At 48.8% G+C, this 287,356-nt stretch overlaps 3 protein-coding genes, 1 long non-coding RNA gene and 2 other non-coding genes across 21 annotated transcripts; 2 read left to right on the top strand and 4 right to left on the bottom strand.

Annotated features, from left to right (window-relative positions):
- Positions 1-79,590: 79,590 nt before the first annotated feature.
- On the top strand, positions 79,591-79,722 carry LOC139014741 (small nucleolar RNA SNORA72). Its single transcript, XR_011472298.1, has one exon. It is a non-coding gene; the product is annotated as a small nucleolar RNA SNORA72 (small nucleolar RNA).
- A 6,194-nt stretch (positions 79,723-85,916) lies between these two features.
- Positions 85,917-119,260, bottom strand: LOC139013875 (uncharacterized). Of its 4 annotated transcripts, none has more exons than XR_011472148.1 (6): positions 119,224-119,260; positions 117,804-117,893; positions 89,808-89,868; positions 89,479-89,586; positions 87,939-88,095; positions 85,917-87,008 (listed from the first exon to the last, which is right to left on the bottom strand). It is a non-coding gene; the product is annotated as an uncharacterized lncRNA (long non-coding RNA). The 4 variants fall into 4 exon arrangements; XR_011472147.1 differs by lacking the exon at positions 119,224-119,260 and adding an exon at positions 118,862-118,976; XR_011472146.1 differs by lacking the exon at positions 119,224-119,260 and having other exon boundaries at positions 117,804-117,928.
- A 2-nt stretch (positions 119,261-119,262) lies between these two features.
- Positions 119,263-220,218, top strand: BLCAP (BLCAP apoptosis inducing factor). Of its 7 annotated transcripts, none has more exons than XR_011472145.1 (6): positions 119,263-119,636; positions 128,045-128,162; positions 180,527-180,606; positions 180,763-180,864; positions 182,134-182,299; positions 202,818-203,031. XR_011472145.1 is itself a non-coding variant. In XM_070420296.1 (2 exons), the coding sequence occupies exon 2, from the start codon at positions 128,220-128,222 to the stop codon at positions 128,481-128,483; it is 264 nt and encodes an 87-aa protein (XP_070276397.1). In that variant the 5' UTR covers positions 119,337-119,636; positions 128,045-128,219; the 3' UTR covers positions 128,484-129,975. The 7 variants fall into 7 exon arrangements, 1 of the variants encoding a protein (XP_070276397.1); XR_011472143.1 differs by lacking the exon at positions 180,763-180,864 and adding an exon at positions 194,941-195,100 and having other exon boundaries at positions 119,270-119,636; XR_011472141.1 differs by lacking the exon at positions 180,763-180,864 and adding an exon at positions 183,577-183,729 and having other exon boundaries at positions 119,270-119,636.
- NNAT (neuronatin) lies at positions 123,857-126,360 on the bottom strand. 3 transcript variants are annotated; one of them, XM_070420292.1, is made up of 3 exons: positions 126,136-126,330; positions 125,095-125,170; positions 123,857-124,867 (listed from the first exon to the last, which is right to left on the bottom strand). In XM_070420292.1, exons 1-3 carry the CDS (start codon positions 126,205-126,207, stop codon positions 124,641-124,643), a joined length of 375 nt encoding a protein of 124 aa, XP_070276393.1. In that variant the 5' UTR covers positions 126,208-126,330; the 3' UTR covers positions 123,857-124,640. The 3 variants fall into 3 exon arrangements, with proteins under 3 accessions (XP_070276393.1, XP_070276395.1, XP_070276396.1); XM_070420294.1 differs by having other exon boundaries at positions 124,694-124,867; positions 125,090-125,170; positions 126,136-126,360; XM_070420295.1 differs by lacking the exon at positions 125,095-125,170 and having other exon boundaries at positions 124,694-124,867; positions 126,136-126,299.
- Positions 219,923-271,826, bottom strand: SRC (SRC proto-oncogene, non-receptor tyrosine kinase). Of its 5 annotated transcripts, XM_070420288.1 has the most exons (17): positions 271,636-271,826; positions 252,685-252,752; positions 245,205-245,266; positions 240,746-240,911; positions 239,489-239,749; positions 237,712-237,811; positions 236,633-236,650; positions 231,010-231,042; positions 230,082-230,180; positions 229,818-229,921; positions 227,820-227,969; positions 226,184-226,339; positions 224,571-224,750; positions 223,568-223,644; positions 222,698-222,851; positions 222,442-222,573; positions 219,923-222,180 (listed from the first exon to the last, which is right to left on the bottom strand). In XM_070420288.1, the coding sequence occupies exons 5-17, from the start codon at positions 239,739-239,741 to the stop codon at positions 221,972-221,974; spliced, it is 1,665 nt and encodes a 554-aa protein (XP_070276389.1). In that variant the 5' UTR covers positions 239,742-239,749; positions 240,746-240,911; positions 245,205-245,266; positions 252,685-252,752; positions 271,636-271,826; the 3' UTR covers positions 219,923-221,971. The 5 variants fall into 5 exon arrangements, with proteins under 5 accessions (XP_070276389.1, XP_070276388.1, XP_070276390.1 ...); XM_070420287.1 differs by lacking the exon at positions 245,205-245,266; XM_070420289.1 differs by lacking the exons at positions 245,205-245,266; positions 252,685-252,752; positions 271,636-271,826 and adding exons at positions 243,966-244,121; positions 244,223-244,311.
- LOC139014697 (U6 spliceosomal RNA) lies at positions 249,666-249,772 on the bottom strand. The gene has a single exon (XR_011472263.1). It is a non-coding gene; the product is annotated as a U6 spliceosomal RNA (small nuclear RNA).
- Positions 271,827-287,356: the final 15,530 nt, after the last annotated feature.

Raw genomic sequence — 287,356 nt, 5'->3', positions numbered from 1 at the left:
AAATCTAGACATATCCATGTATATATTTAAAAGACCTAAATTTTTCCAAGCCTGACATCTGGAGCATATAAGTGATGTCACAATGACATTAACATTCTCTGACTCAGAGCTTCCACCTGCACCAGTGTAAGCCCCAGCGTAAGCCCCAGCTCTCATAAATGACTGAGTGCTTTCTGGGTGTGCATATGACCATGTATACCTATAGCTGTCTGGTCCGCTCAAGAGATCCTCTGCTCTGGCCTCTTCCTTGGCAACTACTGTCCCCAAGTCACCTGAAGGGAAGCCTTGCCCCCACCACTGCCGCCCTGACCCGGGCATTGCAATCGGGCACTTCAGAAGCTGAAAGGACCTCGGGCGTGCCATGGCCTCCTGCTTGGGTCCTCACAGCATTAGAGCTAGACTGTGTCTTTCAGAGTTATGGGATACAGGCATCTCTCCTCAGTGCTGAGTGGCACTGTCACCTGGACCCCAAGTGGTTCTGCTTATACCCTGCATTCACCTCTTATATCCACAGCATTGCTCCCTCTGAGAGTCAGGCTTTATTCCTGAGTCAGACCAGGGATGATCAGACAGCCACTGACCTAAGGGAGTTGGAGGCTCCAAGATGGACCCCATGAATCTCCCTTCCTGGTATTTATGCCTTATGTAGATCAGACCGTAGACACCGTCATATCCTCCCAATTTCCCTTCTATCCTCAGGTGGCCACAAACAAAAATTCCACCCCCACCATTGCTTACTTCCCCTTTTCCTCTCCTTCTTCCTCTTTTTTTTCTTCCTCCTCCTCCTCACCCCCATCACCCCACCCATCAGATTCTAAGCTGGGGTCCCCTCTCTGAATCTTACATGAAGAAGATGCAAAGGTTCTGAAACTGCATGTTAGTGATGGTGGTCTCTGAGCAGTGGGCTTTGAGCGGCTTTAATTTTCTTCTTTCTGTTTATTTGTATTTCCTCAACTTGTACCCTGAAAAAAGCTGTATAAATATCTATAGCGGTAATAAAATAAAACTAATTTTTATCTCCATGTTGTTTATTAAAGTTATTTATAATGCCACATCTTGGGCTTTGTAAAATTACATAGATCTGTCCCCTTTGGATGCACACTGCCCCCCCCCCTTCCCCAACACACCTCTAATCATCCTATTTCTCTCCATGATAAACAACCACTGTTGGTATTTTAGAAATAGGTTTTACAGAGCTTGTTACAGTTTATATTTATGTTGTATGTTTTTATTTATACCTCCACATTATTCCAGAAAGGATTCGAGGTGGCTTACATCAGATACATAAAACATAGCAAGGTAGCATAAATTAAAAGAAGGTGAAAGGAAAAGAAAAGCGTAGAGAAGGGAATAAGACAGAGATAGGAATGAAGCTAATACAAAAATGCCTGCACAGAATCCTGGTGGCTTGCTCTGAGGAGGCAGCGACTAACTAGCAAATATAAAAACAGAAACTTGTCCATTCATTCATTGGTCCCTTCTACTCCAACTACCTCATCTACTGGTTTCAAATTGTGATCCTGTGGAACACTTTTGTGAACTGGGCCCAGCTGTTCTAAAATCCAGTTGTAGGGGCCTGGTAGCTGTGGGCCAATTCATGGAGGGAAGGGTTCATAGGTATACTTGTCTTCATTTGTAATTATTCCCAGTCATTTCCCCCAACTTTAGCAGCCACTTTCACTTTTTAGAAGAGCCTACTACAAGATGGTATTTGCTTTTAGCACAAAATTATATATTTACCCATTTGAAAATTAATTTGTCACTGTTTCATGGTATTCTGCAAGAAAGACAATGATTTCAAACTATTTCTCCACCATCTGAAAAAGTTGGGGAACACCCAGTTTCTGCTGTCTGTCATGATTCAATTGAACAGCCATGTTTGAGTCCTTATAACATACCAAGCACTGTGCTAGATGCTGCAAAAGATTTTAAAATGAGTACAGTAAAGCCTATGTCTTCCAGAAACTTACAATATAGTGGAGGAGACTCATGCATTTTGATTTTATTTTTTTGTCACCCTGTGATTTATTTTTGAGCTACTTTTTCCCTAGGTTCTTAACATAAAGGCTAGGGAATCAAGACTACTCACTGTATTCATTCAACAAATATTTATTAAAGACCTGTGGAAAGCAGTGTCAGTTACATTTTGTATATGTTCTGAAGTCAGAATCCCGGCTCTGCCACATCTGGCTGTGCAACCCTGGGCAAGTCATTTCACCTCTCTCTGAGCCTCTTTTCTGTCACCTGTAAAATGTGTGTGAAAATAGTATATTAATCAAAGTAATCTAACTGCTGTAATACACAACGAAATGGATGCTTCTTTCTTGCTTGTAAAATAGTCCAATGTGGATGGTTTGTCACGTGGCCTTCCTTTCACACACTGACTCAGGCATCTGGGTTTCACTTTGTGGCTTCACCATCCCCTGGGGCTCTGAAGACCCAGCCTGGGAGATGGTATTGGGCTGCCGAGAGATCTGAAGAATGGATAGGCATTATGTAGGTGACATGGAAGGACCAGGCAGCAGGATCAGCATGTACAAAGGTCCTGTAGTGAGAGAAAGCACATCAGAGGAACACAGAGAAGGCCGAGATGGCTGGTCCCCGGGAAGTGAGGGTGCGAGTGGGCTAAGGTGAGGCAGTGAAGGTGGGTAGCCCACTGAGACCTTATAGAATGAAGAACAGAAGTTGGGTCTTTACCCCAAAGAGCAAAGGGCAGCCATCAGGGGGCTTTAAGTCAAGAAATGCAATGTGCTATCAGTGCTTCCCACCCACATGGCCTTGCCCTGACATTTTAGTGTACAGTGGGCAGTTGCAAATGCTAGCACCTGTTTCTATACCTGAGGACTTTCTCACACCACAGAAACAGGCTTTGCTTGCCTGTGGAGCAGGCAGAGGTGCCAGAGGTTTAACAGCCCTTCCTCGCCCTCCATCGCCCCCCCCTCCCCACCCCCCCCCACCCCCACCCCGGCTCCAGAACAGCCCTCAGCCTTATAGAACTTAGTAGACAAACACCCAGCTCCCTCCCTCCTCAGGTGAGATAACTCTGACCCACGTGTTGTTCACTGGCTCCCAGAGGTCCCCAGTGGGATCAAGTCCCAGGTGCCCACAGTGCAAACAGTCTGATACTCCTCGACTGGCTCCCTCCCCTTCCCTGACTCTCTTTCCCACTCCCCTGCCTGTGTTTCCTGGGGTCACTCTCTGAATAAACTCTGTACTTCTGAATCTTTACCTCAGGCTTTTAGGAGACCCCAAATAAGATGGTCTATCATAAGGATAATGGATTGGCAGGCAGCAGGGGAGGGGAGGGGAAGCCAGTTGTCGAGGCAGGAGATGCCGGGCCTTGAACTGAAGGACACTGGGCTCGGAGAAAGTGGAGGTAAAAATCATCAGAGCCAAGCTGTACAGCGGATGTGCAGGAGAAGGAGGAGGGCGATGTGCAGGCTGCCTCCTGGGCTTTGTCCTCCCTGGAACGGAGGGCAAGGGGAAAGGTCAAGATTACATATGTTAATGTTTTTGTGCATGTCACAGAACAGCTTGTAACCACCAGATTTTCTAAAACTCTCTGCTGTCTTCTTGCCCTGCCTTGACTCATCAGATTCTAGAACAACGTAGCTGCCTTCATCCAGGGAAGCTTGCGTTTCCTCCTGCAGGGCAGGATCCAATAACAGTGTTCTCATCCAATAAAGGAGGCTGGCGCACAGGGACAAAATATTGAATTAAAAACCATACCAGAACTGCTGAGCTCGCTCCAACCCCTGAACTGCCTGCACGTGCCTTTGCTCTGCAAACTAGTAACAGGAGCCCCAGGGAAATACTCTCCAGGAGAGCAGAGAGGACGGGAGGGAGGACGAGAGAAGCAAACTCTGCCACAGTTGGCTGAGCCAATGCTGAGAGCAAGGATTCAGCTTCCAGAAATCCAGTCCTGAGCCATCAGCCCTGGCCTTGGTCCTATCTCCATGAAGCTACCTTGGACGAAGAACTCTGAGATCAGGCATTCTTGGGTTTGCAGCCTGCCTCCACCATTCTGGTTGACTCCATGACCTTGAGTAAGTCCCTAAATACTCTGAACTGCAGTTTCTCTTGTTCACCGGCTCCCAGAGGTCCCCAGTGGGACAAGCCCCTGGCGTCCACAGTGCATCCTGCTTGATAACCCCTCGACTGGCTGTCTTCCCTTCCCATCTTGCCATCATTGCTTCTGCTCTCCTTATTCTCTCACATTACATCCGACTCCTTGCACATAGCAGGAAGCATGATTACCTGTAGCGTCCAGATTTAAATCCCACAACTTGTACCTTGGACAGATGTGTTGCTCCAAGGCCCAGCACATGCCAGCACTGTACTTAGTGCTTATTTAATCCTAACAACTACTCTGTTCCCACCTTACAGATAAGGAAACCAAGGCTCAGAGAAGTTAGGTAACTTGCCCAGGGTCACACAGTCATGTGTAGCCAGATTTCAGGTAAAATGGTGTAAGCCTTTTATGTTCCCTATTAACCATTGCATGCTACACTCCTTTATATAAACAATCACCCATTTTCAAAGTGTTGGGGATCCCCATGCCAGTAGGGGGCATGCCACTGTCCCTTTGGTATTTCCTTATTAGCTGTAATAAGTGCCTGATTTCCTCTAAGGTCCAATCTCCTACCTTACTATGGTCTCTCTCTTCTTCCACATGTTCACCCCTCCCTCCCCCGAACTCTTCACTTCTTTCCTCAAACGAGGGGTGGGGAACGTCCAGCCCACGGGCCATATGAGGCCCACGAAATCATTTGGTCTGGCCCTGCCAAGGCATTAGAGGTGAGTTTATTAAATGTTTGACCAAATATAGCAGGCTAATTTTTAAGTCAATAATTTTGTATGGCCTGCGAATGATGTTATAAATACCCAAGTGGCCCGTAGCAGAAAAACGGTTCCCCACCCCGGCAGACCTTCACCCGCCCAAATTACAAATTCCTGTCCTTGGCCCTGGGCCAGCAGCTTCCCCCACCACATCATCACCTTCCAAGCCACCGCAATTGACATGGTAGTGCTTGCTGACATCCATGCCCTCACCTGCCTCCAAGAAGGCTTATCAAGGTATTCTCCAACCCAAACAGTTGTTTTCAGGAAGAAAACTGCCGCCCCCTGTTAAGGTGATCAACATGTCTCCACCATGTGTTTCAAAAGCCTGAAGCTCAGATGTGGTCCAGAATGGAGCTAGGAGTTTGGAAGTTTTAAGTACTGGGGTTGTTAAGGCCAAGCCATGGAAATATATGAGGTCACCCAGGGAGAGTGAGTGGGGTGAGAAGGGCAGAAGCCATGTCAGGGCCTCTGGGATAGGTTCAGACTCCTGGCTGAGGATGAAAATTGGGAAAAAGGAGGTGATTACACAAATCCATTGTCAGGGCAGAGACCTTGAAGGGGGAGCACTGGCCAGGCCCCGGGCAGCCCAGGAGCTTGGGAGGGTGTCGTCCAGGGTTCTTGTCATTAGGACAGAAATCCAACTTGACCTAGTCAAGTCAAAAAGGAGATGGTATTGGCTCCTGGTAGCTAAGATAGATAGACTGCTCAAGGCTGAAGCCAGGCAGTGGTGCCCTTGGGCCTCAGAGGAAATCGGGCACCATGGGCTCAGGGGCACCATGGGCTCAGAGGCTGGCAGGACCATCTCACCATTGACTTCTGCTTTCCTCATTCTCTCACATTACATGCTGACTCCATTCACCTAGTGGGAAGCATGACTACCTTTAGCCTCCAGATTTAAAGCCCAAAACTTGTACTTTGGAAAGAGATTGGCTCTGCCCCTAGATGAAACTCCAATAAAATGTTTCTGATTGGTTTAGCTTTGGTTGGGTGTCCACCTCTGGCCCAATTAACTATGGTCAGAGGGTTGGAGCCAAGTAAAAATATGCCTGCTCCTTTAGGGACCATAAGGATAGAGGAAGGAGACATGGTTCTCAGAAGGTGGGCTCAGAGGAAGACAGGGGGCAAGGGGCGAGTATGGCAGGATGAAAGTAGGCCCCATACAAATATGGACGTCCTTGATACCAGGAAATACTGACGTCAGCATTAAGTCCAAGGAATGCCTCTCAGAAATGAAAGCCACAATGTTAGAGAGCCAAACAGAGAGTCAGAGCAAGGAGGGAGAGCAAAGACTCGAGCCAAGTCAAAGAGCCCAAGCAGTGTGGCAGCCCAGGCCTTAGTTCATTGCCTGTTGACTACACTGTGCATAGGCGCAGGTTGGGGTGGCCATGCCATGCTGCTCCTTCTTCCTGGTATATCCTTTAGCGTTACCTGCTTCTCACTACTATCAAGGACCTTGAGATGCAGGATAACTTAGTTACTTGAGATGTGAAGGGTCCAAGCAGCCGTGGCCAAGGAGAAAGTCTCCTATGTAGGTCCATCTGTGGTTGACCTATGGCTGCAGAACCTCAACTCCTGCCAGAGAATGTCACGCTCTGGCTCCAGCACTTCCCTTCTCCTCCTCCAGATTCAGGAATGCAATTCCAAGGCCTGGACACCTACATAACCGCCAGTGCTATGGAAACTGGATTTGGGTGAGTGGGGATCAGATGAGTCTAATCGTAAGGGGAGAATGGGGTGAGGGTAGAGGTTTCCACAGGGGCCAAAAATTCAAAAATGATAACAATAGCCACCACTGGTATGAGGTATTGAGTACTTATTACGCAACCTGCACTGTGCTAAGCAGACCTTTTTGTGCATTTTTTATCATCAAAGTCCTATGATGTATTATTTTCATTCCCTAGAATTGAATCTCACAGACATTAAATGACTTGCCTAAGGTCACATGAGGCCCTGTCACCATCCATCACCCGGCGGACAGGAGCTCGCCTCCCACAAATAAACTTATGACAAACATCCCCAACCCATTCTTTCAGCCATCGCCTCCCTAGGAAGCAGCTAAGCTGGGATTTGAACCCACTCTGTCTCTCAGCTTTATCTCTTCCCCAAGCCTGAGCGTGAAAACAATCATTCGCCTTGGCATCCTTTTTACCTCTTGTATCAGTCAGTCAGAATGCTTTGAGCTGAAAAAAAAAATCATCAACTTAGCTGATTAACAATGAGAAAAATGTATCAACTCAAAGATTAGGTTCCAAGGTATGATTGCTGCAGGGTCATTAATTCAGCAGCTCAGTGGTGTCACTTCCATCTTCTCTCTGTGTCATCATTAGTGTGTTAGTTCACCCACCTGCCACAAGACGGCTGTCACTCTTCTAGGCATCAGGTACCGAGGAGGCCCCATCCTGCAAAAAAGAGGGGCTTTCTCTTTCTCAGAACAAGAAAACCTTTCCCAGAATCCCGTGAGTAAACATTCCTTATACTGTATCTCATTGGTCAGAATTGTTCCCATTCCTGTTTCCAAACCAGTCACTCATGGGGCAGTGGAAACGTCATGAATGGCCAATGGATAAAGCCAAGCCCATGGCCCAATCAGGGAGAAAGAGGGCAGTGACTGGCTTGGGGTAAGCAAACAAAAACTCATGCTACTCCTCTCTTTTCTCTTTCCAACCCTCGTATCTTCTTTCTCTACCAGTTAACATTTATTCACCCTCCAAGAATCAACTCAAATATCATCTCTTCTGGGCAGTCTTCCCTGATTTTTTCCCCATGAGATTAATTGCTCTCTTCACTGTGCTTCCTAGGAACTTGGCACATGCTACTTACGTGGTCTTCACTACATTGTTATGGAGAGAGGTCAGGCTATACAGTAATTGGACCCAGGTTCAAATCCCAGGCCTGTTACTTCCTCGGCCTCCTCATCTGTAAAAGTACACACTTCTTTTTCGGCATTTTTGAGGATGAAGGCAGCTGGCAATGTGTCCCGAAAGGAAGGGAGGGAGGGAAAAAAGAAACTATCAGGCTGGACTATCAGGCAAAACTCAACTCTCAGCAAGAAAAGCAAAAGTCATTCCAAGGTGCCAACCACCCGGCCCCCTTTCCCTGAAGCTCCCGTCTCCCTGGTTTTCCCAAGAAAGTCATTTTTCATCCCCAAAGTCATCTGGCGTAGAGAGAAGGGGGAGATGCAGTGGCAGGGTCTGTACTGTGCCTGCCCTGTCGCCATCCATCACCCGGCGGACAGGAGCTCACCTCCCACAAATAAAGTTATGACAAGCGTCCCCAACCCATTCTTTCAGCCATCGCCTCCCTGTTTCCATCATCTCTGACATTATAAGCCATCAGCCAAGCTGTTTGTCACGCCTCTGACAGGGTCTTCGCATCTCCGGCAGGAGGGCTGTGCTAAGGCATGGCTGGACTCGAGGGGGGATGTCCCACCCCCACCTGTCATTAGTGACCTCAAGCTAGTATTTCACACGTGTGCTCAGAAAGGGTTTCTGCCGCAAGGGGCGGGGGTCCAGAGGTGGAGCAGAACTGAAGGGGAATTGAGCATTAGTGAATATCCCTACTGTGCGGTAACCAGCCACAAAGAACCAGGCACAGGCCTTGCCCTTGAGAAGGGCCCAGCAGGGGAGTGGGAAACGAGCCATGTCAGCAGACCCAGTGCCAGCACAACTGAGGCAGAGGTAGTCTAGGGGACTGTGGGAGCACAGAGAAGGGTAGGAACATAGGGAAGTCTTCCTGGAGGAGGTGTCATTTGAGCTAAGACCTGCAGGACAAGGAGGAATAAGATGAAAGGGGGCAGTTTGAGTGATTCCTTGAAAGGTCCCCTCTCTTCTCTGCAGGTTTGTCTACTTGTAAGCCTCAAATGTCAGAGTGGAGTGGAGGTTTGGGGAAGGGAAGAGAATCATATGCCAGGCAAATGGGATGGCATATGCAAATGTCGTGTATTCGTTTCCCAGGGTTGTCATAACAAATTACCACATCGAGTTGGTGACTCAAAACGACACAAATGTATTTTCTCACACAGTTCTGGGGGCTAGAAGTCCGAGATCAAGAATCAGCAGAGCTGGTGCTTTCTGGAGGCACTGAGAACCGTTCCATGCCCTTTCCCTAGCTTGCAGTGCCTGTGGGCAAGTCTTGTTCCTTGGCTTACAGATTCATCACTCCAATCTCTGCCACCACTCTCTGTTTTTACCTGGCTTTCCCCTCTGTGTCTCTAACTCAAATCTCTTCCTTTCTCCGACCTATAAGGACACCTGTGATTGGATTTAGAGCCTACACTAAATCCAAGATGATCTCACCTCAAGATCTTTAATTACATTTACAGACCCTATTTTTAATTATTTTTTAAGACCCTATTTTTAAATGAAGGATTAGGACTTGGATATGTATTTTTTTGGCGGGGGGGGGGGGGGGGGGCATTATGCAACCCAGTGCAGAGGCCAGAGAGTATGGTATACGCAGGGGACAGAGAGAGGCTAAATGTGGCTAGAACAGCCGTGGGCAAACTACGGCCCTCGGCCGAATCCGGCAGGTTTGAAATGAATAAAACTAAAAAAAAAAATAAAAAAAAAGACCGTACCCTTTTATGTAATGGTGTTTACTTTGAATTTACATTAGTTCACACAAACACTCCATCCATTCTTTTGTTCCGGCCCTCCGGTCCAGTTTAAGAACCCATTGTGGCCCTCGAGTCAAAAAGTTTGCCCACCCCTGGGCTAGAACATTGAAGAATTGAACATTGAAGTTCAGATGTCATCTCTGCCACCAATCAGCCAGATGACCTAGACCAAGTCCCTTAACCTCTCTGAGTCTCAATCTGCTCATATGCAATGTGAATTGCCCTCTGGACCTCTGAGGACTCTGATGAAGGTGAAATGTAGTCATTCTATTAAAGGGCCAGCTCCTCAATGGGAGTATATCCATCAGAAATCTTTTGGTTGCAAGAGACAGAAACCAAACCACACTGGCCTAAGCAAAAAGAGGATTTATTAGCCAAGGAGCCCAGGAATAGAAGCGCTTCAGGCTCTGCTGGGTTCGGGGGCCCAGGTTACGCATTCGGGATCCAGTTTCTTTCCACCTAGCCTCTCTGTCTTGTGCTGCATTGTTTCATTTTCAGCGTTCCTGAGGATGGCCCTTTGTGCTGGTATCTTCCTTGGGCCCTGCAGATCTGCTCTCTACCCTTGTCCACTCTGCTTTGTGGCATGGAGGTTGACCTGAATGAACTGCAACAGCAAGCTCCCCTTGCCCTCTGGCTTCTGGTGGGGTCCAGCCAATGAGAAGTAATGACAGGCAATCAAGGAAGGGAGAAGATGAAGGTTGATTATTTCTCCCTCCTGGGTTTCTCCTGTCAGATCCGTCTACCAAAGGTCCTAACTCCTATCAGGCAGCTGCCTCTTAAAGCCACAGCTACCCTTCTTGGATTCTAGCAACCACATCCTGCTATTGCCCGTTAGGCTGAGGGGTGCTAAAGTCCCCACTGTTATTAGGCCAAAGGAACAGCACCATCCATCCTTTGTGGGATTCCCTAAACACTATTGACACCTTTGTCAATAGTCCCTGAAATTACTATTTGAGTGCCTCTGTTTCCTTTAAGGATCTTGCCTGATACACCCCGGCAGCTCTTAGGTCTACCTGACCCTCCTCTCCAGGTGGTAAGTAAGCCACACAATGGTAGACTGTTACACTGGTGGCCCCCAGTAAACCATGCCTCCCAGGATCCACACCCGAGGGAGTCCCCTCCTCCATTGAATGTGACTGGCTTTGGACAATAGAAGTTAACATCTGTGATACAAAGAGGCTTCATAAGCACTTGTCCATTTTGCCTGACATCTTAAAATGCTCCCTCTTAGGATCCTGCTGTCATGCTGTAAGAAAGTATAGGGAATCCTGCTGAAGAGAGAGATTGTGTGGAGAGCTCTGGGAAAATTGCAGGTCGTGTGGGGGGAAAAAAAGGCCACACAGAGGAGAACTGAGGTACTCCAGCTAACAGTCTCCACCAAGCTTCCAGAACCTGAGAGAAGTCTTTGTAACAAGGGGGATGGTGGTCTGCACCAGTGGGGTGGGGTTTTAACACTAACATTGTTTAGAATTGCCAGCGTCCAGATTAAAAGCAGATTGACTTTTAGTCAGTGTTATTATCATCTTTAAGCTTTCTGCAAAACATGCTTCTCCTTATTGCCCGTGCCTGGGCTGGACCAATCCTCTCCCCACCCCCATTATTGCTTTCCGGCCCTTCCAGTCCAGTCACAGCTGAATGCAGCCGCATGAGTGACCCCAGCCACCACCATATGGAACAGAAGCACCACTGTCAACCCACATAATCCTGAGAAATAATAAATCATTGTTGCTTTAAGCCACTAAGTTTTGGGGTCATTTGTTACACAGCAAGGAATAATTGAAACATACCAGCAGCTCCAGCAGTGCTATATATTGTTACAGGTTCAAGTGCAGCTAGAAAGAGCCAGACTTTTCTGGCAGCTCCCGCAACAGTCTTTGAATTCACTCTGATTGGTTCCCCTGCAGTCATGTGCCAGCTAGAAACCACTTGCCAGACCAGGGGAAAGTGATGATGCGCTGATTGGATTAGCCTGGGTCACATGCTTTGTCTCTGGATCAGGAGGTGGTGCCCCACTCGAACCACAGGGACTGAGCGCGGGAGAGAGGGAGGGTCCTACAGGAAAAGAGAGAAAAGGGGGCTGGATGCTAAGGACAGGTTATGGAGCTGAAGCTTGGGAAAATCATCCGTGGTGCTCCCTATCCAGCCACCATTTGCAAATGGATAAAAGTGGATCCCAATACAAAGGACCCCTATGGTATGGTTAGGAGACCATAAAACTTTGGTCATGGACAGACCTGGCTCCTCACTTCCTTTTTGGAAGCTGCTCTGGGCTCAACCTCTGTGAACTCATCTGTGAAAGAGGTTAGCTAATTCCTGCACAGATGGGTGGTGGTGGGGGTTCCATCAGATCATGGCTGCTGTAGACAGAGAGGGGCTCCCAGGCATCCCTTCAAGAAAGGGCTCGCCGCCCAGCATGGGGGGTGCGGTCAGCAGGCAGTCGCCAGCTGTCATCTCTGCCAGGTCTCCTCAGCTGTAGCCTGAGGTCACACCCTTCCCAGGGCAGCCTGCATCCAGTGACTGGGCGAGGGGTTCAGAAACCTGGCCAGGCAGCGCTCATTCCCGAGCTCCCTGCCTGGGTGGCTGAGGCTTGGAGAACTGGCATCCGTTGGCTTCTCTGCCTGACCACGTCTGCTTTCTCCCTTTCCTTTTATAGGTGTCGGTCCCTAATCAATACCCTGCACCACAAACTCTGCTTATGGAGATCCCCACCTGTAAGAGATGTCAAATGCTTAACCCAGCACTTGGCACTTAGTAGACAGTTGGTAAAGGTTTGCTGAGTGAAATTGGCTCCTTGCTCAGGAGGATGAGAAAAGGGGAACAGGAGGGCGGGCGGATGAGGGAGGCTGGTGTGGGGACTGCCAGGCATTAAGCAGCTGTTGTCATGAAGGGGCCTGCAGGCCGGCAGAGGCAGCTCCTTCCTCAGAAGGCAGAGGAGGGTCCCTCCAGGAGCACCCTCCCTACCCCATGCCTCTGCAGCCTCCTGCCCGCCAAGCAACTGCCTCAGTTATGAACGAGGCCTCCCTCGTCAGAGCCTGAAGACAGGGACAAGGTGGGCCTTTCCTCCAGGCTCGTCCTGGCCCCAGCTGGCCTGTGTGGGATCCTGGGCTGTGGTGGTCCCGGAAGATGGCAGAGGCCACTCAAATCCTGAAGCCCAAGCCTCCTCCTCCATCTGTGGAATCTCAGAGGTTGGGAATCTCAGAAGGGGAGAATCGGCATCCCAGGGCCGTCTTCACAAAACTGCAAACAATGCTCGAACAAGGGCCTCTCTGATTGAAAGGATCCCAGTATTTTCAGGCTGGAAGGGGCCAGCCAGGCTCTTCGTCTGAGAAGTTCTCCCTCCATGAACTCTGGGTGCAGACCCTAACTGCGCGGCCTGGAGGCACTGACCACCTTCCTCTAGGCAAGGCGGACAAACGCTCGGGCTGTCAGTGCTGGGTGTGGAGTTAAGGGCACACAGGAGGAAACCAGACCCGAGGGGAGGGAGGAGTACAGGGAGGAAGAAATGCAGGAGAGCAGACGTCACCGCTGGAAAGGGATGTGTAGGGATGGCATGATCTGGAAACAGCCTAAGTGCCCATCAGTAGATGAATGGATTAGAAAACTGTGGTACGTCTAAAAAGCCTAAAGCTCCCCACAGGCAGATGGCAGGTCCTCAGTAAACATTTCTTCTCTTCCCTTTCTCTTCTGCTCACAATTCTCTGTTCCCTGTATTCCCATGTTATCCACATTCACACTGAGGAGTTTCAGGACATGCAAGGTTATCTGGAAGGGGGCACTGGACTGACTCCCCCACCAGAAAGTCACCCTTCACAGTGTATGGGGATATGTGCTCAATACAGACACTGCAATGGCAGCTGAGGAAGGATGACTGATTTCAGAGAGCAGTCCAGGAGAGGGATATTTGAACTGGGTTTTGAGAGTAGAAGAGGAGTTCACCAGGCTGAGAAGGTGAAAGTGAGGAGAGAAATTCCACACACTTTCTGTGTCTGTTAAATGAATTGCTAAGGTCTTCTCTGACTTTCTAGTCTATATTTTAGAGGTGAATTGAAGCAGTTACCCACCCGGATTGTACAAACGGAAAAACTGATGGACAGAGGTGTATCCATGCACTCTTTACATTTATTTCCTGTAACCAAAATCCTCAAGCCAGGAATACAAATGGAACAATGTGTCCTGAGCCCAAGCTAGATCTTTTTTTTTTAATTTTAATTTTTTTTTGCTAAAAGTATTACAAAGGATATTACATATGTGTCCTTCCCCCACCCCCCGCCCTTGACAATCCCCTGCCCTCCCTTACCCCCCAGTGTCTTGTGTCCATTAGTTATGGTTATATGGATGCATACAAGTCCTTCGGTTGATCTCTTACTCCCCTCCCTCCTGCCCCCCCAACCCTCCCTGGCCTTCCCACTGCAGTTTGACAATCAGTTTGAGGCAGCTCTGCCTCTGTATCTATTATTGTTCAAAAGTTTGTAATGGTCTTTATTATCCATGAATGAGTGAGATCATGTGGTATTTTTCCTTCATTGACTGGCTTGTTTCACTTAGCATAATGCTCTCCATTTCCATCCATGCTGTTGCAAATGGTAAGAGTTCTTTCTTTTTTATAGCAGCATAATATTCCATCGTGTAGATGTACCACAGTTTTCTAATCCATTCATCTACTGATGGGCACTTAGGCTGTTTCCAGATCTTAGCTATGGTGAATTGTGCTGCTATGAATATATGGGTGCACATATCCTTTCTGATTGGTGTTTCTGGTTTCTTGGGATATATTCCTAGAAGTGGGATCACAGGGTCAAATGGGAGTTCCATTTCCAGTTCCAAGCTAGATCTTGAGATGGAGAGAAGTTTTAAGAATCAGGGGCCAAAATGAGGAAATAAAGGAGTTTTGACAAAGCTAATTTATTTCACGTAATGAACTGTTTTTATTCTGAGATCACGTTCTTCTTAAATGGGGGGTGGGTGTGGGTTGGGAGGGTGTTTAAAATGTCCTCTCACAGTAATAGTAAATGCTCATTTTTGGTCAGATTCTTTAAATGTTTTAAAAACAAACATTTTAACAAAACAAAAAGCAATTCTACATTGGTTCTCAAAAAAAAAATGTTTATACTGTGTGAGTCCCTGAAACCTCCAGTTTTCAGAACTCTGAGTGGGAAGGCATGGGTGGTAGGAGGTGTGCATGCCCATTTCTTCTCATCATTTGGGCTCTGCTCCCTGGCACCCACCTCCCCAGAGAGACCCTCCTGACAGCCCTGCCTAAATAGCTTCTCTCTTTCCCCCATGTTTTCTTTCTACTCCACCTCCCAGTTTCTTCCTCAGCATGAGATTAGTTTGTCTTATTCACACAAGTTGTGGTGCATAGTAGGTGCTGGGGAAGTACTTGTTGTAGGAGGGAAGGAAGGAAGGAAGGAAGGAAGGAAGGAAGGAAGGAAGGAAGGGAGAAGGGAAGGAAGGAGGAGGAGGGGTGATGGAGCTTGGACACTCAGGCTGAAGAACATCAGGGACAGTAGAGGGTGCAAGATGCTGTGGGTGCCCTGTGCCACAGCCCTTCAGCTGCAGTGGTGGTGCACAGTGCCCGTGCACACTGGCAGCATCCTCCCTCAAGTGCCCACCCAGTCTCTTCGTTTTTCTATCTCAAGACTTTCTTGGAAGCCCTGGTCCCTTTTTCAGCCCATCCATAGGCACAGCCCAGAGGTGCAAGAACATTAATGCCCCTGAGCAACATTCAACCCCTGGGGGAATGGGAGCTGGGTGGGTAAGTGCCCTCGCCTCCAATCCTTTGGGTGAACAACTCTACATAGTACTCAGAGGGTCTTCCAGTGGCCCACCACAGCGACCAGCTCCTCCCCTGTCTCCCCACTCCCCCATTCCTGCTTCCTGTGATCACCTCCCCCCAAAATCACTTGTACCCAAGTCCTTGCCTCAGGCTCTTCTTTTGGGGAACATAATTAAGGCAGGCAAACCTGAAATTCCCTTTCACTCATTCTTCTCTCTGATTCCCACCTTCCATCTGCCTGCTGTTCCCAACAGACTTCGACAAATGCCCCTCCTGCAGCCTTCTCCCTGGGGCAGACAGACAAGCTGGCGGGTCCCGACCATCTTTCAACCCAGCCCTGGTTCTGAGAAATTTTAATGAAGGGACTCGGCTGGGCACCTGGCGGGCAGGTGCATTGGAGGCAGAGAGAGAGGGAAGGGACGTCTCTAAATGAGTCTGTGATGATTAAATCATTTGCTCTTCCCTGGGCTCCTCCTGCCTTTGGTTCTTTGGCTGAGATGTTGCCTCCAATTCGTTATCTTCCCTTTCTCTCAGCCTCGCAGCCCACAGCCGCCTCGGCAGGAACACTGAGCTGGGCTGAAAAAGTAGGACAGCCCAACGTGGGTAGAGAACCTTACAGTTTTCAAAGACTTTACAGGCTGAGAGCTATTTATAAAGCCCTCTCCCTTTTACTTCATTATTATTGTTGTTATTATTGCTGGTCATTTTAATACAAATATTTATTAACCTCAGGGAGAAATTCTTTCCCTTTATGCCTCTTCTCTTGCTAAGCAAGAGTAGAGCCTGGCTAGGAAAGTTATGCAATAAAAATTCATTCATTTGCTCATTCATTCATTCATTCATTCACTTTTTGTAGCTTCTCTGTATCCAAACCCTGAGGATATAAGATGGAGCCCTTTTCACTTGGAGCTTATAGCCTGGTATGGACGTATGTTGGTCAGAGTCTAACCAGGAAACACTTAAATATTTACAAAAAAGGAACTCTAATTTAGCGACTGGACGGCAATGGAAGAGCTAAGCCAACCAGCAACAGTGAAGCCACCCAAAGACGAACAACAGCAGGAGCCTGCCACCACCCCTAGACCTAAGGGGCAGTAACAGAGGTAGTGTTGCCAGCCCAGGAGCACGGCCATTTGATGGAATATGAAACAATGGAGCTATGGGCGATCTGGAGAAGTGGAAGAGACACAGCCACTGCTGGAGATGCTGCTTAAGGCTGAGAGGGAGAAATACCCCGTCCTCTTCATCCTGCCTTCCAATCTCTCTCCGGTGCCTTCCATTGACCAAACCCAGCTGGAAGCCAGTTATCCCAGAAGCCTGGGAAAGGCAGCCTGTGGGGTTCAACTCCCCTGCAATACATAGTAGAATGGGGACTGGAGATATTGGTAAGCAAGAGATACTACGGGAGAAGTCTCGGGATGAGGTGTGAATACAGTGTTGGAGAACACAAAGAAAGAGTTATGGCTCACCAGAGGAAATCCGAAAATGAGAGGTCACTTGGAGCTGGGCTGTGAAGGATGAGCAGGAGTTTGTTGAGTAGGAAGGTAGAGAGTTTGCAGTGTAAGTAGTGGCACGTAGACAAAAGTGTATCCGTTGAGGATGTTTCGGCTGCAAGTAACAGAAAATTCCTATCCCAGGCATTTACTCTTGCTTGCCCCTCTACTTGTCTCCTCACTCTGGTCCAAATTCTTCTTGCCTTCAATGCCACCCCTTCAGTCACCTTTCCCTAAACCCCAGAGCTGGCCGCTACCTTTCCAACACCCCCGCATGGCCTTGGCATTTGCTGATGTGCCAGTAACCGGCCTTCCTATTACATCCTTCCTGTCAGCTCCTGGTAGGAAGGAGAGGTACTGCCTTCACCTCTGCTCCCTCTCAGAACATGGCATGGGCCAGGCACCTGGCAGGGACCAATGACTACACATTAAATTAATGAATGAGCTAATAGATAAATACATTCATGCCATTCCCCCTGCTTTGACTACCACCCACCACATCTGCCAAAACAATATACCTCTTTATTGAGTTTCTCTATCCACTTCCATGCTAGGTTGCCGAAGGGACAGCACTGAGTCTCCCTAGCAATTCAATAGATGATGCCATTATAATCTCCATTTGACAGAGGAGGAAACTGAGCTCATAAAAGTCAAGCAACTTGTCAAAGTCACCCAGCTCTTAAGAGGCAAAGCCAAGACTGAGGCTTGACCTTGCTAGCTGTGTGAACTTGGGGAAGTCGTTTCAAGACTCTTAAGCAGAGCTCCCTCCAAGCCCAGGCTCCTTGGGTCTTCCCAGGCCAACCAAATAACAATAACAACAATAATAACATCTCACGTTAACTGAGCATTTATCATGTGTCAGGTATTGGGCTCAACTCTGCGCTCTTTACACTGAAATCTTAAAAATCTCTTTACACTGAACTCACTGAATCCTGCAAGATGGATATTCTTTTCTTCACTTTGCTGATAAGGCCACGGAGGCTCACAAATCAGTTGGTCAGTCAACAAATCAACATATATTTGTCAAGCAGCTTCTCTATACTGACCGTTGCTAGATGCTGGGGACACAGAGATAACCAGGACAGCCATGGGAGCTGCCCCCATGGAGCTGGCAGTCTATTGGGAGAAACAGACCCTGAACAACTAATTAGAAATGACTTTGCATGAACACCCTCATCCTGGTTGTAACAGAATTGTGTCCTGGAGAACCTAATGTAGTCTAGCGAGCCAGGGAAGGCTTCCTGGAGGAGGTGCCAGTGAAGCTGAGGGTGAATGATAAACAGGCATTATTAGATCTCACCTCTACAAGGGACTGTGATCAAGTGGTTGGCCACCTTACATGTCCAGTTTGGGCCAATCCCCCAGAATTTCCCCGTAGGCCGCACTTGTGGACACACTCTTAGCTGAGCTGGTGGCCTAGCCCACCCCTGGGACTGGTGATAACCTGGTAGGCCACGGCTGGTGAGAGATTCCTGCCAGGGCCAGAGACCTGGACTGCATTCAACCCCAGCACAAGCCAGTGCCTTTAGGAACAGCCCTACTGGCACTAAGGCTTGTCCTCCAGGCCCTGCTGGCTGCCTGGAGCCTTGGCAGACAGTCAGGAGGAGGCGGTTAGGAGGGGAAGACAAAGAGAATTCGATTTCCATTTTGCTCCTGGTTCTCTGTTTCCAGTCCAGATGCCTCCAGATCTAATTCTGAATAAATAATTATACTGAGTAACCCGGGTCCCTCGGTGATTAAGTAAACAGGCCGAGGCGGTGGAAATTGAATTAGTGCCTTGTGCTCAGCCATTATTACCCACCCCTTCTCATGAATATTAATGATGGGTTATTAAGAAATGTAAATGCTGCCTCAGGGGGTGGGAAAATAGGGGTGGGGGTCAGGGTGATAAGGACAGACCGTTCCGAAGGCAGCATGATTGAAGGCATTTAAAAAATTATGTCAGATCTTTCTCTTCCAAGCCGTAGCAATGTTTCCGGACACTTCATTTTTATTAAAACGAGGGTAAGGGAACAAATTTTAATTTGAGGATAAAATTAGCATTTTCCAAGCAGCCTTGGCAGCAGCAAGGACATATTTTACCAGAAAATGGACATTCGGGGCTGGGCGATGCAGGGTTGGGGGAGCCGTGGCTGATGGACGATTAGTTCTCTCAGTTCATCTCCAGGCAAGGGAGTAAACAAATTAATCTCTGAACGGGGAGAAGCCTGGAAGAAGATGAAAGCCTGGAAGATCCAGCAGTCTCTGCTGGGAAACCAGGAGGCGTCACTGAGGCCTGGTTCTCCTTTACTGCTGGCTCAGAGAGGGTAGGCACTTGTTTGAGGTCACACAGCAAGGTGGGGAACACTGGCTGGGTTCTGTGGACAAGGTGGAAGTGGGGAATGGAGCTGCGTCTCCCACACAAGCTTTGGGCAGAGATGCAGCCTTTCCTTCCCCACCCTTATCCTTGACCTCCAGGACCCTCAAGGTGTCTCACCTCTGTAGCTCTAGCTTCTGCGCTCACCATTCCTTCTCATCTATGCTGCCAGGTTCATCTCCCACTTTCACTGCATCGAGTTTCTGTAACCTTCAATGGCTCACTACTGCCCTTTGTTCAAACTCCTTCTCCTGATATTTAATCCCTCTAGGATCTGAGCACAGTCCACTTTCCCAGCTTAAGTGCCCACTGCTCCTTGCAGCTGCGATCAGCTTCATAAAGAAGGTGAGAAAGTGAGAAGAAAGGAAGGTGGGAAGACAGGAAAGAAGGGAGGAAGGAAGAGAAGAAAAGAGGAAGGAAGCAGAAACTAATGTTGGCCATTAAAATATTCCAGATTTGCTAAATAGTTTATATAAAAATAATAGTGATGACAACAATGACCTTAGTAATTGCTATGGTCTACTAAGTGCTCCACCCTATGCCAGCCACTGGCTTAACAGCACTTAACACGCCCTTTGTCCCTGTGAGGTGGGTATTGTTATCGCCACTTTACAAGGAGGAAACAGATGTCACACACATCGTAAATGACAGAACCAGCCTATTGGACGTGAACATCTGGATTCTTACTGATTGCACCTCCCACCTCACATGGCAGTCATTATTATTTCCATTTTACAGGTGAAGACAAGGAGGCGTAGTGAGGGTAAGTGATATTTCCTACCCATAAGAAACAAACAAGCAGAAACAAGAGAAATCAAAATTCTCTAGCCAGCCTTGTTTCATCTTCATAAGCACCACTCCTGGGGAATAAGATAAAATGCATGGAACAGCCAGATCCCTGCATCCTGCAGTCGATGGTGTCAGGCACCCCAGAGGGAACTCACAGCCTCCCAGAGACCCAGCAAGGCCATGCTCTCAACGTGTCCCCAGATGAAGCCTGCAGGTTGATCCTGGTAGTTCTGACAGGCAGCCCCACCCCGGGCCACTAACCCCAGGCCTGTGCACTGAAGCTCTCACGCGGAGCCCAAGCATCATTTCCCTCCATTCTGGACAGGAAAGAGTGAATATGATCCGACTCATGCATTTTAACGACTTCTTCAGCACGCCTCGCTCCACGCGCTCGCCGGAATAAAGGCTGACAGGTGCAGCTGAGTTAATCAGAGTGGATAATAGAGGGAGAGACAGGAATCACTGGCCAAATTGCAGCAGAAAAAAATGGGGCAAAAGCATGAGTTGCCAGTCAAAAGTGTCCAATTAAAGTGTGATAAGGTTTAAAGGGCAAGAACCACCTTCTCAGTCCCTTAGAAGTTCTAATGCAGTGGTTCTCAACCTTGGCTGCACATTAGAATCACCTGGGAATCTTTTTAAAATCCTGATTTCTGGGCCTCATCCTCCAGAAATTCTGTTTCTTTGTTATGGGGTGGGGCCACAACATTAGTAACAAAGAAACAGAATTTCCAGAGGATGAGGCCCAGAAGTCAGGATTTTAAAAAGATTCCCAGGTGATTCTAATGTGCAGCCAAGGTTGAGAACCACTGTTCTAATGCAACACTTACCGTGGGGCTGCATGGACCAGTGGTACGTGAGATAATTTCTGGTAGCACACAGGTAAACATGTCTTTTATTAGAATAGTTATGTGTATTAATGTGTATTAGAAAACATAACTAGAATATAAAACCTGTGGTTTGATATTTATTGGGACCTAAAATGAGTCTAAATTTCACCGAAAGAAGCCATTTAATTGCTAGTCAATTAAAAAATATTTTCAAATTGAATAGATAAAAGAAGAATGTGGCAAAAATATGAAGTTAGCATTATGTGACCAAAGTTTGGGAGGCAATATTCCAGCTCCTTATTACTGAAAGAGGTCCATGAATTATCAGCAGTAGCAGCATCCGAGAGAAATGCAGACCTACTAACACAGCATCTGGACCTACTGAAACAACATCTGCATTTTAACAAGATTGCCTGGTGATTCACAAACATGTTTATATACACGTTGTTTTAAAAGCACTGATCTACCTTAGTTATTAGTGGGGTCAGCGAAGATCTTTTCGGACTTGGTCCCACAGGAGGAGCACTGGACTGGGAGGCCATTCCCGCCATGAAATCCTATGACACTGAAAAGTTTACAATCTGGTAATGACAGAAGAGGAGAGTGAGGTCCGGAGAGAGCAAATTCAAGATTGCAATGTGTGATTGTGTTAACCTTGGGACTGGACCAGGTCTCCAAACATCTGGTAGAAGGGAATTGCTCACAATGCTGTCAACAGTGTGATGTGGCTTTTAAAAAAAAAAAAGATTGTTAAAGACATCACAAGGAAACAAAACTATAGACTAGTATTCTTTGTGAATACAGATGTAAAAATCCTCAATGAAATACTAGCATAGCAAATCTAGCAACCTATAAAAAGGATTATACACTATGACTAAGTGGGATTTACCCCAGGAGTGCAAAGTTGGGTTATACATTAAATAAATTAATATAATACACCATATCAATAGAATAAAGGACAAAAAAATATGTGATCACCTCAATAGATGCAGGAAAGCATTTGAGAAAACCTAATTCTCTTTCGTGACAAAAATACTCAACAAACTTGGAATAGAAAGGAACTTCCTTAATTTTATAAAGGCCATCAACAAAAAACCCACACCTAATATGCTTAAGTGTCCAAATGCATTTTCCCCCTAAGATCAAGAATAAACAAGAATGTGCTCTCACCGTTTCTATTCAAGATTATCCTGGAGGGTCTAGCCATGGCAATGAGGCAAGAAGAATAAATAAAATGCATTCAGGCTGGAAAGAGAAAAGTAAAACTATCTCTATTTGCAGATGACATGATCTTGTATATAGGAAATCCTAAGGAAGTCATATTTTTTAAAAAGCTGTTAGAACTAATAAATTAATTCAGCAAGGTCACAGGACACAAGATCAATTTTCTATATACTAACAATAAAAAATCCAAAAGTAAAATTAAGAAAACAATTTACAAAAAGCAAAATGAATAAAATCCTTAGGAATAATTTTAACAAAAGATAGTTCAAAACTGGTCATCTGAAAACTACACAGTATTTGTTGAAAGAAATTAAAGACCTACATAAATGAAAAGACATCTCATATTCATGGATCAGAAAACTTCATAGTTTTAAGATGGCAATATTCCCCAAATTAAAACATAGATTAAATGCAATTCCTATCAGAATTTCAGCTGGGGTCTTATTTTATTTTGTTTTATTTTCTGAGTTGTTTTTTTTTAAATTTCAGTTGTTGTTTTTTTACCCTGCAGAAAATGACAGCTGATTCTAATAGCCATATGGAATTGCAAGGGACTTCAAATAGCCAAAAGAATTTTGAAAAAGAATAACAAAATTAGAGGAGTCACACTTCCTGATTTCAAAACTTACTTCAAAGCTACAGTAAGCAAGATAGTGTGGTACTGTATAGACATGCAGATCAATGGAACAAAATTGAGAATCCAGAAATAAACCCTTACATTTATGGTGAATTGATTTTCAACAAAGGTATCAATGGGAAAGAATCATCTTTTAACATGTGGTATTGGAACAACTGCATATCCACATCCGAAAGAATGAAGTTGAACCTGTACCTCACACTATATGCAAAAGTTGACTCAAAATGGATTATATCCCTAAGTGTAAGAGCCAAAACTATAAAACATTTAGAATAAATCATACGAGAAAATCTTCATCATCTCAGGTTAGTCTCTTAGATACAACACCAAAAGCACAAGTGATGAAAGAAAAAAAAAAATGTAACTTCATCAAAACTAAAAACATTTGTGCTGTAAATGATATCATCAAGAAAGTAAAAAGACAACCTACAGAATAGGAGAAAACATTTGCAAATCACATATCTGATAAGGGTCTTGGATCCAGAATATATGAAGGACTCTTACAACTCAATAATAAAATGATAACTCAAATTTTTTTCATGGGCAAAGGATCTGAATAGGCATGTCTCCAAAGAAGATATACAAATGGCTAAAAACACATGTAAAGGGGCTCAGTATCATCAGCCATTAGGGAAATGCAAAAAAAAAAACAAAACAAAAAAAACACACACACCAAAAACGCACTGATATCACTTCATACCTATTAGGCTAGTTATAATAAAAAGACAGATGATAGCAAGTGTTGGCGAGGATGTGAAGAAAACTGGAGCCTTCACACACTGCTGGTGGGAATGTAAAATGGTGCAGCTGCTGTGGAAAACAGTCTGGCTGTTCCTCCAAATGTTAAACATAGAGTTGCCATATGACCCATTAATTCTATGTATATACCTAAGAGAAATTTAGCATAATTGTTCACGCAAAAGATTTGTCCATGAATGTTTATAGCATCATTATTCATAATAGTCAAAAAGCGGAAACAACCCATATGTCCATCAACTAGTAAATGGATAAATAAAACATGGTATGTGCATACATTGGAATATTATTTGGCAAAAGAAGGAATAAAATACTGATATATGCTACAATATTATACTAAGTGAAAGAAGCTAGTCACGAAGGACTGCATATTGTACAATTCCACCTATATAAAATGTTTAGGATAGGCAAATCTATGAAGATAGAAAATAGACTAATGGTTGCCTAGGGCAGAGGTGGGGGTTGTGTGGAGTTGTGCTAATAGGTACAGTGTTTCTTTGGGGGTTGATGAAAATGTTCTAAAATTGAGTGTGGCGATGCTGTCCAACAACTCTGAATATACGAAAACCATTGAGTTGCACACTTTAAATTGTGAATTATATGATGTGGTAACCAGAATAATGACCTCTCAAAGATATCTATGTCCTAATCCCTGGAATGTGTGAATATGTTAGGTTACAGGAAAAAAGAAGAATTAAGATTGAAGATGAAATTAAGGTTGTTGATAAGCTGATTGTAAAATAGGGAGGTTATCCTGGATTATCTGATCGTTCCAATACAATTGCAAGGGACCTTCAAAATTAGAAGAGGGAATCTGAGGAGAGAACCAGAGAGACGCCATCTGAGAAGGGCTTGTTCCAACATTGCTGGATTTGAAGATGGAAGAAGGGAGCCATGAGGCAAAGAATGTAGGCAGGCTCCAGAAACTGGAAGAGGTCAGGAAATGGATTTCCATAGAGCCTTCAGAGCCCTGCTGACACCTTCATCCTAGCCTGGTGAGATTTGTGTCAGACTTCTGAAATACAGAAGTATAAGGTAATACATTTGTGTTATTTTAAGGCACTAAATTTGTGCTAATTTGTTGCAGCAGCAGTAGAAAACTGATACATATGGTATGTGAGTTACATCTCAATAGAGCTCTTTTAAAATGATTATTATATTAGGCTGCATAAATAGAAGTATGATGTGTAGAAGGAGGGAGGTGATAGTCTCCTTGCAATCTAAGTGAGACAGATGCTATCTGGAGTTCAGCTCTCAATGCCACACTATCAGGAATGTGGGACAACCAGGGTGAGTACAAAGGAAGGTCACTGTGAGGTGAAAAAACACGAGATGATGGAGGGTGGGGAATCATCAAGGAACTTGAGGCAGGTCAGCCTGGAGAAAAGAAGGTCTGAAGATCTCCATCCCTGTCCCTGAAGGTTATTGTGGGGCACTGAGGTGGGGCTGAGTTTTGTGGGACATAAGAAAACAGATCTAGGGACAGTGGAATGTGTTACCTACAGACAGGGTTCAGCTTGGGATGAAAATAAATTTTCTTTTTCTTTGTTTAAAATTTTTTTCCACCCACAATACATGTTACTTTGAAAAATTAGAAAATACAGATAAGCAAGAAGAAGGCGGGAAAAACAACCACTTAACATTTTGTTGCACTTTATTAATGCTTCTAGCTACCTTGCTCTGGGAAAATAATACCACGTCTATCTTTTATTGTGATCCTAGAGGCCCAATGCACAAAATTCGTGCAAGGGCCTTGGCCCCAGCCCCCACCCGCTGCAGCTTTGTCCGGCAGGAAGGACATCAGGAAGGACGTCCGGAAGGACGTCTGCTCTAATTAGTATATTACGCTTTTATTATTATAGATTCCCAGTGTGTGGCTCAAGGTAGCTAACCACAGAATGTTTGTTGAATGAATACATAATGCACACACACATTTTTATTTTACAAAAGTGGGATCCCACTGTACATATTCCTTTATAACCTTCTTTCCCCCTTTACCAATATGAGTTTCTTTCCAGTTCAATAAATACATATTTACATTAGGGATGTAATAGATATTGCCAGACTGCAAATAGAATTCAGTGGGTTCATGAATTTGAATGTGAAAAAATTACATCCTTATTTTTCCTAACCTCTAACTAAAATTTCTCATTTCCTTCCACTTGAATGCAGGCAACAAGCCACAGGAGCATTAACAGTATCTGTGACTTCACCACCGATAGTGATCACAAATATTTTCATATCAAAATCCCATTGTTTCAGGTATCTTCAAATACTGTTAATGCTCATCACTGCTTTGAAATTACAATGCTGTTTTTATACCTGCTGCTAGATCTTGTTAGTGAATATGGTAATAAAGCATGGTATATGACTATATCAGAAATTTCCAAATATTTTGGTAACTGTACTTCAGTATAATTGGTCTTCTTGGAAAGCTTAAGCATCTTTTACATGTTTAAAACCATTATTCTGAGAAAGGGTCCATGGGTCTCACCCAAAAGGTCCCTGGCACAGCAAAGGTTAAGGAGCTCTGATCTAAACGATCATTTGTTTGTTTTTAAATTTTTTTTTATTTTGAAATAATTTTAAATGTACAGAAAAGTTACAAAAATAGTACATGTACTCCCCACACAGCTTCCCCTAATGTCAACACGTTACATAATCAAAGAATAATTATTGAAGGAAGGAAATTAACATTGGCACAATGTTATTAAATAATCTTCAGATAAAATGTGAATTTCATCTGTTTTTTTCCACTCACATCCTTTCTCTGTTCCAGGATCAAATCCAGGATCCTACATGGTGTCTAGTTGTCATGTCTCCTTGGTCTCCTCCAACCTATCATCATTTCTCAGTCTCTCCTTGCTTTTCATGACCTGGACACTTTGAAAGTACTGGTCAGTTACTTTGCAGGCTGTCCATCAATTTGGGTTTGTTTGATATCATCTCAGGATTAGATTGAGGATACGCATTATTGGTAAGAATAACACAGGAGCGATGTTGTGCCCATCTCAGGGCCCATGAAGTTGACGTGCCTTTTTTTTTTTCCTCTCTAACAGTCATGAGGCTGAGGGCGAGGAAGTAGGGAAGATCAGCCAGGTTGGGTGGAAGGCACGAAAGAAGAGGCTGGCAGAGGTGAGGTTGGGAGGCCTGACATGTCTGCATTATTATATTCAGGCTGCAGCGTATCCGTTATATATTTAATTGGACGTAGCATCATTTACTTAATCAGTCCCCTTCCAATAGTCTTTTAGCTTATTTTCAGTTTAGGGCTGTTGCAAATAGCATTGCAATAAATCAAGAAGTATTCTGTGATGAGCAGAGCTGCCTGAAGAAGCCAGCAGCAGCTAGGAGTGGTGATGAGAATCCTGTCCCTAGAGGCATACAACAGCAGAGAGGCACCAGATGCCGCGCCCATTTCCCCACCAAAGAGCATCTGGTGACCCAGAACATTAACAAAATGTGTGCGGACAGTAATCAAGGATGTTCCCCTCCCCTGGATCTCCACACAGGCACCCCATCTGCAAGGCCTCAGCCCCATCTGAGGACAAAATATGCTCCCCAGAATAGGCCAGGTCTGGTTAGTATTCCGAGCGGCCTGCTTCACTGATGGCTAATTGCCCCTAAGAGCTGAGATCATTGGAGGGGAAAATGCAAGGCAGCCTAACCTTTGCTGGGCTCAGCCAGCCAGCCAGCCTCCCAGCAGAAAGGCCCGCACTGACACTCAGCTCGACCCCCTCTCCCTGCTGCGATTGCTAATGGAGCTGGTGGCTCAGGATTCAGTCTCAGGAAGGCTGGGGCTGCAGGGGAGTCAGTGCCGAACCTTCCAGCTGCTGGGTTCCTATAACGTACAAAATACAATCATTTTGTAAAACTGTTAGACAATATCTAAGAAAGCTAACCACATGCCTAAGCAACCCAGCTATTCCAGTCCTAGGTATATACCCAACAAAAAATAAATGCTTATACCTACCAAAGAAATTTTCATGGAGGCTTTATTCATAGCCCAAAACCTGGAAATTTCTCAGATGCCCAGCAACAGAATGGATAAAACTATGATATATTCATACAATGGAGTACTTCATGGCAATAAAAAAAAGTAAGCTACTGCTACATGCAAGAACATGAGTAAATCTCCAAATATTGTGTTGAATGAGAGAAATCAGACACAAGAGGTCATACTGAATGAGTCCATTTATATAAAGTTCAAAAACAGGCAGACGATGAGGATAGAAATGAGGATAACGGCTACCCTTTGGAGGAGGTGGCATTGACTGGGAAGGGGCCCACTATGCGGGGGCTTCTAAGATGCTGTTCTACAGCTCAGTCTGGGTGGCAGTTCTAAAATATTAAGTAAAATTTTATCAAACTGGACACGTTTTTATTTAACAACAATAATAGCAACAAGATGGGTAGGAGTCAAGGGCAGACTCGCTGGCCCAGGGAGGTGGGAAAGGGGCAAGGAGGTGGTGACAGGCTCCCGCTCTGTCAGGACTTGCTCTGTCACCTGGGCAACCAGATTAACTTCTCCAGCTCTTGAGGTGGTGAGGGGCTGAGGACGCCCGCTGCCCCTGCCAAGTTACTGTGAGGAATACATGAGGGTGTGTGACAAACCGACTTCGAAATTGGAAAGTAATGTCTGGGTATTGACTCAGCCAACATGTATTAAGCAGATACATGTGCCACGTGCAGGACTGGCCACCTAGGGCACACGGATTAGCCCCAGTCCCTGCCCTGGCAGAAAGTCTCAGACTAAGCAGGGATAAAGACCAACCCCCAAACAAACAATTGCAAACCAGGATGAGGGTTATACAGAGGCCAACAGGCACAGAGATGGTAAACAAAGGGTGGGGTGGGGCATGGGGATGGCCTCTCAAAAGAGAGGATTTAGAAGCAGAGACTTGAAGGATGAAAGGCATCAGGCCTGCAGGACATTCTAGGCAGAGGAATCCAAGAGGGCAGAGACCCTCCCGCTGCAAAGAGCCGCTGCAAAGAGCCACAGAAATGAAGGGAGGCTAGTGAGGGCAAGCGAGGGAGTGGGATTCATGGGGGTGGGACTGTGCACAGCCTGGTGGGCAGGGTAAGGGTTTGGAGTTTTAGTTGAAGTTTATTGGAAAGACAATGGAAAGCTTTGAATCAAGAGATAAGGTGATCTGATCTGTGTTTTTTAAAAGATGACTTCAATAACTAGTTAGGAGCCAAACATAAAAGATTATGTATGCAAAATTTCCATCTATGCAAGATCCACATATCTCACAAAACTAACCAGTAGTGATGGAAGTCGAAATAGTGGTTAACTTTGAGGGTCGTGATCTTGGAGCTGCAGGACCCCTATCTTGATCTGGATGAGATGTGCAAAAATATGAAAACTCACTGGGACGCGCACATAAGATTGATGCCCTTTACGGTGTACTACACTATTTGTGTGCCATACCTTAATAAAATAAAATAATAAATTTTAAATTAGCTAACATTTTTATTGGCTAACACTACTTTTAAAGTAAGGTGTATTGAGATATAATTCCCATACAATAAAATTCCTCTTTTAAAGTGTACAGTTGAATGGGTTTTGAGAGATATAGAACATTTCCATCATCTCCCAAAATTGCCTTGTGCCCCTTTGCAGTTGACTCCCCTCCCCCACCATAGCACCCACCCCCCCCCCTCCCCCCAGCCCCTGGCAACCATGGGTGCCTATGACTTGGCCCTTTCCAGGCTGTCATTTACTGGAATCGTTTAGTATTTGGCCTTTTCAGTCTGTTTCTTTCACATAGCAGAACATTTTGGAGATTCATCCATGTTTGTTTCTTTTTCTTGCCAAGTAGTATTTCAGTGTATGGATGTACCACAGTTAATTTATCCATTCATCAGTTGATGGACCTTTGGGTTGGTTCCAGTATGGGGCAATTATGAATAGAGCTGTTATAAGCATAGGCTTTGGTGGACAAAGGCTTTCATTTCTTTTAAATACATGTTAGTATTTGGACCATTGGAATATAGGATAAGTTCAGGTTTAATATTATAGAAACTGCCACAGTGTTTTTCAAAGTGGTTGTCAGGCACTAAATACATTATCTCATTTTATTCTCAAACTAGTGACCCAGTGCATGGATTCGTGCACATTGAAAGGAAATTAATTAGAAGGTGGCCAGCGGGGCGGGACTGGGAGAGATGGGCCAGACATGCCCTGGAGCCAACTTCCCATGGTCCCTCCCCGGAGTCTTCGGAGTGAGCGGGGTCCCTCCGGCAGGTGGAGTCCCTCTGCCTGGCCTGCAACATCCTCCAAGGGGTCCCAGAGTGGGAGAGGGCACTCTGCAAAGTTGCTGTCATACAGGGTGTGGAACAGTGTGTAGTAAACTAGATTCAGGGCCGACAGTGCCCCAACAATAACATAAGCCACGGCCTAAGGTGGAATCGCACTGCCCAGTGAGGAATCGGGCTCCCTCCTCTCTGGTTTCAGGGTGCATCATCCGAGAACCGCTGTTGCCAAATCACTGCAGTTCGGCAGCTCCTGCATTGAGCGTCTGCCCCCTGGTGGTCAGTGTGTGTCATAGCGACTGTTCAGACGGTCGGGCACTTAGCATATTAGCCTTTTGTATATATAGATAGGTGAGGAAAGTGAGGCTCAGAGACTAAGCAACTTGCCCAAAGCCCCACAGTAAGTAGGTGACAGTGCCCACAGGTAGACACTGCTCTCAAGCTCCTCCAGAGTGGCCACTCCCATGAGAAGGGCCAGTGGGTGAGCACTGGTCTTTCCCAGAGCCAGGCTCAGGCAAGTCCCATACCAAAAATTAGGACCATGACAAAGGAGATAGTGGTGGACTGCATTACCTCCCCGAGTAAGATGATAGAAGAAGAAGAGGAGGAGGGGAAGAAGGGGGAGGAGAAGGAGGGAGCACAAAGGAGAAGGGAAAAAAAGAAGATCCAGGTGACATGAAAGCAGAGAAAATTGCCAGCCACAAGCCAAGTATTAATTTGTTTGAAGTCAGCCATTTCCCTCTGCTCCTGATGTCCCTCAGTCCCCTGGCAAGCTTTCAAATTACAGTGTTGAAGACACCCCCTCTCTTTTCTGACCCCCAGGTGGCAAGGGCTGGCAGGGTTGGGGGCTGTGACCAGAATATTGCCTGGAACCAGCAAATCAGAATCCCCCACCCACCCCCAGCCCAGACAGACCCAGACCCCGGCTTGCTGGGAGGTGGCTTTTTTAAAACAGGCCTGACCCCAGCTGGGCCACTGGGGAAACAGAGGTTAATGAGATTCTGATGGACCTGCAGTTTCCATTTTTTGAAGGAGAAGGCTCAGAGCCTCACTAATTAAAGAGAACTGACCTGTAAAATGAGTCTGGGGATAGATGGTGGGGCAGGCAGGCCAGCTGAGGGAGGAAGAGAGGAGAGCAGGAGGCCCCCAGCAGCCTTGTTGATGCATTCTAGTCTGATGGGGAGAGCAGGCCCAGAGATGGAAAAGGATGTGCCCAAGGACACACAGCAACTCAGACTAGACCTGGATCTTGAAAGGGGTAGAGGGAATGAAGGGGAAAAAAATCTGAGAAGCAAAGAGATGGACAAATAGGTTGAAAGAGCACAGAGAGAATTTTGTTGATTGCATGTTCAATAACAATAATATCTATCAGTCACAGAAGGTTGTTATGGGTTCACTCAGTGAGATAGACCACCGACTCAGAATTTAAATTTAAGAGCCTTTATTAAGCTGGCCAGCTGACTACAGTTACAGCACCCTGCTGAAGCAAAGGCTGAACTGCAGCGCCGACTTCCATGGCCAGCGACTACAGTTACAGCACCCTGCCGAAGCAGAGGCTGAACTGCAGTGCAGACTACAGGAGTTACAGCGTTTTTATTTGCAAAAACCACAAAGTTACAAAACCTTAGTTCCCGACACAGTACAGCATCATTACAGTAACTACCTTCCTATCTATGTGTTCTAGGAACAGAGAGAACAGAAAGAAGGCCTGTGTGCTGGGAAGGAGCCATGAGACCATATCTCAAGGCCTGGCCTGATGTCAGTACCTTCCTATCTATGTGTTTTAGGAACAGACAGCACAGCATGACCCGTCTGGCCAAAGCGCCAGATATGCAGCCCAGCACAAGATGTAGTCCATGCCAGACACTTATGCTAAGTTCCTGTCATCCGTTATCCAATTTAATCTTCACAACTCCAGAAGGTAGGCATTATTACCCTCACATGAGGAAACTGTGGTTCAGAGAACTTAGGTAACTTGCCTAAGGGCACTTAGCCAGTCAGGTCTGCTAGGCTCCATGCTCTTTTTTAAAAAAATATTTTTATTGATTTCAGAAAGGAAGGGAGAGGGAGAGAGATAGAAACATCAATGATCCCACACCCCACACTGGGGATCAAGCCCACAATCTGGGCATATGCCCTGATCAGGAATCGAACCATAACCTCCTGGTTCATAGGTCAATGCTCATCACTGAGCCACGCCAGCCGGGCAGGCTCCATGCTCTCAATCACCTTCCCCTATGCTTGGGATAGCCATGGGTTCCTGTTTACACATGCTGTCCCAGTGTAAATATTAATAGTGCCCCTTTCACTGTCCTAAGTGATTCAGTTTAGGCAAAATATTATATGACCACCCTCCTTAGACTGCATCTTATAAATTGCTTCCTGTGGGACATGCCTAGCCCAGGATCCAACACACAAATAGTCAAACCTAGACACAGATTCTATTCCGTCATGTCTCAGAAATGAGGCAGCAGAGCACAGTGAGAAGGAACTTTAGCTCTGGAGTTAGCCAAACCTGGGCTTCCACCCAATTATATGACTGGATTAGTCACTTGTCTTCTCTGGGCCTCAGTCTGCCCATCTGTAAAGAGGGAATAATCATGGCTACTTCTCCAGGTTTTGGGAATGACCTGGAGAGAGGGGTATAAAGTGCTAGCATATGTTCGCTGTGATTATGTGGCAGACATAGGATTTTAACACGTGCCTTTCCCGCTGCACCCTGTGGGTTTCTGCCATGTGTACCTGGTTTGTGTTTACCCAGGAGAAAGCGTGTTTACAGATCTTTCTCCCATGGCTCACTTTGCAGCTCCCTGCCATAGGGCCTTTGCACGTGCTGGGGCTTTTTGTTTGCTTGTTTAGTGAAAAATTGTATGCTGGACACCATTCTAAGCATATTACATATGTTAACTTGCGCAATCCTTCCAATTACCCTATGTTTAAAAATGAGGAAACTGAGGTACAGATAGGTTAATCAGCTTGTCCAAGATCACATAGCTATTTAGTGGCAGAGCTGGGAGTTGAACCCAATCAGCCTAGTTTAAGGTTCTACCCATAACTACTTCCCTCCATCCGGAAGGTGCTACCCTACCCCATTCTCCCCACTGACCTTTCCACCTGCCTTTGTCTGGTAACTCCCACCCACCCTTCCTGCCTCTGCTGAAATATCACTACCCAGGGCTCTCAATATTTGTTGACTGACTGCATCAGCAGCCTGGCAGGTCCACCTGCCTGGGCCCTGAGGCCAGGGGCGTCCAGGTGGGGCAGGGCTGATGCCAGGCTTGGGGCAGGGAGGGACTCAGCACTCTGTAGTCACCAACCTTTCCTCTCTGTCTACACCCAAGCCCCCCAACCACCCAACCCCTCCCTTCTCCCTTCCTCTCTTCCTTTCTGAGATGAAGCAACAAAATGATTTTTCTACTTGAGCAGTTTTCAATTTAGATTAAGAAAAATGTGGCCCGCAGTCACTCAGCAAGAGGGCCTGGCAGCCTCGTCCCTCCAGGGGCTGGGGGTTTCTCAGCCGTTGACAGAGCAGAGCTGGTCCTGGATTGGGGAGAATTTAGGGGGGACTTCCCACCCCCTCTAGCTACCTCCATGCCCAGCCCTGTGACTTGGCCTCCTTCTGCCTTCCTGGGTAAGGGACCAGGATCAGAAATCAGGCCTACTGTGTGGGTACAGGCTCTAACCCCTGCAAACTGTGATCTTTAGGCAGGTTCCATTCCTCTCTGAGCCTTCTTGTTTCACTTATAAAGGAGTCAAAGGTAAGCCCTCTAATTGGGTCCCTGCCTCAAACCCAGATCAAAGGCTCCTTCCCAGCCTTCCAGACTGTAGAAGAATAAATAGCAAGGAGAACACGAGGACTTCTAGTTGGGCTAGGTCAAGGTGGGCAGAATCTTAAGAACCCAGGGTAAGGGCAGAAGCAGGAGAGAGGCTCAGGGTAAGGAAGGCTTGATTAGCACAAGAATAGATGGAAGGTCCCAAGGAGGCCCTTAAGGGGCCAGAGGTCAACTAAGGCCAAGGCCAAGGGCATCGTATGTGTCATGTGGTAGAAGAAGAAAGAGATAGAACTTGGGGGCTACAACTCTTTTCTGATCCTGAAATCTTTATTTCTGCGGTAGATTTTGTGCTGTTTGTTAATGTTGCCTTTCAAAGCAGAAGTCACTTTTGTTTGTGTGGCTAAATAAATGACATGTATTACCTGTAGTTAGTCGCACCAGTGCTGGAGTTGAGCATATGTGAGTCTCACTTCCTGCTCCTCCCCCCCCAGTAACTGTGTGACCTTGGGCAAGTTAATCGGCCCTCTCTGAGCCTCTCCAAAATAAATGCATCGTTTTCATACTGCCCTGCTTTTTTTAGTTTGTTGGTTTTTATTTTTTTGTAAATCAACTTTATTGAGGTACAACTTACAAATGATAAGATGTACCCATTTTAAATGCACATTTCAATGAGTGTTGACAAATTTATACACCCATATAACCATCACCTTGAGCAGGAAATGAACATTTTTATTAGCCTAAAAAGTTCTCTTGTGTGCCTTCCCAGTCCTTCTGTTGTTCCTAATATAAAAATAATAGGTTCTCCAGTCCCCATGACAACAAATCTTGGCATCAAATAAGCATTACAGGAAGGTGTGAGGTGCTTACACTGCGACTCTACCCATGTACTTCCCCCACCCCCAAACTCACACACATACTGTCATATGGACCTAAGGACATGTGTTCCTTGTTAGAAAACCCAGCACGGCAAGATTCAAGGTTCTCTCTGACGCCAACTGGCCATGGTGAGCCACTAGATAGCCAGTCGCTTCCTGGGCAGACAACTGCAACTGGCAGCTGGGCTCCCTGGCCACTTGCATGTGTCTTTCTACGAAACCTTCATGAGTTTGTGAACTCCAGGGAGGGCTTTGGCTGCCACGTGTCATCCACTGCTGTATACTTTGTGCCTTGCAGGGGCCTGGCACACAGTAGGTGCTCAATAACTAGGTGTAGGATGAATGAATGAGAAGGGGGCTGCCAGTGAGAGGACCCCCTGATGAAGTGTGAGAAGCACCAGACACTTCATTCAAGGGTTTCCCAAACGTCCATCCTTCAAGTCCTACTTTCACAAATGTTGTATCCGGGTACTATTATTGCATTTACTTTATTTATTTATTTATTTGTTTGTTTGTTTGTTTAATATGTGGGTGGGTTGTTTGTTTGTTTGTTTGTTTGTTTACTTGCTTGAAAATCTTCAGTACTTCAGGCAGCTACCACATCATTGCTTACCTGGGTAAGGATGCTTCAAAGTCACCAGGTGGGAATTTATATCATCTTCAGTGTTTCCCCCATTCTATTCATGCCTTTGACAGAATCTCAGGGATGTATTCAGCCAGACTTCAAAGACTTTTTATCTCAGTGATAAAAACATTTCCTAAATTAATCTCAGAAAATGATGTATATTTGTTGATTGATGAATGAATGGATGGATGAATAGATGGATAAATTATGCACTTTTTAATAACTGGCATGCTCTATAAATCATTCTTTTCTCAAACTGGTCTACAGAATCTTCATAGGTGCACACTAAAGTATACTGTAGCACCCTATAGTGTAGGCAGCCTCAAGGCTGACCCCAATAATCCCTGTCACATTCTTGTGCAGTTCCCTCCCACATTCTGTTAGAATTGGTTTCTATGACCTTATATTTCTTTATTGATTTCAAAGAGAGGAAGGGAGAAGGGAAGAGAGATAGAAACATCCATGATGAGAGAGAAGCATTGATCACTGCCTCATGCAGGCTCCCTACTGGGAATTGAGCCCCAAACCCAGGCATGTGCCCTGACCAGAAATTGAACAATGACCTCCTTGTTCATGGGTCTATGCTCAACCACTGAGCCACACTAGCCAAGCTCATTTACTTTAAATTAGCTCAGTTAGTTTTTATTCTCTCTGTCTCACCTTAAGTAACTATGGTATCGAGGTTTGATCTGATATATATGTAAGTTCCATACATAAAACATATATCATATATATATATCAACAAATCATTGAACTTAATTTTTTATGTGTGAATCCTCACCCAAAGACAATTTGTCCATTGATTTTTAGACAGTAGAAGGAAGGGAGGGAGGGAGGGAGAGAGAAATATCCATGTAAGAGAGACACATCGTTTGGTTGCCACCCCCACATGATCTGACCAGGGCCAGGGATAGAACCTATAACCCAGGTATGTGCCCTTGACCAGGAATCTAACCTGTCACCCTTCAGAGTGCAGGCCAAAGTTCTAACTACTGTGAAACACCAGCCAGAGCTAGAACTTATTATTTTAATATGATTTCAAACTATTCAGAAAAGTTGCAAAGAATAACTATACACCCTTTTACCCAGATTCACTAGTTTTATACATTTTGCCCCATTTGTTTTATCACTCTCTATATATCCTATATAATAAAAGCCTAATATGCTAAGTGTCCAACCGTTCGTTCAACCATTCGACCAGTCGCTATGATGCGCACTGACCACCGGGGAACAGACACTCCCATCAGTAGGTTAGCTTGCTGCTGGGGTCCAACTGACTGGGTGAGACAGGCCCGACATGCCCTGGATCCCTTCTGCGGTCCCTCCCCAGCCCTGATTGTGAACAGTGGGGTCCCTCAGCCTGGCCTGCAACCTCTCGCAATCCAGGACCCCACGGGGGATGTCCGCAGGCCAGGCCGAGGGACTCCACTGGTGCACGAATCCATGCACTGAGCCTCTAGTACAGTGGTTCTCAACCTTCCTAATGCTGCAACCCTTTAATACAGTTCCTCATGTTGTGGTGACCCCCAATTTCACTGTTACAAATTGAACATAATTAAAGCATAGTGATTAATCACAAAACAATATGTAATTATATATGCGTTTTCCAATGGTCTTAGGCGACCCCTGTGAAAGGGTCGTTTGACCCCCAAAGGGGTCGCGACCCACAGGTTGAGAACCGCTGCTCTAGTACATATATATACTGAGTGGCCAGATTATTATGACCACCTGACGTTTGTAGGCAAATTAGCTATAATTTCACGCTAAAGTTGCTAGAGGGCCAGACCATTATAAATAGGAAAGCACGTTGTTTACCATGACAGTAGAAGTGATTTTTTTCTGAAGATATGGGCAAACAACGTGATTTAACAGCCTTTGAACATGGGATATATTTGAATGTGAGTGGCCAGATTATTATGACCACCTGACGTTTGTAGGCAAATTAGTCGTACACTGCATCATATGGGATATGGAAGCCAAAGGCCTGTTCGAACACCTTTGCTGTCTGCAGTTACCAAGATAAAACATCTCCAATTCGCACAGGAACACAGGATGGGACAATCGAGCATTGGAAAAAAGTCATGTGGTCCGATGAATCACGTTTCCAGTTGCATCATGCAGATGGCAGAGTGAGAATTTGGTGAAAACAGCATGAAAGCATGCACCCCACATGCATGAGTACAACCCTTCAAGCTGTTGGGGGCAGTGTTATGGTTTGGGACATGTTTTCCTGGCATGATTTGGGCCCTTTAATTCGTGTGGAACAATGTCTGAATAGCACAACATACCTAAGTATCGCTGCTGATCAAGTTCATCCTATCATGTTGATGGCGTATCCCAATGGAGATGGCTTCTTCCAACAAGACAATGTGCCATGCCACGGTGCTCATATTGTGCAGGAGTGGTTTCAAGAACATGAGGGAGACTTTACCTTGCTTAGGTGGCCCCCACAATCACCACATCTCAATCCAATTGAGCATTTGTGGGATGAAGTTAAAAGAGCCATCAGGCAGCTGGTTCCACAACCATCAGATCTCACAGAACTGGACAGTGCTATTCATCAGACATGGTGTCAGATTCCTCACATCACCTTTCAACATCTCGTGGAGTTAATGCCAAGAAGAATCACTGCAGTATTGAAGGCAAAATGTGGCCCAACGAAGTACTGATGGGGTGCTCATAATAATCTGGCCACTCAGTGTATATATATATGCATAGCTGTGTATTTTGGAATACACCTTAAAATAAGTACTGTACTAGATTGTATTACTATTCAAAAATACTCCCTGCACCTCTTACCAGGTGCCTCCCTGCAAATGATTATACTTCCTGCCTTACTGCCTACAAATTTGGCCATGTGATTTGATTTGGCCAATGAAACGTGAGCAGAACTGTTGTGTTCCACCTCTGAATGGAAGCTTTAAGAGCCATCATGTGGTTCTACCATTGTTCTTTCCCTGGTACCTTGTAACCAGGAGCATTCTAGGCAGTGGCTGCCCCTTTAGCATGGTTCTCAGAATGATGAAACAAAACAGACCCAGACTGACATGCAGCATGAGCAAAAAAAGAACACCTAATTGTTAAAAGCCATAGAGATGTGGGGGAGGGTCATTTGTTACAGCATAACTTTCTTTATGCTGACTGATACAAATCCATCACTATTAAAATGAAAAAATGTTTATGTACCACCTACAAATACACTGCAAATTTAAAAAGCCTGGTATTAGGCATGGAGACCCCCCAAAGGTATGGTTGAATGGCTCATTTAATAGAAGAGGAAACTGAGGCTCCCAATGGGTAGGTAGTTTGTCCAAAGCCTCTCAGAAAGGAAAGGAGGCAGAGATGGCTCAGGGCACTGCTGTCTGGGGGACAGTTTAAGGGAGAGGCTATAGAATTGTCGTGTAGCCAAACAGCTGTGTCAGGGGTGTCCCTCCTAGACAATCTTCTCTCCTTGCAGAGCCCCCAACTTCTCCCCCTGGGGCCCCAAAACCACTAGAAGCTCCCCCTGGCCTGTTCCTGAAGCTTCTTCTTATAGCAGAATGTTGGGTGATTCCTGTGAAGGAGTTAACTAGAGGTGTTAACTGTTATGAAAGTGCCAGCACTAGCTAAGGAATTAGCTAATAAGGATTAACACTTCTCAAGGTGTTGGCATTTTAATAAGGGACCTTAGGAAGATCCAAACAATGTCAAGAGCCTGAGGAACAGAACACATATGGTGGCAGAATAATTTGGTTCTGCAATTCTTTCTGCCCCTGTTGTGAGCTGGGCCCTGAGCTAAGACATGCAGTTAACATGTTGCATATACACCAGGCTTTACAGTATACACGGCACTTGACAGTTTACAGATTACTTCCTCATCCATCATCAGCCCAGTGAGCTAAGCTTTGCTATCACCAATTTGCCAATGAGAGAGCTAAAGTGCAGAGAGAGGGAGTGAGTTACTCAAGGTCATGCGAGTGAGGGGGTTGGGCTTGCTTCCAGGATTATCTGACTCCCAGCTCCTTGCTTCTTGCATGGACTACAACCTCCTAACACAATAGGGGAGTAACCACTAGGGGCCAGAGCATCTCAGTTCACATCTGCCTTCCTCATGGGGCTACGGTGAGCTCTCACCCCAAGGAGTCAGGGCCAAGGCTGGTTCTTAGAATACCCATGCCCTTCCTGCTAACTTCTCATCTTTTCAGATTCAACTCAGGTATCACCTCCTCCTGGAAACCTTCTCAGATGGTCATAGGCAGCCTCTTTTTGGGCTCCCAATATATAGGGCATGTCTTGGTCCTACACATTGCATCAAAATGATCTCTATGAGCTGTAGAAATCTCTGTGCCTCCAGTGCCAGACATGTAGCACAAAATAAAGAAAAGTGCTTGTGGAAGGGAGGGAGGGAGGGAGGGAGGGAGGGAGGGAGGGAGGGGAAAAGAGAAGATATGAATAGATGGATGAGAGGGAGCAAGGATGGGTGGATAGATGGATGACGAGTATGGATAAATGTCTGGATGAGAAGATGGAAAAATAGAAGGATGGATGGATGGATGGATGGATGGATGGATGGATGGATGGATGGTAGAGTGGATGGGTAAATGGGTGAGGGGCTGGATGGATTGATGTGTGGATAGATTGATGGGTAGATAAACAAATAAATAGAGACTGTGAAGTGTTAGGCAGTGGATACTCAAGAATTTCTATGTGTGTGCAACAAACTGGTTGGAAGGGGGGCTTGACACTATTTGCAGACACTTTACATAAGACTCAGAAACTATCAATTGCCCACATGAAAAAAAGAAGAAAGAGGTGATGGAAATAATGAGACTTAAAGTCCCTTTAAGCCACCTCTCAACACTCCCACTATAGGTGTGACTATAGTAATACTATAAAATAGCAAGATCTTGAAAATCAATGAACTTAAAAAGATTCAAAGGTTTTCAGGTTCTGTGTTTCTAAGACTCAGAATTTAAGACTCTGTGTCTTTAAGAACTCTTTATCTCTACTAACTTGAGCAATGTACTAAGTTCTACGCACTTTACAAAGAGTAGCTCCTTTACTCCCACAACCACCCATGTTATAGACACTCTTATTATATTAATGAGGCATGTTAAATAATTTGCCTTAGATCACACAGCTAATAAATGGCAAGACTGGGATTTGAACCCAAGGCTAGTCAGGGTCCAGAGTCCATGTATTTAACCACTGCACAATCCCGCCTAAAGGAATTGAGGACACTGTACATCTAAGTTTCAAAGATTCAGTGCCAAGGATTAAAACATCTGCTGTTCTGGGGCTCTGAGTATCTCCACACCCAGGAGGTTGGGCCTTTCTCCTGGGAACGGCTGGAAGAAGCCCTCAGAGGCTAAGGAAGGAAGGGAGGGAAGGCTGGCTGGCTCCTGCGAGCACCAGCCCAGTGGATGTCAGGAGCCTGGCCGTCAGTCTTCCTGTTAACCTTGGGGAAAAACACATTTGTGGCAGATAACAGGCACAAGGGTGTGCCAGCCCTCCGCCTGCTCCCCAGACTGATGGATGGGTTACATGGGCCCCCCTTGACCTGTGTGTGTACCTTTATCTGCTCGGCCAAGGGAGGCTGTTCATCATGCCGACAGCTTGGCAAGGCACACCTGCTGGGCCTGTGTTAGCCAGAGCCACCAGCATCCCAGGAGGAGAGAGAGGAGGTAATGGGAGGGGTGGGGGCAGGAGAGACACAGAGAGGAGGTCCAAGAACCCCTGACAGAGCAACCCAGGCCCAGAATTGGCTCAGAGGATGACACTAAATTCTGGGCATGATGGGTTGCTTCTGTTTCTGGTGATACCACGGATGTGCTGTGTGACGTGGGCTAGTTACTGAACCTCTCTGGGCTGTAAAATGAGATTAAGCTTTGCCAGAAACCTAAAGGACATCCTATTTCTCCTCCTCTTACTCCACACGTACTCACTAGGTTTGATCAGTTCTGTCTCCCAATCTGTTGTGATCCTGTCTGTTTCCACTGTGACCATCCTGGTTCAGGCCACCATCATCTCTTGCCTGGATTGCCTGCTTCCTTTTCTGACCCAGATGCTTCTTTCTATACATGCCAGCCAGAGGGATCTTTGTTACAAAATCAGATCATATTGATGCCTTGCTTAACACTCACCAGTGGATCCCTGACACACTTAGAAATAAATCCAAACTGCTTTCCTGAGCTCTGCAAATTCTGGCCTCTTCCCTGTCCATCACCATGTCACACCTGCTCACCAACTTACCCAGTTCCAACCACACTGCTAAGTCCTTTCCCACCTCTTGGTCTTTGCACATGCTGTTCCCTCTGATGAGTAAGCTCTTTCCCCTGTTCTTTGCATAACTGGCCAACTCCTTGTCATCCACAGATCTCAGCTCAGTTTTCACCTCCTCTGAGAGGTCTTCCAAGCCTGAAATAATACCTCAGACTACAATCTCACCCTATCATAGCACCCAATATATGCCATTCCCAACACTTCTCAACCCAAAATTATGTTGTTAATTTATTTATGCATTTAGATATTGTCTGTCGTCCCCACTGGAATGTATGCTTCAAAAGGTCATGGGTTTCTGCCTTATTTACCACTGTGTCCCTGAATGCTTCCTCAATACTAAGTCGTAAATTCACCCCAGGGTCTTTGCACCAGCTGTCCCTCTGCTTAGAATCTCTCCCCCTGTTTAATTCCTATTCACCCTTTAGATCTATGACAGATTGTATTTTCCAAAGATTATCACCACAAAATCTTTCATCCTACCTGTTCTTAATAAAATATGATAATGATACTCCTCCCCTTGATTTGGGGTGGGCCTACGACTTGCTTATAATGAATAGGATGCAGTGGAAGTGATACTGGGATACATCTGAGTTGAGGTCAAGGACACTGGCTCCAGAGCCCTGAGCAACCATGTAAGCAGCATGACTGTCCAGAGGACACCATGCTCTGAGGAAGCCCGAGCTAGCCTATGCAGGAAACCACATGGAGAAGACCCAAGATTACATGCAGAGAGGGAAAGAGATGCCGCAGCCCCCCAGCTGATCCAGCCCCAGCCACCATCTGACTGAGGCCTCGTGAGGGGCCCTGAACCAGAACTGTTCAGCAGGGCCCTTCCAGAATTCCTGATCCACAGAAACCATGAGCAATGACAGAAACACTGCTGTTGATTTAGCCACTGGGCTCATTTGTTAGGTAGTATAGATAACCAGCACAGGATCTCAGCTCATGCGTCACCTCCTCTGGGAAGCCCTCCCTAACCAGGAGCACTAGGTCAGGTCCCCCTAGTTCTTTTTTCTTTTTCTTTATAACATGTATCACAATTGGTAATTAAACAGTTATTTACAAGATGGTTGATTTTTGTCTCTGTCTCTTCCACTAACATGTGAGCTCTGTGAGCGGGAAGGGATCATTGTCTTGCTCACGTGCATCTTGAACAGTGCCTGACTCATAATAGGTGCTCAGTAAATACCACTGAATTAATGATTTCTTTAAAGTATCACACCGGCCTTGCAAAGTGGGCTCTGTTGTCTCCATTTTGCAGGAAAAGAAACTGAGACTCAGAGATGTTTAGTCCTGGTTCAAGGCCACACACCACAACAGGATTCTAGCCTGATTCTCTCTGACTCCATCTCCTGACAGGTGGGGAGGGCTTAGGTGCTAGGATCCCAGAAGTGGGAGCTGAAAGGGACCACCATGTCCTTTGGTTTTACACTTGGAGAAAGACTGGCCCAGAGAGGAGAAGAGACATTCCCAAGGTCACAGAGCTCACCAGTGTTCTGGCTGGGACAAGACCCAGGGCCCACATTCCTGGCCTAGAGCTCCTCTACCTACACCCTCACAGCTGCCCCAAAGACCTGCTATGCAAAAAGGGCAAGGCCAGACTCCAGGAGGGACAGAGACAGGAAAATACACTGTCCCTTTGGGGAGAAGAGAACCCAAATTTCTCTGCACAGAGCAAAGGTGATGGGAAAAGCAATTATTTATGGAAATCTAAAAGATATCTACAAGCCTAAAAGATCTCTCTCTTAACAAGCCTATATTATTTCCACCTTCCACAAGAGGAAACTGAGGCTCAGAGAAGTTAGAGGACTTACCTGAGGTTGCCAGGATTGTAATTGGCAGGGTCAAGATTTAAAACCAGATTGACCTGTCGCCAGGGCTTCTTCCAGCATGCCAGGCTGCCTCGCCAGGAGCTAAGGGCTTCTTCTAGCATGCCAGGCTGCCTTGCCAGGAGTTAAGGGGGCCCTGAGGTCACATAAGAATAAAGAATCAAGAAGGGCTGCATGGAGGAGGGAGCACCGGAGTTAAGCCTTCAAAGAAGTAGTATGATTTCTAAAGACTGAGGTGGGGAGAGCATTCCAAGGGAAGAAGAGGAGTGTGGGCAGGAATGCAGGCAGACCTGGTGATCCTGAGGGAGGTGTGCGGGCTGAGGCGGAGACAGATGGTCTGTGCTGGGCCTCAGCAGCCAGGGCCAGGGCTGGACCCTGCTGCTCCCGCCCGCCCGCCATCACCTCTGCAGCCCCCAGTCACCTTCCCTGGCACCCACCCCCACCCTTGCCACCTCACCTCAGCCAGAGCAAGGACTGGAAAATAGATGAGTCTGTTTATGAAGCCCATAATGTTGCCAACAAAACAAGGCACTCAGCAGAGCAGCTCGGCACCTCTAATGGGATATTATTTATGTCATTTTCCTCCAGGCGCTGGAGCCATTACCGCCCGGGATGGCGCTCCGTCACCCTCCACTCCTCCAGTGATGCTCCAATGTCACGCTGAAGGATGTGCACTGCAGCCATCATGGCTGGGCCTGGGGGCGGGGAGCTGGGCCGGATGGTAGGGCAGTCCTGCACGCTTCCCATCAGAGGCCCCTGGGCCCACTTCTGCCAATGGGATCCAGCTTGTCCTGAGTTGCTCTTGGTGCTGGCCATCCTACCAGGCATTAAGAGTCCCCCCATAACTCCCCATTGCCCCACTGATCAAGTCCCCTGTCTCCAGTCAGTTAATGAGGCCTCTAGGCTTTGGCTCCTGCCCACCTACCTAACTTCAGCTCTGGCCACTTTGCTTAAATTCCAGACTCAGACAGATCTGGTGCACCAAATCCATTTCATGCATCTTCCCAGACTGACTCAGTCCTACCTGATCCCTCCTGCCAGTGGCAAGCCTGGCCTCTGCCTTTGCCTCATCTTCGAAGCCAGCGGCCTCAGTCTCCCCCAGGTGCAGGTCAGTCTTCCTCATGACCTCCATCAAGCCGAACTGCAGCAGCTGACACTTGGGTCTAATCCACCGAGAGAGGCTCTGGATCCTTCTGCCATTTTCACATTCAAGATAAAGCTCCATGCACGGGATGTGGGCCCCAGCTTCCCCAGGGCTTCCAGAGGCACCAAGTAATAGCACCTCAAGGAGCAAATTGGGACTCCGGGCTTACCTCTCACCTCTCATGGATCCCCTCCTGCAGGCCGCCCCCAAGCTGCTCCCACCTTGCAGGTTCCTGGCCCATGTGGAGATGAAGCGGAAAGCCTGTCCAGTGTAGCTCCACCACCTCAACAGCTCTCATGGGAGCTGAGGGTTAGACTTCACCCCCAGTATGAGATCTTCCGGGGCCACCTCCTAATTTTACAGGCGGAGGAACAGTAACTGGAGTCACTTCACTGTGCACCTATGTGCCTGGCACTTTTACACGTATTCTTATTGTTTTTGCAGTATTTCACCCCTTATGGGTGAAGAACTGAGGCTCAGAGAGGGAGAGTGACTTGCCCGGGACCACAGGACTAATAAGCTGTGAAGCTGAGATGAAAACACAGGTTGGTCCAATTCCACAGGCGTGAGGTTTCCATTACACTTAGTTTTAAGATAGGAATCAGGAGCATTTCAGCCCCTGGAACCAGACTGCCTGCTTCCATCACACTTCTCTCTTCTGAGTCTCAGTGTCCCAATCTGTAAAATGGGGATAAGACTACCCTTGCACGGATTGGCCCCATATAACAGCTGAGTAAGAAATGAGAACTCAGAGAGGTAAATTGACTTCTCCAAAGGCCCTCGAGAGGAGGTGATGAGGGTGGACTTGAACCAGGCTGCCTGAATCAGGTGCTGGGTACTTTCTGCCCCACCTCCTTGTCCCCTTGGCCCTGGGAGGAGTCAGTATGACCAGGTGTGCAGCGCTGGGAGTTTTGGGTCGGGACTGAAAGAGCACTGGCTTGGCGGCTGCTGGATGGGGCCTGGCTCCTGATGGGACTTTGTCCCCAAGCCTCACTGCTGGTTCCTGAGAAAGGCCACAAAGTGCAACAGCCCTGTTGGCTGCCCAGAGCAACCTCCTGTGCTTAGAGGAATCAAAGGAAGGCTGGTGAGGAAGCTTGTTGAGGAGGGGCTCCAGGAACAGAGGGTTGAATCAAACTGGGCCATGACCCAAGGGCAATGGGCTGGGCTGGGCCTAACCCCAGCCAGAGATCTGACCCAGTCAAAGCCTGTGTAGCTTGTCCCTGCCCTGCCTTTCCTCCCCGATGACCGTGGCACCCCTGCCAGCTGGACCACCAGCCTCCCACCATGAGAGAACTTGGCCCATGGATTCAGACAGCTGTAGGCTTGAATCTCAGCTCTGCCCCTCTGGAGCTGGCATGTCTCTGAGCCTTGGTTTCTGCATCTGTAACTTGTAGAGAGAAAGTCCCAGCTCATGGAGTCCATCATAGAGATTAGAGAGAAGAGACATAAGGAATGGGGCACATAGCAGGTATCAAGGAATCCCTGGTGGCATCTTTTCTCGGTTCACACACACCCTTGGGAGGAGATACTTTGGAGAATCAAGTCATCAAAGATGGGTCCTGCCTTCAGGAAATCCACATGCTTGGGGAGGTGGAAAGGCTGAAGGGGAAACACTTTGGGTTTGGATCAGATCATCCTGAGTTTGAGTCCTGTGTGACCTCAGGAGAGTGGCTTAACTTCTCTGGACTTGCTTCCTCATCCATACAAGGGAGCTCATAATTCCTGTAATCGGGAGCATCCAGTGAGAGAATGGGATTGGAGGTGCTGTGTGAACTGCAAAGTCCTGTCCAGATGATAGTGCTCTCATCGGCCAGCTATTCCAGAGCATAGCGTGCTAAGCAGATCTCCTCGAGTGCTAAGGAAAGGAAGGAGGGGGTGGAAGGGGGGGTGCTGACTGAGTCCCCAGGGTGTCCCGGGCTCCTTCTGAAGGCTTCACATGGAATTCGCATACTGCCCAGGAGAGGGCCATTTTCGCCCCCGGCAAGTGTAGGGAATCATGGGATATTCTCTTCTCCGCTGTTCCCATTTTTTCAGGTAAAGGAGCATACCCAGAAGAACAAGGTGACTGCCCCAGATCACACCTCTGGCAGGTGAAGGAGCTGGATTTCCACCACCAGGCTGAGTGGATGACCGGGGTATCTGAGGGCCAGAGATATTAAAGGAGGAGGCAGGGGACAAAGGCTCCAGGTTTTCTCTCCCCTTCCCTGGTATCCTCTTGGGGTCAGGGGTGGGCACCAGGATGGGTATGGAGGTGGCCTATGCCCATCAGCGAGGAGTCTGGATCCGGGTGCCACTGCTAGCCCCCAGCTGCCTCCTGACATTCTGTCTAAGCTTAAAAATCTCCTGCCTGGAATATCAAGCCCCTTTTAGTAGCCCTCTCTGCCTTCTGTCCCCTCAACCCCATCCAGGCTACCTCGGACATTTTAAATCCCAGAGTTGGTCATGCCCCACCTTGCTCAAACCCCTTCAGTGGCTCTCACCGCCCTGGAACAGAGTCCAAACCCTCCCCTCAGCATTGAAAGATCCCTTGATCTTACCTCCTCTCCCTTCACACACACACACACACACACACACACACACACACACACACACACACACCAGGAGCCCGCAGCTCCTCCTACACCTCTGCCTTTGCTCCTGCTCTTTCCTCCACCAGGACACTGGGCTCCTGGAGGCTCTGCTCACATGCTGCCTCCTCTGAGACTGTGCCCTTGAACTTCCATGTCAGGATTACTTGCTTCTTCCCAGCAGACCCTCATCACGTGGTTTCCTCGTTCCATTCGAGCACACATACTAGTAATCACAGATCAATGGCCCTCATTCGCAGAGCACCTCTAGTACTCTTTTTGACTCCTTACAACACCTTTGACCACCCCCACTTTACGGATGAAGAAACTGAGGCTTAGAGGTATAAGAAATTCTCCTAATGTCAGACACCAAGCATGCCCAGGCATTCTGACTCCAGAGACAGTCATCGTAACTCCTCTACTGTACCACTTTGCTGTGAGTACCCCCGCCCCAACTTTAAGGGGGTGGGGATCCTATTGTGGTTCATTTAGATTTCACTAGCACTTAACCCTGTGCCCAGAACTGGTAGGATCATTTATTGCATCCATGTGTTTTGAATGAAGTGTGAGATAACAGAGTGGCTGAGTCATAAACACACTCTGTACTTTGTTTAGCACCTACTATGTGCTGGGCATTAATCTACATGTTGGGAATAGAGCAGTGAGTAAAACGCAAAAATCTCTGCATCAGGGAGTCTGATGAGAGGAGACAATCTGCTGGGGAGAAACAGGCAACATAAAATAAGTAAATAAAGGATCGATGATGAAAAGGGCTATTGAGAGAAATTAAGTGGGGGATGACAGCATGGGCACGTGGGTGTCCAAAGGAGAGGCCCCTCTTCTGGGGTCCACTGGGAGAAGGTGATCCAAGAGGAGACAGCTCTTCGTGTGGGGGTAAAGGGCAGCATGGAGGGGTAGGGTGGGAGAGCAGCTGGGTAGCGGGTAGGTGGGCCCAGGGTGAGGTCCCGCTCCCTTCTCCCCCACTTGCCTTGCCCTCACTTCCTTCACCTTCCTGTCTCCTGATCCTCTAACAGGCTCAGAAAAAAACAGCCCATGGAAGGAGCCATCCAACGCCCCCACCCCGCATGCCCCTCCCCCTTTCCCAACTCTCCCCAACCTCAGCTGTGACATGGAGGCACTAAAGGTAGCAGCGTGACGGGAAATGGCAGCCAAATTACTGCTTCCTCGTTGGCCTTATTTATGGTCCTCGCTGTCTTTGCTCCTGACCTCCGGCCCAGGGCTGGAGGGAGGGGAAGGAGGGCTATTCTCTGCCTGCCTAGCACATGATGACCTTGGCACATGATGTCCTTGAGGATCCCTAGAGGAGCGGTGGCTTTTGGAACCTGGGTCCCTGCTTTTCATCTGGCAGCCCCAGGCATCCCAGTGTTATTCAAGATGGGGTAGGAGAGGGGACTGACCCTTAGAAGACCTCTATGCCGGGCATTCCACGCACATAATTTCCTTCATGCCTTACAAGCATCCTATTACTCGTGTAAGAAATGAGCAAACTAAGGCTCAGAGAGATTCGTTAATAAGCCCAAGGTCACACAGCAAGGAAAAGGCAGATTAGGATTTAGACTCAGGTTGCTCTGATTCAAAGGCCTTCACTTTGCCGTCTGGAACTCTGGGCTTCAAAGTCACTCTTTCTGTCTCTTGAAACTCCTAGCAAAGTCCATTGCAAATCATCAGTGAGCCACAGATAGAATATAGTAGGGTCTCAAAGCAGCTTGGGCTATAAGACCAGACAAGCCTTAAGTTCTAGTCTCGACTATACCACATCATAACTGGGACCGCAGGCAAGTCTCTTTCCCACTCTAGGCCTCAATTTCCCCATCTGTAAAATGGACAGAATGATACCCTTCCTCTTAACCTGTTTTTAAGGGTGGACAAGATGGATGCCAGGCAAGGGAGTCTTTGAAGAAGGCGCTGTTAGGAGACAGTGCAGTCATGGTGCGATCAAAATCCAGGAGAGGGTTAAGGAGAAAGGAGCTTTTATTGTTCTAGCAGCAGCAGCATCTTTGCAGCAAACTTCACCTGTTTACAGTCCATTAGAAGCCATTATTGCTGTGTCTGGGGCAGATGCACACCCCTGACCTTGACGCGTGTCTGACAGCCGCAGGAAGCAATCTGGGGAGCAGGAGTCATTCTGGCAGCATTTAAAGGGCGGCAAGGGGCTGAAGGCCTCTTCCAGTGTCCTTCTCCCCCCCGAATCCTAGTCCACAACCTCTGCCATCCAGAGGACGGAGGAAGGGGCCCAGCTCACACTCCAGGTGCCCAGGCACCCCCCAGCCCTCTTGGGGGTTCTCCAGATCACCACCTTTAAATTTCTACCTTAGAAGAGCAATAAGTGAGTTAGGAAGAAACAAATAGACAGCTAGGCCTGCAGGGACCTCAGAGGAGTTTAGTGCACCCCCTCCTAGTGTCCAAGAAAGGAAGGGACGTGCCCAAGGTCAGAAGAAGAGAGCCAGAAAGAGAACTGAGCTGCCTAGGCTCTGAGATGCTGATGGGGGGGGCGGTTTTCAGGCAGTGACCACTGGCATGTTGGCAGTAGGCAGGGCAGAGAGGAGGGTTTTATATCATATTGCATAGGCAGTTGTCACCTCTGGCTTCAAGAAAGGCAGACCCTGGGTGCGGGTGGCTCCAAGCCAAGCTTCTTCTCACCAGCTTCAACGGCCTGGGAGAGGGAGGGAGGGAGGGCAGGAGATGCTGCTGCCGATGGAAAACCAGCAGAGTCTCAAAGCCCTTGCTTTCTTTTTCTGCCCAACTCCCCTTTTCTGCCTTCTCATAATGTTCCCCAAAATATTCAGTGCTCCCAGATCTTATCTTTATTCTCCTTCAACACTATTTTTTCAAGAAAAAATTCAAAATCTCACTCATACTCAAGTGTAAATGACTGATAACTCTAAGGCAGTGGCACTCCCTCATATTTTGGCAGGACTTTAAGAAAGAAATAGGAAGAGAACCACACATCTCCCCTTCCCCACCTAATTAAAGCACCATCTTTCACTAGTAAATTCTTATCTTTCAGGCTAGCACTCAAACGTTTCTCCTTCTGGCCCTAGCTGGTTTGGCTCAACGGATAGAGTGTTGGCCTGTGGACTGAAAGGTCCCAGGTTTGATTCCAATTAAGGGCACATGCCCGGGTTGCAGGCTCAATCCCCAGTAGGGGGTGTGCAGGAGGCAGCTGATCAATGATTCTCTCTCATCATTGATGTTTCTATCTCTCTCTTTTCCCTTACTCTCTCTGAAATCAATTTAAAAAAATATATTTTTTTAAAGTTTCTCCTTCTGGAAGCCTTCCTCAACCCCCCCCCCCCGCCCCCCCCCCCCCCCCCCCCCCACACACACACACCTCCCCACCTGCACCGGCTGACCTGCATCTCTCTTATACACCCTCCCAGAACTGAGTTCCTTCTCTTTAGAGACCTTCATCTTTTGGTGTGATTACTTCTTGCACAGCTGTCCCCTAGCAATGGGGTACAAAAGGTTGCCCTCCTTATCTCAGGTCAGGGACCACCCTGTGATGCTATTTATGCTCCAGAGCCCTCTGTGGGTTAAGCCAAGGGTAGACTTTACCTGAGATAACATCCTTGCTTGTCCCCTTCCCTCTCCTTCTCCTGCTCCCCTCCCTCCTTAGTGGTTTTTCTAAAGAGCACTACGTCAATAAACCCCGAGCACCGATTCCCTATCTGCTCTGCTTCTGGGACCCCCAACCTAGAACACCACTTCCCAAGTTTGTCATGGGCTCTAAGTTAATGACCTTTCCCTATTGGAGAATTAGTATTTATTAAGCACTCACTATGTGCCAGAGTCCATGCTGGATGCTCTATATGATTTATATCTATCGCAACCACCTGATGAGATAGGTCCTATTATTATCTCCATGTTGTAGAGGAAGACTGAGGGTCAGAGAGCGTTCATGACTTGCTCAAGGTCATACAGTGGATAAATAGTGAAAAAGGGATTTGAACCCAGTTCTAACCAGAGAGGGGATGATGGCTACCTATCATTGTAAAACAGGATGACTATTGTAATAGCACAGGCACAAGAAGGAAAATCAGGAGCTGGGGAGGATGGTAAAGAAGACTTCTCAAAGGAGGACACATTTGAATCTTGAATGATTAGGAGCTTTTCAGGTAGATGACGGGGAGGGAAGGTATGCAAGAAAGAGGGAACAGCATGTGCAAAGGCAAAGCGGCAGAAATAAGCATGTGTTTCATATGGTTTCAACAAAAAGTGCAATGTACATTGAAAGATATGCTTCAGATATAGGCTGGGACTAAGCAGAGGAGTAACGTGGGGTAATAATAACAACATAATGTCCAGGATGGAAGATGGATTGGAGAGAAAGACCAGACTCCAGGAGGCTAGTTAGGGGAAAGAGGGTGAGGTCTTTTAAAGCTATGAGGATAAAGAAACGTGGGTAAATTCAAGAGAGAGTGATTTGGGAGATAAAAATAGCAAGATTGGGAGGATGGATACGGGAAATGAGGGAGAAGGAGCCTCGATAATGTCCAGGTATCTGTCTAGGATAGTGCCACTTTCTGAAGTGAGAAAAAAAGGGCAGGTTTGGGCAGGAAGAGGAAGAGCTCAGCGCTGGACACGCCAATTGAGGATTTCTCCAGGGAACACTGGCAGCTCAGGGGGCAGTAGGTAAATGGCATATCCCTGCTGCAGCTCAGGAGAGAGGTGTGAGTTGTTCTGTATCAAAAACTCTGATTGGCTCTTTGTGACATCACAGAATTGGGAGGGGAGTGGTAAATGAAGCCCTTGACCATAAAAATATTGACTGGTCTAACTGTCTTTTGTGTTGAACTCATTGTCCCAGGTGAGTTTGCCAGAATTGAATTATTTCAAACTAAGCTTTCTGGACTTTTTCAAAAATTTTTAGGATCATGAGCTTCCTGCTGCCAGGTGCCTTCTCCCCACCCCCCTGCACCCTGACCAAATCCTTTACCCACCTCTCCCCCACATTGCCTTTCCAAAAAAAGAAAGGGGGGAAAGACAGTGGAATGGATGATTTGGGAGCTGAAAACCTCCAAATGGGGAGGTTATATCCTCGAGACAGCAGCATCCATCACCACATTTTCATTATTAAGTAACATCGCAGTATGCTGGGCTGATTCTGCACCTTATCTGAACCTAGCAGCTGTGCCCTAAATTCCAGCCGTGGCGCCTGTCTGCAGGAATTCAGTTGCCTGTGTTTAAAATGAGTGTTAGCATCTATCATTTCCCCACACCAAATGGTTTTGTGTCGGTGGCTGGCAGAGCTAATCTGTCACTGGGGTACTCCACTGCCCGGCTCGATACCCTCTTCGTCACTGTTGGGGAGAGAAGAACGGGAGGCCCCCAGGATGGGGGAAATGTTACTGTGAGGACAACTGCAATATTTGGGACTCTCTCTCTCTCTCTCTCTCTCTCTCTCTCTCACACACACACACACACACACACACACACACAAATGGGGGTAAGAGAAATGCCAACTGCGTGTATTACAGGCTCTGACTTCCTATGCCACTGATTCTGGGCAGTCTGGGGTCTTCCGTCATCTATCCTTTGGGTCAGTGTAGAAGTTGGTGGGACTTTGCCACAGACCTCAGGGCACGACTGTGGTGTTGAATGGCTTTGGTGCTGTCCGTGGTTTTCAGCTCTCGAGGGTGCAGAATCAAGAGTATGTGCTGAAGAGGATAATACACCATCTGGTATGATATGTCTCAACCTCTTTTGAGACTCAAAAACCTTTTAGGACCCTCTACTCAGATAAATATACAAAACCCAAATTTTGCTCACCCATACCAGATACAGTTTAACTTCCTTGTTTTACAGAGGAAGTAGCTGGGCCTCATGCAGAGGAGGCTATTTGTCAAAGTTTTCCGTGTGAGCAGGAAGAATTTTGGGCAGGGTGAATGAATCTAAGGAGTGAGATATAGTTGGAAAATAAGGGTTTAGGAGCCCTAAAGAACTGGGTTTGAGTAAGCTTGTTGTTACTAGTTTTGTGGCTTGCGGCAAGTAGATACACTCTCCAAAATTCAGTTTTCTCATCTGTGAAACTGGGTGGTAACATCTAGTTTGTAGGATTTCGATAAGGATTAGTGTTAGTGAGCATGACATGCTGGGATGGGTGCTGCGATGCACACCCAGACCCCCCTTCAGAACTGAAGGGTTTATTCCACCAGTGAGGGTGCCATTGGCCGAAAGCCACCAGCGAACAGTCCCTTACAGGAAGTGCCTCAGCTGAAGAGAGCTGGTAACACCTCTTCCTGGGGCAGCCTGCATCCAATAACGGATATGGCAGTGTAAAGGCTCATCCCAACTCTGGGCAACTCTGAAACATCATCCCAGCATCAGAACCATCCATAGGGTTGGCTGAGGCCACACAGCCCTACTTTTCCTCTGCCCAGGCCCACTTCCTTCCCTTCCATCCACAGGTGTTGACCCTAAGAGCACTCCTTCACAAGCACCCTGCATGCTGACCGCCACCTTCGAGTCTGCCTCCCAGAGAACCCAATCTGTGATGCAAGGCCAGTCCTGTTGGTTAAAAGGCTCTTGAGTGTTTTCCTGGTTGAAAAGCTGTTAGTCCTGGTCTTTCCACTGGCCCAGTCCTCTTCTCTCTCAGTCCACTGATTTGAAGCCTCTTGGAAGAAGATATTTGGGCTCCTGTGATTCTTTCCGTCCAACCCTCGGCCTCTAGGCATCACAATGCCTCAAACTGACCAGGCAGAGGTGCCTAAGCTACCTGATGAAGAGTCACTCAGACACCCCCCTGGAGATGCTCACTTCCCCCCTCATATTCATTTGGTCCTCAAAGCATGCCCGGGCAGGAGCAGCAATATCTGCAGCCAGAAAACTCACCTGTTCAATATTCAGCCAATGGTTGATGGGCGCATGCTGTGTGGAAGGCTCTTACCTTAGGCGGCTCCAGGAACAGAGATGTTCATTCACTCCGTTGGCCATTCCACCAATACTTATGGAGCCAAGCCTTCTGTTGTGCCCTGGAGAGACAATGGTGAACAAGAAAGATGAGATCACTGCCCCCAAAAGGCCACAGCTTAGCATCTCCCATTCCAGTAGGTTTTCCTCAGGGTTTTGTTCCTTCTTAGTTATTAGGGAGCTCTTCCTTCTGCTAATCAAAATCCCTTTGACTTTAAACTTGTCACATGCTTATTTTCAATCCCGTGTGGCTCTTATCTCACCTTTGAAGAGCCTCCTACCCACCAGTCGTTGCATATCTCTCACCTTCTCCCTTTTTAAGCCAGAATCATCTTTTTCAGATAACTCTAAGCTTAATCAGACCAACAGTAAAGAGGCCAAGGTCAGAAGACCATTCACCCACATTGGTTCATTGGCACCACTTGGTGACCAGATGGTGCCTACTCCTAATCTTTGCCCACCCTCCAGGCGTGAACCCAGAGGGTGGGCGAGACTGCCCATCACTGGCTGAAAGCAGCATTTGCCTTGATGAAGGGCTGTCTTGCTGTCCTTAGTGTCCCTCTGCAAGGAATAATTATACTTCCGATTATGAAGATTGGAAAACTGAATCACAGAGCTAAGAAACTACTTGGGCAAGGTCACACTAATCTACTGAGGTTGAAACTCTGCCACTGAACTGAAAGTGAGAGATTGTCACATGCAAACACATGGACAGGAAGAACAAGCAACAGGTAAGAAGAGAGGTGAAGACGGGGAAGAGAGAAATGTAACTGGGGTCAGAATGAGAGAGGGGCAGAGGAGATGAGTGAGAGAACTCAGCCCGAATGATGGCTTCTTTGCTTTTCAGAGGCATTTATCTTTCATTTGACCTTATAAGAGTCTATTTGTGTTGAGATTTTAAATGGAGAATTTTTTCTTTTTAAAAAACATACCTTTGCAGTTAGCACGGTTCTGTATTAATTTTTATTCATGCCAATGGGTTCGGTATTTATTCTCCTTCAAAATCACTGAGTTGGAAGGGACAGAGGGAAAGTCATTTGGCTTTGTGTTTGTCTGGACTCAGAGCCTGAAGCCCAAGGGGTGGGGATCAAGTGGGGCGGGGATCAGGCTGAGAACTGGAAGGGAGGTGCCCCCCAGTGTTGTCAGCCACCTGACTTCTGTTCAAACCACACTGCATGTTGTGCTGTTGGCGCAGAAACCCCTGTGTAAGGGGGCTGGTGAAAGAGCCAGAGCCATGAATCCCCTCGATCCAGCCATTCAGCACCCGGAGGTGGTGTCTGAACTGGATCTTGATGCTGTTGGGAAACCAAAATTTAGTGTGGCCTAGAGGCTGGGTTTGGGCCTGGGAATCTGACTGCCTGGGTATGTGTCCCAACTTAACCACTTGCTGTGTGCATGGCCTGCACTTCACCTCTCTGGGCCTCAGTTGCCCTCATCGGCTAAGTGAGATCAGTAAGAATGATGACCTCCCAGGGCTAGTGTGAGGATTAAGGAAGTGACTGCTCATGAAGACCTTGGCCCAGTGCCTTGGACCCAACAGGTGTTGAATAAATGTTTGTGCATTGCATGAATGTAGTTTGTGCACTTGCATAGGAATTCTGTGCAAGAGGAGGCATGGAACGTGACTAAGTACATAGGTTCTAGAAACAGGTAGACCTGGGTTCAAACTGTTGTATATTTCTCTGTTGGCTGGGAGTCAAACTGCCTGGATTGTGTCCTGGCTTCACCACCACCACTGTGTAACCTCAGACCAGTCCATTACTTCTCTAAGCCTCTGTTTATTCATAATTAAAAGGGAGATGGTGATAATACCTATCTCACAGTGTGGCTGGGAACTGAATTGGAACACACATATAAAGGGCTTAGCATGGTGCCTGGCATACAGTAACAGCTCAATTTAAAAACAAAACACACCCACACATAGGAACTCACAAAGCAGAGAAATGCAGGGTCAGGGTTTGAAAACAGATGGTACAGCAGCAGCAAAGGCCCGGAGGCGTAAACCGGTACATTATGATAAGGAGACTGGAAACAATAAGACAAAACTGGGGCAAAGAGTGAGTAGCTTTTGGCCATGCTGTTCCCTCTCTCTCCCCATAACCTCGAAGGCTAATGCCTTCAGATCTCCTCTAAGATCCCTCCCCTGATCCCCCTATCTGAGTGTCTGGATATTCTCTCACTGAAGTTTGTTAATTTTCTTCATAGCTCTTATCATTGTTTGCCTCGGTGTATTAATTTATTGGTTTGATTCATAGCTGTCTTAAGATTGCAAGCACCATGAGGGGCCTTATGTTCAGTACCTTGTACAGGACTTTCCACACGGCAGATATTCAATAAGTATTTGTTAAGAGGAAGGAAATAAGGGAAAGAGGGAGGGAAGAAGGGAAGGAGGGAGGGAGGAAGACACCATGAGATACGAGTTCTTTATGCCCATTTTACAGATCTAAAGAGGCTCAAATAAGTGAAGTCCCTGCCCATAGGCCCATAGCCACTAGGAAGCTGTGATGTAAACTCAGGCCTAACAGACCGCCAAGTTTACTCTTCCCTCTAGACCAGCAGTCGCCAACCGGTGGTCTGCAGACCACTGCTGGTCCGTGAGGTCCAAAAGGTTGGTGACCGCTGCTCTAGACCACTGGTTGTCAGAGATGATCTTTCTTTTAAATTGTTGACACTATTACAGATGTCTCCATTTCTCCCCTCTTTCCCCACCTACACCCAGCCCTGCCCCCTCCCTCTGGCCTTCACCACACTGTTGTCTGTGTCCATGGGCTATGCATATATGTTCTTTGGCTAACTTCTTCACCTTCTTTCATCCAGTCCCCCTCTACACCCTTCCCCACTGACATCTGTCAGTCTGTTCCATGTATCCATTCCTCTGATTCTATTTTGTTCGTCATTTTATTTTGATCATTAGATTCCACATATAAGTGAGATCATATGGTATTTGTCTTTCTCTGACTGGCTTATTTCACTCAGCATAATAATCTCCAGGTCCATCCATACTGTCTCAAAAGGTAAGGGTTCCTTCTTTGAGATGATCTTGACAGTACAAAATATATAGCCAATTATGTAGCGAATGTCCATGGACCCAGCACATGGTTTAAAGACCAGAACATTATGGAGACCTCTGAGGTCCCCTGAGTTTCCCTCCTAAACCCCCTCCCTCCTTCCCTGCTCCCAGGATGGAACCGCCATCCCGACTGGCTGTTTAGCATTTTCATGCATGCTTTGATATGTTTCACTCTGGTGTGTATGCTCAACCAGTATTGCTTTATATGTTTTTAGACTTTGTATAAACAGCATCATCCTCTGTGTATCTTTCTGCAACCTATGTTTTTTAAGTCAATATTATGTTGTGAGCTTCTTTCCCACAACTCAATTTCATTTCTTTTCACTGCAGTATATCAGTCCCCTGGATAAATAATTCATAGTTCATTTACCTATTCTCCCCATTGATGGACATATAGGTTATTCCCAGTTTTATGCAACATGTAAACCTTTCTTGAAAAGAAATTGTTGGTGGAAGCTTGACATAAAAAGCAGATAAAAATGTAACTGCTTTGTTTGCGTTGAGGAAGGGGCTTTCCCAAGAGCCTATGATGGGGTTCTGCTACAGGAGGTCTGCAGATATTTCTGGGGCCTTCCTTCGCATCAGTCTTTGAAAGTACGCAAGAGGGGAGGCAAAAGGAGAAAGGACCATGAGAAAGAGCTTGACTTCGCATCAAATTTGAGTCTGCAGATTCAGAGATTCCAAACATTCCTTGTTGAGTCTTTTCTGGCTCAATCCAACCTAATCTTCAGATATACACACACGCACACACACACACGCACACACTTTCTGTGATCCCGGCACGCATCATGCTTGGTCTCACTTCTGTTTCTTACTCTTCCTGCCTGGTGTGCCCTTCTTACCTTCTTCAAGTCCTACCTGTCATTCAAGGCCCAGCCCCAGGCTTACCTCCTCCATAAAACCTTCCCTGACCATCCCAGGCGGAGGCCATGTCTCCTGGACAGCTCATCTCCATCTGTGAGTTGGGTCAAGTAAAAATTAGGCTTGTTTGGATGCTTGTCCCGGGTCAGTTGAGGCAGATGAACTCCAACCTGCTTACTAGGCTGTTCCCTTATAGTGGTCTCCAGGACCCTACAGGATCTGGCCTGTCACTTAACTTCCTGTCTTTCTATTTCCCTCCTTTCTCACCTTGCTACAGCCACACCGGCCTCCTTACCAAACCTGACACATGCCAACCTTACTCCCACCTCAGGATCTTTGCCCGGAATGCCCTTCCTTCGGATATTCACAAGGCCTGTTCCTCACTTCTTTCACATCTCTGCTCCAACGCCCCTCAGTAAAGCCTTTTCTGACTACTCAATGTATTTGCTCTGCTAGATCTTCTATCCCTTTTCCTGATTTATTTTCCTCCATAGTCCTTGTCATCATCTAATATATCATATATTTCACTTATTTTTCTTGTTTATTAACTATCCCCTTGATTAGAATGCCAGCTCCATGAGGGCAGGAATTTTTGCCTGTCTTGCTCACTGTTGCATATGCAGAGCCTAGAACAGTGTGCCTGGCCCATAGGAGGAGCTCAATACACATTTACTTTTTTAAAATATATTTTTATTGATTTCAGAGCGGAAAGAAGAGGGAGAGAGTAGAAACATCAATGATGAGAATCATTGATCAGTTGCCTCCTGCACGCCCCCTACTGGGGATCAAGCCCGCAACCGGGCATGTGCCCTTGACCGGAATTGAACCCGGGACCCTTCAGTCCGCAGGCCAACGCTCTATCCACTGAGCCAAACCGGCTAGGGCTCAATACACATTTAATGAATCAATGTCTTTCAGTTTCTTCATCTGTAAGATAGAAATCCCTCCCTAAATCATGACATTATGAGGATCATGTAAGTTAACAAAAGTAAAGTGGTGTTTAAGAAATACCACCCCTGCCCCCAAAAAGGTCTATAAAGAGTTCTGTCAACTGTGAGTTGACTACCCTTGGAGTTGCTGCGGTCCTTCTAGTGGCAACTGCTGGAATTACAGGCATAGTGCTTGGGGAAAAACAAGCCTGTTGTTAGGGACCAAGCTTAGTGAATCCACTTTCAAGGCTAGCAAACACACCCAGAACTCTGAACAAGGCTCCCAGGAGCAGAGCAGCCACCAAATGTTTCAGAGACTTCCCCAAGCCCAGGTCTGCCTCTGCTCCCTTCCTGAGTCTGGTTTTCAATTCTGTTGCATTGTCTGCCTTTGCCTTCATGGTCCCTGCCTGTCGTGGAGGGGTTACAGTGTGGGGAGCAATGTCATTTACAGCCTCCTGTTGCTAAGCAACAAACCCAGGTGAGCCTTTGAACTTCTTTCTTAACCAGTGAAATGTATCTGATGGAGTGATAGGGGCCCTGGCTGAACTATTTCATTACTTGGGACAAGCTGCAAGCCTGGTTGTCCTGTCCCTCTTGGTGCCTGGACAGGACTGGGGCCCGGTCCCTCTGGGTCCCACTATCCTTAGTCTCCCCTAATTAACCAGCACTGCTCAGGGCCTCCTGGGTGTCCAGCGTCAGGGTGTACACACCCAGCAGAGATGAATCAGACCTGCCCCTGCCTCCAAGGACCTCCTGTGTCAGTGCAGAGAGAGATTCCCAAACAGGCCAGGGATGCTCCAGAGAAGGTGACTCTTTGAGTCTCGAGGAAGTTTCCAGGTGAGGGCACCGGCTCGTGCCCAGAGTGGTGGGACCGTGGGAGAGCCTGGACTCTGGGCTCCAGCCCTCGCTCAGCTGCTGACTCTCCATGTGACTTCAGCTCTGTTCTTGCTCCTCTCTGGGCCTTGATTTACAATAGGACATGGTCAGGGTGGAGACTGGATGGGCTCAGAGTTTAACAAAGTACTGTACGCATACGGCATGCATGCTGCTGGGGATATGTACCAGGTTTTGTGCATTTGGGATAAAACCTTTATATCTGATAGTTTTGAATTTACTCTAAAGAGCATTAGAAAGAGATATAACTAGCATATCAAGCAAGTGATGTGACATTCTTTTAAAATGCTTTTAGTTACGTTTTTGACAAGCAAGTTATTTTAAAGAATAATATTAAGTAACTCAAAGTGGAGCAGAGTCAACATGAAAAGAGAGAAGCAGAGAAGTGCTGGGACTGACCAGCAGACTCTGAGCAATGGATGAATAGAGTTTCTGTGAAAGAGAGGCTAAGGGGCTGGTTGGCAGGAGGCCCCCAAACAGCCTCAATTGCCTGCCTCATTAGGCTTTTATTGTAACAACAGCTTGAACCAAAATTAACCTCTAGGTACAATCAGCAGGGTAAGTATCCTTAAGAAAGCACATGCTTCTACAAGGTCGGATTTAAAGACTAAACATAGAGATTCCAGTAAAACACCCAGGGTCTCGGACTTGTTTGGAAAAGTCAAGGCAGGGGCTGCTGCCTTTGACAAGGCCCCAAAAAAGGCCCCCAACCTTTCGGAGAATCCTCCTTACAGACTTTCCAACCACGTCCTGTGCTTCCTCACAGAGAGGTGGGGAGAGAGGGAGAGAGAAAGAGAAAACAAGAGTTAGCAGCTAGCCTTACTTAGTTTCTGGATCTAGCCAGGCCTGAAGTCCACTTTGGCATCCTAGTGATTAAGCCAGTAAATTCCTTCTATTACGTAAGCCAGCTTGAGGTGCGTTTCTCTCCACTTACAACCCAAAGAGTCCTAAGTAATTTATACCAGTTCCTATATCCTTCCATTTAGGGATCTGGGGATATGTGCATTAAGTAATCCATTCATTCACCCATTCAACAAACATTAGCACCCACTATGTAATTGGCACTGTGCAAGTGGCACAGTGATGATACAGTGATAAACAAGATACATGGGGGGCCTCAAAGGATTCACAGTCCAGTTGGGAAGTAGATAGGAAAATAAATTAGTACAATGAAGTGTGATGGAAGTCTGCAGAGAGCGATATTATCTGCCAGAGATGGAAAGGGTGAGGCCCTGTGAGGCAGACATGGGGGTACCCAAAGAGGCAAAGAGGTGTAAACAATGGTCTGCCCCTTGGAAATGATGTGAAATGGTTTGGGGTGCAAAGGGGTGAGAGAGGCAGAGGAAGAAGAGGCACCTGTGTGTTGAGTGCAGTCAGTTTAAACACAGATCACTGCCTGCTCTGTTACTTAGTCCTGGGCACACCTGGGCGGGGTGGGGGTAGGAGGGTACAAGATGAGTAAGACAATCCCTCCCAGAAATCCACAAACAAGGGTGCTGGGATATTATAGAGGCTGGGGGTGAAGTTCGTTTGTTGAAATACTGAAGGCAGTGGCCAGTTTTAACTAAGAAAGGGGGTGTCACATAAAATGTTCTTATACAAATCTAAGCTGGATGTTTTATTTTTAAAATGTATTTTTATTGATTTCAGAGAGGAAGGGAAAGGGAGAGACAGAAACATCAATGATGAGACTCATTGATTCGCTGCCTCCTGCATGCTCCACACTGGGGATCGGGCTGCAACCTGGGCATGTGCCCTGTCCGGGAATCGAACCCTGACCTCCTGGTTCATAAGTTGACACTCAACCACTGAGCCACACTGGCCGGGCTACGCTGGGTATTTTAACTGAAGGTTAGGTGAGCAGGGATGAAGTGTGTATTCCAGGTAGGGTTCTAGGGACAGGGATGGGCAAGGGCTCAGAGCTGTGGGACAGCCAGCCCTGTTTGGGCAGCAGAGTAGCCTCAGGCAGGCAGAGCTGCTGCTTCGGTGGGTTTCCCTCAAAGCAGATCCTGAGAGGAGGATATGGGCACAGGTGGTGTATCGGAGAGGTGATCCCAGCACACTGAGGGAGCAGGAATGTGAGAACAGATAGGGAAGGAAGCTAATACAGGTGTGTATAGGAGCAGGCAGCTGCTGTGGGCAACTGGAGAGATAGAAACAGTCTGGCTGCGGATCCTCAAGAGTGTGTGAAACAGGCGGCAGAATTGTCCCGAGGAGTGAGGATGCTGGAACCCTGCCCTCACTTACTGAGGGCTGCCCTGAGGTTTTACCTCCCTGCCCAGCATGCCTGCCCTGTAGGCTCACACACTCCAGCAGGCCAGCGAATGCCCTCAGCATGCCCAGGATCTGTCTATAGATGACCCGTGGGGTAGTTCGAAGCTGGACAGAACACCAAGGGCATCCGCCCCTGCCATTCACCAGCTGTGTGAACTTAGCCTCTCCTTGCCTTGGTCTTCTTGTCTGTAAAATGGGGCTGATGATGGTACCTCCTGCACAGGAATCATGAGAATGTAAAATGCTTAGCGCAGAGCCTTGGAAATGGCTCAGAAAATGGTAACTATTATCATGTTTAAGGGAATTGTGAGTAGCTCTGCATGGCTGGAATGGAAGGTGGAGGCAGTGGGGACAGCAAGAAATGAGTGGGAAGCGGGGAGCATAGGAGGATAGAAAGGGCTGAAACTGTCAGCACAGGTGGTGAGTTTGAACTAGAGTCCAGGAGAAAAATGAGCAGGACGTGGGGATAGACAGAGGGGAGGGAGTTCAGATGTCTCCCTGAACAGCACTGGGCCAGGTGTTCACTCCTGAAGGTCTCCATCGCTTCTTTGTACCAAGAACTCTCCTGGGAGGAGGATCCTGGCCTGTAAAGGGCTCTTAGTGTGGGCAGGGAGGTGATACTTGAGCAGAAATCATGCTAAGTTGAGTAAAAGCCATCAGAGCACTCATCAGAAAGAGAAACGGAGCTGAGGGAGCCGAGGGGGCGGGAAGCATCACTTCTGGGAGGAGAGGTCCGGAGATGCTTCTTTGCGGGTAGGGGTATTTGAGATCTGGGCCTCATCGGAAGGACAGAGATGCGGGCAGGTGAAGTGAGGGCAAGGCCCGGCCTCGGTGAGGGCAGAGAGGTGGGGATTGATAGGGAATGCTGAGGGAGAGGCACGTGCGTCAGTGTAATGGCATTTGAAATGCAGACCTCACTGGGTGACTCCCTTTGGAAACAGAGTTATCCTGGTGTGTCCAACTCCAGGCTATATTTGAGTTTAAAAGTTTGATAGCACGGATAATGGTGAAGCCTCTTACACCTCCAAATGCTGGCAGTGTGTACTGCACAAACCCTATTGGGGTGGCTTCCCCAGAAGCAGATAAGAATCCCTGTGCATGTGATTGATTAAGGCGGGTACCCCCCGGGGAGACTGCGATGAGAGTTGTGGAAGCAGGACAGGGAAGGGGAAGAAGCCAAGATATGTGTATTGTTTACTCATTGCTGAAGATTTCCCCAAACTGAGAATCTGAACCCATCAACATTTATTCTCTCAACATTTATTTTGTGGGTCAGGAATCCAGGAGTGGCTCAGAGTCTCTCAAGAGGATGCAGTCATGTGTTGGCCAGAGCTACAGGCACCTCCAGGCTTGACTGAGGGAGGCTCTGCTTCTAACGCCACTTTGGGGTGTTGATAGACCGCAGGCCCTCACTGGCAGCTGGACAGACATCAGATCCTGCCACATGGACCACTCTGTGGGGCTACTCATAACATGGCAGCTTGCCTCCCCTCGAACAAGGGAGCTGAGAGAGAAAGTCTCCAAAGCAGAAGCCATGGTCTTTTTCCAACCTAATCTTGGGAGTGACGTCACATCACAACCTACATGCAAAGGGTGGAGATTACACAAGGGTACGAATACCAGGAGGCAAGCATCGTGGGGCCATCTTAGAGGCTGCCGACCACAGTGAGATTTCAGGCAAAGTCCCAGCCTCATCCTTGTCCCACATGGGAGCTCTGGAGCAAGGACACTGGGCTCAAGGCAAGGAAACTGGGCTTTCCTACCCCTGGACTAGTCAGTCTTTGACTAGTTCCCCCAGGTGAAACTTAACTTGTTTTAAGTCCCCCCAGGTATTTCACTTGTTTTATAGGCAAGGCAGCTCCAGGAGCCTGAGTACAGGCCTCTGAAGAAGGTCATAGGTGTGAACTATTATAAGTAAAGCACACAAATTTGGGGGACACACAGCAAACCAGTAAGAGAGATCCAAGGAGATCACAGTGGAGCACCAATCGTCCCCTACAAGGGATAATTTGGAAACATTTACCAACATAGAGAATGTCTATATCCTTTAACCATCAGTCTCACTTCCAGAAATTTCTCCTACAGACACACTGAAGAAACAGCCTAAATATTCATCAGTAGGATCTGGTTAAGTAACTTATGGTCCATCCACACACTGGATTATAACACAGCTGTTAAAAGAACTAATATGAAAAGATCTCCCAGACACACCATTAAGTGAAAAAAAGCAGGGCATATCGACCGTGTTGGAGAGAAAGGAATGATTTGTGTATATCTGTACTTGCAAAGGGATGGAAATGTTCGGGTAAGATAAGCAATAAATTATAATCAGTGAGAATGAGTCTGGGAGCCTGGGTGGGAGGGAGAATTTTTTATTCTATGTCTTTGGTAATAATTGAATATTTAACTGGGTGCTTATATTGCTTTCGTCATAATTTTTAAACTTGTTTTCAAACAAAAGAGACTGAATCTGGAAACCCAAGTCCCTGGAAGCCATACATATGTCTATGACACTTCTAGTCACCTGACCCTGGCGCTCTGAGGACCCGACAGAAGTGGTTTCTCACCCAGCCCAGAGTTGTCACTGGGAACATTTTTGGTTTGGTTCAGTGAGATTGTATCGTCTGTCTAATTTGTTTCTGCTTTGTGTTTTATAATTTACTCTGAAGATTAGATTTTATGTTATATTTCACTCTAAAATTTTATAATAGCCGTTGGCTAAAAGCATTAAGGATCTGATTTTGACAGCTGTGTAAATTACCAGCCTGCAGCAGCTTGTTCCCGTCTCGCCCCATCCAGGTCATCTTCCTCACAGTCACCTCCAGAGCGCTAACAGCAAACCTAGTCCCATCTCCCCAAAACTCCCCACTGCCCTCAGCGGAAGTAAGAATAGTAGAAGTACCTGCTGATTGAACGCCAACTATGGGTCAGGCCCCGAGCATCCTGCTTTACATGGATTGTCTGAGTTTTCACAAAAACCCTGGCAGACAGAGATCATCTAAACCCTTTTAAAGATGAGGAAACTGAGTCACGGAGCCATGAAGTCGTTTTCCAAGTTCACACAGCCAGGATCTTGCTGAGCCCAAATCCAAAATCCTATTTGCCTTAAAGAGCTGATCTGGGTTGAGAAAGTACAGACCGGGCTGGAGAGGTCAGGAGGACCAGATGATGAGGTGCCGTGAATGCTGAGGCCTTCAGCAGCCTGCTCCCGAGGATAATGGGAACAAAGGAAGGCTCTATCCTGCATCCTCCAGTCCCTGTTCAGAATGACCTTCAGTGCCCCCTTAGGACTTTCATGGTCACTTCCTTCCAACAGTTTCCTGGTTCTAACCCATAGGTGTTCATGCATTCAACAAATTCATGTGCAGAAACTTAAGTCCCGGGTCACAGACCTGCATCAGATATGATCCCGCCCTCCAGGAGCTCTCAGTGTCAATCAGCAGTGGTAACTCAGAGATCCATGTTTGGAGCAAAAGGAAGCTCAGCGGGTGTAGAAGCACAAAGGAAATATCTACCCAGTCAGGGGGAGGGAGGTCAGGGCCAAGGAAGACTTCCTGAGGAGGTGGTGCCTCGGCTGAGCTCTGAAAGTAGCAGACAATGAGGCGAAAAGAGGAAGAATGGTTCGAAACTAGAGAGAAAGCTTTCAAAGCAAAGGGCACAGCATGTGCAAAGGCCTGGAGGAGATTGTGAATTGTTTACTACCAAACCTAGAACAGCATCAAACACACAGTAGGTACTGAATAAATACCAGCTGAGTAAATAGAGTACGGCACATACAGAGAACTGCACTAGATCATACCTGCTAGGCAAGGAGAAGTCAAGCAGAGGCTGGGCCAGATTAGGAACGGTCTTGAATGTCAAGTTAAAAATTGTGAGCATCAGAGAGCCTTTGAGGGGTTTCGGTTTGGGGAGGAGGCAGTTTGCATTGTTGACTTGGTTTCAGAAAGACCCTCTGGTGCATCATTCGAAAAATGTACTGGAGGGGACAAGGCTGGAGGTAGAAGACCAGTGAGAAGGCTGGTGTTGTCATTCCGATAAGGAAAGATGACTTACACCCTGGCCTGTGTGGCTCAGTTGGTTAAGCATCGTCCCATACACTGAGAGGTCACTGATTCCATTCCCAGTCCAGGGCACGTGTCCAAGTTGTAGGCTTGATCCCTAGTAGGGGACATGCAGGAGGTAGCGATAGATATTTCTCTCCCTCTCCCTCTCCCATCTTCTCTCTTTAAAAGCAATAAAAACTTTTTTTTAAGTTGACTTAGAATCTTACCACCTAACCAGCTACCACACTGTCCCCCTGCCCACTGAGGACTGTTGAGAGCCCCAGAAGATTATCCAGCTCAGTTCCATCCTCCAGGTTGACTAACCAGCACAGAGGAGATCCAGATATCAACCTCCTAGATCAGGTTCCACACTCCTTGTGACGTAGCCAAAGACACCACTCATGTCCAGGTGAGCACGATGTCTTTTTCATGGCTTTCTAATGGACTGAGTCATATAGGTATATCAGTCATTGTCTAGTCAGAAAAAAACAGAACTATTTTAAGCGGAGAGGAATTAATGCATGAAATTTATAACAAAAGTGTTGGGGTGGGGGTCAGAGCAGAGAAGCAAAAGGGGAAAGATGATATTCAGTTTATGCAGAAGCAACTACCACTGTGGGCTTGGCCCACAGGCCAGCACTCCCAGCTGAGTGGCTGCAGGTGCCTCTCCTGTGGTCACTGCTGACCCCCTGACACTGCTAGAGCCCACGTTTGTTAGTGGTCAGCTGAAGCCACCTGTTGTCAACACTGCTGTGTTTAATCTCCGCTAGGACCTCTCACTGACAGAATCTACTGGCCCCAGCTGATGAGATCACCTGGGAAATGTAGTTTGCAGGCTTCTAGACCAGCAATAACAAGCGAGTGGAGAAGGGTGAGATAGGACTGAGAGCCAGCAGCAAGTAATTGGCCCACAAGACCCCCTCAGTCATCAGAGCAAATAACAGAAGAACCCTTCTGACAACATCACACTGAAGTAGATGGATGTCTGTCAGTTATAGCCCCAAGGCGGGAGACAGACAGATCTTTGGGATGGATGAGCCCTATGGAGCAGTTGCATGTGTCCCAGAGAGCAGCTCTAGTGGAGGCCGGGGAGAAGACACATCCAGCCCCTCTCTGCAACTGGCCCCTCCTCGCACAGCCCTCCTGATAGCCCCTAAAAGGACTTCACACCACCACCCTACTCTGAGCCCAGGTCTTAATTTATAAAGAATACTGAGTGACAACATGCAGAAGTTAATGCTGAGAAAAGAATTTATTACTTAATTTCCTAAGAGAGGGGAGCATGCCAGGGGGCCACAGGAGGAAGCACCAGGTTTGGTCAGGAGCAGGAGCAGGAGCTAAGGGAAGGCATAGGCCATAGAGTTCGCTGGAGTTTCCACCAGAAAGGCAAGGCAGGGCTGGGTAGCCTGTTTAGAGCTGGTTAGTTTGAGTGACTCCAGTGGACTTTGGGGCATAGAGGCTATCCTAGGTTAAGTTAGGACTGGGGAAATAATAGCCAGGTGTGTGTTAGATAATGGAATATGGGGAAGATCATAAGGAAGATATAAACAACTATGGCCATTAGTTTGGGCCTGTGACTAATGGATGCCAAATAGACAAATACAGAACCTAAGAAAACCAAGTTAGAGTAAGAACCAAGAGGAAAACCAGTGACCGTGTCCAGTCCTTACACATACACCCATTTTACAGATGGGCAAAGGGAAAGGACCACCCCAAAGTTTACACTGAGTTTGAGTTGAGATGAGGACTCAGGCCACCTCTTATCACTCAGCCACGCCTCTTTCTCGGGCTCCTTTAGGCCGGTTGCGGAGTGTTTGCAGGTGCGGGGCAAAATAAACCTTTCCCTGTGCATTTTTTCTCTATCCTCCCCATGCCCGCTGTCCGCACTGAGCCTCCAGCCATGTCATCTTTGTTGGCCCTCCCCAAACTAGCCAGCGGATGAGGACATCACCGCTCTAGTGATGGCTTCAGTGTCAACAGGGCTCCATCTCAAGAGTCTGTGAGTCCAAACCAGCAAGTGCAGAATGACATATTCAGGCCTCTTCTGCCCACCCCTTAGAGAAAAGGTCTCCCCTCCTCCTCACACACAAGCACAGACAGGCAAACACACTGCCCACTTCCGGTGTGTTCTCATTCCTCCGGCCTCAGTACAGTGTCCCTCCCTCCGGAGAGCCCCTCCTTGACCAGCCACGTGAATTCTTCCCCGCAGATACTGACCTTCCCAGCACAGTATGTATTGGTTGGTTTACCTTCCCACTGGCTGTTGCTCCCTGAGGATGGGACTATGTCTGTCTGATTTCAACTTCATCTCCAGTGCCTGAAACATCTAACGCAGACAATAAATTAATGTTGAATGAGTGAGCGAACGAGAATGGAGCTCAAAGAGGAGAAATTATTTGGCAAGCTCTAACCCCCCCCCCCCCTCCCCCGTCCGCCCGACTGCTATACGGAGCAAGGATCCATTCGGGGCTCTTTCTCCAGGCCTCCCTCCCAGGAGCTCAGGCACCAGGGAGTGGATTCAACCTGGGGTGGTGGGGGGAGACTCCCTCCACCCCGCACCGCCTTCCTGCCTGGAGTCTCCCATCCTCCTGCGATGGAAGGCCCAGGAATCCTCCCCATGACACCTCCCCTGCAGAGTAGCCTCCCCAAGCTAAAAGGTGGGGCGGGGCCGCTGGCCCACCCTGCCCGCCCCCACACAGGCCCTGCAAGCAGAGGGAGAGCTCGAAGCTCCCAGCCCACCCCGTCTGCCTCCGCGAGGGCGCTGCAATCAGCAGCCCGACCTCAATTAGCCCGGTGCCTACGCGCGCCAATTACCGCGTCAATCACTGCGCCAGAGGCAGTGGAAGAGAGAAAGGGAAGGGACAGTGGAGGGGGAAGGCCAGACTGAAGCAGCCCTGCTGGCCCCAGACTGGCTGAAACCGGTCCAGGCTTCCCCTCCTCCTAGCCCACGCCTAGGGCTCAGGCGACCTATCTCAGCACTATTTTGGACCCCTCCCAGATAAAGGATTGGAGGGCCTCCTCCACCCAACCCGCCCACCTCCCCATGCCCCACTCTGCTCACCCTCTGTGCAAGCCTCAGTTTCCCCACCCACTAAATTCTAAGCTCCTTGAAAGAGAGCCCATATTTTGCCTATCTTGCACACCTAGACACTCAATAGTGAATAAATGGTGACATAAATACAGGGCAAATCTGTTACACGGGGATCAAAATACCACAGAAGACAGTTGTGTCGATAAAGCAAGATGTCTAGAGAATTACAGAGAATTGGCACACAGTGAGTGCTCCAAGAAATGCTGTCACTATCTCCACCCATCAGATGACATCTGATGGCACTGTCTTTGTGTCAGGCTCTGGCTGGATGCTGGGGACCCAGCCAAGAGGCTGGTCTGGTATACACAGGAGCTCGGGGTCTGCTAGTTTTGACTAGATTGTTAAAGTTTGTATTCGCCCCATAATGCCTCATTTCTCAAGCCCCAAAGCTTATTTGACCTTGAAAACTACCAGGTGGAGGTACAACTCGGAGACAAAGAATGAGACAGCTGGGTAAGAGAGCACCAAGGAGATGAAGCAGTCTGAGATCCTACCCTTGAAGAATTTCCCACCCCACAGGGCATACGAACAAACACAAGGTCCCCAGCACTCTTTTTCAGCCTCCCTTCTTCTGGTACTTTGGGGAGCCCCTTCTTTCCCCAACTTTCTGCCATGGAGGGACTGTAGTCAAGATGCTGCTCCAGCCCTGACTTCTGGTTGGCCAGAGTCCCCCATCAGCCTAGACACAGTGATTGGTCCAAGGCAGGCATGTGGCCCCAGCAAAGCCAATCAGAGTTTGCTATGGGATTGCTATGGAGACCTAAGGAGAGAGACTCTCAACTAGGACTGCTAAAATGACTTAAGGCTGGGTTGCTAGTGGTCATTTTATCTACCATAATGAGAACCTTTTTGCATAAACAAAGCCACACTTGAAAAAGATGTAGAGAAAGACAGAGAGAGAGATTGTTTGAGTCCCCAGATCTATGAGTTACATGAGCCAACAACTGAATCTTGGGTTTCTGTTCATTATAACCAAGGGTCTTTCCTTTTCTGAAATTCCCATAAATGGGCCTATCCAATCCTCCTATATAATAAAAGGGTAATATGCAAATCGACCAAACAGCTGAATGACCAGAACACCTTCGGTCCCTCACCCTGGCCAGTCCCTCGCCCTGACAGGACCCACCCCTGAGTGGGCACCCCCACCCCAGTTGGGAGTGGGGCTGGCTGGTAAATCACAGCCCCTCGCCCTGGCTGGCCCCACCCACAGCCCCTTGCCCCAGCTGGCCTGCCCTCTAGGGCCCCCATCGGGGTGGGCCAGCTGGACCCCACTAGAGCATGAATTTGTGCACCGGGCCTCTAGTTATCATAATAAAAAAATAGAGATTCTTTAGAAGTACTCAGGTACAAAGGTGATGCCCATTGTTTTCATTTCTGTTCATTTGTGCTTTATATTATTTCTACAATGACAAGTATTACTCTAGTGATAAGGAAAAAAAGCCCAATCAATTATTTAAGAACAGATAATTCACCTTTTATATAAAAACTTAATGAGTAAAAGAAGCCAGGCCCAGAAGTTCATACTGTATGATTCCATTCCTATGAAGTTCAAGAACAAACAGTGTCTATGGTACCAGAGGTCAGAAGAATAGTTACCCCTGAGGGGATGTGGACTGGGAGGGACACAAGGGAGCATTCTGGAGTGATGAATACATTCTCTGTCTTCATCTGGGTATTGGTTACATAAAAAGTCATTGAGCTATACCCTTAAACACTTGTGCATTTTACTGGGTATATGTGAGACCTCAATAAAGTGTTTTAAATAGAAAAATAGCATGTATTCGTATCTCTGGGCACTCTAATTTTACATGGAAAATGAGAAGTCTTTTCTTTATTGGGATTCTGAAATACAATAACTTAATCAAACAATTTAAGTTTAAAGACAAGATCATGGGGAGACCCTACCTTCTATCACCACCTCTGGAAAGTCTTTCTCCCCTGCCCAGTTTCTCACCGCGCCCCCCCACCCCCACCCCTCCCCAAAAGGTACTATCTCAGAGTAAGATGGGAATCAGAGCTGGTGGATTCAACAGAACTACATAGAACAAAGAACAGCCTGGCATTTGGAACAAAAAAGCCTTGCTTTCCCAGCAACTTTTCAGAAGTGATTTCTAGTGTTAATGGGCAGAACCGTCTGCTGGATTGATCCCCCTTTTCACAGGACTAATTATAGATTTATTAATATTTATGGGGCTCTCGTCACAGCCGATAGCTCTTGTTTGAGGACATTAAGCCTTATCTCACTACCTCCAGGAAGGGGCATTTGAAGCCAGCTCTAATTGGGTGACCTGCAATCAAGATAGAAGGAAAAAAATGACAATAGCTTGTCTGTTGCCATATATTAAAATACGGTCCGCCCAGCTTAATGATTATCTTTAGAATTAATAATCTTGCTAGCCCAGGTTTGGGCCCTAATAGCGGAAAATCGTATTAAATACTTTGCTAAGAGCAATCAGCATTTTGATAAGGCTAATGGCCCTGGCCCTGGCTGTTTCTCATCTCTGAGCTCTCTGTTTTCCTTCCCCAGCAGAAGGCCACTTTGTTCCTATCGCTTGTCATCTAAAGTCAGCATCACCTGGTGCTGTCTCCTGATGGGGCTCCTGCTGTCTCTCTCAACCCCATGCAATCCATCTTGGGTGCTGCAGTGAGATTTATCTTTGGATGATGCAGCTCTGGCCCTGTTATGCCCCTGCTCTCCAATCTTTAGTGGCTCCCCATTGCCTACTGTATGAATGGTATGAACAAGCATCCAGCCCTCCACAATCCAGCCCAACTGCTTAAATGCGTTGTTCCCTCCAAGGACCCAAATCTTTAGCTGCATCGGACAATTACTTCTCTGTTCCCAGGACACACCTTTGGTGTGAGAGAAATAATATGGGGTTGGGAATTGGACTGCCTAGAGTCAGACTCCAATGCCACTACTTTCTAGTTGTTTGACCTTGTGCAAAATGCTCAACTGTTTTTAGTCTCAGTTGCCTCATCTGCAAAATGGAAATAAAATACTATCTTCCTCATGTGGCTGGTTCTAAGGTTTGCATGTGATCAAGTAGGCAAAATGCCTTGCCCAGGGCCTGACATACCTGCAGAACAGGTGTGCAGTTGATGCTTGTACCCATGCTCTTCCTAATTCTGCAACTTTACATCCCTCTACCTAGAGTGAAGAGCAGTGTGGGGCTTCAGAGCTCAAGTAATTGAGAATTCAAATTCAGGCCCAGGTGATGTTGGCAGATGTCTTAATCTCTCTAAGCCTCAGTTTCTTCATCTATAAAATGGATATAGTAGTCTCTACTACCTACTGCTATTATGAGCTTTAAATAAGACATTGCAGGCAACATATTTACAGTGCCTGGCACATAGTAACTGCTCAATAAACATTAATTACACCGTTGTTGCATTCCCAGTCATCAAAGTACCAATCAAAGCCTTCCCACCCCTCAGCTTTTTCTGACCCTATCTTATAAAGTTATGTACTTTCCTCAGATAATTTGGGTGCTTCTATCTCCCACCCCTGCCAACCCCCAAATGGGCTCTGAGTGCTTATGGACCAAATCATGCCCAGGTCTGCACTCTCTCCCAAGGCTCTCAGTGCCTGGCATGAAGTGTGGCACAGAGAAGGCACTCAAATGTCAATAAAGACAATAATTATATCTGATAAATACTGAATGCTCTCTATGTGCTTTAAAACAATTAACTCTTTCAGCAATTACATTTTAACATTCATGGCAATTAACAAGTAATTCACTCCCATAGCAATTCATTCTAACAAACAACCCCATAAGGTGGGTGCTGTTAGTATATCTCCAGTTTATAAGACAGGAAAGCGAGGTGTGGAGAAGTGAAATGACTTGCTCAGTTAGGAGGTAAAGGAGTCAGGAATAAAGTGCAAGCTGCCTGTGGGCTGCCAGGAGCCCTTGCCCACCACCAATAGGAGCTGGAGTTGGCAGTGTTTCCCTGAGCTTGTTCAGGCAGCCCCTATAGACAGAGCTGTGGCTTTCTTTCCCGAAGATGCAGTCCAGCACTTGCTATTGCCAATCTCTATGCTGGACCCTCCCCAATTTATCTCCTTAAATTGAGCACTGTTGCCCTCATGTTATAATGGTGGCAATCGAGGCTCAGAAAGGTCAAGTGACCCTCCAAAGGTCACACAGTGGATAAGTGGAGGAGCTGGGATTTGAACCCAGGTCCAGCAGCTCCAGTCTCCTTTGGGATTGGTGGGCTCAATCAGAAATATGAGGTTTTTACTTGTTTTGCTGGACTGCACCCTGCCCTGTGGTCAGCAGCCCCTACTCTTGGGGGGCATGAGGGCTCTGGGCCCTTCACTGTGCCCTTGAGCCCTCTCTCCTCACACCAGCAGGTGGCCTCATTGTTGTTTTTAAAGGTATTTTTATTGAGAGGAAGGGAGAGGGATAGAGAGATAGAAACATCAATGATGAGAGAGAGTCATTGATTGGCTGCCTCCTGCAGGTCCCACACTGGGGATCGAGCCCACAACCCAGGCATGTGCCCTGACCAGGAATTGAACCATGACCTCCTGGTTCATAGGTTGACGCTCAATTACTGAGCCACACAGGCTGGGCAGGTGGTCTCATTTTAACACCAACAGAGTTGTCTTCCTGGGATCTAGACCCTGCCCTGCCTCTGGCCCTTGTCCCCTTGGGCTCAGGGCACCTGAGCCCACCTGGTCTTCCTCCTTGAGCCTCAAACATTGGGTTTGGGAGTTAAAGGCAGGCATCCACCTGAATTCTCCTTCCTGACAACAGACATGTGGAATAGCAGAGAAATGTGCAAAGAGCTCTGTGGGGCCTGGGGAGGAAGGATGTGTCTGGGCGAAGCAGGAGGAGCTGTCTGAAGAAAGGGATTGTGGGCTGGCCCTGGAAAGAGTTCACCCAGCAGAAGAGGGAAGCCGAAGCCTTGGAGGCAGAGTGAGCAGGAAATTCAGGGAGGCGTGAGCCTGTCCTCCAAAAACAGCCTGATTGGAAGACCGTGAGTAGCAGAGGCCAGAGTCAAAGCCAGCAACATCAATCCACTGGGGGTGAACTGGGGAGGGGGTCTGTGATCCAGATGCTCGGGAACTGGGGCTCACCCTCTATGTAGAGGGGTCAAGGAGCAGTGGAGCGAAGAGCCACCCCATGTCACCTTCCTGCTCCCTCTCACAGCCATCACCAGGACAGCGATTAGGTGCTGCCGACAGGTGCCAGGCAGTTCCCGCTATCACTGCTGATGCCTGTGACAGCCGCTCCAGCTGTCTCCCAGAGGAGAGAACACACATCTGAGACCAAACTGATGAGGTTGTCTCCAGACAGGTGGCTGCGGAGGGAAAGGGGGGCGGGAGACAGGCCCTATTACAGTGCGCACCCTGCCCACCTCCCAGCACCACCTGGCAAGAGGCTCTTCATCACCAGAGAGCTTCAAAGGGCCTTTGTCTGGCTCCCTTGACCTCGCTGGCACATGTGTGTGCACAAACATAGCCTTAAACAGATCTGAGCGTCCACCTAGGTACCATATGACAACTACATACGTGTGTGTGGACACTGACATGCACACACATTCACACCAGTTCTCAAACAGAATAGCTTCTACAGGCGCACACCTACATGCATTCACACTTTGATTCCTGCATGCTCATGAACAAGAACACATGTGCACCCGTATTCACACATGCACACAACGTCTAAATCTGAGTTCTCTGCAACAAAGACTCTAAGACAGGGATTTAGTAGTTGCTTTGGGATCGCAGGAAGCACAGCGAGGAAGACAGGAGATTGGGGGTTGGGGGAACTAGGAGTTAGTTCTACTAGACACTCTGAGAGATGGTGTGGAACACACCGGAATTGGAAGGGTAAGGAAGTTATTTCTCTAAAACTCCTGTCCCTCATTGGTTGAGTGTGGCTCCTGGACATTAACCTTCCTGCACTTCTAGGTTGAGCATATCCAGGAGGCACCCTTACATGGAGAAAGCCATAAGCGTATGCAGGAGCTGTTGCAGGGGGTGGGACACACAAGATAGGCCAGGAACATGAGTGGCAGTGACAGTGTCGGCTCCACACAGGGCATACCCCAATATGTGTACTCTCGAAAACAGGTATAAAGGGGGGTAAAAAACAACAACATGCAAAATAATGAAATATCACCTCACTCCTGTTAAAATGACCATCATCAAAAAGACAAGAGAGCCCTAACCGATTTGGCTCAGTGGATAGAGTGTCAGCCTGCGGACTTAAGGGCCCTGGGTTTGATTCTGGTCAAGGGCATGTACCTTGGTTGCGGAGACATCTCCAGTAGGGGGTGCGCAGGAGGCAGCTGATGGATGTTTCTCTCTCATTGATGTTTCTAACTCTCTATCCCTCTCCCTTCCTCTCTGTAAAAATCAATAAAATATATTTTTTAAAAAAGACAAGAGATAACAATTGCTGTTAAATTAGTAAAATTGGAAACAGTTCAGTCTAGAAAACATCAAAACCCATGCAGAAAATATCTATAGACAGAAAGTAGATTAGTGGCTGCCTAGGGCAAGGGCGATGTGAGGGTTGGGAGGAATGGGCAGCGACTGCCAATGGGTATAGCATTCTTTCTAGAGTGATGAAAATGTTCTCAAATTAACTGTAGTGATGGTTGCATGACTCTGTTAATGTACTAAAACCACTGAAGTATACACTGAGTGGCCAGATTATTATGACCACCCCATCAGCACAATGAAGTGAATTAGTTATGCAAATAATAATAATAATAAAACCTTGAGAGTATTTGCTTAGGAAGTTTTCAATATTCAGTATTTTTTGAAGTGTCAATGAAGTACGATGGGGTGGTCATAATAATCTGGCCGGTCATAATAATCTGGCCACTCAGTGTATACCTTAAGTGAGTGAATTATACGGTATGTGAATGATATCTCAATAAAGCCATATTGTAAAAAAGAAAAAAAGAGAGATAACAACTGCTGACCTGGATCTGGAGGAAAGGGAACCCTTATGCACAGATTGTAAATTGGTGCAGCCACTATGGAAAACAGTGTGGAGGATTCTCAAAAAATTAAAAGTAGACCAAGGAGGAATTTCAGGGTGAATGGACCATTCCAGCTCCCGGGTTCACTGCTGCTCAGCCTGAGGTCACAGACTGGTCTGAAGGCTCAGGTGCCCCCTATGCCTGTCCAGCCGTTTCCTATAGAAGCCTGGAGTGCTCAGCCTGCCACTGAAGACTGATCTGCAGCCCCCACTGCTCAGGACACTGAAAGGGTAAGAACAGCCACTGTGTGATCTTAACTGTTCTTCAATAAACTCTTAACAGAGAGGAAAACCAAGATGGCAGCATAGGTAAACACCAGAAATTGCTGCCTCGCACAACCACTTCAAAAATACAACTAAAAGACAAAACGGACATCATCCAGAACCACAGGAAGGCTGGCTGGGTGGAAATTCTACAACTAGAAGGAAAGAGAAAAGCACACTGAGACTCAGAGGAGGTGCAGAAGTAAAGTGCAGAGGTACGGAGGCGCACGTGGAAAGGGCTGGCAACTGGTGACACGGTTGTCTTTTTCAATCGGGAGGGAGTCTCAAGCTCCCGACTGCTCTGAACTCCAATTCCAGGCGAGTCTCTGGGGACCCAGGCTCATATGGGGAGAAACTGGACTGTCTGCCAGTGGGCGGAACTTGAGGGCGGCTTTCTCTCAAAGGTGCTTGCAGCGATTACTGGGACACTGAGAACCGGGGCCTCTTAGGGTAGGACTGAGGATCAGCCATAGCTGTTTGCTTTGCCCTGTTGATTCCCTGAGACCCCGCCCCACCCAAGCTGTGCGCAGAGGCTTTTGCATATGAAAGGCCTGGCCCTTTGCAATCTGAAAATTACCTAACAAACTGCAGCTGAGTCAGAGAGAACCAGAACTTCCAAAAGAAGGCCCAAGACACCACAGCAGCTTGCATTGCTTCACAGCTGGGCCTCATCTGGGCACCTCCAAACCCCAAACAAAGAAGTGGAATCTGCAGATCTTTCCATAGCTCCTGCTGGGTAGCCTCAGACAGAGGCTAAATTAGCACCTCCTTAGAGATCCAAGAGCCAGTGTACCCAGTGGTCAGAGTGGGACCATCCAGATTACAACCCCTCAGATCCATAAGGGACACACTCAGGGGGCAGACTCAGTGAGCACCAAAGCCCCACTGAAGCAAGTCTTGCCCCAGAAGGGTGTCTCCAGCACAGAAGTTCTCCCACTGTAGACACAGCTGATTCTCACAGCCAATTGGCCTGGTGGTCAATTCCTCCCAGTGATACCTACAATAATCAAGACTTAACTACAACAAGACTGTGCACAAAGCCCACAAAGGGGTGCACCAAGAGTGTCCACCTCAGGTAATTGGGGAGGCTGAGCCACTGGGCCCTATAGGACACCTAGCACACAAAGCCACTCTATCAACACAGGGAAGCATAAAAAATGCGGAGACAAAGAAACAGGTCACAAATGACAGAAATGGAGGAAAGCAAACGACTGGATATAGAGTTCAAAACCACACTTCTAAGGTTTTTCAAGAATTTTCTAGAAACCGCCAATAAATTTAGTGAGACCCTCAAGAAATCTAGTGAGACCCTCGAGGATATGAAAAAGGACCAACTAGAAATTAAGCATACACTGACTGAAATAAAGAATACTATACAGAGTTCCAACAGCAGACTAGAGGATCGCAAGAATCAAGTCAAAGATTTGAAATATGAAGAAGCAAAAAACACCCAACCGGAAAAACAAAAAGAAAAACGAATCCAAAAATATGAAGATAGTGTAAGGAGCCTCTGGGACAACTTCAAGCGTACCAACATCCAAATTATGGGGGTGCCAGAAGAAGAGAGAGAGCAAGATATTGAAAACATATTTGAAGAAATAATGACAGAAAACTTCCCCTACCTGGTGAAAGAAATAGACTTACAAGTCCAGGAAGCTCAGAGAACCCCAAACAAAAGGAATCCAAAGAGGACCACACCAAGACACATCATAATTAAAATGCCAAGAGCAAAAGACAAAGAGAGAATCTTAAAAGCAGCAAGAGAAAGACAGTCAGTTACCTACAAGGGAGTACCCATACGACTGTCAGCTGATTTCTCAACAAAAACTTTGCAGGCCAGAAGGGAGTGGCAAGAAATATTCAAAGTGATGAAGGCCAAGAACCTACAACCAAGATTACTTTACCCAGCAAAGCTATCATTCAGAAGTGAAGGCCAGATAAAGAGCTTCACAGATAAGAAAAAGCTAAAGGAGTTCATCACCACCAAACCAGTATTATATGAAATGCTGAAAGGTATCCTTTAAGAAGAGGAAGAAGAAGGAAAAGGTAAAGATACAAATTATGAACAACAAATACACATCTATCAACAAATGAATCTAAAAATCAAGTGAATAAATAATCTGATGAACAAAATAAACTGGTGAATATAATAGAATCAGGGGCATAGAAAGGGAGTGGACTGACTATTCTTGGGGGGGAAAGGGGTGTGGGGGGTGTGGGAAGAGACTGGACAAAAATTGTACACCTATAGATGAGGACAGTGGGGGGAGGGAGGGTAAGGGCAGAGGGTGGGATGGGAACCGGGTGGAGGGGAGCTATTGGGGGGAAAAAGAGGAACAACTGTAATAATCTGAACAATAAAGATTCAATTAAAAAAACAAAACTCTTAACAGAATGGAAAGAAGGCCGACAGAAAATAAATAGTTTCTAAAAGTTGAAAAAAAAAATGAAAGATAGAGTTACCATATGATTCAGCAATTCCACTTCTGGGAATAAACCCAAAGGAAACAAAAAGACTGACTTGAAAAGATATCTGTAACCCCCGTTCATTGCAGCATTATTTATAATAACCAAGACTCGAAAACAATCTAAGTGTCTACCAATAATGAATGGATAAAGAAGTTGTGAGATATATATATATATATATATATATATATATATATATATATAATGAATTATTATTCAATCATAAAAAAATGAGAAATCCTGACATTTGTGACCACATGGAAGCAACTTGAGGGCATTATGCTAAGTGAAATAAATCAGATAGGAAGACATACTGTATGATCTCACTTATCTGTGGAATCTGACAAAATCTCATAGAAGAGATCAGATTTGTGGTTCCCAGAAGCAGGGGTAGAAAAGGGAGGTGAGGGGAGAAAGAATTGGCGGAAGGTAATCAAAAGGTCTAAACTTCCATTACAACATAAACAAGTACTAGGGATATAATAATGTACAGCATGATGACTATAGTTAACACTGCTATATAATATTACGAAAGTTATTAAGAGAGTAAATCTTAAGAGTTCTCATCACAATGAAAAAAATTTATTTTGTTTTTTGCTTTCTCTTTTTATTGCATCCATATGACATAATGGATGATAACTAAACTAATTGTGGTAATCATTTCACAGTATATGTGAGTCAAACCATTATGTTGTGATGTCTTAAGCTTATACAGTGATGTATATCAACTATATCTCAATAAAACTGGAAAAATAAAAAGACCAAGAGATAATTAAAGAAAAACCCGTGCAAAACATATACCATATGCATTGATCCCATTTTAACATTTTAAACATGTTAACACCCCTGAAGTTGGGATATGTTTTACAATTAAAAGAAGCAGTGATTTAAAAAATTTCTTTCTGGTACATAAAAGATGGTACATGTTATCATAACTAGGGTCTTTGATTTAGTGAAATATGATATGCATATATGTCTTCTCCAATGTGCATAGAGTATTCCCTAAAGGATACACAAGAAACAAGGGAAACGGCATTGGAGGGATACTTTCATTTTATAACAGCTTTGTTGAGATATAATTTACTTGCCATAAAATTTATCCTTTAAAATTATATATTCACTGTGAATATACTCACTGTTCTGATTTTGTAATAATCAGGACAGTCTAAATATTTACTATATTAAGACCATGCATGTGTCCCCAGACCCAATTCTTTCCCTAGGTCTGGTTTTATAAATGCTGGTAATAAACCAAGTCTGATTTATATGGTTAACCTCCAGAAATGACAGCACAGCTAGTACAATAACTGGAAGATAACCTCTGCTAATTCCATGATTCCCAGTTGTCATTAAATGAATTGTAAAATTATTATTGTTTTAAAATAAATAAATTATACATTCAGTGTTTTCAGTGTATTCACAAAGTTATGCAGTCATCACTACTACTTAATTCCAGAACATTTTCATTGCCCCCCAAATTAGCAGTCACTCCCCATTCCTTCCTGCACCCAGCCCCAGGCAACCACTCACCTACTTTCTGTCTCCATGGAATTTCCTTTTCTGGAGATTTCAGATAAATGGAAAAATATAATACATGGCCTGTGGGTAGCTTCTTTCACTTAGCAGAATGTTTTTAAGGTTCATTCATGTTGTAACATGTAAGTACATACTTCATTCCTTTTCAGGTCTTAATAATATTCCATTGTATGGATATACCATATTTTTTACCCATTCATCAGTTGATGGATATTTTTGTTGTTTCCATCTTTTGCTATTGTGAATAATGTTGCTATGAATACACATGAACAAGTTTTCGTGTGGACATATGTTTTCCTTTGTTTTGGATATCTACCTAACAGTGGGATTGCTGGGCCATATGGTAACTCTATGTTTAACCTTTTGAAAAACTCTCACTTTGTTTTCAGTTCACTGCTCCATTTTACATCCCATCAATAGTGTATGAAGGTTCCAATTTCTCCAAATCCTTGCCAACACCTGTACTGCCCTTTTAAAATTATTATATTGATCCTAATGGGTATAAAGTGATATTTCCTTTATTTCCTCTCTAGTTTTTATTATTTACTTCCTCTGCTTGCTTTGGGTTTAGTTTGTTCTTCTTTTTCTAGTTTCTTATGGTGGAAATGTAGGTTATTGATTTGAAAGCTGTCTTTTTCAATATAGATGTTTACAGCTATTGATTTCCCTCTAAGCACTGCTCTAGCAGCATCCCGTAAGTTTTATGTTGTTTTCCTTTTCATTCATCTTTAAATATTTCCTAATTTTTCCTTGTGATTTATTGAATTTCCACATATTCAGAATTTCCCTAAATCATTTCATTAATTTCTAATTTAATTCCATATGGTCAGAAAACATACTTTGTATGATGTAAATTCTTTTAAATTTATTGAGACCTCTTTTGAGACCCAACACATTATCTATCCTGGGGAATGTTCTATGTGCACTTGAGAGAATGTTGTTGATGAGAGTATTTTATAGATTTGTTAGGTTGAGTTTATAGTATTATTCAAGTCTTTTATTTCCTTGTTAATATTTCACATAGTTGTTCTATCCATTATTGAAAGTATAGTACTGAAGTGTCCATCTATTTATTTCTGCTTTCAATTCTGTTAGTATTTGCTTTATATATTCATTTAGGTGCATGTGTGTTTATAATTGCTATGTATTACTGATAAATTGACCCTTTTATCATTATAAAATGTCCTTCTTTGTTTCTAGTAACAGCTTTTGTCTAAAGTTTATTTTGTCTAGTATTAGGATAGTTTCTCCAGCACTCTTTTGGTTCCTGTTTGCATGTTATATACTTTTCCATCTTTTTACTGATGAACTAAGATTTATGTCTGCCATTTTGCTTTATTTTCTTATGTCTTTTTGTTCCTCTATTCCTCCAATACTGCTTTGTTTTGTGTTAAATGGAAAATTTCTAGCATACCATTTTAATTCTTGCTTTATATTTTTGAGTTATTTTCTTAGTCAGTTCCTGATGATTACAATTAACATCTTAACTTGAAACAATTCAGTGTGGACCAATACCAATTTATTTTCCATAGTATACAAAAACTGCTCTAATAGAGCTCTATTCCCTCCCTCCTTCTTTGCACTATTGTTGTCATGCAATTACATCTTTACACATTAAAGCCCATTAACATCGTTTTATAATTAGTTTTATGCAGTTGTCCTTTAAATCAGGTAAGAAAAGAAAAAGTTACAAACAAAATTACATTCATGCTGCTGTATATTTACCTACATACTCATCTTTCCTCTTTATTTCTACACTCTGTTTCTTCATGCAGACTTCAGTTATGACTGCTCAGTGCCCTTTCCGTTCAGCCTAAAGGACTCTTTTTAGTATTTCTTGTAAAGCAAGTCTGCTAGTGACATATTCTCTAATATTTTAAAAAATATCTGGAATGTCTTAATTCCTCCTTCCTTTTTGAAGGATAATTTTGCTGGATAGAGAACACTGAAAACCAGTCCCCTCCCCTCCCTTCCAGGGTTTGTTGTTGTTTGTTTGCTTATTGACTTTCCTGGACTAATTCTGCAAAGTCTGTATTCTTTGTCATGTGTGGCCATTGAAGTCTCTGCTCAGTGAGCTTCGTGGTCAGCTAATGCATGGAAAAAGGTTTTCTTAAGTGCCCCGAATTAATAATTCTCACAGCCTTTGCCAAGGGGCTCTGTGTATGTGTTGTGGGGAATTTAAATTCTGCCTTCGCCTTCATTCTGCTTACACAGAGCCTCCGTGCAACCAGAGGTGAAAGGCTATGATCTTCTCATATCTTCCGTAGGCATGCACATGAACATGGCCTTCTAAATTCCCAGCAATATGTTAGAACTTTTCAAAGTCCCTTACCCATTCCCTCAATATATTTGTTTGGAGTTTATAATTTTATTTTAAAACAAAGGGTGGCATTTTTTAAGTGATAATCTAGCTTTAGTTGAAAGAGTATTTGAAATACTTTGTAATCATCCTATAGAATGTGAATACTGTAACTCTTATTTTAATGGAATTTATTGGAGTGACACTGTTTAAGATTTTTGGTTAGTCTTTTCTTAGCTCCAACTGGTATGGCTGCCTCAGGCAGCTGTGATGTTCAACAATTACATCTGATGTTTATTGACAAACTAGAGGCCCGGTGCACAAAAATTTGTGCACTCGGGGGGGCGGGGGGAGTCCCCCAGTTCGGCCTGTGCCCTCTCGCAGTCTGGGACCCCTTGGGAGATAACGACCTGCTGGCTTAGGCCTGCTCCCGGGTGACAGAGGGCATGCCCAATTCCTAGGTGCAGCCCCTGGTCAGGCTCAGAGCAGGGCCGATTGGGGAGTTGGGGTGCCGCCCCATCATGCACAGAGCAGGGCGGATCAGGAGGTTGCGATGCCACCCTCAGTCACGCTCAGGGTAGGGCCGATTGGGGGGTTGGGGCACCGCCCCCTGTCACACTCAAGGCAGGGTCGATGGGGAGGTTGCGGCGCCACCCCCTGTCATGCACAGAGCAGGGCCGATCAGGGGCTTGGGGCGCTGCCCCCTGTCACTCACAGAGCAGGGCCCATCAGGGGGGTTGGGGCTCCGTACCCTGTCACACACAGAGCAGGATCAATCGGGGGTTGGGGAGCTCCCCCCTGTCACGCACAGAGCAGGGCCGATCAGGGGGTTGAGGAGCTCCCCCCTGTCACTCACAGAGTAGGGCCGATAGGGGAGTTGGGGCACCACCCCCTGTCACATACAGAGCAGGGCAGATCAGGGGGCTGGGGCGCTGCACCCTGTCACACTCAGGGCAGGGCCAATGGGGAGGTTATGGCTCTACCCTGTCACACACAGAGCAAGGCCTGTGGAGAGGGGTTGGGGCGCCACCCTCTATCACCCACAGAGCAGGGCTGATCAGGGGGTTGGGGCGCCGCCACTGTCACACTCGGGGCAGGGCCGATGGAAAGGTTATGGCTCTACCCTGTCACACACAGAGCAGGGCCCGTGGGGGGGGGGGGGCGGTTGGGGTGCCGCACCCTGTCACACACAGAGCAGGGCCGATCAGGGGGTTGGTGCGCTGCACCCTGTCAAACACAGAGCCGCAAGGCAATCAGGGGATTGGGGAGCTCCCCCCTATCAGGCATAGAGCAGGGCTGATCAGGGGGTTGGGGCGCCTTCCCCTGTCACGAACAGAGCAGGGCGGATAGGGAGGTTGTGGCCCCGCCCCCTGTCACACACAGAGCCGCAGGGCGATCAGGGGGTTTGGATGCTGCCCCCTGTCACGCTGATCCCGGTGCCGGGAGGCATATTACCCTTTTACTATATAGGATAGAGGCCTGGTGCACGGGTAGGGGCTGGCTGGTTTGCCCTGAAGGGTGTCCTGGATCAGGGTGGGGATCCCCACTGGGGTGCCTGGCCAGTCTGGGTGAGGGGCTGAGGGCTGTTTTCCGGCTGGCAGATGACTAAAAGCTCCCAACCGCTCCTTGTTTTCTTTTTTTTTTTTTTTATTCTGGGCCAGCTTTAGCTCTGAGGCCTCGCTGCTGAAAACATCGATACAATGTTGCGGTCCGGGGCTGACTGAAGCCGGTTTCTGGGGTTTTGTTTAGCTTCTTATTTGCAACATAGTACATAGTTGCTTAGAGTTGCAGCTGAGAGGCCGGCAAGTGAGGCGGGGAACGTTGGAGTCCTCCTTCACTGCAGCAAGCAAGCCTCATGTTGGCTTCCAGCTGCCTGGCTGCCGGCCGCCATCTTGGCTGACAGTTAATTTGCATATACTCACTGATTAGCCAATGAAAAGGGTAGCGGTCGTACGCTAATTACCATGTTTCTCTTTTATTAGTGTAGATGCCCTTGGAGATAGTTCTTTTGCATGGAGAGATCTCTAATTCAGGCCAAACAAAGAAAAGTCCTGGAAATGAAGCTTTTGAGCAAGTGTCCAGACAAGTCAAATACTGAGAAGTCTCACCCTGGCCAATGTGGCTCAGTGGGTTGGAGTATTGTCCTGTACACCGAAGGTGGCAGGTTCCATTTCCCATCAGGGCACATACCCAGGTGGTGCATTCTATTTCCGGTCCAGGCCTGTGTGAAACCAATTGCTGTTTCTCTCTCACATCAACGTTACTCTCTCACATTGACTTTCTCCTTCCTTTCTCTAAAAACAATGTTTAAAAATGCTGACCAGTGTCTGGGGAGGGGCCTTTGAGGAGCTCCAAACCTGCTCCGTCCTCTCTAGTTGCTGCTCGGCTACTGTTTACACAGTTACTGTGGTTGCAAGACTTGATTTTTCAAGATCACCATGAAACTGGAAAGAGGGGATGAAACTAAGGCAAGTGAAAAACATCATAACACTCACTGCTTTTTTTGCCAAGATTCAGCCATTTTTCTTGAATAACTACACCTCGAATTGTTGTAAGTCTTTCATTTTCAACATTCAAAAGAAGTGTATTTGAGGGTTCTTCCAGTGGTCTCACTGCTTTTTATGGAGTCGATTTTTAAAGGTCCTTCCTCCAACATTCCAGGGGTCAGACTTTTCCTATGCATCTTTCTGCATTGCATGAAGGTTTTTTCCCCCCATGTCCAGCTATTATCCAATCAGAAAGTAAAATATATATAAAAGCAAAAAGGGTATGTACACACACGTACAAGTACTCACACACTGATGCTGGAATCCACATGCATGAATATATTAATCTGTCTGTGACACATATTTGCTCTTCTGTGTGCAGGAGTGACAAGGTCAGCTCTGTGCTTCAGAAAGATCGCCCTCACTCCTGGTTGCAATGTGGAGCATGGAGAGAATGAGGTGGAAAGCAGAGAAGCCAAGAAGAGGCTGAGAGTCATCCGGCAATAGTGCTGCTGTGACTTGGACTAGGCTCAGGGGTAGTCACACAAGCCCACAGACAATTACCCCCTAGGACCTCATGGGTACACAGGCCCAAGCATATGCATATGTAGGAACATGGTCCATGTGCTCAGGCATGTGTGCTAAAGAAAGATGTAGTACAGATGTCTCAGAGGGATTGGAGGACTGCATTGTGAACTGTGAGGGGACTTGGTGAGAAGGACAAGATTCTGGAGGGGAGAGTGTAAGGGAGGTGTGATCTTCCAGGCCTGATGCCCACTTAGGTTCTCTCCTTGTCCCCCTGACTTGCTATCAGCTCTTCCTGCGTGACCCTAGGTCACTTTCCTTCCCTGTGAGCAATTTCTACAGATGAGGGTTATGCTTGTTTCTTGACCTGATCCACCCCTGAAGTTCATCTCCACTCAGTGTTGGGAGCACACAGACAGAGGCTGGAAGCTAGCTGGGCGAGATCCCAGGTGTAACAAACACACTAGGTCATCTCGAACCCCTTCTGATACCAAAGAGTGCAGATCTCCTAAGTCCAACATACTACAATTCAGAATTTGTTAAAAATACAGTTTCTTTTTATTACAAATTATTTCAAACATTTGAAGAATAGTGGAATGAAGACCAATGTACTCGCTACCGCAATTTGACATATCAAAATTTTGCCTTTTTACCTTATTTATTTTGTCAGCAAACAAATACATTCATCCACTCTGAGGCTGTTGAGCATTTGGGTTGTTTCCAGGTTTTCACTATTGTGGGCAGAATGAATATGAGCATTCTTGTCAGGTCTCCTGTTGTGTATGTGCAAGAGTTTCTCTTGGGTATATACCTGGGAGTGGAATTGCTGAATATTCAGCTTCATGAGATTCTGCCAAACTGTTTTCCAAAGGAGTTGCATCAATTTGCACTCCCTCAGCAGTGTCTGAGAGGTCTTGGGGATCTACTTCCTCTGCTATCTCACATAACAGAATGCTATCCAGCAGCCAGAATGAATGAACAATAGCCACAAACAACAAAGATGAATCTTAGCAATAGCATCTCAGCAAGTGAAAGAAGGACACATGGAGCAGGCCACTCTCCCAAAAACTCTATAAACAACGTACATACACAAACATGTATGTGTATATATATATTTAATTAGTTACTGTCTTTTCAAAGAAATAAAATGTTGCAGCTACAACTGAAGACCCCTGCATATACCACTCCCCAATTCAACTCCTTTCTCTTTCTCCCCAGACCAAAGGAAACATTCTCAGGGAATAGGATGTGTTGCCTTCCCAGCCATCTGTGTTTTTATACTTTAACTGCTTATGAATGTATTCACACTGTTGGTGAGTTTTTTTATATTTACATTAATGCTATCAAATCATATGTAGCTTTCTGCAATTTGTTCCCCATCCCCCACTCACCAATATAGTTTTGAGATCTATCCATGCCACTACATGTGGCTGAAGTTCATTACTTTTAACTGGAATAGTTAATTGACTGATTTGCCACACTTTAGTCATCTTCCTATAGATGGCAATTAAGAAATAAAGATTTTTTGTGATTTTGAGATTACAAGTGCCCAGCATTGTATCATTCTAATATCTCAATGTAGTTGTATGATCCTTTTGAAATATGAATCCATTTTATTATGTCCTTGCCCTTGATTCCACTCCCGTAGTCCAGTTCGTGTCCTCCTGGTCTTGAGTTTGCAAAGCCACAGCCCTGAGGGGAAGAGGAAAGACTTGAGACACTGACAATAGATGTGGGAGAGAGGCTGAGGGTCCAGGGTATAACCACGCTCTCAGTTACCCCTGAGACCCCAACAGGCCTCTCAGCTGGGCTTCAAAAGAAGAGTCAGAGGGAACCCAACTCTTAAAGCCACAGGCCATTAAAAAAGGAGTCCCACCCTGTCTCCAGGGCCGAGGGTGATGACAGAACCTGCAGCCAGGTCTGGAGGACCTGAGAGCAGCAGTGACCTCTGCCCCATTCTTCTGAGCCCCTGAGAAAAAAAATGGCTGGGTGCGCAGCCTGAGATGGCCTTGCAGAAGCTCCCGTGCCTGGCGTGGTGAAGGAGCATCGGAAAAATTCGCCAGACCCAGAGCAGCCTCGCGGCCAGCAGCGAACCATGGCAGCCAGCAATAGAGGGGTAGCGTGTCTTGATGGGCAGACAACAACTGCGGGTCTATTGTCCTCCCCCATGATCTGTGTCAGTCCCAAAAGGTCCTCCAACCCCATGAAAGGGGAGAGCCCAATCGGCCTGGATTCCTCCCACTGTGGACACCAAATGGAAATGGCATATCCAGGTTACCAAACCTCATGTTCAAAGGGCTGTTTGGAGGTGGGAAGGATCTAGCCTTGGGACTGCTGAGAACTTTGCCAGGATTGTGTTTATTTTCCTGACTCTCCAGGCCCCTTCGGGACAGCTGAAGAATAAAGAGGTTTGGGGGGTAAACCCTGTCCTTCTTACCCCAAGATTCTGCCAGGCCTTGATGAGGCAGGGCTCAGAGGCCTCAGTCAGTCGAAGCTGTAGCTCCTACCCTGGCCCACTCACTATGCAAGAGGGGAAACTGAGGCCCCGAGGAGGCCTGATTTGCCCTGGTCACACAGTCAAGCAGCACAGACCCAGGCCACCTCACACACACCCTGGCTCACCTCCAGGCATGGCTCCTTCCCCAGTCTGGCTGCCTCCACCCTCTGCTGAGGCCGGCTGGGAATGTGCTCCCCACTGCCCAGGCAGTCATGGCCTGCTCCCCTGGCCCAGGCCGCTCATGCCGAAGGTTGCCATCCATTTTCTGCCCACCTCATTTGTCTGAAAACCATGAAGAAAAATCACTCCTGTCTCTCTGCCTCAGCTGCCACTGTGATATATGGCCTCCATCAGAGCCCCCTCCCCCCTGTTGGCACCCTCCTTCTCCCCAGAACTCCCCAAGGCTAGGGTCAGAAAGATGGAGTGATTCTGAGCCACCTAACAGGGTGCACTTTCACAGACACTCAGGAGACTATGTCTCTGCCTTGTCTTTGTGGAGGGAAGGCAGTGTAGACATTACTGATCATTGCTGTGTGACCTCCGGCAATTCATGTCACCTCTCTGTATAATAATTCCCGCCCTGCCCCCCCTCTCTCCCCCCAGAAGCCACACAAGGTCTGTTTACAGATCTTACTTCATTTGCTCTCTCCATCATCTCTGCAGGGTACCTGGTGAGAATAAATAGATAGAAACCCTACTTTCTGTTTACCCTTCATGCCAAGCCCCATGCTAGGCACTGGGGAACCATAGCCACCGCCCTTGAGCCAGACACGCAAAACACGAAAGCACCACCCCAATGTGGAAATGCAATAATCAAACACTTCCTGCACACAGGGATGCCTGAGATGCGGATGGGGGTGGGGTGTGTCTCTGCTGGAAATGGGGAGGGGGAGGCATTGTGTGTGTGCAGCTCTGAGGGGGTGGTCTCAGAGCCGGGTTCTAAGGCTCTGAGGTTAGGAGCATGGGCTCTGGAGTTGGACTGCTATACTGGCATTTGCTGTGTGACCCTGGGCAACTTGCTTGGCTTCTCTGAGTCTCCTCTGACTTCTGGAGAGCTGGTAATAGGAATATCTGGGCGGGGCTGTGAGTGTCAAGTAAGGCATATAAGTGCTAAGTTTAAGATTTCGCACAGAAAGCTGACATTTTCACAATTTGTGAAAAGTGCTAGGAAGTTGCCTAGAGGACAAGGTGGGGGCAAATGGTCTGGGCAGAGGGGACAATCAGTACACAGTTGTGGACACGGGGAGATCTGAGCTGCTGGGAGAGGCTGGAGCTTGGGGTGAGTGGCAGGAAGTGCTGAGAGAGGAGGCTGATATGGACAGCCTCCAGGGCAACGGGCAGGAGAGTGGCAAGGTCAGATTGAGCGTTAGGAAGATTCCACGGATAGTGACCGAGGAAGAGATGTTGGAGGGTCAAGCTGGGTTCAAACCCTGGTCTCTCTTTTCAAATGCTCCTGACATTTCCAGTAGGATTTCAAATCCTTTGTAAACCAGAGCCGGGTTTTCCTGTAATCCCCATGCACTGGCGAGGTTCCCATCTCAGATGTGTGTTGGGGTAGAAGGGGGGGAGGAACCCAGCTTCCCGGTGGGAGGTCCATGGGACAGATTCTGGCTGGGGAAGGTGGTGGCCCAGACAGCCCCCTCCCCCACCCCCCACCCTGCTCACCTGACCCTTCCACTGTGGGCTCATCAAGCATTCCTCCCTGCGGGGAGCCAGGAGCGGAGGCTGTCAGGCGTGTCCAAACTGCGCTCCTGGCTGCCTCAATTTCGCATCCTCCAAACAAGCAGACACCGTGAATGGACCGGAAATTGAATGCAAAATCAAAATGCAGCAAATAAATAGATGCAAAATCATTTGGAGCCAGTAATAAGAATCACCTCTGGACTCTGAAGCCTGGAAAGTTCTGCGGAGGCTGAGCTGGCCTGGCCCAGAAGGGATGTTAGACGGGGCACCCCTCCCCCCTCCTTCCCTGGCCCCAGCTCTCCTCCACTGACCCACATTTCTGATGATCTCCAAGGTCACCCAGTTCAGCTCCTCAGCGTGCAGGCAGGGAAACTGAGGTTTGGAAAGAGAGGTCAGAGAATTAGATCTGGGTTTTGATCCAGCTCCTCCTTTCTAGCACACATGACCTTGGGCTGGTGGCCTGACCCTCAGTTTCTTCATCAGACAAATGGGGAGAAGGCCCTCCTCACAGTTTGGGTGGGCAGATTGATTGAAGGTAATACGGAGTGTGGAAGGGTGCCCAGTGTCAAACCTATAAGAACTTTTTATGAGTTTATTTGAGTCAAACTGATGACAATTGCTGGAAAGCAAAAATCTCAACGGATTGAGAAAATGCTTTGGGGAAATGGTAGTTTTACCACTAACTTTATGCATCAGAATCAAAGGGGAAGATGTAAGGGCGTTATATGAAATCCACTGGTGGTAGATTAGGGAGGCAGGAGAAAGCAAAGCGGGGAAACCTCTGGGATTGCATAAAAAATAAAAGGGATTCAAAAAATAAAATAAAGGGGATAGATGCATACTTCTTTTACATTGGTGGGTATAGGATAGTTAACAGTTAACACGATAACAATGACAATAAGGGGTTCATATTGAACTTCAACTTTCTTCTCCCCTAACCCCCCTCACTGAAGAGCCCCAGCACCCCAGGTCACCCAGCTGGGCTCCCTGGAGCTACAGACTCACTTTTCATTCCCTCAGGGCCCTGACAGCAGAGGGGAATGTTGCACTAAGCCTGACAGTCACAGCTGCCAGCAGGCACAGTACGGTTTACAGAGCATGTCCCCCCACCCCCACCCCAACCCCCACCCCGTCAACTTTACAGACAGGGAAAGAGAAACTCAGGCCTCGGCAGGGACTGTCCGAGGGTCATGGTCACGTGGTGTTGAGTGTAACAGCAGGGACTGGAATGTCAAATCCCTCTTTGTGTCACTCATTCCCTCATCAAAAGGACAATGAACTCCTGCTTGCTGGGTCAGGATGAGGACTTTGGGGCCTCAAACAGGCCCTGGTCCCATCTGGGAGTTGCAAGGGTCCCTGGTCAGCAGGCTGAGAGCCAAGACCCACCTGGGCCACCAGGAGCTATGGGGAAGGGAATTAAGGAGCAGAATGAGAGGCAAGAGGAGGAGCCTCTGGCTGGGGCCACAGGGCAGCCAAGACAGCAGAGACAGGAGAAGGGACAGAAAGAAAGGCAATTCCACCAGACACATCTGATAAGTACCTACTGCATACCAGGTACTGAGGAGACAGCGGTGAGCAAGACAAAAGCAGGCACGGAACTTACACTCTGGTGGGAGAAAGACACTAAACAATCACCCTGATTTGTAATCATTTATACAAATAGGACTTTAAAGGGAAGGATCAGGTTCTAGGAGTGACACAGGGACATAAGCTGGGCCTGGACAGTCAGGGAGGGCTTTCTGGGGAGGTGGTGCTTGGATTGAGACCAGGAGGATGAAAAGAGAGGGGAAAAGGCAGGGAGGGAGGGAGGGAGGGAGGGAAGAAGGAGAGACAGAGACAAAAGGAAGGAGGAGAGAGAAGAGACAGGAAGTGGGAAAGGAAGAATCAGAGGAAGAGAGTTTGAGAGAAGGTGATGGGTAAAGAGGAGCCAGAAATGAGACAGTTGGCCAGACGGACAGAGAGAGAGAGAGAAGGCTCGGGGAAGGAGGGGGGTTACAGAAAGACAAAGAGCCAGGGAGAAAGGGAGGGTGAGGGGAAAGAGAGACCGCAAATGGCTCCAAGCCCCCACCCACTGCCGCCTGGACTTTCATCTCTGATACATGAGGAACTTGAGCTCCCCTCGAGGGAAGTGTGGGCGTCCAGGCTGGAGCTGAATAATGCATTTCACGTTCCAGGACTGTTTCATCTTTCCCTTTGTAAACTTGGACTCCAGCGCGGAGCGAGGCTGCAGCCAGGGGGGTGTGGGGTGGGCTGCGGGTGCCGCTGCCGGAGGGAGGCAGGGCTGGGACTGGCTGGCCAGGCCTCCAGGGCAGAACAAGGGCCTGAGCCTCCCCCCTCTCCCCACACCCTCAGTGAGGGCCTCATCCTGATTTCCAGCTGGAATTCAGTTCCTGACAAAGAGTCAGCATCAACTTGAGGTGCTTGTTGTTAAGTGTTAACTGTTGATGAAGGTGCTGACCATTAACTAGAATGTGTTCACGGTCAACTATAGTTGAGTGCTCACTGTCAACTGAGGTGTTTTGTTAAGTAGCATGTTTGCAGGTTGACTATGGTGTTAACCGTTAAGAGATTCGCTGTTAACTAGAGTGTTCACTGTTAACTAGGGTATTCAACAAGTAAGGGGTTTTTAGGTAGGATGTTTGCAGTTAACTAGGGTGAACTAGTTAATGAAGGTGCAGAGCTCACATCTGGCCCCAAACTGGTGCCTCCTGCCAAGCAGAGAGAATAGCTGTGGTTGTCAGTCCTCACAGTGGGCCACCCTGGACCAAATGCTCGATGGGCCCTTTATTTAATTCTCTCAATAGCATCATGAGGAAACAGGATCCTCTACTCACCCCATTTTACAGAGAAAAAGACTGAGGCTCAGAGAACTGGCCTAGGATGTTTGGGGGCAGGGGAAGAGGGCCCTGTGTGAACCCCTTCTCTTCAACCCCACCCCAGGCCCAGCAGCTGTGAGTCCTCACCTCTGCTGCCTCCATGCTTCTCTCGCCCAGAGGAGGAAACGCAGCCCCTGCCTCCAGATATGACATTGGGATCAGCACAGCTCTCTTCTAATTTGAACAATTGCCCTCACAGCCACAAGCCCTCCAACCCTTCCAGGTTCGATTATAGAGGCCTAGGCAGCCACCACACCCCAGGATGCACTGGACCCAGCTTTTGCTAGGTCTTAAGAGGCGACTGTTCAATTTTCAGAAATGTGAAGAAGTGGTTGTTAAGATCCGCCATGGTGGGAATAACTTACACCATGGAAACTGGCAAATGCTACAAAGCAGGCTTCTCAATGGAGAGTTGGTTTACCAGCACACAACTGACTGCATCCCTTTACCAGACTCCTACCTGAACCCCAGCACTGTCTGGACGTAGAAAAATGTCTTATTTGGCGTGTTGAACCAATCCACTGTGTATAAATATATAGACAATAAATAGGTTTCATTATCTCCTTCAGGGTGGCCAGAGAATATATTCTTTTAATACGTACAATTAAGTTTTAAAAACGAAATTACTTTGTTTTCTACACGTGGTCTTTTCACAGATTTCTTTACCTTAGGAACAAAAAAGAAATTCATATCCACCCCTTAGCAGCTCCACCCCCATCCTTCCCCCTGGAAAGGCCTATCTTGACCTTCCTTTTAAAGATTTCTAGATTCATAGGATCTTAGAAATGCTGAGCCCCTGGAACTTCAAGTTACAGGGACTTTAGATTCTGGAATCCTGAAACCTTTGACTCCTGGATCTTAGACTTGGAGCATCCCAATTAGGAGAGTAACATCTTCAGGGATTTGATTCTAGATTTAGTGGTGAGCAAGTATTCCAACCTGGTGCAAACTCCCCTCATAAATCCTCCAGGGACCCCATGCTGGAGGCCACCCATCGCTCAGTGAGCCAGGGATGCAACGAATCCCTGCCTTTTCAATGGCGTAGTAGATGGATTATGTAAATTAGTAATTATGCAACAATATGTAAAATATTACAGGTTATGTAAATATATAAATTAGCAATTATGTAACTATGTATCTTTAAACCTTGGAATTTTACTCAAGGTGGCAACCATTTCATATTCTCATGATATATACGGAAACCACAAGCTTTTCTCTCTCCTCAATCATAGCTGAAGTTGGATATAGCCTTTAATCATAGTAAATTAAAATAATAGAAATTTGGGATTGGAAGGGACCTGGTAACCAGGCCCTGTTAAATGCTGAAATCTCCCTTACAGCATCCCCCCCAAAATGTTCGTTCAGTCTGTTTGAATTCCTTCCGTGGCAAGGAGCTCACCACCTTGCAACACAGACCATGTCACTTCTGATCATTTTTAGTTATGTTGTTGGGACAAGATGGACCTTCCCATATCTCTGAGCATCAACAACATTGCAAAGCTCCTCCCCTGCAGGAGTGGGGACACAGAGGAACTCAGGCCCTGCCTGGTTGGGGGGCCCTAAAGCGGCAGTGTGGAGGCAGAAATCATGCTCTGGACACTCGGAGAAGGGCCACTCACTCTAATGACCCTAATGACCCCATTGACTCCTGCCCAATTTTGCATGTAATGTCTAAGTACTCATGGACCCCTAGAGTCCCATGATCCAGTCCAAATCTCTTATAGCATAGATAAGAAAATTGGAGCCCTGAGACAGAAGAGACTTCCCAAGGTCAAGGTCACACAAGACCTAAGAGGCAGAGGCAGGATCCAAACCTACATTTTCAGCCTCAAATCCAGCAGATGCCCCCCCCCCCATCCCAGCCTAGACCAGCCCATAGTCTGAGATCTAAAGCAGAGCCCCCCCCCCCCCCCGCCCCGCCCCATCCATCCTCTCAGCGCCATGCACCCACCCCCTCGCCCCCCATCACTGGGGTTAGGAGGTTGTTAGATCTGCATGGCAACCCCCAACTGTGGTGCTTACCCAGGCCACTGAAGGGGTGGACAGCTGGGCTGGGTGATGGGTGGTTTTAATATTTAAACACAGTTTGCCGCTGCACAGCCAAAGGCAAAAGTAGCTGCCTCCTTTTTCTTCTCCTTCTTCTTTTTCCTTCCTTCTCTTTTTTTAAATCTTTAATGTCTCCCGCCAGCCGCCAGTGGGGGAGGCGTTGTTTGAGTGTCATATTTCAAAGGGTTGCCACAGCTGGAGGGATATTCAGAGCATTTCGAGCCAATCCATTGTGTATAAATATATAGATATATATATAGGTTTCATTATCCCCTTCAGGGCTGCCAGAGAATATATTCTTTTAATATGTATAATATATTTGAGCTGCTACATGACTCGCAGCAGGGGAGGGAGGCAGGGTGGCCCGCAATTGACATTTCAGAGGCATTTCCAGAGACAGAGAAACAGCTGACTTTGGGAAAGGGGAGGGCTCCATTCAGGCGAGGTTGGTCTCTGGGGTCTGTTGTCAGGAGGGCACGGGGTCTGAAGCCTAATCCCTACCCAGTGCCTGGCCCAGCACTGATATTTATGAGAACCTTTGAGAATGGTTCATCTGATCCTTTTGCTTATCCACGGCTTTCCATTGTTAAGTGGTCTTCAGCTCTAACAAAGGATTTGGGGGCAATGCTTACTGGATCTGTGGCAGCCACGGAAGCTCGAGGCTGTGTGCTGGTTGTGTGATCATGGGCAAGCTGCTTAAACCCTCTGGATCTTAGTGCCTTTATCTGCCTGCCTTGCAGAGTAAAAGCAGATCATGTATGTGAATATGGAAAGAGAGTGCCAAGTGGGTGCTCACCATTAGGGATGTGACCCAGTTATAGGAGGGGGTATGGGGGGGCGGGGGGAGCTGGTTTTAAGGGAGGGCTTCCCTGGAAAGGTGATACTTGTGCTGAGACCTAAAAGATGACCCGAGATGAAGAGGGTCAGGGAGAGAGAATGTTCCCTGTAGCTCTCAATCTGCCAAAGCAAGGGACGGGTCCAGAGAGGACTGGGCTGCCCTCAGCTGGCAGACTTAGCTTGGAGCAAGCCCAGGTCCCAGTGGCCCTCAGGCCTCAGCCTTCATCCCCTTCACTTCTGCACATGCACGGTGCCAAGACTCCAGCCTTGGTGTCCTGTTTTGCTTGTCACGTGTTCTTGGTGCTTCCCCCAACCACTTCCCAGGAAGCAATATCAAGTATTGGTAGCTGGGCTTCTTTCGAGATGAAGTCAAAATTAAAAGGAGGCTGGCTGCCCTGGCTGGGTGGGCCAGTGGGTTGGAGTGCCGTTCCACACACCAATAGGTTGCGGATTTGATTCTCATTCAGGGCACATACCTAGGTTGCAGGTGTGATCCCTGGTCAGGGCGCATATGGGAAGCAACCGATCGATGTTTCTCTCTCACACTCCCTTCCCCTCCCTCTAGAAATCAGAAAGATTTTTAAAAAAAATTTTTTTAAAGGTGGCTTGTTTTCCCTGCATGTCTTGGCATCTCTGACTCTCAGCAGCCGCTCTCATTTGTCTCTCTCTGGGTCCCTCCTGACTCTCCAGACAGTGGTTCCTTCCTCACTTGGGTCTGGCCACCTGGAAGAGGAAGACAGAGGACACCAGGGACCTAATGGGAACAGGAACCCTAGCTCTGGGGCAGGAGCTTCTATGTATGTTCTCAGACCAGCTGAATCAGCAGCACCTGGGAGCTTCTGTGTCAGTAGATTTGGATTCGGGGAATCATATTTCCCAATGCTCCAGGGTGATGCTGAGGCAAGGCCAAGTTCAGGAGCCTCAACCCTGGAGTTCAGAACCATGACCCACCACCAAAGGCAGGGGAATATGGAGGGAAGAGAGCTGGACCCCATTCTGGGATCCCTAAATTTCTGCCAGTAGTTCAACTTATGACCCTCTCAACCTGCTTTCCCCACACCCTCCGCCATCTCAGTAAAGGATACTTCCAACCACCTAATTTTTTAAGGCATCATCCTGGACTCCTCCCTATCTCCTACCTCTCATCTAACAGCAAGACCTATCACCCCTACTTTAAAATACATTCAGAATCCTTCACGTCCATGGCTACCACCCTGGTCTGAGCTACCAGCATCTTTCCCCTGAATTATTGCAACAATTACTATTGTCTGGTCTTCTGACTTCCATGCATGCCCTGCTCCAGCCCATTCTCCACCAGCAGCCAGAAGGATCTTTTAAAAATATGAACTTGATCATTTTCCTTGCCCTATTTCACCCTTTCCACTTGCCTCGCCTCTGCTTGGCTGGCTGCAACTCATCTTTCAGCTCCTGGTTTCAATGCTGCCTCATTGGAGGGCCCTCCCTTGACAGCTCCAGCTAAGAGGAGCCCCCTCCTCAATTGTTCTTTATCCCTGCCCTTTCTGGGTTTCCCTCACAGCTTTGTCCACAATTTGCAATTACTTGGTTTTTGTTGTTTACTTGTTTGACACTCTGTCTCCCCCTCTAAATAGCAAGGTCCCTGGGAACAGGGCCTACTTTTTCTGCTTATTGCTCTATCCCCAGGACTCAGCACAAAGCATGGCGCACAGCAGGTGCTCAATATAAGTTTCCCGAAAGAACGGGCGGGTGATATTTAATTGACCCAACTCATCATTTTGACTTAGGCTGCTTAGGTAATGAAAATGCACACTCTTGGTTCAGATGGCCATCTCATTATACTAATGAGCAGTGTCCAGGGATGAGTGGTGGTCTCTTCTGGAAGTGTTTGTGCCTGGACGGTGCAAGGATGGAGTCCCTAGGACACTGGCCCAGGTACCTCTTAAGCCTCCAGCCTGTGCTAGGTTGAAGCAGAAAGGAAGAGAAAGCATTGGAGGTGCCGGTTCCCTACACACCCATCTTACAGATGAGCAAACACTCTTTTAAAGCCCCTCCCTCATACTTCGGAACCTCCAGAGGGGCAAGGTCCGCCCCCCGCCCCACCTCCACCTCCCCCTTGCCCTCTGTACCTCAAAGAATTCCCAGCAGCCAATGAAAGTCTCAAGTCTCGGAGGGAATTGAGAGTCACTGAATCCATCCCACTGCTTAGAAGCAAGTCTAAGCAGCCCAGTTAGACAACAGTCCTCCACCCTATTCCTACAGAATTCCCCCCTCCCCAATTAAATTGGAGAGGGTGTGATGCGCTGGGAATAGAGCCTAGGATTTAGGAGATCTGAGTAGCCTCCCTCCCCCTTTCTGAACAACAGGGGCTATGGGGAGCCTCAGAACCAGTTGAGAGTGATCTCTCCCAAACCTAATCCACCCTCCGCCCACAGCTGCAGAGTAAAAACGCCGCGCCGCTTCTCCACGGAGCGCTGGCGCCCCCTGCTGGACAGAGGCGGGAAGGCAGTCCTGGCTCTCGCCACTGGGGTGCTGTCTGCAGGCAGATGGCGGTGAGGGTCTGCTGTGCCATGGGCCTAGGACCACAGGTGGCGAGAGATTCACAGACACACAAACACCTGCCGGCCTCAGACACTCCAGGCCCACCCTAAAACATGGAAGCAATACCACCAGGGCCCTTCCCATGACCCCAGGAGCCCAGAAGAGCAAGGGGTGCCTGGTGGTGGGAAGGTGTGAACAGAGCTTGGACTCCCTTGGGCCTGGGGCCTCTCATGGTGTGGGGCGCAGGGGGGAGGGGCGGGCCTGCATAAAACACCCCATCAGGCAAAGGCACCCAGTCACCCAACAGTGGGGAAAGTGCCAAGTGCAAGGAACAGGCGAGCAAGCCAACTCCACGATCACATGTCAGTGTTACAGGAAACTTTCAGGGAAATTTGGGTGGAGGGTTCGAAACCCCTGGCGAGACTGTGTCATTAGTTCCCCTCTACCTTCAAGGTCCCAAGTATACAAGCCACCCAGGAACCACAGCTGGCACCTGGGGCTGGGGAGGAGGATTGGAAGTCAACAGACCCCTGGCTTGGAGCTCTTCCATTTGGTAATCAGCCCTCCTGGCTTTTCATTCACTCAGTATCAGTATGGACTTGCTGAGCACCTACTACATGCCATGTGCTTGCTTGGACCCAGCATCCAGTAGGGAGCAAAGTCCTGGCCCTCATGAAGCTTAGTGGAAAGAGGAGTCATTTTTAAAACAGCAAATAGGAAATATGATGCCAGTTGATCATCTAGTGATTCCACTGCTAGGTAATCCCAAGAGAAATGAAAACATATGTCCCTATGTCCACAAAACGGCTTGCACGTGAATGTTCACAGCAGCTTTAGTTCTGATAGTTAAAGACTGGGAACAGCCCAGGTATCCGTCAACGGCAGAGTGAATAAGCAACTCAAGGTATGTCCATATGATAGAACACAGCTCAGCAATAAGACAATGAATAACTAATACCCACAGCAACATGTATGAATCTCAGAAACACGGTGCCCAGCAAAAAAAAATCAAACACCAATGAGTACATTTCCATGGTGTGAAATTCTAGAAAAGGAAACGCTGAGCTACAGTGACAGAAAGCAGACCATGAATGCCTGGGGCAGGGAGGGAGCTGTCCAACAGAACCTTTTGGTGGCCTGATGACACAGGCAAAGCAGACACTGACAGTTCCACCGCCATCAGCATCCACACACCCTGATGGCTTCCCAAGTCGCTCTCCCTGAGGGAGTCACCTGCCCACAGCACTGAGCTTGGCTGGATACAGAGGACAAGCCAGGAGTGTTTTTTTTTTTTTTTTAAATATATTTTATTGATTTTTTACAGAGAGGAAGGGAGAGAGATAGAGAGTTAGAAACATCGATGAGAGAGAAACATCGATCAGCTGCCTCCTGCACATCTCCTACTGGGGATGTGCCCGCAACCAAGGTACATGCCCTTGACCGGAATCGAACCCGGGACCCTTCAGTCCGCAGGCCGACGCTCTATCCACTGAGCCAAACCGGTTTTGGCGTAGGAGTGTTAAATCTCCGAGGAAATCCTCAATCAATGAGGACCAGAATTTAGAGGATAAATACCCCACTTTCCACCAGGGCCAGGATGAAGGTGTAGAAGGGAGATGCTGAGAGCTCAAAATTTGAGACCCTCACTCTCATGGTTGTGCAAATGTAGAGTCCACACCTGAGAGTGAGGGCTTTTTAAATGATTTTATAACAGCTTTATTGAGATATAATTCACATACCATAAAGTTTACCCTCTTAAAGCATACAATTCAGTGGTTTTTAGTATATTCATAAAATTGTGCAACCGTCACCACCATCTGATTCCAGAACATTTTCATCACCCCAAAGAAGCCCTGTCCTGGTTAGTTAGCCAAGTACTATCTCACCTTCCACCCAACCCCCGGCCCCAGTAACCACAATCTACTTCCTGTCTCTATGGATTTGCCTATTCCAGACATTCACCAGAAATAGAATCACACACTTTGTGGTCTTTTGTGTCTCCCTTCTTTCTCTTAGCATTATGTTTTCAAGGTTTAGCCATATGTAGCATGTATCAGAGCTTCATTCCTTTATATAGCTGAACTAGAGGCCCAGTGCACGGATTCGTGCACATTGAAAGGAAATTAATTAGAAGGTGGCTGGTGGGGTGGGACTGGGAAAGATGGAGCCAACCTCCCATGGTCCCTCCCCGGCCAGCCGCACCTGGGGTGGTGCCAGGGCTTGAAGGGCATCTGCGGAGTAAGCCGGGTCCCTCCGGCAGGTGGGGTCCCTTGGCCTACCCTGCAGGGATCGGGCCTAAACCAGCAGTCGGACATCCCTCTCACAATCCAGGACTTCTGGCTCCTAACCACTTGCCTGCCTGCCTGCCTGATTGCCCCTAACCGCTTCTGCCTGCCAGCCTGGTCACACCTAACCACTCCCCTGCTGGCCTGGTCGCCCCCAATTGCCCTCCCCTGCCGGCCTGGTCACCCCCAACTGCCCTCCCCTGCTGGCCATCTTGTGACAACATGGGAGGTGGCCATCTTGTGATGATGTGGGGGTGGCCATCTTGGGGCAGCCATCTTGTGACGACATGGGGGCAGCCATCTTGCGATGACATGGGGGTGGCCATCTTGTGTTGATGCGAGGGCGTGAGGGTCAATTTGCATATGAATAGGATATTCCATTGTATGGATAAACCACCTTTTGTTTATCTATTCATTAGTGTGTGGACATTTGGGTTGTTTCCACACTGCCTATTGTGAGAATGCTGCTATGAACATTTCCATACAACTTTGTGAAGATGTATGTTCATTTCTCTTGGGTATATACCTGGGACTGGAATTACTGGGTGGTGGGGTAACTCTATGTTTAACCTTTTGAAGAATTGCAAGACTTTCCACAGCAGTTGAACCATTTTTACATTCCCACTAGCAATGTATGAGGGCTTCAATTTCTCCACATCCTCACCAATACTTGTTATTGTCCATCTTTTTTTATTACAGTCATCCAATGGGTGCAAAGTGGTACATCATTGTAGTTTTTCCTTAGCTTCATCACCCTGGGCACCACACTCACTTCACTCTAGTCCCCACTCTGGCTTCCTCACCCCTCTGTTGGGCCTTCTTGATGAATATACATTTATCTCCATGTCGTTCCTCAGAGGGTCCCCACGGGATTGAGCCACCGCCCACAGCATTAACACCCATCGCCATGCCCTCTGTTGGCTCTCTCTTCCCTGTCTCACTTCCTAGCTCCCACATGTACTTCCTGTGATCATTTCTTATACCCAAATCCTGGTCTTAGGAATCCAAGCTAAGACACATTGCCTAAAGGGTCATAGCGAGAAATTAAGAAATTCTTCTAAGAGCAATGGGAGGGGCTTGAAGTTAAGTGGAGGGGTAATGGAGCCTGATCTCTCTTTTAAAAGATCACACTAGCTTCCAAGAGGAAACAGGCTGTAGGACATCCAGAGTAGGAGGGGGAGAACAGGGAGGCGCCATTGCTTTCGTTCACTGGACTGAACGGAGCCACAAGGAGCTAATGGACGGACATGTACTTAGTGCTTGGGATCTGCTCGGGGAGTTAAATGGAATTGGAAAGGGGTGAGAAAACCTCTAGATCGGTATGATGTCTGGGACAGAATTCGATGGCATAGTGGGATTTCAAGAGATGGAGTTGTGTGTGTGGCATCCAGGTGGAGGGCAAAATATGAACTAACACAAAAAGGAGGATTCTAAAAGAACAGAAGGAGGTTGGTTTGACCAGAGCCCGGGGTGCCTGGGAGAGGAGCAGGGAGAGAGGAGCTGAAATGGTCAGGAGAGGGTGTCCCTGCTTCTTAGAAACTTCTTGGGAGCTGAAATGACCAGACCGACCTTAAGTAATGGAAAACGAGGCAGGGGCAGGAGTGTAATCTTGAGGTCTCTGAGGAGGGGAGGGTCAGGGTGAGGGTGAGGTCGGAGGTGGAGACACCTTATCTTCTTATCCTTTTCATGTGTTCTTTCATGGAGCAAAATTTGTGATGGGGTCAAAATTGATAAGGTCAATTTGTCCTCTTATGGATCATGCTTTTTCTGTCAAGTCTAAGATCTCTCTGCCTAGCTCTAGGTCTTAAAGATTTTCTTTTTTATATATGTAATTCTTTATTGTTCAAAGTATTACATATGATTTTCTCTTTTTTTACTAAAAGTTTTATAGTTTTACATTTAAGTCTGCAACCCATTTTGAGTTAATTTTTGTGTAACATGTGAGATTTAGGTTGATGTGTATATTTGCCTATGGATGTCCAATTGCTCCAGTAATTTAAAAAGTTACCTTTCCTCCATTGAATTGCTTTCGCATCTTTGTCAAAAATCAGCTGGGCACATTTATGTAGGTCTATTTTTGGTTTCTCCATCTTTTCCATTGATCTATGTATCTACCCTTGTGCCAATAACAGTTTACATTTCTGTAGCTGTATAGTAAGCCTTAATATCAGGTAGAATAATTCCTCCCACTTTCTTCTTCTGACTCATGATTGTTTTATTATTCTAGGGCTTGTGCCTTTCTATATATTTTTTATATTTTGTTAATGTGGTGTATATTATATTGATTGACTTTTGTATGTTGAGCCATCCTTGCATTCGGGAATAAATCCCACTTGGTCATGGTGTATAATCATTTTAATATGCTGCTGAATTTGGTTTGCTACCACTCAGTTATCCCCACTCACCTATGAGATCTGGTTGTGAGTCCTTGACTGCCACGAAAACATAAACAAGTGACTTTACAATGAGGTGGGGTGGGGTGGAGAACTACAGAGAATGTAACCAGACTACTCAGTTTTGTTTTAAAAGTGTTCCTCAAACTGCACTATGGACCTTTTTGATGAGATCATTCTTGTTGAGGTGTTTTGCATCAATGTTCCTAAGGGAGATTGGTCTTTAGTTTTCTTTTTTTCTAATGTCTTCATCTGGCTTTGGTACCAGGATAATGCATAGAATGAGTAAGGAAGTGTTCCTTCCTCTTCGATTTTCTGGAAAAGTTTGACAAGGAGTGGTAGTAATTCTTTTTTAAATGTTTGGTAGAATTCGCCAATGAAGCCACCAGGTCCAGGGCTTTAATTTGTTGGGAGATTTCTGATTACTAATTCAATCTTCTTACTAGTTACAGGTCTATTCAGATTTTCTATTTCTTTGTGATTTGGCCTTGGAAGGTTTTGTATTTCTAGGGATTTCATCTAAGTTAGCCAATTTGTTGGCATACAGTTGTTCACAGTACTCTCTTATAATCCTTTTTATTTCTCTAGAATTAATAATGCCCCCACTCTCAATTTGATTTTAGTTATTTGAGTCCTTTTTTTTTCTTTCCTTAGTCCATCTAGCTAACAGTTTGTCCATTAATCTTTTCAAAGAACCAACTTTTGGTTTCATTGATTTTCTCTTGTTTTTCTATTTCATTTATCTCTGCTTTAATCTTTATTATTTCTTTCCTTCTGCTAGCTTTGGGTTTAGTTTGTCCCTCTTTTACTAGTTTCTTAAGTTGTAAAATTAGATTGTTGCTTGAGATATTTCTAGTTTTTTTAATAGTAGCATTTATAGCTATACATTTCCCCCTTAACATTGCTTTTGCTGTGTTCCATAGTTTTGGTATGCTGTGTTTTCATTTCATTTGTCTCTAAGTATTTTATAACTTCCTTTGTGATTTCTTCTTTCATAATTGCTTATTTAAGAATGTATTGTTGCCCAGCCGGTAGCTCAGTGGTTAGAACATTGGCCGGTGCACCAAAAGGTTGAGAATGTCATTGCTGGTCAAGGGCACATACCTAGGTTGTGGGTTCACTCCCCACCCCCAGTCAGGCCACATGCCAGAGGCAACCAGTCCATGTGTCTCTCTCATATTGATGTTTCTCTCTCTCTCTCTCTCTCTCTCTCTCTCTCTCTCTCTCTCTCTCTCCCCTCCCCCCCCCCCTTCCCTCCTTTCCACTCTCTCTGAAAAGCAATGGAAGAAAATATATTTGGGTGAGGATTTAAAAAATATTTTTTTAAAGTATAACTCATTAGTACACATGCTCCTCAGTAAAGAGAAAGAAAAATTTATGAACAATCAGAATAAGCCCTTCATGACATTGCTGCTTAGTTCTGGATGAAGATGAAACTGTCAACAATAAATTAGTTAGATAAGTCTAATTGTCAGATTTTTTAAAAAATCCAACAGTGAAATCCCTCCTCATATGTGTATATATTCAGAAAGTCCTCAGATTCATTCAGCCAACAAATATTTACTATTTCATGGGGCATTCTGTTAGAAAAGAGGCTTACATCAATGAATGAAACAGGTAACCATCCCTGCCCACATGAACTTACATTATAAACAATAACCATAATAAACAAATCAATCACATAATATGTTACAAGGTGATGTTATGGGGGCAGGTTGCAGTGTCAGGTAGGATGGTGAGGGTCAACCTTGTTCAATAAGTCATACTCAAAGATTTACAGGATGTGAGGGAATACGCCACAAAAATATCTAAGGGAAGAGCATTCCAGCAGAGGGAATTGCCAGTGCAAATTCGTAAGGGGGCAGCATGTCTGAATCTTCAAGGAACAAGAAGAATGAGAGAGTGCTGTGGAGGTGAAGTCAGCGGGGTAGCAGGGAGGCAGCTCATGGAGAAATTATGGGTTTAGAATTTTGAAGAGAGTATTGACATAATCTGACTTATTTTTTAAATTATATTTTTATTGATTTCAGAGAGGAAGGGAGAGAGATAGAAACATCAATGATTAGAGAATCACTGATCAGCTGCCTCCTGCACGCCCCCTACTGGGGATCCAGCCTGCAACTGGGCATGTGCCTGACTGGAAATCAAACCAGCGACCTCCTGGTTCATGGGTCAAGGCTCAACCACTGAGCTATGCTGGCCAGGCTGATCTGAAACAGGCAATCATCCCTGCCGAGGTGAACTTATTTTTATTTCTTAAACTTTTTTTTTATTATTTCAGAGAGGAAGGGGGAAAGAGAAATAGAAACATCAATGATGAGACTCATTGACTGGCTGCCTCCTGTATGCCCCTTACTGGGGATCAAGCTGCAACATGGGCATGCGCCCTTGATTAGAATTGAACCTGGGACCTTTCAGTCCTCAGGCTGACGCTCTATCCACTGAGCAACCGGCTAGGGCTGACTTACTTTTAAAATCACAAGAGAAACCAAGATGGCGGCATAGGTAAGCACCGGAAATTGCTGCCTCCCACAACAAATTCAAAAATACAACTAAAAGACAAAACAGACATCATCCAGAACCACAGGAAGGCTGGCTGAGTTGAAATTCTACAACTAGAAGGAAAGAGAAAAGCACACTGAGACTCAGAGGACATGCGGAAGTGCAGAGGTACGGAGGAGCATGCGGCAGGGGCTGGCGACTGAGGACTCGGCTGTCTTTTTGAATCGGGAGGGAGTCATAAGCCCCAGACTGCTCTGAACTCCAGTTCCGGGTGAGTCTCTGGGGACCCAGACTCATACAGGGAGAGAGTGGACTGTCTGGCAGCGGGCCAGACAGACCCAGAACTTCCAAGAGAAGGCCCAAGGCCCCACAGCAGCTTGCATTGCTTCACAGCTGGGCCTCATTTGGGCACCTCCAAACTTCAAACAAGGAAGGGGAATCTGCAGATCTCTTTGTAGCTCCTGCTGGGTAGCCTTAGGCAGAGGCTAAATTAGCACCTCCTTAGAGATCCAAGAGCCAGTGTACCCAGTGGTCAGAGTGGGACCATCCAATTACAACCCCTCAGATCCATAAGGGACACACTTAGGGGGCAGACTCAGTGAGCACCAAAGCCCCACTGAACCAAGTCTTGCCTCGTAAGGGTGTCTTCAGCACAAAAGTTCTCCCACTGTAGACACAGCTGATTCTCACAGCCAATTGGCCTGGAGGTCAATTCCTCCCAGTGATACCTACAACAATCAAGGCTTAACTACAACAAGACTGTGCACAAAGCCCACAAAGGGGTGCACCAAGAGTGTCCACCTCAGGTAATTGGGGAGGCTGAGCCACTGGGCCCTATAGGACACCTAGCACAGAAAGCCACTCTACCAACACAGGGAAGCATAAAAAAATGCGAGACAAAGAAACAGGTCACAAATGACAGAAATGGAGAAAAGCAAACGACTGGATATAGAGTTCAAAACCACACTTTTAAGGTTTTTCAAGAACTTTCTAGAAACCGCCGATAAATTTAGTGAGACCCTCAAGAAATCTAGTGAGACCCTCGAGGTTATGATAAAGGACCAACTAGAAATTAAGCATACACTGACTGAAATAAAAGATATCATGCAGAGTTCCAACAGCAGACTAGAGGATCGCAAGAATCAAGTCAAAGATTTGAAATACAAAGAAGTAAAAAACACCCAACCGGAAAAGCAAAATGAAAAAAGAATCCAAAAATACGAAGATAGTGTAAGGAGCTTCTGGGACAGCTTCAAGCGTACCAACATCCAAATTATAGGGGTGCCAGAAGAAGAGAGAGAGCAAGATATTGAAAACATATTTGAAGAAATAATGACAGAAAACTTCCCCTACCTGGTGAAAGAAATAGACTTACAAGTCCAGGAAGCACAGAGAACCCCAAACAAAAGGAATCCAAAGAGGACCACACCAAGACACATCATAATTAAAATGCCAAGAGCAAAAGACAAAGAGAGAATCTTAAAAGCAGCAAGAGAAAGACAGTCAGTTACCTACAAGGGAGTACCCATACGAATGTCAGCTGATTTCTCAACAGAAACTTTGCAGGCCAGAAGGGAGTAGCAAGAAATATTCAAAGTGATATTCCATTCAGACATTTTTGGAGGGTCAGGCCAATTACTTTGTAAAATGTCCCACGTTTTGGTTTGTCTAATTGTTTTCTCATTAGATCCAGGCTATGCACTCTGGGCAGGAAGACCACATAAGGGATAGCCTCCTTGGTACATCTCACACATGTCGGTTTGTCCTGTCACTGTGATGTTAACCTTGACCACTGAGCTAAGGTGGGGCCTGTCAGCTTTCTCCACTATAGTTACCATTCTTTTCCTTTGTAACTAATAAGCTATTTAGGAGGGGGCACTTAGAGAATGAATATTCTGTTCCTCATCAAACTTTCACCCATAATTTTAGCATCCACCGAGTCATACTCATATTCATATGAATTGCTATTATGGTTGCAATTCCATCATCCCTTCTATATTTATTAGTTGGCATTCTGCAGCACGGAAAGGCTCTCTCTTCTCTCCCATTTATTTTTTTATTAACAGTACGGGCTCTTGGATTCTTACATTAGTCAGTGAAAAACAATGCAATAATGTCATTATTTATGCTGAAGTTTTATTGCCACAAAGAGGTGGGATTTAAACCCAAGTCTTTTTTGTTGTTGTTAACCCTCACCTGAGGATACCCTTTCCATTGATTTTTAGAGAGAGTGGAAGGGAGAGGGAGAGAAACAGAGAAACATTGAGCGAGAGAAACACATGACCTGGGACTGGAAATTCAGTCTGTAACTGAGGTACATGCCCTTGACCAGAATCGAACTTCCAACCCTCCAACTGAGCAAACCGGCCATGGCAAACCCAGGTCTTTTTTATTCCAAAGCCTATGTTCCTGACCGATCTCCTATGCTCCATGCTGCTTACTGTGTTACCTTAAACTCTGTAAGAGTCAGCTTTAATATTAGGATATAAGAAGCATGTGTAATGAATGACAAATATCCTAAAGGAAAAGTCTGTGGCGTTCCCACTCAGCTGAGTCTTAGGACTAATCCCCGATCTCTGCCAGGACCTCAGTACAATTCCACTCAACCAACTCCAAGCTGCACCTGCCTTTGTGCTAGTGGCTAGGCACACACGGGTAAGTCAGACCTGGTACCAGCCAAATTGAGGTTGCTCCATCTGACTGGTGCCCAAAGTGAAACAGTATAGAGCAGAGCCCCAGCTGAGCCACAGTGGGCATGCAGCATCAATGAGAAAGAGACACTGTGGTCACCAGCCACTTAGGTTTTAGACTAAGTTTCTCCCAGCATCATAACCTCACACCCCGTGCTAGGTTCTGGAAGCACAACAGGGACCAAGGCAGACTTAGTCCCTGCCCTCATGGAGCTCACAATCTACTCAGGAAGACAGACAATAACCAAAATTATTTAGTCACAATTATGACAAGGGCTGCAAAGGAGAGGCACTTGGGACAGGAACAGCATCTATCGAGGGTATCCAATTCCACTTCGAAAGCCAGGGAGAGCTTCTGAGGAAGAAACACTAAAACTAAGATCTTAAGAATGAGGGTTTTTCGTTTGCTTGTTTTTTTAGTTTTTGTTTTTGTTTTTTTTTGGTCAGGAAGTTTATTCATATGTAGGAAAAACTGTTCAATTTAAAATTTCACATGTTGAAACCTAATGTATTATTTTGAGTTCAGCAACAACCCTAGTCAAAGTCATTTTCAGTTTTAAAATTGTAGAAAAGTCCAGACCCTCTGTCTCAGCAGTTTAAGTACAAGATATACTTTTAGAAAAAAAATTCTTATGCAAAACAATGACTACTTTGATAGGAAATTTTACAAAATAATTCACACCTTCTTTTTGTAACTATCATGACCAACCTCTCAATTTTTTAAAACTTTTTAATTGAGTTTATTGGGGTGACATTGGTTAATATAATAATATAGGTTCCAGGTGTACAATTCTACAATACTTCATGTTTATTGTGTGTTCACCACCCAAGTCAAGTCTCCTTTCATTACCATTTATCCCCTCTATATCCTCTTCTACCTCCCCCTACCCCCTTTACCCTCTGATAATCACCATACTGTTGTCTGTATCTATGAATTTGGTGTTTTGTTTCCTTAATCCCTTCACCTTTTCACCCAGCTCAATTCTCCTCCTCCTGACAGCTGTCAGTCTGTTCAATAGACTCATAGATATTTTGTTAGTTTATTTTGTTCATTAGATTCATCATAGAAATCATATAGTACTTGTTTTTCTCTGACTGGCTTATTTCACTTAACATAATGCTCTCCAGGTCTATCCATGCTGTCATAAAAGTAAGATTTCCTTCTTTTTTTTATGGCTGAGTAGTATTCCAATGTGTAAATGTAACACAGCTATTTTATCCACTCATCTACTGATGGACACCTGGGCTGCTTCCAAATCTTGGCTATTATAAATAACGCTGCAATGAACATAGGGGTGCATATATTCTTTCCAATTAATATTTCGGGTTTCTTCTGATATATCCCCAGAAGTTAACATATCAGAAGGTCATAAGGCAGTTCCATTTTTAATGTTTTGAGGTAATTCCATACTGCTTTCCGCAGTGGCTGTACCAATATGCATTCCCACCAACAGTGCACAAGGTTTCCCTTTTCTCCACATCCTTGCCAACACTTATTTGTTGATTTATTGATGACTAGAGGCCTGGTGCACAAATTCGTGCATGGGTGCGGTCCCTAGGCCTGGCCAGTGATCGAAGCGTGAGCCTCTGGCATGGAAGGGCAGGTCCCAGCTGACCTCTGGGCCCTGGGTAGCACCTGGGCCTCTGGGCCCCTATGCGCTCCCCTCCGCCTGAGTCATCGGGCCTCCGTCTGGCTCCCTCAGCACCTGGGAGCTGGGTGGTGGCCCTGCCCCCCACTGCCGCCGCTGGTTGCTGTCTGCGGGGTGATCAGCTGGACAATTGGGCCCCGTTTGCACCTGCCTTGGCCTGGCGCCACCCACTCACCCGCTCCACCATCCCGCCGTGGTCCTGCTCTTTCGGGGTCCATTGGGGCCAGCAGCACCTCCACTGCTGCCTGCTGCCAGCGCTGCATTGCCGACGCCTGCCATGTTCTGCGCCACCCCCTGGTGGTCAGCGCACATCATAGCAAGTTGTCAAACTCCTGGTCGAACTCCCGGTCGAGTAGACAATTTGCATATTAGGCTTTTATTATATAGGATAGCCATTCTGACAAGTATAAGGTGATATCACATTGTGGTTTTAATTTGCATTTCTCTGAGGATTAGTGACATTGAGCATCTTTTCATATGTCTATTGGCCATGTGTATGTCCTCTTTTGAGAAGTGTCCTTGCCCATTTTTTAATTGGATTGTTTGTTTGTTTTTATGTTGAATTTTATAAGTTCTTTATAAACTTTGGATATTAACCCTTTATCAGATGTATCATTGGCAAATATGCTCTTCCATTCAGTAGGTTGTCTTTTCATTTTGCTGATGGTTTCCTTTGCTGTGCAAAAACTTTTTAGTTTGATGTAGCATATTTATTTTTCTTTTGTTTCCCTTGTCTAAGGAGGCATAAAAAATATTGCTATGAAAAATGTTTGAGATTTTACTGCCTGTTTTCTCCTAGGGTTTGTTTTTTTTTTAGTATGTTTATTAAAGCTGGGGACAGTGGAACAAGGAAGGGCTTAGGATAAAGGAAGCATCAGGAAAGAGCCTAGGTGGGGCTGCTTTGGCTCTCTAGAAATATCATAGGAAAGAAATGAGCTTAGGCGGGGCTGCTTTGGCTCACTGAGAAGTCAGAGAAAAGGGGACCCTGTCAGTTCAGGGGATTAGCCCAGGACAAGTTGCCAGTGCCCATTGCTCCCCTGGTTGCAAGTTTCATGGGGTCCCTTAGAATTTAGGAGATGCACACCTGAGAGGGAAGAAGAAAGGGAAAGGCACAGGCATGCTCCTAGGACAGGGAGCGCACCAATTTTTATGGTTTTGAGTCTAACATTTAAGTCTTTACTCCATTTTGAATTTGTTCTTGCATATGGTGTAAGAAGATGGTTTTGCCTGGCCAGTGTTGCTCAGTGGTTGAGCATCAACCTATGAACCAGGAGGTCATGGTTCAATTCCCTCTCCCTTCCTCTCTAAAATCAATAACCTAGAAGAAATAGATAAGTGCCTAGAAACATATAGCCTTCCTAGACTAAATCATGAACAATTGGAAAATCTAAATAGACTAGTCAGTAGTGAGGAAATTAAAACCACCAAAAACCTCCCCGAAAATAAAAGTCCAGGACCAGATGGCTTCACCAGTAAATTCTACCAAACGCTCAAAGAAGATTTAAAACCTATCCTTCTCAAACTTCCAAAAAATTGAAGAGGCAATACTTCCTAAAACATTCTACGAGGCCACTATAAATCCTGATACCAAAACCTGGCAAAGATGACACAAAAAAAGAAAACTACAGACCAATATCTCTGATCAATACAGATGCAAAAATTCTAAACAAAATACTAGCAAATCGAATACAACAGTAAATAAAAAATGTAATACATCACGATCAAGTGGGGTTCATTCCAGGGGCACAAGGATGGTTCATATATATGCAAATCAATCAATGTAATACACCACATTAACAAAAGAAGGGATAAAAATCATATGATTTTATCAAAAGATGCAGAAGCATTTGATAAGATACAACATCCATTTATGATGAAAACACTCAATAAAATAGGAATAGAAGGAAAGTACCTCAACATAAAAAAGGCCATATATGATAAACCCTCAGCTAATATCATACTCAATGGTGAAAAACTGAAAGTTTTTCTTCTAAGATCAGGAACAAGACAAGGATATCCACTCTCAACACTCTTATTCAACCTAGTGCTGGAAGTCCTAGCCAGAGCAATAAGACAAGAGAAAGAAATAAAAGACATCCAAATAGGGAAGGAAGAAATAAAACTGCCACTTTTTGCAGACAACATGATCCTGTATATAGAAAATCCTAAATATTCCATCAAAAAACTATTAGCAACAATAAAAAATACTGAGTCAAGTTGCAGGATACAAAATCAATGTAGAAGGTGAGGCAGGGCTTCTTACTCACATGGGGCTGCTCTTGCCCAGGTGGTTCCTTTTCTCTGTACCCACAAGACTGCTTTATCATATAAGCTCAGTTCCTGTTGGTAGAAATGACACCAAAGCTGGGCTCTGACTTCAGGGCTGGAAGGCCCTTCTGCCCTAAAATATTGCTCAACAGATCTCAGCTTCCTGCCAAGGCCTTTCCAACCTGCCATCTGAACTTACCTATGACTCCTGCTTGCTCCTGCTCCACATTTCCAAATGCTTTCCTATATACTAACAACAAAACTTCAGAAAAAGAAATGAAAAAACAACTCCTTTTGCAATTGCAACCAAAAGAATAAAATACATAGGGATAAACTTAACAAAGAACATGAAAGACCTACATACTGAAAATTACAAAGCATTATTAAAAGAGATTGAAAAAGATACAACAAAATGGAAACATACCTTGCATTCATGAATTGAAGAATCAACATAGTTAAAATGGCCATATTACCCAAAGCAATATACAGATTTAATGCAATCATAGTATTTATCCCGGAACCTGGCATAGAGGGGTTAAAAATGCAGACTTCAGGGTATTCAAATCTAGCTCCCTCACCTATAGCCCTGTAGCCTTAGGCAACTGACTTCCTTCCTGAATCCTCCTTTCCTCTTCTGTAAAATAAGAATTACAATCTATTATTTATAAAATGAAATTGAATAACTATCTGAGTTTATGTAACACTCAGTGTCTGGCATATAGTTTACTAGTGGCCCGATGCACGAAATTTGTGCCGGGGTGGGGAGAGGGGGTGTCCCTCAGCCCGGCCTGCACCCTCTCCAATCTGGGACCCCTCGGGGATGTCTGACTGCCGGTTTAGGCCCGATCCCACTAAACCGGCAGTTGGACATCCCTCTCACAATCCAGCACCGCTGGCTCCTAACCGCTCACCTGCCTGCCTGCCTGATTGCCCCTAACCACTCTGCCTACTGGCCTGATCACCCCCAACTGCCCCCCCTGCCAGCCTGCTTGCCCCAAACTGACCCCCCGGCTGGCCTGATCACCCCCACTGCCGCCCCCCACCCCCACTGGCTTGCTCGCCCCCAACTGCCTCCCCCTGCCAGCCTGCTCACCCCCAACCGCCCCCCCCCCCTCGCTGGCCTGCTTGCCCCTAACCGCCTTTGCCTCAGCCCCACCATCATGGCTTTGTCTGGAAGGACGTCCAGTCTCCCAGAAGGTCTCCCAGTCTAATTAGCATATTACCCTTTTATTTGTATAGACTAGAGGCCCAGTGCACAAAAATTTGTGCACTTGGCGGGGGGGGGGTGGGGGATCCCTCAGCCTGGCCTGTGCCCTCTTGCAGACTGGGACCCCTTGGGGGATGACCACCTGCTGGTTTAGGCCCGCTCCTGGGGAATTGGACCTAAGCTGGCAGTCAGATATCACTCTGGCAGCCCAGGAGCCCTCGGGGGATGTCCACTTGCCAGCAGGGAGCAGGCCTAAGCTGCAGTCGGACATCCTTAGCGCTGCTGAGGAGGCAGGAGAAGCTCCCACCACCACTGCTGTACTGGCAGCCATCAGCCTGGCTTGTGGCTGAGCAGAGCTCCTCCATGTGAGAGCGCACTGACCACCAAAGGGCAGCTCCCGCATTGAGCGTCTGCCCCCTGGTGGTCAGTGTGTGTCATAGTGACCAGTCATTCCCAGTCCTTCTGCTGTTAGGGTCAGTTTGCATATTACCCTGTTACTATATAGGATAGAGGCCTGGTGCACGGCTGGGGGCCAGCTGGTTTGCCCTGAAGGGTGTCCCGGATCAGGGTGGGGGTCCCGCTTGGGTGCCTGACCAGCCTGGGTGAGGAGATGATGGCTGTTTGCAGCTGGTCACACCCCCTTCAGGGTGGGGGTCCCCGCTGGGGTGCCTGGCCAGTCTGGGTGAGGGGCTGAGGGCCGTTTTCAGGCTGGCGGGTGGCTGAAGCTCCCAACCTCTCCTTTTTTTCTTTTTTTTTTTTTTTAATTCTGGGATTTATTTACCTTCTATGGCTGTCACTGGAGCTGAGAGCTGGCTTTAGCTCTGAGGCTCGGCTCCAGCTCTGAGACCTCGGCTGCTGAAATCAGGTATCTGCACTTTGTTTAGCTTCTATAATTGAAACACTGTTGCAACTCCAGCTCTGAGGCCCAGCTGGCTGAAAGCAAGTTTCTGGGGATTGTTTAGCTTCTATAATTGCAAAATAGTTGCTTAGAGTGCAGCTCAGAGGCCGGCAGCGGCAGGCAGGGAACCTTGGCTTCCTCCATCACTGGAGCAAGCATGCCTCCTGTTCGCTTCAGCTGTCTGGCTGCCGGCCACCATCTTGGTTGGCAGTTAATTTGCATATCACCCTGATTAGCCAATGGGAAGCATGTCTGAGGTATGGTTAATTACCATGTTTGTCTATTATTAGATAGGATTGTCCCTGTCATTAATACGTTGAAAGTTTGGTAAGAATATTAGGCATTTCTCTATATCACCACTAGGTGTCGACACAGACTTGGCTAAAATAGCACTAGCTTCCCAAGTATAGAAGCCCTAAGAAGTCTGGAACAAAAGGGCCTTAGAGTTGGAGAAATTGAAGACAGAGTTGGTAGGGGGACGTGGCAAAGTCATGAAATATTTGAACTCACTTGTCCTGCCTCCGCCCTGGGCTAGCTTATTTTATCCATTTGTAGTACTAGGTAACTATGAGTGCTAACTATGTGACAGGTGCTATTCATGCTTTAAAATACAAACTCATTGAATTCCCAGAAACAACTATATGGGGGAAATGAGGCACAGGGGAGTTAAATGACTTGCTCAACAACACACAGATAGTAAATGCAGAGCGGAATCAAAACCCTGGCATTCTGGCTGCAGTCAACGTTATTCCAGAGCTTGCTTCTTTGGTCACCTTGGTAATAATTCTTGTCACATCTTTAAATCGTCCTATATCACATAGCTTCTTTGGTGACTTAACAAATAACTATTGTTCCATTACAGGTTAAGTTTCCTGAATCTAAGTCTTAGTAAGGAAATAATGTGGATTTTCTAAAAAAGTAATAGTCATATGGAGAGATGATATAGGAAGGTAGGTATTGTGTTTTTACAAAACATTGTGTTATAAATAACAATCTTTTGCTGATTCTTTCACTTTAACTCCAAGTTTGCCATCCAGTTTCAGCTTAATTTCATGAACCTGGTTATCAGCTATGTCAGAGGCTTGGAGGACAACTGAGAAAGGAGGAGGTTGGCCTGGCCTTTCATTCATTTATTCATTCCTTGATTCAATAGCGATTGCCTCCTCCTTCCTGCCAGGCCTTGTACTGGGCTCTGAGGCCAATAAATGACCCCTGAACGAGCCCTGCCTTCAAAGAGCTCACAGCTAGTGAGGGTTAACAACCATAGGACGTGTGCACACATTGGAACTGCTTAATTGCCCATCTGTCCAGGGCTGGAAGGCCTTTCTGCCCTAAAATTTTGCTCAACAGATCTCAGCTTCCTGCCAAGGCCTTTCCATTTGTCTTATTCATTTCTCTATCATCCCTGCCTAGCACAGTGCCTCACACATTTTAGGTGCTCAACAAATGTTTGCTGAATGAAAGCAAAGCCTTCATAAAGGAGGCAGCATTTGATCTGGGGCTTTGACAACTGGAAAGGCTCTTGCCAGGTGAAAACGGGAGAGGGGACACCCCCTCAAAAGTGACAGAGTCATTTTATTTTACTTTTTAATTGAATTCATTGTATTATTCATGGATTGAAGAATCAACATAGTTGATTCACATTAATAAAAGAAAGGATAAAAATCCATTGGTTAATAAAGTTATATAGGGTTCAGGTGTACAATTCTATAATACATCATATGATATTGTATTGTGTGTTCACCACCCCAATCAAATTTCCTTCCATCATCATTTATCCTCCCTATACCCTCTTCTACCTCCCCCCACCCCTCTTCCTCTGGGAATCACCGTCCTGTTGTCTGTGTCCATTAGGTTGGTTTGTTCATTTGGGTGTTTGGGGGCTTTTTTTGCTTAATCCCTTCACCATTTTTACCCAGCCCCGAAACCACCCTCCCTTCTGGAAAGGGTCACTTTATAATGATCATCCTGGCTGCTGTATGAAGGATGATGATTCTTGGAGAGATGGGGGACCAGTGAGGAGGCTGGTGCAGGGTCCAGGAGAGAGAGGATGGTGGCCTAGACCCGTGGTCAGCAAACCGCGGCTCGCGAGCCACATGCGGCTCTTTGGCCCCTTGAGTGTGGGTCTTCCACAAAATACCGCCACACTCAAGGGGCCAAAGAGCCGCATGTGGCTCGTGAGCTGCGGTTTGCCGAGCCGCAAGTTTGCTGACCACTGGCCTAGACCAAGGCTTTGTCGGTGGGACCAAAAAAGCCTGAAGAGGGATTTAGAAGGGATAGATAAGACTTGGGAAATGTGGAGCAGGAGCAAGCAGGAGTCATAGGTAAGTTCAGATGGCAGGTTGGAAAGGCCTTGGCAGGAAGCTGAGATCTGTTGAGCAAAATTTTAGGGCAGAAAGGCCTTCCAGCCCTGAAGTCAGAGCCCAGCTTTGGTGTCATTTCTACAAACGGGAACTGAGCTTATATGGTAAAGCAGCCTTGTGGGTACAGAGAAAGGAACCACCTGGGCAAGAGCAGCCCCATGTGAGTAAGAAGCCCTGCCTCACCTTCTACAGTTTTCTGGGGCTCCAGTGAGGAGGGTTGTCTACTGAGGCCTGGTCAATGCCCAGGCCTGGCATTAAGGTTATAGAAAGGTGGCGTCCCTCCAAAATGGACCTTATTCTTGCTCAGCAGCACACATCACAGACCACTGGTTGGCAGGACCCCTTTCTCCCTTTTATTATATTTTATTTTTCTTGGGGATATAACATACACAAAGTCCCCTAAGCTTGTGTTAGAACTTGATGAATTTTTGCCCATGTAATCACCAACCAGATTAAGATACAGACCTTTTCCAGCACCCCAAAAAAGTCCCTCTTGCTCCTTTCCCATCTCTACTCGCTCTCCAACCTGGATAACTACTATTCCGATTTCTATCACCATATATTAGTTTTGCATGCCCTTGACCTTTATATGAATGGAATCATATAATATGTACTGTTTTTGTGCTTGGATTATTTTAGTCCACATACTCTATGTGAGATTAATCTATGATGTCACATATGTCAGTATTTTGTACTTTTAGATGTAACACATAGTATTCCATTGAGTGAACATGCCATAACTTGTTTATTAATTCTCCTGTTGATGAACATTGGGCTATTTCCAATTTGAACTATGAATGAATCTGCTATGAAAATTCTTACACAAGTCATTTTGTACACATAGGCACTCACTTCTAGAATGAATACCTAGGCGTGGAAATTCTAGGCCATAGCATAGGTATATATTTAGACTTAGTAGAAACTGCCAGTTTTCTAAAGTGGTTGTACCAATTTCCTCTCTCATCAGCAAGGATTTCAGTTGCTCCACATCCATGCTAACACTTCTCTTTTTAGCTCCTTCTCTTTTTCTAAACAAGAGTTCTCACTCTAAGACTCCTCTTTTCCTCCAGTATTGAATACTGGGTGTGCCTGGCAGAGGTGCACTGATCCCTCAGCCCATTAGCAGCAAGAGAGTGAGAGGCCACATCCAGTTTGTTTGAGTCAGCTAGAGAAGAAATGGGCATCTTATTGACATAGACGTAACCCCAGGAACTGGGACGGCTGTCCATGACCATGAGCATGAAACCAACATGAGGACACTAGAGCAAAGACGGAATGAACTTGAGACATGAAATGTCCTTGATGACTTTGCCAAGCCTACCAATTAACCTGACATTGAGTGGTAGGCTACTTATTTTTTAAGCCAATTCAGTAGAATTTCTTTTTTCTTTTTGGAACTTGCAATGTAAAGGATATAGTCCATAAGCCCTCCTTGTAACCAAACCCAGTGGTGCCATTTCTGTCCTCACACAGTCATCCCCACTGAGCACTGCCTTGAAACCTTCTCTCTGGGATCCCATGCTCAGCTGGTCCTTCTCCTACCCGCACTGGTCACTGCTCCTCAGCCTGCTTTTTTGGCTCCTCCTCTTCTGCTTACTATTTTATCCACCTTTTCTCCCTTGGGATCTCATCCCACACCATGATGTATGTATCACCTGTGAGTGACAGATACCCACATATGTACCTATAGTCCAGACCTCTCTTCTGAGCTCCAGTCTCATACAAAACTGCCTATTGACCTTCTCCACCTAGATGCTGCCCAGGCATTTCACTTACCTTCTCAAAGCCCAACTCTTGATCTTCTCCCTCAATCTGATACTTCTTCAGGCTTCACCACTTTAGTCAAGGGCTCTTTCACTCCTCATACTCAAGACAAAAAAACTAGGTGTTATTGCCAATGCCCAGTACCCACCCACATCTAATCTTTTTATTAATTTAAATTCTTTATTGTTGAAAGTATTACATATGTCTCCATTTCCCCCCCCATTGACCTCTCACCAGCCGCCCCCCGCCCCGCCCCCCCCCCCCCCCCCCGGGCACATGTACCCACCTCCCTACTGTCTGTGTCATTTGGTTATGCTTATATGTATGCATACAAGTCCTTTGGTTGATCTCTTACACACACACACACACACCCTCCCCTGCCTTCCCTCTGAGATTCAAGGGTCTGTTGGATGCTTCTATGTATCTGGATCTATTTTAGTTCATTAGTTTATGCCACATCCAATCTTACATCCTCTCTACCTCCCCAAGCCACCACCCTGTCTGAGTCACTCTTATTTTGCACCTGGCTAGCTGCAACAGCCTTCTAACTGATCTCCATACACCCACTCCCAAGTGCCTTCCAAACCTTGCAGCCAGGATGGCCTTTCAGAAACCCAAATTTTATATCATTCCCCTGAAGAAAATGGCTTCTTATTACTCTCACGATAAAATCCAAATTCATTAGGGGGCTCTACCTGCACTATTCCTTGGTCACCTCTAACCCTCACCCTGCTCCTTCCCACCTTCACATCTAGGACAAGTGGTTCTTTCTGCCTAAAACATTTCCCCTCTCACTCTTGCCCTGTACAATTCCTAATTGTCCTTGGTCTCTCAGCCTAAGTCCCAGCTTCCCAACACCCTGCATTAGGACCCCATTAATTTTTCATAACTCTTTATACTTTCCCCCACAACACTTCACATATTGCATTATTATATATTGATCCGATTAAAATTATTAACATATAGTTAGTATTTGATGACTGTCCTTCCTGGCCCCTCCCCCAAGCCTCCCCCACTAGACTGGCAGCGCCCTCAGGTTAGAACGGTGCCTATATCACGCTCTATTGTACCTTCTTGCCTTTAGTGCTGCACTTACACGTAGTAAGCGCTCAAGAAATGTGCTTAATTAGCTAATAATTGAGTACATTGACTCATTCGATCCCCATAACAACCCTGTGAGGTAGGTATTTCATCAGACGTGGGGAAGCTGAGAGCTTGGGTAGGCGAGTCGCTTGCCCAAGGTACAGAGCAAGGGGCGGAGTCAGGTCCTGACCCCAAGTCAGTCCTAAGGCCCGAGCCCGGATTTTTCCGCTCCTGAGCCTTGGCCCATTGGTGGAAGGACCAGGAAGGGGGAGGACTTTGAGCCAGGAGGAGGGTTTCCCTGAGTACAAGGGTTATCCACGTGGACCAAAGGGAACAGAAGCTCACTTACAGAGAAGGTACGCCCCCCTCAGCTCTAGAAGCGTGTGATCACAATCTGCTGAATATGCATGAGGGGACCATGGGCCCGTGATTTGGGGCTGCCCAGGATTCGCCTGATTAAAAATTCTTCGGGCTTGAAGACTTTAGAGCCCCCAGAGTTCCTCAAACATACGTAGAAAGTCCTCAAAAGGTCATTTGGAGCAGATATTTGGAGAATTTAGGAGAAGAGACCCCCCCAATTTGGATCTCATGATCGGGCGTCTGCTGTAGACAGCCAAATCCCAGAAGGGGTCCTCGACCGCTGGACTAGAAGACGAAGGGGGCGTCTCCCCTGCTTCCTGCGGCGTCCGTGGCGAACTGAGGTGGAGGCCGGCTGCGACCGCGAAGGCGACAGTGGCGGCGGTGCCATGGCAAGGCTCGCAGGTACCGTGTTGTCGGCCTCCTGGGGGCTGGATGAGAGGCCTCCGTGCGTCCGCGCCGCCATGTTGTCCCTTTGGGGTCACCTTAGGCGTCCCGGTCCCTCTCTGGGGTTTTCCTTCCGCGCACCCTCGAGCCACCTCTGTCCGGTTTCACTTGGTTGCCCTGTTTGGCCCTAGCTCGGGCCTTGAGGGCCCCTTCCTGGCCGAGGGCGGGTCACGGGATTCCTGGGTTCTCGTTCTGGCCTCCAAGGTCAGCGCTCGCCAGTCCGCTCCCGGTGTGGGCGGGGGGAGCGGGCGGCTGTGGGGCGCGACCATCCCCTCTTCCGTTCTGGGGCCCTGGCAGGGGACCCTCCTTCTGAGAAGCCTGTCAGTCTGTCCCCACCACTTCGATTGTATTATTATTATTATTATTTTACATCAGAAGGGGCGTCGGGGCGGGGGGGGAGGTCTCCTGCCCCGAGCCGCTTTGGTGTCTGGGATGATAGGTGACTCTGCTTTGAGTCTCGGATCCTTCTTCCTCCCTCTGACTTTGCATCCCGTCTGGACACCCGTCCCTTTCCCTTCAGTGTATACGGGGGGCGGCCCTCAAGGGCGGCCGGAGGGACTGATGCCTGGCACGCTTTGTAGCCTGGAAAGGAGCATGGGGGCTGGCGGCTGGGGGATAGTTGCTTTCTTTCCTTACCGCTTCCAAACCTCCTTTAATTTCCTTCCAGGCTTCTGTGTGCCTTTTCAGCGCGAACTGTTGGACAGCCTGGGGTTTGTCCTGGGAAAGAAATGGTCTTTCTTGTTTATAGGTTCGGATCGTGTTTTGTCCCTTTCCAGGGAACTGGTGTGTTGGGCACAACCTCTGTTTGCCTTGCCTGGTCTGGCCCATCCATTCCCTCAGCCTTCTGGACGGCAACACCCAAGCCAGGATCCAAAAAAGTTCCAGCTTAAGTGCTCATGCCAAATGCTAGGTCTTGTTTATTTGTTTGTTTGTTTGTTTAAAATACGAGGTTAATTGATGTCAAGCAAATCTGTTAAAAAGATTCAGAGCCCTGGTGGGTTTCCAGTGACTAGATCAATTCCGTCTCTGAAAAATTGGTCTCGTTAGAATTGCTGCCAAAAACAGTTTAACCTTTTATGTGTAATATGTTGTTTCCAAGAGGAATCTGGAAGTCTGGGTTTGGCCATCGTTTTGTTGTTCTCTTATATTCGAAACATATGCATTCCATTCAGACCTGTCACTGTGTGATATACCAGGGACCATGTGTTGCCTGCCTCCCTGACTTCCTGTTCTGGGAAGGCTCAGGAATCTGGATTCTGCTGGGGTATGGGCCCTATGGAAAGGAGAAGGGGGTGAGACCAGGGCGAACAGGATCTTTCCCAGAGAAGATGCTGATATGTCTCTGGGGCATATAAAGGAAGAGGTCACCAGGGAAAAAGAGACTGATATTAATGTGTGTGTGTGTGTGTGTGTGTACATGCACGCATGTGTGTGCACGCACACGCACTCATGCACAGTTAAATCTTGGGGGCGGGAGAGAAACTAACTGCAAATTCAGGCTCTCACTTTAGGATGCTGGCTCCTGAGCAAATACAAGTTTGAAAATAGATGTTTAGCAAATGGCTCACAGCGAACCTTCTCCCTCATTCAAACCATGTGTAATAAACTGTTGCTGTCCCATAGTTGAAGCTCAAGAAATGTGTCCTCCCTGCCCCTTCCTTTAATCACAATCCAAATACTCCACAGATAGAGGTGTCACATAGCACCTCTGAACGTCATGGTACCTGAACTCCCCTGGGGCTTAACTTCAGTTGGTTAAACTAAGAAACTAACATCCTTCTTGGGGCAGTCTCACCTGTTACTGCAGCTTCACAAAGCCATTAGGTCTGTTCCATCCCAGTCCTCTCACAACTCATCTGCACTATCCTTGGCCTTGTGGGGGTGGTAGAGACAGTTTAGGACAGTGATGGCGAACCTTTTGAGCTCGGTGTGTCAGCATTTTGAAAAACCCTAACTTAACTCTGGTGCCGTGTCACATAGAAATTTTTTTATCTTTGCAACCATAGTAAAACAAAGATTTTCTTTTTGATATTTATTTTATATATTTAAATGCCATTTAACAAAGAAAAGTCAACCAAAAAAATGTCATAGGTTCACCATCACTGGTTTAGGAAAAGGGGAGACTGTGGACTAAGGGCTTTACAATAAAAGTAGTCATTTTCAGCTCCTCCCATTGCTATCTGTCAGAATAAAATGTTTTAATGGTGTCACTACTGGGGAAAAAATATTATAAACAAGTTGTTTGTACCAGACTTCTAGTCCTTGCACTAGAATAGAAAGTGAACACATTCCTTCTGTCTTCTCTGTTGGGTGATGTTTGTTGCCAAGGCATGATGGTTTGGGAATGGGGGACAAAAGAAGGGAGTGGACATTGCACACTCAAGCCCACCCATGGAGGTGTAGGCCATGATGGCAGCTTTTGCCTGGAAGTCTGACATCTCACAATCCTCTGAACCCTGCTGATATATGGATGGAGAAAGCCCTGCGGAGGGGCTTTGCCAAGATCATCTGGAAAGCTCTGAGGCTACCTCCTGTGTCCAGAGCAGCCAGACCTGTCTAAGCGGCTGCAGCCTGTCTCAATGAACCCAGCTGCCTTAAAACTGGGCTGAGGTTAGAGCATCTGGGGTAATAGGCATACCCTTGAAAGGCTCTGAAGGGAGGGGCAGCCTTCATGGAGAATACATGTTGAAATATGTTCATGGTTCTGGGGGTTTTGGTAGAAAACCACAGAAACTCCAGTCTTGAGGCTTGCTAAGAGATGGGCTTCAGAAGGGAGGTGTGGGCATTGCCTGCTGATGAGGCAAAAGGAGAGACCTGCCTTACCTTCAGGCTATAGTAGAAGCTGGAGCCACCCAGCCTACGGAAGATGGAGACTCAGATTGCACACCCCCATTCCAGTCCTATCACTCCTGATTGCCATTGTGATAGCAGAATGTTTCTAGTATGTTAGGGTTCACTGGGATCTTAGCAGCCCTTTTACAGAGGGTAACTAAGGAGGGTTAAGTGATCTGGCCAGATTCCCTGGGCTGATTGATGGCAAAGCCAATATGAGAACTAAGGTCTGCACCCTCCACCCCCATGATTCTCTGATGCTGAGCTGAAGTTATAGATGCCTCTAGAGGTGCTGGTGGTTAGGTTGACAAACACAAGGGGCTTACTAAGAGGACAGAAACATTAGGTTCAAGGAGGTGAGGCAAGTTGTGCTCCAGAGTGTTTGTGACAGCTGTGACTAAGGGATTTGAGTAAGTGGCAGAAAGAGATTTATGGCTCTCCAGCTCCCTCCCTTGGTGTTGACCCAGGAACAGGTGTGGTGACAGAGACACATAAAGCCACAGACAAGACTGAATAGACAGCAGGGCCAATTGGTGAGGTAGTCAGCTGAGCCCATGTAACAGGAGCCCTAACTCACTGAGGAGTGGGAAAAGGGAGAGAAGTCTGGAGCTGAGCAGCCTACCCACCCTGACATGAGGGCCAGGGTCATGGTAAGCACTGCTAAAAATAAGGAGGCTAATTCTAGAAGCAGAAAACCCAGTATTGGGGTGAGTGAGCTGAAGAGAGGATACTGGGGGTGGGGGGGGGGGGAATACCCGAGAGTAGCAAGACCAGCAGGATGCCCTTGTAATGGTCCTAGTAGGGGTTATAGGTCCTAGAAGAATGAACTGGGCAAGGGAGGCGCCACAGCATACCACTTATCCCATATTCATTGCCCAACCCAGTGCCCACCTACCCAGTACTCATTTCCTTGGGGCTCCTGAATAGAGGTAGGGCTTGTGTTCTGAAGTCCTGTCATGTGTCGTCCCCCTCCACCCCCCGCACTCCCCTTCCCCATTCCTAGTACCCCCATTTTGAGGGCCACTCCCAGCATTCCACTCCTCCCATCTTTCCCAGTGATTATCTGCCAAGGCCCCTTATCCCTGGACAAGTGAAGGCACCTACTTCTCTGGGAGGGAGTGGGTAGTGGTCTCTTATTCTGAGACCACAAGAAGACCTCTTTGGGGAGGAGGATATGGTCCTTTATCTCAGGACCGTGTTGAGATATATGAGGGTCCCAATACCCATTTTGTTGCCTCCCCCTCCTTCCCTCCCTCTCCCAAGTATCATGCCTACTTCACAATGGGCACATCAACCCAGTCTTAGAAGTATGTGTCGCAGCCACAAAAGAAGTTACAAGAGACAACTTTTTTGGTGCGCTTCCACCGCCCCACAGGGTCCTGGGACACTGTGCGAGATGGGGGAGGTGCTTTTTTTTTTAATTTTTTGAGAGGTGGTCCCTGTCCTCCAGGAGCTTACAATCTAGCCGGGGAAGCACAACTAATGCTCACTTACACAGTTATTACAATTAGCAATTACCACAATATTGACCACAATTGCATGAGACCAGGGAAAAGATCAATGAGGGACTGGGGGCTCGGAGGTGTTTTAGTAAAGTTGGGATTCTTTTACTGATTGAATAGGTCCGAATTGAGTGACACATTTTTTCTGGTAGGGTGGGCTTGGGAGGCAGTGAGGGGGAAGGAGGAATAGAGGGAGCAAAGGCAGCAAGGCTGGAATGCACGTGCAGTAGGCAAGGGACAGTGAGAGGGCCGCGCTCTGTTTCTTAACCCTCTTCCTCCCCCACCCAAATCCTCTTGTCCCGCCACACAGGCACGCAGTTGACTCCTTGTCTGCTGCTCAGAGATTCAGGGCTTCGGCTGGCGGATGATGTTGGAATGTTCATTCTGCTGCTGGTGTCGTAGTCTGGATCTGTGGTAGGGCCTGCTGGTCTGGCCCTGGCTGTGGGGCTGGGATGTCGCTGTCCAACTTGGTCCAGATCAGAATGCCTATGCCCAAATCTCAGAGTTCTCCCTCCATCCCTCCTCCTCCCTCTATCCCGCCCCATAGTGGGAGGGGTACAAAGGGGTTGGAAAGGGATCAGGTATTGTCGTCATTGCGGTGCTGCTTCTCTGGAGGCCTGCCAGCCCCTCATTGACCTTGGCAAATGCTCCTCTGGCGAGAGAGCACAGGGGACCCCCTATTCCTGGGCGGCACTGGCTCCCATGCTGGGCGAGATGCACAGGAGCACCTGGTGACATGGCCGCCCAGGGCTGGGGGCTGGGGCCTCAGTTGGGGGCCCGGCGGCGCTCTCCCAGCACGTGCCGCCCGGTCCTCGACACGGTGTACGCCACCTTCTGCAGGGAGTACCTGAACACCTGTAGTGAGAGACCCAGGACTGCCCTTAGATGTGGGGACCCGCAGCCTGTGTACAGCGCTTCTGTTCCCGCCACCGCCCCACCCCCTGCCCCGCCCACCTGTCCAACTAGGAGAGGTGGGCAGGGGCACAGCTTGTCCACGAGTCAGAGCAGCTGGAGCTTTTCCAGTTGTGCTGAAGGCTACATGGCAGCAAGCTGATTGGACCTAAAACTTAAGTATACCTCACTTCTTGCAATAGGCTGGGTCCCTGGAGAATTTCGAAAAGGGAATCCTACCCAGTAAATGCAGCATTCCAGGAACACCTTGAAGGAAATAGCAAGTCCTTTGGCAAAAGAATCCTTTAGCAGGAAATTATTCCTGCAAAGGGTGCTTTTAGGGTAAATGATTTTATGGGCAAAGCACTTTCTTCCGATTTTTTTTTTTACACAAAGTGCTTTGCCTCTATTAGATTTTTTTTTAAATAAAGCAAAATTGGTTTTTTAGGAAGCGCTTTTTTCTCTTCCATTTTCCTGCAAAGAGCCTTTTCTTTAATTGTTTTCCTCAAAGCGCTTTTATCTGATTCATTTTTTGTTAGCTTCTTTGTCTATATTTTTTTCTGCAATGCGCTTTTTACCTAATGCAATTTTTCTGCCAAGTGCTTTTGTCTGTTTTTCCTGCAATGCGCATTTTCTCGAATTCATTTTTCCCCCCCGCGAATTACTTTTTTCCTCTCGCGAATTACTTTTTTCCTAGTTTGTTGGTCTTTGTGAAGTGCTTTGTATTTGTTTTTGAGAAGTGCCTTTTCCTAATTTATTTTTCGGCTCAGCCCCGCAAGCGCTATATTTTTTAAAAAGAAAATTTCCCCGCAATGCGCAATTTTTTTAAGGCGGAAAATTTTTGCTATGCGAGTTGTAAAGTCTCTTCGCAAAACAGAGGTGCCCCGCCTCCCTCCTGGGGTCGAGTCTGAGTGTAGCGGGTTTTTCTTACCACGTTGGTTGCTAAGAGCCTCAGCGTTCGTCGGCGGCTGGCGCCCGCCGCGCCCCAACTCTTTGTTCCCAGCCGGGCGCGGGCGCACTGAGAAGGGTCTGCGCTAGGAGGAGGGCGCAGGGGACGGGTGGGGGCGCGTGGTGCCGGCCGCGGCACTCGGGCGGGCAGGGATCGCGGCAATCAGGGATCGCGGCAATCAGGATAGGATGGGTATGAGAGGCGGCAATTGCAACGTGGGCTTGCGGGTTCAGGGTACACACATTGGGACCCCTCTGCCACCCGGTACCCCGGGCACACTTACCTGCAGCAGCACGCGGAAAATGTACCAGCCGATGATGAGCAGTTCAGCCGATGCTGCCGCCACTGCCGCCATGGTCCCGAGAATGGGTGGTTGAGAGAGTTTGCCGAAGGCTGAGGGTTCGCCGAGGGCCGCTGGTCTCTCGAAGTCCGCTGTTGGGCGCACTGCCGCAGCCGCCCCTTAAGTATCCGCCCGCCACCCAAATGCGCATGCGCACTTGGGGGGAGGGGGTCCTGTAGGGTGGGGGGACCGGGGGCGCTCCTCATTCGCTAGGAGAGGAAAAAATAATCCATCTGCTCTTTCCACACCGACCCCCGCCTCCAGAGTTTCATTTTAGCCCCTTTCCAGAAGATTCTGCTGTACTCGCTTTTGAATTTTAGCGTAAAATGGAGGGGGATTGCAACTCTGAGTAGCGAACTGCCCAAGTGTAGGGTTTGTGCGCCTCTTGTACGGACCTCATCTCTTTGAGCCCAATGTCCGGTGCCGTCCCAGAACCCACCTTGGGCACAGATGGATACCTAATTTAGAGAGGGATCATTTACCCACAGAACAGAAAAGGCTGCCCCTTCCAGGAGCCTTGTCTTCACAAGCCCCTGCTCAGCGCTCTTTTTCGAATATTTGATGTGCTGTAAGCCAGCGTCCTCTGTTTCACAGGAGTCTCTGAGCGTGTAATCTTTCCCTGGTTCCTTGAGTCCCACTTCTTACGTTGCTAGACCTATGGCCGTGGCGATTGTAGGATTCCTACCAGGGCACTGAACTCTAGGCGGGAAAACGGTAGTTACTGGGTATACCCTCTGAGAGGGGTACAGGAGGGATTGGCACCTTTGTATGTGCAGAAGGGATGGGATGAACTCTCGCGTGAAGTGGTCAGAATGCGCTGTGGGATAGTTTGCTGCTGGACAGGTCATTTCAACCTCTGTCTTCTGTTCTCCACCCCCACCCCCACCCCCCACCCGCCCTGGTCTTCCACAGCCAACGAGGTTCTTTGTATTCGTTGCTCTGGGCGGCTGGAGCAGGGTTTTGCTACCGCCACCAGAGGGTTGTGGCTGCCGCGGTATCCAGGAGCATCAATTAGACCTTAACGCGAGCGGGTCTGCGAGTGCGGCTCCAGCGCACTGGTGGCCCGCCACCGGAGAGCACTTCTCTCCAGCACACTGCCGGCACAGGGGCCAACTAGCATTTGCCCCTATGTGGACAGAAAATTAATTTTTATTAAAGGCTCACAGAAATCGGGTTCTATACAGTGCCAGCAGCAGATGGAGAGTGTAAGTGATCCAAGCGAGGTCAGTTTAGACAAAGTAGCATGGTGATTTTTAATTTTTTTTTATATTCACTTTCTAAGAACTTGGCTGATTTTGGTAAAATGACGCCAAGCTAATTTGTAAAAGCAAGCTCATTCCAGGCTGCCATCTTAAAACAAAATATTTGATGGTACTGCTGCTACTGCAATTTCCCGCAGGCCCTGCGCCGCTAACTGATTTAACTCTCTACTGAGCACCTGCTGTGAGAGAGAACCCTGTGCTAATCCTGTGGGGCACAACATCGAGCCATGACCATTTGATGGCAACCACAGAGCGGTATTGTGAGGTCTGGACCCCTTGAGGACGGGCCGCAGCCCCAGGAGGCGATACATGATCTCTGCTGGGCGGGGCCCAGGCAAAGCCAGTCCACTGTTTGGGACCTGACGGAAGAGCTCCCAAGAAGCCCAGGGGAGACACCCCAGGAGGCTTCTAAAAATGGTGACTTCCCTGGGTGGGCAGGGAGGAAAGGGCATTCACATTTACTGTTGTTAACCATGATCCATTTTCCCAAATAAGTATACATTCTGTTCCTGTTTTTTTGTTTGTTTTTTGTTTTGTGTCTGTCTGTCTGTCTGTTTTTGTCTGTCTGTTGTGTTGACTTTTCTCTTCAGGACCCCTGCTGCCTTGGTGATCCTGGGCTGACAGCCAGAGAGCACAGCGGCTGAGCTCCTGGAGAGTGAGGGTTGAAGAACGCGGAGGGCAGCGCCCACGCCCGCGGGCTCCCATTAGGTCGGTTCCTGCAGCGGTGTTCAGCGGCCTTGGCGAAGGCCCTGCCTGACAGAGATCATGTATTGCCTCCAGTGGCTGCTGCCTGTCCTCCTCATCCCCAAGCCCCTCAACCCCGCCCTGTGGTTCAGCCACTCCATGTTCATGGGCTTCTACCTGCTCAGCTTCCTCCTGGAGCGGAAGCCTTGCACAATTTGTGCCTTGGTTTTCCTAGCAGCTCTGTTCCTCATCTGCTATAGCTGCTGGGGAAACTGTTTCCTGTACCACTGCTCCGATTCCCCGCTTCCGGAATCAGCACATGACCCCAGCGTTGTGGGCACCTAACAGCCTGCACATTTAGCTTTCTAAGGAAGCAGAAGACGGGAGGGGAGGCATTGACATAGGTCATAAAGCATTGGAGTTTCAAATCCCGCAGCCTGCGGGTGCCACATTCCTGACGGCGCCTTTTTGGCCTGTGATGTTTTATCCTTATAATGTGAATAATAGCACTGACAGGTGCTTTTATTGTAGAGTCCTATAGTCGTGGGTGGTCTTGTGGTTGTGTGTGTTCTGTCCCCATCTTGGTCCCAGCTGTCAAGATGCACCCCTCCCCGCCCCCCCCCCCTCGCCTCATTCCTGCGAGGAGTTTGCACCCATCCTGATCAACTATCCCAGCATGACCTGGGCAGATAAAATGCCAAGTTCATTGTCACCTCTGTCACTCCCTCCTTGTCAGGGTCTTTTGCCTTCCCAGAATATTCCCAAGTCCTCAGTTCCTCTCCTGGTTTCCCTTTAGTTCTCTTCTACCCCTTTCCTTTTTAGGGAGCATCTGTCCAAGACAGGGCTCATTTTTGCACTTATCTCGAATTTAAAGAGATTGCTGACGCCCGAGAGCCTCGCTTTTTCATTCTTCTTTCCCTGATCAGCAGGCTAGACAGAAACATGTATTGACTGACTGTTGTTCACAAATCTCCAGTATTTTTTCCACTTCATTTTTAAGAAAGAAGTAACAGATAACATGTTGCTCTTTCACCTGGGTGTCTGGGCTCATGCTCAGCCTCACTCCTTTGTCCTTCCTCCTGCCCTCCTCAGCTGTCCAAAGGGGGCAGGGGTTGGCTTCATTGTCTCTCCTGTGCATGCTCTGCAGGATTGAGGTGTAGTGTGTTCATGTAGATCTAGAGTCCCCAGCCGAGTGAATGAGAGAGTACTTGTGTGTTTCAAAACAGCCATGATCCCTTGATAGGTATTTGGATATTTTTTGGTGTGCCGTGTGTGTACGTGAACAAATACATGTGTATATTCCTTTTAAATAAGCTTTATTGAATGTGTCCTGATTTTGAGGTATAGCAATAGCTACTATAGTAGGTGCCGCTACAGTTTTTATTTAGCATGGGATTGCAGAGTGACCAGCACACTGGACTCCAAGGTGGTTCAGACAAGACAGAGGGGAGCAGTGACCATCCTCGTGCCAGGAGCTCCTTCAGTCCTGCACATATAGACTCTATGAAGAATACAAAGAGGAAGACTTGTGACTGTCACTTGCTTTTTTGCTGTTTCTGCGCTTTCATACAAGTGTTGGCAAACGAGACTTTCTCCTGGCCCCTGCCCACTGGCAATCGGTATGGTTGTCCCTCCAGTCTAAACCATCCATCTTTCTCTTGCCTGAGCGGGAAGGGATGTGGGCCAGGCAGAGGACAGAACTGGAGGCAGTCCATCTAGGAAATGGGACCAGGAGGCCACACTTGTGGAACATTTGGACTGCTATTCTGGAGCTTTTATTTCTGGTGTGTTCGTTGCACAGCTGTTTGAAATGTTTAATAAAGCTTTATAAACTTTACTTTGTGGTTTTATGTGGCTGCAGTCCATTTAGGTCATGGTGTTGGATTTCTAAGTTGGTGGGGGGCAGAAGGTAGCATGGAGGGGCTGAGTCCTTGGCGCCAGGGTACCTTAGCCTGAAAATTTGATCTGCTCTCTGGAGAGCAGATGGTGGGTTTGGGAGAGGGAGAGCAGGGGGCAGGCCAGGCAGTGAACAAGAGGGAGTCTGAAAGTTTTCAGAGATGAGACATTTGCGTTTCTCAGCTCCCATGGCTTCTCGCCTGAAACTGTTTCCCTCCTTAGGAGATTTGAGTAACTGATCCCTTGACAAACAACTTAAGACAGCTGGAGCTCTAATCATCAAGGATTTTTATGGTGCTGTTTTTGAAGTAAAAATAAAGTGAAACCCCTTATGGCATCTGAAGTGGAAAAATAAATAAGTCTGGCCATTCAACTAGGGGGCGTAAGGCTTAAGGCAATGATTAGAAGCACTTCAGTGATGCAGTTCAGTGTCATCGATGTGCATGTGCTCCCATGGCTGTGACCTTTGAGACAAACAGGGTAGCTTGTCAAAGCCCTTGTGCTGGGTGTCCACCTCTTTATCTCTTCTAGAAAACATAATAGGAGCACTACCTGTCCAAGGCACAGAGCTGTTGGGAGGGCTTATTGAGGTAACACTTGTGAAAGGTCTTTGGTAATTTCATAGTTTACCTAGATTTTTAATTTCTTGCTATAGTTTTATGTAATTTTCTCCTGTCTTTTTAAAATCTCTCTGTTGTCAGTTTTTCATTTTTTCACTCTAGTGTTATTAGTGATTTCTCCTGATCAAAACTTGCCAAAGATTTGTCCATTTTAAAGGCATTTCCAAAGAACCAAACTTGTATTGATTATATCTGCTGAGTATTTTTCCTATCTGATTCTCCAATGCTTTTATCTTTGAATTCTTCTCTTCTGGGTTTCTGGGTATATTTCCTGGTTCAGCAAAGTCTTAAGCTGAGGAGTCACGCATGTGGAAAGGATGGTTTGTTCAGCAAACATTGAACCCCTGTTCTCTGCTTGCTGGGGATTTCAGGGGCAAGATCTAGGCCTGACTCTACAAGACCACATGATTCCAGCCTAGTAAGAAGACTTAAGAAAATAGACAATTGCGAATTCCAAAAACAAAACAAACAAAAAAGGCTTTTGTGGCCCCACTCTCCTGTGGAGGCACCTGGATGATAAAGGAAACCAAGATTATTGCTTGTTTTGCTCTCCCTCAGAAACCAGCTTTCAGTCGAAGGTCAAGCCTGCTTGAGAGTCGCAAACAGGCCTCCCTCTGAAAGATTTCTGACCCTTTACAGCAGGGTTCCTGCAGCCCACCCCTTCCCAAGGTGACTGCCAAATCATTCTTTCCGCCTTCCCAAGGCAGCACCAGCAGCACCCTCCCCCCTCTTCCTGAAACATTTTTCAGTCAAGTGTAAAGTAGATACTTCTGGAAAAGAGCAGGAAGGAACATGATCTGCAATTCTGCTGGTCTCTGAGCTCCTAGTGTAACATGGTAATTGCAAGACCCCAAGAGGCTTAGGTCTGGGCTTCTTTAGGAACTAGTCTATGTCCTGCTTTGGGCCTCAGTTTCTTTATAGGTGAAATAAGTTATCTTAGGGTCCTCCTGGATACATTTGAGTTAGGTGGCAGTGCCCTTGTAGGACAGCCTGTGAATGCTTTATGCTTTAGTCCGTGTACCATGTGAGCGCAGCTATGCCTCTGTCAGGAAGCCTTCCTGAACTTTATCCTTCTCCCTGGAGATCCGTTTGCCTAGAGCACTTTACTCAGCCTCCTGTTTAGTGCTAGTGTCAGTGCTAGGCAACTTCCTCTTCTATAGTGATTGGGATCCTATCTCCCAAGGGGGCCTGAATTATTATTCAGTCAGCAGGTCCTTGTCAGAATCCCATGCAGGAATAGGCCTTGGGGCCACATAGTAGACAAGATGGACAGTCCATGCCACCATGGAGTCAACCAGGCCAATGGGAAAGGGAATGACATTGGACAGATAATTGTATATATATGTACCATAGATTGTGGCAAGTGCCAAATAGGAGGAGTCTGAGAGGGGAATCTGATGTAGACTGAGGAGGATTGCTGTTCAAGCTGACACCTGAGAACAAGTATAAATGTTTGAACAGTGAAATAATAAATGTGATGTTCTTTCCCACCATTTGATCAAGCATCTCTGTGCTTACATATAAAGAGACTGGGCTGAAAGTAAAATGAAAGACCACCAGTACTTGGCTACTCTACAGTCAGAACTCCAAAAGGACTTTTGGCTTAGAGATTAGTCTATTTAAAGCTAGAGGGTTGTGTTGGGATGTGTTGGGGGCTAAGACTGACGTGGTGGTGGCAGATCCCAAAACTCAGTCCCAAGAACTCTTGTTTCCAGGTGACTGGAACCATCACAAACAAGGATCTGATGGGAATAAGGGGTAACCCAATCAGAACAGCATTCAAGGTTGGATTCTTTCAGTAGGGAACAGGATAGCATTTGAGTAATGAAAACAGCAGGGCTGTCAAGAAGGTCATTGCCCTGGGGAGAAGTAGCTCTAAGGCTTGATGGTGGGTGAGGTGCAGAAGGCTGGAGAAGGTAGTCTAGAGAAGGAGGACAACCGAAAAAGATGATGGAAAGCTGACTCCCATTGAATAGCTGCAGGAAAGGAGGTCAGAGAAGGATTGTTAGAACCCAGTCTGCTGGCATCCAGTGGAGAGCTCATCCCTCATTCCCCACCCCCTCCATAATGGGTGAAAGAGTCACTATTCTGAGAAGAGGGAACAACTAAGATGTGCTCACCTCAACAAGTGATAGAAGCTGATCCTGACTATGGGGGGCTAATCTGATCTCAGCCCAGCACCCTCCCTTCCCAGTGTCTTCCTGAAAGCCAGAGGAGGGAAAGCCAGAGGAGAGGCAGAATTTGGTCTACCAGGCTTCTGAGAATTCCATATCTTGAGAAAAACTGATTATAGAGTGGGCTCAAGGTGAAGGGAGGAAGCTGGCTAAGCAGCAGCTAGAGGCTTCGGACAAAAATCCTTGGTCTCCCTTTGGGCTATCGGGACTCAGTGGGTCGGTGTGAACTTGGGAAATAGTTTAGGATGGATGAACCTTGAGAGGAGAGGTCTCTGGGAGTCCTAGGCCCTATGCCAGGGGTCCTCAAACTTTTTAAACAGGGGGCCAGTTCACTGTCCCTCAGACCGTTGGAGGGCCGGACTATAGTTTAAAAAAAAAACAACTATGAACAAATTCCTATGCACACTGCACATATCTTATTTTGAAGTAAAAAAACAAAACGGGAACAAATACAGTATTTGTATTTGCATGTGGCCCGCGGGCCGTAGTTTGAGGACCCCTGCGCTATGCCTTTGCCTTTGTGTCTGCGCCCCCCTGAGCCTCAGTTTCCTTACTTGTAACATGGGTTTCCTAGCATCCACCATGGCCTGGCTCAAGGTGAAGTTTTCACAATGTTATTTCCTCTCTTCTGTGGCTCCCTCACCACTGACCATTATTGAGCTCAGGCCTGGATGCGATCTGATCATCCAGCTTTCCCGCTCATTCCTTCTTGTAAGGAGCATTGGTCTAGCCCAGCCGTGGGCAAACTACGGCCCGCGGGCCAGATCCCGCCCGTTTGAAATGAATAAAACTAAAAAAAAAAAAAAAAAAAAAAAAGACCGTACGTACCCTTTTATGTAATGATGTTTACTTTGAATTTATATTAGTTCACACAAACACTCCATCCATGCTTTTGTTCTGGCCCTCCAGTCCAGTTTAAGAACCCATTGTGGCCCTCAAGTCAAAAAGTTTGCCCACCCCTGGTCTAGCTGCTAGACCCTGTGCCAAGCTCTGAGAAGCTGATGCAGATTAGAAATCAGGCCCTCCTTGAGGGGCTTAGTTCAGCAGAGGGAGGGCAGCAGCAAGTCCATTAAGCAGGTGATTACAATGCCTTGTCTTTCAGGCTGTAATGGAGTTAGGGAGAGAAATCACATGTTAGCACCTCAGCGTGAATTTCCTTATTTTCTGCAATCCCCAAAATGACAATATCCTAAAACGGGAGAGGAATACCAAAGTATAGCTCTTTCCTGAAAGGCCAAAATCCTGACTATGTGTTCCTTGGCCACCAGCTTCCTCAAGACCTTCCATGGATTTCCCCCCTCTTAGAGAAACCGCTCTGACCCATCTTTTCCTCATGAGGAACCGGTGTAGGGATATGCTTGAGTGCTCTCAAACAGATATGGGTTGCACATGACCCTTCTCCAAAGTCTAATCCTTTGAGTGGTTCTAGCCTCTCACCTCTTTTCCGGGGCAGTTTGGCAGTTTGTGAAAAGTCTGCACTTGGATATCCTATCACTTCTTCCAAAGCGAACCCTCTGCCAATTCCCTACCTCCAAACTGATAGAGGCAGCCCAGAGCAGGGGTGGAGGGTGGGAGCTGAGGCTCCAGGCCCGGGTCCTCACCCACTTCCCATGTCACTTCCCTGTGCTTTGCTCGCTCTTCTTCAGGTCTCTGTCCACCTATACTCCAAGAAGGGTGCTGGACCAGGAAGTCTTTTAATATTTCCAAAACTATCTTCTGTGAAACATCATTGAACTTTACCCTTGTTATTTTAGTCTTAGAGATAGTGCTTGAAAGAAGTGAGTTAAAACAAGCAAGTGTTTAATCAAAGGATTTTTGCAATAAAGAATAAACTTTAAATCTCTTGGATGCAGAACTATCAAGAATCTTAGCTTAGAGTCAAGGCTGACTTGGAAGGGTCTCTGAGGGAGGAAGACAAACAGCCCTACATTGGTTCCATGTTGCCTATGGTTCTAATTTCTTAGTTTAACCATCAAGACACTACACAACCCTTGAGGGTGGGGCTTGGTCTTTGTCCCTTGACCAGAACAGTACCTGCCTGACCAGGCCTGGCAGGGAACCTACTGATGTCTAGTCAGGGGGGTAAATGGATAGATGGCCCAATCAATCTATCTCTAGACTCCCTAAGGAATTAATTGGCCTAGTCTTCCCAGGAAATGATGAAATTGAGTTTGCCTCCCAAATCTCCTCTTGGCAACTCTGAAATGACAATATTTTCTAGCCTCCAGACTTATATTTTACACATAGATATCACAAACATTAATATCTCACAAAAATATGTGAGCAGACTGACGATCTCAGATGGAAGAGGGGAGGGGGGAGGGGGGAGGGGGCAGGCAGAGATTAACCAAAGAATTTATATGCATAATCCATGGACACAGACAGTTGTGTGGTGAAGGCCTTGGGTGGGGGGTGGAAGAACCAGGTGGAGGTAGGCAATGGGGGAGGGGGGAAGTGGGGGACATCTGTAATAGTTTCATCACTAAAGATAAATTTTTTAAAAATCAATTTTTTAAAAAAGGGCTCCACAATTTGGCATCCTCCTGTGACAGCAAGTAGCTGTGAGACACCTCCCCTCACTGGATCTCAGTTTCCCCATTTATAAAATGAGATGGTTGGACTAGATAATCCTTGAGTTCCTTTCTAGCTCTAGCATCTCCCTCAGATGCCCTGGTGCCTAGGGCAGTAATTGGGCAGGGGACATGATGACCCCAGGATCTTGGAGCATGGAGAAGTCATGGTGGTGGCTGCAGAACTCTTGAAGATGAATTTGGCAGGAACTGGCTGAGATGTTTTTCTGCTGATGGTAAAATATCCTGGCAGAGTCTGTACAGGTAGGTTGATGCAGGTGAAGGGTGGGATTGGGATCTCCCCCTCTTATGATCCCTGAGTAATGTTTCCTTGCAGAAACAGAATCCTCCAGGACTGATCAGTACCAACTAGATTCAGCCATTCATATCAGCAAAGTAGTTGAACCATCTTTCCACACACTGCCTTGGCAGGGCTTCCAGAAAGGCTTTCTGCTCCCACCTCTTAAATGCCTCCCTGTATTCATTGTCACTGCCTGAAAGCATACTTTCCCGAAGCTTTCCAGTTCCCTGTCCAGGTGGCAAGTTCTCTGAGAAGGCTGTGGCCCTGACTCCATAATCAGCCAGGAATAGTTTAGTTCAGAATCAGAGCCATGAAGGGAAGACTTGTCCAAAATTGGGGCTCTGGCTATTGAAATAAAAATAATAATTTATTTTCAACATCATCTGAGAACACACCCAAATTCAAAAACTCTTTTGAAAGGTCAGTGAAGAGCTATGTTTCCATTAAAAACCAGGGAGGAAAGGAAGTGGATATTTAACAAGTATTTGAATAGGGAGTGTCCACTAAGCTAAAAAGCAACAAAATGACATCAAGAAAGCAGTGACAAACCAATTTGACTACATCAAAACTAAATATTTACAATGTCAAACAATATCACCAACAGAACCAAAAAGCAGAGTGGGTGAACTATTTGCAGATCCATAATGTATAAAAGGACAAATGCAAAACCTTAACAGTAAAAACACAACCAATAAGTATATAGTTCATCTAAACAGTCTACAGAAGCGGAAATCGAATTGACTAAAATTTTTTTAAAAGATAATCAATTTTATTAATAACTGAAGATCAACAATGAAAAACAATAAATAAGTTTTCTACCAACAAATTAGGGGGGAAAAAGTTTAAGAATACACAATGTTGATGAGGATACAGTGGAATGGGCACTATTACTTAGTCATAGTGCTAGGTATTAAAATATGATGATAATGCCCTGGCCGGTGTGGCTCAGTGGTTAGAGTGTTAGCCTGCACACCAGAGGGTAGAGGGTTCGATCTCTAGTCAAGGGCATGTACCTGAGTTACAGGTTCAATTCTCGGTCTCAGTCGGGGTGCAAATGGGAGACAATGATGTTTCTCTCTCTCTCTCTCTCTCTCTCTCTCTCTCTCTCCTCTTTCTGTCTCTCTCTTTCGCACGCTCATACACGCGCCTCCTTTCCCCCCCTGCTCCCTCCCTTGTACTCTCTAAAAGTCAATGGGAAAAATATCCTCAGGTGAGCATTAATAACTATATATGAAGATAAATAAGATGTAGTGCCCGCTCTTGGGCATGCAGTCAAAGAGGTAAGAAAGACACAGACAGATACTAAAATTACTATGTGTCGTAAGAAGATGGCCAGAGATACAGGACATGGGCAAAGCATGAAGTTTGTGTGAAGTTTTATGGGAGCATCCAGGGGTGTTCCTAGAGAGGTGCCTGGATAAGTAGTTTTCAGGTATAGGGCAGAGACAGAAGTGAGAAGCATCATGGATGAATTTGTAGACAGTTCAGGATTGCCAAAACATGAAATAAGAGGCAGGGATGAAGAAGGTTTGTCTTCATCACAGTGTCAAGTTTGTCTAATTGAAGAGTTTTGTCTTTTTCCTTTTGACAATGGAACCACTGAAGCATTTTGAGCAGGCAGGTGCTGTCGGAAGATTTCTGTTTTAGTGTAATTATTCTGGTTGCTTGAAGACATTTGGAGATTCAAAGGCCAATGAGAAAATGATTGCTTTGGTCCAGGTAGAGAAGGCAAGACCTGAATTAGGGTGGAAGCCAGGAGGATGGTGAGAAGGTAAAATTAGAAGAACCTGCTGACCAAGGATGCCTTCTCTGTTTCTATCTTGGGTGACTGGGAGAATACCCAGGAGAAAGAACAGGCTTTGGAGTGTGGCTGGAGGAAGATTAGTGAGCCCAATTTTGGACAAGTCGAGTAAAAGGTGGGCATCCAAGTGGATGTAGGTAGAGAGTTTGGATCCTGCAGGAAATTTGAACAAAAGATTTAGGTTGTAACTAAGGGTGATTATAGCCATGGGCTTTGGTGAGGTGGTCCTAAGAGAATATAGCAGCTGAGAAGAGAAAGGGGGTCTGGACAGAGAACCTCTTCCCCATTTAAGGGGTGAATAGAAAGAAAGAAAAACCCACAGAGGCAAAAAAGGAAGTCAGAGATGGAAAAGCACCTAGAGCCTGTGTAACATGGAAACCCAGGGATGTGGAGCTATTCCAGGAAAGAATAATACGAAGACAAAAGAGAAAAGCCAGTTAGATCAGGTCTGAGAGCCCACCAGATGGAGCAATTGGGGGCAAGGGATGGGGTGGGGTGGGAGGGTTGCTAAATCCTCACTGGAACATGAGGTGGCAGAGGAAAATGAGAGTGAAAGGGGAGGGAAAGCCAGGCAGCATGGCTACCTGTCCTGGGGAGTTTGGGATAACTGCGGAGAAGTTGCTAGTTATGATTTGAGTGAAGGAGAATTTCTGAGCTGCGTTAAGAGGAAATAAGGATAGACATGATAGAAGAGAGGGTGAAAGTGCTGTCACCTAAAGTTTTCTTGTCTGCATAAATCAGAGGCAAGATCAAAGGACAGGGGGGTAAGGAGGGAAAATGTTCATTGGTGACAGTGACTAGGGCTATTGTCAAGCTGGAAGTATATATGCCAGTTTGGAGCTCACAAAGGAAGTGTGGGCATCTCCCAAGGGGGGATAGATGGAGAACTAAGGATGAGCTTAAAGGAGAAAGTGCAGAGTTTGTGGAGTAGGGCCAGACTCCAAGCTGTAACTGACATTTTAGGGATGGATGCAGAAAGAGGATACTGCTAAGGAGAATGAGCAGAAAGGGCCAGAGGAGAAGACCAAAAAGTGGGCATATTAGAAGCCCAGGAAAGAGAATTTTCAGAGGTCAGGGTGGCCACTGGTGGGCCAGATGCACAGAGTCGGGGAAGCGAGGGCATCTTCTGGATCTGGTCTTTGGGAATCTTTGCCACAACAACTTTGAGGGAGGGGTCAGAAGCCCACCTGAGTGGGGGATGATATGGCTAAGAAAGCAGAAGGGAAAAGGGGGGACTTTGAGGGGACAGTGGGGTCAGAAAAGGTGCTTTTTCTTACACGCTGACATTTGAAGGGAGGAGAGCTCTGTAAGCCCAAGTTTGAAGAACAAGAATAGGTAATGAAAGGGACCCTAGAGCGCTGGGATTAAGTGCAGAAGTGAAGGGATTAGTTGTGTTGGTGGAAATGGACAAAATTGATTCGTGTACATTTTACAAGTCACCTGATCTCCATGTTCTTCTGGAGGCTTTTTCTCTGCCCTCTGGGTACTTAACTACAGCTCTAATTAGCAGTAGTTTTATCCTGCCTGTGTCCAGGGCCATGTCTTATTCATTCTTTGTACCTTTCGGCACCTAGCAACAGGCAGCGAGCTAGGTAGAGGCAGGATAATTACTTTCTGCTTGAAATCAAATGTTTGAAGTAGTGGTTCAGAATTTTTTTTACCACAGAGATTTTGTAACAATTCCCAAGGAAACAATGAACAAGGGGGAAGGAAAAGTCAAGGTTGAGGCTGTCTGGATGTAAGGCTATCTGGACTTCAGGAAATATATTCTGCACTCCAGTGTGGACATAGCTCTTTATACTAGTAGTTTACATGGTGGGGTCATGACCATTATCTCATCTGATCATCCTAACCCCATCCTCTCACACCAAGTGGGTTACCATTAGCCCCATTTCCCAGGTTAGGAAGCTGAGGCCCAGAGAGGCAGATTAGAGGAAGAGAATGATGGGCAATAAAGTAGAAGAGGATTGGGGCACAATCTTAAATGCTACATTCAGGGTACCTGGTGGTGTCTCCTAAACCAGTGGTCGCCAACTTTTCGGACCTTGTGGACCACCAGTTGGTGACTGCTGTCTTAGACATCGAATAATTCTATTTCTGTCATATTTGGACAGAACTCAAAATCAGGAGAGAGCCTTGGTCTAACTGGCTGAGCTCAGGCCTCATGACACCCCCTGAGGACCTGGATGATGAGAGGCATAACTTGGAGGAAGAGCCTCTGTTGCTTCTGTGTGAGAGCAGTCTCGTCCCAGCACAGCCACATAAAACAGGGAACAGGAAATTTCCCTAAAGTGTTACAAGAGGCATTAGGGAAGAATAAGGGATACTAGGAAGCCCAAATCCCCAGACATCCATTATAAGAACTAGCCCAGAGGCAGGGAGGAGCAATGTCCAGATAGGAGAGTGAGAGGCCTGAACTAGACCAGTGGAGATGATAGTAGAAACTTGTAGTAGATAAAAAAATAGAAATAATTGGTGAATGATTAGCCATTAGGATATGAGAGAGGGTAATGACAAGGATGACTTGGATGGGTGATGGGGTGAATGGTGGGGAGGCCCCTGGGATGGGGAACACAGGCAGCATGGGGAGCCAGTTTGAGGGGCAACACAGTGGACTTAGATACGGCCAAGTGGTTTGGGTCACAGCCAGGTAGAGCCCAACAGGCTCTTGGATCCACATCTGGAGCTCAGGAAGAGATTTGACCAGAAGTACCAGCCTAGAGCCATGCCCACTCAAAGAGTAATGGGAACCTTGAGAATGAGTGAGATCACCAGAGAGAGAATGGGATAGGGCCCTGGGCAGAATCCTGATTTACAGTGACATTTGAGGAACCAATCAAGGTGTGGGCAGGCAACTAACGAGAAAGATGTGGCAAACAACTAGGAGAGTGGGTTGCCATGGCGACCAAGGTAGTGAAGAGTTTCAAGAAGAAAGTAATCAACACTGTCAAATGCAGCAGAGCAGAGAATTCCAATAAGACAGAGTTTTCTACTTTGGATTTGATAATTAATAAACCTTTGGTGACCTAAATAAGAGCATTTTGGGGGAGTGACCGGGCATAGGCTGGAATAATGTTGAGATATGAGGGGGAGGTGAATCCATCACCAAGAGTCCTTTGAAGAGTCTGGAAGAAAGACTTCATGATGTGAGGGATGGGGTGGGAGGTTGAGCATAGGAGGCAGACATCAACTCCCACAAGTGATACGCAGTCTTTAGTGACCAAAAGTTTATTCATTCCGTATTCTATAACTTAGCACCTATTATGTGCCTAACGCTATGGATACTTGGGTAAATGAATTAAAGTAGACAGAATCGCTGTTCTCATGGAGCTTGTTTGGTTTAGGGGAGAAACACATGCATCAGATAATCACATAAACGTACAATTTCCAACATCGATAGGCACTCTGAAGGAAAGACACTAAGTGCTGGAGGTGTACAATAGGAGGACCTGCCCTAGGCAGACTCCAGGAGGCTTCCCTGAGGAGGTGATACTTGAACCAGTTTGTTAAGAAGGGGAAGGAGTTAATGGGACAGAGCAAATTGGGGAAAAGCATTCTGGGCAGACGAAACAGCCTGTGCAAAAGGGGGTGAGGTGAAACCAGAGAGGCAGGCAGTGCTAGCTGTACAGAGATATGGAGATATACATAAGGAAAGCTGGGTTGAGACCTACCCTAGTATATCACTATAACCTGAGACTGGCTGTTCTATGGAGAAGTCATTAGGGCAGCATGGATAGAGTTGGAGACCAGTTAAGAAGCTTATGTCATTGTAGTGGCCAGGATCTGGACACAGTCAACATATTCTGGTTAATTTTGGTGCTGGATGGAATGAAGAGGGACAGGGAGAGGAGGAGGTATTCAGGGTGACCCCTGAGTTTCTGGCGTGCCTTACTGGTGAGGTGGCAGTGCCATTCTCAGAACTGGGGAGCCCTAGAAAGGGACTGTGTCTATGACGCAGCCCCCAAGTCTACCCCAGGGTGGTAGACAGCTGAGACTCATCCAAACGGAGGTAGGGAGGGAAGTGGCTGAATGCATAGATGCGGAGTACAGAGTGAGAAATTGCAGAGACTGGTTCAGAACCTGCCTCTGAGGAATCCTAGGTGGAAATGTGAACTGAAGTGATGTCAGGTTTCTGGAGCATTCTGGGGCTGTGAGGACTGCTGAGGAAGAAGCCAGAACCTAGCCCAGGAAGCACCAACATTTGGGGACTATAAAAGGAAGAAAAAAAACACCTTCCTAGGTTACTAAAGAGAAAGGGCCAGAGTGGTCTTTCAGCAGAAAGCTGAAATGGACAGCAGAAGGTATGTGCAGAGAGGTCACGGGACAAGGGCTGATTGGTGAGCCCCTCCAATGTGCAACTGCACAATCAACATGATGCCCCTGGAATTGGACAGCCTGGTGGCGGTGCTGATTGGCACCTCCCAGGGCCTATGAGAGACCTCTGGGGACCTTTACCAGAGGCAGCTTGGGAGAGGTATTGACTAAGGAGAATAAGGAGGAAGGAGCAAAGTCTAGAGCTTTTTTATTTTTTTAATCTTCACCCGAGGATATGTTTTTTGATTTTATTTTTTATTATTATTGTTAAATCCTCACCTGAAGATATGTTTCTGTTGGTTTTAAGAGAGAGGTAGAGAGAGAGAGAGGGAGAGAGAGGAACATTAAAAGGAGAGAAACATCCATTGGTTGCCTCCCATACTCGCCCCAACTGGGATCAAACCCACAACTTGGTTATGTGCCTTGACCAGGAATCAAACCTGCACCCTTTTGGTTTATGGGATGACGCTCCAACCAACTGAGCCATCTAGCCAGGGCTAGGACTTTTTAATTTTAATCTTACAGGAAAGAACAGCGCTGGCATATGAATATTCTGAGGATGTGAGCCCGAGCGACAAAGCGATTATGGATGGAGGCAATTAGTGAAATGAGCTCCCAAAGGACTGGGATCAAGTGTTGAGGTGGATAAGTTAGTTTAGGGCAATAATGTGTATTTGACTGGAAGGGGCAAAATTAAATTATTTACCTTTTAGAGAGTAATTCGATCTTCATATTCTTTTGGGAGCTTTTCTCTAACCTATGTACTTACTTCAGTTCTAATTAGCACCAGTTTTCTCCTGCCTCATGGCTGGAATCAGGTCTTAACTATTTTTTTGTGTTTCTCAGCACCTAGCAACAAGCAGTAAGCACTTTGGGTGCTGAATCGGTATTTTCTGCCCTGGAATCAAATATCTGAAGTCAACATTAAAACTTTTGACCAAAAAGAATGTATGACAATTCTTCAGAATGCAGTAAAGAAGAAAGAATTGGGATAATAAGTCATGGGTGGCAGGGGCTTGGGTGGGTGAGTGGAGAAAAAGTAGAGAAGTTGGCTTCTCTCATTCTTGAAATCTCTGCCACTTCTGTGTTCTGTTTACACTCCCCATCTCATATGAACTTCACATCCCCGCACAAGACACAGCATTGCCCCATTTCATAGAGGAGGAAACGGAAACCAGAGAAGGAAGTGCCTTGCTGACATGCAGCATAAGTGGCAGGAGCTGGGTTCAGCACTCAGTCCAACCAGTATCACAATCCCCCTTCCCAGGACCAGGTTGAGCTCAAGAGGAAGAGAGACCTGCCGGGTCCAGGTGGAGATATTCCACAGGCACTTGCAGGAGGTTGGAAGTACAGTCCGACTGGAGACCTACCAGATATTAAAGCATCCTTTCAAACTACAGTGCTGGAATCTGCAGAACTGGCATCGGAGCAGGTTGCACTCTTGTTAAGAAGCTTCCCCATCATGTGAATGATATATTCTATAGTTGCATCTAAAATTCCTAAATTTTAATAAAATGTTTAAGTCCTTAATCCATCTGAAATGTATTTCCTTGTATGATGTGACACAGAGGTCTAATTTGATCTTTTTCCAATTGGATAACCAGTAAGCACTATTTATTGTCCCCACCCCATTTTTTTCTCCCAGTTCCCTATGTCTAGACTCTATTCAAATCTGTGGATCTATTTGTCTACTTCTAGGCCAATACCAGATTTTAATGAGCATAGCTTTATCTTGCTACCCAATATGGTAAGTACCTCTCTCTTCCTGGCTCTTTATTCTTTTATAAATTAACCTTGGTCATATTACACATTTACTTTTTCGCATACATTTTAGAATCAGCTTGTCAGATTACCATGAAAAAAACCCTTCTGTTGGAATTTTGAGTGGGATTGCATTGAAGGGATAAATAACATCTTTAGGATATCGGTTCTTCCCTTCTATAAACATGGTATCTGTCTCCGTTTAATCAGTCTTATTTGTTTGGTTTGGTTTTTAATGACTTTTAATAATGGTTGGTCGCTTTTATCACATTTCTTAATAGATTTATGCCTGTGTACCCACCTTATCAATTTTGTTGCTTTTGTGAGCGGAAAGGGTTTTTTTTTCTTTTTGTTTTCCAAGTTTTAATCAGTTTATTAATCATGATGCTTTATTCACAGGCACAAAATAAATGTACTTTGTCCCTGGGCACACAAATGGAACACAGTACCCATGTAAAGTAGAGCTAATTGGCTGGAAATGAATTAGAACTTGTGAATTAAATTTTAATTATACAAGTAATACATGAATATATTTTCTTATACATAAAATTAGAGCCTTACAGATAAAGAGGTTTCTTCTGACCTCCCACACCACCTCCTCAGGCCCCTCGCTCCATTCAGAGGTAGTTGTTCTTAGGCTTTTGCTGTTTACCCAAAATGTTTTCCTATGCCCATTGAAACACATCTTTTATTCTCTTTGTGTGTGTTTGTTTGCACAGACATGGTGTGTACACGCTGGAGGTGTTGCTCTCAGCTTAGTGCACCCTACGGGACCCTGGTATAGCCTGCCAAACAGTACAGTGCTCCTTGCAGCTGGCAACCGGCGGCCATAACCGATACACCACGTTTGACTTCCTTGCTTCCTACGGGTTGACTATTAAAATGTTCCCAGTGTCACTACATTAAGACGAAGCCGTTAAGCGCTTCCTTGGACATTGCCTGTTTGCATACATTCAAGTGTTTCTCTGAGAAATACTTAGAAAAGGAATTGATATGTCATAGGTATACACATCTTAAATTCTACTAGAGACTGCTAAAATGTTCTTCAAAGTGCCATAGTAATGGAATTTCCATTTACCCAGGCCATCTCCAAATTCTACATTTTTAACCAGTCTGATGAGTGAAAAATAATATCTTGCTTTAGTTTGCATTTTCTGAATATACCTGCAAGGCTGAAATCTTCATGTGCTTACTATCTATTTATATTTCCTCCTCTGGATTGCTTGTCCATACCCTTTGCCTATTTTTTAAAGATTTTTTGGTCTTTGTGCTATTGATTTTTAGGAGTTCTTTATGCATTTTGAATACTAATACCTTGTTATGTATGTTATAAATGTTTTCTTACATTGATTCTTGTAATTTAATTGTATCTTTTATCTTAGAGAAATTTTACGTTTTAATAGATAAAAGACTGATAAATTTACAGTCTTATTTAAGAAAGTCTTCCCTATATCAAGGTCAAAAACATTTCTGTATTTTCTTCTCTAAAATTTATAGTTTGCATACATGTATATATTTAAGCCTTTATTCTATATATAAAATAAACTCTATACACATGAATCTTAGGATCTAACTTTAATCCCTCCCCACCTCTCTAAAGATAGGTAATTGTTCCAACACCACTTATGGAATAATATATTATTTATCCACTGGTTTAAAATTGCTACCTTTGCCTGACACTAAATGCCAATGCGGGTCTATGTCAGAGCTCTTTCTGGTCCACTAATCTATTTGTCTACTCTGAGCTTGATAATATGCTCTACTAACAGGCGAGACAAATCCCACCCTCTTTGTTGTTTTTGCTAAATTGCTTTGGTCATCCTTGCATGTTTGTCCCGCTGCATGAATTTTAAAATCAGCCTGTCAAGTTCCAGAAATTTTTCCGCTAGGGTTTTAATTGGGATTACATTGAGTTTATGGATAACTTTGAAGAAAATTGGTATCTTTGTCATACTGAGTCTCCCTACCAATGCACATTGCTATATTTCTCAGCTCCAGTCAGCGTTTTTATCTCTCAGGGATGTTTTGTGATTTTCTGTGGTCAAAGTCTTGTGCATTTCCTGATAAATGTGTTTCTAGGGTTATTATAGGTTTTGCTGTCAACTGAGAATAGGACTCCCTCTCCCCTTATTTGTCTGGTCCTTGTTCCTTCATATTCCATTGCAACCCGTTTGCTAATAATCCCTGTACCTGATTTGCAGACATATACGCAAAGTAAACGTTCTCTCTCTGAGCACAAACATTCAGGCACAGCCAAACAGAGAGCCGGCGGAGTTGGCTGAAAACAAATTAGAATCTTTTCCAATTATACTTTAATCAAACAAGTAAAGGGCGAATGCATTCTCCTTATTAAAAGTAGAACAATGTGAATATAGCTAAAGTTTCTTTTGGCCACCTGAGATCCTGGTTCCTTCCCCTTCCACAGAGGTGGCTGCTGGTTCAGTTTTATGTATCACCCTCCACACAGTACTGATGGAGGCATTTCAAATAAACTATACCACATCATAGGTATTGTACTATATCCTGCATTTTTTCATTCCATCTTATATTTTTGAGATCTACAATGTTAGTTGATACAGCAGCTCTTATTTTTGCCTTATAATAACTGTTAGTACCCCTTCACATGGCTGTACCCTGTGTTCCCTTTATTAGCATGCATAGACCCTGAGGGGTTTTCCCCCTCTTATGAAGAATGCTGCTGGGAACAGCCTCTTGAAATGTTTCTATGAGATAGGTACTGAGAGTGAATCTGGCCTCTCTGTTGTCAACTGTTTTAGTTTTATTAGACATGGCCCAGGTTGGCTTCTGAAGTGGCTGTGCCAATTTAAACTCCTTCCACAAGTAACTGTAAATTCATATTTTTTCCAAATCATCGCCAGCTTTTAAAGTTTATAGCTCAAATGAGTTAAAAAAAAATGCTTTCTTCTTGGTTTAATTTATATTTTCCTAAGTGACTGGTCATTATGTGTTGTCCTCACAGATTTCTGGCCATTTACATTTCCCCCTGTTGGGATCATCTGTGCATATCCTTTGTCCATATTTTTTCTGAGTTATCTTTTTTTATTGATTTATGGGAATTCTTTATATTTCCTCAATACTCATTCCCTGTCCACTCTATGCATTGAACATAATTCTCTACCATTCTGAACCTTGTCTTTTAACTGAACGGTATCTTTTATTATAGAACTTTTAATTTTTATGTCAAATGTAGAGTCTTGCCTTAAAAAGGCCCTCTGTTAACTAAGATCACAACCATTTTTTCTATATTTTTTTCTAAAGCTTACATAGTTCTCTTTCTTGTATTTATATTTGGCATTATTTTACAATTTTCACATTTAAGATTTTACTGTATATGAAGCTTATTTTTAATGTGATATTGGTGTTTAATTTTCATAAATATCAAAATTGATAACCAATTTTTTTCAATGTCACTTATTGTATAATCCATCATTTCTGTGATTTCAAATTGCTACCTTTGCCTGACACTAAATGCCAATGCGGGTCTATGTCAGAGTTCTTCCTGGTCCACTAATCTATTTGTCTACTCTGAGCTTGATAATATGCTCTACTAACAGGCGAGACAAATCCCACCCTCTTTGTTGTTTTTGCTAAATTGCTTTGGTCATCCTTGCATGTTTGTCCCGCTGCATGAATTTTAAAATCAACCTGTCAAGTTCCAGAAAAATTTCTGCTAGGGTTTTAATTGGGATTACATTGAGTTTATGGATAACTTTGAAGAAAATTGGCATCTTTGTCATACTGAGTCTCCCTACCAATGCACATTGCTATATTTCTCAGTTCCAGTCAGCGTTTTTTATCTCTCAGGGATGTTTTGTGATTTTCTGTGGTCAGAGTCTTGTGCATTTCCTGATAAATGTGTTTCTAGGGTTATTATAGGTTTTGCTGTCAACTGAGAATAGGACTCCCTCTCCCCTTATTTGTCTGGTCCTTGTTCCTTCATATTCCATTGCAACCCGTTTGCTAATAATCCCTGTACCTGATTTGCAGACATACACGCAAAGTAAACGTTCTTTCTCCCTGAGCACAAACATTCAGGCACAGCCAAACAGAGAGCCGGCGGAGTTGGCTGAAAACAAATTAGAATCTTTTCCAATTATACTTTAATCAAACAAGTAAAGGGTGAATGCATTCTCCTTATTAAAAGTAGAACAATGTGAATATAGCTAAAGTTGCCTTTAGCCATTCTCTGAAGTCTGAGTTTCCCACCCTGTCCACAGTTTTGTCTCCTTCCATAGTATTAATGTAGGTATTTTGAATGAATCACCCCACTTTATAGGGACTTTAGTGTGAGTTGCACTTTTCACTTATTTTTTTATTTTAAGATATACTCATATTGATACAAATGGCTCTTGCCCAATCCTTTATTAGCTGCATTGTATTTATTCCCATGAATGTACCACATTTCCTCTTCCCCAAGATCTACAGACATTAAGTTGCTTCCTTTTCTCTCCTCTATAAGCAGCACTGTAGGAAAACAGCCTGCACATGCCTCCACTGTTTTTCTAGGCTAGTGATTCAGAAATGGAATTTGGGGTCTCATGCTTTCCACATTTTAGTTTTAACAAATATTACTAAAGTATCCTACATAAGTTATGTACCATTTAAATTTCCAGCCAGAGGGTATGAGAAGGCTTTAACCTCCATACCATAAGCAGTTGTTTTAAATATTTGCCAATCTGATAGATGAAAAATTAAATCATTTAAAAAATGTATAATACCTGTTTGCTAGTGAGATTTTAATATGTGTATGGCATTTGTATTTTCTCTTTCTGAATTATCTGTTCTTTTTTTTCTCTCATTTAACTCTGTAGGATCTTTTGTTAGACAAGTTATCAATTTTGACATAATCAAATGTAGCAATCTCTTCCTCTATTCACTTTACTTATATATCCTATTGTAGGCCTTTTTCACTCCTAAGCCTTAAATATATTCTGTATTCTTTTCTGATAATTTTGTTTTTATTTAGGTCTTTAATGCATCTGCAATATATTTTATGATTGAAATAAGATATGATCTAACCTTTCTCCAAACATAGAGCTGATAATTGCAGCACAGTAGATTGACTAGTACGTTCTTTCTCCATTGAGCTGAAGTGCTAGGGAGGTCTGAGGCCCCTGTTCTGTTTCATCGGTTTATATATCCCTGTCTGTACCAGACTATTTTATTTGCTATAACTTTATACCATTTTGGTATCATTAAATAAAATGCTCCATTTCATTGTGCTTCCTTTCCAATGATCTGATCTAACTATTACTGCACATTAAGTCCTCCACATGAATTTTAAAGCTTGCCTGTCAAGTTCTGTGAATTTAAAGATCAATTTGGGGAAAATTGAATCAATACAATACTGAGCCTTTCAACTTATGGATACCGTGGAGCCCTACATTTATTCTGATCATCTTGTGTGTCTTTCAGCCACATATTACAGTTTTCTCCATAAAGAAGCTATCGGTTTCCTAATGGGTTTGTTCCTCTAGTTTGTATTGTGATTGTGAAGGAGTTCTCTTCTCACCCCCTTTCTTGTTTTGCTTTTGCTTGTTACATTTTTCTAAATCTACTTACTAATTACTGTATTTCATTCATATACACACACAAAGTAAATGTTCTTTCTCCCTGGGCACAAACATGCCAGCACTGCCAAACACACAGAGCTGGCATAATTGGCTGAAAATGAATGGGAATTTTTTCAAATTAAAGTTTAATGATACCAGTGAAACGTGAATATATTCTCCTTTTTAAAAACTAGAACATTGCAGATGAAGCTCAAGTCCCTTTCAGCCACCCACTGCCGTCCCATTTCCTTCTTTCTCCCGAGAGGTAGCCACTGTAATGGGCTCAGTGTGCACTTTTCTAAACTTTCTAAAAACTTGTAAATACATGGATAGGTACCCACAGGAAATAGATGGAATAATTGTCTCAAATAATGATAATTTTGTCTTTTCCTTTCCAGTTTTCATTTATATTCAATTTTTGTATTGGCCTGGATTTGATTATAGTTTCAGCATAGAATATCAGTATTATCACCCATTACAACATGAAAGTAAAGATACAGAAGTTGGGAGATACCGATGTAGGGAGGGGGTAGGAGGGCTGATAAGAATGGTAGTGGGGAGGCAAGAGCCTCTGTGAACACCAGTGGAACAGGAGTGAAGAGACAAGATGTCTTAAAATTAAACAGATAAATAGTTGAGGTACTTTAAAACTGTGTTGGGAGAAGCAGGAATGGAGGGACGTAGTTTCCAAGTGACTAAAGCCTGTCTGCCATGTGGGAGGGACATCAGTGGATCTTAGGAACTAGATATAGGGTATAGCAGATGCTGTTCAGAGAACTCTTGTGACCCAATTTTGACTAGGATCTCATAAGGGGACATCTTCAGGCAGCACTTTCCTCCTGATTAAAGAAATAACCTGGGAGCTTTCTTGGCCCTGCCTCTTCCTTTCTGCTTAGGTGAAAACGTGACGCTTGGAGCTCTGACAGCCACCTTGTGACCAGGAGGGGAAGGCCGGGAGATGCAGCTCTCTGCTGACCCAGAGCCTAGACACCTGAAACCACTGACTTCTGGACTTATCATTCTTTGAAATAAATAAACATTCTTACTGCTTAAGCCACTCTGAAGTGTTCTGTTAAATGCTCGTAAAAGCATTCCATCTAATACAAGGAATCTAAGATCTTTTTAGAGCTGGGGAGGTGACCTCAGGAACTCTGGGGTGACAGTTTAGGGGTGGGGAGAAGGCATAGATGGCTAGTCATCAAACTTCTTCTATCCTCTTGGATTTTTAAAAACTATATGTATGAGGCTTCCTGTCAAGATGGTGGCATAGGTAAATGCCATACCCGTATCTTCCCACAACCATATCAAAATTATAACTAAGCTTCTTCATTCAGAACCTCCTAAAATCTAGCTGAATGGAAGTTCTACAATTAGGGATTTAAAGAAGAAACCATAACCCTGGCTAGTGTTGGAGCATAGGCAACCAATCAGTGTGTCTCTGTCACATAGATGTTTCTCTGTCTCTCTTCCATGTACTCTAAAAATCAATGAAAAAATATTCTCAGGTGAAGATTAACAAACAAAAAAAAACCATATCAAGACTGGTAGGAGAGGCAGAGACATGGAATGGGCAGATAAAAATTGGTAGAATTATCTAGGCTGGAGAGGTCTTCACTGAGAAGTGATGGGTCCTAGTCCCACACCAGGTCCCAGCCCAGGGTTCCAGTGCCAGGAAGAGAAGTCCCCATAACTTTTGTTATAAAAACCAAGGGGACTGTGAAGGCTGCTGGAGTCCCAGGCAGTTCCTCTTAAGGGTCCATGCATGGGCTTACTCAGACTCACTTCCTCTGAGCTCTAGTGATGGGGCAGTAGCTCAAAAGGCCCCAAGGATATATAGGGAGGAACTGAATTGTCTGGCATCAGGGCAAGAGCTGGAGGGGCAACTTTCTGCCAGACTGGTAGAGGCCATTGTTCCTTTTTCTGAGACACTTCCCACCCCCCCCCCTCCCCCCGCCACACACACACAGCTGGAAGATGGGCACTATATCTGAGACTCCATCAACCTGGCTCACACTGTTGGCCCCACCCTGGTGATTCCTTGCCCCAACCTACTTGGAGATCCACCCAAACTGTTTTCAGTGGCTTTTCCATATGAATGGCCTATTTTGGCTCATATTTCAGACTCTCCTAAAATCTCTCAAGCAACAGCTGGCCTCAGATTGCCCCATACCTCTTGTTAAGTGGTCCCAGGCCTGGCACTAGCAGCAGCCGGCCTTGGTTTACAGCGTGGCCTTACCTGGGCACCTTCAAGCCCAACACAAGTGGCAGCCATCTGCAGATCACTCTGGAGCTCATTCAAGATACCCCAGAGCAGAACACGATAGTGGCTGACTTTAGCCTGCACCTTCTGGGAGGCCCCAGAGCCAGCACACCCAGTGGACAGCTTCAGACACATCGAAGTACCACACAACCATCTCCACAAGAGACACACTCAAGATGTGTGGTTGTTTGTTATATAGCATTATCATGATTGTAGTCATCTGATGCAAAGACTCTGTTTGACTGACTCAGCAGGCACCAGAGCCCTGCTGAAGTAAGACCTGCTCTGTGAGGTGGACCCCTGCACAGCTGATCCTCCATGGTCAATGATCACAGCCAGTCCTTGCATCTGATTGGCGTGGGGGTAAATCCCTCCCATTGACTTGCCAACAGCAATCAAGGCTCAACTACAAGATGAGGGTGTATAGCCCTACCCGGTTTGGCTCAGTGGATAGAGCGTTGGCCTACGGACTGAAGGGTCCCATATTCGATTCTGATCAAAGGCACATGCTCGGGTTGCAGGCTTGACCCCCAGTAGGGGGCGGGCAGGAGGCAGCCAATCAATGATTCCCTCTCATTATTGATGTTTCTATCTCTCCCTCTCCCTTCCTCTCTGAAATCAATAAAAATATTTTTTTTTTTTTTAAAAAGGGGAAGGTGTACACAGCCCACCTGGGGGGTTCACTTCAAGTGCCCTGCTTGGGTGATCAGGGAGGCTGTGCCACTGTACTCTACAGAATACCTACTACATAAGGCCACTATACCAAGCCCAGGAGATGTAGCAGCTCTACCTAATACATAGAAACAAACACAGGGAGATTGCCAAAATGAGGAGACAAAGAAAGATGTCCCAAATAAAAGAACAGAACTAAATTCCAGAAAAAGACTAAACAAAATGGAGACAAGAAATCTACTAGATGCAGAGTTCAAAACACTAGTTATACCAATGCATAATGAACTTAATGAGAACTTCAACTGCATAAAAAAAGGACATGGAAACCATAAAAAAAAAAAAAAAGTCAGAAATGAAGGATATACTAACTGAAATGAATAATAATTTTCAGGGAATTAACAATAGAGTAGATGAGGCCAAGAATCAAATTAGTGATTTGGAATATAAGGAAGCAAAAAACACCCAATCAGAGCAGCAAAAAGAAAAAAAACAGCCCAAACCGGTTTGGCTCAGTGGATAGAGCGTCGGCCTGCGGACTCAGGGGTCCCAGGTTTGATTACGGTCAAGGGCATGTACCTGGGTTGCGGGCACATCCCCAGTGGGAGATGTGGAGGAGGCAGCTGATCGATGTTTCTAACTATCTCTCTCCCTTCCTCTCTGTGGAAAATCAATAAAATATATTTTAAAAAAAAAGAAAAGAAAAAAACAACAAAAAATGAGGGTAGTGCAAGGAACCTCTGGGATAACATTAAGCATACCAACATTTCCATCATGGGGTTGTCAGAAGGAAAAGAGAGAAGGCAAGAAATCGAAAACCTATTTGAAAAAATAATGACAGTAAAGTTCCCTAACCTGGTAAAGGAAATAGACATATGAGTCCAGGAAGTGCAGAGAATCCCAAACAAGAGGAACCCAAAAGAGGCCCACACCAAGACACTTAATAATTAAAATGTCAAAGGTTAAAGACAAAGAGAGAATCTTAAAAACTGTAAGAGAAAAGCAGTTAGTTATCTACAGGGAGCTCCCATAAGACATTCAGCTAATTTCTCAACAGAAATTTTGTGGGTCAGAAAGGATTGGCATGAAATATTCAAAGTGATGAAAAGCAAGGACCTACAACCAAGATTACTCTACCCAGCAAAGCTATCATTTAGAATTCAAGGACATCTAAGAGCTTCCTAGACAAGAAAAAGCTAAAGTAGTTCGTCATCACCAAACCAGTATTACATGAAATGTTAAAGGATCTTCTTTAAGAAGAAGGGGAAAAATGGATTAAAATATGAACAATAAAATGGCAATAAATACATATCTATCAACAATTGAATCTAAAAAACAAATTAAATAAACAAGCAGAACAGAAACAAACTTATACATATAAGATGCAGAGAACATGTTGGTAGTTGCCAGATGGAATGATCAGGGTTGGGAGATGGGAAAAAGGTGAAGAGATTTAGAAGTACAAATTGGTAGTTACAAAATAGTAATGGGGCATAAAGTACAGCATGGGAATGTAGTCAATAATCTAAACTAATAAAAGGGTAATATGCTAATTAGACTGGACATCTTCCGGGTGACCTTCCAGACGTCCTTCTGGACAAAGCCACAGTGGTGGGACTGAGGCAGAGGCAGTTAGGGGCTATCAGGCTGGCAGGAGAGAGCCCTTAGGGGGATCAGGCCAGCAGGGGGAGAGCCGTTAGGGCAGTGGTTCTCAACCTTAGCTGCACATTAGAATCACCTGAGAGTCTTTTTAAAACCCTGATTTCTGGGCCTCATCCTCCGGAAATTCTGTTTCTTTGTTACTAATGTTGTGGCCCCACCCCATAACAAAGAAACAGAATTTCTGGAGGATGAGGCCCAGAAATCAGTATTTTAAAAAGATTCCCAGGTGATTCTAATGTGCAGCCAAGGTTGAGAACCACTGCGTTAGGGGGATCAGGCCGGCAGGGGAGAGCAGTTAGGGTGATTAGGCCGGAAGGCAGAGGTGGTTAGGAGCCAGCAGTCCCGAATTACGAGAGGGATATCTGACGGGTCCTGGATTGGAGAGGGTGCAGGCCGGGCTGAGGGAAACCCCCCACCCCCCATGTATGAATTTCATGCACCAGGCCTCTAGCATTCTAATAATTATGTGTGGTGTCAGATGGGTATGAGACTTATTGGGATGATCACTTAGTGAGCTGTATAATGTCTAATCACTGGGGTGTACACCTGAAACTAATATAATATGGTATGTCAACTGTAAATCATTTTTTTAAGCCAACCCAAATTGGACCCAGGGCCAGAAGGCTGGCCCAGAAAAATCCGGCTAGATCAGCCACGCCCCAGCCAACCTCAAAACTCATGAGCTGAATAGATGCTTTCTGTATATGCTGCAAGATATGTCATTGTTTGTTATGCAGAATTATCATGATCATAGTCATCTGATGCACAGGCTTTGTGTTTGACAATCTTTTGGAGGGTTGCAAACTTGAGTTGTAGTTAGGAGACCAGAGATCACATTTTTAAATAACTCTAGTGCAATAACAAGGTATCTAAATTGTTAGGACAAAAATATTTCCTCAGAGAGCCAAATATCATTTTAAAGGAGAATACCCCTCTCTCTGTTTTCAAGAGGTGCCTTTATCTTTTAGTTACAAACTCATAATTCTGGAAGGATTTCTTCTTGATCCCATCCAGTGATGATTATGACAGAAAATAGTCTCTATGTCTGGATACACATTGAAGGAAAGTTTGGTTAAAAATAAGTGTGTTAAGAAATGAATAGATCAATACAATAAATTGTTGGAAAAAACTAACTAAATAAATAAATAAATACTATATATTACATGGAAAGAAATGGAAAATTGGTCTTTTAAAAAGCAATTCTGATAAGTATATCAAGATGTGAACAGTGATTGCCTCTGGGTACTTTAGGTACTTCACAATTACCTAAGATGTTCACAAATTGTCTTTATAATTTAATAAAGAAAAGCCAAACATTCAGGTTCTTAGGAGATGACCTATGACAGAGGTAAGTTTTGAGCCGAGAGTTTAGAAGAGACTGCCCAGGTGAAATCCTAAATAGACTTGGATTCAAAGAACTTGGGAGTCGGGAGGGGAAAGGGAGCAGGGAGAGCTGGCCTGAATCTCATCTCTTACCTGATCCTGAGGCCAGCAACATCCACAGGGTGTTAGGGACAATAGTTAGTCCAGCGTGTATGGGGCACACAGGGCTGAGGGCATGGATGCAGCAGGAGATGGAGCAGTGACAAGTCAGGCTGGCCAGTACATGCAGGGCCTGTGTGTCATGCCAAGTAGTTTCCTAAGGGTAATGAGGAACCAGTGCTTAAGCAGGGAGACAGGTGTGATCACATTCTCACTTAGTTACTTTTCTTAGCCAGTAAAAGAAGCTCAACTCAAATCAGCTCAGTCAGAAAGTTTCCATAACCAAACCACAGGCCAGGCTAGGTGGGCCTCCAGGTCCCCTGGGGCCAGGGGCTTGACTAGCAGACCCACTCTCCCTCATTTCTATGCCTCCACACCCTGCTGCATACCAGCCTCACTCTCAGGTTTGTGGCCAGAGACCAAGGTGGGAGTACCAGAGTTGGGTTAAGCTGTTTCACTAAAGTCAGCGCTTCTTGCTACTCACTATTTTGGCTGATTTTTCTGCCCTCAGTGTCCTCATCTGTGAAACAAGGAGAGTAGCAGCTCCAGCCTTAGAGTGTTGTCACGGTCAAAGGAGATAATGCCTGTAAAATGCCCAGCTCAGGGCCTGACATGTAGTAAGTGCTCCAGTGATGTTCATTATGAGCTCTCTCTGTCCCCAAGTCAAAAAATCTGGGGAAGGACTCAGCCTAAGTCAGGGATCTAATTACCCCAGTCCAATCAGTGTTGGACAATAAGATGGATTATGTAATAGGAGAATTCCATTCAAAACAGGTAGGTTGAAGTGCAGAATGATTTTCCAGGGGAGTTGGCACTGGTCTAGGTCAGTGGTCGGCAAACTGCGGCCCCTTGAGTGTGGCTCTTCCACAAAATACCACTTGCGGGCGCGCACGTACAGTGCGATTGAAACTTCGTGGCCACACTCAAGGGGCCAAAGAGCTGCATGTGGCTCGCGAGCCGCAGTTTGCCGACCTCTGGCCTAGGTAAAGAAAATAATGGATGTATCATGTTATCCCTCTGGCTGCCTGTAGAAAAGGGTTTGAAAAGGGCCCCACAAGCCTGGAAGGAGAAATACCTAAGAGGTCACCACAGTTGTCCAGGTGAGAAGTGATGCACAGCTGAGCTAAACAGCAGTATGGATAGAGAGGAGATGGATTCAAGAGAAATTCTTGAGGTAGACATATGGGGCATGAGAGATGAGAGAATGAAAGTTTGAAGATGGCCCCAGGTTGCTGGCCCAGAAACTACCCTAAACAGAGCCTTGCCAAAATATAGCTTCTTGTTTCTCCATACTATCACTCTTATCACCACTGCCACTCATTTCTGTTCAGTCGCACAAATTTAATGTCAGTTCAAGGAAAATGCAGCCACATATGGACTTTTCCTGTCTGGCCTAAGTACGGTAGATTCTTTTGTTGTTGTTAATCCTCACCTAAGGATATTTTTCCATTGACTTTTAGAGAGAGTGGAAGGGAGGGGGAGAGACAGAGAGAGAGAGAAATCAATGTGAAAGACACGCATCTATTGGTTACCTCCCTTGCTCACCCCTTGCAGCTGAGGTGCATGCCCTTGACCGGAATCGAACCTGGGACCCTTCCGTCCATGAGCTGATGCTCTACCCACTGAGCCAAACCGGCTAGGACTGTCCTAGGTAGATTCTTGGTCCACTTCCAGCTTCTCTACTTCCCGCTGGTCCTTTTCTCACTGAGGGTGGTCTGTGTTCTGGGTTCTCCTATTTTGCCCTGGCACCAAGGTTTAGATCTGACCCTGATCATCAGGATCTACTAGTATCCACTGAGCTAAAACACCCGGGGCTGAATCCTCGTCCTGACCTCAAAGCATTTCGAACTCCACCAGCTACACTCACCCACTTCCCTATACCCTCACCATCAGTACTTTGATATGGGTACACACAGGACCCTGAAGAACACCCACAGGCCCATCTGTCAGACATCTCCTCCCAGCAGGGCTCTCAACCTCTCCAGGCCAAGCTGGGAGGTTTTGGTCTCTTGGGGAACACCGTAAGAGATCTAGTATATACTATTAGTTATGTCTCCATATGACTCCCCTTCTCCCACTAGCTGGTCAAGACAGAGTCTGCATTCTTCCCTATTTACTGCTCATGGCATCAATGTCAAGTTCTGAGTTCCTCGGGTTCTTTTCCCTTTACAAAAGGTCAGCAACCACAACCAAACTCCCTGTAGGATTCAAGAAACTATTTTGAAACTATTGGCTGTCTTCCTCATTACATTCATGCTACAACAATACCAACCATTTCCCAAAGCTCTGACTGAATCAGGAGAGAGTGACGATGATAGCTAGTCTCCAAAGATGGTCACCATCTATTCCACCACCATCACCCCCCCCCCCCCCGCCCCACCTTTTTGTATGCACATACTACTCCTCACGTCAGGAGGTGGAGTTTACTTACCCTCCCCATGAATCTGGGCTGGCCTTAGTGACTTTCTTGGCCAATAGAATGTAACAGGAGGGACATCTGGGACTTGTGAGACTCGGTCATCAGCAGCTTTGTAGCTTCTGCACAAGCCTCTCAAAGCATTCACTCTTGCAACACAGCTGCCATGCTGTGAAAAGTCCAATCCATGTGGTAGATCCACATGTGGGCACACTAGTGAACAACCTCCCTGAGCTCCCAGCTGACTGCCAGCTATGTTAATGAACCTTCTTGAGCAGGAAGCCCAGTGGAGCCTTCAATGAGTCAAGCCCAGCTGCCATCTGACTGCAATTGTTTAAGAGACTTTAAACAAGAACCGCCCAGCTGACCCCTGTCAAACCCCAGAACCATGAGAAGCAATAAATTGTGTTTTCGAGCCACTAAAGCTTATGGTCATTTGTTATACAAAACAGTGATGGGCAAGGAAGTGGGCAGGGCACATTGAATAATATATAAAATATTATCCTACTACACGACATTTTAGTACACCATAAAATATAGTCTGGTAAGTGCAATAATGGAACATAGAGATGCACAGAGCTTTCCAGAGGAGGAGAGCACTGACTTGGAATGAGGAGGAGAGCACTGGTCTGACTTGGAATGAGCAAGGTTGAGGAACTGGAAGGACACTCTGAGCAAAGCCCAGGAAGTGAGGCTTGAGGGCATTTGGTGTTTCTGGAATATGAGAGGAGGGAATGGGAAGAGTGTCACTGAAGAAGAGGACCGAGATCAGGCCCTCCATACTACAGTCAGTGGGTACTATTGAAAGTTTTTACACCAGTGACATGTCCAATTTGTGGTTTGGGAAAACCACTGTAGTAGCCAGTGTGATGGCTAGATTTGGAAGTTTACAGTCTCTAGGGAGGGAGACCAATTAAGATACTATGGTCCAGATAAGATAGGATTAGGCCTGACCTGGAGCAATGAAAGGGGGTTGGCCAGAAATCTTTAGAATATAAAGTAAAAAATGTTTGATGATTATTGACTGTTGGGGTGGGAGTGAGGGTAGAGCCAAGGATGAGTCTCGTGTGTGTGTGTGTGTGTGTGTGTGTGTGTGTGTGTGTGTGTGTGTCTCGGAGGGAGGGTAGGGGGGCAGGAAATTCAGTGGTTGGTGAGGAAAACAGCGTGGGGGCCAGTTTGAGGGTGGTAACAATGAACCCAGTCTCGGATGGATAGAGCTGAGGGGCCTGGGGGCACAGCCATGTAATGCCCAGTAGGCAGCTGGGTCCCACAGCCTGAGGCCCAGGAAGAGATGTGACTGGAGGGGCCAATCCAGGGATAGAGAGGAATGGGAACCCCAGGGAAAATGCATAGAGAGAATGGGAGAGGGCTTGAACAGAATCCTGAATTACAGCAACATTTGAGGGGCTGATTAAGGTGTGGGCGGGTGACAAAGGAGGGAGAGGGAGCGGGAAAGACCAGAGAGATGAGACAAACAACTTGGAGAGGGGGTTGCCATGGCAACCAAGGTAGTGAAGAGTTTCAAGGAGAAAGTAATCAACGCTGCTATATGGCCCGAATCTCAGAAAAATACAAAGCAAAGTCCTTTGAATTTAGCAATCAGGAGGCTATTATGAATCTTGGCAGGGGGGAGGGGGGAGGAGGTAAAAGCTAGTTTGCAGGAGGCAGTAGAGTGAATGGGTGTAGGAGACACAGACCCCTCCTTAGAGAAGGTGGGTGACTAGGGGAGGAGTTGGATGGCAGGGAGAAAAATGTGGGTGATCAAGGGAGGATTTTTTAAAACAAGAGACCCTAGAATTTTCTCATCTTGAAAGAGGCCACCAACAGAGAGGGAGAGGATGAAAAGAGAAACAGTGTGTGAGCTGGGATCCATCCTCTGAGCCCAGTTGCAAGGAAACACGTGGCTATGATTGCAGACGTCTCAAGTGAAGAGGGCAAGACAGAAAAGATTCCCTTGTGATGCCCTTTCCAGGCCTGAAAATCTTGTGGAGAAGGTTGTCTACACTGTCAAATTCTGCAGGGTGGTTGACACTGATAAGAAAGTGAAAAGGTACATTGAATTGAGTAGCTAGAAGGTCATTTGATGCCTGTTCAGATATTCTTCACTGGCTCCTTCAAAGCCATTCTCTGTCTTTCTCCATCCTGTTCTGTGCCCTGGGTGGCTGACCTTTACATCACTCAGTCTCCTTGCCCTCTGGTTTTAGTTGAGTTTGACCAGTAAAGGAACCAGCAGGAGAGTGAGAGGAGGGAGGAGAGTGAGGTTCCCCTGGCTGTCTTCCTGTGTGCTGTGGATTGGCACTAACTGCATTCCTTTACTATGGCCACAGGTGGGGTCCCTTTCTTAAAGCCACAGCTTTCTCCTGAGGAGCTGAAAACACACACCCTCTTCTCATCTCTTCAGTCCTAGAAGTGGTGATGGCTTTAAACTGTTGCTCACCCCTGCCTGGGTCCTTCATCTTTTCTGGAACCCCTCACCACTCTGGCTGCTCTGTGGGGTTAGATTATTGGTGGGAAGAAGGGATTTAAGGAGACCCCTCACCTGAATAGTTCTTTCATTAAATTAGTTTCAGTTAATTTTTTTGAGTACACCACTCCCTTTCTCATCAGGACCCTGACTGAATCAGTGAACTTGTTTTGTCTAAGCACTGGGACCAACAAGTAAGAGGTACACAATGCTGGGCAAAAACAGACCTGGTCTCTGCCCATATAAGCGGCCAGGCCAGCAAAACAGCCAGATATTTATCAAGAGAATAAAGAAATCCATAATTTTAAACTCTGATAGGTGCCATGGAGAAATCTTCCTACGCCAAAAAAGTAACATTTGAGAGGAGTGGAAGTTGACTAGGAATGAGGAGAGTATTGCCCATAAGGAAACAGCTCATGTGAAGCTCCATGGTGGGAGGGTGGTGCATTCCAGAAACCAGAAGGCCGTAATGGCTGCAAAACTTATTGGTAAGAACAATTTTGACACAAGTGACAGAGAATTCAGCTGAAAAACATTTAAACAATAAGAAATTTATTATGAAAAGTCCCAGGGGAGGCTGTTCCTCTTTCAGTTCTCCCGATCATTAGCATATGGGCTCCTGTCCCCATCATCACAAGATGGCTGCAGACACTCCAGGCATTGTATCCATCATACAATGATGGATCCAGAGATGGATAAAAGGAAGTGATTCTTTCTTATACTTCTTTTTAAGGACTAAGAAACCTTCCACAAAAGACCCCACCACCTCTCATTGGTCAGATTTGTATCAAATGCTCACTCATAAAACCAATCACTGGCAAGAGAAGTTAACCTGACCACTGTGACTCAATAGATCAATCTATGTCACTTGGAGAGTGGCTTCTGTTAGCAAGAACCAAAGAGAAAAGACTGTTGGCAAGAACCATGTCTGGTGGAAGGAATGTGGTGTATAATGAGGCTGAACTGATCAAAGTTGATCTTTCTCTAAAAGCCATTGAATGGGTTTAAGGAGGAGGTGGGCATTAAAAGGATACATATTCTGGGGGGGGGGGGGACACTCTGGCTGCTCTATGGGGTTAGATTATTGGTGGGAATAATGGATTTAAGGAGGCCAATTATCAGGTAACTGCAGTGGACCAATCATAAGATGATGTAGACTAAACTACTGATGATGACGGTTAGAAGGTAGATCAACCAACTTCAAAACAGATGTGGCAGGTGAAGTAGGAGGAGGTTGTAGGGTGATTATCAAGTGTCTCTCACTATAGCATATTGTCATTTCTCTAAATAAGAAATACCAGGTGAGGACAAATTTGGGAAAGGAAGTTTAGGAATTTGAATAAAAACAGTGAAGCCGAAACCGGTTTGGCTCGGTGGATAGAGCGTCAGCCTGCAGACTGAAGGATCCCGGGTTCGATTCCGGTCAAGGGCATGTACCTGGGTTGCGGGCACATCCCCGGTGGGAGATGTGCAGGAGGCAGCTAATTGATGTTTCTCTTTCATCGATGTTTCTGGCTCTCTGTCTCTCTCCCTTCCTCTCTGTGAAAAATCAATAAAATATATTTAAAAAAAAAAAAAACAGTGAAGTGAAGAGAGAAAAACAGACTAGGAGTTTCATTTGGATCATATTGTTGAGATGTCTGAGATGTTGGTAGATGGTTGACCATCGGGTTCTGGAGCTCGGAGTAGAGCTCTGGACTGCAAATAGGAGAGTGGTCATTAGAGAAAGATTAGTGTGTTGGTCTAGAGCTTAAAGGCATTTAGGACGGGACTCTCTATTTGGGGAATCAGCCCCCAGGAGGTAGGCAAAGCTTTAGGGAAAAGGTGCACAGTGAAAGAAGAGGCCAGAGACCAATGAACATGGGAAGCAGAGTCTGAGAAAGAGGAGAAGACAAGGGAAGCAGGATCTCAGAGGTCCATGAAAGAGCATTTCCAGAAATCAGAGTGGCCACTGGTGCACAGGAGTCAGGGGAAGTGAGGACATCTCCTGGATCTGGTCTTGAGGGACCTTTGCCGAAGCAACTTTGAGGGAATGAGGCAGAAGCCGATCTGGGTGGGGATAATAGGGGGTCTGACTGGGAAAGCAGGAGGGAAAGGGGTACCTGGAGGAGGGGACAGTGGGGAAAAGACTATTTCTTACATGCCGACATTTGAATGGAGGAGGGCTACATAAGCCTGAGTTTCAGAGTTTGAAGAGCAAGAACAGGTAATGAAAGGAGCCCTCGAGTGGTGGGATTAAGTGTAGAGGTGAAGGGATTAGCTGTGTTGGTGGAAAGGAACAAAATTGATTCATGTACATTTTACAAGTCACCTGATCTCCATGTTCTTCTGGAGGCTTTTCCTCTGCCCTCTGGGTACTTAACTACAGCTCTAATTAGCAGTAGTTTTATCCTGCCTGTGTCCGGGGCCATGTCTTATTCATTCTTTGTACCTTTCGGCACCTAGCAACAGGCATCGTGCTAGGTAGAGGCAGGATAATTACTTTCTGCTTGAAATCAAATGTTTGAAATGGAGGTTCAGAAAATGTTCTTTTAATCAAAAGCACAATGTGGGAACTCTGAGGGAGTGAGATTACAGGCAAAAGAAGCTGTTAAGATAGGTGAGGATGGAAGGGTTGTGGGTTTGGAAATGTTACCAGATAGTTTCATGGCTGGGCATCAGGAGATGTGCTCAAAGAATGTGCACAGGAGTAGCGTGGGACTTCTCCTACCAATGCCGGCCTAGCTCTTCATAGGTGACAGTGCTGCCCACTGGCCTGGCATCATTCCCCCACCCCTTGTTCACCGCTGCCATTCTTTTCAACAACCCCCGATTGCCCAATCCAAAGGATGCTTTTCTCTCCTTACATTCATTGGGCCCCATGGCAGCATTTAACACAGCTGACCACTCCCTCCTGAAAACATCTCACCTTGGCCTCCATGACACCAAGATTTCCCAGTTAACCTCTACCCTCACTGGCCACTCCTCCACCCACCATGTAGGTGTTGGGTTCCCTCAAGACAAGATTCCTGTCTGAGCCCTTTCCATCTTCCTCTGTATTTTCACCCTGGGTGGTCACTAATGACTAGTTATGTCCCCCTGCCCCTGCCCTCTCTAGGTTGGCCTGCCCAATTTTCCAGCTAACAGCTCTACTTGAATGTCTTTCATGGACACCCCAAACTTGCCAGAGCCAATCAGAATGCTAACTTTTCAAAACTTTTACTGCCCTCTTGTCTTTCCTTTTCTGCAAAAGAACCAACCTTCAACTCAATTTCCCAAACCTGGCCCTTGAGAGTTATCTTTGAGTCTTTCTTGCCCTCACCTCTCCCACCCAAATCCAGGGAATGCTGGAAGTGCCAGGGAATGCTGGCACTTCTGTCTCCAGAATCTGGCCCTTCCCTCACCCTACTGCCACCGCCTGGTTCCAGCCACTTCCCATCTCCCATCTCCTTACCACAATAGCCTCACAGCTTTCACACAGCAGTGGAGACTTCTTAAAACATAAATAGGATCGTGTCATTTTCATCCATATCACCAGCCTTCAGGACTTCCTATTGCTCTGAGAACAATATCCAGTATCTTTCTCAAGGCTCCCCTGATCTGTCTGTCTGCCTTTTAATTCCCCTTGGATGCTCCAACTCCTGTCCCCTGGCCACAAGCTAATGCTTTCAGTTCCACAAGCTCATTCCTCTCTTACAGCCTTTGCTCATGTTGCTCCTCATCCCAGGAAAGCTCTCCCTACCCCTCCCCACCCGCCTCAGCCTTTTAGCCGTAAACGTCCCTCAAAGAGGCTCTCCCCAGATACCTGTCCAGAGCAGGGTCCCTCCTCATTCCTTCCTCAACATTCTGTTCATTTCCCTCACAGGCTTTGTAATAATTTTTTTGGAGTTGCCACTTTTCTCTGGTTTGAAGGGTTTCCCCCTAGAAGAACCCCCACTCTTACTCTTCTGGAAGCTCCCTGAAGGCCATTTCTTCAGAGACCATTTCTTCCCTGACCACTCTGGTATCCCTGCACTTTGCACACATTAGTTGATGTTCTCTACCTCATTTGGTCATTGAAACCCCATTTTACAAGAGGGGAACCTGAGATGTCCAGAGATACAGTGTACGGCTGGTAGGGGCAGTGGTCAAGCCCAGATCTCCTGACCCTGTCTCCAGATTTCAAGGCTGTACCCACCCCTCGCCTGCCCCTATGGAGCTCATTGATATGATTGGACTTCCTGGGAGAATAGCTAGAAAAGTGTGTACATGTGGGAGCTGTAGGACACCCCAGGTGAGAGACCAGAAGGAAGTTGGATGTGGAAGACAGATGCTTGGCAACCAGTCTGGCATGAAATAGAGATCTCAAGGGCTCTAATCCTAATTAAGATATTGCATTTTAATATAAAACAAAATAACATACTTTTGAAAAAAGAAAGACATCTCAATGCAGTAGAATATGAAGCCCTGATGCAGATCCCCAGAATATCGGCCCTTGTGGCCTCTGAGAGCAGAACCATCACAAATGAATGAGCAATGGAAGGATTTGGGAAACAAAAAGCAATTTTTACCTCCTTTTATGCTAACCACCGAAATCAATGCTACGTCATTTAAAGAGTTCAATGTAAAACAAACAAACAAAAAAGCAGAAGACTACTAACTAGAAAAAAAAGATGGGGATGATTTATCATCCAAACTGTGATTGAGAGCGGCCATTGTAGCCTTCACAGCAATAGAGAGAATTATAATGGTGAATACAAATATAATTGACTATGGGAAATGTAAAGCTTCTCTGTGTGGAAAATTCTCATAAATTAAACATTCACAGAGGCAGTAAGAATTTTCATAATGAAATGTTGGGGCAATAAAAGGAGGTAAGAGTCCATCTATGAAAGATGAGGTTCAAAATGCAAATTCAGTTGCAAATGTTGAACTTGTCATAATAAACTAGATGCAAATTGGAATGGAGAGATGCCACTTTGGGCCCTCGAAAGAGTGCTACAAACGGAGAGGCTGGCAGCCCTGGGGGCATGGGACCTCTCCTGCCCAGCTGGCATGACTGTCAAGTGGAAAAGCCTTTCCAGAAGGCAATTTGGGTAAGATGGTGAAGAGTCCCAAAAAGGTTCATACTGTTTGACTCGGAAATTCCATTCACAGGAAGCGCATCCCAAGAAAATGATCTAAAACCTGCCCAAAGATAGGTACGGAAAGGTCTGCACTGTGGCTTGATTTCTAATAGCTAAAAAGAAAGGGAGGAAAAACACAGGAAGCTATAAAAAAATCTCCAGCTACAGAAGAATGGCTAACCAAATTATGTTTCCTTCATTAAGTGGATTATTAGGCAGCCATTGAACATTATAATTACAAAGAATGTTGACTAACACGGGGAAATGTCTAGCATATAATCAGTGTAAAAGGATGGTGCAAAATTATACATATAATAAAAGCTTTTATTGTAAACAAATGCATAAAAAAGGACTGAGAAGAGATGTGCTTTTCAGATGCATTTTCACGTAACACGACCATGGGTGTTGGGATTCTTGTCAGGATTTTTCTGTTCTCCATGCTGTTACTCTCCATATTTTCTGCAGTGTTCAGGTATCACTGTTTTTATGGTAATTTATTTCAAAAATTCAGAAGAGAACAAGAACAAAATATGCAGTACACTCACCATCCAAGATCATGTGTTACTTTTTTAACAGGAAAACCAAAAGAAAAAGAAGAAAAAAAGAGGCAGATCTTAAAGGAATGATACCTGCATCGGGCAAGTTTTGAAGGGAGAAGGAGGGATGGGCAAGAAAGAAAATGGTCCAGTGCGAGGCAGGTTGCCTGGGTGGGCCCCTTTCAAATGACTGAGGAATGGGGAGCTTTGTGCTCCTGGGAACGAATGCCCATCATTTGAAACGCCAGGCCTAGAATAGGACAAGTTTCCTTCGGACATGGATCTGATCCTGACTCTTCAGTTCTGTGGGTAGGGTGCCTATTTCGGACCATGCTGCTTAATCGCTGTTGCTTTCTCAAATGCTACCTACCGCCGAAACCGGTTTGGCTCAGTGGATAGAGCGTCGGCCTGCGGACTGAGAGGTCCCGGGTTCGATTCCGGTCAAGGGCATGTACCTGGGTTGCAGGCACATCCCCGGTGGGGGATGTGCAAGAGGCAGCTGATCGATGTTTCTCTCTCATCGATGTTTCTAACTCTCTCTATCTCTCTCCCTTCCTCTCTGTGAAAAATCAATAAAATATATTTAAAAAAAAATAAAAATTAAAAAAAAAAATGCTACCTACTAGGGCCAATCAGTCCTTTCCCTCCTACTGTGTTCCCATCTCCTCTTCTATATGACCTTTAGAATCAGCTTATTAAGCTCCATTACAAAATCCTGGTGGGATTTTGATTACGAAGGCATTGAATTTGTACATTAATTTGGAGAGAACTGACATCTTCACAATATCGAGTCTTCAGGACCCTAACATTTCAAGGGTTGTTGATTCCCCGGCTCTGATTAATGAGACTGGGAAGGAAAAGTCGTCATAGAGATGGGTTAAAAACAAGGAGAGGGTGTTGTCATGGAAACCAAGAGAGCTGAGCGTTTCAAGAAGGCGAGAGTGATCAACAATATCAGACCCTGCAGAGAATTCCAATAAGACAGGGATGGAAAAACACCCACTGAAGTTGGTAATTAGGAGGTTATCGGAGCCCTCAGCAAGAGCAGTTTCAGGGGTGAGATGGAGCAGAACCCCGACCGCAGTGCCTGGGGATGATAGATAGTCAGCAAAGACGCCGAGTTTCACTGAAGTTTAAATAATTAAATTTAGATAATTAGAAAAGTTTCAAGAAGGATTGTCTTGGAGCTAGAGTGGAGTGTGAAGTCAAGAGAAAATTTTCAACTCAATTCAAGAAATGTTTTTTTTTAACACCTTCTATGGGCTGGCCATTGGGGAGACCGTGTGAGCAAGACAGACACATCCCTGGCCACACAGAGCTAATAGTCTAAAGGGGGAAACAGAGTCGAAGCAAGCCATCCCATGAATAAGTGGATAATCATGAAGAAGAGGTGTATGGTGCTGAGATCAGCAAGGGGACCCAGAGTCCGGGAGGGGAAGATATGCTAACGTTTCCCAGGCGGGATCTTAAAGAAAGAGTGGGTATCAACCAGGCCAAGAAGAATCAGGAAGAGCAGTCCAAGCAGAGGGAAAGCACAGACAAAGGCCCTGCAGAGTGCGATCTGGGAAGGGAAGGAGGCCAGTGAGGCAGTGGAAGGGGTCCACAGGCTGGGGAGGTTTGGGGCTTTCTCCCAAGAATGAACGGGGTGGGGTGTCTTTGGAAAGTTAAAAAATGCCGATGGCAAATTCCTGTTTGCCTGTTGAAAGTATCACTCTGGCCTCTGGCGAGGAAAGGATTGTAGGGGGAGGCGGGCTGCAGGGACACCCTGGAGAGGGCAACTTCCCATCTGCCATCCAGACCGGGGCTGGGAGTGGCTTGGACTAGCACGTTGGGGCGGAGTTGAAGAGAACTGAGAGGATCCAGGAGCCATTGGGAGGTCAGGTCTCCAAGACCTGGGCCTGGACTATGAAGGGGGTGAGTGAGTGCTAGTGAGCTGAGGAGGAAGACCCCAGGCATCTGTGTGGCTGGTGGTGTCTTTCCATGAGACACAGGACTCTGGAGAAGCACCAGACTTTGGACAAGAAGGGCAGTCTGGTGAGTGTGCTGAGGATGGAGTCATCTGAACTTCTGGGTTCTGGAGCCCAGAGGAAAGCTCAGGCCAGAGATGGGGATTGGGAAGGCTTCAGGAGCAAGTAGGGGTGCAGGGGGTGTGGAAGCAGCTCAGGAGATGCTGATATTAAGGGACAGAGCATGGAAGGCATGAGCAGAAGGTCATGCCCAGCAGAGCACCAGCGCTTAGTGAGCTGGATATGGGAAACAGGGGCCGAGAAGGAGGAACCAGAGGGGAAAAGAAAGAAAGGCTACCCCCAGGAGCCCAGGGAAGAGAGCTTCCAAAGTCAGAGTGGCCAGTGGTGGCCCATGGGCAGGGGTGTCGGGGGTGGGTACTGTGAAGCTGGCCTTTGGGAACCTTTGCCAGTTTCTTGCAGGAGGGTGTGCAGATCAGGAGTGAGGGTAAAAGGAAGAAGGTAGATAAAGGGTGCAGAATTTTTCATTTGGTTTGGTTTTAATGAAAGGGCAATATTAGCATATTAATTTTCCCTAGCGGAAGGCACCTGTGGGATATAAGCCATTGCAGAACAGAGGCAATTAGCTAAATGAGGCCTCCAAGGAAATGAGGCCAGTGGCAAGAGGCATCCATCCTGGGCAATAGCGTGCATCCAGCTCCCGGGAGAGAATTCAATACTTGGCCTTTAACTGAGTAACTTGCATCCCACTTTCTTTCGGGAATTTGTATGTGACCTTTGTGACTTAACCACGTCTCACTGTAGCAGGATTTTTCACCCTGCCCATGGCTGGAACTCTCTCTCATTCATTTGGAATCATCCCCAGCCTGGGGCAGCCAACCAGAGATTGCTGAATAAAACATTTTCTGACTTGTTCCAAGTTGTACTTAATGTCTGAAATGGAAGGTCAAATTTTTTTTAATCAAAAAGAGTTGATGATCAATAGAACAATCAGACAAAAAACACTTTTGGGGCGGGGAGCTGCCAATTTCTGCATGGGAGAGTGAATGAGGAATTAGGAGCATTTGGGGGGATGGATTAGACGGTTGGCACTTTTGCCACGCAAGACTTATGGGACATGAGGGAAGGAGATAGAACCAGGACAACCTACTGTAGTGTGGGCACAGGTCTTTATATAGTGGGTCATAGCCATTGTCTCCTGTGATCATTACAAAACCCATGGGGCAGGTGAAGATGGGTAGCCCATTTTACAGGCAAGCAGAGAAGGAAGCTGAGACCAGCCTGGGGCATATGGGGCTCTGGAGACCTCAGAGTGTGTTCATGGCTGTTCTCCTTGCCTCTGACTCCAGAATCCCAGCACCTCTACCTCCCAGGGTGAGCTCTGACAGGAGCCTCCTGGTCCAAAGTTGATTGTGGGAGAAATCAAGTCCAGAATTAGAAGTAAAAGTTATGAGAGATGAAAGTAGAGTTTGTGGGTCTTCAAGAGAAGACATTCACCAGAGGGCTTCCTGGAATTCAAGGTTTGACCAGTCATCCTGAACATCAAATATAACTCAAAACCACATCAATGAGGCCACAGTGGCTGGGTGCAAGTTCAGGCTCCAGGACTTGGGGACTGCCACATGGTCACAGGCAGGATCACTATGCTGCTCAGCCACACCCGGCAGGATCTCTCCTCTCCTGGGCCCATCCTCACGTGCTGGCAGCCACAGACATTGTCTCCATGAGTCGTGCATCCTCTTAGGTTTCCCTGGCTTCCCTGGGCCTCAGCCCACCAGTCCCCTGGATTCAGCTTAGGGGCTGGGACCTGAGCCTCTCCTGGGGACCCAAGCAATGCCAAAGCTCTGGTCAATCCCCTTGGATTTCTCCACTTCTGCCCACAGGTTGAGCTCATTGTTCCTTCATGGGGCCCAGGCTCTGACATCATTGTGAATTGCCGTGTTAGTCTATTGTCTATGCATAAACTCTCTGTCCTTCCCTTAGCTTGGATGTCAAATCCTCCCAGCCCTGTGGAATCCAGAATCTTCTTTCTCAAGCCTCAGAAGCTATAACTCTCATTCTCTAGTCTCCCCTGTAGATAAAAGAGTCGTAACTATTGTCTGTGCTGTGAACTTACCAAAGCCCACACGGGAGCTGAAAGCCAAGCCAGGGACTCTTTCTAATGTCAGCACCCTAGAGCAGCCCCCAGGAAGCTCAGGCAGTGAGTGGGTGGAGAGTGCATTACAGCCACACTCAGTATATAAGAAAAATATCACCGTACCCCACACGGTTACTGAAGTAGTGAGAAAAGAAGGGATTAGTCAATTAAAGGTGCTTGAATGATCACTAAGCTGTTTGGAAAAGCAAATCCACTTCACTTTTCATTTCATGTCATACAGCAACACTAAGTTCAGATGGATTAAAGACATATTAAAAATCATACTCCAATAAAGTAGAAGCAAATTTCATTCAAAACTCCGGATGAGTGTTACCGTCTAAGCCGAAAAGCAAAGGAAGCATTCACAAAGAAAAGAAAAAGGAAATAGGTTTTAAATTTTAAACTTAACTGTATGAAAATTGAAATCAACTTGGAGGATGTCACGCAGAGGGTTAATATCCTTGGCATTTAAGGATCCATACAAATTGAGTTTTAAAAATTCAAATCACTGCTGGGTAAATGCGGAGGGATAGGAACACTCAATTAACAGAAGATTAATTTTTTATGGCTTATAGGTTGAACCTATTTTCCAATGTCTAATTATTTTTTAAAAAGTAAATTAAAACAACAGTGAGATAACACTTTTTGCCCATCACAGAGTGCAGGAAAATTTTTTAATGAGAATACCCCATGCTGGCTAGGGTGTGATGAAACAGGCAATACTGCTGATGGGAATGTAAATCTCGCCAGCCTTTGACCCGGGTAATTACACTTACGGCACTCCATCAGAAGAAAACAATCCCAAATTGACAAAGATTTATGTACAAAGAGATGTGGTATGGTCTTGTTTTTAACAACAACGGTAGAAATAACCAACGGTCGGGAAAATGTTAAGCAAATTATTTTATATCCATTTAAATGGACTATTATTCATTAACTAATTGGGTCGTTTGGGGTTTTTTTGGGGGGGGGGGGGGTTGTTTTATTTTTTTACAAAAAGCTCCAGAAAATTCTTATGATATAGAAGTGGAACAGCATGTGAGAAATCAGGGCACAGATTGTATGCTAGCTATTATCTCATGTCTGGAAACAAAGAAAAAAATACATTTAATAAAAAGACTGGAATAAAATGTGCTAGGACCCTGAACCTAAGGGCATGGGACTCAGGATAAGTAAGCTTTGATGGAGGCCAGCGAAGTAAATGGTCAAGCCCTGGAAGATGCACGTGAGGGTGGTTGTGCCAAATTCAAATACCTTTGTATCTGGAAGACAGGGGCAGTGGAGTTGGTCAGTCGGTAAGCTGGTTCAACCGGCCCTAAAACTCAAAGGCACTGAGCTCAAGGAATGGCATTCATTCAAGTCCATCCAGAGCTAAGGGTGGTGGGAAAGCAGGCCCTTTGAGACATGCTAGGGAACTGAGGATTTATCCCAAGGGGGATGAGGCTCATGGAAGGTTTTAAGCTTTTCCTCCTACATAGATTACAATATTCACAGTGACTCTCTCCTTTTCAAGATCAAAACCCAACTTAAACTAACTCAGACATTAAGATAAAAGTAAAAAAATAAAAAGGGTAAAAAACCTAACACTATAAAACTTCTAGAATGAAACCTAAGGGTAAACCTTTGTGACCTTGGGGTAGGCAAAGGTTTCTAAGATGTGACACCAAAAGCATAATCCATAAAAGAATAAATTGACAAATTAGACTTCATTGAAATTGAAAACTTACATTCTTTGAAAGACACTGAAAAGAAAAACCTCAGGATGGGAGAGAAATATTTGCAAGACAAAATCTGACGAAGGACTTGTATCTAGAATATATAAAGAAGTCTCAAAAGTCAAGAATAAGACAACAAACCAGAAAAAAATGAGCAAAAGATTTGAACAGACACTTCACCAAAGTAGATACACAGATGAAATAAACACATGAAAAGATGCTTAACATCACTAGTCATCAGGGAAATGCACAAAATCATAATTGCACACCACCTGTTAGGATGTCTAAAATTAAAGACTGCTCAGACCAAGTGTTGGCGAGGACGTATATCAACTGGAACTCTCATACATTATGGGTGAGCATGTACAGTGATACAAACACTTTGGAAAAGAATTTGGCAGTTTCTTAAAAAGTTAAACATACACTTACCACACGTTCCAGCCATTTTTCTCCTATTTACCCAAGAGAAATGAAAGCATGTGTCCTCCCAAAGACTGGTATGGGAATGCTCATAGAAGTTTTATTCATAATAGCCAAAAACTGAGAGGAAAAAGAAAACAAAATATCCATCAACGGGTGAATGGATATCTTAAAATAATTATGCAGAGTGAAAAGAAGCCAGACAAAATATGGGTATATGCTGCATGACTCCACTGTATAAAATTCTAGGAATTGCAAATTAATGTATAGTGGCAGAAAGCAGATCGGTGGGGCTTGGGGGATGGAGGGAGAGGGAGAGGTGGGATGGGAAGAAAGGGAGAGATCACAAAAGGACACAGAAATCTTTTGGGTCTTGGGTATGTATATTAGTTTGACAGGTGATGGTTTCACAGGTGGATGTATATGTCCAAACATACCAAACTGTACACTTTAAGTATGAGCAGTATGTTATATGTATATCAATAAAGCTGTTAAATAAATACAAAATAAATGAATAACAATAACACATACACCATATTGGTGCAACTGGGTATCCTGGACTTTTCCCTATCTCTTATCTCTACATTCAGTTTCCCAGGAACCCAGGTGAACCCCTGCCCTTCCTGGGCCAATATATTCCCCATTTGCCTAAGATGTTTTTAACTTGATTTCTGTTGCTTGCAACCAAAAGTGTCCTGGCTGTCATGGAGTTAATGCCTAGAGCAGGGGTCCTCAAACTTTTTAAACAGGGGGCCAGTTCACTGTCCCTCAGACCGTTGGAGGGCCGGACTATAGTTTAAAAAAAAACTATGAACAAATTCCTATGCACACTGCACATATCTTATTTTGAAGTAAAAAAACAAAACAGGAACAAATACAATATTTGTATTTGCATGTGGCCCGCGGGCCGTAGTTTGAGGACCCCTGGCCTAGAGTGTTGTGAGAACGCAAGACGAGGACTATAACCTCATCTTGGAGACCCAGAATGGAGGGGAGGAGAGGTAGGAAAAAGATGCCTAGAGAAGGTGATACCTCAATTGATGTCTCTAGAACAGCGGTTCTCAACCTGTGGGTCGCGACCCCTTTGGTGGTCGAACGACCCTTTCACAGGGATCGCCTAAGACCATCCTGCATATCAGATATTTACATTACAATTCATAACAGTAGCAACATTACAGTTATGAAGTAGTAACGAAAATAATTTTATGGTTGGGGTCACAACATGAGGAACTGTATTTAAAGGGCCAGAAGGTTGAGAACCACTGCTCTAGAAGTAAGGACCAGGGTATAAGAGATTGCCAAGGTTCCCGGGCAAGGGGAGCATGTTGTGAACAAAGCCATGGAGGAGAGGAACCATGTGTGATTGGAGGCAGCTGGGTGTTCCTGGAGTTTAGGATGAGATAGGAACATGTGGAAAACAAGACTGGAAAAGTCAGCCGAGGAGTGCATGCCCTGTTAAGAAGCTCCAGCTTAATCCTGTGGACAACGGGGAGCCATGGAAGGGTTAGGAGCAGGCATGTGCCATGGACAGATTTTCCTTTTGTGGGGATCTCTCTGGGACTTGGAGAAGCAAGTGGACCATAGAGGGGTCCTTGCCACAGTCCAGGGTTGATTTTGAGGGGCCTGAAAACACCTTGGGGAGATGACCAGCAGGGAGTCAGGGCTAGGAGTCTGATCCCCAGGAAGACCTGGAGACATGGAGTCAGGTGATCACCGTGTCGATGGCCAAGGTTTAGGAAGCCTGAGAGACAGAGACTCCTGCCAGGTGTCTAAGGACCTCCACCGCCATTTCAGGTGCTGGCAGAGCTGGGGGCACCCACCAAAGCAGCGGAGAGAAGGAAATGTCTGTGCCACGTGGCCATGTGAGCCGAGAGCAGGTTGTCATGGAAACTAAGCTAGTGAAGTGTTTCTAGGAGAGAGGGATCAGCAGGACCAAATGTAGCAGGAAATTCCAAACTCATGAAGGCTAAAATTTTTCTTTTAATTTGGCAATTAGTAGAACATTGATGAGCTTAACAAGAACAATTTCAGGAGGTCGTAGGCCAGTGGGGGGGGGGGGGGGGGGGCGGTGGTGACAGAGAGAAATTTAGTAGGTGAAATGGACCAGAGTTGGTGATGGGGGAGGAAGAGGAGCAGGAGAAGGGAGACACTGCAAGCAAGACCCCCAGGTTTCCGGGGTTCCGAAGGGACCTGATAGCAGCGGAAATGCAGCTGGGGAATTGGGTTTCCAAGGGAAAGATCAGGAGTTCATTTGGGACATTTTAATCTAACAAATACATTTTGGCCTTGTCAACGTGCCTGACTCTGTTCTAAGAGCTTTGTTTATACTAATTCACTTCTCCTTAACAACTGTCCTATAAGATAGCTACTACCTGCTTTATGGCCTTTTACACAGGAAGAAGCAGACACAGAGAGGCTGAGAAACTTGCCCACAGCAAGGAAGGAGTAGAATACAGATTTGAAGCCAGGCAAACTGGCCATGTAAGGTGTGGGGGTCCCAAGGGAAACAAATGGGGGTGTCAAGGAGGCAGGTGGACCGGGGCTCCTGGCTGGGGGTATAAGAGCAGTCCCCACACAGGGCAGGACCCTGACTTGCCTCAAGCCTGTGCTGGTGGGGGTGTACACTAGGGTCACTGGAGCCAGGAGGGGGTCGTAGCTTTAGGGATGGTGACACTGGGAGAGGGTCCAGCCAGAGGCCGGGGTCACACTGGCACTTAAAGGAGCCCACCAGGAAGATGGAAAAGGCAGGGCCAAAGGGCAGATGCTGAAAGGAGGGTTACTCCAGAAGGCAGAGTAGACAACAGTGGGCAGTGTCCAAAGAGTTCAGGGGAAGTGACCTGGCCTTGGAGAGGCTTCGGGGGATCTTTCCGAGGGGAAGGTATAGGAACCCCGAGAAGGGAGGCAATAAGAGTTCAGCTATGAAAGAAGACGGGGCAAGGTGTGCTAGGAAGGAGGCAGAGTCCAGAAAGCTATTATTTTTTAATGGAAGTTGTTTGTTAATCTAAAAATTTTTAATTAGAAAACACATTCCCACAGTTCAAAATTCAAACCCTACAAAGAGTGCTCGGTGAGAAGTCCGCCTCCCCGCCTTGTCTGCCCTCCCCGCCCCCCCCCCCGCCGCCCAGGTCCCCTTCTTAAAGGCCATCAGAATATCCCTCCAGAGACAGCAAATACAGGTGCACAATGTGGGATTCTGTAAAAACAGAGAAAATAAATTTCAGAATTTTGAAGCTCTAGGGAAGGACGCCTTGCAGAGTGAGCGATGGAGCAGAGGGACACGCGCTGGGGGCACGGGGGTCCCGAGTGGCCATGGAAATTTAGTTTTGGACAAGAACACATGTTTCATTGAGTGGAACAAAATTAAATTGTCCTCCTGCTGCCAAACCCCTCTCAGCTTGGGCCTGGCAGCAGCTCGAATTCGGGGATTTGGTCCTGCCCCGCAGCTGGAAGCCCGGCCTGGCCTTTGAATCACCCTCCGCACCTGGTGACCAACCGCCTTAATCCCAGGGGCCGGCTGCAGGACGTTTTCAGACTTGAAATGAAATGTCTGAAATTCAGCTCAATCTTTTTTTTTAATTATTGAAACCAATTGAAGTGTCAAAGGGACATGAATGGAACCCCTGGGGTGGAGAGAAGGGTGGCAGAGGCTGGGGGCGGGCAGGGAGGGGAAGGGGACAGGATGGAGAAGAGGCTGCACTCAGCTTTCCAAGGCCACTCGTCAGGGGAATGTGCCCCCAGTAATCCCCGCCTCTATGGATTGAGGGAAGCCAAGGGCTAGGGGACTGGGAATCACTGTGTTCCCCAGTGCCTTTCCCCTGCCTCATTCTGCGACTCCGGACATCTCATCTGTCTTGCTAAAATGTGAAGGTCACCCTTGATCCCACGCCTCTCACATCTCTCCCAACAATCAGAGCCAAGTCCATTCTGTTCAGTCTTGCTGATATTTCTCAGACCCGCGCCCTCATCTCTATCCCCTCTGCCTCCCTGGTCCAGGGGATAGTCTCATGCTGCCTGTGATAACCTCTGACCTCTTCTGCCCAGGCCCACTCTTGCTTAAAACAAGCCTCACTGCTTAGAACAACCAGTGGCTCCCCACTGCCCTTAGAATACTGCATAATGCTGATCCCTGCACCCTTTCCAACCTCATTGCCAAACGTGAGCTGGGTGGGCCAGCAGGCCAGCAGGATTTCTGGAGCCAGTGGCTCTGGGGACCAAGGAGGAGATGGACGGGAAGGGCTGAGCCATCAGTGTACACCCAAGTGGGGAGGGATGAGCAGTGTCCGCCATGGTTGGTAACCAGGGGACTTTGGTGGACTGGTCTAAGCTCAAATATAACACAGAATGGGTGGCCAGGAGGGAGGAGACAGTCCATGAAGCTGAGGTCACAATAAGGGGCCTCACCCTTCCTAGAATCAGGGAGAAAGCCCTGCAAGAAGACTGGGGAAGGGCCAGAGGGGGGTCAGGTGGACAGCAGGATGGTCTGCTAAGCAAGGGAGGCGGGTGTTTCCAGAAGGTGGGAGTAGTCACCCTTGGGCTGTGAGCAGAAATGTTGGAATGACGGCGGGGAGGAAAGAATGATGTCCCCTGGGCTTGGCTACTATGAAGTTTTGGGGGGCTCTGTGAGAGGAGTTGGTCAGGAGGGGGGATGGTGCACAAGTGGGTGGGAAACCACCAGAGAGGGAAGGGAAGTGAAGAGAAGAGGAGAGGCAGGAGCCAGTGAGACTTGTTCCCCAGGGTGAGGTTTCGAGTTTGTCAGTTTTCTGAGAGGACACAACAAGGACAGTAAGCAAGCAAGGATGCAACAACTAGTGGCCAGATGGTGCCAAGGCTGTAAACAGAGGGATTACCATCAGATATGAATTACATTAAACAGGACCTAATTAAACTACCTTTCCTGGGTAACCTGATTGCATCTATGTCCCATTGCATGGGCAGCAGGGCCCCACGTGAGCACCAGTTTGTTCCATCTTGCATCGCGGCTGGGATCACTTATTCCTCATCTTCTCTCCCAACTGATCACTTGCAAATTCTGACCATTGGTCAGTAAAACCAATGAGTGCTGAATATATTGCGTTTTGTATAAAAGCCTAGAATACAAGCAATACAGCATACAGAGCTGAAGTGTACAGCTCAATGATTTTTTATTGTGCGTACACCCATGTAACCACCACCCAGATCAAGATACAAAACAATTTCAACCCCCTAGAAGGCTCCCTTGCACCCCTTCCCAGTTAGTACCCACCGTCCAGCAGGAGTTACTATCCTGACTTCTATAACATGAATGAAATTCGAGTGTTCTCTGTGTCTGGCTTCTTTCACAAAACATATGTCTGTGGGGGTCACTCATGTTGCTGTGTGTAGATGTGCTCTGTTCTTTCCCACTGCTGTGGAGTGTTCCTTCCTATGGATATACCACCAGGGGATCTCTTTATCCACTCTCCTGTTGATGGGCATCTGAGTTGTTTCCAGTTTTCCATGATGACAGAGAAAGCTGCTGTGAACATTTTCTATCCCTCTATAGCAGGAGAATCTGTGTGCCCATTTCCATTGGACATAGTTCTAGGAGTGAAATTGCTGGGTCAGAAGGAAGGCATGTGTTTCGCTTTTGTAGATATTGCCAAACAGTTTTCCAAAGTAATTGTACCAATGTACACTAAACAAAGTAAGGTTTTAAGTCCTGTTTATTGAGATATGATTTACATACAGGGATATTCACTCTTCTTGTGTACAGTTTTGACAAATGCATATAATTGCATAATCCCCCAACATAATTTATATATAAAACATTTCTATCGCCCCCCCCCCCCCCAAAAAAAATCCCTTATGTGCCACTAACCACTAGTCACCACTGGTCTGTTATCTGTCCCTATACTTCACCTTTCCAGGATGTCACAGAAATGGAATTACAGGGTAGGTAGCCTTTGGGTCTGGCTTCTTTCATTTTTCATAACACATTTGAGATCCATCCACGTTGTGTGTTTCAGTATTTGTTCCTTTTTCTTGCTGAGAACTGTTCCATTGTATGGATGTGCCACAGTTTTTGTTGTTGTTTTATCTCTTTATCAGTTGAAGGATATTTGGATCATTTCCAGTGTGGGGCAACTGTGGATAAAATTGCTATAAACACCTATGTAGAGGTGTTTATATGGACAAGTTTCATTTCTCTAGCGTAAACGCCCAAGAGGGAATTGCTGTGTTATATGGTAAAATGTATGTTTAACTTTATAACCAACCATTTTTAAAGGTTGTACCATTTCACACTCCCACCAGCAATATTTGAGAGGTCCAGTTGCTCTTCATCCCTGGCAGCACTTCATATTGTTGGGTTTTGTTTTGTTTTGTTTTCATTTTAGCCATTCTAGTAGTGGTTCAAATCTTCTGCCCATGTTTTTGTCAGGGCGACGGGGAGGGTTTTGGAGGGAGGGCAGCATCATATGTGTGTTTCAGTGCTGACTGGAGGGGACCAGAGTGGATGCAGCTGGACTCTGGGACCTGGGAGGAGCTTGGTGCATCCTCTAGGTGACAAGGACGCAGAAGCGGGTGGCCCTGAGGCTGGAAGGAGTGAGAATCTGAATAGTGCTCCTTGGCTATTGTGTTCACCACTGACTTAGGTGAGGGTACCCAGAAGCAAACCAGGGGACAAGAATTTAGGTGCATGTGGTTTATAAAGGAAGTGATCCCAAGACAAACGGGTAAGGGGGTGGGGAAGCAGGACAGGAAAGGGGGAGGTCACAGACAAGGTCCCACAGAGGGTAGCCTCAACCTGATCCCACCGGGAGCTCTGCAGGGTCAGGCACACGTCTAAATTGCCCCTCCTGGAGGCAAGGAATCTGGGCTTGCACACTCACGCACCAGTCAGGTATCAAGTAAGGGATTTGGGGCACACAGTGGGGTTGCAGGAGGGAGACATAAATCCTCATGCACTTCTGGCCTGTGGGGAAAGAAGCTCCTGGAACCTAAGAACAGTCCTGCAGAAAACAAGTGCTGGTGCTAGTTGTGGGACCCCAACCACATGGGCTCGGGGGTGCAAAACACTGGTTAAAAGGGATCGGAGTGGATCTAAACAGAGCATCATCCACGATATCTACCACAAATGTTGCGTCGCAGCAATTAGGACGGTGCCTGGCATCTAGTAGATACTCAGTAAATCCGAGTTGACTCAATGAGTGACAGAAGCCACTGAGATGGAACACTTAGGAAGAGCTGGTTCAGGAAGGATAGAGTTTGGTTGGGGGCCTGATGACTCTGAGGTGGCAATGGGTAATGGGCAGTTGTAACTAAGGGTCTGGCACTCAAGGCCCCAGAAGTGAGTGAAGAGAGGAGAGAGGAGTGGGCTGGAGGGAGCCTAGAGGCTTAGAGCACAAGGAAAGGGGGTCACAAAGGGTGAGGAGAAAGTGGCCAGACGGGGGAGGGAAACCAGGAGAGACTTGGGTGCTGGGGGAAACCCAGGGGCCACACATTTGAGGAAGAAGGTGGTCAGCAATTTCAGATGCTGCCAAGCTAAAGCCACTGGCTGTGACCCCATCAACATCCTGATGACCTTGGCCAGAGAGGTTTTCACTGTCCAGAGGGCCTGGAGCAAGACCAGAAAGGGCAGCCAGAAACAGGCCTGGGGAGGGGGCACTTGGGCAGCAGGGGATGGAGGAGAAAGGGAGGGTGTTTTCAGAAGGAAGAAACAGGCTAGGGGCGGGAGGTGGGGGGGTCCCCGTAGACAGGATCAGGCCAGGTGGAAGGATTAGATTTAAACAATACGTCAGTGTTGGGCTAAGCTGCCATTAATTAAGTGCTGAATTAATTAAGTCCTCAGCGGGTAACTTTATCCCCGTGTCCTAAATGAACCTTGTGGGCTTCCGAACGGCCCAGGAAGGGGGGGGGGCACATCCTGTCTGGGGTCCTCAGCTGTTGTGCCACTAAACCATGGCCCATGTCGAAAGCCCCCAAGCGGGGTGAGTGGGCAGGAGAGCTCCTGGGAACCATTTGGAAGACCACCTTGGGGGTAGCAGGTGAGGATAGGGGGCAGGGATGGAGAACTTCCCCAGGAAGGAGAGGAGAGGGGTCTGTGGGAGGCAGGGGCTGTGGAATGGGAGCAGTTGAGAATTCTTAGGGTGGTGAGGAAGGAGCTGTGGAGAGGGGGAAATGGGAGGAAGGGGGTGTAAGGCCCAGGAGGAGATGGTAAGGGACAGCTGGCCTTAGACATAGGAGAGTGCTGGCAGATCACTCCAGAGTCATGGAGGAGGGGTGTGGTGGGAGCTGGTGCCCCCACAAAGGCCTCTGTTTCTCCATTGAGCCCAGTTGTCTGATCAGCCCAGGGGAAAGGGGGTGGGGGCTGGGGACTTGGGCTGAAAAGCTACTGCAGGAAAGGACAGAGAAGGAGTTTGGGGACCAATTGAGGGGTTGCTGAGCTGTACTTAAGACCCAGCTGAAGTTAAAGAAAATTAATCCGTGTTGGCACCAACCAGCGTGATGATGTGATTTTTGCTGGCCGCCCTTGGCAGCCCAGAGACAGAACGGAGAAAACAGATGGTTTTCTTAGCTCCTGCTCATTCGCCTTCTTCTTTAATCTGCCCAGCAACCCTAGCCAACTGAGATCTACAGATGAGAAAACTGAGGCCCAGGAAGAGGAGACCACATTCCCAGATGTTGCAATAAGTAAGTGACGTAGGGCCCAGCCCAGGAACCTGGACCCACTGCTTGGGGCAGCCCCATGGCCCTGCAACCTTTTGCTGGCATGCGCTGTAGAGTATTGTGTCAGCCCCCTGTCTCCAAACCCAAATCCTAACCAAGACAACTTTCTTGTGTGCCCAGAACTTCTTAATTCAGCCTTGACCTGCTCACTGAAACCTCTCTGAGAGGGAACAAGAGGAAACAGAGGCTCAGAGATGACACATACTGGTCCAGGGTCACAAGGCATGTGAATCAGCATTGTTAAAGTGTCAGTTCTCTCCAAATTGATGTATAGCGTCAACTACAATCAAAATCCTAGAAGCCTTTTTGTGGAAATTGACAAACTGATCCTAAAATGGATGTAGAAATGCAAAGAACCTAGAATAGTCTAAACAATTTTGAGAAAAAAAAGAACAAAGTAGGAGAACATGCATTACCTAATTTCAAGACTTACTATAGCCTACAATAATCAAGACAATGTGGCATTGGCTTACAGATAAATGGAACATAATGTAGAGTCCAGAAATAGAACTACCCACATATAGTCAATCGATTTTTGACAAGGGTGCCGAAGCAATGCGGAAAGGATGATTTTCCTCAAATGGTGCTGGACTGATTGGAAACCCAAATTTAAAAAAAGAAGGGGGAACCTCAACTCTTAGCTAATTCCATATCCAGAATATATAAAGAACTTTTACAACTCAGTAAAAATAGGATACTGAAAATTACTTTTTAGAATTGGTATAGTTTTGAACAGGCACTTTACCAGAGAAGATATATGAATGGCAGATAAGCACATGAAGAGATGCTCAACAGCATTACTTTTTAGAAAATGCAAATTAAAACCACAATGTGGCTAAAATGAATGGCTAAAATGAAAAAGATTGACAATATCAAATGTTAGCAAGAATGTGAAACAACTGGAACTCTCATACATTGCTAGTAGGAATATATAATGATACAACCACTTTGAAAAACATTTTGGCAGTTTCTTATAAAGTTAAACACACACTAACCATTCAACCCAGAAATTCTACTCCTATATATTCACCCAAGAGAAATTAAAACCTATGCCCACACTAAGACCAGCTCTCTAAAATCATAGCAGCTTTGTTACTATAGCCTAAAACTGGGGGCAGTGTGGGGCAGAGTGCCTAACTGGAGGAAGCTATGCAGAAAAGTAACTCCAGAAATCTATATGAGGTCCCTTTGAGTCATTACTAAGGGCAAGGTTGGCATGTGTTGGGTGAAACTCCACGAGGCCAGGCAAAGAAAGACTGGGAAGTTTTAAGCTGAACAATGCCCAGAGGTCACACAGGGTGGGGAAACTTCAAGCTGTGACTAGCCAGAGCTCAAATCCTTGGTGATCAGATAAGGCATTCAACCATGACTTAGTAAAAGGGATAAATTATTCCATGAGTTAAGGCTACTCTGAACCTACCCTAAAGGAACTTTAAAATGGGCCTCAAAATAACCAAACCAACTAATTTAACTGCATACCATTTCTTACAGGAAGACAACAAAAATCCAGACCAGCAACAGTGCAACCTTCACAATATCCAGCATCCAATAAAAACTTCCTAGACAGGACAAGGAATAGAAAAATGTGTTCCATAAGAACACATGAGAAAAATCAGTAAATAAATTTTAAAAATAACAGAGATTGTGGAACTAACAGGTAAGAATGTTAAAGGGCTTTTCTCTCTACATATTTGAAAAAGGCAACCTTTCTTCTAAGCAGAGGCGACTCCAAACTAGGGTTCATGGCTTTGAGAACAGTCTTTTTGGCCTCCACTCACACTCTTAGCCAGATGTCCTCATGCAGGGTGTGCATCTTAAACAACCATGGGTGACAGCCCTGCTGTCAATATTTTCAAGGAGCACCAAGGAGGCCAGTGTGGCTGGAGCAGCATGAGCAAGGGGGAATGGAGTAGGAGATGAAGGCAGAGAGTTAACAGGGAGATAAACTCTGTAAGGCCCGTGGGCCATTGTGAGGATATTAGTTTTTGTTCTGAGTGGCATGGAAGCCATGGGAGGGTTTCAGCAAAGAAGTTTCATGATTTCTCCAGATGTTAATGGAGGATAAAGAGGAGGGAGTGAGAATGGAGGCTGGAGGACCACAGAGAAGACGTCTTCAGTAATCCAGACAAAAGATGCTGGGGCCAAGGCAGAGACAGGGGCTGAAAGGGTTGGAATTAAAGGGGTCTCGGAGCAGGGTACATGGATGCACAGGTCTGGGGCTTGAGCTAGAGTCGGCAGAAGGGGACAGATGGCTGTGAATGACAGGAACAGGAAGAGTCAGAGATGACTTGGGCTCCTGGCTGCAGCTCCAGGCATGCAGTGATGCTCAGTGCTAGAGAGAATGGAAAGAGGAACACATTTCAAGCTATGAAGATGATTCAGTGTGTTTGAGGCACCTGTGCAAAGATCGGGCCAACGTTGGCTCAAAGTCTATTGCCTGAGAGAAAGGAAATGATGGAAGGGGTCTCAGCTGCAGGAGCAGTTGGGGGATGTCAGAGGATGCGGGTTGAGTTCAGCTGGGGAGTGTGTGGGAGTGAGAGAAGGAGAAGGAATGAGAGATAGGACAGGCTCTGCCCAGAGCTAAGTATGCTGTGGACAGATGGATGGATGCACAGATAGACAAAGAGTCCACTAGAGTGATGGAGAGGGTGAGAGCCAACCCCAACCACACCTCAGAGAGATGTGGCACTCTTGCATGTTTACACATGTACACACACACACACACACACACCTTGAGACCAAGAATGAGCAAAACTCCACAGCACACAGACTCATCAAGCTAGACAAAACTTTATCCCCTCTGCCCCTCATCCATGCTCCCAATCCTCCATCTCCAGGGATAGGAATCCCCACATCACTCTCTCCACCTCAATCCTTCAAGTTTGTGCAACTTCTTCCTCCAACATCTCTCATTATCTCCTTTGCTCCTCTTAGTTCCTGTGGCCAATATGGTCGCCCTGGAAACAGCCATCCTTTTCCATACCACGTGGTCCACTGATGTTATGACTGAGCAGGGTACAATGAATGCACAGGTCTGGGGCTTGAGCTTAAGGATCTGGGAGATGGAGAGACCAGCAGAGAAACAAGGTTCGTTTGTGTGGAGGGAGTCTCTGAAGCCCTGGTGTGGACAGAGTGGGCCTGGAGAGAACATAGAGGGAAAGGAGTGAGGACACAGCCCTGGGACGCATGACAGGGAAGATCGGGAGGAAGAAAGAGGTTCTGAAGAGGTAGCCAAGGCAGACAACGCACATAACACACACACACACAGTGATGCTGAGAGTGACTTAGAAACTTCAGAAGTCCCTGTCACACCGTCTTCTCCTGGGTGACAGATAACTGGTCTTTTTTCCCCCTGGACTCCTTAGAACTCAGCTTGGGGCTTTGATCCCCTCTCTTCAGCAGAGCACCCAGGTGCTCAATGGGTGTCTGTTTGGTGGATGGACAAATGGACGGTGCAGTCATCCACTCATCCATCTACATGATGCCATGACAAGGCTGGGGGGTGGGGGCGCTAGCAGCCCCTTGGAGGGAGAGTTGGCACAGAGGGGGAACAGATGGGCCACGGGTGGCTAAACAGGAGCAGTCAGAGACAACTCAGGGCTCCTGGCTACAGGACCACACCGGAGAGGCAGTGACATTCTGCATTAATGAGAACAGGAAAGGGGCTGGTTGGGGGCATGGAGAAGATAAGATTAGTTTGAGGCACTGTGGAGAGGCCCAGTTAACACTGATTGGCTCTGATCTATGGATCCAGAGAGAGAATGGGGTGGGGTGGTTCTAGGGTGCAGGAGGAGATTGGGGTGTCCTTACAGAGGGCAGTAGGTGTGTGCAGAGAGCAGGTGCAGAGTGAGAGGTCAGGTATCAAAGAAGGAGAGGGAGAGATACAGGACAGACAAACAGACCCTGGTTGAGAGCTCACCAGGCATCCTGTGGACAGATGAAGGGATGAACCAACAGAAGAAGAGTCCAAGATAATGATGGGGAGGATGGGAACCAGCCCTGACCATGCCCTGGAAAGACATGACTCACACACATGCACACACCCATACACATGCACACACACCCAGAGACACAAAGAAAGTAAAACTCCACAAGCCCTAGAAAGAGAGAGAGGAAGTTGGAAGGGAAAGTGGCGGGCACATACACACAGAACAAGAATGACGCACACACTCAAATCAAAATTCAGTAAGGCCCTCCGGAGAGTGAAGCGAGCGCACAGAGTGAGATGAAGACAGAGGCGGAGGTGTGGGTACATCAATAATCAAGTTAAAAAATAAAATGGAGAGGGGGTGGTAAGACCCTCAGGGAGACAGAGAGGCAGGCAGATGCAGAGATACAGGCACACGTGTGCATACACAGACACACACGGCAGATGAGTGAGCGAGGGAGGGAGGAGTGGGAAGCAGAAACCTGATAAAGAGCCTATGGAGAGGGGCACACTGTGACCCATATGTCCACACAGAAGCAGACTCCAATTGTGACCCTTGGAGGCGGGGGGCAAATCAGGAGAGGAGAGATGAGGGAGAAGATGAGACAGAATGAAGGAGGGGAGGAGGAAAGCCAACTCACAGAGCTCTGGACACACAGTGTGAATGCTTGGACAGGCTGATAGACAGAAAAGAACCCGCATACTGCAGACTAATTCTGGGCAAGATGTCCTAACACTGGGGGAGGTTGGCAAAGACTCTCCCAGTGGGCTTCCTGGAGAGTGCCCATGACCCTGCTTAGCAGAGCTCTAGGACAGGCCCTTGAGGGAAATCACTGGGTAGCAGACAGAGTAGCGGGAAGCGGGAGGATGAGGCCTGTGAGCATGGTCACAGTGGCGTGTGAAGGAAACAGAAGAGGGATAGCCCAAGAAGTGGGAGTCAAGGAAGTAAAGGGGTCCGACACCAGGATAGACCCCAGCATTCAGAGGCCCCAGATGGGTGAGGAAGGTGAGGGCAAAAAGGGCCGTGGTGTCTGGAAGCCTTGTCTAGCCACCTTGGTGGACACAGAGCAGCTGCTGTGGGAAGCTGCCGAGGACGATGGGTTGGGGAAGGAGTGGGTGAACAGCCAGAGCTGAGTCCCTCCCTAGCTGTTTAGTGGATGGAAAGAGAGAGGACAAGAGGCAGACAGGAACAAAAGGTCAAGGGGTTCTTCAGGTGGGAGGGAGGTGAGCATGTCCACCTGCTGAGAGAGCCCAGGGGAGGAAGAAAGGGAACAGCTGTTGCCAGGGCAACCACATTGACTGAGAGGATGGAGAAGATGGGACTTCAGAGGAAGAATCAGTCATAGGTGGGAGGCAGGTAGAGGAAAATGGGCTAATCTGTGTTTTCAGCCCTAGATTTGAGAAATAGGGGCAACACAGAGCTGGTTGAGGACTTGGTAATTCTGTGATGCTGATGGGGTATTCAGTGGGGCATGTGGTTAGATGATGGTGCTTCAGCAGAGGGGCCTAGAGGGACCCAGAGATGTGGGGGCCTCTTTTTCTTTCACATACACAACCACACACACTGTGATACTCAGGGTAATACAACATTGGATTCACTTACCCTCATATCCTCATTACAGATGGCTGCTTCCCATGGACCCAGCTCCACCAGAAAGTAGTATGGATTTGGGATCTGTGTCCTCAGTAGAGCACCCAGTAGGTGTCCAGTGCATGTTTGTTAGAGGATGGATGGATGGATGGATGGATGATGGATGATGCATGAATGGATAGATGATGGATGATGCATGAATGGATGAATGGATGGATGGATAGATGGGTGCATGGATGAATGGATGAATGATAAATAGGAAAATGGGTGAATGAATGGGTGTATGGATGGATGAGTGGGTGAAAGAAGGGAAAAATGGAAGGATACCAGATGGATAGGTGGATAGAAGAATGAATAGGATGGTTGGTACAGGCCTGTATTCAGGGATGAACTGACGAGGCCTGAGCCATGAAAAAGCTGAGGAGTTGGGCTGGGGTCTTGGATAACCACTTGGAGGGAGATTCAGTAGGAAGGGGAGACAGATAGGCAGGGTGGCAGGAGAGGGAGAGTCAGAGATGACTCCTGATTGCTGAGCCAGGTGGTGATCCCGTGCTAGTGAGACCAGGATATATTTGGTTGACCCTGGGAGGTGGATCACTTGGGGGTGAGAAAATGCCCTGAGACACTCTAGGTCTATTTTTGTTTCAAATCTGAGGCTGTGGTCAGGGGTTTCAGCCAGAGGAGCAGGGCCAGGGAACAGGGGCCTGGTCTGAGGGCAGGGGAGGAGGTTGTAGAGACAGAGATGAAGGGACTCAGACAGACCATGCCTGGATCTCTCTCAGTGAGCACTGTGTGCAGATGGGAAGATGGATAAACAGATGAGGAGTATATGAGAGTGATCTTGACCATGCCCTGGAGAGAGAAACACGTTTCAGACATGTATTTACACACATGTACACTGACACATACACACACCAGTACACACAGTGAAACTGACATAAAGTTAGAGAAAATGCCATAGAACCAGAAAGAGAGGACCAAGGGGATGGGTGGCAGGGACACAGTGTCACTGGGGATACTCATAAGGCATAGGATCTGGAAAATAGTAGGTCACTGGGAGGTCTCCAAAACCATAGTGGGCTCAGGACCAAGCAGGGTGGGCTGCAGCAGAAAGGCTATGAGAGCTGCCTTTCCCTCCCAACTCCTCTGGGACAGGGGAGGAGAAGGGTGGGAGCTAGGTGGGAACAAAGGGTCCAGGAAGAAAATTATTGTTTCTGGAAGAGAGGTGAGTGTTTACCTGGATGCCAGAGGTTGCCATGGGGAAGAAGAAGAGAAAAAGGACTCTGAGGGAGGTAGTTGGGGGAGGAATCACCAGAATTGGTAGGAAGGTGGGAGGTGGGAGGTGGGAGGTCAAGGTATAAGGAGGCAGGCTCTAGATTCCTTACCCCCAGAGATGGGGCACTGGGAGCATGAGTGTGGGATGAGAAGATGAAGATGTTGATCCTGTCTTGCTTGCGCTGCTGGGGCTGAGGAAGGCACTGTGGACATGTGAGTCTAATGCTGCTTCGGTGAGGCCTGGGTGAAATAAAGCCACCATTGACATGGTGGTTGTGCTAGGGGGAGAGGGGGATCTCTGATGGTGACGTGGCCCCAGAAAGAGAGGAAGGAGAAGGACACAGCTCTGGGCCCACTGATGTCAGTGTAACAGAAGGATGAAAAGAGGTCCAGAGAAAAAGGGACTAAGATAAGAAATAGGTATATTCCCACCTTCAATTGTTCTCTCTCTCTTTTTCTTGTCCCTCTTCCCTCGGGTGCACACACATACTCAGAGCATAATGCGCAAAGTGATAAGAAGATTTGGGACTCCTTTCTCATTGTAGCACTATCTTCTCATGATGTGCTAACTTACCTGTCTCCCTCCTGGGTCCTCAGCAAAGAGCCCAGTGGATGCTCAGTTAGGTTAGAAGGATGGAACGGCAGATGTATGACTATGATCCAGGCATATGATTTGTCTATCTGAGCTGAGGGGATTGAGAGGGGGGTCTTGACTTACACCTTGGAGGGAAACTTGGCAGGAAGAGATGGGGGTGGGGCAGGTGGGCCATGGAAAGGCAGGAATAGGAACAGTCAAAGATGACTTGGGGCTCCTGGCCCTGGGTGGCAGTGATGACCATCAAAGATGAGAATGGAGACAGAAACACAACTAGTGGGTACAGAAACAGTGCAATGGGATTGAGGAGCTAGGTAAGGGCTTCCTCAAGCTCAAGGCTATGGCTGGAGGGAAAAAGAAAGGTGGACTGCAGCAGGCATGGGTGGGGGCTAATTAGAACAGAGCACAGTGACCGAGCACACCCCAGGAATGTGTGTGGAGTGAGTAGAGAACCTGGGACAAGGCTTTGGTGGGGGACGAGGTATGAGAACAAAAGGGGAGGATTGGAGGAGAGGAGGGGAGACAGGACAGACAGACACTGAATTAATTAAGCAGTTTATGGGCAGATATAAGGGCAGACAGATAAACAGGCAAGGAGAGTAACAGAGAAGGTAGGAGAGACTCCATTCAGACGAAAAGATGTGGCCCACACATGCTCACACATGGTGAGATGGAGCAAAGGAAGGACGTGCGTCCTGGCACCCAAGAGCTGGCATGTGTTTGTGGATGCTGGGTTGATGAAGGGATGGATGAATGGAGTAACTTATGGAGTAAGAATAAAATCAGATAACAGAACTAGAAAGAGAAAAACTCATGCGTGAAACCCCTTTGCCAGTCACCTTCCAATAACTGAGTCTTCCTATGGGAAGAGGGGGTAGGAACCAGGATCAGGGGGATCAAAGAGAATTTCAGGGCTTTAGAGCAAAACTCCACAGCTCCCAGAAGAGAGGGAGCGGCGGGAGAAAGGCAGCCAACCCAGCACATGCACACACTCACACAGGCACACACAGCATGAATGACGCACAGCCTCTGAGCAAAATTCAATAATTCTCCTCCGGAAAGAGGGAAAGAGCAGAGATGAGCAAGACACAGTCAGATACAGGAAGCGAAGAGGGATTATATGTCAATAAGAAAGTTGAAAAGAAGCGGGGGTGGCAGGACTCGCTGGCAGACAGATAAGGTCAGGCCGAGATGCTGGTGCAGGCCCACGTGTGTGCACATGCCCCTCAACAGGTACCCTCTCAGGCCAATGGATGTGAGGCTCTCAGCTCAACAGAAAGCAGCTGGGCTGGCCCTGACCGGTTTGGCTCACTGGATAGAGCGTCGGCCTTCGGACTGAAGGGTCCCAGGTTCGATTCCAGTCAGGGGCATGTACCTTGGTTGCCGGCACATCCCCAGTAGTGGGTGTACAGGAGGCAGCAGATCGATGTTTCTCTCTCATCGATGTTTCTAACTCTCTATCCCTCTCCCTTCCTCTCTGTAAAAAATCAGTAAAATATACTTTTTAAAAAGAAAGAAAGAAAGAAAAAAGCTGGCCTGCAAGCACAGTAGAATATGGCCAAGGTGTGAGTGCCCCCCCTGGCCCTTGGAGGTGTGGAACTGGGTAGGGGGAGCAGGTAGGACAAGTGGAGGAAGGTAGGGAATGGATGGGTAACACTGAGATGCCACAGATCATGGAGCAAGAGGAACCTCCAAAGGAAACAGGAGAGAAGCCCAAGAGGTGGAAGGAAAACCAGGACCCTCATTGGCCCTGGAGCTAAGGGAGGAGCAGGGGTCCAGATGGCAGGGCCAGTCCCCAGAGTCAGGGGCCCCTATGGACAAGGGAAGGGGAGGAGAGAAAAGGCCTCCTCATTCTAGTTGGCAAATAGCGGGTCAGTGGAGGCCTCAATTGAACACCATGATAGGCTCATGGTCAGCTGCAGGTGGTCACAGAGGGGTGGGAAAGGATGAGGAAAAAGTCAGAGCCTAGCCCTGGCCAGTGTGGCTCAGTTGGTTGGAGTGCCATCCCAGACACTAAAAGGTGGCGGGTTCGATTCCCAGTCAGGGCACATATCCAGGTTTCGGGTTCAGTCCCTCATTGGGGCTCAGGTGGAAGGAAATCAATTGATGTTTCTCTCTCTTCCTCTTTCTCTCTCTCTCTCTCTCTCTCTTCCTCTCTCTATAATCAATAATTTAAGAAAACTCATAGTCTAATGTTCCCTCCCAAGTTCTCTTGTGGACTGAAGGAGAGGCAGGAGGGAGATGGGAACAAAAGGTGAGCGGAGGGAAGTGAGCATGTTTGTCTCTGAAAAACCCAGGAGAGGGAAACATGATGTTGCCAGAGCAACCACACCGACCAGGAGTGATGGAGAGAAGTAAAGGGGATAATGGGGTGGGGGGAGATGGCAGTTTGGAAGAAGAATCGGCAAAACTTAAAGGTAGGAGGCAGGAGAGAGGAAGGGGACCTGGATTTCTGTACCCCGATGGGGAAAGGGGAACATGGGATGATATATAGGAACTCAAGGATTTTCTCTCAGACTTAGTGAGTCTGAAAAGCTGGTGGGACGTGCAAGTAAAGACGAAAGATGTTTAGATACATGGCCTGGGGTGTAATAGGAGGGTCTGGGTGAGCATCGGCATATGTGAAGGGATCCCCAAATGTGGGTAGCAAGGCCCAGGGAGAGTTAGTGGGTGAAGAAGCAGAAAGAGAACACGGGCACACTGACACTGGAGGGATGAGGAGGAGGAAGGTCTGAAGAAGTGGGTGACACAGAAAGATATCACACACACACACACACACACACACTGAATGTGATGCTCAGAGACCACAACTTAGGGAGGCTTTATCACCCCCTCATCTTCTCATGATGTAATAACTAGTCTGTCTTACCCTGGCCTCTTGAGTTTCTTCAGCATCTAGCATGGGGAGTTGGGCTCTTTTCCCCTCAGCAGAGCACACACCACTACTCCTCTGTGCTCCACTTGCATTTATTGACTATCTACCAGACGGATGGATGGGTGGATGGATGTTATCCAGGTACAAGATCCTGAATCCTTGCTGAGGCAGGACTGAGGAATTAGGCAGGGGTTTTGATCAGTCTCTTGAGGGTCACTTGGCAGGAAGCAGGGACACATGGGTCATGGGTGGCGGAGGAGAGAGTTAGCGATGACCCTGGGCTCCAAGCAGGGAAGTGACATTCAGCATGAGTAAGACCAGAAAGATATGGCCGTCTGGGTGCAGAGATGACGTGGTGGTGCTCTGATGCACTGGACTTAAGGCACTTGAGCAGGGTGTTGGCTCCAGAACATAATGAGGGACGTGCACATGGGGCACATGGGCAAGATGGTCCAGAGAACACTCCAGAGTAGAGAGCGTGGGACACAGGAAGGGACCTGAGCCCCCGCACCCCATGTGTGAAGGTGGGCAGAAGTGGAACCATAGGGAAGAACATGAAGTGAGGCAGGAAGGACAGAGACCCTGACCCAGAGTTATCTACCCTCTCCCTGTATGTATGGTAGGTGGATGGATGGGTGGAAGGATAATGGACAGTCAGATGGACAGATAGGAAGACAGGTGAAGCAGGACAGAAAATGTCAGAGCTAACTATGATCCCAAACACACATACATACATACATACATGGTGATATGCAGAGTAAGAAGAACTCCACAAGCCTCAGAAACAAGAGAGAAAGCTGAGGGCAAAGGCAGCAGTCTCGCATAAACACACACACACACACACACACACACACGCACACACACACACAGCAGGGATGACGCCCAGACAGAGCAATGTTCAATGAGGCCCCTCTGGAAAGCAGGAAGAAGCGTGGCTGAGATGAAAGCAGAGGCAGTAAGTGTAGGGGGTACCTTAGAGAAAAGTTTTAAAAGTCGAAGAAGGGGAGGAGAACCCTCATGGAGGCAGGAGGTGGGGTGCGATGCACGCACAGCTAAGCACAGACATGGCCAGCCAGGCCCAGTGTTGAGAGATGCTCACCAGTGTTTGCAGGTGGACAGATGAAGGGATTGAGAACACAACCTGAGGAAGGCCCAGAGAGAGGAAGACCCCGAGTGACACAGGATGCTGACAACTCCTGTGGCCCTGCAGCACCATCTCCACCCTCCTCCTCTTCCCTGCTGTAGGCCCCCATGGGGCTGAGCCCCACCACTACCACCCCGCTTGGCCAGAGCGGAGCCTGAGTGGGGGAAGAGAGAAGTCAGCTTATTCACTCTCCTAGAGCTCAGGCTGCTGTGTCCCTTTACACAGTTCTGGAAACTTCTCCCAGTGGTGACAACAATTCACTGACACTACCCCGGGGTTCCTGCACCAGCCCTCGTGGTTTCCTGCACCCCCCTCACCCCCATACCTTTGCAGACACTCCTCAAACTCCCTTCATTTGAGGAGACCTACGCTGTATATGTAAGGCCTTAATGTGTTTTTTTGTTTGTTTTAATATATTTTATTGATTTTTTTACAGGGAGGAAGGGAGAGGGATAGAGAGTTAGAAATGTCGATGAGAGAGAAACATGGATCAGCTGCCTTCTGCACACTCTGCACTGGGGATATGCCCGCAACCAAGGTACATGCCCTTGACCGGAATCGAACCTGGGACCCTTCAGTCCACAGGCCGATGGTCTATCCGCTGAGCCAAACCAGCCAAGGCAGGCCTTAGTGATTTTTAAACAAATACAATAGGTCCTTATATCACTTGTGGAATTAAAAATCATTTTCAAAAAAAGAGATGAAGCAAGAAGGGGAGAAAGAACAAGAGAGGAAAGGAGAGGAGAGGAGAGGAGAGGAGAGGGGAGAGGAGGGGAGGGGAGGGGAGGAGGGGAGGGGAGGAGGGGAGGGTAGGGGAGGGGAGGAGGGGAGGGGAGGGGAGGAGAAGAGGGGAGGGGAGGGGAGAGAAGGGGAGAGGAGAGGAGAGGAGAGGAGGGGAGGGGAGAGGAGGTGAGGGGAGAGGAGGGGAGGGGAGGGGAGGGGAGAGGAGGGGAGGGGAGGGGAGGGAAGGGGAGGGGAGGGGAGGGGAGAGGAGGGGAGGGGAGGGGAGGTGAGGGGAGAGGAGGGGAGGGGAGGGGAGGGGAGAGGAGAGGAGAGGAGGAGAGCCACAGACACTGCCCAGCCTCCCTCCATGCAGACCCCGAAAGAGGCAGGCCGGGCCTGGGGAGAGAAAGACGCCCGCCAGTGCTTGGCGCTCCCTGGGTCCAGCAGCACCGTAGGGAGGCTGGAGCAGGAGCTTGTCTGGGGAAGATGGAGGACCCAGGCCTTTTTCTCTGCACGTGGTGGGCGTTCAGAGAGGGGGAGTTTTCCTCATGCCAGTGCCCTTGGGGTACAGGCTCAGCAGAATGGCCTGAGCCAGGCCGGGAGCTCAGTGGGGTGAGGGAGCCTCCAAAGGAGAGTGTGGAGGGGCAGGAGCCAGAACAGGGCCCCGAGGAGGGAGCACCGAGACACCACCGACAAAAACCCTCCAAGGAAATGGAGGGGCAGAAACCAAGGATGTGGGGCGGAAACCAAGAGCCCTCCGTGTCTACAGCACTAGCCCCCAACATCAGGGCCCCCAAGGGGGGCACACAGGGTATGAGGTGTGAAATGGACTGGCCAGGTTTGTCAATGGGCAGGTGAGGGGGGCATCGGGCAGGGGTCCTCAACTTCGGAGGAAGTGCTGGAGGGGGAGGGAGAGAAGTGACCAGTGCCTAGGATTCCCTCCGCTTGTCTGTGGACAGAAGGAGAGAGAAGGCAGGCGGGTACACCTCTTCTCAGGTGGGAGGGAGGCCATCGAACCCACCTGCTGAGAGGACCCAGGAGAAGTGGAGAGGACAGCCGTTGTCAGGGCAACGACATTTGCCATGAGGATCGGGGAGAGGGAGAGGCGTTGGGAGAAAGACTCTGGGGAAGGGACTGTGAAGAACTCGGGGCAGAGGAGGTGGGGGCAAGGAGCGGGGGCCAGATTTTTGGCTCTGGAAATGGGGAAGGGCTCTGGTCGGAGGATGAAGAGTTTGGTCCTGGCTTGATGAGTGTGCGATGCTGGTGGGACCGCTAAGGATAGCCAAGGAGGGAACAGTGGATCTGTAGGGCTGGGGCCTGAGCCTAAGGGCCTGTGGCGGGGACTCTGAAGTGAGGTAGCATCTTGCAGAGGGAGCCCTTGGACCCCCAGGAGTGGAAGACAAGGACAGGAAAGCTGGGAGGGAGGGAGGCGGATGAGCAGGGTGCAGCCATGGGGAGCAACAAGGCTTTGGGGCCTGTGTCCTCAGCAGAGACCCAATAGGTTCTCAGTGCAAGTTTGTTGGCTCGACAGATGGTCCAGGCATCAAGAAGCTGGTGGCTGAGCTGTGACAGGGCTGATGGGATTGGGTGGGGAGGGGACTACTGAGCAGCCCCTCAGAGGGAGGCTTCACAGGAACAGGGGACAGGCGGGGGCGGGGGCGGCAGGAGATGACTCGGGCTCCTGGCTGCAAAGCCGCAGGTGGTGGTGATGCTGAGCGCTGATAAGAAGGGGAATGTGCCTGGCGCTGTGGAGATGATGCACGGGTTTGAGTGCAGGGGCCCAGGCTGTGCGAGCTGAGTCAGTGGCAGGAGGGGGAGAGAATGAGTGGGGCCTGGAAGCAGGAGGACCCTGGGGTGTCATTGCAAAGAAGGACTGTCCAGGGAGCTGGCGAAAAATAGGAGCAGGAAAGACCCACAGCAGAAACCTGGGGGCCCCACAATGTGAGGGTATGTGAGGGGTCAGGGAAGAAAAACAGTCAAGACGTGTGATTTGGACAGATGGGCAGGAAGATGGTAGAAGGTCACTAGAGCCCTGGACAGGTAGCTCAGTGGGTCAGAGCATGGTCCTGACACACCAAGGTTTCGGGGACAAATACCTCTCTCTCTCTCTCTCTCTCTCTCTCTCTCTCTCTCTTTCTCATCAATTTTTTAAAATGTTTTTTTAAAGAGTAACTGGAATATGACAGAGAGGGCAGCACCCCAATCGTGACCCTGCCTCAGAGAAAGAAACAGGACCCAAACATGTGTACACTTGCACAGGGCACAGACCAGGAAAAGGTGAAAGAACTTTACAAGCTTGAGAAGAAGAGACAGAGAGAGCTAAAGAGGTGAGCTGTGAGCACACGGACACACACACACACACACACACACACACACACACACAGCAGGAATGACGCACAAACTCAGAGCAATAATGAATAACGCTTCTCAGGAGAGTGGGAAAGAGCTTGCTGAGGGAGAGAGATCAAGACAGAAGCAAGAGGAGCGAGATGATGTGTAAATTAAAAAGTTAGAAAGTAATAAAGAAGCACGAAAGGTGGGGGCTTCAGGGACAAGCAGGCAGGGAGGGGGGAGAGAGAGGCACACACACACTCTACGCAGAGCCTGAGCCCTGCTGGGGAGCAGGTAGATGGAGGGAAAGATGAGAACAAAACCCAAGAAAGGCCCCAGAGAGAGGAAAGCTCCTCAAATAAGCCAAGTTTGATTGTGACATCAATTTCCTGATGGAATCTTTACTAATAAACATGCAGAGCAGGGAACAGAGCTGGGGCCAAGGCCAAAGAGGACTGGGAAATGACGAGGGAGAACAGTGAGGGGATGAGGCAGGGAGGAGATAAGAGTTCTCAAAGGCCCCCAGGAGACAGATAAACTTGCAGACCAGGTCTGGGTGCCCCTAGAGAAGAGAGAGCCATTAGAAGACACCACGGGGTGAGCACAGCCTTACCTGTGCTGGTGAAAACGTAGAAACAACCCAAATGCCCATGCTTGGGGGAGGGGCTACATTCACGCAGCACAGCCCTCTGCGCAGCAGAGGAAAAGAATCGACCGCAATCTACCTTCTCCTAGGGAAAGGGCCCTCAGGGAGCCGTTGAGCGTAAGAGCCCACCAGAGAACAATATACACAGCGTGAGGCAATTTCCTTTAAAAACAAGAACAATGCTGTATTCTGAATACTGTTTACCAAACCGTACCTGGCATTTTCTGGAGGAATATAGATGCCTCCGTTTCCAATCGGCCACGGGTTTTTGTCCATTGACTTTGAATCTCGTGACCTTGCTAAACTTCTTAAATAGTTCTAGGAGCTTTTGATGTAGATTCTACAGACGTTTCTATGCAGATAATAATTTCTCTATTGAGACAGTGCTGTTTCTTCCTTCCCAGTCTGTGTGTTCTTTTATTTCTTCTTCTTGCGATAGTATTGCACTGGCTCGATTTTCCAATATGATGCTGAATAGAAGTGATTAAAGCGAATGCCTTTGCCTTGCTCCCCATCTTGGGAGGAAAGCAGGCTTTCACTCCTGAGTATGATTTCAGCTGTTATTTAGGAGTGCGAGTGCATGTGCGAGTGCGTGTGCGTGTGCGTGTGCATGCGTGTGTGTGTGTTTGATGACTTTCTTCCCACTGATTTGATAACCATAGGTCCTTCTTGGGAAAGAGATTGGGGATCAAATGTAGGATGAGTGGTGACAGTGAAAGAGACTTTAGTTTCATATGTGATGTTTTAATCTTTCAAGAAAACACTTCAAACCAGAGTATTTGCTTATCACTGGTGAGACTGAAAAGTACTTTTTATTTTAAAAAATTGAGAAGGGTGGCAGAAAAAGGAGAAAAAGACTACTGATAAAGAACAAGGAAGAAGAGGAAACCCACAGACATTCATCTGTCTGTCCATCCCTCCTCCCTGCCCCAGTTGCAAATATTCCCTAGTCTCCCCCCACGCCACCCTCCCCACCGCCCCCCCATGCTGACATCCAGAGAAGAAATCAGTCTGGTTCAGTCTGGTGGGGAGAAGGGCACCCACCCAGGGATGAGCTTCCAGGACAGTGGTTGCCAACCTTTTGGACCTCACAGACCACCAGTGGTCCGTGGACCACCAGTTGGCGACCGCTGTTCTAGGATGTGAGGGGATATGATGTAATATGGAGAGAGAGAGCCCATCATGAGCTTCATTGAAAAATGGGTTTGGAAGGAGAAAGAAAAGAGGCCATTATAGCTTTGCTGACAGTGAGGTGGAGCCCGTGAGACATCAGGCAGATGGATGTGCAAAGAAAAAAAGAGACCTCAGATCTGGCAAATAGGAGGATGGTAGAGAGCTTTGCCCAAGCCTCATGGTGGGCACAGAAGAAGTGGGGTGGCAGTGCTAAAGCTGAGGGCTAATCTCCCCAGGTCTTCTGAAGATGGGAGGAGAGAGGGGGCTGGGGTAAGAAAGGGCAAGAGGGAGTGTTTCTCCACAGTTAGAGAGAAGGAAGCACGTTCCCCACCTGAGAGGAGCCTGGACAGAAGGGAGAGGATGGCTATTGCCAGGGGAACGGTGTTGGCCATGAGGAGAGGGAGGACTACGGGGGAAGACTAGAGAGACAGGTTGGAGGAAGAACTGGCAAAAAGAAACAAGGAAGGAATTAAATTGGAGATAGAGGGCAAGGAAGAAGAGAAGGTGATGGCTAGATCTCTGGTCTTAGAACTGGAAAGTGGAAACAAGGGCAGAGGTAGGGACAGCGAGGAGCTTTATCCCGCCTTGGTAAGTCTGTGGTCTTGCTGGGGCACCGTGTGAGCCTGAGGAAGGATACACATGAGGGAGCATCTACGTGGATGGGGCATCTCTTTAGCCCTGGGCTGGGACAGCATGGTGCAGGGGAGTCAGGGAAGGAGAGGAGCAGATTGAAGCCCTGGGGGAACCAATTCTGGAGGGTTGGAAGGAAGAAGGTCCGAAGAAGAAGCCAAGGAAAATAAGACAGATGTCACCCCCCAAACACACAGCGTAGTGACCACAGTGACATAAAGTCTTGGGAAGCCCTTATTGTGCATCAGGTGGGGCAGTGATGACTGGTCTGTCTCCTCCTGGTCTCTGAGCTCCTGCAGGATGTGGGCTGGGTTTGGGGCCAGTGGGTGCTCAGGGCAAGATTGTTGGGTGGATGGATGGATGGATGGATAAATGGATGGATGGACAATGGATGCAATGGTCCAGGCTTCAATTTTCCAGGCTCGGGCCAGGGCTGAGTCAGGGGATGATAGGAAAGTGGAGGGTGAGCGGGTTTGAGAGGAAGATTCTACAGGAAGGAGAACAGATGGGCTGTGGGTGGCAGGAGAGTGAAGATAGAGATGACTCGGGGCTCCTGGCTGCGGACCCAGGCAGGCAGTGACACTCAGCGCTAATGAGAACAGGGAGAGAAACCCATTAGAGGTGCGGAAATGATGCGGTGAGCTTGTCATATGCTGGGTTTGAAGTACCAAAGCCAGCTGGGGATTGGCTTTGAATTTTCAACTTGTGAAAAAAAAGGGAGTCTGGCCTGTAGGGCTGTCATCACGGAGGACAGGATGAGCTTGTATAGAGAAGGAGGATGGGGCCTGATACACACACTGGGGGCCCAGGTATGAAGGCAGGTAGAGGGAGAGGAGAGGAGATAGTAGTCAGAAGACAGTCGTGCACAGCACACACATTCAAAATGGACTAGCCCGGGTCTTGGCATGAAACAGGTGTTTAATAAACCTCTTGTGGATAAATCAACAAATAGATGGACAAAGTATGAATGACAGTGACCCAGAGTCTGGGAACTGCCCCAGCCCAAGCCTCAGAGGGGAAAACTCGAGAGACTGACAGATTTCTCTCTCTCTCTCTCTCTCTCTCTCTCTCTCTCTCTCTCTCTCTCTCACACACACACACACACACACACACACACACACACCATGAATGGCTCAAAGACTCAGAGCAAAAATTCAACAAGACAGCTTTATAGAGAAAAAAGAAATGTGGCTTTGGAATGAGATAAAAACAGAGGCAGAGAGGGAGGGGGAAGGGGACCCCCAGACAGACAGCAGAGACAGATAAAGGCATACTGGACACACACACTAACATCTTCTCTGATTGGCACGGAATCTGGAACTTGTTAGTTAATGGATGGATGGATGGATGATGGATGAAAAAGTAATCCAGAGATAAGAACAAAACCTGGTATAGGGCCCAGAATATAAGTGATTCACATACATCCACACACCCATCACACATCTACACTGTCTAGTATAGCATCTACTACAAGGTATTTAAAAATGGAATAACTGAATAAAGTAATAAATTAACAAAGGAGTGAATGAATGAAGCAAACCCAATTTCAATCAAAACCCAAAAAGCGGGAGACAGAAACATGACCCACTGTGAAACGGACAGACACAGATGTGCACTCCCAGCATGGTGTTAATCCACACACAAAAACACATACATACATAAGACGGTCCACTCAAAAAGGGAGGACCAACTCTGTGAGGGCTCAGGATGAGAACTCAGAAGCTAGGAGAGAATGAAGAAGAGAGCACAGTGGAGCAGGGCAGGGAAGCAGAGAGCTAGAGTGAAGGGCACAGGGGTGAGAGCTGTGAGGGAACAGACTTGGTCACCAATTGGGCTCATGCATACAACCCAAGAGGTTTATAGAGCACCATTATATTTCAGATACTGGTGAATGAGCAAATTACAGCAGGGAGCAGAACAGACTCCACCCCTGCTCTCCCGGAACTGACCTTCCAGTATAGAAAAAAGGCCAAGTAAGTTAAGGAGATAAGTTGATATTGATAAGAACTAAGAAGAGGTTAAAGCAGGGCATTGAGACAGAGCCTGAGGTGCAGGGAGGCAATATTTCAGAAGGGATGATCAGAAAAGGCCTCCCGGAGGAGGTGGCATCTGAGCTGAGAATTGAGTGACAGGAAAGAAAGAGGCAGCCCTGTGAATTTCTGGGAGAGGAGTCTTTCAGGCTGAAAGAACTGGCAAGGGTGAAGGCTCTTAGGAATGAGCTTAGTATATTTAAGGGATAGCAAGGAGGCCAGTGGGGCTGGAGCTGAGTGAGAGGGGGAGAATGCAGTTGTGACTGGAGACATGAGAACATGACAGACTTTGTAGGAGATGGTACAAAACTTGGGTTTTATGCTCAACACAGTGGGAAAACACTGGAAGGTTTTAAGCAGGTGGTGGCCTGATCTAATTTGCAAGATCCCTCTGGTTCTGGGTGGAGAATGAATTGGACACAGGAGTAGAAGCAGGGAGATCAGGGAGGAGGCTGGGCTATTGTCCCAGAGAAATGTCAGGGGTTTGAGTTAGGGTTGGAGCAGCTGGGGTGAAGAAAACAGAATGGATGTGGAATTCTTTGGGAGTTCAGTCAGTGTGACTTACCAGCAGATTAAGTATGGTTATGCATGAATAATAAGGCAAAAAGAGACTCCAGGATGACTTCTAGGGTTTTAGAGTGGAGTCATTTACTGATATAGGGAAGAGGAGAGGAAAGATGGAATGCTTTCAACTTTGGACATAGTTGAGTTTGAGATTCCTGTCAAGCATTCAAGTAGAGATGTTGAATGGACAGTGGAGTCTGGACTCCAGCGAGAGGTAGAGTCTGGGAGACATCAGCCAATAGAGTATGTCAAACAACGGAACTGGATGAGATCGCCTGAGGAGAGTGTGTAGATGAAGAGAAGGGGACCATTTAGAGGTTGGGAGAAGTGGGAGGATCCAGCAAGAGAATAATAAGGAAAATCAGAGGGTGTCATATCATGAAAGCCAAGCAAAGTGAATGCTCTGAAATTTAGGAAGTGCCCAACCACATGTGACATTGCTGATGGGTCAAAGGGATAGGGACTGAGCATTGACCATTGGGTCTGAGAAAATGAAGGCCACTGGTGATCTTGCCAAGAGCAGTGTCAGTAGCAAGGTGATGGTGAAAGGCTAGTTAGAGGTGTAAAGAGAGAATGGTTGGAGGCTGACTTCTAAGGTCTTGTTGAGATCATCGACATGCTTGAGTAAATGAGATGGGATGGCAGCAGATGGTGGATGGGAGTAAGATGGCTCGACATTGGGATTCCAGAGTTGGAGCTCTTATTGTGTGGCAAGGTCAAAGATGTGATCATGGTTGAGGTCAGTTGGAAGACAAGATTTTCAGCACTTGGAAGGTCAAAACTACAGTGTTTGGCTATACCATCCACGTGGGTGGTGATGTCATCAAAGATGGCTACAGGACTAGGAATAGAGGAAGACAAACCAGGAAATACTCAGTGATTGAGAGGATACAAGGAAAGATTGGCAAATGACCACCCCAAGAAGAAGTATTGGTGGATTGAGCAAAGCTGAGTCAAGAGTGCTATGGGGGTTCCACCCTCCATGGTAGGGCACATGGTGGTCTTATTTACCAACTCTGGACCCAGCAGAAGGAGCACATGTCAGGAAAGATGCTGAGGCCACTTTGGGACCCATGGAGTGGCAGGTGCCTGCAGGACAGTCCAGGTAGAAGCAACTAGGAAATGACTGATCATATAGATCTGAGGATCAAAATCATGATTAGGCAGAAGAGGAAACTGAAGTCATCAGTATTTGAGTTGTTTCTGAAAACAGTGGGCAGAGACGAGGTGAAGGGAGAAATGAGGAAGGCTGGGACCCAGTCCTGGGAATGAGGGCGGGCAGCATGTCAGGAGTGACGCCCTTGTTTTATGTTTGGGTGGTAGTTATGCCAGTTACTGAGGTGAAGAAGGCAAGGCAGGGGCCAGGCTTAGTGGGTGGAAGTCAAGGGCTCATTTGGAGCACATTCAAGTTGAGTTACCTTAGACTTTCATATGGAGGTGTCCACGGGGCAGGTGGACATAGGGGTCTGGAGTTCGGGCCCTGGCTGGGAGTGATCAGAATAAGGCTTGCGGGGTTTTCAAGTCATAGCACTGAATGAATCAAGATTCCCAAGGAAGTAAGGAGAGAGAGAGAAACAGGGAGAGGGAGACAGAGACAGACAGATAGACATCCAAAGACTAGTCCATGGGCTCACCAACATGTCAACACCTACATGGGGTTCTCCAACTTTTCTCCAGTGACCAGTCGTGGGAGGACAGCAAGCGGGTGCAGTGGAGGCTGTGAACAGTATTGAAATGCTGCTGGGAGTTCAAGCAGGACAATGAAAATATAAACATCCCTTAACTCTGGCAGCTTGGAGGCCTCACTGATGACCCTGGGGAGCCAATTGCAGTGGGTGGAGGGAAGGGGCTAGTGTGGGGCAACTCTAGCCCCAAGCTTTTCTGAGAAGGGATGAGAGAGATGGGGCTGTAGTTGGGGGAGAGAGTAGGGGTCAAGGGAGGGATCTTTTCCTGGGATGGGAGAGATTTGCTTGCTGGCTGGAAGGACCCAAAATTTTTCTTCAAAGTGTTAAAATGTACTTCCAAAATGTTAAAAAGTACTGCCGTAGAGACAGGGAGGCGGGAGGGCGACAAGCGAGTACTGAGAGGATGAGAAAGAATGGCGTACCCACTGGGTCATTCATTCATTCAGTCAGAAAATCTTTAATCACAGCTACCCATTTAATCTTTAATAACAGCTACAGATCATGAGCCTGACCCTGCTGTACAGCTTTTCAACATTCATCTAATCCTCGTAGCACCCCATGAGGAACATGCTGTCAGTGGCTTCGTTTACAGGCGAGGGGACTTGGAAAGGTGACAGTTGTTTGAGCAAGAAGTGGAGGGGTGAGCGCAGAGGTGGGGGAGAGGGAGGGAGCAGGGGCTACTGAGGGGCCCTGGAGGGAAAGTCAACAGGAAGCCGGACAGATGTCTGTAGGCTCCAGGCTGCAGCCCTCCGTGGGTGCTAATGAAAACAGGAGAAAAACATGTTTGGGGGCTGCAGAGGCAAGGTGGTGGGTTTGAGGTATCTGTGGCAAGTGTCTTACCCTTGCAGACTGCAGGGAGGGACTGAGGGCTTCAGCCCAGGGAGACACTCAGGCGGAACAGAAGATACAGAAAAGGGAAAGACTCAGGGTCCTTTATACTTTACCATAAAAATGCTTAACACATGTCACCTTAAATCACTTACAGGGTGACTCTGGAGCCAGGCAGGCTGGTTCAAATTCCACCTCCACTGCTGGCTGTGTGACCTGGGACAAGCCACTTAACCTCTCTGAGCCTTGATTTCCTCATCTGTAAAATGGGAATAATGGTATCTATAATTATATTGTATGGATTAAATGAAAAAGACACATAAAACCTTTAGGATAGTTTCTGGCATGTGGTAAACGCTAGTTAAGAATTAGCTGTTGTTTTATTTTGTCTCGGTCTGCCCTTGGACACCTGCAGCCGTTAGAAAGGCAGATATTAAAAAAAAAACACACAATGATGTGACCCGAGATTTGTTTTAAGGATCCCACTATGAGACGGCCCAGGAAGGGAGCCACTTACTAATAGGGAGCCAGGAAAAGCATCAGCAAGGAAGAGTCATTTGAGCTGGGCCTTGAAGAATGCATACAAGTTCGCCAGGTGGAGAAAGAGGTTATTCGCTGTTCCAGACCATCTCCAGCATCCCTTCCCCTCTCAAGTGCCTCATTTGTGCCGTCCCTGTGCCAGGTGGGTGAGGCCAAAGCTCCAGAGAGCTGAGCAGCAGGCAGGCTGGCCCTCATGTCACTCCTCCGATGATGGCTGCTCAGGAGGAAGCTGTGGAGCCTGTGGAGCAGGGATGGGGGAGGGAGCTGGGGCAGAGCTTCCTGGGACTTGGCGAAACTACGTGCTGCACACAAAGGGATGTGTACACCTGGGCCCAGCACCGAGCCTGGAGCCAGGAAAGGAGGTGTGTATAGAAGGGAAGAGGAGAGGGAGGGAGGGAGGGAGGGAGGGAGGGAGGGAGGGAGGGGCAGATGAAAGGGGCCCACAGAGTTAAGTGTGGTGTGATTCAGCTGGCCCGAGAAGAAAGGGAGGTGGCACCAAGGTAACCAGCATGTAGTGACACCAGCTCTCTGCCTGCCCTGTGCTAAGTATTCTTTACATGAACCATCACATTTGAGCCTCAAAACTCTTCTTATCCCCATGTTGCAGCTGAGGACACTTAGGCTCCATCACTTGCCTGCTAGTAAGATGTGAGCAGTGTCAGGACCAAAGTCCAGAAGCTTATCTAGTGTGAATGGTATGAGGCAGAGGCAGAGTAAGATGCAGCAGGGAGAGAGACAGTAAGACACAGAGGGGCCAGGTGGAGACAGCTGAGCTCTCTGACTGGCTGAGTTCTCTGTCCTGGGCCATGGGGAGAGGCTGGAGAGTCCGACTGGCCACTCCTGCTGCCTATGAGCCACGTCCTACCCCCCAGCCCCCAGCCCCTGCAAGGCTGAAACAGGAGGGAGCCCCTCCATGCCCAGGCCCTGGTCCCCATCTCCCCCATCTCCCAGCTGCACCAGAAACTGCCCAGTTTCCTGGGTCCTTCATTCTTAAGGAACCTGAGGACAAAGGGACATGGGCAGGAGAAGGGATGGAGAGACACGAGCAGGCACCCAAGACCTTCGGTCCCCTGAGTCCCTGAGCTTGGGCCTTGGTGTCTGTCTCTCTTTCCTCGCCTTTTTCTTTCTGCTCATTTTCTCTGTCTAGCTTCCTCTCTCTTTCAGCGCACGCGCGCACACACACACACACACACACACACATATCTGATAAAGCCCCAGAGAAAAAACAGGGAGGAAGGGAGGAAGGGAGAGAGGTAGGAGACTGTCGGATAGACAGACTGACCTCCCAGACCAAGACATTCAGACGGGCTGACAAAGTCCCAAGTGGGGGCCCCCAAATGCTTTTGAAGGAAGGAAGACGTGAGAATAGAATGGAATTAAATCTTCAAGAGAAAAAGTGCACAGATACAAGGAAAAGATTCTGCAAAGACACCCCCTCCCCAAATGTTAACAGAAGCTGCTCTGTCTGGGAGGTGGGATTAGAGAGGATTTTCATTTTATACTCTTCTGCACATTCTTCCTGCTATGTTCCACCTTCTCTGCAGTGAACATGTATTACTTCTGAAATGAAAGGAAAACAATAAATGTCATTTCTAACGGAAAGAAAACATCCACAGAAGGGGAACAAAGCCAGCCAAAGCCGCGGAGAAGCAGCGAGAGGCGGGGGTGGGGGGCGCGCGTATGCACACTCCACACTCGCACACTCACACACACACCCACACACCCACCTACACACAACTAGCACGCACATGCTCGCACACCCTCACTCACACACTCCTACACTTACACTTACTCCACACACAGACACACACACACAATCCCGTTCTTTAGGTTGAAAACATGAGCAGCCAGAGTGAAATTCCAGAAATCTCCAAGGAGGGAAGCGGGTGGAAAGAGAAGAGAAGAAAGAAGAGGCAGACGGGAAGTCCAGAGGTGGGGGGACGACACACTCACACTGACCTAGCACCGGGCCTGGTGGTTGTAGTTATCACTTTAATGGGAATTTCTTATTAAAAGGTAATAATTCAATTTGTGTGGCTGGCAGACAATTTAGAAAATGTGATGTTCTCTTTTTTTGAATGAACAAAAAACTTATGAATGGGAGTGACCCATGGAGACAGAGGGAGAGCAAGCTGTGAAGAAACCAAAAAGGGAATCTAGTGAACACACGCACACACACGCACACACACGCACACACACGCTCACACACGCACACAGCGATGGGCAAAGAGCAAGATGGCAATTCAAAACGACTGCAGAGAGGGAGGTGGCAAGCACACAGGCAAGTGTCCAGGGAGCCAGACACACAGACACCACCCCCACCCCGACATGCACCCCAGGAGCTCACAGACTCGGGGGAATTCAATGAGACCTGAGCCACAAGACGGGACACGCTGTCCCACAGACACACATTCCTGGCCCCTTGTCCTCAGAAGGGGTTTTATGAATGAATGAAAGTGAATGTGGGTGGGAGCCCCAGGCTGACGGCAGAACCCAGGCAGACAGAGCAGAGGCACTCAGAGACAGACCAGGGACAGGGACGGAGAGGAACAGAGTGCGAGACAAAGAAGAGAGAGTCTGGGAGGGACACACACACACACACACACACACACACACACTTTACAATCCAGCTCGGTCCACTGCCTCCTCTTGGGAAACAGGACCGACAGGGATATCTATTGTCCTCTCCCTGCTTCTCTGTGTTTCCTAAATGCTCTATCATAAAGATGGATGCATTTCTTTCGGGATCAGGAAAAGGACATGTGCCCTGGAAGAAAAAGACAAGGAAAAATAGTACAGAGAGTGAATAGAAAAAAAGGAGAGAGCAAATGGAGATGAAGCCACAGAAAGCAAGCAAGGGGAGGTGATCAGACACATTTGCACACACGCATGCACGCACGCACACACACACACACACACACACACACACGCCTTGGACCCTGGGTCTGCAGGGAGAGGCAAGAGAAGTGGGCCGATTGAGCACAGAACCCCAGACCTCCAAACACACCCCACTCACACAGGGAGGACAAACTCCGAAAGGAGTCTGGGGGTGCTTTTCTTGATCATCTACTGTGTATAGGCCCCTAGGGTTAGGTTGGGGCTCCAGCCTGGTCCACTGGAGCCCACGGCAATCTTGAGCAGCAATCGGGACTAACCCAGAGGCCTGGGCAGAGGTGGGGTCTCCAGAGGAGAGTCCCTGAGCCCAAGAGCTCAAAGCAGGGCCCTGAGGGAGGAAGAAGAGTTTGCCAAACAGATGGGCAGGGAAGAAAGTGGGCCTCCTCACCTGGCAGGGGCAAAGCTCATGCACAAGGACAAAGGCCTGAAGAAGCAGAAGTATATGCAGAGAGAAAGAGACAGACAGAGAGAAGCAGGGAGAGAGAGAGAGAGAGACAGAGACAGAGAAGCAGAGAGAGACAGAGAAGCAGAGAGAGAGACACAGAGAGAGAAAGAAGCAGAGGAGGGGCAGGAGCAGGCAGAGCCTGAGTATGCGAGCCTGGAGGACTCTGGAAGGTGGCTGTGTTCTTTGCACAATAGGAAGTTGTCAGGTTTAGGGTTTGGGGTGAGTTGATATGTGATGGGAGCAGCAGCAAGGAGAGCACAGGGGAAGCCATTGGGGAGGGAGAGTAGTGGCGAGATTGAGAGCTCTGAGGGGACAGTCCAGGCATCTACTTGGCAGTTCCCTGGAGGTTTGGGGGTGGGGACTGGGCTGATGACCTGAGCAACTAGGGGAATTGTATGGGGACTAGGTTTCAGGAGGAGCTTGCTGGAGACTGCCAGATATGGGGGTGTGAGGATCCCTCAGCACCACCCCTAGAAGGGGGTGAGGCTACAGCTGGGGTACAAATGTGAAGACAAGGCCCCCAGGTAGTGCTCCTGGGAGCCCCGGCAGGTTAGGGGCAGGCAGGGGGAGAGAAAGAGACCCAGAGGTGGAGACACACAGAGAGGTAAAGACACACACACACACTGGAGGCCGGGAGGAAGGGGGAGAAGACAGCCTGAGCGAGGAGGAAAGAGGGAGGGAAATACGTGGCATGGGACACAGTGTCGGGCATGGGCACATCTGGAAAAATCGAGGAGAAAGGAGGGAGAGGCCAAGAGAAAGAGAAAGAGGGAGAGAGTGGCGGGAACAGAGAGATGGAGATAGAGAGAGTGATGAGGAGAGAGGAGCAGAGACCCAGAGAGTCAGAGGCAGAGACAAGAGAGACGGCAAGTGGGAAGCAGCGAGCAAAAGGGGCGCCCCCACACCCCCTCTCCATTTCTCTCAGAGCCAGAGCAGATTTCAGTTCCGCCTTAGAGACAGGGAATGGGCTAGACTAGAGGAAGGGAGGGAGAGGAGAGTCACACGCACACACACACACACACACACACACACAAACACACACACAGCCCAGCGCAGGAGACTGGAGAGGGGCGCTGACTGAATAGAAGGATGAATGCCGGTGACTCAGAATGAACACAAAAGCAAGAACCCGCAGAGAGGGGCCTGGGCTGGGGGCTCTTGCTCTCTCATTGTGTGTGTGACACGCTTGAAGAATGACAATGACAAGGACCCCAGGGCCAGAGCAGAGCGAAAGCAAAGATTATAGTTACATAAATTATGTCATATGAATTTCACCTCAATAAAAAATGTTTTTAATTTTTTAAAAAAGTAAGAATTTACCAAGTAGGCAAGTGAGGAAAGGGATTTCCAAGTGGAGGGGCCAGCCCAGCCCATGCAAAGGTTTGGCCCATGTAGAGGCTTGAAAGCAGGTGATGAGGGAGGGGGCCCGTGGCTGGATGGGGGGAGGGGGGAGGCTAGGAAGAAGAGGGAAGGAGGGCAGAGGAAGGTGGGCTTGAACACTTCGCGGAGGTGGGAGCCTGGAGGCGGGCGTGCATGACCAGTGCGGCCTTGCAGAGCCCTCACTGGTGCTGTGTGGAGAATGGGTCCATAGGTAAGACCAGAGGCAGGGGGACCAGGAGCAGGTGGAGGGGAACCAGTTAACCAAGGGGGTGGGCAGGTGGGCTAGGGCAGGGGAGACTAGGGAGCAGGTGGGCAACAAGGGGCACGTCCCTGCATCCCGGCCGGGCAGGGCTGAGCAAAGAGCTTGTTCACTCAGTCAGTGAGCAGGTACGGGGCCTTCTACCTGCCGGCCGTGTTCTAGAAGCTGGACACACAGCACTGGACAGACAGACTCTCCCTGCCCTCCCGAGGCTGGCAGCACAGTGGCAGAGAGGGTGCATGAGAGACCGAAAATAAACCAATGGATCAACTATAAGGTGATGGCCGGAGAGGGGCAGACAAGTACAGCAGGGGAGGGGGAGGAGGGCGACCGAGGATGCCGTTTCAGACGGTCTCTCCGAAGAGGACACTTGGGAGCAGAGACCGGAAGGGACTGGGCAAGCGCTCAGAGCTCCGGAGAGAGCACTCCGAGCAGAGGGACAGCAGTGCAAAGGCCCTGAGGTGAGAGTGGCATGTCCCGGAGGGACCGAGGGCAGGGCTGTGGCAGGGGGGAGGCGGGAGGGGCTGGAGGTGAGGGCCTTCTGTGGAGGTGAGGCTTTCTCTGTTTTCAGGTTCTCCCTCGGTACCCTGGAGGGAGACAGACCCTAGCGGGGACGGGATAGGGGATGGAAGGAAACAAGGAGGCATGGCAAGCCCCCTGCCCCCTTCGGGGCTTGTTGATGGAAAACTGAAAGCTTGAAAGTTTCTCCAACAAACTCCGCAGCAGAAAGGCCACGGGAGGGGCCAGAGTGAGGAGCTCTGACAGGCACACACAGACGCAGGCCTGACGCAGGAAGGAAGAAGAAAGCTCGAGGAAGGCTCAGAGGGAGAGAGGGAGGGGGCAGGAGAGGGGGAGCAGCGCGGCGAGACCCCCACACTGCGGATGACGCACGCAGCCCACGCAGGGAGAGGGTCCCAGTCAGGGCGAGGTGTGACGCATGCTGCCTGGTCGCAGAGGACACCAGGCAGATGGTGACGCTGACGTGAGCCTGACAAAGCCCCCAGGAAAGGGGATGCAGAGACTGAAGAGGAGGGGAGGGAGAGACGTGAGCTGGGTTAGCAAGTGGGCAGGTGATCTGTGGCAAGACAGACAGAGCGCTGCGGTCACCTCCAGAGCCCCAGAGAGAGGAGGACACTCGGACAAAATCACCCAGACAGATCCCTCCACGCAGGGAGACACAGCCAGAGACAATGCGATCTTCACAACACATAGAGGCCCAGCCAGGACACCCCCAAAATGCACAGACATCCGTGCCTACACTCACCACTGCACACAGACAGACACTCAGAGACATATAGACAGGTGGCTGCCACACAGCAAGACACATGGACAGAAACAGCCAGAAACCCAGGTAGGGGCATACAGACTGTCAGACACACACACACACACACACACACACACACACACGAAGACCAGGGATACACACACTGGTGCACAGGGACAGACAGATGAACTGCAAACTGCCCGATAGAGACAGACACACAGACCCTCCCTCTGAGACAGGCAGAAACGCACTGACTGTGGAGGGACCAGCAGAGCAGGTGGACGGAGGGTGGAGGAGTAGGTGGAAGGGAGAACGGGAAAATGAGAGAGTCATGAGGCTATGCACACACACTCCGCCCGCCTGGCTCGGGGTCTCCCCTCCACGCCAGGGTGCCAGGCCGCAGAACCGTTGGTGTCCTAAGGCTGCCCCACAGGGCTGCTTGGTCACTGTTCATTGACTGAATGCACAACCAAACTTGCCTGATGTAGGAGGGTCACTCTGGAGGGTCAAGTGCAGGCTGGAGCACGGCAACAGGTGACAAGGGCCAGGGAGACCAGGGAGGCCAGGGAGGCCAGGGAGGGACTGGCGCAGGGCCCCGGGGGTGGGGAGACAAGGCCCAAGCCAAGGCAAGGCGCTGGGATGCACAAGATGTGGGCAAGGAGTGGGGAGCGGCCGAGCCTGGGGTCTGTCCTGCTGCCAAGCAGACAGGGGTGCAACGTCCAGGGGGTGGGTGAGCAGGGAGGTCTGCAGAATGGAGATGTCCACACAGAGGGAGAGGTGAGGCCTCCAGGCTGGTGGGAAGGGAGACGAGGGAAAGACACCGTGAAGGGCCGTGGGGAGAGAAGGGACCACTCGGGAGGTGGCATCAGGGAAGCTCAGGGAACAGACTTGTCTGCAGTCAGGCCCCAGGGTTTGCAGAAAGGTGGGAGAGGCCATGGCAGCGCTGGTTCAGCAGGACAGGAACGAATGCAGCGGGACAGGGCGTGGGGAGGGGGGCGGGACGTTTGGAGGTGAAGGCAGCCCCGGGGCTGGCGTGCAGGTGGTTCTGCAGCAGGAGAGATGGGCCTTGGTGGGTGGGTGGGTCTGGGGCTCAGCTCCAAGGGCCCAGCTAGAGACCCCGATGGCAACTGGTTGTCTGTGGAACAAAGTGTGTTCAGTAAGAGGGCCAGGAGGTGCAAGGGTGAGGCCACAGCTGCAGCAGAAGTGGACAGGCCAGCACACCCCACACCGCGAGAACCAGCTCTCACCACCTCTGAGACAGAGCAGGAAGGAAGCAGGGGAGGGAGAGGGAGGGAGGAAGGAGAGCCGGGCTCACCTGGAAAAATCTAGATGGAGCCCCCAGGAGTGGGAGAGAGAGGGAGGGAGGCAGAGGTGGGGGAAGCAGGGAGTGAGGGGGAGGTGGTGGGCGAGAGGGACACACACACACACACACACACACACACACACACACACACACACTGCTCCGGTGACGCACAGAATCCAGACAGAATTCAATAATGACTTGGAGACAGAGCGGAGGAGGAAGGAAGGGGGAGGGACAGGGGGTGAGACGCACAGCCAGCCCATCTCAGGAGGTATTCAATAATTGTTGATTGAATGAGGGGACAAAGACAAGAAACTCCCAGAAGGGAAGTAACAACTGAGAAAGTTCCAAGACAGACAGACAGTCACACATACACACAGTAGGGGAAAAACCATGTCGAGTTTTGGATTTAAAACAATGAAAGGAAACAGTAATTGAGTCAGAACAGTGGTTCCCTTGAGGGGTGGGGGGGGTGGTGAGGGAGGAGGAGGCTGGGGCTGCTCGGATGATCTGGTTCTTGCCTGGGGAGGTGACTCCACAGGTGTAGAGTTGCACATTCTATGACAGGTAAGTTATACCACAATTTTTTAATTTTTTAAATATATTTTTATTATCGATTTCAGAGAGGAAGGGAGAGGGAGAGAGAGATAGAAACATCAATGATGAGAGAGAATCATTGATTGGCTGCCTTCTGCACATCCACACTGGGGATTGAGCCCCCAACCCGGGCATGTGCCTTGACCAGGAATTGAACTGTGCTACGCTGGGCATCCACTGAGCCACGCCGGCCAGGCATACCACAGTTTTGTTTTGTTTTTAAATGAGAGAAAGAGGATAAGAGAGGGAAGGAAAGATGTATGCGTCAGACAGGGAGAAAAGAAGACACACACACACACACACACACACACGATGCCCAGGTATGAACAAACCCTGGCAAAATATGCCAAAAAAGGAAATAAAAAGGTAATTTGACCCAAGAGAGAAAGACTAATGCCTAGACCCTCACATGGGCAAAGAGAGAGAGACCCCGGGGGAGATCTGAATTGGGAGGCGGGGGGGTGGGGGGGGTGGCAGGGGTGATCCACAGGACAGGAAGGAAATTTCCAGCACTGGCCTCGATCTGGAGGTATGGGCTGCTGGGTGTCCTGTTGGAGGCGGGTGAAGCAGGCACATGGGGGAGAAGGGGCAGAGAAAGGGCTGAGTCTGGGGTGGGCCTAGAGGGGTGCAGGGGTTGGGGGTTGGTGAGGGGCCCAGAAGCAGCTGCTTGCTCAGGTCTGGAGCTCACAACAGAGGGTGGGGCAAGGGAGGCCGGGGGAGAGAGGGAGGCTGGGAGAGAGGGAGGCCGGAGGAGAGAGGGAGGCCGGGAGAGAGGGAGGCCGGAAGAGAGGAAGGCCGGATGAGTGTGAGTGCTGAGATGGCCCAGCAGCACAGGGGAGGACAACAGTGGGCCCGGCAAGAGGGGTTAGGAAAGGGTCCAGAAATAACTCTCAGACAGACAGATGCATGGATGGATGCATGGATGGATGGATGCATGGATGGATGGACGGACAGATCACATGTGCTCATCCCCAGAGTGAAAGCAGCACTGGACAGAGCCTCAGAGATGGGTGGGGAAGGAGAAAGGGAGATATTGGGGGGAGTGGGGAGCAAGACAGATAGATACCAGCACGTCTGGAAAAATCAAGATGGAGCTGTAGAGAGGAGGTGAGCAGAGAGCTCAAGGGTGAGAGGAGTTTTGTCTCACACACACACACACACACACACACACACACACACACACGGTGTTCAGTGTCTGCTGACCAAGAGGAAACTGCCCCGAGTGGGAGCAGCGGGTTAGCGAAGTGGCAGAGCCGACACGCTGACAGCTGGCCACACACTGGTTCACACCCGCCTCCCTGCGAACGCCATGCAGAGCCAGGGCAGGTTTCAGAATTGCCTTAGAGACGGGGCAGCAACAGGCAGGAAGGAGGCCGAGTCACACACACACTCACACCCAGCACACAGGAGAGGCCCAGGGGTGTTGATTGAATGGAGGGACAAATGCAAGTGACTCGGAATGAATACAAAAGCCTCAAGCCTCACAGAGAAGGGGGCTGGGCAGGGGGCTACTCTGTCCCTGTCTGTCTCTGTCACACACACACACACACACACACACACGCACGCACACACGCATGCCAAGACCAGCAGGAGCAGCTGCTTCTCGGATGACTGTTCCAGGAAAACCGGAGGGAGTGAAAGGAAACAAAACCCTCAGCCGTGGCAATGACCCCCGGCGCGGAGCAGGGGGGCAGCAGCTGCCTGCACTGGAGATCCAAAAAGCCAGCGGAGACAGGGAGGGCCGAGGCGCGGGGGACAGGTCAGGAGCCAGATGCTGGCTCAGCCGCACAGGCACATGCACACGCCTGACAGGCCCTGTGCAGTGTGGGGCAGACGGACACACATACACACAAGCACACCTGTGACTGTGCGGTCACATATGGACAGAAGAAGGTTAGTTAACACCAAGTAAATTAAGCTAAAACTGAGAGGCAGGGACAGCGAGAAACAAAGAAAGAACAAAACAAAAAGAGAAAGACAGAAACAGAGACAAAGAAAATCAGAACAAAGAGAGAGAGGGAAGGGGGGCAGTGCAGTAGAGAGGTGGCCGATAGATGCAAATGCAAGAGGCACACAGAAGTCTAAACAAGAGTGACCCTGCCCCAGCAGGTCTGGCTCAGTGGAAAGAGCATCGGCCTGCGGACTGAAAGGTCCTGGGTTTGATTCCGGTCAAGGACACATGCCTGGGTTGCGGGCTCGATCCCTGTGGGGCGTGCAGGAGGCAGCCGATCAATGATTCCCTCTCATCACTGATGTTTCTCTCTCTCCTTCTCTTTCCCTTCCTCTCTGAAATCAATAAAAATTAAAAAATACATATTTTTAAAAATAAAAATAAATAAATAAACAAGAGTGACCCTGAGAGAGGGGTTCAGAAAGAGAAATGGAGAGAGACCGAATGAAGCATGAAGAGAAGGCAGAGGCACCCATCCCACCCTGGCCGCCTCCAAAGAATGGCCCCCTTGGGCTTTTGGACAGAACAAGCACCTGAAAGAAAGATGCCTGCATGGCGGGGAGGGACCTCAGCACAGTGAGGGAGTCAGCAAGGAGCCACATGCCACACACACCACCACACACACAAAAATACTGCATGCACACCACACCACACCACACAACACACATACCAACACATGTCACACAGCACAGCACACATAAGCCACATGCAACACACATATGCCACGCAACACACGTACTATACTACACACACACCACACACATGCCACACACCCACACATACATGTACCACACACACATGAACAAATGCAGCAAGTCCAGAGAAAGAGGAGATTTCGATCAGCCCAGAGAGAAGGGGACGGGGTGAGATGGGAGGTAAACAGGAGAAGCAGGCTTCCCTGGGCCTCTCCCGCCCTCTTCTGGTGTCTGTCTGTCTCCCTCTCTCTGGTCCTTCACACACACAATCACAAACCCCCAGAAAAGGGAAGAAGAAGAAGGGGGCAGAGCAAGAGAGGATGGAGACTCAGTAGCAGTCCCACCCTGGTTCTGCCCAGCTCCCACCTCCTGGCCTTGCACGGCTGTTCTGCTACCGGGGCGCTCCCTCCTCCCCCTTGTTCTCCTGTTGCTCCTACTCACTCTCAGCTCTCCCTCAGCTCCTCATTAGGGGAGCCCTCCCTGACCCTCTGTTCAAGCTCTCTGCGCTCCTGGGACTGAGGGTCTTTCTGCACCTCTTCTGCTCGTCTGTCCTAGACAGTGAGTGCGTGTCCAGGGCTGCTCCCAGCAACTTCCCTCACCCCTGAGCCCCCAACCAGGGTCAGGCGGACAGTGGGTGCTCCATGGAAACCCGTCAAAGGAATGGGCCAGTGAGTGGATGCATGCTTACACACCGCGTGAGAGCATCAAGGATGAACGCAGACGAAAAAGCAGAGGGTAAAAGAGGGGGCAGAGGGAGGAAGGGAGAGGCCCAGAGGGGAATGGAAAGATGGGCAGGCACATCTGGAATAATCAAGATGGAGGCCTGGGGGTGGGGGGAACACACACACACACACACACACACACACACACATGCACACACGCACACACACACGCACGCACACACACGGCCAGGCAGGAGCAGCTGCTCCACAATGAGTGTTTCAAGAAGAGTCTGAAGAGCTGAGGATGGAAGCACCAATGCCCCTCTGCCCTCCCAGCCACGCAAGGGGCCGCAGGGGTACAGCCCACACTGGAAAGCAACAAGCCTGCAGATCGGGAGCACAGAGGCCTGGGACAGGTGGGGAGCCAGATCCATGTTCCCTGGCAGGTCCACAGGCATCAGGTATTTGTTGGGGGAATGAATGAATGAATGAATGAGGACCCCAGAGAAAGAAACAACCCTGCTAGGGTGAGAGATGGACAGAGAAAGACAGAAGTGTGTGTGTGGGGGGCGGGGGGGGGGGGCTGGCACCTGTCATCTGGCTTTGATATACTCACAGAAGCCAAGGGCAAGCTGCAGGGGGCAGAACGGAGCAGAATGAAAATGCAGAGCAGAAAGGACACACAGGGCACAAAGGACACACAGCCCCACCAGGAACAGCATTGGCCCAGAATGGGCACAGAGGAGGAGCTCAGTAAATCGCCAGCTCACGATGCTTTTAGGGGGCCACGAAAATAATCTACTTTTTTAATCAAAACAAAAATGAACTTTTCGAGAGGTTCCTGGGTAGATACACACACGCCAATGCACGCACACCAAGAGGGCAGCAGGAGAGGCGAGAAGAAGGAAAAGAAGGAGGATGTTTAATAAAATCTGCAGGGAGGTGGAGGAAGACAGACCTCCCGGCACTGAGATCCAGCCACAGCCACATGGACACACACACTCGCCACCCTGGAGACGGGGAAGCCAAAGGAAGAGATGGACACTTAATGAGACCACAGCAAAGGGGAAACAGGAGGGGCCAGGCCGAGGCAGACAGACAGACAGGTGAATGCACAGACAGAGCCTGACAGGGGACAGTGGCCCGGGGTCCATGGGTCACAGTCTGAGGGAAGCACAGATCTGGGCACTGGGTGGGAAGACCCAGGGAGAGGAAGGCTGGGGAGAGCGAGGGAAGGATGGATGACAGACTGATGCACGGAGCTCTGTCTCCAGGCCCCTTCCCCGCCCCACCCCTCACCCCCCAACTGTGGCTGTTCCTTCTCTATCTTGGTATTTGTCTGTTTCTGTTTTTCTCTCTGAAAATCACAGCTTTTTGGAGCCTTCAAGAGAAAAAATGGGAAAGAAGACAGATGAAAGAAAATGCAGACGATGAACTATGTGTGTGTGTGTGTGTGTGTGTGCGCGCGCGCGTGTGCACGTGCGGATGTGAGCTCAAATGTACTTCCAGTACAAGGTCTGGGTGGAATTTTATGAGGAAGAGAGGAAGGAAATGAAAGGAGCAGAGTGTGAAGGAAGAGATGGACGGCAGAGGGGGTTGCAGCCTGGAAGGCAGGGGAAGCAGGAACACTCACAGTCCACACACACACGGCCACAGCACACACAGCCCACGGACACACAACACACAGCACAGTGCACACCACAGACCATACACAGAGCCACAGCCCACACAACACACAGCACAGTGCACACCACAGACCATACACAGAGCCACAGCCCACACAACACACAGCACAGTGCACACCACAAACCATACACAGAGCCACAGCCCACACAACACACAGCACAGTGCACACCAGACTCACCGCACAGTGCACACCACACACGCTGCTCACACACAATGTAACACATACTACACACACCACACACATTGGAAGTGCAACAGTGGGAGGGAGCTCAATGAATCCGTAGAGAAAGGGAGGCAGGGAGTGGCTGAGAAAGGCAGACAGACCTGGCACTGAGGGCCTGACACAGCTGTACAGGCAAACGTGCGCTCACACATCCATGTGGGCCCATGGCAGGACTGGGGCCAGGGTAAATCTTCAATATGAGTTTTGCATGTAAATGTATGAAAGAATGAATGGGCTAGCAGCCCAGAGAGAGAGCCAATACACGTGGACCAGAGGATGGAGAGACAGAGGCACATTCAGAGTCAGAGAGACAAGGAGGCGCAGAGGTGATGGGCAGAGAATAGGTGACAAGACCAGATGGACACATACCCAGAAACATGCCCCATGTTTCCAGGTGGGCGGGCTGGGGTAGGGAAAACAAATTAGGACCTTTTTGTGCTTTTCTGTATCTTTCCTACTCTGCTATGTATTTTTTTTCATGGAAGAAAACATTTATCTCAAACAGAAAAAAAAAATGCATGCAGAATAAGACAAAACTACTGAAATTAGGAAGAGGTGGAGGGGACGTGGGGGTCCAGGTCTCCAGTCCTCTGAAGTAGGAAACTGGACAGAGTTGCACAAGGAGGAGTGAGCTGGGCCCTGAGACGGTGGGCCCAGCACAGTGGCATCTCTTGCCTCTCCACATTCTGTCTCTCACGAAGAATAGAGCAAAGCAAAATGAACAGAGGCCCAGAGCAAGGGAGTCCAAGCCATCGGTGGGCGAGACAGAGGAAGCGTCCCTGCCTCCCTTCCCGCAGGCCAGATCTGGGTGCATCAGCGAGACTCCCCCAATTCCCTTCCCGCGGGCCAGATCTGGGTGCATCAGCGAGACTCCCCCAATTCCCTCGAGCTATTGTTCTGGACAACCCTGCAAGTTGGGGGGGGGGGCGAAGGGGGACAGGAAAACTCCCAGAGGCAGTCTGTTCCCCCCCACCCCCTCCCCGCCAGATGTGTCTTGAAAAAGGAATAGGAGTTTGCCAAGTTGCAGAGAGGAAAGAAAGGGCATTCCCAGTAGTGGAAACGGCCTGAACAAAGGCATGGAGGTGGAGGCCTGGGGAAGAATCAGAGGCATCAAGATATCGATAAGAAAGAAAATCTGAAAGAGAGGGAGAGCAGAGAACGAACAGCAAGGCACAGAGAAAAAGATAAACTAACCACAGTGAGTAACAGAGGGAGAAGTAAAAACGAAGGCAGCAAATCAGAAGCACAGAGGCAAGCAGAGAAAGACCCAGAAGTGGGGAGACAGGGAGGTTAAGGGAGGGAATAGGAAGAAACAAAGACTTGTCAAGGAGAGCCAGAGCCACGCTGACTAGCAGGGCAGGAGGAACTGTAGCGGCAGAGACAGCGGAGATGCAGATGCGGAAAAGGCACACAGAGAAACTGCGAGACAGCGGAGAGAGGGGGTGCGGGACCTCTTCCCCGAGCAGTGGGTCAGGTGCGGAGGGGGTGCCTGGGGAATGCGCAGGCAGTTCTTTGTCCCCACGGGGTAGGGTGTCCCCCGCCTGCTTGCTGTTCCTCCATCCCAGCGCACACATGGGTCTTGCCGGGAGCGGCCCGCGTGGTGTGTGCGCTGAGCCCACAGGGACCTGCACCGACCCACACCGCTCCATGCTTGTCCACAGAAGCAGTTACACACACTGGTGCCCGCAGCCAGCCCACAGGTTCAAGCTGGAAGGACTGGGATTATGTCCATGCAATGCTCACAAATCTGTGCACACGCGGCTGGAAAATAACAGACCTATTCACTTCATATCCCATTAATTCCCAGGTACACACACCCCAGGAGCCCACAGGCTAGCACATTACCTGGACACGTGTGTATATAGACACACAGAGCCATGGGATAACAACTCCCCACACATACACCCATGAACACAAAGGCACACACATCCTAGGAAACACCATCCCAGGAACAAACAGAAGACCCGCGCCACAAACTCACGGCCACGCTCCCCGGGAATTTCCCACTCACGGCCACGCTCCCCGGGAATTCCTCTCATAGCCACGCTCCTCGGGAATTCCTCACTCACGGCCACGCTCCCCGGGAATTCCTCTCACAGCCACGCTCCCCGGGAATTCCTCTCTCACGGCCACGCTCCTCGGGAATTCCTCACTCACGGCCACGCTCCCCGGGAATTCCTCTCACAGCCACGCTCCTCGGGAATTCCTCTCTCACGGCCACGCTCCCCGGGAACTCCTCTCTCACGGCCACGCTCCCCGGGAATTTCCCACTCACGGCCACGCTCCTCGGGAATTCCTCACTCACAGCCACGCTCCTCGGGAATTCCTCTCTCACGGCCACGCTCCCCGGGAATTCCTCACTCACGGCCACGCTCCCCGGGAATTTCCCACTCACGGCCACGCTCCCCGGGAATTCCTCTCATAGCCACGCTCCTCGGGAATTCCTCTCATAGCCACGCTCCTCGGGAATTCCTCACTCACGGCCACGCTCCTCGGGAATTCCTCACTCACGGCCACGCTCCTCGGGAATTTCCCACTCACGGCCACGCTCCTCGGGAATTCCTCACTCACAGCCACGCTCCTCGGGAATTCCTCACTCACTCACAGCCACGCTCCTCGGGAATTCCTCACTCACTCTCGGCCACGCTCCTCGGGAATTCCTCTCACAGCCACGCTCCTTGGGAATTCTTATTTATGCTCCCAAGTCATGAGCACACCCATGGGATCTCTCTGGCTTGTGAAAATTATACTGAACAAATATCCCCATTTAATTAAAGTGTTATTACAACCAGAGGTGACTCGTGGATATGTGCATGATCTGATGTAAAATAAATTTCTTCGTAGACTGCTGCAAATGAACTTCCCAGGTTGTGTCTATTGGTGGCGGGAGAGAAGGGAGGAGAGAAGAGTCTTTGAAATTTTTCTCCAGTGCCCAGGACTTCGATGCAGCCCCACCGCCCACCCAGCCCCGCACTCCAGGAAACGCAAACAGCACCCGCACAGCCACATCTCCCCAGGCACATCCACAACTCCATGCGGGCCTGACAGCCCACCCAGTCCCAGAGTGTCAGCCACCACCATCCACCCGGCATCAGAGTTCTGAACTGCAGATACTATGGGAGTCTTGGGTTTCATCTGTGGAGCTCAGACACAAGCAAGGCTTCTGCCAAACGTGCTCACTCCACAGAGGCAGGTCCAGGTGTGCATACATGGTCACATTCCATGGTAACTGTTGACTCCAATCTGATCATGTCATGCCCAGGCCCGGCGCCCGCACAAAGGCCTTCTGACCACAGTCTGGCCTCACCCCCACTTCTCACCCTCCGGCACACAGCAGAGGCTCAATAAACCACTAGCTGAACTCTGAGGTCTGTTTGTGTTTAATCAGACAATATACAAAGTATTTACAACCAATTCTGGATTCTCCCACCCCCCGAGCCTGGGCCATGGAATGTGGGACCCCCAGGCCCTGCCCAGAACCGGGGGTCTGCTAGGCCTCTGCATAGTCATCTGAAATCTACAAAACACTGTTTGTTTGTTTTAAAAAAGGACAGTATTAGGACACCTTATACAAAGGGCCTTGGGCAGTTAGAAGGGGATTTGAGAGCACGCTCGTGTAGGTGAGTCCAGATTTGGGACTGGGACAGACAGGAGAAGACTTGGGTAATAAACATGTATGAAAGGAAAAGTTGAAATTTCATAGGCAGGCACCCCTTGGCCTCCTTCTCCGCTGACAGGGCCTGGCTGGCTCAAGAATCCCCGGCAGCAGGAATGTTATTGCTATGAGGGGGGGCTGTGGGTGAAATGTACAATGTGTCTGGGCGACAGAGTAAGGGGCATTTTTACATGTTAAATATGGACACACATGGAGGAACACACACGTGCACACACACACATACACACACAGAGGCCCTTACCAAGATGCCCACAAACTGTCAGCTTCCCCTTTTAGGAGGAGCACACTGGGACCAGGGAGAAGCCACCGCATACCCTAAGACTGAACAGTAGAGCGAGGGCCAAAACAGTCTCCTGACGCCCGGGCTGTGCTCACTGTGTGATGCCAGGTCACAGGTCTGGACAGGACAGGAGGGGAGCAATGGCAGAGGCCATGACCACATAAGGAGGCAGACGCTGCAGCCCAGAGAAGTCAGGTCCACCCAAGGTCTCACAGCCAGTCCTGATACCTGACAGTGGAACCCTCATCCTCTCCCACCCCAGCCTAGGCACTCCTTTCCCTACTCATGAGTTTAAGGTGCCAACGTGGAGAGGAGAGCAGGGGCCAGGCATTGAAATGACACAGGACAAACTGGGCAGACAACCTGGGGCCCCCTCCTAAGGCCAGGGCAAGTTTCCCAACCACTTGGATCTTCTATTTCTGCTTGATTGCCCCCAGAGCCTGGGAACTCACTCCCTTTCTTAACTGGCTACGCCTGAAGGTCAAAATCCACCCACATTCTGACTGAATTCTGCCTCCCTACACCTGCACCTTCACCCTTCATTCCCAGCTCAGCCCCACACCCACCTCCACTCTCTCCCCCCCCAACAGCCCCGCTGAGCGGGAAATAGCAGCAGAACTCTCTGCTGTCTCTAACCCACCCTCAGGCCCCTTGTCCCTTGGGCTGCCACAGTCTGTCCATGATGCCGCTGAGGACAATCTTGGTTCCTGAGGAAGACAGAGGGAGCACCGGGTTCTGATCCCACCTCAACTCTGAACTGCTCTGTGGACTTGGGTAAGTCACAACCTCTCTCTGGGCTGTTTCCCCATGGGTGGTAAGGGACAAGGAATTGATGATCTCTAAGGGACCCTCGGGCCTAAGAAGGGCAGGGTTTGGGGGGAGTCCACCCCACCCATCATCATCAAGTCAGTCTAGGCGTCAGGCTGCTCTGCTCGGGAGCCACGGCAGAGGGGTCTGGACCCAGCGGCCTCCACGAACAGGTGTTTCAGAAATGGACGGCAAGGGGCAGGGTATCAGGCAGGCTGATGGCCAAGGGCCTATCACTTTTCTTTGGAAAGGCTCTTTGGCCAGCTCTGGAGACAGCCCTGCATGGCGTGGAAGAGGGAAGGAGCCAATGTGTAGAGGAGGCTGAGGCTGGGAAAGGGAGCCCTCAGCTCCAGCCCTTTTCCCCACGTCCTCCTGCCGCAATTCACGGAGCTCCAGGAGGTGTACAAGGAGGAGGTGTGTGGCGGGAGCAGGAGCCAGGCACGGTCACTGTGCCAGCCTTGGACCCGCCCTCAGGGCTGCTCCAGGCGCCAAGCCCTTCCATGCCACAAAAGAGGGAGAGGCCTAATCACTGACAACTCAGCCCCACAGAGGAGCAACGGCGGACAGGAAGAGCGAGGCAGGACCCCACCCTGGGGGCCACCCAGCCCGATCCACGCCGAGCAGCCAGTCTGCCCCTGAAGCTGCCCCCTATAGGTTCTCTCCAGGCTGGTATTGGGGCTCAGTGGACGTGAAATAGTCCTCCAGGAAGGCCTGCAGGTACTCGAAGGTGGGCCGTTCCTCGGGCTCCTTCCGCCAGCACTGGCACATGAGGTCGTGCAGGGACTCGGGACACTCAGGTGGGCAGGGCATCCGGTAGCCTCGCTCCACCTGGTCCAGCACCTCACGGTTTACCATTCCTGTGGGCAGAGGGAGGAGTGAGGAGGCTCTGGGAGGAAAGTGGGGTGGGGGGAAGCTGATGGGGATATCAGAACAGGGTAGGTATAAACATAAGCCCCGCCCCAAGGCTGGAAGTCAGAGAGAGAGAGCCTAAGATCAGATGTTCAACTTCTTTCTTATACAGATGGGGAAACCGAGGCCTGGGAGGGGGTCTGGCTTGTCCAAGGTCACCAGGGCAGAGGGGTTCAGGGATTAAAGACGGGCTGCGGGAGCCCTCTTACCAGGGTAGGGCACCCGGCCCTTTGTCGTGAGCTCTGTCAGCAGGATCCCAAAGGACCACACGTCTGACTTGATGGTGAACCGGCCGTAGAGGGCAGCTTCTGGAGCCGTCCACTTAATGGGGAATTTGGCACCTGCAGGAGCAAGAAAGGCCATATAGGCGTCATTCCCATCCCCACATGACAGATGAGGAAACTGAGGCTCAGAGAAGGGGCAGGACTTCCCAAGGCACCTGGTACCCGCCCAGACCCTGCCCACCTTGCCGGGCTGTGTACTCGTTGTCTTCGATGAGCCGAGCCAGGCCAAAGTCGGCCACTTTGCACACGAGATTCTCTCCAACCAGGATGTTGGCAGCACGGAGATCCCGGTGGACATAGTTCATCCGCTCCACGTACGCCATGCCTGAGGCGATCTGCAGGCAAAACCCAGGAGCCTGGCTCAGGGGCCACCCCAAGCCCTTCCCAGGTCACAGGCATGTGCCCAGGGCTGGGGTCATCCCGAGGATAGAGAGCCAACCAAACACCCTGCCCATCCCCTTCTTCAGGCAAGTGAAGTAGGTCATAATAAACGCTGTTGCACAAAAAGCAGGACCAGCATTCACAGAAGGAGGGAATGCGGGACAAAGGGCAAAGGGGCAGCACAAGACAAGAGGCACCCAGGGAAGTGGGTGACCATAAAAGAGGCCCCAGATGCCCCAGAGACACAGAGCAGTGTCAGCTCCTGCCTGCAGTCCCGAGTCCCCTTTCCAAGCCTCAGTTTTCTTATCCATCAAATGGAGCAAACAGCCATCCCTGCCTCCCCTGGTTGTGATAAGGATTAAGTGAAAAAAGGTTGTTCAGCAAACAAGTACAAGTTTGTGAATACATGTTCGTTAAGTGAGTGAATTACCTTCACAGAGAAGAAAACTGAGGCCCAACGTCCCACAGCAAGTCAGGGACTCGCTGCACAGGAAGGGCTCTTTCCTCTGCCCAGAACCACCACCTGCAGCACTGTAAGTGCTCCCAGTAACACACGAGGTGAGGTCAGCGAGTGCGAAGGCAGCCAAAGCAAGCTTCCCGGAGGCTAGCGCTGGCTGCGCCAGGTGGGCCTGAGTGTGTGAAGCCAAGGGTGCAAGAGGGGCTGACTCACCTGAGCAGCCATGTCCACCAGCTGAGGCAGCCGCAGATACTTGCCCGTCTCCCCCTTGAGGAAGTCCAGCAAACTCCCTGGGCGGAGAGAAAGCAGCTCTAGCCACTGCCCTACCCACTCTGAGACAGGAAGCAGTGATTCCCAGGTCCTGTCCAAATGGGAAGGGCTGGCCACGCTTTAACCAGCACTGCAGACTTTATGTAAACCCATCTCTGATAAAGACTCACTCAACGTTTGTCATTCAAAGGCAAGCAGGATGAGAAACAACCCCAATGTTCACCTCCAGGTAAACAGAAACTATGGTCCATCCATTGATGGAATCCTACTCAGCAGTGAAAAAGGAACAAAGTACGGATAACACCCAATAAGGAAGACCCTCGGATGTGAAAGATCACGTAAATGAAGCCCTAGAAGAAACAAATCCAGGATGACAGGAGGCATGTGGTTGCCGGAGTTTGGGGCTGGAGAGGGGGCAAGGGAACTGTCTGGAGTGACAGATCTTCTCTATCCAGATGTGGTAAGGGATACAGAGCGCATCCATCCATTGGAACTCATTGAACTGGATGTATTTTATAATCTATAATGGGTAAATTTTATAATATGTAAATTATGCCTGTAAAAAGTGGAATTTTAAAAATTAATTCATTAATTTTAAAATTCAGTAAAGATAAAGCCAGGGACTTAATGTGGCTGAGTTTGGATGGTTAGGGGAAGATCTCTTTCTGCCCCAAAATGGCAAATGGCTTTAGAAAACCAGCAAACTGAGGTAGACCAGATGCATTGTGGGAGACTGTTCAACAAAATGAGAAGAGAAAGGCAATCTTTGTTTTAACTTTCCATCAACATGAGAAGTTGTGCTCTATTCCATTCCACCTTTAAAGAGGTACAATCTAGATCTGGGGGGCAGTAAAGCACTCCCCACCTGCTGTTTGGTGAGCACCCTCATTCAGAGATAACCTGGCCAGGGGCTGCCCACATCTCGGTGCCCATCACCAGGCCTCACCCTTGCTCATGTACTCCGTGACGATGTAGATGGGCTCCTCAGACACCACGGCGTACAGCTGCACCAGCTTCTCGTGCCTCAGTTTCTTCATGACCTGGGCCTCCTGCAGGAAGGCCTCTGGAGACATCGTGCCTGGCTTCAGGGTTTTGATGGCCACCCTGGTGGTGCCGTTCCAGGTCCCTGTGTGGGGAGGGATGCAGGCTGCCTCAGTGGAGGCCCCCCAATCCCACCCATAGGGACCCAGGATCTGCTCAGGTACCAATTTCAGCTCTGGCCTCCCTGGCCATTCTGAGTCTCAGAGCTCCCGCCTGTAGAATGGGCACAAAAACAGATGCTCCTCCCAGGACGATTACAGAGACTAAATGTGTGTATACACCCTCACCCCACACAGGCTCACACTGCCCCATGCATCTGCTCCCTGAGTCATCCATGGAGGTACATGCTCCAGAAACAGTAGCTGTTGTTAGGACTCTGGTTATTAGGAATGTCCCCAAAGGCAGCACATTCACCTGAGATGGGAGACCACAGTTCCAACGCAACTACTCATTCCTGGGTGATCATGTTCCCTCTCAGCAGCACAAAGAAGGTGCCTCAGGTGCTAGCAAGTGAATGGGGCCGGGGCAGGGGCTGGGAGCAACAGGGAAGAAGGAAGAACCTCCCCCACTGATTACTGCACAACCAACCCAGGTATGAGTCTGGCAGCCACCAGGACAGCGGATGCGTGGACTTATCCAGCGTTCGCTCACATCCTCATTTTGCACACGTGCGTAGGAGCTGGCTTCTTATCCTCTCCCCTCTCTCTAGCTCAAAGCCAGCACCTCTCTTTTCCTGACTTGACCTGAGCTCCAGCCTCCAGGCCTTTGTCCCTGCAGTGCCTCCCACCCAGGAACCTTCTCGGCTCCTCTCCATCATCTCTTCCCCTGAGGGGAGAACAATGGAGACAGCAATGCCAAGTGAAGACAGTGGCTCAGAGGAACACCTTGAAGATGGGCCACTGTGTCCCTCCGCTGCAGCCACAGGCTTACAAGGGTCATGCCTACCTCACCCCAACTTCCACGACCCCTCTGTGTCAGCAGAAACCAGGCCGTGGGAGGGGACCTGAGTTTTGTCAGGGCCGCAGAGTGTTTGTTCTCAAGGACGGCTTTGCAGTTTCTCCAGGGTGAGACAGGAGATTGTTAACAGGCCCAGAACATGCCAGGCCTGTGCTTCCCAGCACTCCCTCTGCGCGCCGAGGCTTCTCTTCCCAGGGCTGAGAGCTAACCTGTGGATGCACGCTCACACAGCCCCACGGTGGGTCCTACTGTCACCAGCCCCATTTTACAGTTGGGAAGATTGAGGCTCAGAGTGAAGCCACCTGGCCCAATGCCCAGCCCCTCCGCAGAGGCATGAAGAGGCTACTTCCCATCTTGGTGCCAGCCACCACTGGGGAGCTTCGCATTAAAACAGGGCCCACTGTTCAACAGAGGCAAGTGAGACTCTAGGGGGTAAAGGGGAGGGGATAAAAGGGTTTTGAGTTGCCAGACAGATGGACATCTGCCTGGCTCTCAGGTGGGGACACCAAAGTCCCCCAAGGGGACTGTGTTCTCCTTGGAGGGGTAGGGGCAAGGACTCACCCATCCACACCTCTCCAAAGCAGCCCTGGCCCAGCTTGACCTCCAGCCGCAGTGACTCCCGGGGGATCTCCCAAGCGTCCTTGGCCAGGCCCTGAGTCTGTGGCTTGGACGTAGGGCACACAGTGGTGAGTCGGTGGCACAGGCCATCAGCATGTTCTGAAGATGGAGACAGGGAAGATGGAGTTCAGGCCTGGTGTCCACCCTGGGGCCTCTCCGTCCCACCATGTGTACAGACCTACACGTTGTATGCACACAGGCTTCGGGGACACACAGGATGCCCTTGAGGCCAAGCATCCACACCTGTGTGTAAACACCCTCACCCCACACAGGCTCACACTGCCCCATGCATCTGCTCCCTGAGTCATCCATCCATTCATTAATCACACTTTAAGGCGTGGCCAGCCAGGTGGATACCAGGCACTCGCTGGAGGACAAGTCCAGTGGAACCTTGGCCTCTGGGAGCTCACAGTCCAGGGGGAGCCCAACTTTCCTTAATAAACTCCCAGAACCACATGTGTGATGTGCATGCAACAGCAGGTGGGGTGGATAGAGTCCTGGAAGGCTTCCCAGAGGAAGCGGCACTTGGACTTGAGTCTGCAGGAGGGTGAGTGGTTAACCAGGGAAGAGCACTCTAAGCAGAAGGCACAGTGCCTCGTGCCTGTGTAAAGGCCCTTAGGGAGGGACAGCCGCTGGGGTGGAGGAGCTGGAAGGAGGCTGGAGGGCTGCGGGGAAGTGAATGGAGGAAGGGCAGACCCAGGTTCAGACTACTCAAGGCCTCAGAGACCACATTGGGGTCCTTATCCTAAGATTGCAAGAGCGCCCCTGGAGGGTTCTGATCTGGGGGAACAGGATTCAGCATGAACAGTAGTGGTGGCCGAGAGACTGACAGAAGGGGCAGATCCTAGAGGAGTCAGGAGGCGGGTTGACAGGGGAGGAGGAGGAGGACGTGTGGGCTGGAAAGTAGCAGGCACTCTCAGAATAGGCCACACCGGCACACAGAGGCCAGAGCTGCACACCACAAGCACACAGGCCCACCACAGGGTGCACACAGGCCCGTGACTCTTCAGTCCACCCGACAGCTTCAACATCCAGATGCAACAGCTGCTCTGTATACACAGGGGCTGTGCCTGTGAGCACCACGACCTCTTGCTCCCCCTGCGCCCTCCCTCTCTCAGCAGCAATCAATGTGGCAGCCCCCTCCTCCTCTTCCAGTAACCAGTTCAGACCGGTGCTAGGGCTGCAGAGACAATCTACACCGCCTGTGCCCCTCCCTTCCCTGCTCACTCCTCCAGGAAGCCCCCTCTTCACCAGCCAGCTGCAGAGGAGAAAAAGGAGGGAGGGGTATGGGGGGAGAGAGGGGAGAGGAGATAAGGAAGAGAGCACAGGGAGGAAAGAAGAGGGAAAAGATGGGGAGGGAGGAGGGGAAGGAAGAGGGGGCAGGGGAAAGAAGGGGGGAGGAAGGCAGGAGCCACATATCCTCAGCATAACAGAAGCCCCAGCCCTTGTTGGCCCCAAAGCCCCCTCCTCAGGGTCTGCAGCTGAGGCCCTTAGAGGGCCTAGCCCCGGCCAGACTCTCCCCTGGCCCAGCTGCCCACCCCCTGGAGGCCTGCACCCCGGGCTGGGGGGTGGCACTCACTGGAGTAGTAGGCTACGAGCTGCTGCAGACTGTTGAACTGGGTGCGAGAGGTGATGTAGAAGCCGCCGCTGTCCAGCTTGCGGATCTTGTAGTGCTTCACGTTGAGGCCCTTGGCGTTGTCGAAGTCGGACACTGAGAGGCAGTAGGCACCTGCAGGGAAGGGCCAGCGAGGAGCCGTGATCACCAGGCCTGCCACCCCCACAGGCCACGGCCCTACGCACAGTTCTGTGCCGGTCCAACACAGGAGGAGAGAGGGATGCCAAGTCGGCAGCCCCGGCCCAGGCAGAGCCAGGGTCTGGTTCAACCCAGCTCTGGGGCAGCCAGTGAGACAGGGCCAAGTCAGCAAGGCGGCACCTGGCTGGAAAGCTTTGCCATGCACCCTTGACCCTGGCAAGACTTCTGAAGCCTGAGTGAGTGTCCGAACTGTGTGACCTGAACAAGTCGCTTGCCCTCTCCCTGCCTCAGTTTCCTCCTCTGCACAATGGGGCTACTCCCAGGGCTGCTGGGAAGATTCAATAAGACTACATATAACAGGTGCTCAATAAATGCTTGATGGGAGCATAGAAGTGGCCCCACGTGGCTGTGTGTACCCCCATTAACTGCTGCCCCTCTCTGGGTCTGCCTTGGCAGCATTCTCTGTGCCCCATCACTTCATGAAGACTCCAGGCTCAGGCAGGAGCCGGTGACTGGCTGAGGCTGAGGCAGACAAGGCAGGAGCCCATGTGCTGGGCATGACCTGAAGGCTGCTAAGGCTCAGCTGGGCCAGCCACAGTGGCCCCCTCCCTGCTTTCCTTGAGCCTGGAACAGCTTTGGGTGGAATAGCTCCCTCCTGCCCAGCAGGCCTGGCTAGGAGCCTCTGTTAACCTGAGCCCAAGAGACAGTGGCCTCAAGGGAACAAGGTGGCAACAGGGACCAAGGCTGAGCCCAGAGGTGGGGCAGTGGGTGCAGAAGCTCTAGTGGCCACAGAAAGCCCTTCTTGGGAGGCAGCGTACAGGCACTTTGCTAGAAGCCCAGCCCCCATAGGCCACGGACCCTCTGGACAGTCCTCAGCTAGAGGCTAAAATCTGTGTAGAGAAGGGAAAATGAGGCCCAGAGAGGGAAGCAGCTAGGCTTCAGGTCACACAGCAAGTCGGGCACCAAGCTGACTTGAAATGTACCTGGGTCTCTAATGCCTGCATGGGGCAGCCATGACTTACTGCCGATGACCCCGGCCCTGTGCACATGGAAGCCTCAGGCCTGCGCCTGAAGCCGGCCCCTGACCGTGCGCACACACACAGGTGTGCCTGTGCCCGGGGGCTGCATGCTCACAAGGTACACACTCCCCAGGCCCACAGGCATGAAGACAAACCCACAATTCTCTCCCATGCAACAATACACACAATTCCACCCCCATGTGCACACACATGCCTAGACCCACACATGGCGTGCATGGCCACAGAACCGTGCACATGCGTGACATGGATGATCTGCTTTCCCAACTCCTGCTGTGTCCCAGGCCCACAGGAAGTGGCCCAGCTTCGTTGCCATGGAGATGGGGTGCCTGCAACCCACTTGCAGAGGGGCTGGAGAGAAAGTGGTGATACATATGCATTCTCTTGCTGAGGGGAAGGGACAGAAGAACAGGGGCCAGGACTGATGGGGGAAGGGTAAAGCCGGGTCCCAGGACCCAGTCCAGCCCCAGAGGCCCCTGAAGAAGGGGAAGGAGAGGGACCCATTGTAGCAACACCCACCCTGGGAACAAGCCTTTCACTGTGTGACCCCTAGTCCTCCTGACAATCTGTATCCATTCCTTATCTCAGGCTAAGTGTCCTCTTTTACTGCACCTCTGGCCACCCAAGATAACTCAGTGGTCCTCAATGTACCTCTCTGCCTTTGATCTTGTCATTTCCTCCACCCTGAGGGTTCTTCCCACTTCACGGCATACACCAAACTCCTATTCATTCTGCAACACCCTGCTCAAACAACCCACCAGAAGATTCAGTTCCCACTGGCTCCTACCTTTCGTGGTCTCGCTTTCTCGCACTAGGAAGGTCCCTCTTGGGTTCTCTGCATTGAGCAATAACCGCTCTGACTCCCGTCTTGTGATCTTGCCAAAGTACCACCTGGGGCAGGAGGGAGGAGGATAATACTGGTGATCCAGGCTTCTGCCCATCCACAGTGCCTCTGGCCTGGGATGTGGCTGGGCCCTAGGCAGCCAGACTCCCACCCCAGCCCAGGAGAGAAGCGACGGTGAGCAAGCAGGAGGCCAGAGTTCATACTCACTCCTCAGCCTGGATGGAGTCGGAGGGCGCCACGTAGTTGCTGGGGATGTAGCCCGTCTGTCCCGTGCTGAGCGAGTGGGCCAGCCACCAGTCTCCCTCTCTGAGTGGGGGAGCAGGAGGAACAAAGGAGAAGGGAATCATCAGTGGTGGGTCTGCCTGCAATTTTCAGGGGTGCTGTGCTGGGAGCCCTGGAGGCCAATGGAGCACAGGGAACGGTGGGACCAGGCCCCTCGCAGCCTGCCCGGCCACGCTGGCCCACATGCCTCGGCCAAAGCTGACTCAGACAGGCTTTGTCCAGGACTATGGCAGGACTGACCTTGGTCAGCCTGAAGCCTGAATTCACAGGGCAGAGTCCTGGAATGGGAAGGACTCTTGCTTCCCTTCAGATAGACCAAGCTGTTCAAGATGCCAAGAGCTGCCTGGGAGTGAGATAGGAGCTCCTTGTCTTTGGGAGCAAGCAAGTTACAACAGCAAGTTCCTGTTGGAGACGGATGTCAAATCAGACCTTCAAAGTCTCCCCAAGCCCTGAGAAGCCCAATCCTGGGAGCTGGTGAGACCTGGGTGGAGGCAGGGGGTGGCCCTTTTGGGGACTGATGACAATCCAAGTGCCAACGCTGCAAACTAGAGCAATGCCTGCCTATGTCACAAATCACAGGTCACACCTAAAGGGCTCCTTGACTGAAAACTACAGGCCTCCTCTTGCAGCCTGCCCATCATGGGGAAAACTGAGGCCAGAGGGGGCTGGGACTTGCCCAAAATCACACAGCGAGTCATGTCAGAGGGGGCTAAGGTGGCAGAGCCCCAATGCCCAGGACACTTCTATATGAATGGCCCACAAGGAGGAAGAGGAGATGGGGATGGGGCAGGAGGAGCTCCCCACAGGGCTGGGTCCCCTGGGCCTGGGTGGGAGGAGGGAGGGGGCGAAGTACCTTTGCAGCCATCTGAATGTGAACCAGGTCTGGCTGGAGCGGGGGTCCAGAGACACAGAGGAGAGAGGAGAAAGCGAGAGCCCAACAGGAAAGAAGAGGCAGAGATGGGGGTGGTAAGAGGGAGAGGCAGAAAGAGCGAGGGAAAGAGCAGGACAGCCAGGCGGTGCTGGGGATGGGCGACAAGGGGGCAGCCACAGAGGCCTCGCATCCAAAGCAACCAGAGAGGCTAGGGAGATGTCCATGAGGAATATGGGGGGGGGGGGGGGGGATGATGGGAAGGGCAGCCTGGGAAATGGGGTCCAGCTCCCTCCCATTCCCACTGGGTGGATGGGAAGACTGAGGCCAGAGAAGCAAAGGCCTCTGCTCAAGGTCACACAGCCAGGCCCAGGCTCCAACTGCCGATAAGAAGGCATTCTCCCTACAGGGGCTTCACAGCTTGCTGAGCGTCTCCATCCCAGGACGCCTCTGGGCCTCACGACCCTGAGAAGATATACAGCTAGCGGGATGCACTCCCCTCCCCGTCGCCAGGGCCCAGAGGGAGAAAGACCCTTGCCAACAGTCACACAGTCTGGACTTGAACCCGAATCCCTGGATCCTGTTTTTTCTGAGCTTCCCCTGACCCACATTCTTCAGCCCATTTTGAAGATGGAGAAGTTGAGGCCAGGAGGGTACGGGGCTAGGGATGCTCTCCAAGGACCTGGGAAAGTATAGGTGAGCAGTCAGACCAGGGCTTAGCCATGGGAGGGGGTGCTGAACCAGAGGGGTAGAGTCCCTCCTGGCTGGACGGAGGTGAGAGCAGCATAATCCGGGCTGTGCCATCGCTGCCGCGCACTCAGGCAGGGACACAGTTCATGTGGGAGTTTCTGCAGAAGAGGGAGGGCCCCAGAGTAAGGGGGCAAGGCCCACCTCAGGGAAAGAAGTCTTTGGATTCCCAGGGCCTCCATCCCCCTCCTGATGTGCACCCACTCAGGGGTGTCTACACTTGTCTGTCCCATTTGACCCTCAAGGCCACCCTGAGCGGGAGGAAGGCAGGCCTCAGCCCCCAGATTAGGACACACAGCACCCAGGCTGGAGCAGCCCAGCACTTCCTTTGTAGAGTTGGGGAACTTGAGGCACAGAGAGGGGCTGAGACTTGCCCAAAGCTACAAAGCCAGGACTCAGGTCACAGGGAACAGCTGAGATCTTCCAGTCCAAAGCTGCCTTTCACCAATGGGGAACATAAGGCACAGAGAGGGGCAGTGATGTGCCCAAGGCCATGTCGCAAACCAGAGCAAGAGGGAGGACCAGGGCCCCTGAGTGCCCGCAGCCAGACACAGCAGGCCTCCGGGCACCTGCAGTCTCCCCAGGCCCTCAGAGGTCCAGAGGCCCTCGGGGAAGCCAGGGGAGGATGAAAGAGGAGGCAGCAGGACTGGAGGGCGGGGACTGGGCTGAGGTCTAGGTCACAGGCTACAAAACAAGGCAGATTGACAAACCAGGGTCTGAAAGCTGACCCGCCACCAACTCAGAAGGGAAGGTCGGTGGAACATGTGCCCAGAGGCCAGCCACATAGAGACCGCAGAAGCAATGAGGGTTCAGTTCTGCTGACATCATTCAGACTTTGGCCAGCAGAGCCTCTAGCTCCCTGACATCAGCCCATATGTGAGTTTGGGCTCCTAGGCCAGTTTCTGAGTTTTAATTCACAAGGGCAGGGAGGGTGGTTGTTTGCAATCTCACTAAAGGGTCCGACTTGAGCCTGGCCCCAGCTTGAGAGGCGTCAGGGAGCTTGAGCATCAAAGTTAGCCACAGGCTGTGTGACCTTGGTCCTGCCTCAGTTTCCTCATCTGTAGGATGGGGATACTCATGCATCCCTCCGAGGGGTGCTCAATGTGCATGAATGGTTAATATCTCAATTTGGCTAAAAAAAAAATTGAATTCATATCTCAATGGTGCCCCTCTCCCCACTCTCAAAATGTTTTTTTAAAACTACAGCCAAAGTAGCTCAGTCCATCTCCAATAAGGATTTTCTGTGTGACCTTGGGCAAGTACCCTGCCCTCTCTGGGTCTTAGTTTTCTCATCTATAAAGAAGATACTATAAATAATACTTTTTATTTCCTTCTTCACAGAATCATCCTTGCTGCAAAGTATGTAAATCAATCAGCACCAAGCCAGTTTCAGCTTCAATAAGCTCATTCTGTATCATCTGCGCCTCAGTTTACCCACCTGTGAAAGGGAGCCATCAAGCCCCATCTTCCCAAGTCTATAGTCTGGGACAGCATCGCCAACCTTTCGGACCTCACGAACCACCAGCGGTCCGCAGACCACCGGCCGGCGACCACTGGCCTGGGAGACTCAAACCTGCCACCGGGTGCCAAGGGCCTGAGGCTGCTCCCACAGGAGATGCCACACAGCTTCCCAGGCCAGTCCAGCGCCACAGGGACACCAGCGCAAGCCCAGCCTCAGAGGCAATGGTGAATTAATCTGTCAGGTTGAGCAGATTTGCCGAATCCGGCACCTTCCCTGGGGCCTAGTCCTTATCCGGTGGGTAGGAAAAAGGGGGAGAGGGGAGGGAATAAGACATTCCCCGTGGACACAGATGATGGGGTGGTGAGGGCCTGGGTGCAGGGGAGGATGGCAGCGGCTGGAAGAGGTTTATGGGGGAAAGAGGAGGACCTATGTAATACTTTCAATAATAATGATAAAAAATAAAAAAATAAAAAGACAGTCCCCGCCTGATCCCTCACCTTCCCACCTGTGGCCAGAAGAGAAAGCAGTGAGCTACCCTGAGCTACCCTTTTATATCCCAACTGCTGTTCACCAGCTGTGTGACCTCGGGCTCCTGGCCACACCTGTCTGAGTCTCAGGACCCTCTTTTTGGGCCCTAATCTTTGTGCTGCCCGGGTTGGTATGTGGGTCAGGATTGTGGCAGCTTCGGAACCTAAGTTATGCCCATTTGGGTGCTCACATACTGGTCAAAGAGGCCTAAGCAGGCAAGTGTCCTGAGGCCTGGGCATGGCCCATGGGAGAGGGCAGGGTGAGGCCAGGGCAGGTCGAGTAAGGAGGACAGGAAGGTGTCCCTTGCCCCACGGTGGGGAGCACCCAGGGCAAGGTGTCCGAGGTTAGTGCTCCCCCAAAGAAGCTGCTAGAATGTGGGCGGGAGAAAGGGGCAGTTCAGGGAGCAACCCACAGGGGCCTGACTCCTGGAGACTCAGACACCAGGGCTGGGCTTGCGACAGTCAGACCTGAGACCCCAGTGGGCTTCCTCAGATCCAGGGCCACAGAGCGCCCAGGATTCTCGGGCTCAGGGCACAGGGCATGAGGATCTGGGGAACAGGAGCTCCAGGCCTGCTGCGAAGCCCCGGCCCAGCCAGCCCTGGCCAAACCCCAGCCACAAATGTGCTCCTCCTTAAGCTCCATCTCCCCCCGCAGCGCAGCCACAGGTTATATTCAGAAAGTTCCTCACTCATAAGAGGAGGTGGGGGTTTAGGGCAGGGGGCAGGGGGCAGGGGGCAAGGGGCAGGGGGCAGGGAGATTAAACAATAATGCACCCTAAGCAATAACAATGGAAGGACATGTAGGGTGGTCCCTGGGTGGGGTATGAGACCTGAACACCCTACCTTCCGATAAGCCCCCAACTGGGATCCCTTTATCTCTCCTCTTCCTCTAATGCCAGCCCTGAACTCTGCCACCACCAGACTTCCCAGGCGAAGGAGAGGCTGAGAATTGTGCATGCGGAGGGACTCTCGATTCACCCCCACCCTCCAATCAGGGCACCTTAGTGCCACCGAGGGCTTCCCATGGACGGGGCTCCAACACTGCCAGCCCTCCTGACAGCCTCAGGGCTGGCCAAACACCCTCCCCCCCAGCCCAACCCAGAAGGCAGGAAAAAGGAAGGGAAGAGGTGGACAAAGAAGGAGCGAGGGCTGCTCTCTGGGTGAAAGATGCAGAATCCGTTTCCAGAGCCTCTCCTCCTGCCACACCTTTGCTCAAACTGTGACCCCAGCCCGAGAAGCCCTTCCCACTGTTGCTGGTTGAGATGCCCCCGAGTCCTTCAAAGCCTCTAACCCTTGCATCCCGCCCTGCACTTCCTTTCCCTCCTCCTGGCTCCTCTGCACCTCCCCAGCAAGGGCCCTGGGTCACGCCTACCCTCCCAGCTCTGCCACCGCTAGCTGTGTGACCTCGAGCAAGTCATTTCACCTCTCTGGGCCTCAGTTTCCTCATCTGTAAAATGGAGCAAATATGAGTTTCCACTTGCAAGGACTGCAGTGATGTATAAATAAAACAATGCAGCTCAAAGCGCCCAGCACAGAAACCTGGCTCACACACAAAGCACACGAAACAGTGCTGTTTCATTACTGTTCATCCATCTGGTCCACCTGCCCGGAGGGGTACCCCCAGTGTGCTGAGCAACAGGTGACAGGGGAACCCAGAAACGTGGCGAACCCGAGCAGCCCTCAAGGTGCTCCCAGCTTGGGGGGAGGCAGATCCAAACAGCTGGAACCGAGAGAACTGGGGTGACACTAGGAACTGGACACACAAGGGGTGGAAAGTTGGGAAAGCCCCTCCCCCAGGGAGAGACGCTTGAGTCAGGGAGAGAGCCGCTGCCCAGGCTCCAACCCTGGCTTTGCTATTTGGTAGCTGTGTGACTGTGGGCAAGGGCCTTCACATCTCTGAGCCTCCGTTTCCTCGTTTGCAAAATGGAGACATCCCCTCCCCCCATCACTACAGCCCTGGCGGGACTGCAGCTGAGCAAATTTGAGGACGTGGGTCTAAAATGCCTGGCCCGGCACCTGGCACCTCTTTTCCCTCTTGCCCCTCAGAGAAGGCAGTCTTCAGCTGGATCTTGAGGGATGAATAGGAGTTTGCCAGGCAGAGATGGGACAAAGGGCATTTCAGGCAGAAGGAACAGCATGCACCAGGGCAGGGAGGCATGGACAAGCAAGACACACCCGAAGAGGGTGGAGATATCCAATCTCCTTAGCCAGGCCTTCGGGGACACTCAGGGGTCAATTCTACCCTGTCCTCTGGAACCTTCTTGCCCTTCCACAGCTCCCTCCAGCGCGGCACCTCCCACAGCTGCCCCTCAGTGAGGGACTGCCTTCCACCACCTCCACTTGCCACTCGACTTCACTGTTCTTCCTCCAAAGACCTGGAAGCTCCCAGACCCTGTGGTCACCACCAGAGGGGGACACACAGCAGAAGCCCAAACGCCTGGGCTGACCCATCCTCTGCCTGCCACTCTGCCTGGACTGGGGCTGGCTCCTGGCTACCCTCTGGCTCCAGGAAGGCATGGACAAGGCCTTCTCCACCCAGGCCTCAATGGGCCCAGCCCTGAGCCATGCATGCAGCTGGCACTCAGTATGGGCTGATGGATCAGAATGAGGAGTGGGTGAGTTGGGAGGGTGGATGGGAGGAGGGGTGGTGGAGAGTGACAGGGGTGATGGGAGGACTCTCCCCATTCTCAGCCTGGGGTTGAGGTTGGGACCTGGCCAAACTGGCTGGGGGTGAGGACGCAAGCTGGGGAGCTGGAAGCGGGCAGCCAAGGGGGCCAGAGACCACAGGCAGGGACACAGCCACATGCAGACAGCAGCCCCACCCCCACCAGCAATGCACCCCACCCAGCCCGCCCATGAAGTATGTACACACCTGACATCCACCTTCCTCCTAAGGGCCAGCGAGAAAAAAGCAGAGAGAGGGAGAAGCTGAGAGGGCTGGGGGAAGCAAGTGCGGGCCAGGAATGGGGTGGGGAGGTCCCAGGCTGCGGGGGGAGGGGGACAGCAAGCGCTGCCAAGGGCAGCAATGCAGCAGGTGCAGTCTCTGCCCTGCCCTGTCAGCTCTCCTGCATGAGCAAACCCATCCCAAGCCCACCCTGAGGCCTCCACCGCCCCTCCCTGGGCATATGGCCCTAAGGCTGCACGGCGCCCCCATGACAGGAGTAGCACCTCACTCCCACTGCACTCTAGGCAGGGAAAGAAGAGGAGGGGACAGGAGGAGGAGGACCCCACCCCATGGCTGGAGCCCCATCCACCCCTCACTGGTTCTTTCCTCCCTGCTCCCTGCTCCCCTGCCCACAGAGGCCCCAGCGTCTGGCATGGGCCCCCATAGGCCAGCTTGGCTCTAGGATAGCTTACCCCAAGGATGGAGTCCCTGGAGGTAAACCAGACATCCACCAGGGAGTCCTGCCCTCCACACCCTATACTATCATCTCATCCACATGCCCAGTCTGACCTTCTCCCACTGTGTGCCCAATATGGGTTCCCCACTCCTCCCAAGGCAGGCTCCTCCCCCTACAGTGGGACACGCTGACTTATCCTAACTTATCCGGCTGCCCCGGGCCCGCCAGCCCTAGGTCACTAATGGGGGCACCTCTGTGGGCATGATCTCCACTGTTAAGCCCTTTTTGTAGTCCTGGGTCCTGGGCCCAGTTCTGCCATGACCACATGCCCCCCTGCAGAGTCTGGGATCTGGGGTTCTGGGGTACTGTGCCCTGTTGACAAGTTACTGAACCCAGATCTCTGTCCCGGAGCCCCAACCACCACCACTTGCCTCATTATCACTCCCACAGGCCCCAGGATGGTTTCCTGGGCCTCCACAGCCCCAGCGCTCAGCTCTGCCTGCTGCCCAACATGCTGCCCTCTGAGCCTGGGATGCTCAGAAGTGGTTCTGGCCCAAGGCAGGCCCAAGGGATGGGATGTCCAAGGACGACAGGGAAGGGAGGCACTCACGTGTTGTTGACAATCTGCAGCCGCTCCCCTTTCTTGAAGGATAGATCAGTCTCTGTCCGGGACTCATAGTCGTAGAGGGCCACAAAGGTGGTCACTCCACCTGCAGAGAGGGTTGGGCGTATCAGAACGGCAGGGGCCATGGACAGGGAGAGGTGTGCACAAAAGGGCCCTGTACCCCAGGGGCGTGGAGGCTGGTCTCCCACATGCCATCAGAGCCCAGCCCAGAGTCACGGTCACATTCAGATCTGCGTCCATGTGCCCAGGCACCCCTGGGAGGGCGTGCAGAAGGCACGCCTCTCTTCCTGTCTGTGTCCCACTGGGCTCTGGGTGATGCTAGGCATTTGTTTGGTGTCTATCTTCTCCATAGAACCAGCAGCCCCTACTAACAGGCATCTTTGTTTTGTTCCCAGAACCTGACACATAGTAGGTGCTCAAGAAACAACTGTGGGATGAATGAACCAGTGAATGAAGGAAATGGCACCAGGGGAGGTTGCTCTATTTCTCTCTCCGGGTTCTTCTATGTGTCTGGGGAGAGCTTGGTGGCAGGTAACTTTCCCCTCAAAGAGGCCCTCTCTGTCCCCCATTTTAATTACAACCTCTACCTCTCCATCCTCCAAAATGCCCTCCCTGCCCCTTCTGTCCTTCTCACCAGTCACCACCTTCTAACATGCCGCACCATTTACACATCTTGCTTTGTTTCTCTCCCCTACGGGGATTATGTCTGCATTACACACTGCAGGGTCCCCAGACCAGAAGAATCCGAGCACGCAGTAGAGGTGCCACAAATATTTCTTGAACACATGAATGGGTGCGCATGTGGGTCTGTTTGTCTCACTTGGACGTGTGTCTGTGCCTGAGGAATCCATGAGTGTCCATGTGTCTTGTGTGCTTTTGTGTTCTCACTGCATGTGTGTGCACTTGTGCCTCCATGGGTCTGTGGGTAGCTGCAAATTCGTTTCTTCAGTATGTGTCTGTGTCCTGTGTGTGTCTTTGAAGGGCTTTGACCACACGTGTGTGTCTTCACCTGAGAGCAGGAGGTTATTTGTATGTACGTGTGTGTATATTTGTGTACATCTGCATTGGGGGTGTGTCTGTGCCTAGGGAGTGCAATCCATGTGTGTTCTATGCGTGAGGTGTGCGTGTCTATGATGGAGTCTCCAGCTTAGCACATGTACATGTCTTTAAATGGTTTCTTTGAATGAGTTGCTGACTTGGTGTGTGTAACCATGAGTGTGTGGCTCCGTTTGAGTGTGTTGGGTGAGAGTACAAGTGCTTGCAAGTGTCATGTGTCTCTCAGGACGACATCTGTCTCTAAGCATCCCCGTCTTTGCTGTTATACCCCACAGCGCCAGAAGAGGGCGCAGGGGCACATCTCAGCATGAGGAGGGCCTCTGAAGAGGAGCTTTGATTTTTCCTCCCAACCCTCCTGGCCCCTTGACCACACACTAGCCACCTATCCCGACCCATCTCTGGGCTGACCAGGGCAAAGGGCTCCCTGGTCCTTAGTTTCGCCCTACAGTCCTATATCTTTAGACCCCTTTATGCTCTGCGTCTGATGGATTGTGCACCACACTTCCCACCCACAGCCTCTAGGAAACTCCCAGGAGTCCCCAAGGCTAAGTAACCCATAGACACTTCCCCTTTTGTGAGCAAAAGAAACAGCAGCCCAGAGAGGGGGTGTTGCTGCCCCAGGACACACAGCCCTCCTGGCAGAGCAGCCTGGCCCGGCCAGGAAGGGCAGAGGCATCCTGGAACATATGCCCCCAGGTCCACTGACCAGCCAGCGGCCCCGCCCTCTGCGGGGAGGTGACTGTGTCCGAGGAGTTGAAGCCTCCAAACAGCTTGGGCTCGGCGGTGGCAGGGGAGAAGGCCGTGTTGGGGCCACGGTGGCCGTCAGCAGAGGCCGGCTTGCTGGGTGTCTGTGAGGTGGGGAAGGCACCCCCGCCGCCGCCACCATGGGTGTTCTCAGCAGGCTCCAGGCTGCGGCGCCGCTGGCTGGCATCCTTGGGCTTGCTCTTGTTGCTGCCCATGGTCCTGGCTGGAGAAGAGAGAGGACCCTGGAGTGAAGGAGGGACCCTGGGAGCAGGCAGGGCTGTCTGGGCCCCTTAGACAGCGTCCACCCTAACCCATTCTACAGATGGGGAATCTGAGGCCCACGAGGGGTACTAGCCTCCTGAGGTAAGTCAGCCTTTCAGAGCCCCCATTTCTTCATCTGTAAAATGGGAATGATGTCACCCAGAAAGGGCTTCCTTGGTACAGGATCAAGCATAGAAGAAACCTCGTCATCAGAAGCCCTAACCTCTTCCACATTCTCCTGAGTCACTGTTTCTGTCCCTCGTGGGCAGGGACAGTATCTAAGTCATGTCTATGCCCCAGGCACTCAGCACATAGGAGAGGGCTCATTGAGGGTTTGTTGAGTGAATACATGACTGACTGAAATTGTCTGATCCAGGGGGAAAGGTGCTAAAAGTTGCAATCAACTCAGGCAGCTGAAAGGAGAGATGGCTGGGAGCTCATCCCAGCCACAGGGACTTTGCACATGCTGTTCCCTCTGCCTAAATGCTCTCCTCTGACCATTTCACCAGAGTAACTCATGCCTCCCTCAGTTCTTAGTTCGTAAGTCACTTCCCTAGGAAACGTTCCTCAAATTCTTTCACTGGTCTAAGTTAATGTGACTTTAATGTGACTTTGTGCCTCTCCTTGGTAACATGTGGCCCAGTAATCACTTAATTTGTATTTGTGTGATTATATTATTATTACTGTCATGGACTTTAGTCTGTCTAGTTCACTGCTATGCTCCCAGTACCTAGCAAAGTGTAGCACACAGTAGGTGCTCAATAAACAGCTGAATGAAAGAGATTTCTGAGCCAGAAATCTGGCAGGTCAAAACTTCCCAGTGATGCCCATGGCCCTGACACACCCTTCTGCCTCCCACTTCCCCATTCTCAGGTCCTGGCTGGCCCCCACTCCCCACCATCATGGCCACCCCTCCCTGCTCCCTCATCTTGGCAGCCCTGATGGGTCATCACCTCACCTGGTGGAAGGCAGGGGCTGTCCCAGAGGACCTGGGAAGCAGCCTGGGGTCTCAGCAAACACCAGGTGTGGAGTCAGGGGTCGCAGACTACAGGCCCTGCTTCACTTCTTCCCACTCAGTGACCTTAAGCAAGTCACTTCCCCTCTCAGGTCCTCAGCATCCTCATCTGAAAAGCAGGGATAAAGCAAACTCTCAGGGCTGCTGTGAGGGCATGATCAGAGAGAAACCACCATGACTGACTTGTGGGTCATGATTTATCAGCTCTGCCTCTGGTAGACAAAGCTGAGAGCTCCCCAGACCTGAACATTCCTTCTAGCCCCTCAAAGCCTTTCTGAGCGAGAACAATGCTGGGTAGGGCAAGATGGTAGAGTGGGCTCTAAAGCCAGACTCCGCAGCTCAGATCCTGGCTCTGTCCCTAATCAGTTGCATGACCTCAGGTAAGCAACTTAACTCCTCTCTGTGCCCAGTTTCTTCATCTGGAAATGGTGGGCCATTGTGATAACTGAGCGAGGCAAGCCAGAGTGCTGGGAACACAGCCGGTCAGCCTGCACATCAGCTCTCACTGATCTGTGTGACTCTGGACACACCAGCCAGGTGGTTCCGACTGTTCTCTAGGGCATGCTGCAGGCCCTGGAATTAGTCCTGAATTTCCTCTGGGAACCTATGGATGGAGAAAAGTCCCTTTAATTGGTGGGGGCCTCGGACAAGCCTGTTAGCACTGAGAGCTGAGTCCAGCTGTGTGACCCCAGTCCCTATGTGAACCTCAGCCGGTCCCTACACACTCTGGGCCTCAGCCTGCTCTGCTGCACAATGGAGGTGTGGCCTGCATGCTCCCTGGGGTCCATCCAGCTCAGAGAATGTGGGGCTGGGGAGGCCCTAGGGAGACCTGCTTAACAGCCCAAAGAATCACCAGGGCCTCCTGAGGGACCAATAGGCCTGGGGACAGGAATGGCCAATTTCTATGGCAACCCAATCCATTGAGGTCATGGTGCCCATCAGCACTCATATAGTCGGTGTCCCGTGGGACCTACTGACCTGATTACCCACATTCCCAGGCTTGATGGAGGCTGAGCCCCAACCACGGTACCTCCAACCCACTTGCTCCCTGGTCCAGCCTTCACAGCATCAACTATGCAGGAGGCTGTCAGTCACTACAGCAGGACAAAGAGATGAACTGGCCAGGCCCTGCCTCAGAGACTGCATGCCCTCACAGAGCACTTGTTTGTGGCACTTTGAGAGGAAATGAAAATTGTAAAAATATATTTTTAAAAAGTTTTTAAATGAAGAACTTTCTAAGATCCCAAACTTTCTTTACAATAAACCGAATGATGAAAAGTGAGCCTCCTGTCACGGGAGGTAACCAAGAACGGGAGATAGGGTACTTGGCTAATGTGCTATGGAGTGAGAGGGAGAGCCAGCGCTGGACCTTGGAAGCTCTTCCAGCACCAAGAGGATGTACGTCCCCTCTTGGGAGGGGGTGAAGGAAAAGACAGCTCCTGGCCCTAAGTCTTACACTAGCCAAGAAGACCGCTCCCCACTGGGGCACTCAGAAAAGCACAAGACAGCCTTCAAGAACAGGCCACGGTGGCTCAGGGCCTCTGACTACAGTGTTTGCTGGTTTCTGGGGTTTGGTGTTTTGTGGGGGGTTTTTGGTCCTTGTGGTTGGTTCTAATTATACAAGTAAATATATATATTTGTGGACAGGAGGCAGGTCGAGGTTAAGAGCCAGAGTCCTGGATTAGACTACTTGTGTTTGAGTCTAAGCTCTACCACCCTGGCGTGGGACCCTGTGCCTCAGTTTCCTCCTCTGTCAGTTGGGTATAACAAAGGTACCACATCATAGGGCTGCTGGGAGAATCAGTGAGGGGAGTGCATGGAGCACACACTCCCTTCTGGCACCATATGACTGTAGGACTGTGGACTGGGATCCTTGTGGCGCCCTGGCCATAGCTCCCTGCAGGCAGGACCAGGGCAGATCCATCTCCCTATCCCCGGTGACCAGGAGGCCTGGCTCCTACAAGGTGCTCTGGAAATATCTGCAGAATAGACAAAAGACTAAAGAGCACAGACACAGGGTTTGCATCCTGCTTTGTTCCTGCGATTTCATGCAGAGACCAAGTATCATTCTGCAATATTCAAACCCTCCTGGACCTTGTACTGGGCCCTGAACTAAGCCCCCGGCAAGTATTGACGCATCGAATCCCCATGATAATCTAGGAGGCAGATGTTAACAGTGTCCCTATTTTACTGATGAGGAAACTGAGGCACAGAGAGGTGGAGGAACTTGCCTGAGGTCACACAATGAGGGTGAGAATGACAATGGAAAGAAGTGGGGGTAGGAAAACACAGCAGGCAGGCAGGAATCCAGGGCTGCTCAGGGTGGAGGAGCTCATGGGACCCACCTCCTGCCCTCGGGACCTCTCTCACCGAACAGCCAGACGCCTCGGCAGATGGGGCCAGGAGCGGGGAAGGCAGTCCAGCCTCACTCCTAGAGAAAGCTGGAAGTTCCAGGCTTCTTACAAAGCAGAGTGAGCTTGAGGAAGGACAGGCACCTTTAGGGGGTGTCTAGTCCCTGCAGGGCTGCCACCATGCTTGTGAGCTTGGGAGGGACAGCCCTCTTGGCCTCAGTCTCCTTTCTCCAGGCAGGACCCTGTTTCAGGGCCCAAACACCAAGTCACCATGACTTGTCCATTTGAGAATGGCCAACCCTCCCCCCTACACACACACACATCTCTCCCACCACTTACACACGCCAAGGCAGAAATAGTAAGGGGAAGTGGTAAAGGCTCTGTACTGGGGTGCCTGAGGTTCCCAGAGGAAGGTGGCCCCTTTCCTTTGGGGAGCCGCTCCCGACCACAGGCTCCAGACAGAGGGCCTGAGCTATCACTACCCATGAGAGATGCCAGAATGCGGCCCGGCTCAGTGCCCCCAACACTTCATGCTCAGCGCGTTCCAACCTGATCTGGCATCTCTCCCTGAGGCTGCCCCGCCCCATGTCACTGTCAGGGCTGGTTTCCCATCCTCCCTCCAATCTTTCTCAAAGGCATCCCCTTCCCACCCTATCTCCACTCCCTCAGGTCAGGCCCGTCATCCTGGCCAGGGCAGCAGGATGGGCCCTCCAGTGCACCGAGGCATCTCTATAGACCACACAGACATGTCCACAGAGTTGGTGCTGTCACCCTCACCCACAGACCCTACAGAGGGAGCCACTGGTTCTCACCTCCTGGCTTTTGCATGAGCTGTGCCCCCCTTCAGGCACACAAATGCTCGTAACATCCAGAAGAGTCCAGAAAAAACTGGTGTTCATTCTCCTTCTTTCCCGACTCTGAATAATATCACCTCCACCACCTTCTAAGGGTGGAGGGGAGGCCAGGAGCTTAGGAGTGGAGAATAAGGACTCAGTCAGACCTGGGTTCAAATCCTGCCTTACTAGCTAAATGTTCTTGGACAAGTTACTTCACCTCTCAGTTTCCTTACCTTTAAAACTAGAGGCCCGATGCATGGATTCGTGCACTGGTGGGGTCCCTCACCCTGGCCTGCACCCTCTCACAATCCGAGATCCCTCGGGGGATGTAGTAGTGCACGAAGCTGTGAACCAGACGGCCAGGGAGGAGCTCGAGCCCAGGCTGGGCACCACACCGCTCCCACTCATCCCAGCCCCACTGCACCTGCCTCTACCGCTGCTCGGTAGCACTGCCCCTGAGGCAGGAGAGGCTCGCGCCGCCACAGCTGCACTTGCCCGCCATGATCCCGGCATCTGGCACACCCGTCAGTCAGCTGAGCAGCGCTCCCACTGTGGGAGCGCACTGGCCGGTTGTTTGGTTGTTCAGTCGTTCAGTCGCTTAGGCTTTTATATATATAGACTAGAGGCCCAGTGCATGAATTCATGCACAGGTGGGGTCTGGCTGGCCTGCCCCAATCAGTGCCCACAGGGCCGGGCCCGCCGGGGGGAGGGGATGCGGGAGGTTGGCCAGCCAGCCCTGCCCCCTGGTCAAACTCCCGGTTGAGGGGACAATTTGCATATTACCCTTTTATTATATAGGATAGGATGGGAATAATAAGAAAGCTAACATCTGAGAATGAAGTGAGAGAGTCCATGTGAAGGGCACAGAATAAGTGTTTGATTAACAGCACACAGTGTTGTTTTTATCATTACAGGCAATAAGAGGAGCAATGCAAAGGAAGCAGGAGTTAGGTGGCAGGGCCTGAGTGCTGAGATCCTCATAAGCAGTTGATACTCAATTATCCTGATAGCACGACGAAGTAGGGACTATTACTGTACCCACTTTATAGATGGAACTAAGGTTCAGAAAAGCCACACAAGTGAGTGCAGCAGAGCTGGGATGTTGGAGGTTCAAGAGAGTCATCAAGACGCACCTCTGATGGCCCAGGCATTGTGCTGACAACCCCACTCCCCTAGGCACACACCACCGCCCCCCCCCCCAAGCCTCTGACTCACCATCCATAACTCTGCACTCTCCAGGGAGGAAGAAGCAATATGGAGGAGTCAAAAATACAGGCCTGTAACCAGAATACCAGGTTCAGATGCCAGACTGCCACTTCCTAGCCATTCAGCCTCAAGGGGGCCTCAGTTTACCCCTTACCAAAAATGGGAATCAAGGTAATTGTTCCTAGGTAACTGGGCTTGTTGTGGGGGAAACATGAGATAATACTTCTAAAGTGCCTGGTACATAAGAAGTGTTCAATGAGTATTAGCTATTATGATCATTACATTTCAGACCCTTGCTCTCTTTTATAATCACTCTTACAATTAAGCAAAGGCTTCCAAAATTCCTACTCTGAGTCAAGCCTTGTGTCTGGCCCTGGAAGGATTGTCTGGTGGAGTTGAGTAGGAGCCCAGGCCTACAAAAGCTATTTCATAGGGCAAGAGTCCAGGAGAGACAAGCATGTCCACTAGTCAACCTTCCTTTAAGACACTTGCCAATGCAATGAGCTAAGAAAAAGAAATAGAAGAAATAAAATGGAATTAGAAAAGAGAAGATGAGTATCACCATTTTCAGATGTTATCAATGTAGATCTGGGAAACCCAAAAGAATCTGCTGCAAAACTATTAAACAAAAAGCGAATTAAGGTAACTGGTAGGAAATTAAAAGGAAATATCAAAAAATCAACACTGTATCTATATACCAACAGCAATCAGAAAATTTTTTTAAAAATTTTTTGCTTAATACTCACCTGAGGATATTTTTTCCACTGATTTTTAGAAAGAGTGGAAGGGAGGGGGAGAGACAGAGAGAAACATCAATGCAACAGAGACACATCCATTGGTTGCCTCCCACACACACCGACCAGGGCCAGGGATTGAGCCTGCAACTGAGGTACATGCCCTTGATCAGAATCAAACTCACAACCCTTCAGTCTGTGGGCCAATGCTCTAACCACTGAACCAAACAAGCTAGGGCAGAAAATAAAATTTTTTTAAAGCCTAGCATTATAAAAATATCAATTCTTCCTAAGTTAATCTAAAAATTGAATGTGATACCAATAAAACTCCAACAGGATTTTCTTTTAGCTAAAGAAGTCAATTTTAAAGTGTATATGTAAATGTGTATGAGTAGCTAGGAAAATCCTAGAAAGAAGAGTAATGAGAGGGGAAATTGCCCAACCAGACAGTAAAAATTACTATAAAATCATAGTACTTAACACTGTGTGATACCAGCACAAAAATAGACAAATAAATGAAACAGAATAGTGTCCCAAAACTGTCCCCAAACATACAGAAATTTAATAAATAATGAAAGTGGCATTTCATACCAGTGAGAAAAAGATAGACTATATTTAAGATAGAATTGGGACTAAGGATTTGCCATCAGGAAACAAAGTTGGATCTCAATCTCATTCCATATGCCTATAAATTCCAGATCAATCAGCTCGGAATCACACAAAACCAAAACCATAAAGCTCTAAAAAGGGGAGGGGAGAATACATTTTCTTATATCCGAATGGGAAAAGCATCTCTAAACATGGCACAAAACCTAAGAATCAGTCTTCAAATGCTAACTCAATCCACATAAAAATCTAAAATGTCTGCATAGCCCTAACTGGTGTGGCTCGGTTGCTTGGGCAGCGTCCTGGTACTGAAAGGCTGCAAGTTCTATTTTGGGTCAGGTCACATGCCCGGGGTGTGGGCTCGATCCCCGGTAGGGGGCTGCAGGAGGCAGCGATTGATGCTCATCGATGTTTTTCTCCCTCTCCCTTCCTCTCTCTCTCTCTAAAAAATATATGTGTATATATATATGTGTGTGTGTGTGTATATACATATATATATATATATATATATATACAAAATCTTTTTACAAAATATGACTTTGTGAAATGTCTTTTTTTAATAAAATAAAATGTCTGCATAACTCAATAAACATCACAAACAAATTCAAAAGAACACAAACGAGGAGGAATATTAGTAACTCATGATGAGCTCCCACAAAATAAGAAAAGTAACCACAGATAGCAAAGCAAATGGCTCTTAAACATATGACAAGGTGCTCAACTACACTTATAAGATTAATGCAATGAAAACTACACAAGCTACCCAGCCACAGCAGACTATACATTCTTCTCAAGTGCACATGGAACATTCTCCAGGATAGGCTATATGTTAAATTATAAAACAAGCCTTAATAAATTCAGGAGTGAAATAATACAAAGTATGCTTCTGACTACAATGAAAGGAATAAGAAATCATTGACAGAGAGAAATTTGGGAAATTACATATATGTGAAAATTAATAATTCCTCAATAACCAATGAATCAAAGGAGAAGTCACCAAAAAAAAGTAGAAAATACTTTGAAATGAATGAAAATGAAGAAACAACTTATCAAAATGTATAGGGTGCAGTAAAGGAGAACTTAAAGGGAAATTTAGAGCTGTAAAGGCCTGTATTAAAAAAGGAAAAATCAGTCACCTAACCTTCCACCTTAAGACCTTGGCAAACAAAGAGCAAATGAACCCTAAAGCAAGTAAAAGGAAGGAAATAAAGATTAGAGCAGAAAAATTAATGAAATAGAAAAAAAATAGAGAAAATCAACAAAACCAAAAGTTGGTTCTTTGAAAAGATCAACAAAATTGACAAACCTTTATCTAGACTGACAAAGAGAAAAAGAGAGAAGATTCAAATTACTAAAATCAGGAATGAAAGAGAGGACAATACTACCAACCTTACAGAAATAAAGACTATAAGAGAATGCTATGCCAACAAACTGAATAACCTAGATAAAATGCACAAATTCTTAGAAAAACACAAATTACCCAAACTAAGACGAAATGGAAAATCTGAGTAAAATTAAAACAAGAGATTGAATTAGTCATTTTAAAACTTCTCTCAATGAAAAACCCGGGCCCAGATGGCTTCACTGATGAATTCTATTGAACATTTAAAGAAATAGCCCTGGCCGGTGTGGCTCAGTGGTAGAGCGTCGGCCTGAGCAGCGAGGGTCACGAGTTTGATTCCTGGTCAAGGGCACATATCTCGGTTGCAGGTCCATTTCCCCAGCCCTGGTCGGGGCACGTGCAGGAGGTAACCAATCAATGTATCTCTCTCACATCAATGTCTCTCTCTTCCTCTCTCTTTCTCGGCCCCCATCCCTCCCTTCCACTCTCTCTAAAAATCAATGGGAGTCTGGTCAGTGTGGCATGGTGGTTGAGCGTCAACCTATGAACCAGGAGGTCATGGTTCGATTCCTGGTCAGGGCTCAATCCCCAGTGGGGGGCATGCAGGAGGCAGCTGATCAATGATTTCTCACATCATTGAAGATTCTATCTCTCCAGCTCCCTTTCTGTCTGAAATCAATAAAATTATATATTTTTTTAAATCAATGGTAAAAAATATTCACAAGTGAGGATTAACACACACACACACACACAGGAAAGAAAAAGAAAGAATACCAGTTCTTCACTAGGGAACACTTCCCAATTGGTTCTATGAAGCCAGTATTACCCTAATACCCAAAACAGACAAAAATACCATAGGAAAAGAAAACTATAGGCTGCTATCCCTTAGGATATAAGATGTAAAACTATTCAATAAAATACTAGCAAACTGGATCCAGCAATGTATAAAGAGAATTATCATCTTGACCAAATGAAACTGACCCCAAGAATACAAGGTTGGTTTAACTTCTGAAAATCAATTCATGTAATACACCATACTAATAGAATAAAGGACAAAAACCACATAATAACCTCAATATATATTCAGAAAAGTATTTGACAAAAACCAACACCCTTTCATAACAAAAACACTCAACAAACTAGAAATAGAAGGGAATTTCCTCAACCTGATGATGGGCATCTATGAAAAACCCATATCTTACATCATACTTAATGATGAAAGATTGAGTGCTTTCCCCGAAGAACTGGAACAAGACAAGAATGTCTACTCACCACTTCTATTCAACACTGTATTGGAGTTCTAGCCAGGAAACAAGAGGACATAAAAGGCATCCTAATTGGAAAGAAAGAAATAAAACTATCTCTATTTGCAGATGACATGGTCTTATATATGGAAAATCCTAAGGAGTCCACTAAAAAAATTATTAGAACTAGTAAACAAGTTTAGCAAGGTTGTAAGTTATCAGATCATGCTATAAAAATAAATTGTATTTCTATATACTAGCGATGAACAATCCAAAAATAAAATTAAGGAAACAATATACAATATCAAAAGAATACTTTTTTAACAAAAAAGTGCAAAACTTAAACTCTGAAAACTACAAAAATTGTTGAAAGAAATTAAAGATCTAAATAAATAAAAAGACATCCCATATTCATGGATTGGAAGACTAAACATTGCTAAGATGGCAAAAGTCCCCAAATTGATCCACAGATTCAACACAATCCCTATCAATATTCCAGCTAGGTACTTTGCAAAAATTGAAAAACTGATCCTAATTTTTTTTTTTTAATATGGAACACTTCACGGATTTGCGTGTCATCCTTGCGCAAGGACCATGCTAATCTTCTCTGTATCGTTCCAATTTTAGTATATGTGCTGTCGAAGTGAGTACTGATCCTAAAATTCACATGGAAAGCCAAGGGACCAGAAATAGTCAAAAAAATCTTAAATAAGAAAAACAAAGTTTGAGGGTTCACACTTCCCAATTTCAAAACTTGCTGCAAAGCTCCAGTAATCTACACTGTGTTACTGGTATGAGGATAGATTTACAAATCAATGGACAGAATTTAGAGTCCAGAAATAAACCCTCACATTTACATTCCATGGATTTTTGACTAGTGTACTTTACTATTCAATGGAGACAGAACAGTCTTTTCAACAAATGGTGTAGAAACAACTGAATATCCACATGCAAAACAAAGAGGCCAGACTCCTTCCTCAAATCCTACACAAAAATGAACTCAAAATGGATCACAAAGCTAAATATACAGGGTACAACTTTTAAAATTCTTATAACAACATATAGGCATCAAACCTTGGATCACACTGATTCCTTAGAGCACAAACTAAAAAAGAGAAGTTAAACTGAACTTCATCAACAATAAAAACTTTTTTTAAAAATATATTTTATTGATTTTTTTACAGAGTGGAAGGAAGAGGGATAGAGAGTTAGAAACATCATAGAGAGAGAAACCTCAATCAGCTGCCTCCTGCACACCCCCTACTGGGGATGTGCCCACAACCAAGGTATATGCCCTTGACCGGAATCGAACCTGGGACCCTTCAGTCCGCAGGCCGATGCTCTATCCACCGAGCCAAACCAGTTAGGGCAACAATAAAAACTTTTATGTGCCGAAGAACGCCATCAAGGAAGTAAAAAGAATCCAAAGAATGGGAGGAAATATTTGTAGACCACATATCTGATAAGGAACTTGTATCCAGAATATATAAAGAATTCTCATAACTCAACAACAAAAAGACAAAGGACCCAATTTAAAAGTGGGCAAAGGATTTGAATAGACATTTCTCCAGAGAAGATATACCAGGGGCCAGTAACTGCATGAAAAGATGCTCAATACCATTGTCATTACAGAAATGCCAATCAAAACCACAGTGAGATAACACTTCACACCCTCTAGGATGGCTACAATTAAGACAGATAACAGCAAGTTGTTGGCAAGGATGTGGGAAACTGGAAACTTCACACATTGCTGGTAGGAATGTAAAATGGTGGAGCCATTTTGGAAAACTGTCTGGCATTTCCTCAAAAAGTTAAACACAGAGTTACCATCTGAGTCACAAGTTCTGCTCCTAAGTATATACCTAAGAAGAAAAAAGTATCTACATAAAAACTTGTACACAAGTGTTCATAGCAGCATTATTCATAATGACCAAGAAGTGGAAACAACCCATGTGTCCATCACTTGAAGAATGGATAAATAAAATGTGACATATCCATATGACAGAATATTATTTGGCAAGAAAAAGGAATGAGGTACTGCGACAGCATGAATTAACCTTGAGAACATTACACTAAGTGAAAGAAGCCAGACACAAAAGACAACATCTTGTATGATCTCGTAGAAATGTCCAAAATAGGCAAATGCATAGAAACAGAAACTAGAGGAGTTGTTGCCTGGGACTGGGGAAGAAGGTCTGAGAGGAAGTGGAGAGTGACTAATGGGTACACAGTTTCTTTTTGGGGTAATGTTCTAAAATTGACTGTGGTGATGATTGCAAAATTCTGTGAATATACTAAAAAACATTAAATTGTACACTTTAAATGGGTGAATTGGTTGGTATGTGAAATATTTCTCAGTAAAGCTGTACTATTAAAAAAAAAAAAAATTGGGGTGGTGAATACCCGATGCAGTAGGCAGATGATGTGTTATAGAATTGTACACTTGAAACCTGTATGGTTTTATTAACCAACTAGAGGCCCGGTGCATGAAATTCGTGCACTGGGTGGGGGGAGGGGGAAGACGGTCCCTCAGCCCGGCCTGTGCCCTCTCGCAGTCCGGCACCCCTCGCTCCTTACCGCCTGCCTGCTTGCTGCTCCCTACCACTGGGCTCACTGCTCCTTAGTGCAGCCGCGGAGGCTCCCACCACCACCACTGCGCTGGCCAGCCGTGAGCCCGGCTTCTGGCTGAGCGGCGCTCCCCCTGTGGGAGCGCACTGACCACCAGGGGGCAGCTCCCACATTGAGCATGTGCCTCCTGGTGGTCAGTTCATAGCGACCAGTCATTCCACCGTTCGGTCGATTTGCATATTAGGGTTTTGTTACATAGGATGTCATCCGAATAAATTCAATTAAAACTTTTTTGAAATAAATAAAAATTAAAAACGAAAGTTCATGGGGGGAAAACTACAGCAACCTGTGCTGGTGAGAGTGAGACGAACCAGATGGTAGGGTGCGAGGGTACACCAGCGCAGCCTCCCTGAAGGGTCATCTGGTAATACACATCAAAATTACAACCGCACACACCCTATGACCTTGCAAGTTGGGATTCTCCGAGAGGCATTCTCACACATGAACGCTAAGCATGTGACTGGGGATATTCATCGCAGAATTGTCTATAATTAAGCAAAGTCTGGAAACAACCAAAATATTCCTTGCTGATTAAATAAAGTGTGTTCTCCATCCACACAATGAGTTCTATGCAACCATGAGAAAGAAAGAAGCATATGTAAAACTTTCAACAATAAAGGTTTAAATTTTTTTAAAAAAAGAAGGAAGCAGCACAGAATTATCTCCAAGGTACCCTGTTAAGAGAACACAGGTACAGAACAGGGTATACCATGTGCTACCTTTTTCAAAATAATTTCTCTGACATTTACGCTTATATATGCCTGGATCTCCCTAGAAGGACACACCAGAAACACCTCTCAATGAATAGCTCTGGCAAAGATACCTGGGTGCAAAGAGATTTCTTTTTCCTGTTTCTTTTGTACTGTTTGAATTATTTTTTACTGTGTGTGTATTAATGCTTTTTCTTTCCCTTTTAAGAAAAAATGTAGGCTTACCTGGTTTTAAATCCTGGCTCGCTCTCTCATAGCTGGGCAACTGCTTCACTTCTCTGAGCCTCTGAAGTCTGCAAAGGGAAGGATAATAATCATAGCTACCTCGCAAGGTTGTTGTGGAGGATTAATAAGACCTCGCAGGCACAGGGCTCCCCACCACGTGTGGCTCCTAGTAAATGTGTGGGTCTAGTTGATTATTCACATGGTACTACGTATACCAAGGTAGACTGTAGCGGGGGCCGCTAGAGAGCCTCAGACCACGTGTTCCGAGCACCAGCAATCCCCTCCAACCGGGAGAAACCAGGAAAGGCTTCCTGGCAGAGGCAGCATTTGAGAAGAGCTTCGAGGACAAGGAGATTACTGGGGATGATGCTCCTGGCAAAGGGCCTGGAACTAGGAAAGCCCTGGGTATTCACTCAGTCATTGTGCATCGATTGGCTCCTTCAACAAAGCTTAGCTGAGCATCTACTATGCGCCAGGCACCATAGTGGGAGAGACACACAAAAGACCAGCCAAGGAAGGAATTACAGAGAGTGCAGTGATTGGGAGAATGAGGGCCTCGGGCCTTACCCAGGTCCAAGTGCTCACAGAGCAGACCCAAAATAGGAGGCTCAGAGCGGAAGAGGTGCAGCCTAAGGTCACACAGCAGGTTCTCGACTTCTGAACATAGCTCTCTCAGCTCTGCCCTCTCCTGGTCCCACAGGCCTGGAGAAGAGAAAGCCCACAGGGACCCTCTTGATGTGCACTCAGCAGAAGGTGGGTACACATGCAGTCTAAACTGGGGGCCCACAAGGAGGAGGGACAATTGGTTCTCAGATGATAACAATAGCTAGTTGATGGGTAGAGAGACTCCTGCGTGCCAGACACCATGCTAAGAAGTGCACAACACACACGAGCCCAGGAGACCCAATGCAGCCCTATGTGGACAGCCCCACTTTGCAGATGAGAAAACTGAGCACAGAGAGGTCAAGTTGCTTGCCTAAGGTCACACAGTTCATAAGCCACAGCATCAGCAGGCAGGATCAGACTGTTCGGGCTTCACAGCCTCGTGCCCCAGGGCCCATTCCCCAAGGGAGCCACTGGCAGGGCCTGTATCAGTGATCCCACCCCCTCTCAGAAGGGCCCCAGGTGGAAGCTGTTCTCAGGCAGTCCAGGAATGTCTCCTGATAACAATGGCCCAGCAGGGGGGGAAGAGTGGGTGGTGGAGGTTGTGGCAGGAATGTGTGGGGACTGAGGAGGGAGGAGGCGGTGGGGATGGACTGGGGATGGACGCGGCCCATTGGCAGCCATCATCCTGCCTGTGGAGAGAGGGGAGCACAAAGGCCCCATCAGGCACCTGCCCAGACCAGGTGGGGTATAGCACCATGGGCCCCTGCTGTGACATAGGGAGGACTCTGGGAAATCAACCAAAATCTCCTTCAGTCCTGGCCAGTGTGGCTCAGTTGGTTGGAGCGTCATCCAGTACACCAAGGAGTGGTGGGTTCCATTCCTGGTCAGGGCACATATCCAGGTTGTGGGTTCAAACCCTGGTTGGGGCACTTATGGGAGGTGGTTGACCAATATTTCTTTCTTTCTCACACCAAGGTGTCTCTCTCTCTCTCTCTCTCTCTCTCTCTCTCTCTCTCTCTCAACAAAAACCTTCTTCAGTACCATGGAGATGCCCATAGTCATTCCCAGGCAGTAGCAAAGGCCAATGAGCTTACCCACGCCAAGCCCTGGGCACAAAGGCCGTGCTTGATAAATGGGCCCTTACTATTGCTGCTAACATTATTATTTCCTTTGTCACTGTTCTGCTCTCCAGTTCTCACCAGGACCCTGCTACACAGGGGCAATCAGCCTTGTCTTTCAGAGGAGGGGGCAGAAGGAGGCTCAGGAAGCCAGGTGCCTTGGCCACCATCCAAGACAGCAGAGGGCCAGCTGGGAGCCCTGGCCCTCCTGGCCCTCCTGGCCCCAGACCACTATCAGCCTCTTACCACTGGCTCTCACTGGGTGTCCTTACACCAGGGACAGTCCGTTTTCCATTTGGGGAAATGGAGGCTGGAGCAGGGAGAGTGGCTGGCCCAAGGCCACAAGCCCAAGAAGGACCACTTATGGAGTGAATATGCGACCCCTCTAAACGCCCAAGGCTGGGTCCCCACTGATGCTCCATCCTTCCTCACCACAGCCCTGTGGGGCAGGAACCACCAGCACCGGCCCTGTCCACAGAGGACAAAGCTGGGCCCGGAGCAGCATGGGCGATGGCGCCACCCAACGTGCCCATTTCACAGATGGGGGCTGCGTCCCTTTCTTGCCTCCCCTGTGACCTCCCACACTAGAAGGGACGCTCCCCACGGGCAGGGATCTTTACCTGATTCCATTTTTTTCCTTCAGACTCTCAAAAATATTTCCTACTCAACTGGGGTATTTTTTCTACAGGTAGCTTTTCAATATAGATAGGACTCCTGCCTCCGAGTGGGGGTACATGAATAATGGCAGTAGTAATGGTTAATATTTATTTAGCACCTACTATGTGCCATTCCTATGATCCCTTTTCACAGGTGGGGAGACAAGCACAGATAGGCCAATGATGGGATTAAAATCCCACCTTCTAGCAGCCGAGTTAGACGTCCCTCCCACTCTGAGCTTCTCCCTAAGGAGGGGTGCTACCCAGAACCCCTGGGAAGGGCCCAAGAAAGAAGCCTGCTGCTGGGCTCTTCTTGGTAGGGTCCAGGGCCAACTCGGCCCCCTGCCCAGCCCCCCTTCCAGTGCAGGCTGGGGAGTGAAGTGGGGCATGCTGATGAGGGTGTTGAGACCCACGCTTTTCCCCCTCACATCCTCCCACCTGGGGTTCATGCCACCCCTTCAGTGCTCCCAAAAGCCCTGGAACAAGCTGTGGCCATGCTCGTTTTAGTCCTGAGGACGTGGGGGCTCCAGGAAGCTGCCCCAGTCAGGAAATAGAGAGAGAGGATGCCAACCCAGATCACAGTGATGCCAAAGCCATCCTCTCTCCACTGCATCTGTAAGGAGGCACGGGAAGGGCAGCCCGGGAGGTGGGCACCACACATGCAAAGGCCCTAAGGTGGGAAAGTCAGGGGTGCAGGGAGTTACCGATTGAGAGATCTGGCTGAGTGCGTCCCGGCCTAACTGGGTCACGGCCGGCCTTTGGACAGGCGTGAAGAGAACTCAGAGGGGCGTGCCCAGGCCCAGGCCACACAGCAAGGCGGAGGCCGGCGTTCGAATGAGGGTGTGGGCACTGGGACTAAAGATAAGATTCTTGGAGCTCCAGACCCAAGAGTGCTGGGCTGAGGTGAAGCTGGAAAAGGAGATGCTGGCTCCAAACCCACAGACCAGGCAGGTATCGGGGACCAGCCAGGTACCAACTGGCCTGACTGATGAGGGCTGCCCACCACAGGGCTGAGGGGAAGGCCTCCCTCAGAATCCCTGTGTGACCTTGGGCAAGTCATGCCACCCCTAGGGCCTCAGCTCCTGCACCTGGACAGAGGCTCTGGCATGCCCAGGGCTCTTCAACAGACGCCCCAGTATCAGGGGGTGATCACAGGGAACGCTGAGGTGACGTTCTGTTCTCTCCCAACCTCTCCAAGGTCATCTCTCCTGGGGCCTCCCAGCTGCCGCACCCCCACTAGCTGTTGGCTGATGGGCCTTGGGGGGACAGTCACCAGCTGGCCCTGCCCACGGTGCCCACTGCTTCCTGCCAGCAGCTCTGGCTGCTTCTCTGCTCTGAGAACACACAGTGCCCCCACACACACCCACACGCCTACAGTAACTCCCTCAGAGAGATTGGTGGGCAGGAGCACCTGGTGGCCAGGCCCTGCACAGTCAGCCTGAGCTCAACCCCTCCCCGGCCCACTCCCACCCACGCAAAGCCCATAGGTGGCCTACCCTGGATGTGTGCCCTTGGGAAGGTCCAACCCTCCTCATCTTGTGGTCAGCAAGATGGCCAAAACCCTTAAAGCTCACAAGGTTAAGGCTAAGGATGGAGGAGGGCCTGCTGCATGCTCTCTCCTCCTTACTCCTTGACCTTCCCTTCAACTCATCATTACCCTCTAGCTTCCAGATCTTTGCACAGGCTAATCCCTCCCTGAAGCTTCACCATCCACCTCCTCTGCCCCTGTGCTCCCCCATGAACTCCAGTGTACCCATTATCTGACCACAGGCAACACCCGACCTTACCTGCCCCCAACTGAGGAAGGTACCCCTCTGTTTCTGGGCTCACATAGCGCCCATAACATGGGGATTAAGAGCCAGACTGCCTCGGTTCAAAACCCAGCTCTGGCCCTTTCTAGCTGTGTGACCTTGGGAAAGTTACTCCACCTCTCTGTGCCTCCGTTTCCTCACCCATAAAATAGGGACAGAAATAATAACCTACCTCCAAGGATTGTTGTGAGAATTAAGTGAATTCATATTTGTGAAGTACTTAGAGCCCAGACCTAAGCAAATGTTCCATAAGTGTTTGTCATCAATCCCTAACAGTGGCAGCTGTCACGTGTTGAACACCTACTATATGCGAGGCCTGTGCTCAGCATCTTACCTGGATTCCCTCACAATAGCCTGGGAGGAGGGGCCACTGTGAAGCTCACTTTATGGTAAAGAGAGGGAGGCCCAGATGCATCAAAAAATACATGTGGGAGAAGGGGATTTTTGGCGACATTAAGGAATTTCTGCTCATTTCTTTTAGAGGGATTATGGTTTTGTGGCTACTTCTTAACATGAGTCTTTCTCTCTTAGACATACATATTGAAAGATTTACACATGAAACATGACATGTGGGATTTGCTTTCAAAGGCACAGGATGGGGATGCGACAGATGGGTGTGGAGGGGGCAGGACAGGCCGTGGGTTGATGGTGTTTGGGGCTCAGTGATGGGCTTATGGGGGTTCATTATACTAATATGCCTACGTAATAAAGAGTTTTAAAAAGAAAATTAAATGAAATAACACAAAAACAATGTTTAGGCCCTGTCCCCCTTCCACCAACTGCCCCCAGCCTGGGCAAACCATTATCTCGCCCTCCCCCCGCTGGACTAACACAGTAATCCACCTGCCTCCGCCCTCACCCCACAGTCTGTTCTCCACACAGCAGCCAGATGCACTCAAAACCGTCCCCTGGCTCTCATTTCACTCGGTTAAAAGCCAGCATTATGGTTAAAAGCCAACATTAGAATGGTCCAGAGACCCTCCTTAACTGGTCCCTCCACCAGTTTGCCCTTTTCTCCTCCCATTCTCCCCCTCACTTATTCTGTTCCCCTGCCCTCCTTGCTGTTCCTCCTACCCTCCTGCAGTCCAGCACCCCCTACCTTAGGGTCTCGGCACTGGCTGCTCCCTCCACCTGCATTCGCTACCCCCAAGGAGCAGCAAGACTCCGCCACCCATCCTTGGGTGTGAGCGTCTGGGAGGTCTTTCTTCCCAGGGTCCCCATCTATCCACCATCCATTCTTCAGCCCCAGCCAGCATTCCAACCCCTTCGCAGTTTACATCTGATCCACAGCGCTTGTCATTCTTACAAACTGTGTGCATGTTTTCCTCATTTGTTGAGTTTTTGTCTCCTCACCTAGAATGTCAGCTCTGCGAGAGCAGGGGTTTTGTCTGGTTGGACCTGTGCCTCTAGAACATTGTCTGGCACACGGTAGTGCTCAGTAAATATTTATGGAAGGGGGGTGGGGTGGAAATGGAGTGATGGAGGGGAGGATGGAGGGATGGATGAATGGATCCTACCCAGGACCCCACAAGATGAATAGGTACAGGCCTCTGCCCTGGGTCTGTCCAGCCCCACCACAGCCTATGCCCCGACCACTGTACTCTGCTGCCACTGCCTGGCACGTCCAGGTGGCAGGCCCTCTGACCACCCTGACATACGCAGAGCAATGTGCAAGTCTGAGACAACTCCAGGCCCAGAGCCCCGCCTGGCAGGAGCTTGGACGTGGACCAGGTACCAGGGAATGTTTGCTGAATGAGCAAGGAGTGAATGACGAGTGAGCCGGGGGCTGTCTGTGGGCCAGGGCAGCCAGAACGTGTCTGGTCCCATGTTCATGCTGCAAACACGCTTGGAGCTGACAGGCCTCAAACCGGCTCTGCCAGTGTGGCTGGGGCGGGGCGGGACGCTGCAGGCTCAAGCTGGCCCTGGCAGAGAGATGGAGGGGGGCTGCCAGAGAAGAGACCCGCAGCCTGGGGAGAGCAGAGGCTAAGCAAGTAGACCGTGAAGCTCCCACCAATCTCAGTCCAGGCCCTGAAAGTTCTTAGGTTTCTTCCTGAGCAGGAAGGGGACCCTTTTCCAGACCCCGGGCCCTGCCTGACTTGCGCTGTAGAGGGCAGAATCCCTTCCCGCCAGGACCCAGCCACAGCCTGGAAACCTTAGAGAGAAGGCCCGGAAGTGGCGGCACTGGCACCAGACAAAGCAGCAGGAGACGGTGTAAAACCCTGCTCTGTCCCAAGTTACTGCATAGCCCTGAGCCAATCCTGTGACCTTTTGCACTCAGTGGAAGGTGGTGCTGGGCTTGGGTTCCAGGTACCTTCAATCCCAGGTGCTAAGTTACTGAGAAGAGGCCCCTCAGCAACTCCAGCCCTACCCCAAAGCCCAGCTCTGGGGGTGGACATGGCCAGAGGCCAGACTCGCACACATGTCCTTACTCCCCACAGAAACAATACTACCTGCTGATTGCTAAATAAAAACACCTGCTGATTACTGAACGCTTACCGTATGCCTGGCATCAGGCTCAGCGCTTTACATGCACTGTTTCATCTGGTACCCCTTGCAGCACTGTGAGGTAGGGACCTCAGTTTTCTCATCTGTGAAATGGGTGGGATCCTGCCAGTTTGGGCTGAGGTATAGCAGCAGGAGGACTCAGTCCAGCCCTCAGAACAAAGTGAGGGCCTATGTGCCTCCAGATATATTAGGAAGAAGGGGAGCGAACACGAACCTGAACCCCACAGAGGTCTGTGGCAGGGCCTCAGCCCCTCATTATCAGCAGCCCCAGAGAGGAAGAATGATTCCTCCTGTCCCCCATGTAGCCCAGTCCCAAGCCCTGTCAGTCCCACCTCCAAACACATCCTGAATCCACTTCCTTCCCTCCACCCAGCCTCTTCCTACAGGTTGGCCAACTCGGGGCAGAAAACCTTTCTCAAATGTCAATCCGAACCAGTAACTCTTTCTTATTAGGCTCACAGCCCCTGAACTCCAAAACTAAGAACAAAGTCCTCTCAGGGGCCTCCTACACCTTACAGTGGACTCAACCAGCCCACACCCTTCATTCATTCCTCTCCACACTGGCCGCTTCCCCTTTCCCTAAGAATTCAGTTCAAACCTGCCTCGGGCCCTTTGTCCTTCCTCCACGCAGACCTGCAGAGCGCACTTCCCCGAGATATTCACGCCTAATTCCCTCACTTCCTTCAAGAGCTTTACACCTACTCAGAGAGGCCTTTCCTGACCACCTGTCTAAATGGCAACACACCCAGGCAACACTGCTCTCTGAGTCTCATTCTAAAAACTACCTCTTCACAGAAGTCCTTTCTGACCTCCCCTAGCCTAAGTGAGAACCTTCAACTTCTCCTTCCTGGCCCAGCCCACAGTTCTGATACATAACTCACTGTACGAGTACATGTCTGATGAGGACAGGAGACACTTCTGTCACACTCACAGCTGAACACTTTGTAGTGGGTGTAATATTCAGAACAGTTAACAGCTGGGATGATTGGGCACCATCTGGTCAGAGCAGACACTGGCCCGAAGCACAACGCCTAGCATGGAGTGGGTACTTGGTAATGAATGAATGAACGAACGGATGGATGGATGGATGGATGGATGGATGGATGGATAAATGAACAGGGCATGCCCAGTAGGCCTGAGATTTGCCAGAGATGCCTGTGGCCCTGAGAAGGCGGCCCAAAGAAGGGAATGGCTTTCCCAAGTTCACCAGCCAGGCTCTGGCCTCAGCAGCTACAGCCAGCCTGGCCACTCCTCCTGCACAAGCCAACTTCCATTTCCCATCTTCTCAGTCTGAGGAAACTCCTTTCCCCTCGGGAACTGGGTGAGGAGGAGGGGCAAGTGGCCCGTTAGTCCCCAAAGCGGGGGGGGGGGGGGGGCACCCAGGCTCCATCTGTCCCACCACAAAGGGGCTTTGTCCGCAGTGCTGAGAGCCTGGGGCAGACCGGAAGTCGCCCTCAGCTGCCCGGCAAGTCCCAGAACCCCCAGTAAGCTTGGACCGACCGCTCCAAAGCCCGATCGCAGGAGCTGGCTTGGTGCTGGGCACAGCCCTCTAAAATCTCATTTATGCTCTCTAGGAGGGAGGCTCTGAGATGACCCCCTTTCTGTAGATGGAGGAACCAAGGCTCAGAAAGGCAAAAGTCACTTGGCCAAGATCTCCCAGCCAGCAAAGACCAACGCTGGGATTCAAATTCAGGCCCATCTGGCACCAGAGTTGTCAGCTACAGCTCTCAACACACCCTGTCTGGAGTAGGGACCCTCTGGGCTCAAGAGGGTGGAGGGGCCTTTCTGGAGGCACACGTGGGCAACCTGCCTAGCCCTTCACCCTAACAGGGAGACCTCTGCCCTGCGGTCCCTGACCCCAGAGCTCTTGCCACACACCCAGCCCATATCCCAGGCACTTTTGGAATCTGCCGGCCAGGCCCCAACAAGTCCCCGCCACTTCCTGCCAGTCAGGGCACCTGCAGGGAAAGGACGTAAGGGCAGGCAGGCCAGAGGGTAGAGGCCCCCGACCCCTCACTCCGCTGTTCCCCTTTCAACCCAGACCTACCATTTGCCTGGCCAGCCAGCATCCCCCTTCTTTCCAGGCTCATCTGCTCTCGGTGCAGCCACCAGGGCCACCTCACCAAAGCCACACTACCCTGAACCAGGCACTACCCACAGTGCTGGGTAAGTCAGTCCTACGGCAGCCTCTCCTCACCGTCCCAGGACAGCATGTAGACGTCCCGAGCAGGTACTAGAGGCCCTCCACTGATTGGCACTAGCCAACTCTCAGGTTAAATCTCCTCTGCTCCTCCGAGCTCCAACAAGAGGAACTGCTCCTGCAGTACCTTAAGGCCCTTGCTCAAGCCCCACCTCCCCCCTGAGAATCACTCCAACCTTCCAGGTATGTCACATGTACCACTTCTTCCAGGAAGTCTTCCCTGACTCACTCCCTCCAAAGCCTCAACCTTCTGCCCCAAGTGGGGGTTCTTGATCCCCATCTGGAACCCCAGCCTCTGGTGGGCTGCCTTCACTTGACAACAGTAATTGAGCACCTGAGCCCAATCTGACCCTTCTCTGTCCTCTCTTCACACCCTCAGCAGGAGGCCTCAGCAGGAGGCCTGCCCTGCTCACAGCAGCCCTAGGCATGATCAACCTACTCCTCTTCTAATGACCTTGTACATTAAAAGGTGCAGCTCCCCACCTCCTCAGGCTATGCCTGCACACACCAGACTATTCTCTCCTCCAGATCTTTGCCCCTGCTGCCCGCTCTCCCCAGCAAGCCCTCAGCCTTCTTTTTTCCTCCTGAGTTCCTGCTTACCATTTAGCCTCAGGCCAGGTATAGCCTCCTCTGAGAAGCCCTTCTGGCCTTTGTAACGGACTGCCACAGTTCATATGGCACCTCCCCCACGGCAGGGCAATGAGCAGGGTCTGTGCCTGGCTCCTCCACCGTGCAAGCTGCTCCCAAAGTGTACATTTGGGGTCCCCAGCATCCAGCACAAGGACCAGACATCACCAGCAGGTCATCAAGGATCCAGCTGCCAACTCCCTGCCCAGAAAACCCAGGGGCAGAGGGCAGGAGCAACTGCCCATAGCAGTACTGAGTCCCATTTTGCCCCCGCAGTCCACACACCTAAGGGATAGGCGGAGGGGGGGGCCTCTCTGCAAATGGCCAACTGGTAACCAAACCCACGTCGTTTCTAAAACTAGGGCACAGGAGAGAAACGGGAACAGCAGAACTGTCCCCAAATAGAACTGTGGCTCATCTGGTTCCAGGGCCTTCGGGAACACCTGGCGAGGGGAGGGGGGGGTGGCGGGGGGCGGGGATCCAAAGGAAATCTAAAGATTGAAAAGCAGAGAAGTCAACCTCATCACCATCGGCACTGATACCCCAACCACTTCCCACAGGGCCAATCCAAATCCTGGCAGGGAGGGCCCTCTCCCACTTACCCCACCTAGCTACAGGGTGCTCCCTAAACTGTCCCCCTCAGCCTTCGCCTGCATGGATCCTTTGCCTGGAATGCTGTTCCCCTCCTGCCAGTCAGAATCCTGCCATCTCTATGCCCCCAACCACTGACTGGGCACTTTCTGTAAGCCTGGCATGGGCAGGCATGTGAGCAGAATGAGATTATCAAGTCTTCTCAACATCCCTATGAGGAAAAGACTCCTGCACCCATCTCATAGATGAGTAAACTGAGGCTCAAAACGAGAAGCCATCTGCCCAAAGCACACAGCCGAGGAGGCAGGTGGGCCAGGTGATATGGTGGGTCCTGGGTGCCAGCAGTCACAGGGCACCCAGAAGGCCTGGTGGGGCCTGGATCAGCCTCCTACCCAGGCCCAGTCTTGGGGACTTGGCATAATTCAGGGGCAAAGTACACAGAGCACAATCCCACCTGCCTAGGCAGAATTAACTCCCCACTAGTTGGCTGGCTGCTGAGTGAGGAGCCACATTGGTACAATGTGATGGGACTGTCTCCTTCACAATATGCACAGACCCATTGCACAGATAAGAAAACTGAGTCCTGGAAGGGGACAGTTTCCCCATCTGGAAAGCGGGATGTGCCCCAGGAACCTCTGGCTGTGACACCCTACTGTGGCCTGTGGACCCTATTTCCTTTCTCTGAGTTTCAGTTTTCCTACCTAGAGAATAGGGCTGTCATTCCATTCCTCTTCAAGTTGATACAAATTATAATAAAATAACAACTAACATTTACTGAGAGCTGACTATGTGCTGGTATTGCTGAGAGGGTCTTGCACAAGAACTCACTTGATTCTTAGAACAAGCCCAGGATGTGGAGACTGCCATTTCACCCGTTTTTCAGGTGGGAAAACTGAGGCACAGAAAGGTGAACTGATTCACTGAGCCACACAGCTAGTGGGCGACAGCAGTTAGAAGTAAAGGAGAAGACCCTGGGCTGGGAGCTGGAGTGCTGACAGAAGAGGCTCCTGGCCTTCGCCCTGCCCTGAGAGGAACACGGGAGGGGCTGGGGAAGTGTCAGGGGTCAGGCAGGGGGTACAGAGGACTCGGCCTGGAAGATGGGGCAGGCCTGCGGTGCTCAGAAGGCCCTGGGTCCAAATCCAGGCACTGGATGACCTTGGGCAAGTCCCTTTGCTTCTCTGAGCTGTTTCCTTTTGGTGATGTGGAGCCAGAAGTTCTGCCTCTCAGGGATGCTGTGAGGATCAGACCCAAGCGTTCACGGGACCCTGAGCCAGAGTTCAACCAGTGCTGAGGGATGAATGACTATTAAAGCAATCCAGGGCGGGTCCATGTGCTCACTGTTCCTTCAGGACCCTGATTGTATCTGATTCTGCACTCGGAAGTGGTGGGAATGTGGACACGGCCGGCCTCTTTAATTCCTAAGAGGAACCCTCCCAGCTCTGCCAGCCTCCCAGGCTGTGTGACTTCAGGAAAGTCAGTTCACCTCTCTGAACCTCCAGATGCTCCTTTTGACAATAAGTTGAGGCTTTAAGGGCCTATGAGAGAGGGGACTCAGGGGGATGGAGGCGGGGGAGGTTCCGTTCCATCTGTCCAAGCACAGAGAACACCTGGCATGACCCAGAATTGGGGCCTCAGTTTCCCCATCTGCCAAATGAAGGTTATTATGATGATCTGCTTCCCTCCCAGCCCTGCTTGGGGATACTCAGAGGTGACTGTGGAAAGTGCTTTGTAAACTATAAAGTGCAGCTCCCTTCAACATGATGATTATCGCCACTCTCTCATAGCAGCAGAAAGAATTCTATGGCTGCCCAGCCGGCGTGGCTCAGTGGTCGAGCGAAGATCTATGAACCAGACAGACGGTCACGGTTCGATTCTGGGTCAGAGCACATGCCCTGGTTGCAGGCTCGATCCCAAGTGTGGGGAGGCAGCTGATCAATGATTCTCTCTCATCATTGATGTTTCTCTCTCTCTCCCTCTCTCTCTCCCTTCCTCTTTGAAATCAATAAAAATATATATTAAAAAAAAAAAAAAAAAAGAATCCTATGGCTTGCCCAGCCAGAGTGGCTCAGTTGGTCAGGCGTTGTCCTGTGCACTGAAAGGTTGCAGGTTCGATTCCCTGTCAGGGCACATATGGAAGGCAACCAATTGACGTTTTCACATTATTGCTTCTCTCTCTCTTTCTCTCCCCGCCCCATTTCTCTCTCTAAGCTTGCCCTCGGGTGAGGATTAAACAATAAAAAAAAAATCCCATGGCTTGCCATCTAAGGCAGAACATGTCAGAGCCACGAGGGAGGGCAGAGGAGGGAAGTATGGGCTCCGGTTGGGGCAGAGAGGATAGTCAGTAAAAGCTTTCGGGAGACAGAGGCCGCTAAGCCACTAGAAAGGTATTGAGAGGAAGGGCACAGAAGCTGTGGGACCCCCAGAGGCAAAGGCGTGGGAGCTAGACATCCCAGGGCAAGCAGGAAGATAGCCAGTGGATCAGAAAGGCTAAAGGGTCACCTGAGTGAAAGGGAAATGTGGGAGATGATGGGGGGATAAGGCAGAGGACAGGGCTCTGGCCCAGACCAACAGCACCTACAGGAGCCCTTGCTATGGAGCCTGGGCCCATCCTGGCCTCTCTCTGCGCCTCAGCTGCCTCCCAGGCCAAGTGGGCAAAGACACAAAGTACCCAATGCTTAGTCAGCGGCCACCTTTGGAGAGATGGACGCATTGGGGGGGGAGGGGGAGGGTACTGAATGCCAGGGATGAGGGCACGGGAGGCCTTGACAAGTTACAGGTGGGCAAGGGTTGAGGCGGGAGCTGGGCTCAGACAGGCTGGTTAGAGAGGGTGACTTCCAATCTATCCAGCCACCAAACTTGTCTGTTTCTAGTTAACCTTTCCTCAGCCCCACCCCACAGGTCAAGGCCATCACGGACAGAGGTGTGTCCAGGCTCACTCCTTGGAATCAATTGGCCTGCAGAGGCCCAGCAATCCCACCTTGCCAGGGAACTACCTTCCTAATCACAGGCACTCAGAAATATGAAGCATGTACTGTGTACAGGCCCCGCAACAGAGCAGGCACGCACTAGCTCACCTGATCCTCGCTTCATCTTGTCAAAGCTGGTACTGGTACTGTCATCCCCACTTCACAGACGGGGAAACTAAGGCTCAGAGCAATCATGTTCCCACAATCATACACAGAGAACAAGTGGCAGGGCCAGGATTCGAACCCAGATCCAACCAGCTCCACAGGCCTTGCTAACATCCACTGAGCACCCTGATAAGCCAATCCCGAGACCTGAGGGTTCCCTGCAAGATCAGAGTACTCCAGACCCAAGTGGAGATCCATCCGTCAGAGCTGGAAGTCCAGAGTCACGATACCTGCTCCCAGCAACACACGCACCCTGCACCCTTGCCTAGGGAAAGATTTCAGCCAAGCTGGTGCACACTCAGGTGGGACTCAGGTGCCAAAAACCACCCAGAAGCCAGAAGACGGGGTTCACACTTCACTGTGCTGGGGGACCATGGCCCCAGCCCTTGCCTTTCTGAGCCTCAGTCGCCTCTTCGACGTAGTAGGAACAAAAGTTCTACCCACCCCATGATGGGGCAAGGGATGGAATGGGTCACCTGCTATGACGTGGGTGGGAAGAGCACAATGCAAAGACATTGACATCGAACGGAGTAAAAGTCAAGGCCACAAACCTGGACAAAGCAGCCCAGGAGAAGATAATCAACCCTTAACGGGGAAGCTGAACTTCCCAACACCACCCAACCCCAACGTCCATCCCCCAGCACTGGAAGCTCGAGGGTTCAAAGGGCCCATTCCCAGAGTGTCTTAACAGCCCCGCAGTGGGCATCAAAGAAGAGGACTCTGCCTGGCCCACCCCGTGGGGGGCTAGGATCCCCACCAGTGAGGGAAGAGCCCTCACCGCACAGATGAGGAAACTGAGGACCAGAGCAGGGAGAGAGTTGGCCAAGATCATCCAGTTCTCCTTCCCTCTGGCTCCTCATTTCATTCTAGAGCTCCTCTGGGTAGTTCCAGGGGGAGGGGTTGGGGCCCAGGTTGGAGGGAAGTCCCTCACTCCCCACAGCAAGGAGGAGGGAAATGGCGGTGTTGGCTTCCAGCTCTAAGATCCTCTCCAATCACTGACCCCTTGACTCAGCCCCACGCAGGCTGTCCTGTGGGAAGGGGCAGGCTGGCTGGGTAGGGAGAGCCCTGGATCAAAAGACAAAAGATGTGCATTTTCCTCCCAGCTTGGATAATATGTCCTGGGTCTTTCTGGCCTCATTTCCCCCATCTGTGAAGAGAAGGTCAGAATAAATCAGGAATAACAAACTCATGGCACACATAGGATGTTCTTTAATCCTCTGCCCATGGCAGACATTACAAGTCTATCACAGCACTCTTTCCCATGAAGCCAAGACTGAGCCTCAGCATGCTTCTCCACATAGCAGTCCAGGTCTGGAGAATTTGAGCCCCAGGCCATCCCAAGACTGGATAATATCTGAGCCCCCCTGAGGGGAGAGAAGGGAGACTTAGCATTTCCTGAGTATCCAACAGAGTGGAGCCACGGGAGACGGGAGCTGATTTAATCTTCACAAGGGAGAGGTGCCGAGGCTGAGGCTCAGCAAGGCTACATGACTTGCCTTTGGACACAGGGAAGGTATCTACTGGACCACCCTCCCCCAGAAGAGTGATGCACAGCCAGCCATCAGCCACCAAGGAAGCCCCTAAGGTACAGCCTCACTCCATTCTCCCCTGGGCCCTACTAAGTGCAAGCCTCATGCCCATTCTACAGGTTCAGAAACTGAGTCACAGGAAGGGGTGTCAGCTGCCAGAGGAAGAAGGACTGGAGCCCACGTCTGGTTCTTCCCCACCCCTATTTATCAAGTTAATGCATTGAATGCATTGTGTTGGTCCTCTCAGGACATCGTGGGAGCCATGACTCATATTATCCCACCTCAGAGATGAGGAAACTGAGGTGCCCCAAAGGAAGTGCCTCCCCCAGGGGTTCAAATGGAAACCAGACAGTTTACCAGGGAGATAAGGGGGTGGGGACCGTGGAAGGGAAGTAAAGGGCTATGAGAACCCAAAGGGAGATAGAGGTGTGGGGGATCACGTGACAGAAGCAGGAAACGAGGCTCTAGTCGAAAGGCCCAAAGCAGGGGGCAGGGGTCCTTTGAAGTGGCTCTAAGGCCTACAATGACATGGGAGGCTCCCGCAGCTCCCAGCACTGGACTAGGAGCCCAGAGCCCTACAGCCTTGGCTCAGCCCCGTCACTTGTCAACTGGGAGACCCTAGTCACGCTCTAGTCAAGAGGCTTCTCCTCTCTGGCTCTTAGAATGTTCATCTGGGAAATGAACCAGCCTCGCCTAAGGCAGGCTTTCAAGAAGCTGGGGTGAGCTGGACCCTCCTCCCCAGATCAGCCTCATCACACAGAGAAGGCAGGGCAGAACTAGAGTCACCCAGAACTTGGTGGCCCTGGCTGCCAACATCCCTTCCTGGGACAGTCCTGCCCAGCACCTTCAGATTCAGTGAGATCATCCACTCAAAGCCTTCACCACACAGCGGGCGAGGCGAGACCCACTGGGCCAACCGACCTGCCCCATGTAATGCCAAACAAGTGCCTACCGGTGCCAGGCACTGGGCATACAGCCCTCCTTTAACCCTTGCCTGTTGGGGAGATAGTTATTGTCCTCATTTTCAAGACAAGGAAACTAAGTCTCAGATACAATGAATGACCCAAAGACACCCAACAAGTGAAGACGGTCAGATCTGTCTGACTCCTGAGCCCTCACCATACCTTTGGTCTCCAGCTGACCCCTCGCTCCTCCCCACCTCACTCCCAGCCTCCAGCTACCCTGCACTGCACTTCCCCAGCCCATCGCTCTCACTCTCTCCTGCCTTCCTGCTAGTGAACTCCTACTCGACTTCCAAAGCCCAGCCTCAAATGCCTCCTCCTCTTGACCTGATCTAAGCCTCCACAGAATACTCCATCCCACAGATCTAGTTCTACCAGAGGCCTTGGCCAGCTCTGTACCCCTGGCCTTCAGCACAGAGCTGTTCACACAGGGGACACCAATCAGCTCTCTGTGTGAAATGAAGGCCAAACTACTCCTCAAGGCCCAATGGTCCAGTCCTGCTGTAACACCCCTCATTTCACCTCTCACCCAATCCTCTTAATTCTCTGTGCTCCAGACTCACGGGCTTTCCCACTGTTTGTCCACAACAGCACCTACTCCTCCGCCACAGGGCCTTTGCACATGTCGTTTCCTCTGACAAGCCCTTCCCCTAGCTCCATGCCTGACCAACTCCTCCGCGCTCCCTTCAAGATTCCTCTGTATCCCACACCTCTTTCTCTGAGCCCTTATCACATCTGTGATTATATAGTAATTCATTTGGCAACTTGTTTGCTATTTGGCTCACCCTCCAGACCCAAATTTCTGGGAGGCCAGGGATCTCTTCACAATTCCCCAGCAAGAACCCACCCAGGCCAACTCCTCCCCACCACCCCAGGGGCCTTGGGAAGTATCAGAAGCAAAGAAAGAAAACCCTGTCCCCTTGTTAAGTGAACTACTGCTCCTCTCAGCACCACCTCCTGGAAGCCTCCCAATGCCTCCCTACAGCTTTCACTGCTCACCCCCTCACCACCACACTGCTCAGCCTGAGTTCAAAGCTCCTAGTACACAGTCGGTGCTCATGGTCATGGGTGCTTGTATCAAGGTGGGTTTGGGAAAAACGGGGTCCACTGAGGGCCAGGGCGGTGAGAGGGTGTCTGTCAGCAGGTCACTGAGCCATCTCCTGCCTAGTTCCCAGGGCACAATCAGGGAAGAAGCAAAAGCAGGAACTGGCTGTGAGCTAGGGATAATTCAAGCTCCAGGAAGAGGCCAAGGGAGAGGAGGAGAAAGCTGGGGGGAGAGGTGGCAGAGGAGGGCCTTCCTGGGAGAGGTGGGCCTTAAGCTAAGCCTCAAAGAGCAAGAGCAGATAAGCAGCTCAGAGGAGAGGGCAGCCCTGGCGGGGACAACTTCAGGAGCAAAGGCCCAGGGGCCACACAGGAGGACCTGGCCAGGCAGTCAGCTGACAGAGGTGACACACCATAAATCATTTCCCTGGGTGGAAAGACCGCATCACCAAGACACACCACATCACCCAACGGCTCGTGTCTTCCATGCGATCACCCAACGGTATAGTCTTTTCCGACAAGGCCATGTGCCTGGTCGCACACCGGGCAACTCCTGCCCCCCCAACACTGGACGGGTGTGAGGGCAGCCAGACTGGGGTCCCTGAGGCCTAGGTTCTAATTCCGTGTCAAACTGTGTGGCCCTGGTCAAGTCACTTCCCCTCTCTACACCTCAGTTTCTCCATCAGCAAAATGAGGATAAACAAGAGTCCCTACCTCGCAGGAGGTGCTCAGTAGATGTTAGCAGCCATCATTCTCATTGGCTCATTTCAAAACGGAGGCCAGAGGGAGCAGTGAGTTGCCTCCGGTCACACAGCGGCTGGGTGGCAGGGCTGTGCTGGGGCTGTTTCTTTCTCAGGGGGTTATGGGGTGGCTTTTCCTCTCTGGAGACGAGTCCCACCAGGGCCTATGACCTCACCTCCCACCCAGGTTAGGAAATTCATCCAGTGAAGTGCTCATTTATTAAGCACCTACTACATGTCAAGCCCCTACATGCAGAAACACATAGGTTCTTGCCCTAAGGATTCCCATTCCACATATGGGAATTCAGAGGGCTGTCCCTTGGCCCAGGTCACCCAGTGAGATGAGCAGCCTAGGTGTCTGGTCTCCCCAGCCAGGAGGCTGAGAAGAGGGTTGGCAGTAGGACCAGCCCAGCCCATTCTTGGAAACGGTCTGATCTCCACTCACTGTAGCTGGGCCTGGACTCACCCCAGTTCACCCAGGGACCACTGCTCCAATTGTACAGAATCCCTGAGGTTCAGAAAGCCTCACCCAGGGCCCCACATGCTCTGTCCACACTCAAGCTGGCCTGAAAGCCCCCGAGACTGAACTGAGAGCCCACAGGTGAGATACTATGTTCTCCCCCGTCCTTGCACCAGCCCCGTAATCCCAGCCAGGCCCACTGGCCACTGATGAAGACCCTCCAGCTCAGAGAGGGAAGGCAGTTAGTTGTCTGAGGAGACCCAGCAGGGACACCCAGGCCCAACCCCAGCCCAGGCAGGCAGGTGGACCCAGCCTGGTGGTGAAAATCCAAAACTTTTGTCAACTTCGGAGCAGGTAGGCCTCTGGGCCCCATCAGGGTGAGTCTGGGGGCTGGGCACAGGAGGGCCCGAGCACAGTCTGGCCCAGTCCCTTCCAAGCCAATGGCACCAGACCCAACCCACAGCCCCAGGAGGACAGAGGTTCTGGTGCCCAGCCTGGCGTGCCCAGCCCGGCGCCCCCAGGCCTGGGTGCTGCGGGACCCCTCTCCACCTCCCATCCTGGGCCGGGGAGGAGGGTAGTGGGGGGGCACCAGGCCCGGCTGCCGTGGCCAGAGGTGGCGCCGATTGGCTCAGATTTCAGATTTGGCCTAGACCCGGCCTGAGGGCTTGGGCCGGGCTGGCTATTCTCAAGGGGCTCTGAGGGGCAGGGTGAGGTGGAGCAGGTCCCTGCAGGGACAGGACTCCGAGCCCCCCGCCCAGCCCCCTCCCTCCGCTGCATCACAACAAAAGGCCGACCTGGGCAAAACCGGTGCGCCCGCCCCGCGCTCCGAGACCCCGGCTCCGCCAGGGTGGGGGGTGGAGGGGTGGACAGGAGCCCCCGCGGCCCGGCGATCCGACGCCAGGGTGGTCCCCGGACGGGGGCTCCCCGACACCGGCTGCTACAGGGCGCCCACGGAGGGGCGGGGGTGTGCTCACCTGGGCCGCGGACCGGCGGGCACACCAGCAGGCAGACGCACGGGAGGGCGGACCGCCGGACGGCCAGGGGGTCGGGCAGACGGCGGCCAGGCCGCTCCGGCTCCCAGGCCGGAATGGATTCCGGGCCGAGAGAGACAGAGCGGGAGAGAAAGGGAGGAGGAGAAGGAGGAGGAGGCGGCCCAGGGAGGGAGGGAGGGAAGAAGAGGGAGGGAGCGCACGAGCAGGGAGGAGGGGCCCGGCAGGCCTCCGGGAGGAGGAGGAAGGAGGAAGCGCGGAGGGAGGATTCCCCGCCGGTGACTCGGTGACTCGAGAGAGACCCGAGCGCGGCCCCCCAGCACCCGAGCCAGCGGGGGCGGGGGGCGGGGGGGGGGGGGGTCCAGGCGCAGCGGGGGGGGGGGGGTGGGGAGGGACGGAGGCACGCGGAGCAGGAGACCCGCCCCCCACCCCGCCCGGTAAGAACGCCCCACCCTGGAGGACCCCCATGGGTCCTTGTGCCAAAATGCCCCTCTTTAATTCCCCCCAATCCACCCACCCAATTTACTCCAAATCTACTTCTGCTGCAATATTAGTAATAGTAATAATAGTAATTATATCAGCACTAATAAAGCCCTTGTTTCTTTCCAGGTGCCATGCTAAATGGCTCTGGTAGGCTTTAGGATCTATTCCTAACAACCAGCTGGACTGGGGGGGATGATTATCTCCATTTTACAGATTAGGAAACTGAGGCACGGAGAAGGGGGTCACCTACAAGAACCTTGACCTTGGACTCTGGCCTTAGTTTCCCAAAGTGGGGACTGGGGCCTGAGACACAGTGTGGAGAAGAGACACATTTATTTTGAATAGATCCGTGTTTATTTTAATGTGCTCTTTTTAAAAAAGCAACTAAGGCAGCCCATTAAAGTTATCAAGTTCTGGATATTATTGCTGAGGAAGGGGCTGAAGCAGGTCTTTAGTGATAATTATTACCCTTTTAAGTTGATAAAAAGGCGAAGTGCACCTGGATGCAGGGGGCAGGGAGTAAAGCAGAGAAAGTGGACACTGAGGAAATGCCGCTTTAGCCACAAAGCCACCCGCCACCCCTATCTGACCCCACCTTACTCCCACCCCTCCTGCCCCCGGCTGCCCTGCTGGGGGTCAGCACCACACCCACCCTGATTCTTCACCAGTCCTCCTGGAATCATCGCCGGAATCAGCTTTAAATGCCGCTGTTTTCCTTCTCTGAAAGTTCTCCCATTTCACTGATGAGAAACTAAGGCCCAGCCAGGTCAACTGGCACCAGGCCTGGATACCTCCTGAGAGGAGCTGGGAGGAGAACCCTAGCATATGGGAGGCAAAGGCCTCAGGGTATAAAAATAGCATCCAGGAGACCAGAAATGAGCAAAGCCCTGAGCCAGACTGATCTGGGTTCAAGTGTAGGCTATTTGCCCACCTTCTGCACCTTGTACAAGTCATAGGAGTGAACACGGTCACAGATGACTCCTGGGAAGTTTGAAACTGACAAGTATGAGGGTGTTTGAGGTTATGGTCCACAAATGGTAACTCTTATGCTTAGTAAACTGAGGATTGAGGGGGGAGGGGCTGCTGGAAGTCACATAGCAAGCCAACGGAAGAGCCAGCACCAGAGGCCATCCTCTGCTGGTGACTGGTGAAATGGCTTCACTTGTTTACAAGGCTGGCTTACAGATTAACCTCCGCTTCCCAGGATTCTGGGCGGGCCCCTGGCTGGAGAAGCAGGTTTCTCAACCCTCATTCACTCTGCAGACATAGCTGAAGGTCTTTATTGGCCACATGGAGCGAGGGATGAGATGTTCATCCAGTGATGTGCTGGGGTTGGATCTTACCACTTGCAAGAGCAAATTTTGTTCATCTTTTCCCAACTTCAACCTCAATGATTGGTAGCTTGATATCAGTCACTGTGGGAGTATTTACACCTTGGAAATTGGCAAACACTGCAAATTAAGGCTTTTCTTCCCCCTTCCAGAAAGCTGGTTGTTAAATACTCATCAAGTCCCAACTTCTTGGATGTGACCTTGAGCCTGCCATTTCTCTGAGCCTGAAAAATAGGCTACATATTGTGCATCCCTCAGAAGACTCATGTGAGGATGAAATGAGGTGCTGTAAGTTCAGTATGTGTGAGCCCTTGTCATTCATACCCCTACACACTCTCTTGGAGCAGCGGGGATCGTCTGCACAAGTCTTGGCTTTGCAAGCACAGATGTAGCCTTCTATCTGTAACCACTGGCTCCGAGGGCTTGTCTCAGCTGCTGCAGCTCTCAGGAGGCACTTCAAGAGGATGTGGCCAGCACAATGGTTTTATTATTGAGCCTTGGAAATATTCATTATTTTCAGCCATCCCTGCAGGCCTTTGCCCTGCCAGGAATGCTCACCCCATATCTCTAGCTTCCCAACCCTCCCTATCCATCAAGGTCCCAAGTAAATGCCATATCCTCCAGGACATGCTTCCTGAAATGCCTCTGATGGAGGCATACCCCATCCATTCGAGGTGTCCCCATCCATTCGGGGGGTGTCTGTCCTCACTCTGAAGGCAGGCACTATGGCCTGGCCCCTGCCCAGCACAGAGCAGATGCTGCCCAGTTGGCCAGAGAGAACACACTGACTAGGGATCCACACACAAGAGCTCATTCACGTTCCAACTCTTTCAGTCCTTGACTGTGTGACCCCGCCCTCTCTGAGTCTCAGTTTACTCATCAATAAAATGGGGCAAAACCCCCACCATCTCCCAGGATTATGCAGATGCAAGAGTTGGTGGTCTGGCCTGATGGATAAGTGACTCTTTCTGCATTATTTTGTTTAGAATTGTTAGTAAAATAGCAACTCGTTGCTTAGTACCCCCAAATCACTCATCATCATTAATGGACAGCAAACATTTATTGACCACCAGTGATATACACAGCCCTGGGCCAGGCCTGGAACACCAAGGACAGTTTCCCAACCCAAAGCACCCAGCAGATGAGAGATGTTAATGTCAACATTGTTGAGATGGTGAACACCTGTTGTACACACTCGTCTATCTCTAGATACCGCTTCCCCTCCTTCCCCCCACCTGGATCAAAGCCATACCTGAGGGCAGGATGGAGACAGTGGCCTGAGGCCTGGCGCCACACAACTGGCAACAGACTCTTTGGCAAGAGCTTTCCCATGACACAAGATTGGGGCGCTGCCCACACCTCACCCAGGGCCTTGGTGGCTCTGGCTTGATGGTGGTCTATTTGCTGTGCCCACTCCAAGCTCTCAGAGCAGTGACCAGAAGGCTGGACCCATCCCAGGCACTCAGCGGCAAATTCCAGACCAGCCCTGTCATTCCCCAGATAATTTGCTGTGAGTTGTCTGTTCAAAGCCACCTGGCTCAGGGCATAGGTCAGGGTGGAAATATGTGCAGGCTCTAGCTTGAGGTTATGGAATGGGCTTGCCACCTCTATGGCACTGCAATTTACCCAGAGATATCTGATCTGGTTCCTCGGTACATCAGCTGATCAGGCCCTTACCAGCCACTCAGGCCTCCCTTGCAGGCTCTCTTCCCAACTCTGTCCAACCTGCATCTGTGCTGTCACTCTGTCACAGCAGCTCCTTTCATCCTGAGTCCTCTACCCTTGCTGGTCCCTCTGTCTGAAACTCTCCCCACCCCCTAGCCTCTGACTAAGCCTTACTCTTTCTTCTGGTCTGTCAATATCTCCTGAGCATCTACCATGTGATAGGTTCTGTACTAGGTGCTAGGGATACAGAAGTAAACAAACTAGATCTGGTCTCTGCCTGGAGTTGCTCATAGCCTGGAGGAGCAGGGAAGCGTGACCAGAGTTCTAGGTGGTGATGGGGCAAGCACAGGAGGCTGGAGGGGCGCAGAGGAGCGGCCCTAACCCAGCACGCGTGTTGGAATAGCAGGGCCGGTGAAGAAAGGAAGCTGTCTATGAAGAGTATAGAAGCCTGAAGACATGGTTTCAGGTGACAATGGACAGAGAAGGTGTTCCAGGCAGAGGGAACAGCATGAGCAAAGGCACAGAGGCCAAAAACACTGCTATGTTTGGAACTCCAACCAGAGCAGTGCTAATGGAACACAACCTGATGGGTGGCTGGAGTGGGGCAATTGGGGTGGGAATTGGGGCTGGGATTAGCCCTAAAGATCCTTAAATGCCAGGCTTGGCTTCTGTCCTGGAGGCCGTGGGGAGCCATGCAGGGTTGTGAGCAGAGAAGGGTCACTGAGTGGGAAGCAGATGCAGGGACAGGGAGAAGCAGTCTGGAGGCCGCTTCACTGATGGCAGCCACAGCTGCGGACCCGCTGAGGCAGAGCCCCCGGCTCACATCGGTGTGTGAGTGCCAGCATGTGGGCACATACCTAGGTTCCAGGAATAAGGACAAACTTACTCAAAGGCCTAAAACACAGGGCACTAGAGAAGCGTCCCTCCCTAGCCTCACGAGAGTCAGAAGGAGCCAAGAGCAGGTAAGCATGTTCTCCCTCAGAGGCCGGCCACCAAAAGGGGTAGCCAGCTGCCAGCAGTTGCTCCAGTGTCTGCCTACCCTCCAGGAAAGGGATGGAGACAGTAGAAGCCCAAGTGATAACATACAAATGACAGCGTTAACCACTGATCACAGCCATACATAATCAGAATCCTCACAGCCTCACCTGGGGCTGTATGGCCTGTGCACAGATGGGAAGCTTGAGGCCCAGACACTTCTCTACTCACCCCAGATTCTAGAGACGAAACAGGGGATGTCATAGGAAACAGGGGATTTCCTACGTGAAAATAGGTGGCACATCTGGCCTCACCAATATTGTATGAAGGTCAAGTGCAGGGAAAGTCAGCCATCCTTCACGTTACTCCCCTCAGGCCACAGTGGAGACCCAGAGAGGGGCAGGCACTCTCCCAAGGTCACAAGGAGAGTCACTGGCAGGCAGAGCCAGGCCTCCTCCAGCCCCAGCCTCCTTCCACCATATCTCAGAATGTGTGTGAGAGAAGATAGCAGGAGCCGGGGGCCCTTGATCTTCCTGGCCTGGCAGGAGGGCAGAGGGCAGGGCGGAAATCTGCAGCGAGGGCTGTGACTCAACAGGGATAAAAACCTGCTGAGCAGAGGAGGCCGCCTGCAACAGGAGAGCTTCAAAGAACAATTGTAAAAATAATCATCATAGCTACGGCTCACGGCCACTCTGTGCAGTTTCCTGGGCAGTGCCTTGGTCTAGGGGGCTGTGTGTAGCATCGCTTTTGTTCTTCACAGCACTGCGTGTCAGAGCTATTATTATCCCCATTGTACAGATGAGGAAACTGAGGTGAGACAAGGTGATATGTCACAGGGAGGGAGGGAGGAACCTCAGATTCAAACCCAGGCACATTTCAAGCCTTCCTGAGTCTGAAACTCGGGCTTTACGGTTCTGTCCTGTCCAAGCCTTCTATGAGTCTCGCTTCTCACGTATTTTTACATCCAAGAGGGAGAAGCAGGACCCACAGAGCCCCACCCAATCACTGATCCCCGCCCCTGAGCCTTAACTTCCACCTCACAGAATGTCTCTGTCTCCCACATTTCCCAGGTCTGTTGGGAAGATGGAATGTAGCCATGTTTTGTAGGATTCTTCAAAAAGTAGATATTAAAGAAGAAAAAAAAATGCTAATCCTATACTCTGCCCTCAAGAAGGGAGCTTAACTCCCTACTAGTTAGGCCTGGACTGCTCATAGTGACTTCCTTCCTTCCAAAGAGGACGGCATGGGGAAGGGGGGAATAACTTTACAAAGCGGAGAGACCTGGCTGAACACTGCCTCCGCCAGGTGACCCAGGTCAGCAACGACAGGGGTAAGACACAGTGACCAAATGTCCCCTTGATATGATGTGATGAGAATAGCATACCACCTCTGTGACCTTCCTCCCCAGAACCCATTATCCCAGTGTAATCACGAGAAACACCAACAAGTTCCAATAGAGAGACATTGTACAAAATAGCTGACAGTTCTCAGAATGGTCAAGGTCATCAAAAACAAGGCAAGACCGAGAAATTGCCACAGCCAAGAGGAGCCTGAGGAGACGTGATGATTACACGTGACGGGGCGCCCTGGATGGGACCCTGGGGCAGAAAAAGGACATTCTGGGGAAATTAAGGAGCTCTTAATAAAGTATGGGCTTTAGTTCATAATAATGTATCAATATTGGTTCTTTAGTTGTCATATAAGATGCTTATAATAGGGGAAACTGGTTGTGGGGTAGATGCCATGCAGTGTTCTAGAGCAAAAGACAGAATTTTAGGACAGGCAGGGAACCGAGAGAGCTGTCTCTAAACATTTCCTTTGAAAATTGGGGAAACTGAGGACCAGAAAGTGAAAGTGACTTACCCTGCAAGTTTATGGCAGCCTGGACTAGGGTCAAGGTTCCTCCATGTCACAAGAATGTATTAAATGCCTACTGCATATTCACGGCGCCAGCCTGAGTCATTGTCACGGTGAAGACAGATGGAGAGGTTCAAAGATTTGTCCACGGGTCAGCACTGCCTCTGAGCCAGTTGTCCAGGGACACAGACCCTGCCCTTTGGAGCTTTCGAGCCAGAAGGGGAGACAGATGCTGAAACACCCTGAGCAGGAGGGGTAGATAGAGAGCCATGAGCTTTCGTGTCCAGAAGACACAGCCCCACCATCTGCCACACATGAGAACCTGCTCAGCTCACTGTGCTGCTGGGTAAAATGCAGCTGGTGACCAAACTGACTGTAGGTGACACAGGATCCAGTGCGGTGTGGAGGCTGCGAGGCGCCTAGCACAGCCTGGTTCACGGCAAGCACTCAATGAACAGTACGCTTTTCCTTTCTGTGTAAGTGCAGTCTGCGTGCTGGAGGAGCTCAGAGAGGGGGCGATTTGTAAGTTCGCTCTGGTAGGAGGTACTTGGGGAGTTTCCCAGGCGAGGGACATTTAGATTGGGTCTTGATGGCTGGGAAGGAGTTTGCCAGGCAGGAAGGATGTGGCAGAGGAGACAGGCCACTCTCCCTGGGCTTTCCATTGCATGGGACTTCCCCAGTTCCTGGCCTTGATGCCTCCTTCCTGGCTGCTCTTGTCTTTGGGGTTCACCATCTCCTGAGCCCAGAGCCAAAGCAGCAGGGGTGGGCAAGGGCGGGGGCGGGGGCGGGTGGCAGAGCCCAACAATGCCTGGACTCTTCTGGAAATGAAAGCAAGCCTGCCACCCACTCACCGGCTGGCTGAGTGTCACTTCAACAGCTTCCTCCTTCTGCTCCCGCTCAGGAGTCACCCAGGCAGGGCTCTGTGGTGGCTGGGAAGCTGCCCCAAAGGCTGGGACCGGAGCCTCCATGGGTCTACTCTGGCCAGTCAAAGACTCCCTGGTCAATCTTCTCCTGGTCTCATTCCCAACCTCCAACACACCCTGTCTCCTTCCCGCCTCCACCCATCTGCCCATGCTACCGCCCGGCGTCTCCTCTCCCCGCCCTTCCAAACCCACTCACCCTCCTCAGCCCATCTGGGCCCTGTTTAGGAGCCTTCCATGTGGGGAAGCATGGGACTTGGTTGGAATGTCTATAAGGAGGATTCTTTCATGCCATCTCTCAGGAAAGCAACCTTCATTCCTTACCTGCAAAGACTGCCATGAACTACGTGACCAAGCAAGGTACCCGGCTATTTCTTCAAGGGGCTTATAGGCTTCAAAGTCCATCTTCATTCCTTAGAGCTTTCTGGTGACATCCAGAGTCCTGGCATGTCTCTCTTTCAGGCATGATATTCCAGTAAAGTTTTGGTTAATAAAACTACAATTGGAGCCCTAACCGGTTTGGCTCAGTGGATAGAGCGTCGGCCTGTGGACTCAAGGGTCCCAGGTTCGATTCCGGTCAAGGGCATGTACCTTGGTTGTGGGCACATCCCCAGTAGGGAATGTGCAGGAGGCAGCTGAGCGATGTTTCTCTCTCATCAATGTTTCTAACTCTCTATCCCTCTCCCTTCCTCTCTGTAAAAAATCAATAAAATATATTTAAAAACAAAACAAAACAAAACAAAAAACTACAATTGGAAACTGACTTATGTCCTGTTAGGAAGAAATCAGATTCTTATTGGATTCATGCAAACAAACATATTGCCATGAGAATAATAATTAACAAAATTATCATTATTTTTAGTTCATTTAGTCCTATAATCAAATTCTTTTTCTCCTGATTTTTCTTGCCAATATTTCTATAAATCTAGATACTTTATAGAGTAATATAAATGACATGGAATCTTGTCCTTTTTGCAAAACACAATGCTCCACAATATTATAACTTATAACAATTAGTTATAAATGAAAGCATATTAGAATTTATTTAATATGCAATATAAATAGAATATAATTATTATTTCCTTATTTGACAGAGCTTCCCATATACCTTAAGTATAAACTTTCCTTCATAAGGAAAGCAATTCTTAAAATTCAAACCCTGGGAAGGTAGTCAAATACATTATACTATATTATTATTATTATTACTAGAGGCCTGTTGCACAAAGAGATTTGTGCAATAGGCCTTCCCTTCTCCTGGCTGCCAGCACCGGTTTTCCTCCGGCACCCAGGACCCAGGCCTTCACTCTGGCCAGAGCCGCCTTCCATCCTCCGTCTTTGTGGCCCTGGCTGGAGCTGCCTTCCGTCTTCCCTCTTCGCGGCTCCAGCTCACCTTCAGTCTTCACTCTGCTGCTTGGAGCCTACGTATGCAAATTAACTGCCATCTTTGTTGGCGGTTAATTTGCATATCACATTGATTAGCCAATGGGAGGCGTAGCGAAGGTACGGTCAATTACCCCATTTGTCTATTATTAGATAGGAATATTACTAAATAGTATTAAGTAATCTATTCATTTAAAGTAATTAACTTCCTGATTAATATAATTATTTTAATAATCTATACTAATAATAGAGGAATATACAAATTGTCTGAGACACCATCACAGTAATAGTAACAACCAAACAGCAGGCTGTGTGGGGCGACCAGGCTGGCAGGGGGGCATTTGGGGGCAACCAGGCCAGCAGGGGTGGCAGTTGGGGGCAACCAGGCTGGCAGGGGGGCAGTTGGGGGCAACCAGGCTGGCAGGGGGGCAGTAAGGGGCGACCAGGCTTGTGGGGGCACAGTTGGGGGTGACCAGGCCAGCAGAGGGGGCAGTTGGGGGTGACCAGGCCGGCGGAGGGGGGCAATAAGGGGAGACCAGGCTGACAGAGGGGGGCAGTTGGGGGCGACCAGGCCGACAGAGGGGGCAATAAGGAGAGACCAGGCCAACAGAGGGGGGCAGTTAGAAACTACCAGGTCTGCGGGGGGGGGGGGGGGGGGGCAGGGAGGGCAGTTGGGAGCGACCAGGCCGGCAAGGAGGGCAGTTAGGGGTGACCAGGCTGGCGGGGGGGGGGGGGGCAGTTAGGGGTGATCAGGCTGGCAGGCAGAGGCAGTTAGGGGTGATCAGGCTGGCAGGGGGGGCAGTTAGGGGTGGTCAGGCAGGCAGGCAGGTGAGCAGTTAGGAGCCAGCGGTCCCGAATTGTGAGAGGGATGTCCGACTGTCAGTTTAGGTTCGATCCCTGGGCCTAAACCAGCAGTTGGACATCCCCGGAGGGGTCCCAGATTAGAGAGAGTGCAGGCTGGGCTGAGGGGACCCCCACACACACACGAATTTTGTGCACCGGGCCTCTAGTATATATATAAAACCTTTGCTTCCTAGGCAAATACAGGAAAAAACTTTTTTTCCCCTTACTTTTAGAAATAGGCTTATTTTTCTAATGGAAAACATATTGACATTCTTAAGAAGCCTAACAGAGATAGTGAATTCCTTAGCGGAAAACAATTCCCTCGAACTTGGAAATCCCAAGCAGGCTCCAATGACTTACTGCGCAGTTACTTTCATTTTCTTACTCTTAGTCTTCAAGGGTTCCATCGTGTTTCATTGCATTCCTGGTTCCTCACACGGGGCACCGCTTTGCCGGGCTGACCAGCAGTCCCTGAGCGACGGATGAACAGATTGCTCTGACACACGTTTCTGTGAAAGAGAGGCTAAGGCACTACTTGGCTATCACACCGAGTAGCTCTGTTCACCTGCCTCCTTTGGCTTTTATTGTCATAACAGCTTGAACTGCAAGGTAGGTATCCTTGAGAAAGTATATGCTTCTACAGGGTCAGGTCTTTAAAGACTAAACATAGAGATTCTAGCAAAACACCCCAGGGGATCGGACTTGTTTGGAAAAGTCAAGGTAGGGGCTGCCGCCTTTGGAAAGATCCCCTCAGAAGCCCCGACCTTTTGAAGAATCCTCCTTATAGACATTCCAACCAAGTCCCATGCTCCCCCCACTTCCACAGAGACCCCTACCCCTTCCGGGCCTCTTTATCCACTCATGCCTCCTGCATGGCAGGCGCCATGCTGTGGGTGGAGACAGATGCAGCAGTGACCAAGACAGGCACAGCCCCTGTCCTTTGGAGCTTGGACCTCTAACCCCTATGTCCTGTGCACCCAGCATGCTTTGTCCATGGCCCGGGCGGGGAATCGGAAGCCAGGACTCCAGTCAGGTGCAGCCTCTGTGCAGTGGAGCCTCGGGCAAGTCCCTTCCCCTCCCTGGCCAGGGTTGTTTCCAGAGCTGCTGAGGGAGGAGGTTCAACGACCTACAGGGAATAGACAGAAGGGATGGTGAGGATTGCACCCATCCCATCCTGCCAACCCAATAGAAAGTTTCCCTCTAAAAGGAACCGGCAAAATGCATCCACAGGGCTCCAATCATCAGAATTTCTGGGTGGAAACAAATACAGGGGCCTAGAAAGGGGACCCACCAGGTGGCCCAACATCATGGTTAAGAGCAGCTGTGCAGCCCTGGCCAGTTGCTCAATGGTTAGAGTGTTGACCTGTGAACTGAAGGGTCACCGGTTTGATTCTGGTCAAAGGCACGTACGCAGAGACCTGGCTTTGAATCCTGCCTTGATAATAGCTCTGTGGCCTCGGGCAAGTCACTTGACCCTCTCACCCTTGCTTTCCTCATCTGTAAACCAGACATACCTCATAAGATGGTTTAGTGATGAGCATGACACAGATGCTAGATGTTTAGTAAATGGATGTTGTTGTTGTTGCTGTTGTTGTTATTTTCTGGTGTAGCCGACCTAAGATTCCATTAATGAAGTGGACAACTATGGCAGCCTTAAAATTAACAATGGAGATCTATACATTTTGCCATGAAAAGGATTTATGCTATATTAGGCAATTAAAATGTTATAGTATTACCGATATAATCCCATTTCTGTTAAAAATTAAATAAGTGGGCCTGTTTCCAGCAGTTGTTCCCAGGACAGAGGGATCACAAATGACCTTAATAATCTTTTTGTTTTGTGCTTGTCTTTATGTTGTTACTTTTTCTGCAGTGAGCTCGTGTTACTCGGGCAATAGAAAGCAATACAGACTGCTTGTGACTCTGATCACAGTGGGTCTTTGTTCCCCATTCCACAGCTCAAGGCTCCTGGGGGGCACAGTGCGCAGGGGTGAGCTGGTCATGCACTTGACCTCTACCCACCTGCTCTGGGCTGGCCCCTCAAGGTGCATCTGCCTGGGGTCCTAGTGTTCATTTTGTTTCTGGCTCCATTTGATAAGGAAGAGAGAGACTCCTGGGGGGGGGGGGGGGGGGGCGGTGCCCAGTTCTCTCCCATGATGTCCTGGGACCCTCCTCCCTTGCCCTCAGCCTTGGCTCACCCTACGTACATCCACAAAGCCTCCCAGGGTGGGCAAAGCAGGTAATGAGGAGGGGGCTCTCCTCAGCCTGAGCAGGGGTGTGGGCCTGAGGACACAGCCAGTGCTCGCCCAGGAGGAGCCCACAGTCTCACAGCTTCAACTAGACTTTCTCTAAGTTGGGTTCTCCTGAAGCAGAGCCCGAAACAAGTACTCATTTGGGAAGTGATTCCATACCTCGGTGAGGGAACAGGAAGGACTAGGGAAGGAGAGAAGTCAACATAAGGAGTGTCATCCAGGTTACCTGTGGGCAACCTGAACTCTGTTCCTCTGAGAACTCAAGTCTCAGCATGCCTCCCAGAGGGGGGGGCTGGAACCTTTGTCCCCCACTCCTGTCCTTCTTGGGCTCCAGGATGCCCCCAGGGCTATTAATTCCCTCTAACCAAGCCTGCTCCCTGACTCCCGAAAGAAAGCCTGAGGGAAAGGCCTGAGAAAGGGCCACCACCCAGATTCCTCGCCACCCCTGGCCCTGGCCTCTCTCCAGAGCTCTGGAACCATCTATCCCTCATCCTCCAGACTAGCCCCTAACCTCCACCCTGGTACCCAGAGTACTCTGCTTATCCTAAGCAGAACACAACCTCTGTCCCCTGAAACTGGCCCCCCTCCTAGGTTCCCAGCTTAGAAATAGCTGTTCCATCCTCTCAGGCACTTCAGCCAAAGAGTGGGCATCCCCAGCCTCCCCACCTCCTACCCTACCCCAGCCCCACTCCCAAGACCTACTGCCTCTACCAGCCCAACCACCCATTCCTGTTGTCCCTTCCCCCACCCTCATCTAGACCCCATCCTGGTGTCCTGGTGACCTCTTGGCCTCTGGTTTTCCATCCCTAATTGGTTCTATAACAGCCTTCATGTTCTTCTTTCCAAAACACATTTCTGGTCCTTCAGGGGCTCCCCTATGGCCTCAGGCCAAAGCCCATGCTTAGGAGGCTCTGCTGACCTCTCCAGTCCCATGTGCATCTTTCCCCAGAGCTTACCTGTTGCTCACTCCCCACCCGAGCTAGGGTCTCACCTCTAGTCCTTCTCCCTGCCTCTGCTCCCAGGTTAATCCTGTTCATGCTTTGGTCTCTCCCTTGACCCTCCAGCCAGGTTCAAAGCTTCAAGGACGCCATTTGCACTTCTCAGAAGAAATGCTCATTGTAACCCATTCACCCCCATACACACACCCCCCACCCCCACCCCCACAGGCCAGGAGCTCCTGTGGGTAGAGTTTGGGCTCGGGTCATTCTTGTGCCCCAACCCTACCCTGACTAGGGCTTGACACTGAACAGGCCCCATGCTTGTTGGGGCAGGAATCTCAGGCCCAGATTCCCCAAGTTCCTTGAAATAGTGCCAAGCCTCTCCCAGCCCCTGCCTGAGGCTAGCACATGAGCTCAGGCTGCCAGACCAGGAACTGAGCCAGCCATCCTGCCCCCCCCCGGTCACGCCCTGAATCTGGCCTCACCTTCTCCCCATACCTCCCCCCACCACTCTCCAACTCAGGTAAGCGCTCAGTGGGGTAGGGATCCCCAGAGGAGCCAGGGAGGAGCCCAGCCTCCATGTTGCCCAGGCCTCAGCCACCAGGGCCTGCAGTCCCTGGCTGAGACCTCTCCCATCTCGAGGCCTGATCTGGGAGAGGCCCGGAGCTGTCAGGGAAAGTCCTCCTCACAACCTGAATTTGAACCAGGCCTCTTGCCGCTTGTGATCTGTGCTTGACTTCTGACCACAGCTACCTCCCAATAATTAAACATATTTAATCATCCAATTGTTAAATTCACTCCCTGGGCCTTGAACTGGCTCCCTTGCAGCCTTCTCATTCCTGGAGGTGCTGGCGTCTGTTTCTAGGACCGTGGGGCAGGGCTATTTGACTACATTCAACTCTGCAAACACTTGTGGATCGCTATCTGTGGCAACAAGAGAAAACATGCCTGGGATGTATCCCGCAGGGGAAAGGCCAGTCTGGGCAGCGTCCCATCCCCCCTGCTCCTTGAGCCAGGGTGAGGAGGAGGAGTCCATCACCTGCAGACCCCTCTACCTGCCAACACTGGAAACTCAAGGCCCAGAGAGGGTGAGAAACATCCCCAAGACACAGAGCCCAGGTCTGGAGGTCTGGTTGAGGCCTTGGGAATTGATGAAACATTTACTGTCTCGTGGGTGCACACTGGTTGATGAAATACATACAGCTCCTGCCTTGGATGAAATTCACAGTTAGGGTGAGAGGTGGTCGATAAACCAGAGAACACAGCTAATGATGCAGAAATACAGACTGTGCTACAGGCTAGGATGGGAGTGAGTGGGAACAGGAGGGAGGAGGCACCAAAGCCAGGAGGCCAGGGAGGGCTTCTCAGAGGAGATGAATTTTAGCTGAAGAATGAAGGATGAAAGAGTAGCTATTGGAAGATGTGGGGGAAGAGCATTCAGGCAAAGGCCCTGAAGTGAGAACTGGCTTGTGTTGGTCCCGGTGGCGCAGTGGGTGGGAGGAGAGCAGTGGGGGAGGAAGCTAGAGTCATGAGGGGGCCTGGAGCAGTGGTTCTCAAACTTCCTAATGCCTCGACCCTTTAATACAGTTCCTCATGTTGTGGTGACCCCCAACCATAAAATTATTTTCGTTGCTACTTCATAACTGTAATTTTGCTACTGTTATGAATCGTAATGTTAATATCTGATATGCAGGATGTATTTTCATTGTTACAAATTGAACATAATTAAAGCATAGTGATTAATCACAAAAAAATATGTAATTATATATGTGTTTTCCGATGGTCTTAGGTGACCTCTGTGAAAGGGTTGTTCGACCCCCAAAGGGGTCGCGACCCACAGGTTGAGAACCTCTGGCCTGGAGCCTCCTGGGCAGGTGGTGGTGAGGGGCTTGATCTTTATTTACATGCACTGGGAGGCCTCTGTGGATGTTCAGTGAGGAGCGGTGACACCACAGTCCTATGTACGGCTTTGAAAGAGCCCACTGGCAGCTGAATGGAGGAGGATTAAGGGGGCAGGTGGAGGCTGGGAAGTCCTGGGGGGGGGGGGGGGGGGGAAGGGGCTCAGCCCTGGCAGGAGAGGTGGTGAAAAGTGCATGATTCATGTGCATTTGGAGGAAGCACCCACAGTCCCTGCTTGGATCAGGAGCGTGGGTGTAAAAGAGGGTGGAATCAAGATTGATTCCCAGGTTTTTGGTTTGAGGGCATGGAGTTATCATTTACTGAGATGGGGAAGTCTGGGTAGGAGTCCACTGTGAGGAAACAGTCAAGAGTTCCGTTTTAGCCAAATTATGTTGGAGAAACCTATTATGTATCCATGGAGATGTTGAAAAACTAGTAACACTCAGCCAACACTTAACTGAGCACACTCTGCATCAGGAACTAAGTGCCTTAAGCATAGTACCTCATTTAATCCCTTCATCAACCCCTTGAAAAACAAACTATCATTATGCCCATTTCACTGATCAGAAAACTGAGGCTCACAGTAAGATATTGTGTATAGGATGAGAAGAAAGCCATGTAGAGCCCCAAGGAGCCCTCACATCTAAAAAGCTACAGTAAAAGGCTTCCAAAGGGGTTCTGAGCTCCCCAGAAGGGGGTTCTCCTAGGTCAGCCTGATGTTGTCAGGGGGCCACATGAGAGAAGGCAGGGATAACAAAGTGTCCAAGGGATTGGACCACAGAGCTTCTATAGTTGACCCCAGCCAGTGTGGTTAGGGCCCTCTTTGCATTCCCAAATCCCTCAGGCAAAGTATCACCAGGCTTGTCACATCTCTTATAATTGTCTGTGTGTCTACCTGGCCCCACAGATTGAAGGAAGGGGCATGTCTGATCCATTTTGGTGTCCGCCGTGCCCAGGTCAGGGTCTAGACCAGCGGTTCTCAACCTGTGGGTCTTGACCCCTTTGGGAGTTGAACGACCCTTTCACAGGGGTCGCCCAAGACCATCGGAAAACACATATATAATTACATATTGTTTTTGTGATTAATCACTATGCTTTAATTATGTTCAATTTGTACCAATGAAATTGGGGGTCACACAACATGAGGAACTGTATTAAAGGGT

Source organism: Myotis yumanensis, unplaced genomic scaffold (assembly GCF_028538775.1).
Source record: "Myotis yumanensis isolate MYYU_CA2020_CCGP unplaced genomic scaffold, mMyoYum1.0.hap1 SCAF_7, whole genome shotgun sequence".
Lineage (NCBI taxonomy): Eukaryota > Metazoa > Chordata > Mammalia > Chiroptera > Vespertilionidae > Myotis > Myotis yumanensis.
Note: the sequence above shows the minus strand (reverse complement) of the source record. Positions and strands in the feature narration are given on the sequence as shown.

Coding starts and splice junctions, on each gene's coding strand:
- SRC (XM_070420288.1), bottom strand. CDS start 239,741: ATGGGCAGCAACAAGAGCAAGCCCAAGGATGCCAGCCAGCGGCGCCGC. Junction 237,812..239,488: donor GAGGGCGGGGCCGCTGGCTG/GTCAGTGGACCT, acceptor CCCTCTCTGCAG/GTGGAGTGACCACCTTTGTG. Junction 227,970..229,817: donor AGAAAGCGAGACCACGAAAG/GTAGGAGCCAGT, acceptor CCTTCCCTGCAG/GTGCCTACTGCCTCTCAGTG.
- BLCAP (XM_070420296.1), top strand. CDS start 128,220: ATGTATTGCCTCCAGTGGCTGCTGCCTGTCCTCCTCATCCCCAAGCCC.
- NNAT (XM_070420292.1), bottom strand. CDS start 126,207: ATGGCGGCAGTGGCGGCAGCATCGGCTGAACTGCTCATCATCGGCTGG. Junction 125,171..126,135: donor TTTTCCGCGTGCTGCTGCAG/GTAAGTGTGCCC, acceptor ATTTCCTTCAAG/GTGTTCCTGGAATGCTGCAT. Junction 124,868..125,094: donor GACCCAGCCTATTGCAAGAA/GTGAGGTATACT, acceptor CTCTCACTACAG/GTGTTCAGGTACTCCCTGCA.